The sequence below is a fragment of the Onychomys torridus genome, chromosome 15, assembly GCF_903995425.1.
Source record: "Onychomys torridus chromosome 15, mOncTor1.1, whole genome shotgun sequence".
Taxonomy (NCBI): Eukaryota; Metazoa; Chordata; class Mammalia; order Rodentia; family Cricetidae; genus Onychomys; species Onychomys torridus.
In genome coordinates, this window is record NC_050457.1 from 3,035 (window position 1) to 291,392 (window position 288,358).

Below are 288,358 nucleotides of genomic sequence, written 5' to 3' on the forward strand. Positions count from 1 at the left end.
TTCCTTGAAGAAACATTGTTTCTAGAAGTGCCCTGTTCACAGTCCCTTTTTAAATTTCCTTGCTTTTCACATCCAAAACATCTGACATTCCTCAAACCTCTTGAAATTGCTTCTCCTGCTCACATATTATCATGATCATGAGCCTCAACATTAACCGTATCTCTAATCCAGTCTTCCAAGGGTGCAGATCTTGCCTTTAACAGCCTGATTATGAGGCATATGAGGTAAGAAGAGAGCTGTTCTTATGAGTTTCCTAAGCAGAGTTGAACTAGATATGGCCTTTGTGTGTAGAAAGCACAGTTCTTTTGTTCTGAGCAAGCTTATTGTTCCTGCTGTTTTGGAAACACTGGAGAGCAGGAGCATGCTTCTTACTGCAAAGCAGAGGGTGTTTCTTCTAAGAGTTCTCCAGGCTGAATTTCCCTTCCTAAACAGAGTTTAATTCCATGCTGTCAGTCTCCCTACAAGCAACACTTCCTTTTGGGTAAACCAAGTCAGTCTTGGGCTCCCCTTGAGATACACAGGGAAAAGAGTCCTCGTGTCTGTTCTCAGTGAGTGCAATGCATTGGATGTAAGAGGAGCTGCTGTTCTTATCAGTTTCCTAAGGGGAGTTGAACTAGAAATGGCACGTGTGAGTAGGAAGCACAGTTCTTTTATTCTGAGCAAGCTCAATGTTCTGGATGTTTTGGAAACACTGGAAAGCATGCTTCTTGCTCTAATGCAGAGTGCGTTTCTTGTAAGGGAACTCTGGATTGAATTTTCCTTCCTAAACGGAGTTTAATGTTGTCAGTCTTCCTACAAGCAACAGTTTTTTTTTTTCAGGCAAACCAAGTCAATCTTGGGCGCCCATTGTGATACACAGTGCAAGAACCCTTGTGTCTGTTCCCAGGATGTGTAGTGCTTTGGATGTAAGAGAAACAGCTGTTCTTATCAGTTTCCTAAGTTGAGTTGAAATAGATGTGGCCCATATGTGTAGGAAGCACAGTTATTTTTTTCTGAGCAACTTCAATGTTCTGGCTGTTTTGGAACCACTGGAAAGCAGGAACATGCTTCTTGATCCAAAGCGGAGTGTATTTGATATTAGGGAACTCTGGCTGGATTTCCCTTCCTAAACGGAGTTTAATATTGTGCTGTCTCTCTTCCTAAGAGCAGCAAATTGTTTTTTGGGGGGAGGGGGATTTTTCTTTATTATTATGTTTTAAATTTTATACATCAGCCATGGGTTCCCCTGTCCTCTGCTCTCCTGCACCCACCCCTACATTCCCCCCAGCCCCTCCCCTCCATTCCCATGTCCTCCAGGATCAAGGCACACCTGGGGATTCATTTAAACCTGGTGGATTCAGTACAGGCAGGTCCTGTCACCTCCTTCCAGACGGAGCAAAGTATCCCTGTGTAAGCCCAAGGTTTCAAACAGCCAGCTCATGCACTAAGGACAGATCCTGGACCCACAGACTGGGTGCCTCCCAAACAGATCAAGCTATTCAATTGTCTCACTTATCCAGAGGGCCTGATCCAGCTGGGGGCTCCACAGCCATTGGTTCATAATTCATGTGCTTCCATTCATTTGGCTATTTGTCCCTGTGCTTTTTGCAATTGGATTCAACAATTCACGCTCTTGCAGACCCTCAGCTTTCTCGACAGCTGGACACCTGGAGCTCCACCTGGGGCCTGGCTGAGGATGTCTGCATCCACTTCCATCAGTTATTGGATGAGAGTTCCAAGACGACTGTTAAGGTGTTTAGTCATCTGATCACCAGACTAGGTAAGATCAGGCTTTCTCTCGACCATTGCCAGCAGACTGCAGAGGATATATCATTGTGGATTTCTGGGGACCTCTCAAGCACTCTGCCTATTCCTGTTCTCATGTGGTCTTCATTTATCATGGTCTGTTATTCCTCATTCTCCCTTTCTGTTCTTGACCCAGCTGGGATCTCCTGCTCCCCTAAGCTTTCTTTCACTCAAATCTTGCCCTTCATTACTCCCACTGTCGTCCAGATTGTTCATGTAGATCTCATCCATTTCTCTGTCATTGGGTGATCCTTGGGTCTTTCCTGGGGTCCCGTTTTCTAGGTAGCCTCCCTGGAATTGTGTAGCAGTCTAGTCATCTTTGTTTTACATCTAGTGTCCTCCTATGAGTGAGTACATACCATGTTTGTCCTTCTGAGTCTGGGTTACCTCACTCAGGATGATTTTTTCTAGATCCATCCATTTGCCTGCAAACCTCATGATGTCATTATTTTTCTCTGCTGAGTAGTACTCCATTGTGTATATGTACCATATTTTCTTTATCCATTCTTCAGTTGAAGGGCATCTAGGTTGTTTCCAGGTTCTGGCTATTACACACAAAGCTGATATGAGCATAGCTGAGCAAATGCCCTTGTGGTATGATTGAGCATTCCTTGGGTATATGCCCAAGAATGCTACAGCTGGGTCTTGGGGGAGATGGATTCCCAATTTTCTAAGGAAGTGCCATATTGATTTCCAAAGTGGCTGTACAAGCTTGTATTCCCACCAGCAGTGGAGGAGAGTTGCCCTTGCTCCACATCCTCTCCAGCATAAGCTGTCTTCTGTGCTTTTGATCTTAGCCACTCTAACAGGTGTAAGGTGGTATCTCAGAGTCGTTTTGATTTGCATAATTAGGGATGTGAGCAATTCCTTAAATGTCTTTCAGCCATTTGAACTTCCTCTGTGGAGAATTCTCTGTTTAGTTCTATAGACTGTTGGGCATTTTGGTGTCTAATTTCTTGAGTTCTTTATATATTCTGGATATCAGCCCTCTGTCAGATGTGGGGTTGGTGAAGAACTTTTCCCATTCTGTAGGCTGTCACTTTGTCTTGTTGACTGTGTCCTTTGCTCTACAAAAGCCTCTCAGTTTCAACAGGTCCCATTGATTGATTGTTTTTCTCAGTGTCTGTGCTACTGGTGTTATATTTAGAAAGTGATCTCCAGTGCCAGTGCGTTCAAGAGTACTTCCTACTTTCTTTACTATCAGGGTCAGAGTAGCTGGATTTATGTTGAGGTCTTTGATCCACTTGGATTTTAAGTTTTGTGCACAGTGACAGATATAGATCTATTTGCAGCCTTCTACACGTTGACATCCAGCACCATTTGTTGAAGATGCTTTCTTTTTTCCATTGTACATTTTTGGCTTCTTTGTCAAAAATTATATGTTCATAGGTATGCAGGTTAATGTCAGGGTCTTCAATTTGATTCCATTGGTCCACATGTCAGTTTTTATGCCAGTACCAAGCTGTTTTTATTACAGTAGGTCTGTAGTAGAGCTTGAGGTCGGGGACTGTGATGCCTCCAGAGGTTTTTTATTGTACAGGATTCTTTTGGCTATCCTGGGTTTTTTGTTTTTCCATATGAAGTTGAGTAGGATTCTTTCCAGATCTGTGAAGAATTGTGTTGGTAATTTGATGGGAATTGTGTGGAATCTGTAGATTGCTTTTGGTAAGATCACCATTTTTACTATGTTAATCCTGCCTATCCATGAGCATGGGAGATCTTTCCATTTTCTGATATCTTCAATTTCTCTTTTCAGGGACTTAAAGTTCTCATCATATAGGTCCTTCACATGCTTAGTTAGCATAACCCCAAGGAATTTTATATCATATGCGGCTATTGTAAAGGGTGATATATCTCTGATTTCCTTCTCATCCTATTTGTCTATTGTATATAGAAGGGCTCCTGAGTTTTTTGAGTTGATCTTGTATCCTGCTATGTTGATGAAGGTTTTTATTAGTTGTATCAGTTCCTTGCTTGAATTTTTGGGGTCACTCATGTATACTAACATGTCATCTCCAAATAGGGAGAGCTTGACTTCTTCCTTTCCAATTTGTATCCCCTTAATCTCCTTATGTTGTTTTATAGCTCTGGTTAGAACTTCAAGTACTATATTGAATAAGTAGGGAGAGAGGAGACAGCCTTTCCTTGTTCCTGATTTCAGTGGTATTTTTTTGAGTTTCTCTCCATTTAATTTGATGTTGGCTGTTGGCTTGTTGTAAATTGCTTTTATTATGTTTAGGTATGTTCTGTGCATTTCTGATTGCTCCAAGACCTTTATCATGAAGGGGTGTTGGATTTTGTCAAATGCCTTTTCTGCATCTAGTGAGATGATCATGTGGTTTTTTTTTTCTTTGAGTTTGTTTATATGGTGTATTACATTGACAGACTTTTGTAAGTTGAACCACCCTTGCATCCCTGGGGTGAAGCCTACTTGATCATGGTGGATAATTGTTTTGATATGTTCTTGGAGTTTGTTTGCCAGTATATTATTGAGTATTTTTGCATCAATATTCATGAGGGAGATCGGTCTGTAGTTCTCTTTCTTTGTTGCATCTTTGTTTGGTTTAGAGATCAGGGTAATTGTAGCCTCATAGAAGGAGTTTGGTAATATTCCTTCTGCTTCTATTGTGTGGAACAATTTAAAGAGTATTGGTATTAAGTCTTCTTTGAAGATCTGGTAGAATTCTTCAGTGAAACCATCAGGTCCAGGGCTTTTTTTTTGGTTGGGAGACTTTTAATGACTGATTCTATTTCCTTAGGTTTATTGGACTATTAAAATGGTTTATCTGGTCTTGATTTAACTTAGGTTTGTGGTACCTGTCCAGAAAATTATCCATTTCTTTTAGATTTTCCAGTTTTGTGGAGTAGAGGTTTTTGAAGTATGACCTGATGATTCTCTGGATCTCCTCATTGTCTGTTGTTATGTCCCCCTTTTCATTTCTGATTTTGTTAATTTGGATGCTCTCTCTCTGTCTTTTGGCTAGTTTGGATAAGGGCTTGTCTATCTTGTTGATCTTCTCAAAGAACCAACTCTTTGTTTCATTCATCCTTTGTATTGTTCTCTTTATTTCTATTTTATTGATTTCAGCTCTCAATTTGATAATTTCCTGGCGTCTGTTCCTCCTGGGAGACTTTGCTTCTTCCTGTTCAAGGGCTTTCAGGTGTGCTGTCAAGTCACTAGTGTGAGATCTCTCCAGCTTCTTTATGTGGGCATTCAGTGCTATGAATTTCCCTCTTAGCACTGCTTTCATAGTATTCCATAGGTTTGGGTATGTGGTGTATTCATTTTCATTGATCTGTAGGAAGTCTTTAATTTCTTTCTTTATTTCTTCCTTAACCCATTGGTGATTCAGTTGAGCATTATTCAGTTTCCATGAGATTGTAGGATTTCTGTAGTTTTTTTCTGTTGTTGAAATCTAACTTTAAACCATGGTGGTCTGATAGAACACAGGAGGTTATTCCAATTGTTTTGTATCTGTTGAGATTTGCTTTGTGGCCAGGTATGTGGTCGTTTTTAGAGAAGGTTCCATGGGGTGCTGAGAAGAAGGTATATTCTTTTTTGTTTGGGTGGAATGTTCTTTAGGTATCGTTTAAGTCCATTTGAGCCATAACATCAGTTATGTCCATTATGTCTCTGTTAAGTTTCAATTTGGCAGATCTGTCCAGAGGTGAAAGTGAGGTGTTGAAGTCTCCCACTATTAATGTGTGGGGTTCTATATGTCATTTAAGCTTGAGTAATGTTTCTTTTACATATGTGGGTGCCCTTGTGTTTGGGACATAAATGTTCAGAGTTGAAACTTCATCTTGGTGGATCTTTCTTGCAATGAGTATGTAATGTCCTTCATCATCTCTTTTGATTGATTTTCATTTAAAGTCTATTTTGCTGGATATTAGGATGGCTACACCATCTTACTTCTTAAGAGCATTTGATTGGAAAGTCTTTTCCCAGCCTTTTATTCTTAGGAGGAGTCTGTCTTTGAATTTGAGGTGTGTTTCTTGTATGCAGCAGAAAGATGCGTCCTGTTTTTGTATCCATTCTGTTAGTCTGTATCTTTTTATAGGTGAATTAAGTCCATTGATATTAAGGGATATTAATGACCAGTGATTGTTCGTTCCTGTTGTTATTTTTATTTTTTGGTGGTACTGTGTGTACTTCTCTTCTTTGGGGTTTACTGCTGTGGTGTTATCTATTACCTGTGTTTTCATGGGTGTTTCTGCCTTTCTTAGGTTGGAATTTTCCTTCTAGTGCTTTCTGTAGGGCTGCGTTCGTGGATAAGTATTGTTTAATGCTGGTTTTTTCTTGGAAGGTCTTGTTCACTCCATCTATGATGATTGAAAGTTTTGCTGGGTATATTTGCTGGTATTCTTCTCCTTCCTCTATCCCTATTATTCATAGGTTTGGTCTTTTCATGGTGTCCCAAATTTCTTGGACATTTGGGGTCATGACTTTGTTTGTTTTAGTGTTTTCTTTGACTGATGAATCTATTTCTTCTACTGTATCTTCAACACCAGAGATCCTCTCTTCCATCTCTTGCATTCTGTTGGTTATACTTGCCTCTGAAGTTCCTGTTTGTTTACTCAGATTTTCTATTTCCAACATTCCTTCTGCTAGTGTCTTCATTTTTTCTATTTCCCTCTTCAGGTCTTGGATTGTCTCCCTTGCTTTTTCATGATTTTCTTTCAAGGATTTATTGTTTTCTTCTGCTTTAATTGTCCTTTCTTCTAGTTTCTTATAGCGTTCTTCCCATTTTTTGTTTGTCTGTTCCTCTACTTTATTTTTTATTTCTTCTACATAAGGCTCTAGCCTCTTCATGATGTTACTTATAAGGTTGTTTTCTTCTTCTTCTTCCATTCCGTGATGTTCAGGTCTAGCTGTTGGAGAAGGGCTAGGTTCTGGTGATGCTGTATTGCTCTTTATTTTGTTGTATGTACTTCTGCCTTATTGTCTGCCCATCTCCTCTTGGGTTCGTTCTTGGTCTTATCAGTGTACTTGGTCCAGACAAAGTTGACAGATTTAGGGAGCCTTTTTCTGGTCCAGATGGAAGCTCTGGTCCAGATGAGAGTGCTGGCCTGATAGGAGCTGGCGGGCTGGACTCTGAGTCTTGGGAAGTCCCTGGGGTCTCCTTATTTTGTCCAGATGGGAGCTCCTCTTGTCCAGATGGGAGTTCCTCTCATCTCTGGTCCCAATCTTTCTACCTGGACTTTCCTCATAGCCTTTGTTCCTGAATTACCCCTGTGCTTTGTGCCTGGATTTTTGAGCTGACATTTCCGTACAGCCTTTTCCCTGCCATTTTCAACGGGACTTTTTGTCTGGACTTTCCTTTGCTCCCAGCTTTTATGCCTCAATTTTTTTTGCCTTGATTTTTGACATGGGGTATTTACCTCGCCTTTACCTCCTGCATTTTTACCAGGATTTTTCACCCATTCTTTGTGCCTGGACTTTTCACCTATGCTTTGCTCCTGGCTTTTGTGCCTGGATTTATAGAAATGGCAGTAAAGGACAGAAGCTCAGCTAAAGTATTCTTATCCAACCTAAGGGAAGAAATGAATACTGCACTGTATATTTTATTTGTTTCAATTAATTTATTTTTTAAGATTTATTTGTTTATTATGTATACAGTGTTCTGCCTGCATGTATGCCTACACATCAGAAAAGTGTACCAGGACTCATCATATATGGTTGTGAGCCAACATTTGGTTGCTGGGAATTGAACTCAGGACCTCTGGAAGAGCAGCCAGTGCTCTTAACCTCTGAGCCATCTCTTCAGCCCCCAATTAATTTATTTTTATTTTATATATATGGATGTTTTCCCTGAAAGCATGTCTATGCAGCACATGTCTGAAAAGGACATCAAATGCTTTAGAACTGGAGTTACAGACACTTTGTATCTACTGTGTGGGGTCTGGAAACTGAATCATGGCCCTCTGGTAGAGAACCTAGTTCTCTTATGTACTAAGCCATCACTTCACTCATTATACTACATTTAGAAAACATGATTGAAAATATATATTTCTGCTCTTTACAATTTGGTGTCATAAAAGAAAACTGTAAACACTGTGTTTTGGACATTTAAATTATAGTTTCTCTGTGTAGTCTTGGGTGCCCTGAAATTTTCTGTGTAGATCATACTGGTCTTGAACTCAGAGATCTGCCTGCCTCTGCCTCCCTTGTGTTGAGCCTAATGGTATGCACCACTACTGCCCTGTACACTGTAAAAAATCATACACAAGATGTTCTCTTAAAAAAATGACAGATACCCAGCTCTTTGGGTAGATGAGCCAGACTCTGGCTTCTAAGATATCTGGGGAACTAAAACTGGTTCTCTTTTCCTGGCTCTAGACATTCTTTTGAGAGCAATACTAGTAAGAGCTCAAGACTTTAAAAAGAACAGTATACGTTTCACTGTCCACAATTCCTATAGATATTGGGAATTGGGATACAAACCTTTCAAGGCTCACATCATCCCTAGTCTTTTGGGGAATTAGGATAAGCATTATGTTCTACAAACTACCCCTGTAGACAGAACACTGCTAGAATGTTTCCTATGCCTCACATCCTGCAATTTCTTTTGAACTTCATTGCCCTTCCACCACTGGCCCATGTTGCCTCATCCACTTCTAAGAGACCCTCAGGAAAAAGATACCAAGAGTCAAGTGCTTGGGAGAAGTACCTACAATAACAATTAATTCTTTTACATTTGAAGCTCAGGTTATGTCATTTACTATAATTTGTGTTCCTTCTTTGCTTATTCAGTTAATATTCTTTTAATTTATTTGCAAGTCTAATTCATTTTACATTTGGGGTTTAGCATGCAAAGAAATAGGTTACATTCTGACAATTTCATTCATGTAAACCATTGTATTTTATCTTTATTTAAACTTTGCATCTAGCTTTTCACTCAGCCTTTTCTCCCAACATTTACACCTGGATTTTCACCACAGCTTTGGGCCTGGAGTTTTCTCCTAGCATTTCTTGCCAGTTTTTGTGCATGGATATTTCCTAAATTTTCTCCTGAATTTTTTAGCAGGCCTTTTCACCAGGATTTTTTGTTGTTTTTTTTTTTTTTTTTTTTGCTTTTGTTTTTCGAGACAGGGTTTCTCTGTGCAGCTTTGCACCTTTCCTGGATTTCGCTCTGTAGACCAGGCTGGCCTCAAACTCACAGAGATCTGCCTGCCTCTGCCTCCCGATTGCTGGGATTACAGGCCTGCACCACCACCACCTGGCTCACCAGGATTTTTTATGCAGCTTTTGTGCCCAGACTTTTCACCTAGCTCTTGCTCTAGGCCTTCATGCTTGGATTTAGAAAAATGGTAATAAAGGACAAAGGATCAAATCAAGTAGTCTTCTTATGCAGCCTAGAAGAAGAAATGAATGCTATACTATATATCTTATAGATTTTTTTTTAATGGAGGCATATCAATGGAGCACATACATGTGGTGCCCACAGATGCCTCAAGGGGGCATTGAGTGCCTTGGAACCGGAATTACTACTGAGCCATAGTTACTTTCCCTTTTACTACTTATGTAAAGCCTGGCCTTTGTGCCCAACTTTTCACTTATTTTTTGCTTCAGGCTTTTATGCCCAAAATTTTCACCTGGATTTTTCTTAGGGCCTTGTCACCCAGTCTTTTCTCCCAGCATTGGTGCTTTTGGTACTGTGTGGACTTCCTTTGCCCTTTTCTAGTTGCTGAAGCCACTGCATGAAAAGGTACCTATTGCCCACTTCCTGATGTTTTGGGTATTTTATTGGGCTATATCCCCATCTTCTGGAAGCTTTAAGTATTGCACAGAGATCTGCATGTTTATTCAACAGCCTCTTCTGCAATCTTTTGAATACAATGGAATCTATCACTCTCTTCTAGTAGCTTTGGGTAGTGCAAGGGTTTCTTTCTCTTTTTCATGATGCATTTGGTACTCCATGGGGCTCTATTACCCTCTTCTGGTTATTGAAGTCTCTTCTCTATGTCATAATTACTGCATTGGTATATGTCAACCTCTTCTGGGTGTTTTTGGTACTGCATGCTACCTAACATCCACTTCTGTAAATTTGTGGTAGTATATTTGGATCTGCATTGGAACTCAATCCCATTGGATGCTCTAGGCATTGCTAGGGGTTCTGTCGCCCTCTTTTGGATACTACTGGTACTTCATAGGGCCTTATTGCCCTATTCTGGGTGCTTTGGGTATTGTGTGGGGTTTGGCAAGTAGAACTCTCTCCCTCTTCTGAATGCTTTTGGTACTGTATGGGGCTCTATCACACTGTTCTGGAAGCTATTGGAACAGTGTGGTGCTCTACCTCCTTAATCTGGGTGCATTGGTTATTGAATGAAGGTTCTATTGCACTCTTCATGTTACTTACAGTACTGCATGGGACACTATCACCATCTTCTGAATTCTTTTTTTTTTTTTCATTTTTCCTTATTAAGAAATTTTCTACTCACTACACATGCTATCCACAGACCCCCCTCCTCCCATCCCCTAGTCCTCCTTTCCAAGCCATCCCACATCCCCACATCCCCCAAATTGAGGTCTCCCATGGGGAGTCAGCAGAGCCCAGCACACTAAGCCTAGGCAGGCCCAAGCCCCTTCCCACTGCACCTAGGCTGTGCAAGGTGTCACACCACAAGCATTGGATTCTAGAAGCCTGCCTATAGACCAGAGACAGATCCCAATCCCCATGCCTGGGTGCCCCACCCCCAAACAGTTCAAGCCAAACAACTGTCTTCCATATCCAGAGGGCCTAGTCCAATACCATGGGGGCTCCACAGCCACCAGTCTACAGTTCATGGGCTTCCACTAGTGTGCAATGCCTAAAGCATCCAGTGGACTGCTGACACTGCCCATCTCAGCTTTTTAACATAGTGGAGATAATTTACCACCAGTTTTAGGAGCCATGCTGTCTGCTGACTCTAGCAGGCAGTGAGTCTATGCTTCTATCAAAGCAGTTCATAAACCTCTTTTCCTTCACCATGCAGCATAATATGCAGCTTGGAGATGCCTCTGTGTATCATGGCACAAATCCACCATGTTGCTGGTCAAGCCCACTCATCATGAACCCATCATAGAGTAGTTCAAGCCCACAGGCTGCACTGTGGCTGACCTGAGAGATACAGCTGGGAAGCTGGTTTTGGCTCCATTTTAGAATCTTTTTTTTTTTTTTAATTTTCTTAGGTTTTTGGTGGAAACACTTGACCCACGTTTTGGCACCATTTGTAGCTGAAGCTTTCTGGTGTCCCACCCAGTCAGCAGCTGCTCAGACCCAAGTAAACACACAGAGGCTTATATTAATTAAAACTGCTCAGCCATTAGCTCAGGCTACCTACTGACTAGTTCTTATACTTAAACTCAGCCCATTTCTGTTAATCTACATGTTGCCACATGTTTCGTGGCTTTACCTGTGTGCCATTATATATTGCTCCCTGGACAGTAGGATGGCATTCCCTGACTTGGACTTCCTCTTCCCAGAATTCTCCTTGTCTGTTTATCCTGCCTATACTTCCTGTTTGGCTACTGGTCAATCAGCTTTTCATTAAACCAGTGTACAAAAGCATTATCCCACAGCAGTGTCCAACCTGGTCCCACAGCTACTTGGCTCCAAGTAAACACACAGAGGCATACATTAATTACAAACTGTATGGCCTATGGCTTACAGCTTAACTCAACCCATTCCTGTAAAGCTATATTTTGCCACATGGCTTCATCGCATTACCTGCTCTCTCACATCTTGCTTCTTTTGGGAGCAGCTCACAGCATCTAGTCTGACTCCACATTTCTTCTCTTTCTATTTTTCTTGTATTTCCCACCTGACTCCATCCTGCCTTGCCATAAGCCAATGCAACTTTATTTATTCACCAAAGGGAGCAGCACATATTCACAGCACACAGAAAGACATCCCATAGCATTTATCAAGAAGGGGTGTTGGATTTTTAAAAGCTTTTTCAGCATCTAATGATATTTTTTCCCCTTTCAATTTGTTTATATGGTAAGGTTGCTATTTTTACTATGTTAATCTTACCTATCCACGAGCATGGGAGATCTTTCTTTTTTCTGATATCTTCTTCAATTTTTCTTTAGAGATTTAAAGTTCTTATCAAAAGGTCCTTCACTTGTTTAGTTAGTGTTATCCCAAGGTATTTTATATTATTTGTGGCTATTGTAAAGGGTGATGTTTCTCTGACTTCTTTCTCAGCCCTTTTATCATTTGTGTATAGGATGGCTACTGATTTTTTTGAGTTGATCTTGTATCCTGCCACATTACTGAAGGAGTTCCCTGGTAGAATTTTTGGCATCATTTATATACTATCATGTTGTCTGCAAATAGTGAAAGTTTGACTTCTTCCTTTCCAATTTACATCCCCTTGATCTCCTTTTGTTGTCGTCTTATTGCTTTAGCTAGAACTTTAAGTACTATATTGAATAAACATGGAGAGAGTGGACAGCCTTGTCTTGTTTCTGATTTTAGTGGAATCACTTTGAGTTTCTCTCCATTTAATTTGATGTTGGCTTTTGGCTTGCAGTAAATTGCCTTTATTACACTTAGGTTTGTTCCTTTTATTCCTGATATTTCTAGGACCTTTATCATGAAGGGTGTTGAATTTTGTCAAAGGCTTTTTAGCATCTAATGAGATGATCATGTGTTTTTTTTCTTTCAGTTTGTTCATATGGTGTATTATATTGACAGATTGTTGTATGTTGAACCATCCCTGCATCTCTGGGATGAAGCATACTTGATCATGGTGGATAACTTTTTTGATGTGTTCTTGGAGTCTGTTTGCCATTATTTTATTGAGTAGTTTTTCATCAATGTTCATGAGGTAGATTGGTCTGTAATTCTCTTCATTTGTTGCATCTTTGTGTGGTTTAGGTATCAGGGTAAGTGTAGCCTCTTAAAAGGAGTTTTGTAAAGTTTCTTCTGTTTCTATTGTGTGGAACAATTTGAAGAGTATTGGAAATAGCTCTTCTTTGAAAATCTGGAAGAATTCTGCACTGAAACCATCTGGACATGGGCTTTTTTTTTGGTTGGGAGACTTTTAATGACTTTTTTTTATCTCCTTAGAGGTTATTGGTTTATTTCAGTAGTTTATCTGGTCTTGATTTAACTTTGGTATGTTGTACCTATCCAGAAAATTGTCCATTTCATTCATATTTTCCAATTTTGTGGAGGATACATTTTCAAGTATGACCTGACAATTCTCTTTATTTTCTTGTTGTCTGTTGTTATGTTTCCCTTTTCATTTCTGATTTTGTTCATTTGGATGCTCTCTCTCTGTCTTTTGGTTAATTTGGATAAAGGTTTGTCTTTGTTGTTGATTTTTTTCAAAGAACCAACTCTTCATTTCATTGATTCTTTGTATTGTTCTCTTTCTTTCTATTTTCTATTGATTTCAGCCCTCAATTTGATTATTTCCTGGTGTCTATTCCTCCTGGGTGACTTTGATTCTTTTTGTTCTACAGCTTTCAGGTGTGCCATTAAGTCACTACTGTGAGACTTCTCCATCTTCTCTATGTGGGCATTTAGTGCTATGAATTTTCCTCTTAGCACTATTTTCATAGTGCTCCATAAGTTTGGATATGTTGTACTTTCATTTTAGTTGAATTCTAGGAAATCTTTAATTTCTTTCTTTCTTACTTGACCCATTGGTGATTCATTTGGGCATTATTCAGTTTCCATGAGATTGTAGGTTTTCTGTAGTTTTTGTTGTTGTTGAAAACTAATTTTAAGCCATAATGGTCCAATAAAATATGAGAGGTTATTCCATTTTTTTGTATCTGTTGAGATTTGCTTTTAGACTGAGCATATGGTCAACTTTAGAGAAGATTCCATGGGGAGCTGAGAAGAAGCTATATTTGTTTGTGTTAAGGTAGAATGTTCTATAGATATCTATTAAGTCCACTTGAGTCATAACTTCTGTTAGGTCCCTTATTTCTCTGTTAAATTTCAATCTGGCAAATCTATCCAGTGGTGAGAGTGGGGTGTTGAAGCCTCCCACTACTAGTGTATGGGGTTTGAGGTGCTAGCACTGTTTCTTTTTCAAATGTGAGTCCCCTTGTATTTGGGGCATAAAGTTTCAGAACTGAGACTTCATCTTGATGGATTTTCCCTGTGATAAACATGAAATGTCCTTCCAGATCTCTTTGAATTGATTTTAGTTTGAAATCTATTTTATTAGATATTATGGTAACTATACTAGCTTGCTTCTTAAGTCCATTTGATTGGAAAGTCTTTTCCCAACTTTTTACTCTGAGGTAGTGTCTGTCTTTAAAATTGAGGTGTGTTTCTTTTATGCAGCAGAGGCATGGATCCTGTTTTTGTACCCATTCTGTCAGCCTAGGTACAACCTTTTTATAGGTGAATTGACACCATTGATATAAATGGATATTAATGACCAGTAATTATTAATTCTGTTCATTTTTGTTGGTAGTATTGTGTTTCTCTTCTTTGGTATTTGTTTGTGTGGGATTATCTATTGCCTATATTTTCATGGGTGTACCTAACTTCCTTAGGTTGTATTTTTCCTTCTAGTGCTTTCTGTGGGGCTGGATTTGTGAATAGGTATTGTTTAAATCTAGTTTTATCATGGAATATTTTGTTTACTCCATCTATGCCAATTGAAAATTTGCTGAATATGATAGTCTGGGTTGGCATCCATGGTCTCTTAGTGTCTGCATAGTCTGTCCAGGACCTTATGGCTTTCAGAGTCTCCATTGAGAAGTCACGTCTTGTTCTGATGGGTCTGCCTTTATATGTTACGTGGCCTATTTCCTTTGCAGCTCTTAATATTTTTCTTTATTCTGTATGTTTAGTGGTTTGATTATTATGTGGCGAGGGGACTTTTTTTTTTAATCCAGTCTATTTGGTGTTCTGTAAGCTTCTTGAATCTTTATAGGCATTTCCTTCTTTAGGTTGGGAAAGTTTTCTTCTATGATTTTGTTGAATATATATATTTTGTGCCTTTGAGTTGGTATTCTTCTTCTTCTATCCCTTTTATTCTTAGATTTGGTCTTTTCATAATGTTCCAAATTTCCTGTGTGTTTTGTGTTATGACTTTGTTGGCTTTGGTGTTTTCATTGACTGATGAATGTATTTCTTCTATTGTATCTTCAATGCCAGAGAATCTCTCTTCCATCTCCTGCATTCTGTTGGTTATGCTTGTATCTTTAGTTCTTGTTCATTTACTCAGATTTTTCCACTTCCAGCATTCCCTTAGCTTGTGTCTTTTATATTGCCTCTATTTCAGTTTTCGAATCTTGGACTGTTTCATTCCCCTGTTTAGTTGCTTTTTCTTGGCTTTCTTTAAGGGATTTATTGATTTCTTCCAATTTTTTGTTTGTCTTTTTTTCAAATTCTTGAAGGGTAAGTTTCATTTCCTCTTTAAAGGCCTCTGTCAATAAAATTCTAAATGGTCTTAGTAAATAAGAAACCCAGAACCAAATGCAGAGTTAAAGCCTAAGAGATCAGAGCACTAGCAAAGTCCAAGACTACCTTTAGTTTACCAGTTGCTGCTGAGAAAGAGAGACCTTCTCCTGTGTGACCTGTCTTTTTATTTCCTTTCTGTTCTACCTTTTTATTGGCTCTAAACCCAACCACATGATTTCCTTTTCACTGCCTGTCTATACAGATCTCCAGGTCTCTATGGTTGGTACTGGGATTAAAGGTTCATGTCACCACTTGGCTGTGTCCTTGACCACGCAAAGACTCTGCCTGACATTTGATCAGATTAAGGGCATGTGCAACCACCACTGGACTTCTGCTAAATGTCTTGCTTTTAGCTCTGTCCCTCAGGAAACTTTATTTATCAAAATACAAATAAAATCACATTTCAGCACAAATAAAATACCACCATAGGCTTCGACCATCTTCTTAAAGTCATTTTTAAGTTAGATTTCTTCTGTTTTGGGATGTTCAGGTCTTGCTGATGTAGCAATTAGGTTCTGATGATGCTATATTGGTCTTTATGCTGTTGACTATATTTTGTACTGGCATCTTCCCATATCTTCCTCCATTCAATGCAAATGCTATCTGTGTCTGAGGGAGCCTCTTTTGGTCCGACTGATATTCTTGGTCTAATAGGAGCTCTGGGTCTAATCTGGGCTCTTTGTTCAATTGGTGCTGGAGGATTCTGTGTCTTAGTCCAATGGGCACCAGTGTGCTCTGTCTCTGGAAGCAGCTATTCCTGTTCCCAGTCAGTGCAGGGTGAGCTTATGACTCTGCTGGTCACTGGTGTCAAAGGGGATGTTTTCTTAGTGGGGGAAGAGTCTACTTGCTGGTCCCTGGGGCTCCAATGGCTTAGAGGAGGGGCACAGAATGTGCTCCCTGGGCCTAGAAGCTAGGGACCTTGTCTGCCCAGTCCAGAGATGGGGCCTTACCTGTTCCCAATTGGTATAGAGTGTGCTTATGACTCTAGCATTCACTGGTGTCACAAGAGGCTGTTTTCTTGGTGAGGAAGCAGAGAAAGAGGCAACTGGCTGGTCCCTGGGACTCCAACAGCTTGGGGGAGGGTTACAGAATCTTGTTTTTTTATATTAATGCAGATTCTATAATCTACCCTTTTATCCTATAATTCCTATATAATACATTTCTATTTCTATATCATATCCCTTTTCTTCTTTTAGAAAGAGATTGACTGACCAATAACAATTTGTAATCAACACACTAAACAAAGACAAACATCCATATCCATTTTTTTTAATGTGGGCATAGTTTTCTAGGCTACTTGCTTCTAATTGGGGCTGCTGATAGTCTTATGGTGACTCAAAGAAAATTTAGTGTTATGGTCAAGTCCTGACTGGAGTTGTCTGGATTATCTTGGCCAGCAGCTTTGAATCTGTTCTGGATGTTGGATCATCTGGGCCAACTGTTCCAACTGGAGATTTTTTTTAGAGGGTCTTGCTTAATGAAACCATATTAACCTGAAAGGAATTCACAGCTTCTCATAGTCTGTGAAAACAAAAGCAGAATCTTTTTTTCCAAAGCAACATAAATTTTTTTCCTTAGACATAAATTTCAAAGTCTAGATACCTTTAAAATATACATATTGGTTTAACTTAGTAGCCCCTACAATCAATTGTCTCTCTGCAGTTTAAAATCCCCAAGACAACACAATAATATGCAATATCTAGACTCTCTGTGTAATTCCACCTTTATGTGACTTACCTTTTATATTACTTTTTCTGTCTTTTTAAAGGCATTTTTAAAATTTATTTATTTCTTTATATAAAGACTGCCTATACTTTTGTCCTCTCCCTTTCAAGCCGATGTTCATTTTTATACACACTGTAAACCATTTAGAGGTTTTATTCCATCTGAATCTGCCTTATTGTGTATCTGTAATCCTTTTCTGACCAGGAGAGATTTTAAATTGTTAAGTTGCTTGGCTAGGATTGAATCTACAGCTTTGGCCATTGGTTCTGCCCTATTTGGCTTCCCAACATGACAAAGGTATGTTTCTGGGAGCCATACTTATTACCTACTCTCAGAAGCAGTGCGTCTATGCCTTCATCAAGCAGCATGTAGCCTAGTAACTTTTTTTTGTCTGTACTAGAAAAAGCTAAAACCACCACACAACACACTGCATGGCAGGCTTGGAGAGGTTTCTGTGTACCTTGGTGGAAATCCACCATGCTGTAGCTCAAGCCTACATGCCAAGGCACCTCTATATCATGGCTCACATGAGATACAACTAGGAAGCTGTTTTTTAGCTCCATTTTAGAATCTCTTAAGTTCTCTCAGGTTTTAGGTGGAAACTCTTGCCACCATGTATGGGTGCCAAATGTAGCCAGATTTTTCTCTGTGCCTCCTGGTTATACCACTCTTCAAGGGAGCTGCTATTTCTTTTTCTGTTACCCAGATCCATCTCAGCCTTAATATTTATGTTCATCTCATATTCAGAGTGAAGGTCAGATACAGCATTGCAGTAACTGGTGTAACTGTCCATTTGAATCTGCTTCTTGGTATCTGCATTAGAACATGTCAGTTTTTTGGGTTTTTTTTTTATTACAAATTGTCCTATGTCCCAGGCTTCTGGCTAGCTAGCATCTTCAGAACTGTGGGCTCTCCCTTGCTGAGGACAAAAGTGAGTGAAACCATCCAGAATGGCTTGATTAATGTGGAGATGTACAATTCAATTCAACTTAAGGCTTGCTCATGGTTGGCTCTGTTAGTGCTATGTTTTGAAGCTCCCCATTTCTGGAACCCACTGTATTGTCAGTACAACCATTGGTTTCTCGCTCATGGCAAAGGGGCAAAAGGGTGTCAAGCGGTCTGAACTAATAAAAATTGTGACATCTTGGTTCATTTCTCTACTGATTTCTGGTATTAATTTGGAATTTTATTCATCCTTGTTCATGCATTCATCCTCCATAAGGTAGATCCAGTTCCTAATAGCTTACATGCTTTATCACCTTTTCATGCCTGCATAATTGGAATAAACCTCTTTTCCATTATGTAAACTAGAGCACTATTGCTGGGCTTTGACAGACTTCTTCTGTGGGGTACCATCCTCATCTCAGTAGGTTGTGCAGTTCTCTGTGCCCTTTTTGTCTGGTTCTTTGTTGCAGTAGCTACATGCAATTGCAGATAGGCTGGAAGCCGGCCCCACTGCCAAGTGGGTTTTTTTTAATGAATTCTTGCCATGTTGGGTGCCAAATGTAGATGTAACCATCTTGTTAAATAAGAAACACAGAGCCAATTGCAGAGTTAAAAGCCAAGAGGTCAGAGCAATAGCTGAGAGCTGAAAACCTTACCCTTCACTGCTGCTCTGTCTTTCCTCTCCACAAGAGAGCTACTTCCTATGGCCTGTCTTCTATATAGACTTTCTGTTCTGCCTTCTCATTGGTTGGAAACCCAGCCACATGACCTCCTCGTCTCTACCTGTCTGTACAGATCTCCAAGTCTTCTATGGTTGGTACTGAGATTAAAGGCATGTGTCTCCATGCTGGCTACATCCTTGAACACACAGAGATCCTGCCTAGCTCTGCCTTCCAAGTGCTGGGATTAAAGGCGTGCACTGCCACCACCCAGCTTCTGCTATGGCTTGCTCTGACCCCAAGGCAACTGTATTAATATACAAATAAAATCACATTTCAGTACAAATAAAATATCACTATATTTTGTATGTCCCAGTATGAATAGAAAAATTGAGTGAAAAATAAAGTCTAATCTCTCCAAAAGTCTCTTAATGGAAAAGAAGAACAATTTGAAGGAAGACCATGAAGAAACAAAGATATCTCTTGGGGATACTGAAAATAGAAATCCTGTGTCTGAGGTGGCATGTGCCACTGGGCCTCTCCAGACTGTGGTGGAGTAGAGAACAGTGCCATTCACACTGGGGATCTGGAGGAAGTTCCAGAGGAAGAGCAGCTTCCCATGGACTTGAAGGAGGAGACCTCCATAGATGGTACCATCAATGGTGCAGTGCAGTTGTCTAATGGGAACCTTGTTCAGTTAAGTCAAACAGTCAGCAATGAGATCAACCCCATCAAAGACCAAAGAAGGAAATATTACCTGAGAAAACATGAAGTACAAGCAAGCAACTTCCAAAAAAATTGCAAGAATTAACAAAGACAGCTGGCATCCTGGATAGTCACCTAACATTTCTCAGCACCATTAGAGCACACATTTTTGGCTACAGACCTAGAATGTATGATAGATCATTACCAGAAGTAGGAATTTTGAATGTAGATGGAAGTTTTTCTGCATCCCACCTGGTCCTGCAGCCACTTGGTCCCAAGTAAACACATAGAAGCTTATATTATTCACAGACTGTGTGGCCTATGGCTCAGGCTTCTTGCTAGCTAATTCTTACAACTTAACTCAACCCATTCCTATTAAGCTATGTTTTGCCATGTGGCTTTGTGTCATTACCTGTTCTCTCATCTACTCTGACTCCTTTCCTTTTGTTTTATCTCTCTTGAATTTCCACCTGGCTCCATCCTGCCTTGCCATAGGCCAATGCAACTTTATTTATTAACTAATAGGAGCAACATATATTCACAGTGTACAGAAAAAAAAACCACAGCTTATCTCTCATCTTTTGTTTGTAACAGCAGTGTCATTTCTTCCTCCTCCTGTCAATAGAACTGTGGAATAATCACAACAGGGCTACAAAACTCTGGCAGGGAGTGTCTATGCAGGGAGTTATCATTATCTTACACAAAAGAAGAAGGAGAGAGGTAATACATGTTGGCTTGGAACATATATGTGTTCATGAGACATTGGTAGTAAGTAGGCTTCTTGTGATTGGAAAGTGAAAACTGGATAGTTAGATAACTGATCAGGAAATTATCTGACAGGTAAGAACTAGTGAAACATTTTTTAGGGTGGTATTGAAAAATACAGCTGTCTATTGCCTGATGTGCAAAAGAAACAGTGAGAGACAGCTTTAAGGTGGGTAGGGACAGGGAGAAATTCAGCAACATATTGAACATATTATAGCCAGAGCAGACTGAGCATTTCTTCTTAGTTGTGACTCCTGTTTAAGGATATTTTTATGAAGGCACAGAAAACATATTCAATGAAATCATAGAAGAAAACTTTTCCAACCTAAAGAAGGGCATATCTATAAAGGCACAACAAGTTTACAGAACACCAAATAGGCTGGACCAAAAAAAAGTCCTTACTACATAATAATTAAAATGCTCAATATGCAGAATAAAGAATTTTAAGAGCTATAAAAGAGAAAGGCCAAGTAAAATATAAAGGTAGACCTATCAGAATTACACCTGACTTCTTAATGGAGACTCTAAAAGCCACTGGCACTGGACAGATGTTGTACAGACATTAAATGACCATAGATGTCAGCCCAGACTACTATACTCAAAAACTTTCAATCACCACAGATGGAGAAAACAAGATATTTCATGACAAACCAGATTTAAACAATACCTATCCACAAATCAGGCACTTCAGAAAATAGTAGTAGAAAGGAAAATTACAACCCAAAGAAGTTAGCTACATTCATAAAAACATAGGCAATTGATAATTTCACACCAGTAAAACCCAAAGGATAGAAACACACATACTACCACGTCCACCACCAAAATGAAAACAATAACAGGAATTAAGGATCAGTGGTCATTAACTTCTCTTAATATCAATGGACTCAATTCACCAATAAAAAGACACAGGCTAACAGAATGGGTATGGAAACAGGATCCATTCTCCTGCTGCGTACAAGAAGCACGCCTCAATTACAACGAGAGACATTACCTCAGAGTAAGGTTGAGAAAAGATTTTCTAATCAAATAGGCCTAAGAAGCAAGCCAGTTAGCTATCCTAATATCTAACAAAATATACTTCAAACTAAAATTAATCAGGTGGAGAAAGACATTTCATATTCATCACAGGAAAAATCCATCAAGATGAAGTCTCAAGAGAGGCATTCCCCTAGGTCCCAGCCCTGGGCACCAGCCATTCAGGGGAAGGCCTACCCAAGTTGGCTCCAGGTAATGGCCATCGGGAAGGACCCCCACCCCCACAGGGAAGGTTCCCCTTCTCTAAGACCCCTGATGGACCCTACAATCTCCACGCCCTGCCCACACACCCATCCTCCAGAGAACCCCAGCCACTTCCTGAGACTTAGAAACCAGCTCCCAGCTTCCAGCCTGCCCAGAGGTGAGTGCCTGTGGTCATAGCCAGAGAGGCCTGCCCCTAGGTCCCACCCCTGTACACCAGCCATCCCAGGAAAGACTTGCCCAACTTGGCCCCAGTTTCTAGCCATCCACCAGGCCCCACAGGAAGGTTCCCCCTTTCCAAGACTGCAGGCAGACCTTGCAATCTCCACACCCTGCCCACACACCCATCTGCCCAAGACCCCAGCCACTCCACACTCTGTCCCCACCCCAGAGTCAGAGACCAGCTCCCAGCTCCCATTTGGCCAGCACTTCCATCTGGGCCAGAGCTCCCATCCAGCCCAGAGGTTCTATTTGAACCAGAGAGAGGCTCCCTAAATCTGTCAGCTCTGTCTGGACCAAGTGCACTGATAAGACCAAGAACAAATCCACAAGGAGATGGACAGACGTCAAGGCAGAAGTACATAAAACAAACAAACAAAAAAAGAGCAATACAGCATCATCAGAACCTAGCCCTCCTCCAACAGCTAGACCTGAACATAACAGAATGGAAGAAGCAGAAGAAAACAACTTTATGAATAACATCATGAAGAGGCTAGAGCCTTATATAGAAGAAATAAAAAATAAAGTGGAGGAACAGACAAACAAAAACACTATATAAAACTAGAGGAAGGGACAATTAAAGCAGAAGAAAACAATAAGTCCCTGAAAGAAAATCATGAAAAACCTGAAAAGGGAAATAGAAAAAAAATGAAGAAGACACAAGCAGAGGGAATGTTGGAAATAGAAAATCTGAGTAAACAAACAGGAAATTCAGATGCAAGTATAACCAACAGAATGCAAGAGATGGAAGAGAAGATCTCTGGTGTTGAAGATATGGTACAAGAAATAGATTCATCAGTCAAAGAAAACACTAAAGCCAACAAAGTCATGACCCAAAATTTCCAAGAAATTTGGAACACCATGAAAAGACCAAACCTATGAATAATAGGGATAAAGGGAGGAGAAGAATACCAACTCAAAGGCACAGAAAATATATCGAACAAGATCATAGAAGAAACCTTTCCCAACTTAAAGAAGTAAATGCCTATGAAGATACAAGAAGCCTACAGAACACCAAACAGACTAGACCCCCAAAAGATTCCCCTCACCACATAATAATTAAACAACTAAATGAATAAAGAAAGAATATTAAGAGCAGCAAAGGAAAAAGGCCAAGTGACTTATAAAGGCAAACCCATCAGAATAACACCCAATTTCTCAATGGAGACTTTGAAAGCCAGAAGGACCTGGACAGATATAATGCCAACACTAAGAGACCATGGATGCCAGCCTAGACTAATATACCCAGCAAAACTTTCAATCATCATAGATGGAGTGAACAAAACCTTCCAAGACAAAGCCAGATTTAAACAGTACTTATCCACAAACCCAGGCCAATAGAAAGCACTAGAAGGAAAATTCCAACCCAAGGAAGTCAGATACACCCTTGAAAAAACAGGCAATAGATAACACCTCAGCAGTAAACCACAAAGAAGAGAAGTACACACACATTACCACCAAAAATAAAAATAAAAACAAGAATGAACAATCACTGGTCATTAATATCCCTTAATATCAATGGACTTAATTCACATATAAAAGACACAGGACTAACAGAATGGATACGAAAACAGGACCGACCTTTCTGCTGCATACAAGAAACACACCTCAAATTGAAAGACAGACACTACCTAAGAATAAAAGGCTGGGAAAAGACTTTCCAATCAAATGGTCTTAAGAAGCTGGTGTAGCCATCCTAATATCCAGCAAAATAGACTTCAAACGAAAATCAATCAAAAGAGATCAAGAACGACATTATATACTCATTGCAGGAAAGATACACCAAGATGAAGTTTCAATTCTGAACATTTATGCCCCAAACACAAGGGCACCCACATATGTAAAAGAAACATTACTCAAGCTTAAATGACATATAAAACCCCACACATTAATAGTGGGAGACTTCAACACTCCACTTTCACCTCTGGACAGATCTGCCAAAGTGAAACTTAACAGAGAAATAAAGGACTTAACTGATGTTATGACTCAAATGGACTTAATTGATTCTACAGAACATTCCATCCAAACAAAAAAGAATAAACCATCTTCTCAGCACCCCATGGAACCTTCTCTAAAATCAACCACATACTTGGCCACAAAGCAAATCTCAACAGATACAAAACAATTGGAATAACCTCCTGTGTTCCATCAGACCACCATGGTTTAAAGTTAGATTTCAACAACAACAAAAACTACAGAAAACCTGCAATCTCATGTAAACTAAATAATGCCCAACTGAATCACCAATGGGTTAAGGAAGAAATAAAGAAAGAAATTAAAGACTTCCTACAGATCAATGAAAATGAATACACCACATACCCAAACTTATGGGACCCTATGAAAACAGTGTTAAGAGGGAAATTCATAGCACTGAATGCCCACATAGAGAGGTTGGAGAAATCTCACACTAGTGATTTGACAGCTCACCTGAAAGCTCTAGAACAAGAAGAAGCAAAGTCTCCCAGGAGGAACAGATGCCAGGAAATTATTAAATTGAGAGCCGAAATCAATAAAATAGAAATAAAAAGAACAATACAAAGGATTAATGAAACAAAGAGTTGGTTCTTTGAGAAGATCAACAAGATAGACAAGCCCTTATCCAAAACTAACCAAAAGACAGAGAGTGAGCATCCAAATTAATAAAATCAGAAATGAAAAGGGAGACATAACAACAGACAATGAGGAAATCCAGAGATTCATCAAGTCATACTTTAAAACCTCTACTTCACAAAACAGGAAATTCTAAAAGAAATGGATAATTTTCTGGATAGGTACCACATATCTAAGTTAAATCAAGACAAGATAAACCATTAAATAGTCCAATAACCCTAAGGACCTGGTCTCCCAACCAGGACCAGATTGTTTCAGTTCAGAATTCTACCAGATCTTCAAAGAAGACTTAATACCAATACTCTTTAAATTGTTCCACACAAAAGAAGCAGAAGGAATATTACCAAACTCCTTCTATGAGGCTACAATTACCCTGATTCCTAAACCAAACAAAGATGCAACAAAGAAAGAGAACTACAGACTGATCTCCCTCATGAATATTGATGCAAAAATACTCAATAATATACTGGCAAACAAACTCCAAGAACACATCAAAACAATTATCCACCATGATCAAGTAGGCTTCACCCCAGGGATGCAAGGGTGGTTCAACTTACAAAAGTCTGTCAATGTAATACACCATATAAACAAACTCAAAGAAAAAAAAAACCACATGATCATCTCACTAGATGCAGAAAAGGCATTTGACAAAATCCAACACCCCTTCATGATAAAGGTCTTGGAGCAATCAGAAATGCACAGAACATACCTAAACATAATAAAGGCAATTTACAGCAAGCCAACAGCCAACATCAAATTAAATGGAGAGAAACTCAAAGCAATACCACTAAAATCAGGAACAAGGCTAGACTGTTCCCTCTCCCCATACTTATTCAATATAGTACTTGAAGTTCTAACCAGAGCTATAAGACAACACAAGGAGATTAAGGGGATACAAATTGGAAAGGAAGAAGTCAAACTTTCCCTATTTGCAGATGACATGATAGTATACATGAGTGACCCCCAAAATTCAACCAATGAACAGATACAGCTTATAAACACCTTCATCAACATAGCAGGATACAAGATCAACTAAAAAAAAAATCAGTAGCCCTTCTGTATACAACAGACAGGCTGAGAAGGAAATCAGAGATACATCACCCTTTACAATAGACATAAATGATATAAAATACATTGGGGTAACTATAACCAAGCAAGTGAAGGACCTATATGACAAGAACTTTAATTCCCTGAAAAAAGAAATTGAAGAGGATGTCAGAAAATGGAAAGATCTCCCATGCTCATAGATAGGTAGGATTAACATAATAAAAATGGCAATCTTAACAAAAGCCATCTACAGATTCAACGCAATCCCCATCAAATTACCAACACAATTCTTCACAGACCTGGAAAGAATAATACTCAACCTCATATGGAAAAACAAAAAACCCAGGACAGCCAAAAGTATCTTGTACAATAAAACAACCTCTGGAGGCTTCACGACCTGGACCTCAAGCTCTGCTATAGAGCTACAGTAATAAAAACAGCTTGGTAATGGCATAAAATCCAACATGTGGACCAATGGAATCAAATTGAAGACCTTGACATTAATCTACACACCTATGAACATATAATTTGGTGGCTGGTGGCCAGGTCCATCTTACAGGCATCTGTGGGGAGATGCATCTCTGCACTGTTGTGGCATGAGACTAGGAAGCCCAGTTCAGCCCAGTCCCACCTGGAAGCAGACTTGTTTCATAGAATAATCACTCAGAGCTGGGCAGTGGTAGCTCATGCCTTTAATCCCAGCACTTGGGAGGCAGAATCAGGCAAATCTCTGTAAGTTTGAGGCCAGCCTGGGCTACCAAGTGAGTTCCAGGAAAGGCACAAAGATACACAGAGAAATCCTATCTCGGAAAAAAAAAAAACCACTCAGAAACTTAATAATAATTACAAACTGTTTGGTCTATGGCTCAGGTTTACTGCTAGCTAGCTATTACATCTTAAATAAACCCATTTCTATTCACCTCTATATCGATACATGTCTTGTGGCTTTATCTGTGTTTTATTACATCCTGTTCCCCTGGCAGCTTTCAGTGTCTCCCCAACTCTGCCTTTCTTTTTTCTGTATCTCTCTTGGATTTCCCACCTGGCTATATCATGTGTTGCCATAGGCCAAAACAGCTTCTATATTAATCAATAGTAGCAACATATATTCACAGCATAGAGAAAGACCATCCTATAGCATCCAAGTGGATCAATGACCTCAACACAAATCTAGTTACACTAAACCTGATAGAAGAGAAAAAGTGGGAAGTAGCCTTGAACACATTGGCACAAGAGACGACTTTCTGAATATAACATTCATAGCACAGATGCTGGAATCAACAATTAATAAATGAGACCTCTTAAAACTGCAAAGCTTTTGTGAGGCAAAGGATACCATCAATAAGACAAAACAACAGCCCACAGAATTGGAAAAGATCTTCATCAGCTCCACATCTAACAGAGGGCTGATCTCCAATATATAAAGAACTCAAGAAACAGAAATCAAAATACCAAATAATCCAATTAAAAATGGGGTACATATTTAAACATAGAATTCTCAACAGAAGAATCTCAAATGGCCAAGATACACTTAATGAATTATTCAATATCCTTAGCTGTTAGGGAAATGAAAATCAAAATGACTCTGAGATACCATCTTTCACCTGTCATACTGGCTAAGAACAAAAACACTGACAGCCTACATTAAAGAGGATGTCCATGTAAGGGGAACACTCCTACACTGATGGTGTGAGTGCAAACTTGTACAGCCACTTTGGAAATTTGTATAGTATGATGGTTTCTCAGATGATTAGGAATAATCTTCCTCAAGACCCAGAAGTACCACTCTTGGTCATATACGCAAAAGATGCTCAATCATACCACAAGGATACTTGCTCAACTATGTTCACAGTAGCATCATTCATAACAGTCAGAACCTATAAACAATTTATAGGCCCTCAACTGAAGAATAGATAAAGGAATTGTGGTACATTTACAAAATGGGGTATTACTCAGTAGTTAAAAAAATGACATCATGAAATTTGGAGGCAAATGGATAAAATTAGAAAAAAAAATCCTGAGTGGTATAACCCAGACACAGAAAAACGTGGTATGTACTCATTCATTAGTGGATATTAGACGTAAAGCAAGAGATACTAAGGCTACAATCCACAGCCCCAGAGATGGTAAAAAGGAGGACACTAAGAGGGATGCATGGATTTCCGTGGGAGGAGGAAACAGATGATATCTCCTGGGTAAACTAGGGGAAGGGTAGGGTAGAAGAGAGGAGATAGGGGATAGGGACATGAGGGATGAGGATGGTTGAGTTGGGGGTGGGACAGAGGAGGAGAGTAATGAAAGAGATATCTTGATAGAAGGAGCTATTATGGGGTTAAGGAGGTGCCAGGGAAACTCCCAGGAATCCACAAGGGTGACCTCTGTTAAGACTCCTTGAAATAATGGAGAGGGTGCCTAAACTGGCCTTCTCCTGTAATCAGATTGGTAGCTACTCTAATTGTCATCATAGAACCTTCATTCAGTAACTGATGGAAGCAGATGAAAAAATCCACAGCCAAGCACAAGGCCAAGCTCCTGGAGTCTAGCTGAAGAGAAAGAGGATTATATAAGCAGAGGGGATGTCAAGATCATGACAGGGAAATTCACAGACAGCTGACCTGAGCTAGCTGGAGCTCATGGACTCTGGATTCACAGCTAGGGAGCCTGCACAGGATGGACCTAGGCCCTCTCCATGTAGATGAAGTTGTGTAACTTAGTCTGTTTGTGGGGCCCCTATCAGTGGAATCAGTACCTGTCCCTGGCATATGAGCTGGCTTTTTAGAACCTATTACCCATTCTGGGATGCCTCGCTCAGCCTTGATGCAGGGGGAGGAGCTTGGTCCTGTCTCAACTTGATATGCCATGCTTTGTTGACTCTCATGGGAGGCCTTTCCTGTTCTGAATGGAGATGAAGGAGAAGTGGTGGTGGGGCTAGAAGGGAGATAGGGGAGAGAACAGGAGGAGAGGAGGAGGGGAAATTGGTTGGTATGTAAAACAAATTTTAAAAATTTAATTAAAAAGAATATTTTTATAGGTTAGTATGGACTGGGAGGTCCACACCAGCTGTTGAGAAATATGAATATCAGCAGAGGAATGTGCAGCATAACCAGTGGAATATAGTTTTCCCACTACTCCTGTTATTATGTTTTATTCCAGGAGTCATTTATAGTAATAGTGAGATAGTTATTTAGGTTTTGAAACAGGAACGACATCCTTAGGGCAGTCCATTGACCCAATCCTGAAGGGAAAAACATCAGTGATAGGTGCTGGGTTGAGGATTGGGGAGGTGAACAGTTGCAAGACAGGCCTGTAATATAACAAAGACTGTGATTATAGTAGCAGAGAGTAGGCTTGGGGGAGAGGCATATGGCTTGGGCAGTGGCCACCAGATTATGGATGTCCTTTCAGGAGATGTTCTTGTTCTGCACTCAGTGAGAGGCAGGTCATATTTCTGGTTGGTAGGGTGATGTCAGACATTTTTGGCTGGACCCAAATAGGCCTTGATTGGAACTTTCTGTGGAGAAAAACAAAAACACTTTCTTTTTTGAGAGGGTGTCAGGTCTCTTTGATATTTTATCCATGGGGTAATGCCATCTTACCAAAAAGGGAGGATATTTGGAGGTTTTTTTTAATGTTGTTCTTTTTGTTTTTAGGTTGAGCCTTTAGAGTTTGTTGGGTTTTGTTTTGGTTTTGGTTTTGGGTTTTTTATGATCCTTTGTCCCTGGGGATTGTAAGGAATCCCTAATAGGCAATCTCCCATTGTGGGCAGAAGGCCCTGAATTGGGAGCTAGTAAAGGTGGGGCCATTGTTAGCTTTTTGTTAAATTTAGGCAGGGTATGTGAACCATACCTTATAACAAATAGGGACTGAGGGATACTGGGAGAACCTGGCAATCAGGTCTAGCTTTGATATGTTAAATAGGCACCTCAGCCTCTTTTCCCAGGTTTGAAACAGATAAACATTAGGGACAGAAAATAAAGTTTAAAATTGACTGTTATTAAAATTTTAAATACTGACCAAGACGGATTAGTTTACAGTAGGATCTAATAACCATCAGGCTAATGATACTCTGATAGGAACTATCATTTAGTTATTATATTAATGATGTAAGAGGCAATAGTAATTAAGAGAAAGCAGAAAGGCCAAAGGCTTTGTGCAGAACAATAACTCTTTTTTATCATATTATTGAATAATTTTAATGAATCTGCCTGTTGATAAGTTTGAACCCATTTTGTATGTATGTGTGTGTGTGTGTGTGTGTGTGTGTGTGTGTGTGTGTGTGTACCAGTTAGCATTATAGGTAGTCATTGTGTCCCCTATGTCAGGGAGTTTTCTTTTGACTTAGTCTTATCTAGCAATTGTTATGGGGGCAGGGATGATGTACTCTCTTCTGTTAGCTGCTTTCAGCTGAACTGGGGCATAGGTTGTCAGTGCCCAGGAAGATTGAAAGGTTTGTCAAAGGTTGGGCAATGGGGCATTTATAGAAACATTTGATTATCTACTCTAGGTGAAGGGACAGGGAACATTCATAATATTGGCTGGACTGGTTCACATCAGTTTTTAGCAAGTGCAGAGCTCAGCAGCTTGTAGTTTACAGGTTCTATCTGGGTGGTGATAATCAGTCAAGTAGAAATCTGTTAAGATAGAAGTTAAAATTTGGAGTTTAAGAAAAGTCTTACACTTGGAACCCTTTTTGCTTGATTTGTTGACAGATGGATTCAAGCCTTATGACTCTCATTCCTTGAAGCTTATATAAATTTCAGTTTACCAAAGGAGATAAAAGTTTTAGATATATTAACATTTATTGAAATCCACACTGTAGAGAAGTCAGTTAATTGGTGCCTGCAAAACAGCTGGAACAGATTTAAATACCTTGGGGTCATAGAAATATTCATTTGGTTAAAAACCATGAATATTTTTCCTATGTCCAGAGGCTCAGATAAAGGTTGGAAAAAGCTGTCTTTAGTGTGATGAGAAGCACCTTTAAGTCTATATTTAGAGGACAAACAAAGGAAACTTAAATTCCTGAGCTTGTGACTAAACAATAAGTAGTCAGTGTTTTCAGAACGAGATTAATAGCTTGTTAGAACTCCATTGGTTAATGTTAAATGTCTGAAATTTTGAAATCTTAACATAATAATAGCATAGAAGGGAAAAGAAATTTGAAACATTTTATATACCTTAAGTCATCTTTATTTTTGGTTGTGAGCCTAGCCTTTAACGGCTGAGCTATCCCTCCAACCCTTAAGTCATCTTTATAACTTTACAAATTGTACTCATCTATTTATTTGAAAACATCCCTTTAGATACTTACTACCCAGATCTTAATGTTCTCAGACTTCTGTAACTTGCATTTACACACCTTAATATATCTTCTTAGACTGTAAAACATTTTTATAGATCCTCAAAACTTAAGGTTTAAACTTTACACCTTTTTAAAAATCTAATCATTTACCAGGAGACACAGATGGTTGATTATTGAGAACAGTCGTTGTAGAATGAGTTCCTTTAAATAATAGAATAGTAAAAAGTTACATTGAAATCTGTTTTGTAGGTTTATCTCTATTCTGAGTCTGGTAACAAGGTACACTGTATCTAGACTTAGTAGGAGCTCTAGGAGAATGAGGCCTGAGACCTGAATTTTACTCACAAAGAGAACTGAGAAGGAAGCTGAAGTTTTGGGAAAAGAAATAGATGCTTGTTGTTGTTAAAGCTACTTATTTATCAAGATTATATAATAATAAAATCTTTCATGAACTTAAAATGTCTTAACAGTAAATATTTTTAAAAGCTGTTTCTTAAAATGTGTCTCACATTTTTGTAATTTAAATGTAAAGTTTTGAAAGTTCCTCTTAAGATCTTTCAAAAATAAAGTACCCTTTTTTATTTACTTCAAGAGGAAAAAACGGAGCACAACCATAATCCACAGGAAGTAAAAGCAAGTTCTAATAGTGTATAATATTTATTATTTTATATTTGAGACTTATTTATAAATCTTATTTTTAGGACAAGACAGGAATTATCACACAAAAGTCCATCCTAATATACAAATATCTTGAAGAGCTGTTGTTGTCTCCTTGATAGGCCCGTCACCTTTAAATGTATGGTGGTGAAGTCACATGACATTTATCTTCTCCAACCCCATCAAAAATGGCAACCACCCATGTGGCTGTCTAGAGATGGCAGCAAGCCACATGTTGCTTATATGCCAGAATGGGATCATGGCACACATCTCTTTAAGATTACCTATGCATTGATTTTTAACTATCAACATATGTTACTAATTAACCCTTTTTATAGATTTAACTGATTTTTAATGAAATTCAATGAAATGAACTTATAAATATTGAAGTGTAGAATGTTTATACAAACAAGTATTTTTTTTTTTTTTTTTTTTTTTTGGCAGTTCTGTTTTGCTCTCTGTGCCGTGAAATTTAATCTGACACAGGGCATAAACATGCTTGAATCTACAGGAGGGAAGAGCCAGACCCCAACTCTAGAAACAGGTTTTTAATAAAATAGAACACCAAAAAACATCTAAACTTTTGCTGGACACACAAGAATGCACAAACAAACTTTCTAATGATACAGATTTCTCAAGAAATAGACAAACAAAAACTTCCCATGGGAAGGATAGTTTGTTACAAGTTATATAGATTTTTAAACCATGCCTGATAGGCAAATCCTGAGATAAGAGTTAACAGCATAACTTTAAAATACAGAGAAAAGACTTTTAGTGTCTTTTAGGCTTCTGCAGACAAGATCATAGCTCCTGGGAGAGGGAAGGGAGCAGAAAAAGAGATCTCCACATGGAACTTCAGGCTGTAGGAGCCAGCCTAGCACACACATGTATGGGAGAGAAGCAGCAGTTGCAGGTCCTACAGGGAGGGTGGCTGCCCTGCACCATGAAAGGAACAGCAATTCTGACAGGAAATGAACCCCTTGTGGAGGGGAAAACATCTGTATGGGTGGAGCACCAATGGGGGGGAGGCTGAGAGCACTGTGTGGATTCTGGCTTCCTCATTTCATTTCAGCAAGCACTCCTGCTGGGGAGTATCTGCATGCATGCTGCAAAGGCAGCAGCTTTAGATGTTGCAGGGAGGGGTAGGAGCCTCTCCATTTCTGACTCCCATGTTGTAACAAACATACCGACATGAAATTTATGTAGTTTAGGGAGAGAGAGAGAACATAGAGAAATAAGCTAGTTTTGGAGCAAAGAAAAAGGAGTGGAACGTGGAGAATTACTTTTTATTTTTTGATCACTCATACCATGCCTCAGCAGTAGTGACCTGTGACCCTGCCCATGCTATAGTGGCAGCCCTCAGCAGGTGGCTATGACACCCCCCATTGCCCACCCCTCACTAATAATGGGACTCTTCAGTATTCTATGGGCACTACAAGGAAGTTTATTGCCTACTTCAGAATGCTCTGAGTACACCAAGGGGAGTCTATTGCCCAGTTCTGGATGCTTTGGAAATTGTATGAAACTCTATTGCCCTTATCTGGATGCTCTGGGTGTTTCCCAGACATTTGCATGGGGACTTATCACTTTCTTCTGAATATTTTGGGTACTGCATCATTCCCATCTGCTCTCTGAAAGTACTGCATCACATCTAATCACCCTATTCTGCATGCTTTCCATGGTGGTGTGAATGAGTATTGTAGCTAGAGTTTTCCTGTTATATCTACAGAGTATATCTTGTATAGCATCATAGATTCAAATATATGGTTACCAGGGAATGGCATTATTTGAAAAAATTAGGAGATATGGCCTTGTTGGAGGAGTTGTTCCACTGGAGGTTACAAACAGCCCATTTGAAGCACAGAGCCCTTCTGTCAGTTGATCTGGGTATAGATAGAATTTTTAAGTTACTTCTCCAGGACCGTGTCTGATGCCCTGCTGCTGTTTTACACCATGACTATAATGGACTAAACCTCTGAAACTGTAAGGAAGCACCAATTAAATCTTTTTTTTTATAAGAATTGCCATGGTCATGGTGTTTCTTCAGAGCAATGCAAAACTGTATAAGACATGTGGGTACTGCACAGAGATCTATTACCCTCTTCTGAATGTTTTGGTACTATGTAGGGTTCTATTGCCTTCTTCTGGGAACTTTGGGTACTGCATGTGGATCTATTGCAGATGGCAGTGAATGGAGAGCAATCACTATTTCCAGATTTTTTTTTCCTCCAAGGAGATCTCTTGCCCTTTTCTGGGTTCTTTGAATACTGCATGGGGCTCAAGTGGTCTCTTCTGGGTACACTGATTACTATAAGTTAATCTATCACCATCTTCTGCCTTTTTGTCTTACTGCACAGGGCTCTATCACACTCTTCTAGGTGTTTCGTGTACTTCTGGGGACCTCTCGCCTGCTTTTGGTTTCTTTGCATACTGCATGGAGATTTAAATGGGGATCTATCACCTCCATTTAGATGCTTTGGATATTGCAAAGGATTCTATTGTTGACTTCTGGATGCTTTGGGTACTGCATGGGGATGTGCATGGAAATTTATTGCCCTCTTCTGAATATGCCTTGAGTTCGAGTTCCTGTCCTGACTTCCTTCAATAATTAACAGTGATATGGAAATGTAAGGCAAATAAACCCTTTCTTCCCCAACTTGCTTTTTGGTCATGGTATTTCAAAGCAACAACTAACTAACTAAGATAGGAATGGAGAAACTATCGCCCTTTTCTGCCTGCTTTGGGTTCAGGAAGGGAATCAATGACAATCTTCTGTTTGCTGAAGCTACTACATGGGAAGCTATTATCTTATGCTGGATACTTTGGAAAGGAATGGGGATCTATTACACTCTTGTGGCATGTTTTGTGTACTGTATGAGGTTCAGCAGAAGGACCTTGTAGATGTAACCGTCTTGTTAAATAAGAAACACAGAGCCAGTTGCAGAGTTAAAAACCAAGAGGTCAGAGCAATAGCTGAGAGCCTTACCCTTCACTGCTTCTGCTGTCTTTCCTCTCCGCAAGAGACCTACTTTTGTGTGTCCTGTCTTTTTTATAGACTTTCTGTACTGCTTTCTCATTGGTTGTAAACCCAGCCACATGACCTCCTCGTCACTGCCTGTCTGTACAGACCTTCAGGTCTTCTATGGTTGGTATTGAGATTAAAGGCATGTGTCTGCCATTCTGGCTGTGTCCTTGAACACACAGAGATCTGCCTAGCTCTGCCTCCCAAGTACTGGGATTAAAGGCATGCACCACCACCGCCCAGCTTCTGCTATGGCTTGCTCTGACCCCAAGGCAACTTTATTAATATACAAATAAAATCACATTTCAATACCAATAAAATATCACTATAGGACCTATTGCCTTTTCTGGTTTCTTTGCATAGTGCATAGGGATGTATTGCCCACATCTGGTCATTGAAGCAAATGGCTAGATAGCTATCATCCTCCTCTGGATATTTTGGGTACTGCATGCATATATACAACAGAATGCAAATCTCCATTCACTCAGTATGGGGCTGTGGACTCATGTGGCCTAGGTTTGAAGGGCCAGAATATACAGGCAGCTGCCATGGCTGGGCAGATCTATTTGTACTTCAATACAAATTAGCCAGCTACAGACTGACACCAGTGCCTCTGACATAGATGTTGGAATGATTAGAATATGGTAGCCCATTGTGAATATATTAGGCATGAAGAGTAATGTAAGAACTGGGGAGACACCTTACTCATTCAGCTACCCTCCCAGTGTTGCCTAGATAAGAAGGAAGTGTTCAACTAGGCACAATGATACATTTCTGTTATCCCAGAATTGCCGATGTGAAGGGTGGAGGGTCAGTAGGCCAAGGTCAGTCTCCACTATATACATAGTTGGAGGCTACATGAAACTCTGCCTGAAAAATAAATAAGTAAATAAATAAATAGAAATTTAAAAATAAATTAAAGTGACTCTACTGACCAATGGCTACCACAAGGGCTGTGTCCATCCAGGCCAGAATAATGTGACAAGGAGAGGTGGGGCTGGGTCCTGGAGGAAGCATGCACATGGGTTGAAGGAGTGTGAGCAGTGGTGCAGAGGAAGATTGATGTGGATATGTGGGTGAAGCAGATGTGTGGCTGATTTACATGCCCATTGGTGGGCCAAGTATCAGAATCTCAGGTCTGAGTACTATGGAGTGGGGTGCTGGGGGGAAGTCACAAATTCTTTATAACAGACAGGGTAAGGCAGAGCATATCTGCTGTCTCAGAAGTCAGGAGGCTCTGACTTTTGGGGAAGTCTGGGCTACAGAGGAATACCATGTCTCAAAAAATGCAGTAAAGACTGTTGAGATGTCTCAGTAGATAAAAACACTTTACTGCCAAACCTGATGAGTTGAGTGTGACCCACATGGTAGAACTAGAGAGCCCACTCTTGAAAGTTGTCCTCTAAACTCCACATGCAGGTTGTGTCTTGCAAACACACAGATAAAGTAGTAGTTGGTATGGGATATGATTACACTGTGAAACTTTGAGATTGTAGATCAGGGGCAGAGCCAGCAACTAGTTGACAGAAATTAGCCACAGAGAGGACAGGGAAGCCAGGAAGACAGATAGAGCACAGGAAGGAGAAGGGAGGTACTTAGAGATTTGCAGTCTTTTTTGGTTTGGAATAAGTAGAAAGATGCTTCCCTTGCTGGGTCTCCATCCCAAAAGGAAGGTCAGTTGGTTGCTTCTTGGCTTCTCTGATCTAGTAGGTTTTCACCCCAACATCTGACACTTGAGTAAATAGAATTGGTAAATAGAATGATAGAGACTTTGTTAAAACCTACTTTTGGCAGCAGCCGCTGAGCAAGTGCCCATGGGACTTGAAATTCTGGCAGTCTGCAATCTGAGAGTCTGGATGCTGACTGTGGGGCCATGGGGCACAGATAGTAGTTGAAATATCAGAAGATTTAGGTGTGGATCCTAATTCAACAGAAAAATATTTGCCAAATTTTTGTTTTTTAAATGCAGGGTTTCACTGTGTACACAAAATAAAATCAATCTTAGAGAAAAAAAAAAAAGAGGAGAAGGTGAGGAGATAACTTAGTGTGCAATGTGTGTAAGCATGCAGACCTGAGTTTGATGCCCAGACCTGACATATAGGCCAGGCAGATCCTGGTGACTTGATGGTTGGCCGGCTTTAAAAAAAAAAAGGCAAGTTCCAGGTTCAGGGAGAGACCCTGTCTTAGTTAGGGTTTCTATTGCTATAAAGAGACACTATGACCAAAGCAACTCTTATAAAGGAAGGGAAACATTTAATTGGGGTTGGCTTACAGTTTTAGAAGTCTAGTCCATTATCGTCATGATTGGAAGCATGGTAATGTGCAGGAAGACATAGTGCTGGATAAGGGAGATGAGAGTTCTACATCTTGACCTGCAGGCAGCAGACAAAGACTGTGCTACCCTGGACATAGCTTATGAGCATATGAGACCTCAAAGCCTACCTCCACATTGACACATTTCCTCTAACAAGGCCTCTTAATAGTGCCACTCCCTATGGGCCAAGCTTTCAAACACATGAGTTTATAGGGGCCATTCCTATTCAAACTACCACAGACCCTGTCTCAAGAGGAGGGCACATGTTGGTGTGATCACATGCCTGGTAAAGGAGCAGGGATAGACTCATTCTCTGAATCTCACCCTCGTGGGTGTAGCAGAAGGATAGATCTTGTTTTTAAATCCAATCTGTTATTCTGTGTTTTGAGGGGGGATTTGACACCCTTAATATTGAGAGTTACCACTCTGGCCTCCACAGGTACCCACACACATGTCAATATGTGTATACACATAAGAAAGTTTCAAATTAAAACATCATTTTAGATGTAATCCCAGATAGTAAGTAGACTTTAACATTGTGCCTACTAAAAAGACATCACTATCTTTGTTTTATGAGAGAGTGGCTCCCTAATAATTCAAGCTGTATTTGAACTCATGATGTACCTTAAGCTCAACTGAAGCTCAAGATCCTCTTGAATCTACCTTAGTCCCACATCCAGCATCTCAGCAGTTCCTAGAGTGAAGGAAAGTGTGGGGCCTGAGAGGCAAGGAGCTGACATATGAGCACCCATGTAACTGACCACTAAAAGGGTGACTGACCAGAGGTCATGCTAGTGATGCCACAAAGCAGATTATAAATTTTCACAAACTCTTCAACTAGCCAAGAGGGGCATGATCTGCCATATTGGAAAGAACAACCTCTTTAAAAAAACCATGATCCAACTTTGCTCAGTTGTTGCTGAAGGAAAATTTTCAGTGACTAAGCCACTGGTAACTTGCCCAGGAGCCAGTAAACAACCCCCATCCATGTAGGCAACTGAAATAAAATACAACAAAAGACATGAAAATAGAATAGAAAAGATATGCTGAGAAGATGATTCCAGAAGTATTGGGGTTCCAGAAGGAACAAGAGGAGCATGAGAGAGGAACAGGTTGTGTATAATCAAAATGCATGTGCACATGTGTGGGATTGCCAAAATGCTGGCCTGGTTTACTACCCATACTCACTGCATCAGGGCTCCTGTCTGAGAATTTAGAATTTAAGGAACACAGCAGCAATTAAAATTCACTTTGCCATTGCTTTTGATACAAGGTCTCACTGTACACATGCTGCTCTAGAACCCACAGCAATAATCCTAAAATAGCCCTCCTTTAAAAAGCAAAGGACTGGTATGTACCTCCTCTGGCCATCTCTCATAGACCTTAAGGACTCACCAGGCTCTTCCCTCTTCTGTTGCCCCAATTATCCAGGTCCTAAGTGCTATCATTTATACTGGATTCACCTTTCTTTCTCCTCATGTGGCTCAACCCTCACTTATCTTGCAACCCCCCTCACCTCACTGATATCAAAACAGCAGGGCCCACATCTCCCTTCTTCTGAGACTGGTCTTGAGGATGCCAGTCATTGATAGGGAACAGCGTAGCTTTGGGCTTGGAGATGCTGAAGAGGAAGATGGCTCAGAGTGTGTCCTTCTCTAGAAGTCTATCACCCTTCCCTCTAAAGAACCCATAAAGACTCATTAAAGAAAACCTGGGCTTGAGCCTTCATAGAGAGTAGAAAAGAGGCCATGTTGCTTTATGAGTTGTTCAGATTCTTCCTATAGGACAGAGGTAAGAGTGAAGCAGTTTGAGAGAATCCCCAGGCACCAGGCCCTGATACCTGCCTCATCCTCCCTTCTTCCATTCTTAGCTTAATCTCAGACAAGGTCCAGTCACTCCCAACCATGAAAACAAGCTGGATGGCTTTCTTTGTGCCTTGGGGATGAGGAACAGGAAACTGAAGGCCACCAAGAGCTGTGAAACAGGGAGGGCAAAGGGGCTGTTAGTTGGGGTGTTTAGCTATGTGTGGGCAGCAAGACGCTGTCCTGTGTTCTCTCCCAGGCGTTCCTTTTCCACCTCTAATTTATACTGGTGCCTGCCTTCATTGGGTTGCCCAGGTCAATCATCAGCTTTTAGCTCTGGTTCAAAGCTAAGTAGTCAAAGTTCAGGCTAGAGAAGTTCTGGGGACAAGTGGGCACAGGTCAGTCAGGTTTTGGTACCCCTCTTAAGGGGATCACCACTGCAGCCCCACTTAAGAGTCTCTTTCAGAGCCAGGCATGGTAGTGCACGCCTTTAATCCTAGCACTCAGGAGGCATAGGCAGGTGGATCTCTCTGAGTTCAAAGCCAGACTGGTCTACAGAGTGAATTCCAGGATAGCCAAAGATACACAGAGAAACCCTGTCTCAAAAAACAAAACAAAACAAAACAAAACAGGGTTCCTCCTCATCCCTGGGTGTCTGAGAAGTCCTGAGTACTCAGCCTTCAGAGGGGCTATGACCCAAAGTTTAGCCCCATAGGTGCCACTCTCATCTGTATTTTGGGCATGGAACATCAGGTTCAGTGAGTTGTTGTCACCCAGATACACATGTGTCTTCCCCTAGAGGGGACAAATGAATTTACAAACCAGGGAAATGGGGAATGGTAATAACACAGAGGGCCCTAGTTCAAGCAGACATAAGGCAACATGGAAGTACTGCATTTAATTTGTCTAGAGCCAGAGAAACAAGTGCTCCCTACTGACGAAGATAAAATCCAGAGATGCTCACAGACCTCACAAGGCCACTCATCTAGGGTGTCCCTGACTCTGTCATGTGACAGTCTCATTCACCAACACATATCCAACTGTAGGTCAGGTACACAGATAGTCTCACTGCCTTTAGAGGGGTCCTGCCATCCCTTTCCCAGAGCCCTACCTCAGGTTCCAGGCCTGTCTTCCCATGTTCTTTCCTTTCCTTGTCCTCTATTCAACTCTTGCTCTGGTAGTGTAAAACTGACCAGAGGTTCATCATGACTTTCATGGGCACTTTGGGTCCAAGTAGAAGTTGAGAACAATGTGCACTGGAAAGAATAGGGCCAGGCGAGAGAAGTGGGGAGTGCACAGAATCAGGTACTCTGGGGCCTCAGTAGCCCTCCTTTTAAGTCTCCCTTCTCCCACTATTTGCTCAGTGCTAAAATCTGACAATCCTCATTGCTCTATAGGCGTAGGCACTTAGTGTCTGGCTCTTCTGATGGAAGGCCTTTTTCTTTAGCCTCCCAAGAATCCCAAGCCCTTTGGGGGAACCTCCCAGACATATACACAGACAGAGACACAAACACACACACTGCTGAAGTCTTTTGTTCTATGAGGCCATCCCCCCAAGGCCAGGCTACCCCCACCTGCAGGCTTTACCCTGAAGTAGATCTTTATCTCACTGCAGTCCTCCTGAATCCTGTTCTGGATAAGTATGGTCGGGGTAAGAGTGTCCTGCTTGGAGGCCAGGAACAGCATCTACCAGATCACTCTCTTTTGCTGCTGCCAGTCCAGTTGGAGTTATATCTCTAAGCCTAGAGTCAGGAAACATGGCATGAGTCTGCCTTTAGTATCTGCTGGACTCAACCCTTCCATTCCACCTTGCACTTTACCACACTCAAGCAGTCTCCCTCACCAATAGAGTTGGGGATGTATTTTCTAGAGGCTTTGAGGCAGAAGCCAAAGTTGACATTGGAGAAAGACCAAGGAGAAAGTGCTGAGTGTTATTCCCAGATCACAGGGATCCCCAAAAGACCACCACAGAGACTGAATCCCATAAGTAAAAGCAAGGAGCCTTTATTTCAAGCTGGGAATTTGGTCTTTCTGTCTGTCCAATGCAGCAGTGAGATCAGAGAGTCCCAAGCCCACACAGGGTAGAATTTTTATAACAGCAAAGTTTGGGATGAGGTGATTTCTTGGTTCCTGATTGGCTGACATTTGTCTACAGGTATCTATAAAAGGGAGATAGGTTTGTGCTAGGCTCAGGGAAATCTGGTGATATTATCTAATCTTATATAATGTTTGGGTTGGAAAGTTTGGATGTCAGGTACTTCCCCTTATATGCTGGCCCATCCCTTGGTGGAACCCTGGGTGGTGTCAGCTTATGACTTTTCCTGGATCCAGGTGTTGCCTGTCAGTAAGCCTGTCACAGCAGCTGTGTCTGGGCCCCAAAGCCTGCCATGGCAGCTGTGTGGTCAAGCTGTTTGGGCCCCTCACATTCCCTCCCTTCACATGTACCAAAAAAAAAAAAAAAAAAAAAAAAAAAAAAAAAAAAAAAAAAAGGCTGTTTCTTTTCAATACCTTTACAAGAAAAAGACAGAGAAAGATTTGCTTTCACAGTGCCTACTTATAATAATTCTCAAATGGTTAACAGATATCAATGGCGGGTCCTCCCACAGGGAATGTTAAATAGCCCAAGCCTGTGCCAATATTTTGTACAATACTCACTGGAAGTGATACATAAAAAAATTTCCTAAATCTATAATTTATCATTGTATGGATGATATTTTACTAGCTGACTCAAAAGCAGATACTTTAGAAAGAATGTTTGAAAAAGTAAAGAAAAATTTTGCCTTGTTGAGGATTACAAATTGCTCCTGAAAAAATACAAAGAGGAGATTCTATTAATTATTTAGGTTATAAAATAGGTCTACAAAAATTAGACCCCAAAAGGTGCAATTAGGAGAGATCAATTACAGACTCTTAATGACTTTCAAAGATTATTTGGAGACATTTATCATCTACAAACTATTGTTGGGGTAAAAAATGATGAACTGAGAAATCTGTTCAAAACTTTAGAATGTGACAAGGACTTAAATAGTCCAAGGGAATTATCACCTGAAGCTGAGAAAGAATTGGCTTTGGTAGAAAAGAAGGCACAGGAAGGACATGTGGATCGTGTTGATCCAAAGCTGGATTGCATTTTGGTTATTTTACCCTCTAGGCATTCTCCTATAGGAACTTTAATGCAGAGGGAAGATATTATATTTTGGGCCTGGAGGGATGGCTCAGAGTTTAAGAGCACTGACTGCTCTTCCAGAGGTCCTGAGTTCAAGTCCCAACAACCACATGGTGGCTTACAACCATCTGTAATGAGATCTGACACTCTCTTCTGTATACATAATAAATAAACAAATCTTTAAAAAGGAAATGGATATTTTTACCAAATAAACAGAGTAAAAAAATTTTTTTAAATATGCGGAAAAGATCTCTGACTTGATTTTGAAAGGAAAATTGAGACTTTGTCAATTAGCAGGAATAGACCCAGCAGAAATTGTTGTACCTTTAACTAAAGAGGACATTGAAAAATTATGGACAGAAAGTGAACCTTGGTAAAGAGCTTGAGGTAATTTTTTGGGAGATGTTAATAGCAAATATCCCAAAAGCAATAGAATTGATCTTATAAAGAGAGTTGATTGGATGTTGCCTCGAATTGTACCAGAAAAACCCATATCTGGAGTTTGAACATTTTATACAGATGCCAACAAACAAGGAAAGGTAGGTTACAAATCAGAATATTTAAGTAAAGTGGTTCAAAGTCCTTATAATTCAGTTCAAAAATCAGAATTGTATGCTATTCTGTTGGTATTAATGGATTTTTAAGAACCTCTCAACATAGTTACTGACTCTCACTGCAGAATTCATCACTGATGAGTCAGAATTAACTTCACTATTTATTCAATGACAAGATATATAATCAGGAATAGGAAGCATCCTTTTTATATAATTCACATCTATCCCATACAGGTCTGCCAGGGCCTCTAGCACAAGGTAATGATGAGATTGATAAATTATTGATAGGAAATGTGCTGTAGGCCTCAGAATTTCACAAAAAAAACCCATCATGTCTATAGTAAAAGTTTAAAAAAGGATTTTTCCATAACCTGGCAACAAGCCAAGGAAATTGTAAGGAACTGTCCTGCCTGTTCCTTTTACAATCAGACACCATTACCAGTTGGATGTAACCCAGAGGGTACTCAGAGGAATGAAATCTGGCAGATGGATGTGTTTCACTTTGCAGAATTCGGAAAATTGAAATATGTACACCATATCATTGATACTTATTCAGGATTTCAATAGAAAAAGCTGATTCTGTAGTCATGCATTTGCTAGACGTTATGGCCATCATTGGTATACCTGTACAAATTAAAACTGACACATGCTCCAGAATATGTTTCTGATAAAATGAAACCAGTCATTGCTCTTTACAATATAAAGCATATTACAAGTATACCACATAATCCTACAGGCCAAGCAGTAATGGAAAGATCAAACAGAACTCTAGAGGATATGCTAAATAAACAGAAAGGGGTAACAACTCCCCCCCCCAAAATAGAAGCGCATAATGCTCTTTGAATTACTCTCAATGCTAATGAGAAAGGGACAACAGCTGCAGAGAGACATTAGATAATAGAAAAACACCATGAAATTAAATCAGCCTATTTACTTTAAGGACATGCTGACTTCAGAATGGAAACCAGGATACGTGTTTTGTTGGAAGCGAGGTTTTGCTTTTGTTTCTACAGGAGAAGATAAGCTGTTGATACCATCAAAATTGATTAAGGTTCAATTTGAACAAGAAAGACCTCTTAATTACAAGAGGTGATAGTTCATCAACCAGCATGACCATCCAATTTAAACTAACTTATACCATTAACACATGCCTTTCCATTTAATCAGATATTTCCCCAAGGGAACCTCCCCAATGTTAGTCTTGGGGAAAGGTTTTTGTTTTTGTCTTTTAGGAGAATGAAGGCTAAGTAATCTGAAGAACACTGAACAAATGAGACATCTGAAGAAAAAGGACAAATTATCTAGAAAAAAGTCCCAAGAAAAAGAGTAGAATGGCCTATTGGTATATCATCTAGACAATTTCATGTCTTCCTAAATGTTTGTATCTGCTCTTATCTAAAAACATTTAACACAAATGGTGTTCTTGTAGTCCCAGTTCAATTAAAAATTAAAACTGGCTTTGGAGTTGGAAGATGGCTCTCTCCTTCTTTAAACCCAAGTATGTTGTTAAAAGGAAAATGCAAGCTCCCTGTATCATGCCAGAAGAAAGAGCCATCTTCTGATATGAGACAGGAGAAAAAAATTAAGGGACTGTTCTATTGCTACTAATCTCAATTCTTTGATTCTCTTCTGATTCTTTAATGTTTTCTTAAAGTATGAATTTTATAGCAACATTTATAAGATTTATATATATATTAAACTTTGTTAAGATATTAATGGTCACATAGAGTACTAACTAATTCTAGAAAAGAGGCTTCAGTTAGCTGCCTATACATGTCTTTGTGTTCGAGTCTCTATCAGTTTTCTGCAGGAAATCATGACCAGGCCTAACATCAAATTTGAAGTCTCCAGGAAGAAGTTGGGGCCCCAGAACAACAAGAATTCCACGTGGACAATAATAATACCACTAAGCTGACAAACATCATCTACAGATCAGCTTTGGACTACAAACTGCTCAGAGCAGTTTTGAGATGGCTAGCTGAGATGATCCAGTTTCAGACTACTTGAATAAGGACTTGAGATAAGCCCTGAACTTTGGCATTATGCACAGACTGGACAACAAAGGATATAGCTTCCTTTCCCAGAATTTGACAATTAACCCAAATTTTTCTTTTTGGAATAAAGACTACTTTGCTCATAACCATCAGAAAGCAGTTTTGAAAACACAATGCCTACATTCCCAAAGAGGTGGGTGGTTTTTGGTCTTTTAATGGGTTTTGGGTCTGGAATAATTTTCATTGTTTAGGTGGGTCAGTTACAAGTTGTTGTTAGGGTTAGAAAAAGGGCTAAGCAAAGGAGATTAGATTTAATGTTCTTGTTTTATATATATATATACACATATAAAATTATAGAATAGAGGGTAATTATTGAATCTACTCTGAAAAGTAAAGAGAAGATATAGATATGATATAGATAAAAAGATAGATTATTAAATCTACTTTTAAAAGACAATTACTAGTTTTAAATACTTTACAGTACATTGGATTTTTGTACATTGTATGTTAGAAAATGCTATATGTATAGTTCTAATTTTGTTCAAGATATTGTACTTAAATACAGTTTATTTAACAATGTAATGCATTTTGCTAATCCTTGAATGTTAATATTACCAACTATTAGGATATAAAGAAATGAAAGTTAGTAGTTAGAAATTACACTCGAACTTGTAGTCATATTAGGTATGTTTTCAAGGTCAAGCAGATATATTTTAGATAGTCATCTTCAAACCCTTCTGAGATCTACAGAATATGGCATTTAAAGTGTTTTAATACTTAGAAATTTTTTTCTTTTTTTTAATGACTATGAGACATGTTGGCTCCTGGCAGCACCCATCTACTTCAGAGAAGATAAGGGCATTGAAGAAACTGCATATAGAGTAAACTTTCATTGTGGCAAAAGTTAGCCCCTGGACAACAAATTATCCTCGAATCAACTGCTGACAAACAGGACAAAATGGACAGACAAGACACAAAACAAAGGATTACCAATTCTTGCCAAGACAAGTGTGGTTGTGGCTTTAGCAACATGTGTTCTCTGAGGCCAGGACAATATGGCACCATCCCTGAAGTGGCCTTTGCAATCTAGAAAAGGTACAGTGTCCCTTTCTTTGAAGGCAGCTGAACAAGGAGTGGGCCAATGGCTTCTGGTGTGCAGTGGAACAATAGCTGAAACAGTTACTCTTGAAATAGTAACTAAGCTGACAGAATCTAACCTCTCAATGGTAAACTGGCATTTAATAAAAGAGATGAAGCCAAGAAGAATGGATAGCTGAATTCCCAAAACATCAACAATTTCCAGAATTTAAAATCTTGAATCATGACAGGACACTAGTGGAATTCAGATGTTTCTGGTACATGGACTACTCTCACCAAATGTGAGGTTGAACTGTAGACCTTGTGTACATCCTCCTTCAAAAATAAATCTGTCAGATATGCTAAGCAAATAGACTGAAGATGATGCCCCAATGTTTCGGAGAAATCTTGAGTGACTGTCCAGGCAGCTGGCTGTTTCTGTCAACTCACAATATTTTTAGAAGCTGCTTGCATGCACTTCCTGTTTTTTTAGGTAATATTATTTTCTTCTTGGGTCTCTGAGGGAGTTGAAGATTTAGATAGTTATAGTTACAGTTAGTTGAAGATTAGATAGTTATAGTTTTCCTTGTTAAGAATTTCAGAAAACAAGTCATTAAAGAGGTGTAAGTATATAAATTTGAAAGACATTGTTATATAGTTCTCTGTTAGTAATGTAAGTTAGGATAGAAAGTGAATCAGGTACATTTTGGACTTACCAAAATAGGATAGATAATGGAATATTTTCTTTAAGTTTGTCAAATACAAATCAACTAGACATTGTTTAGGTATTTATTGCTTGTATATATTGTTTATAGTTATTGTACTTATTGTATATAGTTTTTCTTATATTACTTATAACTATTTTTCTTTTTTATTAGAATAGAAGGGGGAAATATGGTGATATTTTATTTGTGCTGAAATGTGATTTTTTTTGTATGTTAATAAATAAAATTACCTGGAGATCAGAGACCATAGCCATTAAGCAGAAGTCTGGCAGTGGTAGCACACACCCTTAATCTAATCACATGGCAGGCAGAGTCTGTGTGTGGTCAGGGACACAGCCAAACAAGGTAACCTGAACTTTTAATCCCAGTACCACCATAGAGACCTGCAGGTCTGTATGAACAGGCAGTGATAAGGAAGTCATGTGGTTGGGTCTAGAGCCAATGAGAAGGCAGAACAGAGGCAATAAAAAGACAGGTCACATAGGAAATGGTCTCTCTCTCCGGGGAAGAATGGCAGTGAGTAGTAAGCTAAAGGCTATTTGATAGTGCTCTGATCTCTTGGGCTTTTAACTCTGTATTTGGCTCTTTATTTCTTATTTAATAAGACCATTTGGAATTTTGTCTACAAATAGGAGAGAGGGATGAGTTGGGGCCTGGCCCATGAACAGGGACTAGAGGCTAGCATTGCATACATAGCCTGCCTTCTAGATCTCATCCTGCTCTATTTAACTAGACTCCCTTCAGAATTCTAGCTCTGCCACCTGGGTGATCTTTTTTTTTTTTTTTTTTTTTTTTTTTTTTTTTTTGTGTGTGTGTGTGTGTGTGTGTGTGTGTGTGTGTGTGTAGCTGAGGATCGAACCCAGGCCTTGTGCTTACTAGGCAAGCACTCTACCACTGAGCTAAATCCCAACCCCTGGGTGATTCTTAAATTACAAAGTTTAGCTGCCAGAACAAGGTATATTCTTGTCTATCAAAAGGCAACCCATTTATTATGAATATTTGGTGTTATCCTGTTATGCCCAGATCATGTCCCCAAAGACCCAGGGTGTCCAGAATGCAAAAGCAAGGTTTATTTCCGTTTCAAGCCACGTGGCAGGGAACTCATCCCAAACACTCACTCCTAAGGAGGCAGAGAACCATGTAGAGGGGGAAAAGAGACAGGCACTTTTCTGAAGAGTAAAGAGAACCAGCATGACCAAGGAGAAGGGAAGAACACAGAGGTAATGTAAATGGTAAGGCAAAACTCTTGAGCCAGGAGTAGAGAGCAAATAGGGATAGAGGGAGAAGAAACAGAGGATGAAGATGAGGTAGGAAGTATAAGAGCTTAGTTGTTAGCAGGACTTCGAGGGAACAATAAAGAGAAGAAAAAGAGGAACTGAGTGTCAGGATAGGATGGAACTGAAGCTATGGAGACAGGGTTTCATTCCAGAGAAATAAAGTAGACAGATAAGGAGTTTGGTGTATCTAGATTTATTTTTGTCCTGAATGCCTGACAGAGCTGTAGCTGAATAGATGGCATTTTGTCTTAGAGAAATAAAGTTAACAGACATAAGAGCGTAGTATTTGTAGATTTTTTTCCCTCAGATATCCCATGCCAGATTTAGTAAAATCCCCGGACCCTGAGTAATCAATACAGAAATACATGTGATAACTCTAAATTTGCATCAACACTGTACCAATGTGAATCATCTGAAGCTAGCAGTAGGTTTTTCTTTTTCTTCTTTCTTTTTCTTTTTAACCAATAATAATTTGTAACCAACTCCTCTAAATGATGACAAATATTTATAATCCATCAGGTCTGAATGATCAAAGCAGCCCTGGCTACAGCATTATAACACAGCCACCGTAGCTTAGCAACCACAGACAGTTACTCTCCACCCTTGCAGCCACTCTCCACCCTTGCAGCCAAACCTCAGTCAGGTTTGGCAGGCAGTTTCCAGAGCAGGTCATGGGAGCTCCACCCACCAGCATGGGAGGGGACAAAAGATTGTTATTAACCCCAGATTCTCAAGTGCACTAGATCGGCAGACTGGAAATGACTCCCCGCCCTGGCCGAGTCATTCTGGGGGAGGGGATGACAAGTGAGGTCCCATCAGTCAGGCCTGGGGACCCAGAGACAGAAAGAGACCCCTGCAAAGGCGAGGAATGGCAGAATGAAACCAGGAGAGACTGGCTGCCTCTCCACACTGCCAGTATTGAGCGCAACCCCGCCCCCTGCGAGAGCTACAGAGGCTGCAGATCTCTTCAGCCCACCAAGTACAAGCCCATCCTGCAGCGTGCCCTTGTGGCCTGCTTCTGCCACTCCTGCCACAGGCAGGAGAGTGGTGACAGTTCTATTTTGCAGTAGCGACTTGCTCTGTCCCAGTTCAACCAGTGGAACCTCTGTCTCTTCTGCTGGCCATTGGGCCCCAAAGGCTGTTCATGTACAGTTTTTATCATGTACAGAGTTACAACATATACACAAGCCCAGGCATAAAGCATGCATACTTGTTGCCACGGTACTCACACACTCATATAGGCAGGACATTCCAACAGAAAGGCAAACAAAACTTTTCCTAGGGAAACACCAACTCAGAATTCCTAAAATAAGAGTCTACCATTTTCATAAGTTAGGAAAAGAACAAAATTACAACACTCAAGACAACAAAACAGCTCTCCTGGCACCCAGAGACAAAACCAAAAGGAAGACCCCAGCCTCATGCTGGTCCTGCAGGAGCAACCAGCATCATCTATACAAATCAAATTCAAATACAAATCAACCAAAGGGATCCAAACCCCTTCAAAGGACCATTTGCAGGCACTTTCAAATTTTGGGCTCACTTACAAAAGAATATCCAAAAAGCCAACTTACAAAAGGATAACAAAATAGAAAGACACAAAATGAAAGTAGACACAGAAAATTTACCTGTGTTGCCTGTCACAGAAGCTGGGTCTGGGCCCCTAAGCCTGTCATGGCAGCTGTGTGGTCAAGCTGTTTTGGGCCCCTGAGTGTAACTAGAACTGGCCTACTACCTGCCTCAGAAAGACCCAGACTTTTTGTTTGAGTCAAAGACACCACTATTTGTCCCTTCCTGAGGCACACCTGCTACCCTACCTCCCACGCCCCCTCTCCCTCCTCCTCCAACCTCCTTCCTTCCAGCCCCCCACTTCCACCTACCCACACCCCAGATCTCTGCAGGCTCCTGGCTCCACTCACCAGGACATGGGGTTTCCTTCCAGGCTGCAGCTGTGTTGAACATAGAGGGCAAGATGGTGAGAGATGGCTGGCAGATATAATGGGGCAACCCCTGCTGAGAGTGAATATAGGTTAAATAGAATTAAGGCACCCGGAGGGCTGAGCATCCTCCCAGGACTCCAAATTCCTTTGCACTGATGTTCCCAGTCTTAGTTCTAAAAGCCCATTTCTAGTTCCCCAGGCTGCTTTAGTCTCCCTGAGTTATACCTGTACACCAGAGCCTTGTCCATAACGAAGGACCCAAGATTAGACTGAAAAAAGACAAGATACCACCCTTTAGAGCAAGCCCCAAATCAGGATCGCAGCTTCCTCATTCCATGGCTCTAGGCCTGAGCCAAGGATTGTGCCATCTGGTGGTACCTACCTAGAATTGCACCCTAGAGCCTAAATTCTAAAATGAAAGGGGCAATGGACACAACTTACTAGGGTATCCAGACAGATCTAGGCCTTTTCAAACAGCAGAATGAAAGAAGTCTGGAGTATAGCCAGCTGCCCACAGGGGCTGCAACACCTGGGAAGGCTTAGTGCACAGTACTCGTAGGCCTCAGGCAAATATATAAAATATCTGTTGGGTATTCCCACCGAAGGGAGCCCCAAAGGTGACATCTGCAGGATATAATACTCATCAGATTAGGAGTCCAGGAGTCTAAATACCTACCTTAAAATCTCAGAATCCTGTTTTTAACCAACCTGTCAATTCCTATCCTAATCCCTGGGTAGTTTAGCTGACAGAACCCTCCTACTAAATTCCTGTCCAACCACCTCTCCCCCTGACACACACTCAGCCTCAGCCCCCTGGGCCATGACACTTACTATGGTAGACAACTTGGTCCAAGTTTCCCAAGGATGCCAAGGAGCTGCCAAATCAGCCAAACTTATCTTGGGCTGAGGGTAAGGGCGCATGTTGGTTCTATGCCAGCAGGTGCTCCAGGTAGATGTAAACCCTGCCCACCTCCGGAGGTCTCCAATGAGCTATCTGCTCTATGATCAGGGGTGCCCTTACCAGCAGGTCATCAAGCCTGGAGAAAAGGACAGACTGAAGCATCTTGATACTTTTGTCTTGCCACAATTTACTACCCTCATACAGAAAATCCCAGACATTCTGGATCCCTAGGCTCCCTACTGTGAGTCAGACCTTAGGGTTCTGATGTAGCATTTAGACTTCTTGCCCTGACCAAGGGGAAGGTAAGCAAAAATGAGAGTCCCAAACAAATTCCCTGAGGGGGCACTTTGCCTGCACTGTCCAATAATTTTTAAACTACCATTGGCTTTCTAAGTTTCCTTATTTTCTTTGAAACTCCATGAATATAAAACACACTGTAAAGTTGGAATTGTTATACCCAACGAGGTTGTAGATTATGAGGTTATATAGTTCCTAAATTATATGTAGTCATTCAGTTCTATAGGGAATGCCTGCTGTTATTCTACATGCCTGGGCTGGGGTTACTCATTTCTCCTTTCATTGTCATTCTGTAACCTTTCACCTCTGTTTTGTGCCTGAGACTGGCCAGCACTTTTGGCCTGCCTTACTCTTAGGGAATGTGTTCTATTAGTAGTCTATTAGTAGTCTGTTAATGAGGATATTACATGAACTTCGTTTGTTAAATGCTCAGTATTTCAAAGTGTCTTGCAAAGGGACAACATCACTCATATACTTCATAGTGAGTGGGGAGACTTGACCCAGGCATGTTTCCTATCTTTACTTCTGTGTTAAGTTAGTATTGCCGTTCCCTTTCCAATGTGCTGTTTTGAGGTGATCTTCTTGCCTTTGGGTCATCTTTCACTATAGAGTTTTTACTTCTGGACAATATTTATTCATTCTTTATAGCACACTCAATCATTTTTGTCACCTGAGAATCTATGGATCAAAAGCTACAGTGTGGCCCTTCTGATTCCTTCTCTGTACTATGTACCATGTTTTAATCTCCAAGAGAGTAATTATGTAGCTCTGATTTCAATTAGAAGGAGAAAGGAAAAGTAAAGATCCCAACAGTTGCAACTGACTCAGGCTTTGTTTTCTTTCTCTCACATTTTTAATTAAGGTCCAGAAGATGGCTGATGCTGCCTACTTTAGAAGGTTGATACTCAGAAGGTCAATAAGTCTCTTGTGTTTTCTGCATAAATAGTGGGAAACCCCTATATCTTTAGAGCAGTAGCAATAAAGTTATTTATTTTAAATAAAGCTTATATTCTCCCTGAAGTTTATTATCTATTGTTGGGGTATTTTCTGTTGTGTGGGTTGGTCAAAGAAATTGTTCATGCCAAGATAAAATCTTAAGGCCTATGTGGCAGCATGAAGGTCCAGCTGCTGATGAGCTGAACATCAAACAGTTGTCTAACAGTATATTTATTGATTATTACACAGAGTTGTTCTTTTTGGGCAAAGTATTTCCTCATACCAAGGTCCTATCTAGTCTATACGTCTCTCTAAAGGAAAGCATCTCATGACCACATAACTTTAGTCCTTTATTGTATACCATTTGCAGTCTACAATAATCCAAGAGCTTCAGGTATGCCAGAGGTGTCCTTTCTTTTTTTGAGCTGAGGACTGAACCCAGGACCTTGTGCTTGCTAGGCAAGCACTCTACCACTGATGTAAATCCCCAACCCCCAGAGGTGTCTTATGACCAAAGTCATACAAAGACTGTAATGTCCCTTCAGAATACCAATTATATAAATCATGGAAAACAATCATTGTTTTCCAAAATGAGTTTTCACTGTTTTCCACAATGATTCTTCAAGGTCAAAATACTTCTAGAAAACAACTATTCACCTTGGATACAGTGAAAACTATTCTAATGTCTACCCCAGATACAGTGACTCTGCTATATCCCTACATTTGTCTGTCTATCATCTATCTTTCTGTCTACCTACCTATCTATCTACCTATCCCTCTCTGTATCAATCTACATTTGCAGATCTACAGCATCAGGATTTCTCAGAGTGGGACTCACACATCTTTAAAACAAAACAAAACAGGTTTCTTTCAGTTACTCTGGTTTTTCTTACATGTTCTTTTGCTCCAATTTGCATACGGAACCTTTCATCTATGACCAAGTTACTGATTACAAATTTTTTAAAGATTTATTTATTTATTATGTATACAGAAGAGGGTGCCAGATCTCATTACAGATGGTTGTAAGCCACCATGTGGGTGCTGGGAATTGAACTCAGGACCTCTGGAAGAGCAGTCGGTACTCTTAACCTCTGAGCCATCTCTCCAGCCCTACAAAAAAATTAAAAAGGAGAGAAATACGTGGGTAATTTGGGTATTTTTTTGAGCAGTGCATTCAACAAATTAAGTACCTAATGTAAATTTTTACTTTATTATGATCTTGCTATTTTCTTTCTGGATGATCAGGTTTTTGTTTTGTTTTGTTTTGTTTTTGCCTTTAGACTACTGAAATCATTCAGATTGTAAGGAATTTAGCAAGGAGAAAAGCAAATCTAACACAGCACCAACATAAAATTCAGAATTCACATTAATTTAACTCATGTAAGTTTAACATCTTTGATTCTGTCTTGTTCTCTTTCCCTCTTACTTCTATTAGGTTGAAAGGTGGGTCAGTGGCAAGGAGTTGGCTAGTACTTTGAGTCTCTGGAGACTCTCTGCTTCGTCTGTCTGTAACCTTGTGTGCAGCTCTCCAGGCCTGCTGAGACCTGCTCTGAGGTCCAGTTCTATGGCTCCTCTTCCTTTGCCTCTCTGATGTAATTCTCTTTGATTTCAGGCTTCTGTTGGTTTCATATTGTCATCTCTATTTTATAAAGGATTTAGTCAACTTCTTTACCAAATGTTCAATTCTAGTGACTGGATCCTGGTCTCCTTAATAGTCATGAGGATAGGAAACATATTCTCCATGAGTTTGGTATCAGTTCTTCTGGGGACCAGAAGATGACTCATTGTGGAAAAATCCTTTTGTACATTGTGAAGATACATCTTTGCCAAGGTGCCTTTTGATTAGTTTAATACAGAGCTAAATGGCCAATAGCTAGGCAGGAGGCATAGGTGAGACTTCCAGGCACAGAGAGGACTCTGAGAGGAAGACAGGCAGAGAAACCATCCAGATAGAGAAAGGAAACAGGAGGTGTCAGATGGAAGAGAGGTAACACCACATGATAGAACATAGATTAATATAAATGGGTTAATTTCAGTTATATGAGCTATTAGAAACAATCCTGAGCTATAAAGCAAGATTTATAAATAATAAGAAGTCTCTGTGTTATTATTTGGGAGCTGGTTGGCAGGACAGAAAGACTTGTAACTCAGTTTGTGTGAGTGAAAGATTCTAGGTAGCATTAACTTCTCATTAATATGTCATAATTTGGGAGATATAGAAAAAAACCTTACTAGTTTCTAGTATCTAGTTTCTTCACAAATATTTAATATTTGTGTGTCAATTGTTTCTCTTATGCATGTATCCTCTATTTCAGAGACATAGACTATAAATCCTATGATTATATATAGGCAATTCACTCAGGTACACTCACACTTGTCAGTGAAAAATAAATGGAAATGGATTGGGGACAGGTTACTAAGAGTGTCTGCCATTGTAGTTCTCTAGCTTAATGAAGTTTCTACTCAGAAGAAAAAACCCTACAGTGTTGGAACCAAACTAAGTGAGATGATTCATGAGGTTAACTTATAGGCTAATTTTCCTGACCTTCTTGGATTATTTTTAAAATTTGTATTACCTTGTTTCTCTCCTCTCTCTCTCTCTCTCTCTCTCTCTCTCTCTCTCTCTCTCTCTCATTTATATCCTGACCAAAGTTTCTCTCTATCCTCTCCTCCAAGCCCCTCTACCCACCTCCCTTCTGCATCCTACTCTACCCCATCCACTCCTCTTTGGTTTCTGTTCAGGAAAGGCAAGGCCTCCCACAAATATCAACAAAACATGGCATGTCAAGTTGCAGTAAAGTTAAGCACCTCCCCTTGTATTAAGCCTGGGCAAGGTGACCCAGTATGAGGAGTAGGGTCCTAATAGTTGACAAAAGTGTCAGAGACAGGTCCTGTTTCCACTGTTAGGAGTCCTACAAGAGGACCAAGTTACACAACTGTAACATACATGCATGTATCTTATTTCTTTAAAATCTTTATTCTCAAACTATTTTCCTTTTCTGTTGTACTGTAGTTAATTTATCTCCAAGGGCCTCTTAATTCCTGGCTTATTCACCTTCTAGACATATTGCAAATAAAATAAAGGTCCTCCCTTAAAACACAGACAACTATGCAATATGCAAATGATATGCATACTCATAGAAAGAGAACTCACTTTTTGAACAACTGCTGTGTCAGAGGGACCTTTATAAACCCAAAAAAGCTTGAATATCAGCTTTAATGTGTTCAGATTGGCAATATATACAGTAAACTAAATGTTGAGTTGATAGTGAATTTCAAATGTAACAGAGAAGGCCCAGTTGTGCATATTATGAGCTTTCAGGTGATTCGCCCAGGTGTACTGTAACAGGAAAGCCTTAACAACAATCATATTTTGCAGTTTAACAAGATTGTCTTTTCCAGTGAATAACAGATAATCTTTATATAACCAAACATCTATTTCCCAATAGATATATGTGTAACAAACACAAAAATACAATCTTCAAAAGAAGAAATAAAAGCAAAAGCATTTCTTATAAACATATAGCCCATGTATGATGTGCTCAGTCTCATTAACAATGAAAGAAATTCAAATTTAAAGAAAAAAACCAAATGTAATTATGATTTATTTCCTTGTTGAAAGGAGTGAAAACAAAACAAAACTAAACTAAAAACCACCAAACAACAACAAACAGAACAGGAATACAGAATACCTGGGAAAAGGGACAAAGAATATCCCTGTGTTCTGTCAGGCTACAAGAAGTAAAGGCATGTCTGGGTTCCCTCTTGGCAGGTATAATGGAATGAATGCTTGAGAATGGAAAGGAAATAGGAAACATGTAATCAGTCTTTAGAGTCTAAGGTAGTCTTAAACAGTCATTAGCTAGTCTAGAGGCCAATGAGAATGGACATCTCCCTCATAGCTAGCTTAGGATCCCACCTAGCCACTAGGAAGGAAAGCAACAGCTTTTCCCCCCTTAAGATTTAAAACACCACACAAAAAGGTAGAGCTTTCAAGGCTTTGTTGAGGCCCATTAAGGGAAAGTTATTCCTCCTGGTCAAAATAATGGAATCTGAGTTCTATGTCTAGCCCTGGTGAAAATATGCCATCATGATCTGCCTTAACGATTAAAACAATACATATTATTACCACCTCCCTTAAGAGCTAATCCAGCTGGGCCTGTCAATTACCTTAGTCAGGAGACTAAGTTTCTGAAGGAGGGTGGATTCACTTGAAGATGTGCTGAGGGTGTGGGAAGAGTAATTATCTCCTTAATGAGTGAATGAGCCTGTTGCTCCCAGAGCTCCTTCCTCAGTGTGGTTGCTTTTTGAGTTTCACTGCTGAGCCTACTTGTCCAGAGTTCTCACTTGTCTCACTTTTTCTTCTCTTTATCTCAGACATCAAAGAAAAATCTGTTTTTAAATTTATTTATGTTTTAGCCGGGTGGTGGTGGTGGTGGCGGGTGGAACACCTTTAATCCCAGCACTGGGAGGCAGAGCCAGGTGGATCTCTGTGAGTTCAAGGCCACATTGGAAACAGCCAGGCATGGTGACTCACACCTTTAGTCTCAGAAAGAGAGCCTTTAATCCCAGGGAGTGATGGCAGAGAACAGAAAGATATATAAGGTGTGAAAACCAGGCACCAGAGTTAGTTAAGTATTTGGCTGGTTAAGCTTTTAGGTTTTGGAGCACAGTTCAGCTGAGACCCATTGGGATGAAGATACAGAAGCTTGCAGTCTGAGGAAACAAGACCAGCTGAGGAACTGGCAAGGTTAGGAAACTGTGGCTTGTTCTGTCTCTCTGATCTTCCAGCATTCACCCCAATAACTGGCCTCAGGTTTGTCCTTATTAATAAGACCTGTTAAGATTCCTGCTACACCATCCTGTCTCTTAGTTGATGGAATAGTGCCACCTATATTGAGGACAGATTTTCCCCACTTTAGTAAAGTCTCTCTTAAACACACACTTAGAGATGTGCTTTGCTAGTGTCTAAGGCAGTTCTCAATCCAGCTGTCTTAGTTAATTTTCTATTGTTGTGAAGACACCATTACCAAGGAAACTTATAGAAGAAAGTTTATTGGTGTGGTGGCTTACAGTTTCAGAGGATAAATTCATAACCATCATGGCAGGGAGCAACATGACATCAGGCAGACAAGAATGGTGCTTGAGCATCTTGAGACAATAACTCTGAGGCAGAAAGAACTAACCCCAAAGCCTACCCCCAGTGACACATTTCCTCCAAAAAGACCACATTTCCTTATCCTTCCCAAATAGTTCCACAAACTGGGGACCACACATTCAAATATAATCCTAGCTTGGCGGTGGTATCAAACGCCTTTAGTCCCAGCACTTGGGAGGCAGAGGTAGATGGATCTCTGAGAGTTTGAGGCCAGCCTGGGCTACAGAGTGAGTTCCAGGAAAGGCGCAAAGCTACACAGAGAAACCCTGTCTCAAAAAACAACAACAACAACAAAAACAAATATATGAGCCTTTGGAGGCCATTATCATTCACCCACCACACCAGCCAAATTGACAAGTTGAACCATCACAGAGGCCTTCAGAGGGTTTCTGCTTTCCTTTGAATTGGCTGTACTTTAAGTCCAGCTCCTATATGTGGTTGCCTCTGGCAGGTCACTTACCATTTCAATCCCTCAGTTTCTTTATTATAGAAAATTACACACATACCCAGCAGGAGGCATCAGTAACCGAAGGCAAGGAATGAATGGATGGATGCAGTTATTTCTGTTACCAGGGCAGCCTTACTTATTTTGTCTTTTCTCTAATTCATGCTTCTGAGTAAGCCAAAAGGACAGTAGAAATACTATGAAATGGCAGTAACATTGGCAATCAAATAAAATAAATAAACAAAAACTTATTAAGGCAGAAGTGACTCAATTAGAGAGAAACTGAACACTGCTTGTTCATATTTGGTATCACAAAACCAACAACAATTGATCACTTTAATACACTAAATCTGCACCTGTTTCAACAGCTCAAGCCTAAGGAGGTGCCCCCAGCACATGCCCTACCTCAGTTCTCCTGCTCACTTTGGACTAAGGAGAGTGAAAAGCCCCGGAAATGGATGGGCTCAACTGGGCCTCCTAGACTTTATGGTAGACAGTATGGGTAGTTTTTTCCAACTACTTATTTTGGCTGAGAAAACACCAGGGGAAGTGTTATATATTATTCAGCATTGAAGTAGTTTTAAAAAAGAAAAGATTAGCAATTCTCCATACTTTCTCTTTTCTGCCATGAGGACCTAGGGGGTCAAAGTTGTGTACACACAAGATGAGAAGCCTCCCCAAGTTCAAAGTGGCTGTTCAGGGTGTAGTACTGTGCCTAACAACAGTGCCTATGTAGGATGTGTGAAAAGCAGCTCTGGGTGCTTAAGGGATGTCTTTTATTCTTTACAACAACAAAATTTGATATTGTACTCACTCAGAAAAACAAACCTAGACATTTTAAAAAGGTTTCTTCAGGAAAGTTCATTCATAGGAGCTGGCTGTAGATGCATTTCTAGTTAGAAATGCTGAATGAAATAGAGGTGGGGTGAGTAAGGAGGAGTAAATAAGAACTAGCCAAGGAAACAGATTTGATGGAAAAGAACAATGACCTCAGAATCAACAGACCTATATGTAATCCAAATAGGTTTTAGTAGTTTCTCTTTGACTGAGCAAGCTGCAAATCTCTTGTTTTCTCCACTATAAAATACAGTACCTACATTATACAGTTGCTGGATAGATACCAGGGTGAGGCATAGACAGATACACACACACACACACACACACACACACACACACACACACACAGAAAAAAAGACAGGCAGACAGAGACAGATACAGAGGGAACAAGCAAGTGAGCTGTGACTTGCATTCAAAACAGTAACTAATGGTAGGTAAGTGTGAGAGCCAAAATTACATTTTAAATTTTAATTACTATGCCTTAGAGATTCACAAAACAAAAATGCCTCTGACCTGCAAGTCCCTTGCTCAAAAAACGGATAGTTTTTATGGGGGATAACAAACCACATGTTTTCACTCCCCTAAACAAGTTTGTTAGACTCATCTGCTCAGGAAGTGCTTGATTACATGTGGGCAGGAGGTATGTAGGCAGGAAACATGTCAGGATATATGTTTGCACCTGATTGGACCTGATGGGAAATGCAATGAATTATGAGTTTTTCTTCATAAGCCCTTGCCATACTTGATTCTGGGCCATTTCCCAGGAACATGGGTATGGATCTAGCCAGAGTCCATTTACCTGGCCAGTAATTAATTAAATCTTACTTCAAATTTGGCTTTAAACTGTGGTAGTGGTCTTATTCTCTATCAGTGGGATTAACATAAGCCACAAATCTAGGTATCTGTAACACAAATCTTAAAAGGTCTTATTAAATAAAAAACCAGATATCAGGGTTAAAACCCAAGAGATCAGAGGAATAGGAAAAATCACAGCTAACCTCACCTCACCAACTCCACAGCTTCCAAAGAGACCTACCTCCTGTATACCCACGCCTATATGCCTTTCTGTTCTGCCAACTCATTTCCTACCACCCAGTTACATCACTTCCTGCCCAGCTACATCACTTTCTCTTGCAGCCCAGCTGTCACTTCCTGTCTGTCTATACAGACCTCCAGACCTTTATGGTTAGTGCTGGGATTTAAGGCATGTGCCACCTTGCTGTGTTCCCAGTGTGACCTTGAACTCACAGAGATCCAGACAGATCTCTGCCTCCCATGTGCTACCACTGCCTGACTTCTATGTTTACTATAGTGGCTGGCTTTTTTCTCTGATCCTCAGATAAACTTTATTGGGGCACAGATAAAATATTCCCATAGGTGATATGAATTCACAACATGCCCCCATGGTTGGGCATGCCCGGTGGACCTAGATACTTCCGCCTAGCTATTTCTGGTTCAAAATAGCCATTTCCGGGTCAAAACGTCTAGCGTGACCCCGTGGCTTTGTGTGGTTGTGTAAAGCACGCAGCGCAGCCATGTGATCTATGCACATACGTGGAGTAGCCACATGGGTCCGTGTGTATGCAGGTGCAGCCCACCCTTTATAAGCCGGCACCATTTTTCCCGACTCCACTTCCTCTCTTGACCACATGTGTTTTCCACAGGCCTGTTCACGTCTGTCTCTTTCTTTCCTATCCTAATAAAACTCTTGTTAGTGGATTTTGTCATGTTTCGTGACATTTCCTCGCAAGGTAAAAGGTCGGCCAAACAACTAACTGTAGGTATCCTTTCTTTTTCCCTCTGACTATTGCTAAGTTTGGTAGTTTTCTTAGTTTTGATTTCACAGACTCTATAACTGAACTTACAATTTAAATTCTGAACTCCAAGGTCAGCATTTTCCAAAAATCTCAGGAAATGTTTGGAACTAGAAGTCAATGCTGCCAAATCTACTCTTACACTGCCCTCTGTACTGCTCTTTGACTCTGGAGACTAAACCACAGCTAGTAGAACTGAGGATAATTGAGCCAGCGTGAGTACACAGTGATGTTAGCTTTTCCCTTTTTCTGCCTAGTTCACACAGAGGCATCCACTTCCTTCTGTATTTCCAATTGACTTTTGTTATCAGCTTCAAGTCTTTTGATCCATTTGCTTCTACCAACCTGATCTTCAAGGAATGTCTTTATGTCTATGGGTATAGTTTAGTGGTTAAAGACCTGCCTAGACAAGACTTGTGAAGAAGGAAGATAGGGAGGGAGAAAGGGAGGGAGAAAGGGAAGGAAGATAGTATGAATATATTGATGTAAAAGGGAAGCTTATTATTAACAAAAGGGAAGCCATCACATAAAACAATAATAAAATGCAAAACAATGCAAGGGTCTGAATAAGCTAAGATAGCTCTGAATTTTTAGAGATGCCTGGAGACTTGTAAAGCTAAAAGCTACTCAATGATGCAAACCATCATGTGATCACAGAAATGACCAGATTCTGAATCCCACATAATCCTGCTTAATTTTAATAAAACACTTCCCATATTTCCTCTCTATTTAAATCTGGGACAGGACGCTAAATTCTCTAATACAAAATGTCCCAGGTGGTACATATTTTTGCAGAAGAGAGCCACAAGTTTAAAAAGAGGGCTGAAAATTCTGCTCAGAGACTTGGATGTCAAGTTCTTAATGGGCAGGAGGCTGAGAATCTAGCCTAACCAAAAGCCTGGGGAAAGCAAGGGTGGTATTTGGACAGGGAATAGGATGCAGGATCAATCACAGCCTTTGGTGAATTTGGATACTTATGTTTTATTGCTTCTGTTTAAAACTGGGCTTTTATGGCACTTTGGGAAAAAAATAATAACAAAAACCGAGGCAGTATTATAATGAGGGAAGCAGACAGTCCTCTGTGGTGCAGTGGTGTTTCTTCCTTATTAGGGATAGGGAGGTTCTGGAGGTCATCTCTAATCATTGATCATCGCCCCTCCCCCTACACACACACACACACACACACACACACACACACACACACACACACACACACACACACACACACACACACACACACACACACCCTAAAACTGCATCTAAAGTACCTACACTGCCTAGCAAACCCCAGAGCACTCAGAATTTTACAACAGGGCACTTTTGGGTTGTTTATTTGGGAGAGTGGGAGTGGAGTGGCGGGCATGGCAAGGCTATCAGCCAATTGCAGAAAGGAAATGAACATCTCCATCCAGTGGGTGTCCCTGCAGTCTTGGTGGGCAAAGCCAGTTTGAATGCCTTACTGAGCATCAATCTTGCACATTTCTGTGTTTCCCCGTTAGTGAAGTTAGCAAATAAAGTAAACACACCATCAGACACACGGGAAAAAAACCACAGCGTTCTGATGCTCTGCCAGCCCTGCAGCATTCATTCCCAATCCGGGTCCCTAAATATGGGCCCCGAGGCTGCAGTAGCCCTGGCCAGGCCAGACCCCGGGCTCGCTCTTCTCTCCTTTAGCACCTCGGTCGGAGATAAACCGCGCCCTCCCTCGCTGCCAAGGCCCAGCTCCACTTTCACTTTTGGTTGCGGCGGCGAGGCTGTCTGGGGTGCAGGTGAGGCGGCTTGGCTCGGCCTGGTGGAGCGCTGGGCCGGCGGGGTACCGGGCTGAGGGAAGGCTCTTGCTAGCGGGCACTAGCAGGGACTCAGGCTCCAGCCGGCAGGACGGGCGCGGTGGGTCGTGAGCAGCATTCTGCAGGGCGCCCAGGAGCGCCGAGTCAGGGCGGGCAGGCCGGGGCTGGTGGCCCGGGGAAGGTGAAGGCTGTGAGGCCTGCGCACTCCCCGGCTCCAGTCACCGTCAGGCTGGCCTGCCGAAGGCCACGCTCCGCCTCGCTGCTGGAGGCTGGCCAGCCGCTCCATCCCCCGCCTTAGGGAGACCAGGGAAGGCGGGTGGACTTTGGGGACAGGCCTTGGAGGGCACCTTGCGGGTGTTCCGAGCGAAGGGGCCCTGGGGAGAGCATGGAGTGTCCAGTAGGCTAGTTCCTTCCCTCTGGCTCCTGTATGCCCAGCTTGGAACCCCACCCACCCACTCCCACATTGCTTGACCTTTATGGGAAGCAAAGTGAGTGCCTTTTCTGGGCGCTTCACTCACAAGGTATACTGCTGGAGTGGTTAATTTCATAAGAGGAAGGGAAGGAGCAAGAGAACACTTTCTTAAGCTTTTCGATGACGGTTCTTAGAGTAACTCAGGTTTGAAAAGAACATGTTTTTTCTTCTGAATGCCTACAATCCTTTCTCACTTTAAAAGTTACTGTACTAGTCTTCTCTAGTTCAATAAAAGACACCAGTTCCTACCAGATATTCATTCTAGAAATACTGTAGCCTTTCTTGATAACTGCCTTCTCTCCTATCCCAATTTCCAGCTCATCCTAAATACAGAGGAGCTCCACTCTCTTCCAGGCTTACCTCCAGGCCTTCTTTCATTTCTCAGTATAGCACCAGAAGGATTTTATTAATCTGTGAACTGTATCCCAAGACCTTCTAGCTAAAAACTCTGTCTTTGCATTTAGGATTGTATTCTCCTTCCAGTACTGAACACATCTACAGGACTGTACAGTGGTCTGGCCTCTGGCCACCTCTGCAGAGCCAGTTCCTCCTTTGCCTCACCTTCACTGGCAGTCAGAATCACTGCTGTTTACTGCCTCTGCCTACAAATGTGCTGCTGTTTCCCCTGTCTGGGAACACCTTCCCCTGTTCCTAGTTAACTTGCATTTTGCTCTTTAAAGCTTAGCTAAAATATCCTTAAGATAGCCCCAGGCAAAATGTAATTTGACCCACTCTTGTTCTCTTTTCCTGTGAAGGTGGAGTGTGTGTGTGTGTGTGTGTGTGTGTGTGTGTGTGTGTGTGGTGTTGTATATATATATATATATATATACACCCAGAGCTTCACACTGTATCTGTATAAACTTATTAGTCTCTCACCACCAGCACTGTAAACTTTAAGGCCAGGGACCTGTGTTACATTGGTATCCCTAGCACCAAGCAAAAGGCCACAAATAGGTTCTTGATAAATGTTTGTGTAATTCTTTACTGAAAAAAATTTAAACTGATTTGGTCTTTACAGCAACCTTGTGAGGGAATATTGCTCATTTTACTCATAAAGAAAATGAAACCAGAACTAAAGTAACCTGACCAAGGCCACAGAGTTGGTGCTGCAGCAAAGACTAAAAGCCAGATTGTCCCTTTTGCCTATATATAGATGTGTGTGTGTGTGTGTGTGTGTGTGTGTGTGTGTGTGTGTGTATGTATGTGTGATTATATACTACTAGATCAAGACAATAAGTGTAAAATGCTGATGCTTCATCAGAGCTAAGTAGTTGTTATTTTTCTCCTTGACTTCTGTTCTTTTAAGTGTTAGTGAAGCAGTTGCATATATTGAATAAATTATTGTTTTAGGGAGCTTTCTCCCCATGTGTCATTCTTAGAGAATGTTTAATAAAGCCAGGTCTTAGGAGGTCATTCAGAACTATGAAATGCTGTGTTGAAATGGACACTTATACCATAGATGAGAAAAGCTATTTTTTCAAGTAAAGAGCTAAACATAATGGAACATGACCTCAAATTGTTTGGGATTAGCCAGGGAATTTTAACAGTGAAATACTCAATATACTGAGTTTTATGAAACCCCTCTCAAGCTGTACAGTGGAATGTGAAGATGATGCACTATTGCTCTACATCAGTTTCTGGTGCAGTCGGGCATGCATCATAAGTGCACCAATGACAGCATTAAGAGGCAGGGCTAGGAAAATGCTGTGAGAGGAACAGAGAAAGTACTGTGAGAGGGTGGGGTGGGTTCAAAGAAGTAGTTATTTGTGCCTGGTATATTCCAGAAAGGATTCTCAGGGTTGCCTCATTTGAATTGGGCCTTGAAAGACCTGAGAAAGATGTTGAGAAGGAGGGAATCCCAGGAAGAGATGCAGAAAGAGAAACAATTCCCAGGTAAATTCTGATAACAGTATACTAGGCTTGAGGTGGGTACTGTAGGATGTTCTGTATGCTGTGAGTATGTGTTGCTCTGATTGGTTGATAAATAAAATGCAGATTGGTCAGTAGCCAGGCAGGAAGTATAGGTGGGGCAAGCAGAGAGGGGAATGCTGGAAAATGGCTGAATAAGGAGATGCCAGCCTGCCGTCCAGCAGCAACATGTAATGGCACACAGGTAAAGCCACAGGATATGTGGTGACATATAGATAAACAGAAATGGGGTGAGTTTAAATGTAAGAGCTAGTCAGTAGAAAGCCTGAGCCAATGGCGGAGCAGTTTTAATTAATATAAGCCTCTGTGTGTTCATTTGAGTCTGAGCGGCCAGGTGGGACACAGAAAATCTTCAGCTACAGGGTGGGTGTGGGGTGCCTGGGTAGAGCCTTGGTTTTCAGACTTTGGAGATTAGAGGGGCTGATTACCTAGCTCAGCTGTCTAGCGGGGAGAGGAGCCTTTGAAGACTACTTTAGAGATGTTTTACAGTCTGGTGATGTAGAAGAAGAATCTACATCTTAGTGATTCAGTTCCAAACATCCAGTGAGTACCTGTGGCATATCAGATTAAAGGACACAGTTCTCTGGGAAGCTCTTTTAGAAAAGAGAACAAGACGTGAAAAATATTGAGTCCACTAAAATGTTACAGGTCCAAGATAGAACTCTTCACTGGATTAGACAGAACACAGAATTCAATGGCTTTTAATGGTTATTGCTAATTATAAACATCTTACCTTAGATTAGGTAAAAATGAAAGATAGATAATTTTCTTTTTAGGAAAGACCAAGAACTTAGAGCAGGTTGCCTCATTTACCCACTGATTTTGCATGGATAAGCATTGGCATTTGAGCTGTCTATATCAAACCCCATTTTGGTTTCCTGGCACTGAAGCCTTGAGGCACAGCTGTATTCTCTCTAGCTCTGTTATGAGCCCATTTGTGCTAAGTCTTTAGCATAAGGCCTTACCATACAAGTTGCTCATGAGCCTTTCTGTCAACTCAAAGCCACTTGCACTTTTGCATCTCCTACTGTGCTGCTGGAAATGCTGGGGACTTTCCCAGTGCTTGCCTGTTTGAACCTGTCACATTCATACCACTTTCTTCTGTCCTGGGCCAAGAGCCACCTTCCAGATAGAAGAGGATACCACTTACTCTGTCTATCCACTCAAGGAAATCCAGCATTTTGTACCTGATTTGGTATTGTGCCTGAAAATATAGGGGCAGTAATTCTATACTATATTAACATTTAAGTTTTACTTTACTTTAAATTGTGCTGTTCTTTCAATATTCTGGAGATGTCTTTCAATTGGTTTTAGATTAAAAAAAAAAGAAAGAAAAGTAAACCCCAAATCAGTTTTCTCTGTTCACACCATCTGCCCTTTCATTTGGGTGTTGTCTTTGGAATTCAGATTGTAGTCTCTACATTGATGGTCTGGGGAACCCTTTCTGTTCTGCTACTAAATACATTACCAACAGTGAGAAGGTAGTTTTAACTCTGAGTTAGGGAGAAAAAGTAGGATGGAGAATGAGTGGTGGAGGAGTATGCACCAAATATTGCCTTGTGGTAATGTCCTGCAGCACAGCTATTCAAAGATAGGGCCAGAGTTTGGAAGGGATTATGGTGGAAGCTTTCAACCCTGGCTTGCCAATAAAAATCCCTTGGAAGTTTTGTTTTTTTTTTTTTTTTTAAAGTTGATTATTAGATTATGTCACCATAGTTTCCAGTTTAATTATTGTCAGTAGGGATCCAGGTATCAAAAACTTGAAAGAGTCAAACATTAGAATGCCTCTATCTGGCATGAATAGATACAGACAGAATCTTCCAAAAGTACTAGGCATTTAAAATGGTCTTCCTTGTGCTATTGGGAATACTCACCACTCTTTGTTTTTCCTGAGACATCCTTACTATGTATCCATGGGTAGCCTAAAACTTGCTACATAACTAAGCTCACCTTCAACTTGCACTCATGCCCTCCCTCTGTCCCTGAGTACTAGCAAGCACATCTGGCTAGCAGCACTCTTCAGATCCACTAGAAAGCATCACTTGACTTTCAAATTTTAACTCTTATCTTAGTTGAAAGTAATAAACATAGGTGATGTAAATTTGTACCCCAAATAATTGAAATAGTTATTATAACTCAGAAATCTAAGCAAATAGATAGTAACTCCACTAAAGCTGGAAGAAAGGAAGTTAAATAAAAAAAAAAATTAGATTGAAAAAAGCAAAGGAAAAGATTTAGTCACTTTTAACCATATAAAACTCTTCATAAGTGATGTAAATTTGCAGCCAGATTTGAGAACCTTTATATCTTAGAGTGAAAACTTAGGGGGCATGATCATTTTTGAGGATCCACATTTCTAATTTGGTTCAAATGTCCAGAAGCCAGAGGAGTCTGAGAGAATTGGAACCATTCCCTCACGCTCATCTGTTTGGGACACTTTATATTCATATTTTTCTTTGGGTCACTAGCTCATGAATAATGACATGGAGACTTATTAATTATGAAAGCTTGGCCTATAGCTTAGGCTTTTTCCTAACTAGCTCTTATAACTTAAATTAACTCATGTTTATTAACCTATGTTCTACCATGTGTCCTTATCTTGCACCTCCTGTTTTCTCTCCATGTCTCCTGGCTTCTCTTGTGTGCCTCGATTCCTCCTCCTTGTCCTTTGTCTCCCTGGAAATCCCACCTCTACCTCCTGCCAGATTTTTATTACACCAATCACAGCAATACATTTTCACACAGTATACAAATGTCCCACAACACCCTTCCTGGAAAACTTAGGTTAGAAAGGGGATTGTATAAGATAATGAAACTATGCTTGATTCTGGAGAATAGATTTCAGACATATTCTTCATATACCCTTTAACATAAACATAAGCAAAAACATATGGGTTGTGGCATCATTTCCAGCAGGCTGTAAGTATAATCTTTATATAACTTCCTTTGAGTCTAGGCATTTTCCCACAAGTCTCTCTGGAGTATAATTTTTTCCATATGAAGTACTCAGTCTATGGTCATACCACCCTGAACTCACCTGATTTCATCTGATCTTGGAATCTAAGCAGGGTCAGTCTTGTTTAGTATGTGGATGGGAAGCCATACCAATTGCCTAACAGTTCTGTTTTGTCTTTGTGCTTCAGCTCCTCACCTGCTTACTTGAAATGCAGTACTTGTAATGCCCTGTTTTTTTCCAAATCTGAGATGTCCTTCTGGGCTGTAATCACATGCTGGCCTTGCATTCCAGAGTCACTGCAGCCAGATTTAGTCTTTTGCTTTGTAAATATCAGTCTATTCTTCCCAATACCAAGTTATTATTGTTGTTAAACACTCCACCATCCTATATTGTGTTGTCTAATTGTACATGAATTTACAATGTAAATAACCTCTCTATGTTGTGAGGACTGCTAGGATGCAAGGCCTGTCACCTTCTGCAGAAGCTCAACAGTCTAGTTTCTTGCTGTTTCTTTCCCCTGCTTAGTGTTGTGGATACCTCACTTTACTTCAGACAAGTGAACTTCAAAGCTGGTGAAGCTGTTTGTGGCACATCATTGTAGCCATAACTGCAGCAGAACTAGATTCTGACTCTAGGGCAATAGAGCACCCCCGCCTCACCCCCACTGCCACCCGAGACTGAATGTGGATGAGTAATGATGCTTTCATCATATTCGGCTGCAGCTAGCTCTTCCTGACAACCCTTACCTGTTTTATTCCCAAATGTCTATTTATTGAGCTACTATAGACCCTTTAATATTTCTTCTTTTTTGTTAGAGTTTCTTCTACTACTTTTTTTATTCTATTATTTTAATTGAACTAAAAGTTAAAATTTGAAAGTCAAATGATGCTTTCAAGTGGATCTGAAAAGTGCTACTAGCCAGTTGTGCTTGTAGTTCCAAAACTCAGAGACAGAGGCAGGTAGATCACTGCCTGCTGAAAGCTAGCCTGGTTTATGAAGCAAGTTTCAGGCTACCCGGGAATACACAGTGAAGCTATCTCAGGAAAAACATAAAGAATAAAGTGTGCTCCCAGTTGCACAAAGAAGGCAATTTTAAATATCTAGAACTTTTGGAAGATTCATCTGTGTCTGTTAATTCTTGATGGATGCATTTTGGCATGCTATAATAATAACATTTAATATTACTGACTTTTAAATTTGCTTTTCTACATTTTGCTTTTATTGTGCCTGCAGGTAATTTGATGGTGCCTCTCAAACAGCCGATGGCAAACATGCCCTTTCTACTTTCCTTACTATTGACTGTTTTAGCTGTGTCATCTACTTCTTGGTGTCAGAGCAGTGATACAGCATCTCCAAAAGCAAGTAATGGAGCCCCATTCCCTTGGAATAACATTCGACTCCCTGAGCATATCATTCCACTTCATTATGATCTCATGATCCATGCAAACCTCAGCACTCTGACCTTCTGGGGAACAACAGAAGTAGAAATCACAGCCAGTCAGCCCAGCAGCACCATTATCATGCATAGTCACCAGCTGCAAATATCTAAGGCCACCCTCCGCAGAGGAGCTGAAGACAGGCTGTCTGAAGAACCTTTGAGTGTCCTGGAGTATCCTGCTCATGAGCAAGTTGCACTGCTGGCTCCCCAGCCACTCCTTGCTGGACCCCTGTACACAGTTATTATCAGTTATGCTGGAAACCTGTCTGAAAGCTTCCATGGATTTTATAAAAGCACCTACAGAACCCAGGAAGGGGAAATGAGGTAATGGGAAGTGTTTTCAGCTTCCAGTGTGCCCACACTAAATGTATTATTTTTATGCATGTTCCTTTCACACTGGATTCTGTTCAGTCATGTTTTCATCTTTAGCCTGTTAAAAATGACTAAATCTTCTTCCTTGCTTTTTTGCCTCATTTTTTTTTCATTCAATTTTCATTCCTCCAGCTTTAATGTCTTTTTGCTTATATAATTAGATTTCTGAGCTATAATAAATATTTTAATTCTTTGCATTAGTTTCCTGGGGCTGTTCCACTTACTCTGGGTGAAATCCCTCCTTGCTCTGTTGTCTCCTGATCTTCTCAGCTCTAATCCTTCCTGCACCCTGAATGTCTAGAATCCAAATTTTCAAATCCAAATACCAGTCATATTGCTTGAGGTCCAGTTCAAGCCACATCTTAGCTTTATTTCACTTGCAGAGATCCCATTTCCAAAATAGCTTTATTTCACTTGCAGAGATCCCATTTCCAAATACGCGCACAAATACTAAGAGTCAGGACCTCAGCATATCTTTGAAGGCAATCACAAGAAATATTTTTCTCTCCATTAAAAAAATTAACTCCAATGCCTGCTTTAGCTCTTGCTTTAGCCCACACTGCTGGGCCAATGTTACCTGATATGACCAGCTAAGGACTTCATCAGTTGGAGGGGCCACAGCAAGACTGAGGCTATGGCAAATTTATTGAGAGAAATCAGACTTTTTATACCCTATCAGAAACAGAATATAGGGGCAATTTCCAGGATCAATACAGCTGTAGGTGTCAGACTACAATGATGTTTGCTGTTGGGAACATAACAGGAAGGTCCTTGTGCCCATGGATCTCCAGAGAAACCAAGAATGTTAAGCACACAGGATTGTCTTCCATCCAGAAAGCTGAGATTTGGAGGTGGTTAACAGCCTTATCTGTTGGGGCTGGCCATATCAATCTCCTACAACCAGGATCAGAGGTGGCTAATAGTCCAAATGACCTCTACATTATCTGTATGACAAGACTAGGCCAGACCCTTAGGTCCTTAAGCTAAAACAGATACTGTGTCTGTAGAACCTTGGAAGAAATGATGTGTACCCTGAGTTTCTATGTAATTATGATTCCTTGTGCAGTGGGGATTGGAAACATTTTTTTTCCAAATTATACATTGGGAATAAACTGCTTGTTATTGGACTCCCCAAAATCTTATCCAGGTTGACAAGATCAATCTGCACTGGCTTTTCATTCTTATCTCTTTTCAGGGTTTGCTTCCTCACCTGTGAGTCCCTTAGTTTACAAACTATATAGGGTATACAAGATTAATGTCTAAGACCAATCCAGCTTCCATGCTTTCTTGATTTCTCAGGGAACATACAGAAAAACACAAACTGGCCTGAATGCTTCACTGAGGGATTACCTCCATCTCTCAGGAACTGAAAGGCATATCATGCCCCAGGAGCTATGGACTCTAACCTAAAGAACCTACAATGTATGCCTCTCAAGGCAGCTAGGCCAGGCCAACTTAGTGATTCCCTGTAGGGGAGCTCTTTTATTTGGTAGTTTTTATTTTTATTTTTTATGCTTAAAAGTATGTTTGCCTATATGTATGCTAGTGCAGCCCTGAAGTACCTGTGCCGGGGAGGCCAGAAGACAGCAGTGGAACTCTTAGGACTGGAGTTATTGATGGTGATGAACTGTCATGTGCATGCTAAGAGTCAAACCCAGGTCCCCTGGAAGAGCAACCAGTGTTCTTAACTACTGATCAACCCATCACCACAGACCTCAGATTAGGAACAGATTAGAAATTTCTCTCCCCACCCTCTCTTTTGAGGCAGGGTCTCACTTTATAGCCCTGGCTGGCCTTGAATTTACAGGAATCCACTAGCTTCTGCTTCCCAAATGCTGGGATTAATGTGCACAAGCACACCTGGCCTCTTTGAGGAGATCTTATATTGAATTTTAACATCAGATTTTCTTTGTAGATTATGTTGATTCCATATTCTTTTTGATAAAATAAAAAGTCAAAATCAGATTATTCCAAGAATTTATAGCCTCCAGCTAATATCATTGCAGAGTTATTCCTGGATATCCATGTATGTTATTATATATAAATGAACTCAGATTTTCTGCTTTAGAAGCAAGGTTTTTAAAAATGTTTTTTTATTACTGTATATAATATGAGTAATTTTATTGAAATATTTATTTAATATCTAACGATCTAATGTATAGATATTAAGTTGTTTATACTTTATAATCTCAACAACAGTTTAAAGAATACCCTTATACATATTCATTAGACATAAGTCATAGTCTACAATCTTCTGAAAACCCTGTTTTCTTACTTCTGACTAAGGTCTTTTTTTTTTTTTTTTTTTGGTTTTTCGAGTCAGGGTTTCTCTGTGTTGCTTTGTGCCTTTCCTGGATCTCACTCTGTAGACCAGGCTGGCCTTGAACTCACAGAGATCCATCTGGCTCTGCCTCCCCAGTGCTGGGATTAAAAGGCGTTCGCCACCGCCGTCTGGCCTAAGGTCTTCTTTTAAGAGCAAAATGTTAAAAAAAAATGATGTCTTCCTTAATTCTTATTAGTGTACCCATTAAGAAAATAGAGCAATTTTAGGCATATGATGAATGTTTCCTTTCTGAATTGCTTATGTCTGAGATTCCACTTATTCATTGACCATTTTCTAATCAATTTTAGAGTGTATTGTCTAGGGCTATTAATTCTTCCTTGCATATTTTCCTATGTATTTTTCATAAGAGATTTTGTTATAGGATTTTTTTTCTTTTCCCTTTTCTTTCCTTTTGTTGCATTTGTATGTAATTATGTGTACGTGTGTGTATACAAAGTCAGATGTCTTCCTAGCACGCCCTCTTCCTCCCTTCCTCTCTCCCTCCCTCCTTCCCTCCCTTCCTTCCTATTTGTTTATTTCATTCCCTCACTAATTTAATTATTTATCAAGCCATTGAATCTGGTTAATGCTCATTGACTGGGGAGACTGGTTGGCCAGTGATCTCTGGGAAATTACCTGTCCCTGTCTCCCAGGTGTTAGGGTTACAGCTGCACGTCTTCATATCCAGCTTTTCATGTATGTGTGATCTCTGTGAATTTAAGGCCAGCCTGGTCCCCATAGCAAATTCCAGGCTAGCCAAGGCTACACAGTGAGGCCTTGTCTTAAAAAACAAACAAACAAAAAAAACAATAACAACAAAACCAGTAGTCAAATCCAAGGACCTTAAATTAACTCCAGGAATTAAGATGCAAATACTTCAGAGTCCCTGGTGCAAAGGGATTTCATTTCACTTCCTGTGGTTTTAGAATACTTGCATCAACACAGTTTGAACCCACAGCTGCTAGAATGGCCTTTCCCTGCTTTGATGAGCCTGCATTCAAGGCGAGTTTCTCCATCAAGATAAGGAGGGATCCAAGGCACCTGGCCATCTCCAACATGCCCTTGGTGAGTGTGAATGCCATCTGCTCTTGGGAAAACAACCCTTCTCTGTGATGTCTGTTCCTTCAACATTTCATTTACCTTTGTTTTTATTTCCTGACTCTTATATTTAGTAACTTTTCTCTTCACTTCCAACCAATGTGTTTGTTTCAAGCCACAATTTGTTAATAACCAAAGAATACAATATACCTTAAAAGCTAAGGTTTTCAGTATGGCACATGGGAGGGAACTGTCAGGAATTCACACTAGGTTCAACAGATATTTCCCTTCACAAAGTGCTTTTACCCTCATTTTCTCCTGTGATATTTTATGAAGATGTTAAATAGAAAGCTTTGTCTAATAAAGCTATACAGTATCTCCTAGTGACATCAGAAGTGACACCCATAAAGTCTCACTAGCATGACTACCTAAACATGAGCTGAACAAGGACAACATTATACATGCCAAATTGAGCAGGGAAAGCCCACGAGGGGACTCAACCATACACAAAGAACTACAGGCAACTAAGGAATGCTGAGAGTGGGAGAGAGAGTCTTTCCTAGGGAAGAGCACACCAATTGGTTATTCAAAACCAAATGTCCAACCCTAAATATATGACAGTAAATAAAGAAGCTGAAAACATACATACAAGTAGCATTAAGAGACTGATCAGCTTGTATTTAGGAATATACACATATATTCATGTAACAAAAATTAATGAAAAAAGTGGTTATGCATTTAAAAGAGAATGGGGGAAGGTATATGGGAGGGTTTGGATGGAGGAAAGGGAAAGGGGAAATGATGTATATATTATAGTCTTAAAAATAAAGTAATAATAATTTCCATTTAATCTCTATTGTCATTAACTATACAGCAGATAGTTATATGTGTGATATTGAACAGGCATCCAAAAGAGCAGTAGTCTTTTCAGAGCCTGTAATGTCAGAGCTGAATAGTAATAGTTGTGTTACTTCCCTTAAGAGAAGCCTTCTCCAATTTCAAGGCAGATGTAGGTAGCACTCAGTCTGATTTTTAAGTGTGGCAGGAAGATGTTCATGCAAAGGAAGAAAACCACTCACCTACTTTCTTTATTTCATGATCTACTGAGTCAAGCATGCGTGTAGCCGTGGTGTACTATTACCAGGAAATACATGGTTTTGCTGTGGTTCTTAATTCATTGACCTTAGGTGAGACCCAGGGTAGAAATTCTAAAGAGTTTCCAACTTCATTATGATAACCATGACAAAGGGACCCAGAACCCCAAATAAACATGACAACATTACAACTCTTTTGAACACCTGAAAGATCCCGTTACCAAGCAAAATTCTGCCCACCCTAGAGTGCTGTGTCCTTTGCAAATTCTTATCATCTAGCTCTGTCCCTGTTCCCACTTTTGTATATAAATAAACAAATAATTAGGCTGTCTCGGTATAAATTTGAGATAGAAAATATACATTTTCATATTACAATTTCCTACCCCAAGCACTGTTATGCTACTGCTCTGTAGCACAGAAGTGTATTCTATGAGAGTGCCCCAGCTCTAGGAAAATAAAAGAACATCAAGGAATTTTTGGAAAAATTCATAGGTTTGCAGATGGAAAGCAGGAAGCTCTAGAAATATCACAAAGATAATGGCATCCTAGTCCACTGGGTATCCAGGATTTGCCTGTGAGCACAGGAAAGCCTCTAATGTAATGCCTTCTTGCTTCTGGAGCAAAGTCTCCCACTAATAGGAGTGGCCCAGCTTTCCACATAGATGTGGAGCTGAGAGGAAGAACAATGAGTATTTTGAGGGGCTAGAAAGTCAAACTTTAGGCAGTTGGCAGGGACTTCAGCACATCTTAGATTAGTACAGTTAGTTTTTTTCCTATTAATTAGCACTTCAAAATGGAAATTTTGGCAGGGTGTATATAGAAGCCATTTAAATAGAAGGGATAGCTTGAGATTCTTGAGGAGTAAAGCTAAGTTGTTTAGCAGCATTGGTTGAAATGACTGGAAGCTAACCGACAAGTACCATACTTAGTGACTAGTAGGTGTTAGAAAGGATGAGGGCACAAAAATGGGCAGGTATGGGATCGATCATAGGAAAATGTCCATCTGCATGCTTTTCCCTAGGCTGGTCCTTTCTGTAAGTTCTCACCTTAATACTTATTGTGCTGAAGTATTGGGTTTTTCTCTGGGAGCATGTCCCTTAGACTATAACCACAAACATGCAACCCTTTCTTCAAGGTTTCTTATACCTCAGTTGGACTTAAAACTCATTCCAATAAAACAAGGCTGAGTCTGGAAGAGAATTTGCTTATTAGGCAAAATCATAGGGCACTTTCAACTTCATAGAAAAACCAGTTCTTTTTAGATAGTAAGTGTTTATGTACGTTTTGCCCAGTGTAGAGTGTATTTATATCCCAATAAAAAAGAGATTAAATCTAAATCAAAGTCAGATTTCTAATAGAGACTTTTAAAAGTAGTTAAAGAAATATTGTGCTGGTCCCTTCAATATGCCTGTTACTTCTGGAGATTTCTTTTTATAATGTGTGACAGTGTGTTGAACAATTGGTAATTTACTCTGATAATAGGTGAAATCTGTGAATGTTGCCAAAGGACTCAAAGAAGACCATTTTGATGTCACTGTGAAGATGAGCACTTACTTGGTGGCCTTCATTATTTCTGACTTTAAATCTGTGAGCAAGATGACTAAGAGTGGAGTCAAGGTGAGTATGTGATTGCTTCACAAGATGATCAACATGTGCTGGTGTTCCTGTTTTCAAAACTGTAGTCCTGCTTCTTGGGATTCTGTCAACCTTAGGGAAAACAGGATAGCATATGATTCTGTTGTCACAAATACTTATGTGGTAGCAATGCACTAATAATAAAAATGCAGAGAGCCCTGAATTACTTGCCTCTATTGCTAATTGGCTCTCTGACCTTGGCTATTTTTCTTGTGGATCGTAGATTATGCTTCTTTTAAATGTATAAGTTGGCCAGGCATCATGACAGAGCTGGTCAGATCTCTGTGAGTTCAAGGCCAGCCTGGTCTACATATAGTGAGTTCCAGGCCAGCTGGGGCTACAGAGTGAGACCTTGTCTCAAACAACAAGCCACAAACAAAGAATAAGTAGGTTGGACTACATCTATCAGAGATTTCTAAGCTTGCATCTGATTATAACTGTCTACAATATTGAAGGCAATGTTGTGGGGAGGAAAGAAGATAAAGCTACTTACTGGCTTGGGGTAGAGGGAGTCTTTAGGAAGAGCAATTTATGTCAGAGAATATTAGAATGCTGGAATAAAGCCCCGCTTCAGCATCATTTGCACCTGAGCTCAGCCCTTCTGCCTTCACAATACTGTCGAATGGCCCAGAAAGGAAACATTTTAAAGGGGCACTGAAGTTACTTTATAAGTTTGTAATGCTGTCCCTGAGGCCTGAGTGGCTGGGCCACTCTGAGTTACCATCTGTTCTAGTGCTGTGGATATGTGAAAGGAGATTTAGTGAATTAGGTGAAGAGAATAGCCTGCCTGTTGCTTTGCATGTTTTCCTGACTCTGTTGTGCTGATGTTTTTATAATGTCTAAAGAAATGCTCACATTTTTCATCTTCCTTGAAACACATTAACTATACATATTTTATATCCTGGGCATCGTCATTATCATATCTGATGTTTTTGTGCATCATGTTTCTGCAGGCTCTTGTTCATGGTATTTTATTTCTTTGTATTTCTTATGGGTTATTCCTTAGTCTTCTAGAAAATGTGTCTCCACTCCTGCCAGGTGACAGGGTTCTTCCAATGCAAAGATTACTTTAAATCAGGGTATTAGCTTCAAGATCTTAGGCTATCTAGTTACTGCAGTTTCAGCTCTTAAGTACTGTAAGGGTTCATTTTAAACTATAGTTTCTTTAAGACTTTCCCATTCTCCTTCTTTCTTCCTTCTCTCCTTCTTTCCTTTCTTCCCTCCTTTCTTCTACCTTTCCTTCTTTCCTATCTTTTTTCTTTCACTCACAGTTTCTTTGAAAGAATTGCAATTTATTTTTAGTTTACCACTAAGGAGGTAGCCTTTGGGATGTGGTTTTATAGAGGGTTGGTATCTCCTGCTGTATATACTTTTTGCCTTGGCCAGGACCTGCATTCCACCCTTTGTCCCTAGAGTCTGTCAATGCAATGAGAACCAGAGCTACAGTCCATCTGTGTTGGACTAGGATCCATAGGGGAAAGGCTGGCTGTGATGCCCTGCTGACTTCCTAGGGTCCCGCTGACATCTTGCTATTGCTTTTTAAGTCATATTTATTGGCATATTATGAAAACATTTCAGAAAACTGCTTTAAGCCTATATTTGTAGCTTTTTTTGTCGTTTTCAGAAATGAAGATGATTAGAAGCAGACAGAATTAAAATAATGGAATTCCCAAATGTCTTCTGTAATATTAACATCCATATCCCATAGTAAGGACCATTAAAGCCGTTCTTCTCTCTGGTTGTGGGGGGAAACCACTATGTTATTTGAATATCCTCCTGTGCCTTCCTCTTTAGGTCTCTGTGTATGCTGTTCCAGACAAGATAAATCAAGCAGATTATGCTTTGGATGCTGCAGTGACTCTTCTAGAATTTTATGAGGATTATTTCAGCATTCCATATCCTTTGCCCAAGCAAGGTAGTATATTATAGACATTTCCAGGTGGCATTTGATGCCCCCCAACATAGCTCATATTATTATTACTGCTGCATCCCCATGGTTTTCCACAGTGCTCTTCACATAATGAAGTTCCCAGCAAAGTTCAAACAACAGGTTGATCCTTCTGAGTATCCCCTCACCTCTGCTTTGTATAACCAACTACTAATGACAAATCATGGTACAATGTACAATTCCTGGCAGTGTGGCCTGAGGATGACTCTACACTCAGGTGTTATTAAAGACAGAAGAGTGCAGAGGCTACTCTTTTGTTTTTGTCATTATCAGTACATACTTGGCAGGAGAATAGAGAGCAACTCAATATCCTTTTCTGAATGAGTATATTTGCCTAGTATAAGAATAAGAAAATTGAGATTTTTCTATGAACCCTCAAAGCTATTGGGTATTGAAAATTTAAATATATGTAGGTGTAGGCATCCCAAATACAGTAGATTATGGAGATGATTCTTTTTGATTGTTCAGTCCCCAAACTCATGGTCCAAATAGTAATGGAGCCAAGCCCGATTCCTCAGGCCTGTATTAGGAATACAGGTACTCAGAAGGCTGAGGCAGGAGAATTGGAAGTTCAAGGACAGACTAATAAATGGAGTGAGACCTGTCTCAAAATAAAAAAATAAAGAGAAATGTGGACATATATATCAGTGGTAGAGCACTTGTCTAGCATGCATACAGGGGGACCTAGGTTCAATTTGAAGTACTGCCAAATGAACTCTCTCTCTCTCTCTCTCTCTGTGTGTGTGTGTGTGTGTGTGTGTGTGTGTGTGTGTGTGTGTATAGCAATCAGAAGGGATATCCTGAGAGGTTGTAGCCCAAGTCTGAGTCACTTTGGTAGCAACATGATGGTCATGGAGCTTCTCTTTCTCCACAAGGAAAGCTTTCTCTCTGGAGCTCCCTAATTCTGGATGCATGGCTTAGCTTTTCATTTTATCCTAACACCCATCCATTCAGATGTTTATTTAGCATGTTTTGGGAAGTATGTAGCTGTGAGATTGATAATGAGCTGTATTCCTTCCTGCCCAAGATCTTGCTGCAATTCCTGACTTTCAGTCTGGTGCTATGGAGAACTGGGGCCTGACAACATACAGAGAATCCTCTCTGTTATATGATAAGGAAAAGTCTTCTGCATCCAGTAAGCTTGGCATCACAATGACTGTGTCCCATGAACTTGCTCACCAGGTACAACAAAACTTACATCACACATAAGTTTTTTGATCTTTGGGAGTTTCATAGGTGTATACAATAACATAAGATCATACCCACTCCTTATTTCTGCCCTCATTCAACTTTTTCTGGGTCCCCCTAGCAAAACATCCACATCCCAACTTCATAGCTTCTTCCTTTTAAATAAATTTTTTTGGACAACCCACTAAATACAGTTAGTGCTGCCCATAGGTGCATGGGTGGATCCTTCACTGGAAAATAGGCGATCTAGCAGCCTCAGAGAAGAATGATTCTTAGGGCAATTTAACGTTCATGTCTCTTTGGGACAAATGATGCTACTCATATAGTTACTTTGTTTATTTTGTCATTTCATAGAAGAGTTATTTCCTTAAAGCATTAAGTTCCTTGATTTTTAATGAATGTTGAAAAGTTCTCATTTTTCCTGATGAATATGTTTCCATTTATAAGCTGATAGTCATTTTACATATTTCTAAGTTTGAAGCTATTTCTACCATAATACATAGTTGATAATACAATTTCTCTATAAATTTGTGAATAAGCAGTCATATTTTCCTTTCAGTGGTTCGGCAATCTAGTCACCATGGAATGGTGGAATGATCTTTGGCTCAATGAAGGATTTGCCAAGTTCATGGAGTTTGTGTCTGTCTCTGTGACCCATCCTGAACTAAAAGTTGTACGTGGTTGTTATTTATGTTTTTATATCTTAGGTTAATCTGTTGTTTTTTAAATATTTCTGCAAAATATTCAGCATTTTTGATTTTATAATTTATAGAAATGGTAGCTTCATGGAAGCTTAGAGATGAATCATGTTTGAAAATGCTAAATGAACTTTCTATATAAATGAAGTATTAAATTGTATTTTCCCTTAACAGTAAAGAAATAGAGCTAATGATAGGCTGAGTGTTCTGTGCCATTTTCCAACTTTCAGGTTGCTCATTGCAATTTAAATATTAGATGAATATTACTGTTAATGTACATACAAACCAAATTGACAAATTGCATGAGTTATGGCTGAAGAAACTGCACATTACATTATCAACCTAGACTTTTAGATCACAGATTTAATGTTTTAGAACTTGTATGTGTATTTAAATACCATGTGTTAACCATGAGAAAATCATAAATAGCAAACAAAAATAAATTCACTTTCTAGAAAAAATTAATTTTTAGTATAATTTTCATTTATAGGTAGTTATTTCCCTTTTCATATGTCTCTATATCATATATGCTTATAAACAGTTGTAATTATAGGTACATATTATATTATATTGCCAAGCATCATAAGTGTATCCCATTTCTACATCATCTTTAATAATAAAAAAGATTATAGATACATAGTTGGCTGAATATGCCAAGTAGAGAAAGCTGAGGTTGGAATTTGCCACTAATTTATTGTCTTTCACTACATGGTGCTAAAGTTAAATATATATGCTTTGATGGAATCACTATACATTTTCCTTCTCTGTTTTTTGTTATTTGGCTATAAGTGGGATGGTCTTGATTGTAGATCAATATGAGTTTAACTTTATTCTAAAGTGGTAAATATCCAAAATAAATGAAGTATAAATTGCTTACTTACAGCAACTGTTTCTTAGGTGCTTGGGTGCTCTTTAAAAAGCTTAGCAAGACTATTGTATTAATTCTAGAAATATGAAATCAGTTGATATAGAAATTGGAATTCTAATCTTGTTACCACAGATCAAGCCTTCCTCTTTTCATTGTTCTTATCTTTCTTTCTTCCCTTTCTTTCTTTTCTCTATGTCAATAGGAAGAGCATTTCTTTGGCAAGTGTTTTGATGCAATGGAAATCGATGCATTCAACTCCTCACACCCTGTCTCCACACCTGTAGAGAATCCTGCACAGATTCGGGAGATGTTTGATGATGTTTCTTATGAAAAGGTAAAAGCAGATTGCAGAGAAGTTTGGACACTAAGTCCATTAGTAGTTGGATAAAAGGGTTATAGCTCATATGTGGGATAGCTTTCTCTACATCAGGGGCAACCCACATTTGATGGTTTGGTCCTGACTGTGCTAGCTGACGTGAGCTCTTTCAGGTTGAACTTATAGTTTGGTCCATAATCCTAAAGCTTAGATTCTGGTCAATTCTTTACTCTTTCTATGGTTGAAAATTTTCAAAAACTATATGCAGCTGCATTGAAATGTATAAATTATACATAACAATTATTTTTCTTATCTTTTCAGGGGGCTTGCATTCTGAATATGCTAAGAGATTATCTGAGTGCAGATACATTTAAAAGAGGAATTGTGCAGTATCTCCAGAAGTATAGTTATAAAAACACAAAAAATGAGGACCTTTGGAATAGCATGGCGCATGTGAGTAGTGCTAGAGAGCGGCCTTGTTTTGGTTGTTTTCCTGGATTATGGTACTCTTTCACAAAGAACCAAAGTGCTTTCTACAGAAATGAGAGTGATGTTTTATTTTTGGTTTTAGATTTGCCCCACAGATGTCACACAAACAATGGATGGCTTCTGCTCTAGAAGCCATCACTCAGCACCAACCTCAGTAAGTCTTTTTGTCTGTACCTGTCCACCCATGCATGTTCTTCTCCATATTCTTTAAGGAGTATCTCTGTGCCAAACTTTTTGAGGTCCTCAGTTAAATCACTCTCATCCCATTCAACTTAACTCATTTAAACCAAACCAGGCTAACAACCTTTTACAGATTTTCCTAAGGATTGTCTATGTAAGAGGGTGTCACAACCTTGGTGACTTCTCACAGACACTTATTCTTTTCACTCCAAACTCCCTAAAACAGTGGAGTTAGGAAAAGTTTCAGTGGTGGGCTGTGTGGATGAATTTCTAAATGGTCTTATTAAATAAAAAACACAGAGCCAGATATAGGGGTGAAAGCCTTAGAGAGATCAGGGAAATAGGGAAAGCCACAGCTAACCTTATCTCACCAACTTGGCAGCTTCGAAATGTGAGTTACTCCCTGTCTACTCATGCCTATATGCCTTGCTGTTCTGCCATCTGATTTGCTCTCTCTGTTTAGCTACATCACTTCTTTTTCCTGCCCGGCTCTGTCACTTCCTATCTGTCTGTAAGGACCTCCAGACCTCCATGGTTAACTAGTGTTAGAATTAAGGTGTGTGCCACCACACCTGGCTCTGTTTCCAGTGTGGCCTTGAACACACAGAGATCCTGCCTGCTAAATGATAGGATTAAAGGTGTGTGCTACCACTGCCTGACTTCTTTGTTTACTTATAATGCCGGGCCTTTTCCCTCTGATCTCCAGGCAATCTTTATTTATTAAAGCACAAATAAAATATCACCACATTTCAGCACAAATAAAATATCACCACATGGCTGGGACTAGATTCTATCAGTAAAGAAGATGTCAGTCATTTCCAGAGCACTGCATTTGAAAAAAATCACACAATGGCAGAGAAAACTCTTGGACACTTACTATGCATCAGGCTCATGCTAAACAATTAGGCATATAATCTTTATTCCTCTCAACAGACCCATGAGCCAAGTGCTGTTACTATCCAGATCTTTAAATGTGGTAATGGGATCTAAGAGTATATGGTGGTAACTTGTATGAATTCCATTTTGACTCACGTTTTCAACTGTTCAGCAATCAAGGATTCATACTAGCTGAACCACAAAATAATCTGACTCTGTTTAATCTGGATTTATGGAATATTTTCATAGAAAGCTATGGATGACTAGAAATTCAACCAAATTTATTTACCATATTTTTATTTCCTTGGCCTTTCTGCTTTCAGAGATAGCTTTATTAATAGTTTCTAGTTAATACAATACAATATTTTATTCTTTATCTTTTCTTAAAAGCTTTTTTAGTGCCAAGAAATACATCTTTTTTACTTCCAACTGTTGGTCAAGTACAGGCCATCTCAGAGCTATTGCTTTAGAAGCACAGCCCATTCACTGAATAGTTTTCCTACTTGGTTGTCCAAGAGCCAGCACAGTCATGCTAGTGTTGAAAACCTTGCTGTCCCCTTACCCCCTTCTCTCATTCTGTTGCTCATATGCCAGCTTGCTGTCCAATGGATATGCCTGGCTATTAGCTGTGCCATACAGGGCCAACTGTACTACCAGTCAAGACACATAGGTTTAGAGAAGATGATGGAAAGGTAGACAGTCAAGGCTCAGTATCTGGGGATAGGAGGGAAGGGCACCTAGGAAAGGAAGCTGAAGAACAGAGAGACTGGAAGTAGCTAGTGGGTCTCAGAGCACAAGCTTGCCTCTTCTCCTCAGAGGTGGATCTCCTCCCTTTGTCTATAAACCAGCACTGGCTTCAGGAAAGCATAGATGTGAAGACCATGATGAACACGTGGACGCTGCAGAAGGGCTTTCCCCTTATAACCATCACTGTAAGAGGGCGGAATGTGCACCTGAAGCAAGAACACTATATGAAGGGTTCTGAAAGCATCTCAGAGACTGGGTAATGTTCACAGGGGGTATCTCCTTGGTGGGATAAAATCTTCCTTTTGAAGTCCTGCCCTCACCCCTGTCCTTAGAATGTTTCAGTTGAATCTGTGTGTTCCACTCAGATAACCTATACCCCTACCTTCCCAAAAGGATTAAAGGGGCTTTGAATCTCTGTAAAGCTGGCAATCTATCATTATATAATTATTTTTACATTCTCCTGTTTAGTAGTTTAATAGGATGTCATTTCTAGTTGCTGGCTTGAAGTTAGCTCTAATCTAAGTAAGCAGCTGCTGCTAAGTTGCAGTGATGTCTGGCATTACTTTGAGTTAATAAAAAGAATTTATGTGATTTCCAGGAATCACAAGATACTCAATTCTCTTCTTTAGAAGTCTGAGTTACATCCTGGAGTATTATTAGAAATGACATGTTGCTACTTGTAAAATATTTGCTATATCTTGAACTAATTTCAATCAGAACATTACAAAAGTAGTGAAATAATTTCTACATATGCTTTACACAGATATGTATTAATTCTATCACACTTGATTTATGATTCTCTGTACATATAAAAAGAAAGCATTACATAATATATAACTTACATATGCATAGACAATATGAATGCTAGCATATGTAACATATTACATATATTCTATACACCAATATATACAGAGAAATATTTTTAAGAAAATAAAAACATTCACTTATATAATCATAGCACAATTGGGAAATAAACTTGATACAATACTATAATTTAAACTATAATGCCTATTCAGTTTTTCAGGTTGTCTTAAAATGTCTTCATATCAAAATAGAAAAATTTTACTCCCAAATTTAGTGTATTTCATATTTTGTGGCCACATAATTTTGGTTTCACTTTTTTGTAGCAATTCTCCAGTCCTTGTGTCCCTTGACATTTTTGATTTTTCTAGTTCAGGGGAGTTATTTTACTAGACTTTTCTTCAATTATATTGTCTTCTACTGTTTCTTCTTGATCAGATTCAGGTTGGAGAAACTCCACAGAAGAGAAGTGACATGTATCTTTTTGGTACATGATTAAGGAGGTACATGATGACAATTTGTGCCATTACTAGTGATCATTATTTGAGGTTAGACTTTGGGCTGCTAGTCATTAATTACTTGAGACTGCTTTTCTCTTCACATTAGAGTCCAAGAAGGAGGAATAGTAGCTGAGCTGGAAGGCACCCTCAGCATGGTATCAGGTCTTGGCATAACCTTCTCAATACCACCATTTTAAACTGGCACATGATGAGTAGATGTCTGAAAAGCTGCTTGTTGAGTGAATACAAACAATGAGCAATGCATACTTGCTTTCTTTTAGGTACCTGTGGCATGTACCCCTGACATTCATTACCAGCAGATCAGATACAGTCGAGAGGTTTTTGCTGAAGACAAAGACAGGTAATTCGTCACAGAAATAATTAGTTCAATTCAAGTAAGAAGTATAGAAGTGGGTAGAAATTAGCTACCGAACTTCTTTAGGTATTGGTTTTGGCTAAAAGAAAAAGGAATAGGTGAGAATCCTTGCTAGACTTGGGAGGTGGCTCATTGGTAAAGTGCTTATCTTATAAATGTGAGGACTTGAATTTGATCTCCAGCACTTACACTAAAAGAGAAGGTGAGTGTTGCAGTACATGCTTGTAACCCCAGTGTTGGGAAGGTGCAGACAGTAGATCCTGGCTGTCAAGTCCAAGGCCAGTGAGTGTTCCTATTGCATCTCTTTTCCTGACAAAATGTACAGACTCTGAGAACAGCCAGTGTCATCCTCTGGCCCCCACATGTGTGTATGTATGTACACATACATACATGCATGCATACATACATACATATATATGCCCTCAAAATTCAAATACACATAGAGATTGGATTTTTACAAGGGAAATATACTGACATAAATTCAAACAGTAGAGTGCTATAACACTAAAAAGAATAGATTAGCAATGAAAATTCTCATTATTTTGTTAACAATACTGGGAAATATTTGTTGGTCAGATGTGGTTGCATCATTTCTATAAATATCATGGAATCTGTGTCTAATGCTACCATTGACATTTGTCTACTGGATGGCTATTATTTGATTTCTACAAGAAATAAATGAACTCCATTTGTTTAGTATTAGAGTTTTCCCCAACCTCCTTGTATAACCTCAGATCAGAAAAGCATCTATCCATCCAGAGAATAAATGGTTCTGAGACTTAGCCTATTTGCTCTAGATGTGCTCATCCTCCCAGAAGCAGTGGAGTGGATCAAATTTAATGTGGGAATGAATGGCTATTACATTGTTCATTATGAGGATAATGGATGGGATTCTCTGAGTGGCCTTTTAAAAACAGCACACACAACGATCAGCAGTAATGACCGGGCGAGTCTCATCAACAACGCATTTCAGCTTGTCAGGTAATGTAGGCTGCATCAAGTTGTAGTTTATTACTGAAAGCAGCTGTTACTGTTCAAATACTTGATTTCAGTCAAAAAGTAATTGGTTGATTGATTGATTGATTGATTGATTGCTAATGAGACTTTGAAAGGCATTCCCAAGTTCTTCTAACAGTGCAACATAGCTTTAGCCTGAAGCTTAATCTTCTGTCTTTAACTGCTAGTTGATGTAAAAAACAAAATCTGTATTTTAACCTTTCTCATTAATAATTGAAGTCAGGCTAAGGCAGTGGTCAGGAAACCTTGAGACAGTATCCTAGTGAGCCTCTTGCCTGTTTCTACAGCTTTGTCTTACAGCCTTTCTGGCTGTGTGTAGGGATGGGGTTTCTCTTTAAGCCTCTTGAAACCTTTGTGTAAGATTAATTAATGCAGGTCCAATTGTTCACATTGCATCTACTGTCAAAATATAGATTTCTCTTTTAAAGATAATGAATTCCACTGCATCTTTAGGGAATATAGTTTGTATAATTTGGCCCTATCAAATGATCTTTGACTAATCGAGGCTAGAATGAACATTACTTATCCTTCCCTGTTTTATAAAGGGGAAAGGAATTATTTTCCGAGCTGAAAACACAAATACCTTTATTATTTAGGCAGTGATGAAGTTCTAAGGGAGCCAGCTGGGTAGGATGAGACAAGCTCTGTAATTCTCAGATCTTCTATCTCTCTACCTTGAATCGTTCTTTCTGGTTCTCTTGTTACAATATTGAGCCTCTCAAGGGGAAAAAAGCAGAGAGAAATTAAAGGTTGATTAACAAGTTGCTTTTTCCTGTACCCAAGTTTTTCTACATGGCCTACTACAACAGGAAATCTAGAGGAGTCTGATATCCAGTGTATTTTGTGAACAGAAAAAATGCATTTATGACAGGGATTCTTTTTTTTTCTAAGCAGCAATCTCATTGGCCTGGATCCCTGAGGATCTTGGATCAAAGTTCTTAGCTTAGTCTGAAAGTTCAACACACAGTTTGCTATATTCTATGTGACAGACACTAACATGTATCATTTCATCTTAGCCACAACCTGAACTTTATAATTATGAATCTTCTTCCCCAATGTCATTTTGTGTGCACCAGAAATGATTCCATTGCAAAAATTCATTATTTATAAATGATTGCTGCTTTTCTAGAAGATTATTGTAATATATGTTGAAGCAAAAAGATATAAACCTGTAACCATGTTGTCTCTTGCTCAGCATTGGAAAGTTATCAATTGAAAAAGCCCTGGATTTAACTCTGTACTTGAAAAATGAAACAGAAATTATGCCTGTATTCCAAGGTTTGAATGAATTGATACCTATGTATAAGTTAATGGAGAAGAGAGATATGAGTGAGGTGGAAACTCAATTCAAGGTAAAACCTAAGATGAATCAAATAGCTATAGTATAATTGCATTTTTCTTGTGAATGAAAAGTATGCTTATTATTCTACTTATTTGAATGTATATACACCTACAAATACACATATACATTAAGGAAAAGCAAAAATTCAGTTTGGATTGACTGAAGCAAAGGTTAGGCTTTTGATACTAAATAGGAACAGTGGTGTTAGATTCAGCACTTAATTTTGTTTTTTTTTCCCCCACAAATATTTTATTTCACTTGACTTATCTGCTATAATTTCTAATCCTGATATTTTCCAGGATTCTAAGTGGCACTTGAAGAAGAAACCCAAAATTGCTATTTTTGAGCAAATGTGACAGTTTGTACACTTTGCCTATAAAATTTAGTCTGTTCATCCTAATTTACATAAATGGGAAAAAGTAGATGGGATACCTTTAGAAAAGATTACTGTGATAATGTTAAAGTTTTTTTTTTTAACTTTTTGTTCCTTTTATAATTAAATTAAATAGAGTTGCAAACTTTTAAAGAAGTGGGGTTGAGCATTAAGGAGTAGTTCCATTTGAATCTTTTTTCTTGTAAGGGGACCACTCACTCAACATTATTAAAATACATTCAATATGTGTTTATGCGATTTTCTCATCACCAGGAGAACTAGGGTGTGTGAATATGAAATGCTGTGACAGTACTCATACTTCTCACTGTTCCTGTTGTGTTCCTCAGGCCTTCCTCCTCAGGCTGCTGAAGGACCTTATTGATAAGCAGACATGGACAGACGAGGGCTCTGTCTCAGAGAGGATGCTCAGGAGCCAGCTCCTCCTCCTTGCTTGTGTGCGCAAGTATCAGCCCTGTGTGCAGAGGGCAGAGGGCTATTTCAGAGAGTGGAAGGCATCCAATGGAAACATGAGGTCAGTTCACACTGAAAATGCAGTCTGTTGATATAAAGAGTATCCATCCTGTTCCTCATCATTGGCACTAACCACAGGGAGAGGCTGGATAGATAAGTCTTCCCTATTTCATACTTTTTGGAAAATAAGTTGCCTTTTAAAATTTATACATTTCTCAACTTTTTATTTTAAGAAATGCAACAAAGAACTTCTGTGCCTAAAAATCAATATCTAGGGGTGGAGTTAGAACACAATTTCAGTAACTCCTACCTTGTGTAGTGTGTATAAAATTATTGAACTGATATGACCATGACAGACTGAAACAGAGACAATTATATTTTACAGGAATTTATGTGGGGGGAACCTTTCCCCACTTTTCCCAGGGTGCTCTTAAGGAAAGAGGGTTAAGAAACTTATAGATAGAAATGATATGCCTGGCAAACAAGAGGAAAGACAGAAACACAGGGTAGCTTCGGGAGGACCTGGGTCAATACCCAATGGCCCAGAACTTTATTCAAAAGGGCTTTTTATAAGAATGCCAAGGGGTGAGGCAAAAGACCTCCCCCGAACCCCCGCTAGATACAGCCAAGTCTAGACCCTTCCAAACACCTGGTACCCAGGCTCATGGCCCAGTCATCCTCGTATGAAGTCCTGCTGAGTAAAGCAAGCTCAGATCTCACCAGAAAACCTCTGTGGGCTCCCACAAGTTGATATCTTCAAAAACTCTGCCCAGAGAATCTAGTGATTGTTCATACTGGAAAGATAGGCTCTGTAGTGTCTGCAATATCCACTCCTGATAATCCTTTTGTATTTAGAATTTAATGGCATCCAGGAATCATTTTTTGGTAACCATCTGGATATTTGCCTTTAAAGGACATGTTTACATAATGCTATTGAGATTCCTTTTCTTCATGGAATAAATTTTGAGTCTCAATTGAATTTCTTTCTCATCATTTAAAAGATAGATGCAAAGGCATTTATGAGTGACATTTATTACTGTATTTCTGAGGCTGCTTAAATCTAATTTTAGACATTTCCTCTTGCCTCTTTTCATAAGTGTAACAGAAGGAAACAGTATGCATGCTTTCAGGAATGAACCTGTGAATATGAAACTAGTTCATAACTGCTCCCCATTATGTATCTAAGAGCACTTGTTCTGTCTCAGGATCTTATGTGTTTATTCTTTCCCACAGCCTCCATATTGATGTGACCATGGCAGTGTTTGCTGTGGGGGCCCAGAACACAGAAGGCTGGGATTTTCTTTATAGTAAATATCAGTCGTCTTTGTCTAGTACTGAGAAAAGCCAAATAGAATTTGCCCTCTGTACAAGCCAAGACCCAGAAAAGCTTCAGTGGTGAGTCATAGTGTGATGTCCATGTGGTCAAGGGAAACTGAATAAAAGAGATCATTCTGGCTCTTGTTCTTGCTTTATTACCCATGAATTATTTATTTTGCTGGAAACACTGTAAGTGGGCACACATCTACTGAGGATGCCAAGTAATTAGAACCAAGTATTGGGAAAATATTTAAGGAAGTGTGTATTGTGTGTCTTTACAGCAGTAACATATTTGAAATATTTAGGGATACTTGTAGAAACTGTTTTGAGGAAATGAGATTCTATATAGTATAGGTCTTTTGAACACTATATAAATGTTATTAAATACTATATAAATGTTAGCTCTTAATCATGTTGCTATAGTGAGTTTATCAAGACTCTACCAGTTTACCTTTTGGGACTTTTTTCTTTTATAGAAGTAATTTTATTGAACATTTTTTTTTAACTCTTCAATCACTTTAATTAATTACTAACATTTCTTTTAATCATTATAGGCTTCTAGACCAAAGTTTTAAGGGAGAGATAATAAAAACTCAGGAATTTCCACATATTCTCATACTCATTGGCAGAAACCCAGTGGGTTATCCACTGGCCTGGAAGTTTCTGAGGGAAAATTGGAATAAACTTGTACAAAAGTAAGTAGTACCAAAAATTGTGGTAGGACTGCATGCATTCTTTCTTCTTCCTCCCATGTGTGCTTAACCTTTGCTATTTATATGAAAGAGTATCTTAGGTTGAAGATAACTTTTCAAATTAAAATATCCTTATGTGATTTACCACCTGAGTCCATTGCTAACCCATGCATCTGGATAGTAATGCTTCCTATCCCATCTGCTTCTTCTGGTACTCTTGGGCTTGCCTGAAGTCTCCCTCCTCCAAAGTCAGAGTATCTTTCCCCTAATTCTTACAGCACTGCCTAGATCTGTCATTTCCTTTATGTTCTTAATCTTTTCTCTTGGTATAGATTATATTTTATAAATAGATTGTTTAAATGCTATAGGATATCAAGACACTTAAAGTATAAATTGAATGGACACCTCTTGTCATTTTCTAGGTTTGAACTTGGCTCACCGACCATAGCTCACATGGTAATGGGAACAACAGACCAGTTTTCTACCAGAGCTCGCCTTGAAGAGGTAAAGGAGCATGTATGTGAGAAATTCTTTCTTTTGAACTTAAGTGTCACTTAGCTATTAGAAAAAAGTAAGAACAAGAGGTGCAGTATTCTGAGAATGAATCTTGTCATTTGATGCAAGTTTTGAGTTCTAATGTGTATGCATCTCATGAGACAAGCTTTGCTCTGCGATTAAAAACTAGGACTTTGCCAGGTGTTACGGCATATGCTTTTAATCCAAGCACTCTAGAGGCAGCAGCAGACAGATATCTGTGAGTTAAATCCAGCCTGGTCTACAAAGCAAATTCCAGTTTAGTCAGGCGTATATAGTGACACCTTGTTTCAAAACAAAAAAACAACAAAAACCTTCAGCTTAAAAAGAAAATGACTCAACACAATTGACCCTCACTTAAAGAAGTTAAAAGTGAATCCTAGAGGTGCAGATAGATGATATGCTGACCACCTATTTTGGAAGGGGAAGAGAGGGTCCAGGTGATTCTGGATCCAAAGTCATGTTTCTCTTCTCACTTATAATATCATATACCTTACCAAAGAATTTTAGGCATCTAAAAGGTCCATTTGTAAAATAAATGTTAAAAATGAAAAGCTGCATAGAAGACAGGAGATAATTATATGAGGGACCTACACTGAAGATACTTATTGTAATGACATTTGACAATTATCACAGAGCTTCCTAGTGGTCAGGCAAAAATAAGAAATTGGTATGAAACTGTCTAGTCAGAGGGACTAATACATATACATAAATTCTACAAAAGGGGACTTTCTTCCACCCTTCTAAGCAGTGAGGCACATCTGAATTGGTCACTCAGTAGAATCTGTGTGACAGAAGACACAATCTGGGGTCAAGGAGAAGTGTTAAAAGCTGGCTTTGCTAGAGCCTGTGTAGAAGTCCACATTTCAGCCATGACACCATAATGGGCTCAAGGATAAATGAAATGTTTTAGATAATAAGTGAAGTGAAATTATTCATGTCTTATTAAGTTGTTGAGTGCCTGGTGTAATGAGGAATCAATCTTATGTCCTGCAACAGTAGACTGAGCTGAAGCATAGGGTGGGGCAGAGAGAAGGGGATGTGATGTCTCTCTCTGCCCCAGCCGCTGGACTTTCCAGTAATTTTAAAACAGCTCTGCATTGTTACTCACTGGAACTTGATCTTTCTAAAAGTCACTATTTCTCCCACCTGCTATTGGTAAACTCATAACATGGTGTTATGATAGGGGTTTTTGAGGACTTAGCTGTTTGGAATTTATAATAAATAAAACATCTTGTACTATACTTCCTTCTTGACTCCAAAAAATGGATAAGTGCTGTGAAAATTTATGGGTTATTGTTATGAACTCTTGAAGGTGACAGGAAATAGTACTATTTTCAGTGCCTTGACAAAGGTAGCCTGTCCATAATTTGAGCTTAAGGGTTCAGATACCCAGGGATGCAATAAGAACAAAGATATATTTTGAGGAGAGAATGCTGCAGTCTCCTATCTCTCCAGAACTTTGGGTAACTCTATGTAGATTTAATCTGGAGGGAGTAAAGCAGAAATTGTGGAGTAAAAACACTGGCAAGGTTTGGGATCTTACCATTGTAACTTACTAAGAGTCCCGTTTCTTTATAGTGTTGGCAGTAGTAAAGGACAGGCCCCAGAAAGGACTGCACTAATGTCATTGATAACGCTTTCCTGGCAAAGAAGACACTCTGCACATTCTGCTTTTCAGATATCATACTGTAAAACTTATGTCTTTATCTGTGCATATGTAACAGAATCCATATTAAACAGACACACTCTTAAATTATGAAATGGTAAACAGTAAAGCCTTTTAAAGTCTGGCAACTGTGAATAAATAAAAGAGCTACAGAATAAAAAAGAACCTGACATCATGTGGCATGAGCTCATTTTGTGTAGCTCAAACTTAAATTATACATAATCATATCCAGACCCCTTGGACTTCCTTCTACATGGAGTTCTGGCTCCGCTTTTCTTTTAACTGGCTTTAAATAACCATTTACTTAATGTAACAAAACTAATGTTTTAAAATTCACCTTTTCCCCCCAAGGTAAAAGGATTCTTCATGTCCTTGAAAGAAAATGGTTCTCAGCTCCGTTGTGTTCAACAAACCATTGAGACCATTGAGGAAAACATACGATGGATGGCTAAGAATTTTGAAAAAATCAGACTATGGCTGCAAAAACAAAAGCTGGAAATATGACAGTTTGTTTCTTACCAAGTTCCTGTGATTTATAACCAACAAAAATTTGTTCAATTTGAGTATTTTCAAACTAAAGATAGTTGTTTTGGCTCCCACTGAAGATATTTTCTTATTTCATTTCACTTGACCATGTCTGAGAAAAGTTCATCTTCAGTGTCTGTTGCTGCCATGGGTCTGGCCGACAGTTGTGGCCCTACAGTCTAAACCCAAGTGCCCAGTTCCTTGCCACAGAAAAGCCAAGGGGCTTCTTCTCATTTCATATTTCAGCCCTGCAGCTCGCAAAGCCCTGTGCCTCCTGTGTCGGTCACTCATCATTGTCCCTCCAAGACTGTGGCTAGTGAGGCACATGTGTAGCAAATGCTTGGATCGTTAGCTACACTGGAAAATGAATGTGCAGCAGCCCTCCTTTTGCTCACTCTAAGTCTCCTGTCCATCCTGTCTTGCTGGCTTCATGTCTGGGTGCTGCCTTGCAGGGTGCAGTTGACCAGGCATCTTTGCCCTCTGGGGTTTTACTGATAGACAATTCTAGGACTCTGGAGTTGGAGGGAATAGGTAGAGGCATTTATTTCCCTGTGTTTATGTCTGGCAGGTTTTCACAAGTCTTCCTCCTGAGAGATAGTCTTCTTTTCCACACAGTACTTTTCTATTTCTTGTCTCTAGTAACTGTTCCTCATCCATTCAGGGCAAGGGACAATTGTGGGAACCTGGTGCTAACAGTCATGGCAATACTGGTCATTTTTCACACTCTACTTAAACCTTTGTAAAAAAAATGTGCATCTAGAACCCTCCTCAGATAACTCTAAATATGATAGCCACCTACTTCCTTTGGAACCTCACTCCTAAAAAAATAGAGTGCATTCAGTTCTGTATCAGAAATACCCTTCATTTTAAGATACACTGGAGAGTCACTAATCCTAAAGTAGGGAGTGGTGTTTTAAATTCCCGAATGACTCATATTGGCACTTATTGCAAATATATTATTGAAGACTAATAAAGGATAATATGAGCAATGCACTTATATTAGTACAAGGAAAGAATTCTTTAAGTCTTACATAAGAATTTTTAGATGAATGGCATGTATTTCAGGATAAATGAATATGACTGATAAGAATGATTTCAAAATGGAGTGCTGTAATATACTATGGGGGTGGGGACTCAATTATCATATTTTCATTGCTCTAAAAAGATACCTTAAATCAGCTTAAATGAAAGATTTTGGCTCAGTGCTTTTAGTCTGTGGTTTGCTGGGTCTGTTGTTAACCAGCCTATGGTGAGACATTATGGCAACCATAACAGTTACCAGGGAAGAGTGCTTACCTAATAGTGGCCAGAAAATAGAAGAAGAGCCAGAGAGTAGTCTGGGGACACAGTGTACTGTGTCACAGCATACTCTCACAGACTGGACCTACTTCCTCCAACTAACATCTACCTCCTGATAGCCCATTCAAGTATGAAATCACAAATGCATTGGTGACTGCACATAGATTAACCCAATAAGAAATGAGCCCTCATGATCCACTCCCTTCTCTTCTATTGCCACCAACTGGGAGCCAAGACTTCAACATGGGAGCCTGCTGGAGGGATACTTCATGTCAAAACTACAACGAATGTGTTTACAATTCTATTTTTTATAGTGACTGCATGTGATGGCTTGAGAATAAAATAAAAATAATTCCTTTGTAATTTTTTCACAGACTACATCTAAAAAAGAACACATAGACAAGATTTTCACGTAAAATATTTTCCTTTAATTGCGTTTTATATCTTGATTAATGAAACACAAATACTGATTTTTGCTTTGATCACTTTCACTTTTGGAAAATCCTGGGTTTTTTGTTTGTTTGTTTGTTTGTTTTGTTTTTATTTTTGTATGCAGAGCTGAGGATCCAACCCAGGGCCTTGTGCTCTACCACTGAGCTAAATCCCCAACCCCAGAAAATCCCGTTTTTGAAACATAAAATATTACATGTGCAGCAACGTTTTGGTAATAAAATCCATCTGTTCTTTACTTCTAAGGAGATAGATGCAATTGTTTTCTCTTGACTAGATGGATTTAAAAAGTAAAACGCAAAAAAGTATGAAAAGGACTTCTTTAGTTTGCTTATGCAAGTCACTGTGAGTTACCAGCAAACACTCAAGTCTTGAGAATATTCCCAATTAAGAAAAGTATTATAGGTACCTTCAGTGTATGTATGATTTTATAGGCACTCTTAAATTTATGTATTTTATTACATCATTTAAAAATATTCCTATATGTGTATGGATGTTATACACTACAGCCATAACCTTGGAAGTATATTTATCAAAGTCAAACAAAGGTTTCAACATGTTTTTAGAAACAAAAGAGCAAACACCTATCCTGCCCAGATCCAAGTATCAGACACCAATGGGTTCAAATCTCTCAGGGAGTATATTCTTTTCTTGTCAGTGCCTTGAAAACAGAACAGTACCACACTTTTTATGAGACTGGGAATTCAACATTTTCGTAGGTAGAATTTGACATCTAAAAGGTGCATGGATGAGAGTACTTTTGGAGGCGGTTAACAAGTATCATGTTCATTATGAGTGTTATTACTTTTGCTTGTTTTTACCTGCCCCCAGGAATTACTGATGATGTTAGTTATGTTTAGTAAAGTTAATTAAAATCCTAATAAAATATTTGCATTGATGGCAAAGAAGGCTGTGGTCTCTGGAAACAAGAAAAGTCTGGTTTATATATACCTGACATTTTTTTTTTCTAGCATTCAATGCTAGGAAGTATAGATGGAATTATTTATCAAAATTCCATCAATAATACCAGTGCAGTGCTCAGAAAAATCTGAGATACCATTCAAAGATGTTAGGATACCTTAACCTGCTATGGTATAGAAGCAGATTTTAAATTTCAGTGTATATATATATATATATATATATATATATATATATATATATATATATATATACTGTATGTGTGTATGTGTGTGTATGTTACTTTTAAATAAATTCATTTTTGTGTTTGGTAAATTTGACTTCCATAAAACCACCTATAGACAATGTGGCAAATGACTCTAAGTAAATAATTGCAATCTGGGGCTCATGCAGAGAGTGGAAACCATAGTTTAATGTTATGGTAAACCGGTATAGTTTAAGCCTGTGAATATTCTGAGAATTCCAACTTTATTGTTGAAACTTGCTATGCAGTGACATCACTAGCCTGTGCTTTGCTCTTCTGCTGACTTAGTTCAAGTCTCAGTGTGTCCTCTCTGGTCATGAGTAGAAGTCCTCATTCCTAGTAAAGGAGAGATCAGGTACAAAAGGAGACTAGTGCTCCCTGGTTTTCCCAGATTATCTATCAATTTATTACTAGCAGCTCCAAAGGAGTTATGTGCCCAATGTACAATATTTTATACCTGACTTATCAACATTAACCCAAAGATACATCAAATATAGTTCAAAAGCCCAAGAGGAAAAGAGGTAAGAAGAAATCAGAATACTGACAAAAGATGAGAGCATTTTTCAAATGCTAAAAACATTAAGTGCAAACCAAAACTACTAATAAGATTTATAGGCACTGTATGTATAGTGTGCAAAAGTTTGCAAAAGTTTTCTGGTTTGGTTTTGTGTGTGTGTGTTTTAAGAAACTATGAAATATATTTCTTACAAATATAAAGCTTCCTTCTCCCACTTAAAGGCAATTTAAAATCTTTGAAGTTTATCCATACTCAATACAGTAACACAGGTAAACCAGACAAATTCATTTTCTTTTTGGAAAAGAATAACAAACCAATGTTTAAGATGTCAAAAGACGTAACAAGTTACATCACTGTCTAGAAGCCACCCAGAAAAGTTGTCACCAAAGCCTTTGTTCTTCAAAAGTCACCATTCACCAGCTGAAGAATTTCTATTCAGATACCCTAAAAATACAAGTATATATGAATGGGTTATTAATATAAAATCATCACTTAACTGAGAAAATATGGAGTAGTTCTAGTTGGTGTACTGATTCCTCTACAGGAAATGAAATAGATATGGTAAAAGAGCTGGGCCTGATTTTATCCATATTTTTCTTTTGAAAAATTCCCATTTTAAAATTTCATTTAGGTGCGTATGCCACACTGTGCTTGTGGGAGTCAGGGGGTAACTTTTGTGGATCTACCAGGTGTGTCAACAAGGGAACTTGGGTGTTCAGGCTTAGTGCCAAGCATCTTTACATGCTGAGTCACCATGCCAGCCCCATTTCAATTTTTTTTAGGCTTTGTTGAGTAAGCAGTTTCATTTTATGACTTGTAGGAAGGCCAGAGCCCATCTATTGAAGATAGGTCAGAATCAATCATTGTTCTTTCCAAAATTGAGACAAATAAACAAGGTTAAAAAGTTTAAACTGTCTCTATTTCCAAACTCTATTTTCCACCACTCAGCATGATTGGTATTTCAGATATCAATTAATGCCATTTTGCTACAAATTGTAATATGTTAATTTGCTTTTCAAGAAAAACCTGTACAAAATCATCTGGATTTCAAAGATTCCACTAGCTTCTGGTGTATGAGTTTCTTTAAAAATCTTTAAAGTCTGAGTACCTTAAAAGGTTTTTGTTTGTTTGTTTGTTTTATTTTTTTGTTTTCCAAGACAGGGTTTCTCTGTGTGGCTGTACTTGAACTTACTCTGTAGACCAGGCTGTTCTTGAATTTACAGAGATCTGCCTGCCTCTGCTTCCTGAGTGCTGGGATTAAAGGTGTGTGCCATGACCACTCAGCTCCTTAAGGAGTTCTTCATCATATAAATCTTTTTTAAATTCTAGTAGCACAATAATCCCTTTAGTGCTTTTTGGAGAACGGAATGCTTTGAACTTTGCAACTTGTGTTTCCTGAAACTAGTCCACACGTTTGAAGTACTCAAGAAATAAACCTCATGTCTCTCCCCACAAAGAAGGTTGCCAGAAGGGACAATTATTGCTATCCACTGTGAAAACTCAACTTACCAAATGTGTAACTTTAGCTTTCCTTTTTGTCAGCCTTTGGATTGGACACTTCTGTCTTCTAGGGGAGAAGCAAAGCTAGAGTCAGTGCTTTCATTTCTGAATCAGTGCTCAACCCTGTTTCACCAGGAAAGTCTAATGAGAAAATGGGCTCCTAGGGACTAAACAAACAGAAGATAAAGGGGTGCGGTGAGAGGTGGGGGAATAAAAGAGCCTAGTCTATGTTTTTCTTTATTTGATACAAACATAGTTTGTCTTTTCACTCTGTTTTTAAGTTATAAGCTATAAGTAGTCTTAATTAATCCTAAATTTTTCACTTTAAACTTATTTTTTTATTGGCTACTATAGGAAAACTTTAAAATGCAGAAGTGTTTCTGGAATTAAATGGACAGCATTTCACCATCCCACAATGACCCTATCCTCTTCTGCACTGGGAAGGGGCCGACAGATTCATTTCCACTGTGTAGAGCCATTACATTTTCTATTTTCTGTAAAGATTGATCAGGCCCCTTTATAATTATAATTAAACAATAAGGGATTAATAATTTAACCTATTTGAAACATAATGTTCTTGTATCCTGTGATAAAATCAAGTATATGAAGATTTCATTAGCTTGTTCTTAAGAAGTACTGATGCAATCAAAAAAAAAAAGAGACCATGAATTTGAAAGAGAGCAAGGAGGGATAATATCTCAGAGTTTGGAGTAAGGAAAGGGAAGGGGGAAATCATTTAATTATATTATAATCTCAAAGAGAAAAGAAAAAAATCAAAGTGTTGATGCAACTAGACTGTGAAGGTCTAGTTTAATTTCTCCTGGTCAGAAGACTGTAGTTAAAGTTATACATGAAATTGGAAGGAACTTAAAAATTGTCTGAGTCAATATCCATTCCTGACTCCAGCTTGAGGGATTTTAATGATAGCAAGTGTCCAACTAATGTGCTGCATATGCCCAGTTCTCAACACTTAATTTGAACTTCCACCCATTGTTTTTCATTCTACTTTGCACAACATGCAAAGTTATGTACTGCTACATGAATTGGATATTGAATGCCCCTCAAAGAGCCATGAGTAAAATTCTTGCCCTATAGGCAGGGGTGCTATAGACTTACAAGGCAAGGCCTTTATCTGATGTCCTTAGGCAATTGGTGGTGTGCCCTTATCTCTCTCAGAGTTGTGGTACCCCATTCTCTTCTGTGTTTCCTGACTTATGAGGTAAGCAGTTTGCCCCCAACAGACTCCTGTTATAAAGCACTGCCTTAACCAGGGAAACCAAGCAATAGGACAATCAATCATAAGATGGAGCCCCTAAAACCATGGATCAGAATCAATCTTTTGTCTTTGTAACTTAATTATCTCAAGTATAAGTGGCATAATGCTGGTCATTATATGAGTTGTCTCATTATTTATTAATCTCGCTCACAAATACTGTGCACATTGGACTGTGAAAATTCTACTATCTTTCCTAACTACAAATTACCTTCTGTCCTAGTTAGAACTTTGTCAATTTAACATTGCCTAGAGGCACCTGAAAAGGGATCCTCAGTTTAGAGATAGTTCAGTTCAGCCTGGTCTGTGGGCATGTCTGTGTAAGACTGTCTTGACTGGTTATTGATGTAAGAAAACTGGCTCAGCATGGGTCTGTGAGAGAGCTAGCAAGCAACATTATTTCCATGGTTTCTCAATGATTGAATGTGATCTGGAAGTGTGAGTCAAACAAACCTTTTCCTCCAGTAAGGTACTTTTAGTCAGGGTGTTTTATTATTGCATCAGAAGTCAAACTAGAATGGATTCCCTCTTCTAAAATCTATGTAAACCACATGCTCTGGTGGTACTGTAATAAAAGCAAGAACCACACACCACTTGAATTATATGAATGACATATTTCATTTATATTTTCAAAGCAACGGTTACTTAAAAACATTATATATACATATGTGTTCCTATCTTTAAAGCTTCAACTTAAATACCTTTTAAAATCTCTTTTTAAAAAAAATTTATGTATACTGGTATTTTGCCTGCATGTATATCTGTTCACCACATGTATTCTTTGTGCCCCAAAGGCTGGAAGAGGGCATCCTATCACCTGGAACAGGAGTTCCAGATGGTTGTAAGCCACATGTGGGTGTTGGGAACCAAGTCCAGATCCTCCAAAAGAACAGTCAGTACTTTTAACAGCTCAGCCATTGCTCCAGCCCCCAAGAGATGCATTTTATTTATTTATTTATTTATTTATTTATTTATTTATTTATTTATTCATTCGTTCATTTATTTATTTATATACCTATCTGTTTATTTATTTCAGTAAAGCATGCAAGGAGGTAACTACTGCTTAACAGACTTTTGCTCTAAATAGCTTACAATGACAAGCTAAATCACTAACAAGTAAATCTTACTTCCTTGCAATTGTTAAACTAATACTGATATGTTTATGGCCATGTTTACCTTGGAGGAATCCTTTGTTTTCACACCATTTTTGGGTGCTTTGGAACTTGAACCCATCTTCTTGCTCTTCTCCTATAGCAATGGAAATGTAATGAGGCTAGTGTCATCATCAATTCATGGAGACATTGGTCATCAGATGAATCCAGACTACTCTTGTTAAACAACCTACACATCCCCAATTTAACTGAATAAAAATGGGTAGCTTGGTACTGATTTTTAAAATAATAGTGAACATACTCATGTTTTAGTCTGTACATTTAAAAAGAGCTGGTGCGGAAAGTCTTTCTGTATGCTGTGAGTATCTGTTGCTCCCATTAGTTAATAAAGCTGGTTTGGCCTATGGCAAGGCAGGATAGAGGAAGGTAGGAAATAGAAGCAGAAATATAGGAGAAGGGCAGAGTTGGAAAGATGCCAGAGAGCCACCCAAGATGCAAGATGTGAAACTATTGGTAAACAACTGGCCACATGGTGATACATAGAATAATAGAAATAGGTTAATTTAAGATATAAGAGATAGTTAACAATAAGCCTGAGCTATAGGCCGAGCATTTATAAATAATATTAGCCTCCAACTCAATTATTTAAGAAGTGGCTGCTGGGTATTTGGGAACAGGCAGGCAGGAGAAAAACTTCCACCTACAAAAGGCTACAAATAAGAAAACTGTGGTTCACACTGGTGTTTAATACATTCCATCATGTCATGTGAACCCCAAATATATACCTACAATTTTATTTTAGAAAACCAGATGTTTAAAAAAAAATCAGAGCTTTTCTTTACTTAGGCTGACTTTTATGTTCGATGGAGGAAAACAAAAACAAAAACTCAAACTCCTGTTTTCAGCATTAGCAGAGAAATGAATCTAACAATAGGAACTGTTACAGAAAGCTGTATAGGCTGCATGTAAATGCACAATACATTTACCAAAAAATAAAAAATAATAAAAAATAAAAAGAAACAAAAGGAAAGAATGGATTGGAACCAAGTGGAGAGAAAACAGGGGAGGAGGGAAAAGTAATGGGAAAATAAAGTGAGACAAGAGAATAAAGAGGAAAGGAGACAGAAGCATCAAATAGGCGTTTCTAGAAGAGAGAAGCAGGAGGCTGAAGGAGTCTGTCAATTAAACCACTTGGTGTGGAGGGCATGATCATGTGCTGTGTTTAAAAGCAGCTAAAACAACAGAAAATAGACTGCAATATCCACCCTTCCTTTTGTGTGATTTCAGACATGTGCTTTTTAGGTTAAGTGCACTACAACTGTTGAATTACACGTTTGTTTTCATCCATTTACTAACATATTAATGGAACAAAACAATGGGTTTAGTTTTTTATTCAATTCAAATTACATGTTTTGAGCACTTATTAAATATTAATCTGAGCACAGGAATCAAAGATCCAACTATAGATGCAGTACCCAGCTCAATGGGAAATAGGTAGCTGGTAACAGGTGACCACATGAACAGAGACTGTGTAAAGGCTGCCAGGATGGCCTAAGAGGGGACAAAGACCAGAAATGGCCCTGTAGAGCCTGAGTCAGCCAGCTGCACCAGGAGGGACAGGAGGAAACTCCAAAGCACAAATGAGTGGAAGAGAGTCTAGGGTGTCAAAGACTGTCATGAAAAATGAGCACAGACAGACTTACTGTCACTCACAAAACCATGTGGCAAACAAAAATGATGGCTTTGGGAGCTATAAGCCACATGCAGAACCTTGATGGAATTCTGTTAAATTATGTGTAATAAACAAACCATGAGAACAATTTTGTAAAAATATTTACTGACAAAGACAAGGAAATACAACAAATAATAGTGCTGTGGGCAGTAGAATCATAACTTTCCTTTAAGGTTCTCTACAACATTATTCTATTCATTCTACACTGTAAAAATCGCATAGATGTATACACACATGCTCATATGTATTTCAAAGAAATAAGTATGAAAAAGCAGAGTACCTTTGCTATATTCTGTGAGGTCTCTGTAGTTGAGGGGCAGCTATCCAAATCTTCTGAGAGGGCATCAATGGGGTCCTGGTCATGATCAGGCTTCTAAGATGTTAGTAGAAACACATGGAGATTGCCATAGAGCAACATCTCACATACTTAACAGTAAGATATGTTTAAGAAGAAAATCTCACTGGCATTTATTTTCCTAAAAGCGCTACACTATGTAAAGGAGACACAAAGCCCAAAAAACCTGAGCATTCAATCTCATGAAGCCTGAGCCAACCTCAAATTCTCTATAACCATGAACTTCGTATTTTTCTGTTTCCCTTACCAAGTGTTGGTGTTATAGGCATGTACCACCATGCTTGGTTCATTTTATACTCTTTACTACAAGTTTTCTCATTTAGAAATCTGGTGCTATTTTTAAAAGGCTCTTGCAAGAAATAAATTAGAGTTAGTAATATATAGGCTTATCTGCACACATTGACACAGGACAAAAATACTTAACAAATTTTAGTTTCTTTAAAATTTGAAAGAAGGCTATATCTATACTAAAAAAAATGAAAGTATATATCATAGTATTTACCTTTGATTTCTTTGTAGGTGGCTTCTCTGGTTTGCCCTTAAAAACAAGTTAGACTTTTGTTTAACCACATTATCTCTGTTTAGGCTCACTCTGTCAAAGACAGTATTTTTAGAATCTGTTATTCAAGGACTATACAGAATTGATAAACTTGGTACCTAACCCAGATCTCTACCAGATCTTCATCTTCATAGCTATTTCAATAGCAACAGGGATACAAGGATTTGATTCTGGAAGTGACACAGAGACTATGTAGAAATTTTCTGCCACTAGATATTAAAATTTATATCCACTTAAAATATTACCAATGGTACTTTGAATTTTTCTTTGTTTGGTTGGTTTGGGTCATACTGGAAATGAGCCTAAAGCCTGGTACATTCCAGGGAGGAGCTCAGTGAGCTACATGCCTAGCTGTCTTTTTTCTTTCTTCTTCTTTTCCCTTCCTTCCTTCCTTCCTTCCTTCCTTCCTTCCTTCCTTCCTTCCTTCCTTCCTTCCTTCCTTCTCTCTCGCTCGCTCGCTCTCTCTCTCTCTTTTTCTTTGTTTCTTGTTATAGTTCATTGTTGTTTTGTTTTCTAAACTACCCAGGATTGCCTTGAACTTGCAATGCTTCTTGCTCATCCTTCCAAATAACTGACTATAGCCCTGCACAAAGCCTGATGCTCATTGTATTTCAAAAGATCTGAAGATTCTTTTTAGACAGGAATTACAAGTACCACTAACTTAAAGGATTTTATTCTTAAGGTAAGAACACTAAATGAAACTCCTCCAATGATGGCAAGCAAGATGATATGGCAATATCAACATGGTGGACAGTGAATGATAGCAGAATACAGAATTGCCAGGAACACTTAGTGTAAGCAAAACAAAGGACTCCTATTTCTGCACGCATTGAGGCCCCACCAAAGGCTTCAGAGCATACAGATGGAACTTGGACTCCCTTGCTCCATTTGATGAGCAGGACTGGGAAGGATGATTCATTCATTCCCAAACAGAAAGGGAAGGCAGTCAGATGGGTTTAAGAAAATGAAAATCTAGGGACTCTGTGATGGGGAAATAGACCGGTGACTGCAGAGAGGTTTTGTCTCCCCTCAGGCTCTGCAGTACTGTGGGAGAAGGGAGGCCAGGGTGGGAGGGCAGTTTTTCCACCACTGCCCCTCCTCAGGTCTCTCTATACACAGACTGCTTCCTTTGACAAATCATTTCTTCAGTCCTTTTTAGAGACTTTTCTTGAAAAATTAATTCTTAACTATATATTTCTTGGAATCATTATGAAGAACCAGTAAGCATTACTCAAAAATGTTTTCACAGCAGGGCTCAGAACATGAGTATCTAATAAGACCATCTCAAGAAGATATAGCAGAAGGGTAGACAGCCTCTGGAGGGCCATGAAAAGTACTGTCATGATGTGCTTTTATGCACTGTAAGAATGCAGGTTCCATTCACTTCCAGAGAAGTTAGAGCAATGGCCTAATCTAGACTGTGTGCCTTAGTTTACCTGCCCATCATTGTCCAGGAGATGCCTATACTCAGGTGGAATAGTGTCATCTCTTTCTCCAAGTTTCTCACGATGTTCAGCTTTAATTTTTTCCTATAAACATTGAAGAGATAAAAGGATGTTCATTTCCTTTCTCACTTACAAAATACAATTCAAGGTGTAGACACTACAGTTATTGTATTCTCCTGAGGCAAAACATAAGAAACAGAGCAACAAAATGGATGGTAAGCAGAGAGTTGATGAAAAATGTGAATACATATTCTTCTCTATGTCAGCCCATATCTGTGGATTTTCAAATGAAAGGGTCAAATAGTTATCCTCAGAAACCTTACTGGTAGCTAAAATCCCACAGGAATAAAATTTATTTTTCTGATTGAATTTTGCTCTACATATTAAAAGTCAGGTTCCCATGCCATGGCAGCAGAGAGATAATATTTCCAGCTCTATTTTAAAGCACTGTAAAGGAGCAAGCCAGGAGAGACTGACCAGGCCCATCCTGGTACCACGCCCTGTGAGGTTCCCTGGTCTCTATCACAGATTCTATGGAAGACGTATTAATCTCTGTGCAGCATTACAATTTAGTTTTTAAAGTATCAGTTAAATTAATCTCAATATTCATACAATTAGTAGAGAATGACAATGTCTTGTCTTTGGGACATTGTTTCAGATGCTCAGAAAGTTACTTCTCTTTTATTATTTTATTTTTTGTGTGTATGATTTGTGTGTGTGTGTGTGTGTGTGTGTGTGCGTGTGTGCATGTGTGTGCGTGCACAGGCATGTGCATGCCACAGCATGAATGTAGAGGTTGGAGAACAACCTTGAATGTCATTCCTCCACTTCCACTTTGTTTGATACAGGGTCTGTTGCTTTTCCAACACACATGCCAGGCTAGCTGATCTACAACCTTCCAACAGCTCTCCTGTCTGTGCCACTGATCTCTGTGTGGGCTGGAACTATGGACACTCACACTACATGACCAAGGATTTGAACTCATTTTGTAAGGCTTGTGTGGCAAGCAGTTTAGCCACTGAGCCATTCCCCAACTAGTTATTTCTTGATTCTAAAATATGATCAAGTCAATTGAAATGGCTTGTTAAATGTTGTGTCTTAAATATAAATGTTTATATACATTGAATACAGTGCAGTTAGTTCATTGTGTCGTCCTAGACATACCTCTGCAGAGGAAAACTTCTTACATACAATTTGAATTCAGATTCAGTTATGCTTGCAAAAGAGGTGCATGGGAAATCTGTGCTAAGCAAGTGATCTCTGCCACTATGAATACAAAGTGTAGCCACTCAACAAGTTTATTCCTTTGGGTAATATGCCCTTGGGTAATGGTCCCAAGTAAGACCAGGAAAAAAATATTGAAAGAGAAAAAACTTAAAACATAGCTTTATAATTCAGTCTGGAAACAGGAATGTTTCCTGTAATGCAGTCTGCACCACAAACATAATCTTTAGTGAGAAAAAAGAAATGCAAGCTACACGATAAAACAGGAAACTTAGATGGAATGGTCAAGCTGTTCGCCGTTTACCTTCACTTTATCATCTACTGGTTTGTTCTCATCTGGGTCAGGCTGTCTTTCCCCAAGACGGTCAGAGAGTTCATCCAAGGCACCACTGAGTTCTTTGTCTCTGTGCTAAAAGATAAATAATTCTGAATTAGTCACAAGTTAGCCAAACTGTTCATGGAAATCACCCATCATTTTAGTATGGACATCTAGGAGTAAGTCACAGGGATAGACTGTCAGAGAACAGATATGCTGATGGTGGAAGAGACAAAGAGCAGTGAAGAAAACGTTTGCCTTCCCTAACCAGTTGCCTCATGAAGATACCACCAGGTTAAGGAAGTCTTTTAGTGGAAACATCAGGGGCTGCACCCAAATAAGTGACCTAGAGGCTCCACAAAAAAAAAAAAAAAAAAAAAAAAAAATCACTTTCCTTTTTAATCCACTGATAAGAGTCAGACGGCTAGTGAGCAGACTTTTCAGTAGAGCATGAATATGTCTTTGGTTTGTCTTTGGCTACTCTAAGATCAGATTGGGGGAGGGGTGGACATGACAAAGTATAGCCATAAAACTCAGTGCCGTTAGCCCTCCATTTCTTGAAGCACAAAACTCCACAGAAGTACAGTTGGTGTCACTGAGTGAAGAGAGTGTCTCTGACACATTATGTGGGTTCCTAAGAAAACTTCAGAGAACTTTGGAACTAGTGGAGAATCTCTTTTTTTAACCTCTAGGCAGACCATGAAAGCTAAACTGAAGAAAGTGGTGGAAGGTATTCTAGGGGAAAAAAACCACCAGATCACTGCAGTTCAAGCTAACCAGAACGACATTTCATTTTACATTTGTTTACTGTACAATTCAGGTAAGGCAATTCACCTCCCAAGCCTGAGTTTTCTCAGCTGGGAAAAATGAGTGATACCTACAAGTCATACTGTTGAGAGGACTATGCACTGACACTCAGTAACAGTAAGTAAATAATGCATTGTTATTGATCTTGTTATTGTAGTGAAGTTCTACAAAGCTATTCCAAACTATGTTAACATAATACGTTCAAAATGTTGGCTGTCTGTATCTATGTGAGTTTAGTTTATAGCCATACAGTTTCAATTTACAATATGTCTAACATCTATACAAGATGTCCTGCTAGGCTGTGTCCTGCACTGTTCTGTAATTACTCTGAAAATGTGCTATCATACTTTTTCCAGTCTTATTTGCTGTCCATGGGAATCCTCTGTGTAACACAACAGTATATTTCAGAAGAAACAAGCACAGGGAAGCTAAGCTAACTGCTTAAAATACATTACTAAAGAATGAATGGAAGCCAGATCCTGAACTGGAAGCCAGCTGAAGAGAGGAAAGAGAGATTGTATGAGCAAGGGGGGTGAAGAGCATGATGGGGAACTCTCAGAGACATCTGACATGAGCTCCTGGGAGCTCATGGACTCTGGACTGACAAGTAGGGAGCCTGCATGGAACTGACCTAGAGCCGCATGTGGGCTGACAATTGTGTAGCTTGGTCTGTTTGTGGGGCCCCCAGCACTGGGTTCAGGACCTGTCCCTGGTGTGTGAGCTGGCTTTTTGGAACTTATTCCCCATGCTGGGATGTCTTGTTCAGCCTTGATGCAGGGGGAAAGAGCTTGGTCTTGCCTCAACTTGATATGCCATGCCATGGGAGGCCTGCCCCTTTCTGAACTGAGGAGGAATGGATGGGCAGGGGGAGCATAAGACAGGAGGTGGAGGGGGAGAACAGGGAAGAGAGGAGGGAGGGGAAATTGTGGTTGGTATGTAAAATAAATGAAAATTTTTAATAAAAAAAAAGAAAGCATAGTGAACCTTTTCCTGCTATTCTCAGTAATATGTTTTTCTAGGTCCTTCTCAAAAAAGGCTTTCCTGCAAGGGTGATTTAATCATATAGCTTTTTGAAAATATTTCTCAGGATACTCCACACATACAACTTTTTCTGACAGGCTGTTAGACACAGCAAAGAAAGTTTGCATGAATGATGATAAAACTATCAGTTAACTCTGATGCTCACATATAATTCATTAAAATAAAGCTTTTCACTTAGTTTTACTGACATTCTGCACACACACACACACACACACACACACACACACACACGGGGAGAGAGAGAGAGAGATTACACATCACTGTATTTACAATAGACCAACAGCAACATTTTTCTAATAATTTTTCTTGTTTCCATTTGTGCTAAACAGTTGCCTTATTTTCTTTCTTGTTGCTGTTTTAAGACTATTTCCCAAGGACGGTATGTTGCTCTCACCTCAGTATCAGGCGGAGGGGCTGCTGCATGGGTGCTAGGCGCAGGTATCTGGGAAACTACTTCAGAGATGGCAGCAGAAAGTTTGGCATCTTCAAATTCCTTTTATTAAAAAAATTATTATTAACATGTTGCACATAAGATTATGACCATATATCATTGTTTAAAAAGGTCTTAAAAACATTTTATGGCTGCTTATTCCCTTTATTTTATTTCTTTATTCAAATACATGCCTCGTAGCAATCTTTAAAGCACTGTTTTCCCATTTCTGTCTCTACAGTATTTTTACAATTTCTCATTTTTATTTTCTTAGATCTATTTTTATTGTTAATTATGTGTATGTATGTGTGTCTATGAGGGTGCATGTGTATGTGAGTACAGTTGGCCATGATGGTCAGAAGAAGGCATTGGATCACCTGGAGCTGTAGTTACAGAAAGATATGAGCCACCTTATGTGGGTACTGGGAACTGAATTTTGGCCCTCTGGAAGAACAGCATGTGCTTTTAAGCCACTGGGACATCAGTCCAGCCCATGATTTCCTATCTCTATTTCACATCTGTTATTCTAAATGTCATCCAACAATCTACTCAGAATTCTGTGACTTATTTATGTGTTTCTTGTTGGACGCTGGGTTATTAAAAGTTTTTAAAATTATTTTTCAGTTAAGTTCTATATAAGTTATAGATGTGACTTTTGGGAGGGGGCACTTAAAATGCTTTTTCCAGCTTAGCTTCTGTTCAAATGAATTCAAGGACAGAGGCAAGATGTAATGGGAAGTGCCAATGGGATAAGACCTATCAAAGTTATGAATCTAGCATCCTGGAGTAGCTGAGAGACAGTATATTCAAATGTGGACATTTCCCTTAGATGGACAGAGGTCTTCAGGTGCCAAGTTGAGGAGGGCTTTATAAGGAGGAGTATACAGCAGAGAAAAACAATGACATCATGAGGTTTGCAGGCAAATGGAAGGATCTAGAAAAAAAAAATCATCCTGAGTGAGGTAACCCAGACTCAGAAAGACAAACATGGTATGTACTCACTCATAGGAGGAGACTAGATGTAAAACAAAGATGACTAGACTGCTACTCACAACTCCAGGGAGGCTACCTAGAAAACAGGACCCTAAGAAAGACACAGGGATTGCCCAATGACAGAGAAATGGATGAGATCTACATGAACAATCTGGATGGGAGTGGGGGTAATGACAGGCAAGGTTCGAGGGAAAGAAAGCTTAGGGGAGCAGGAGATCCCAGCTGGATCAAGAGCAGAGAGGGAGAACAAGGAATAACAGACATTAATAAATGAAGACCACATGAGAACAGGAGAAGCAAAGTGCTAGAGAGGTCCCTAGAAATCCACAATACCTCCACTGTAGACTACTGGCAATGGTTGAGAGAAAGCCGGAACTGACCTAGTCTGGTGATCAGATGGCTAAACACCCTAACTGTCGTGTTGGAACTCTCACCCAATAAATGATGGAAGTGGATGCAGAGATCCTCGGCCAGGCCCCAGGTGGAGCTCCAGGAGTCCAATTGGTGAGAAAGAGGAGGGATTGTAAGAGTGTGAATTGTTGAGACCAAGACTGGAAAAAGCACAGGGACAAATAGCCAAACTAATGGAAACACATGAATTATGAACCAAAAGATGTGGAGCCCCCAACTGGATCAGGCCCTCTGGATAAGTGAGGCAATTGAATAGCTTGAACTGTTTGGGAGGCATCCAGGCAGTGGGACCTGGACCTGTCCTTAGTGCATGAGCTGGCTGTTTGGAACCTGGGGCCTATGCTGGGACACTTTGCTCAGCCTGGAAGAAGGGGACTGGGCCTGCCTGTACTGAATCTACCAGGTAGAGCTGAATCCCCAGGGGGGTCCTTGCCCTGGAGGAGATGGGAATGGAGGGGAGGGGCTAGGGGGAAGGTGGGAGGGCGAGAGTGGGGAGGACAGGGGAACCCATGGCTGATATGTAAAATTAAAACACAAATATAATTAAAAAAAAGAGTATAGCCTCACATCTGATGCTCCAGTTAGATAGAGAAAGTTAGATCTTAAAAAATTGTCATATTCAGTGTTACAGTCATTGTCAAGAGATAGGAATTCTGTAGAAGAGAAAATTTTAAACTTGTTTATTTCTAACTGATTCAGAGTGGAAAATCTGTACACATTAATGGAGTAAAGTACAATGCCAAAATACATTTATATATTATGTAATGTTTACATGAGGTTAAATCTATTTCTGCAAATATTTATCATTTCCTTATGGTAAAAAATTTTAAAATATTTTCTTCTACCATTTAGCAACATTTACCTCATCATTTTTTAAATAAATGAGTCTTTAAAATCCACAGCACTGGCACTCTCTAATATGAATACATACTGCTGAAAACAATGGACAATAGTCCTGTTTGCTATTGCCATAGTTAAACTTTCTGAAATAATATTTATTCTCTGGTTCCCTTTAACATGCTACATTTCTCATCTATGTTGACTTCCTTTTTTACTCCTGTGAACTCTCTTGTAAGTTTATTCTTGGAACCAGTGCTGTAGTTTTTACTTATTATTACTGTATCAAAGGCTCAAAGTTTTACTGGGTTAATAATACCTAAAACATTTAAAAATAAATATGCTTCCGCCCGGCAGTAGTGGCGCACGTCTTTAATCCCAGCACTCGGGAGGCAGAGCCAGGCGGATCTCTGTGAATTCAAGGCCAGCCTGGTCTCCAAAGCGAGTTCCAGGAGAGGTGCAAAGCTACACAGAGAAACCCTGTCTCGAAAAACAAAACAAATATATATATATAATTTCATATTTTTATAGATTTACTTGTCAAATACATTTTAGAATAATTTTATTGAGTTATAGAAGGTACCTTAGGGATATTTTAATATCACAATAATTTATTAACTAAACAAAGGAATAGCCATTGTTCTTTTAGAACAATGAACCCATCTTAGATAAATAGATTCCTATTTCTTTGCCTTTTTCTACTCATTTTTTATTTTGTGTTTTTATGTAAGTTTAGAGTCTCTTATTAATAAAATTTACTGATTTGTTTTTAACAAAAAACTAGCACACGTAATGTCATTTATATGTCTTATCTCAAACACCCATACCCACAAATATATGCAGGTATTCCTTTTGGATGTCTGTGAATTACTTTTCAGCTATTGATAATGACTTTCCCTTATCACATTTAACAAAAATTAAAGTTTTATAATTTTAGAAAATGCCTCTCGTTTTATATTAAATATTTTGTTCTTGGCGATGAACAGACACCATTAAGGGATTGCCACTCTTTCAAAGTTTTTATTTAAAGCATGAATGTATGCTATATTTCAAATATATAATTTTGTTTTTAAGGTTTATTTCATGTGTATGAGTGTTTTATCTGCATGCACATATATATACCATGTGTATTCCTGGTGTCTGTGAAGGTAAGAAGTAGGCATCAGGCCGGGTGGTGGTGGTGCACACCTTTAATCCCAGCACTCAGGAGGCAAAGCTAGGCGTATCTCTGTGAGTTTGAGGCCAGCCTGGGCTACAGAGCGAGCTCCAGGAAAGGCGCAACGCTACACAGAGAAACCCTGTCTTGAAAAAGAAGAAGAAGAAGAAGAAGAAGAAGAAGAAGAAGAAGAAGAAGAAGAAGAAGAAGAAGAAGAAGAAGAAGAAGAAGAAAGAAGGAGAAGGAGAAGGAGAAGGAGAAGAAGAAGAAGTGGGCATCAGATCCCTTGGGCCTATAGTTACAGAGAGTTGTGAGCAGCCATGGAGATGCTGAGAACCAAACCTGGGTCCTCTATAAGAGCAAGTGGTTAAGAGATCTCAACTACTGAGAAAACTCTCTAGTCCTGTTTCAGTTTTTGAGACAGTATCTTACTATATACACCAGGCTGGCTTTGAACTCACAGAGATTCACCTGCCTCTTGCTGAGATTAAACACAGACACCATCACACCTGGTCTTTAAATGTATCTTTTATATGGACATAACTACTTGATTATTTCTAGTGGCTACATTACTATGTTATATTGGCAATTTCCTTGCCAATGAATATAATTTTGGCAAATAATGACTTCAATACATGTTATAGTAAATGTCAATACTTTTATACCTGTCAACTAAAGTGACCTTTACTGACATTGTCATACTTGATGAGATTTTTAAAGTGAGGATGAGTATTAGTAAGAAGCAACTTTGCAGAACATCCCCCTTTCCTTGACATATTTATGTTACAGCGGGGCTAACCAGAAAGTGACCTTTAGAAGAATAAGCAGTTCTCACGTTTTCTTTAGTTTTGCTTTTGTTTAGGTTTTATGAATTGTACTGACTGTGTTTTTGTCTAGAATTTCTTTAAAATTCTTGTGCAGTTTCTCCCCAAATCAGTTTAACTCTGTTACTGTGGGTTACATCTTTCTTGTTTTTACATTAAATTTGAGTTTACTATATTCTTTTTCCTCTATTATCCACCAGAACGTTTTAAGATTTGACATTTGTAAGAACAAATTAATGGTTGGCTTTGAAATATAAAAACAGAAATGATGTCTGACATGCAAGTGCACTTGCCAGTATTTTACAAAGCACCTGTGTTTTCAAAAGAAACTGCTTCTGGTCAGTTAGCCACGTGGCTGTGGTCGTGTCCCGGCATATTAGGTGCTACATTACACACAGGCTCAAACTTCCTATGCTCCATACTATGGCTGTTAGAAAATTAAAATTCAACACATATCTTTTGAGAGCCGCTGGTAGCAAAAAACCATGGGAGTATACAGCAGGTGACAACTAGAGTTCAGAAGGTCAACCTATTAGAACTTCTTCTATCTGTTAGAAGAAACCATCATGCAAGGTGTTACGGAATTACTGCCTTTTGAATGAACTGGCTGTCTCTAGTTGTAAACTTTTTGTGCAACAACAGCATGATTCTCCCTATTTACCGTGCATTCTCATGTTATATGTACTTGTGATCTCATGATTGCATCTCAATCTTGGGCACAACTTTCCCTATACATTTGGGGTAATTGCGTAACTGTCCCCAGCTGTGTTTATTTTTTATTAACATAAATCTGGCCAGGGCCATTCTCCAGACAAAAGTATTTCAGCTAAGATATACCCTTTTCCAAGGACAAAACTGCACATAGATAAACATTAGCTCATCTCACCCACAGCTAGAGAAAATAACCACTAGCAATTAAATCCTCAACTCCTTACCTTCACCCTGGGGTTATTTACACAAGACCCTAATTTAAGGTGGATTTATTGCTTACATTCTTGTGATGATGTTTTAGCCACTTGCTAGTTACTGAGTTAAAGTAGCTACTTCCCACTGACCTTCAAGGCCAGGCAGGTGATAGGCGCCAAGCTTCTTTCTTGTGCAAATCAAGTTTTAATTCCTCCTCAGCCAGGTAGTATTCCTAGATTCCCTAACTGCTCTTGGCCTTTAGTTGACCCTACCAGAGAACTCCCTTTAGTCACTCTTCTTTAGGGTTGTAATTGGAAGCTGACATTTATTGCTTTATGTGTGGATCCTTATCACCTCCCTCTGCAATCCTGAAAACTCCAAGCCTCCCTGAACAGCACTGGGTGTGGGGGTGGGGTGGGAGGATTGATTGAGAACAAAGATGGAAAGAACTAGATAGAGATGACAGAACAGCAGAAGAGACTGAGAGCAGAAGGAACTGAGAAGAGCTAAGTATGAGAAAATAAACTGTGTAGATAGAATTTACTTAGAAGAATGAAGTGAATGGACTAAAGAACTCAGTGTGCTTAGATTCATTTTATATCCCTCAGATTAGATCTTTAGCTGCTTGTAGCTTCTGTTCTGGACCCTGGTAGAAATCTCCTCAGGGCATGCACCTGGGGAGAATTCGTCAGATATCAGATTTATCAAATTTACCTTGTTTTGTTTTTAAAGATGAATGGTTGGGAAATACAAGAATACTTCTTTGGCTACTTTTTAATTTAACTTTATGTTGTTTTATTTTCAATAGGGTATTCTGAATTTATTTCTTGACATTAGAGAACATTTTTAAAATTTTACTTTCCCTGTAATTTCCTTTCTATTTTAGACCAACAAGGATGGCATATACAGTAGTTACTCCATTCTATTTGAATTATGAGCCAATATATGAAACTTTGTCACTAGAGTTTGTAACAGAGTCCCAAATAATTTCCAAGTCTGTTATCTGACATTTACCAAACTTAGTATTAGTACTTCATTTACTATATTTTTCATACTGACAATTTTTCCTTTGATTGTTAATTTTCTAAAAAAAAAAAATTGTAAAAAATTGTTTTAACTCAAATCTGCTTAGACATGTCTCAGAGAGGGGGTGACACAATTCAGTCCCAAGGGCTACAGAGAAACCCTGCCTCAAAACAGAGAGAAAGAGAGAGAGACAGAGAGAGAGAGAGAGAGAGAGAGAGAGAGAGAGAGAGAGAGAGAGAGAAATGACAAGACAAGAAAAGAAAAGAAAACCAGTTAACCAGGTGCTTCATACTTACAAGAGACGATATGTTTGTGGTACTGCAGAAGTCCTGAGACAAAGCATCAAGAAGGAAGTCATCACTCAAGGGCTGCAAGAAACAGAAAACCATCAACAAAAGGAACGCTGACATACCTCCTCTTTGGTGTTCGCCATATCACACTTTGATAAGCTCACTAAATGGAAAAGTTATGCCCTTCCCAGATTATCAATCAGAGGCCACAGAAGACTGACTCAGAGAAATCAGATGGCTTACTGTAAGTTGTTCCTTGGGCTCATTTGACAGGAGTGGTTTTCCATCCTTATCCTATTTAGAATAAAAACATGACATTAATTATTTTACATATTATCCCAAATATGGAACCTATACACCTTATAAGGAATTAACAGGCTAAACCTAATGTATATTTTCACATAGGTTATTCATTTAAGAAACATTATCATAGCAGAGAATATATGCACTGTAATTCCATTCATATCTACAGTCAGTTTACATGCATCATGCCTTCCTTGGCCAAGGGGTCTAACAGCACATTCGGTATGGCTTGTGACCCAAAGAACAGAAATGAATACAAAAGAAAAAATGTGAATTTTTTAAGTGGTATGTTTCAGGGGTATATCAGCAAACCTTTCCTTTATAAGGGAATACTGGGACCTCAATTGGCTGAAGTCCAAATGCTCAGGGAGCTTGTTTTCTGGGTGCAGCACTCTCAAATTTAGGTCTCACATTATGGTAAGCTTCAAATATGGTTTCAAGTGGTACTTTTGAGTGACAGAACAAAACCAATGAATTATTTGAGCCTCCTTAATAAAAGATCTATAAATTAATGACCGATTCCATTTATTTGTCTGTACAAAAATAAATGAGTTCAAGGGTACATTCAAAGATTTCTCCTAGGAAAGTGATCAAATGTTTTTGCATTGTTTTGTATTTCAAATGTGCTATGTAAATGTTTAGAGCTATCTGCTGCTTTCTTATAGCTAAGACAACCTTCTTCTTGCCCTCTTAATTCACTTGTACCTTTAGCCCTTTTTAAAGGAGGAATCTGCTACTTCCAGACCATGTTTTAGCTGAAAAGTCAGTAAAGATCCCAAGTGAGGCATGGGACCCTGAGGGCTCCTTTGCTTTGCATTAAAATGGAAACCTACCTTTACTACCTCATCATCAGTAGCAGGAAGGGGAAAGTTGAGGTCTGACCACAACAGAGAGCTGACCCTCACTATAGTTAGTGACCTGATGTGAGCATAGGTAATGAATGACAACAATATTTAAACAAGAGGTCAACCCAGCAACCTGGAAATGTGGCAAAGCACTGGGTAACTGACAATGCCTGAGATAAGTTCAGAGGACAAACTAACACTAAATAAAGGGAGTCAGGGAAAGCAATCCCTGAAGTAGCACTACTAAGCTTCAGTCAGGGCAGGGAGAAAGTAGCCAGCTTCCTACTGAGTAACTGCATATGGCCTGCTTCTATGGAACTAGGATCAGAGACAGATCTGTGGCCTTGAAAATGTCCTGAAAAAATTTTAAAACAATGTATGTATGAGCTGCAAATAATTGAAATTCCATCAGTTTTGGCTGCAGTATGAAATGCAGAAGTGTTCAGGATAATAAACTTTAAGTAAAGGAAAATTCAGTGTAAGATCTTGAGTTGCAAAATAAACTGGTGCATGTGGATGGGTGAGGACTCTGCATTCAGCTTCTCATAACTGCTCTTAAAGTACATTTGAACTTTCCTGTTGGTGATACATTATGAAGATGACTGCCTATGTGTCTGCACACTGGAACTAATAATAATGGGATCTCTCCATTGGTCACTTGGTCTACATACCCTGTTCTTTCAATATGAAGAGAAAAGGTCAACTTATCACTTTACTCAGTGCTTAACAAGTTCTCATGTTTTCAACTTATACTTAAGGATTAAAAAATTTTCTGCATAGGAAGTAATTGTACATGTTGGCTTTTTTGTTTGTTTGTTTGTTTGTTTAACCTGCAGAAGGTTTTCCTATATTGCTGGTGTTATCACAAACCACATGTCTGAAGGGAAAAATATTTGGTGCTAATTTTCTTTATATTAAAGGAAGAAAAGGCTACTTAAGAATATATTTTAGTCTCTATTGCTATCACCCTTAGTTGCTTCCCAGAATTTGAAGGTAAGTTCCTATTGCTGACACCACTACAATTTTGGACACAGGACTTGGAGGAACTGACCTGGAAGACTCCTCCCTGAGGACTAGCTTTCACTGTGTTAAAAGATGCTATGCAAGCAGGCAAGGGAGAAAAGCAGTCAATAGTCCTACCCAGCTGCGATGGGTATGACAAGATATCCCTAAAGGTACAGTATGTATATATATATATATATATATATATATATATATATATATATATATATATATCTTGGTGCTACCCATCAGCTTTCTAATTAGACTTAAATCCTGCCCAATAGTAAAGAATTTGTGTCTTGTAGTATATACATAGCCAAGGATCCATGGCTGGTGAGGCCATGGAACTTTATAGAGAATCTATTGCAACTTTCCCAAACCAATATTCTCTTTAACTGCATTCTGTTTGTTTTTGATATTTTATTTTAATTACAACATCTCTCCCTTCCTTTTTCTCTCTTCAAACTCTCCCTTACCCCCCTCCTACTCTCCTTCAAATTTGCAGCCTCTTTTTTCATCATTGATTGTATGTATATATGTATTTGTATATACATGTATATTCCTAAATATAAGCCATTGAGTTCATATAATGTTACTTATATGTATCTTTTTTGTTTGTTTGTTTGTTTTTCAAGACAGAGTTTCTCTGTGTAGTTTTGATGCCTGTCCTGGATGTCACTCTGTAGACTAGGCTGGCCTGGAACTCATAGAGATCCGCCTGCCCCTGCATCCGAGTGCTGGGATTAAAGGTGTGCGCCACCACCACCCAGCACTTATATGTATCTTAACTGTGTTCTTAATACTAATTCTTATACCCACAGAGAAGTGTAGCTCTCAACCTTCATCAGAGAAGCTTCTTGTTGCAGCAGAGGAGAACTATTACAGAAAGCTACAACTGACCAAAATGCACAGAACAACTGACCATGAGGTGTCCAGCTCCATACAACCCCACAACTAAGGCTTAGGGAACATCATAGACAAACAGGCAGAAAGAGTGTAAAGAGCCAGAAGACCAGTATGTCTGCTGCAGGATTGCATCTTCTATATGACGGGGAAGCCGCACTTAGGAAATTTCACAATTTGATTGCTTAAAAAAGACTTGAACAATGACAATATCAACTGACATGCCAATCTTAAGGGGTCTCATGTCTAGATGAAGAGCTATTGGTAACTAATGAATGCTGAGAGAGGAAGAAACAATATTCCCCAGGATGAGCTCCATAACTGCTCATCCAAACCAAGTGCTAAGTCCTAAAAACAAACATACAAACAAAACTAAATGACTGATTAGCTTGTATTTATATATTAACTTATGTGTATACATGTATGTGTGTAAGTGTGTGTGTGTGTGTGTGTGTGTGTGGGTGTGTGTGTTTTCAAAAATAAAGAAAAAGAGGCTTTGAATTTGAAGGAGAAGGGGAAAGGTAGAAACATAGGAGGAGTTAGAGAGAAGGAGGGGAAATGATGTAAATTCAGTATACACACACATATATGAAATTAAAATGAACAAATTTTAAAAGAATATGATTTAGCTCCATATCTAGTATTCTAACATGGTATTAGTGCTAATACAATTTAGGGTCAGAACATACAGAAATGGAATGTTTATATTCCAGATCTGTTATCAGCTCCCTCTTTATGATTATAAAATTTAGTTAGAAAATGATATGGGAAAATACTCAGCCTGCTTACCTTGGCCTCTTCTAGTTTATAATCAGGGGGAATTGTTTCTTCTTTTTCACCAAGTTTTTCATAGTCTTTTTCTTTAGCCTTCTCCTAGATAAAAGCGGTATCATTTTTGAGGGTTAGTGTCTCCTCCTACACAATGCATTCCTCAGAGATTAAATTTGAGGTTTCTATTGTTAGCTTCAAACATGTGTATGACCATTGGTAACAGATCCTCAACAGCTTCAACTTTTAACACTGTCTCCAGTTAGCAGGCTCAGATACCATCTTTCAGCCTTCTGGGCTAATGGCCTGTTGGGAGGAGTATTATTCTACTTTTCTTAGGAGCTCTCAGCAAAGGATGAATACAGGTAGACAAAGATGGGATTCATGAAACTTAGACACAACATTGGCACTTCCTAAGACTTAGCTTATTAAACAGGATATATGCAGTATTAGATTAAGACCACTGATCATGCTTTACAGATAGATTTTTAAAAACAGAGTGTTAACTTATTGGAGGACAGAGGTGGATATTTATAAGTCATTTTGTAGACACATTTGAACCACCATTACTTTGACTTTATCCACTACAGGTTTTTCATCTTCTGGATTTGCTTCTTTTTTCCCCAGGCTTCCAGCCAAGGTTTCAACAGCATCATCTGGCACCATGCTCTTCTGCAAGAACAAAGGTGGTTAAACCTAAGTTGTTACTCATGCTTACCAATTCAGAAGGCACATGCTTATTTCAGGTCTACACTATCTTTAATAACTTGAGGCATCAATTTAATTAGAATGGAGGCTTTGAAATGTTAAGAATGTTAAAAATTAAGGCAAGTTTCTTATATTAAAAACTGTTCATGCAATTTGTATATTGACACTAAAGACCTAAAAGATCCAGCTAGAATTTTGACCCATGAAAAAAGAAGATAAAGATAACAGAAGCTGATGGAAGGAAAAGAGGGCAGGATTTCTGCCACCAAGCTTGGCCAGGCCTAGGAGAGAAGGCACAAGTTTGTTCTCTGGTGCTTCCACTAGCCACATGGTTAACATTGGCTCAGGATTCTCCTGTTTGTGACTGACCATCATCAGTGCACAATGAGAATGATATACCTGAGTCTCGCTATTCTGGATGAAATATGCTCACTCATGATGTTATAAGCCAGATTTGGCTACACCAACGTTCAAACAAATGAACAGGAGTACAAATGAGGCATGTAAGGGGAAATGAAGAAACGATGTATGGGCCAAAAGACAGGACAGGTTCTGGTTTTCCAAACTATGGATCATAAATGTTCCTTAGTGGTTTTAAAAAAATTAATTGAATGTTTCCTGGCCAGAACATTTCTCATAGATAGAAAACAACACAACACACTTAACCTTAATAAATACCACTCATTAAAGTGTTTCTTTATTATTATTATTATTGTATAGGTGCTGGTTCTCTCAAGCATCTAAACGAACATACCCCAAGTACACTGAGTACTTTGCATGTCTGCCTCACTGTTTTCCTTGGGAAATGTTATTTTCACTTCTCAGTGTGGCCCTGCCCTCTACATGGAAGCCTTTGTAAATTCCTAAAAGAAAAGTTTCCTTCATCCATGTTCCATCTGCCTGTTTTCCATACTTGAGGTCTGGCTCATAGAAAACTGAAAGGTATCCAAGACCCCCACCATATTTCTCATTCTCATTACAATTAAGGACCAGGATACAGGTACACTGCTGAAGGTCAACAAAAAGCCTGGCATTCCTCATTTACACAGGAAGGTGGGTGATCGAAAAAGACTTTACAGTATCTTTATGAATATCAAATAAGGAGACTAGCAGATCTCAAGCCCCAGCACATCCTAAGATACTATGGAATCTGGAACACATGTGTCCTAGAAGAGAAAAGCTAGTCATTCAGAATTCAGATTTTGTAAGTAGGAAGCAGTAATTTCCGAATCATCAGAGGATAGAAACTAAACCTATAGAAATCAAAATAAAATAAGGATTTAGTTAAACATCACACTTAATTCAAAAATTCAAAGAAAAGCAGAAAACAAGAAACAGTGAAGGCCAGGCAGAGGGATGCTGCGATCTTTCCTCCAATGTGGAAGGGGCCAGGATCGTTGTCATGATTTGGATACAAAGCCAGGAAGAAATGTGACACTGGACATTCAGGACACAGGGATCATTGGAGACAGTTGTGGACCTACAAGAAGTTTCAGAAGATAAAAGCAAAGCAGCAGACAGCACCTGAATTAAAAGTTAAGTGCAGATGAAGTTTCCCACACAGCCTGGAAGCCAGAACAATGAATAGCAACTCTGTATTAGCTTTCCCTTCATTTTCTTGGAATAGTGTGGCAACACACAGTAGAAAGTGGGGGGAGAAAGAACAGAGCCTGCCTCAAGACCTTTTCAATGCTAGGGCTATCACTCACCAAAGATGCTGGTTTGGGTGGTGCTGACTGAATACTGCACATGGAGGCCCGAGACACAGCCTCAGCCACAGGAGTTGGGGATGTGTCCTTAGATTTCTGAGAAAAGAAGCAAGAATTCTGAATAATTTTAGAATTACCTGACTAATAAAACTGAACAACAGTGACTCAATTAGACACTACAAGATGTAAGTTATAAGCATGAGTCTTTTGAATGCTTATTGAACAATATGCATACTAAAGCATGTTAAAAACTTTTCAATTACTGTAATTGCAACTTGTAGACTCACTTTCACATTTGTGAAATGAGAACATTGATAAATACACACAACATCTCAAGGATTGATCTGAGAGCATATTCTAAGTTACAAATCTGCATGAATGTAAGGAATGATACTGAATAGGAGCCTCAGAGTGGTCCCTAGACTTGTAACCACGGCAGTACTGGATATCTTGTGATCAATATATATTCTCAGGCTCTCACCATAATGCAGTGAGGAATTGTGGGGGCAGCGTCCCAGTAATTTCCAAATGCTTTTAATCCAGACACTTTAATCCTACATGCAAAGCACCCGGGAAAAAGAGTAGTGCTAAGGCATGCTCTCATCATCCTTGAGAAACTGTATTTCACAATGACAGATGTTAGAATTAAAGAAGCACCAGTATAGCTCAGAACCTTTTTAAATAATTGCTTTAACAGGGATACACACACACACACACACACACACACACACACACACACACACACACAGAAGCCCATAAACAAGCAAACAATAAAGAATTTCTTTTAATAAAAGGTGTGTTGGACGAGGAACGGAAAGTACCAATAAAAGGTTGCTTTTGCAGAGCCTTCCCATTGAGTAATGCAGTAAACCTGGTAGAAAGGAATCCACGACTAACATATACCAGTGGCATGTACAGAATCTGTTCACAGGGAGTGTCAAGTTCAAGTTTGGGGTAGGGGAATGCTGTAACTAGAAACATCTTTCAAAAAGGCTAACTCTGGTGGGCATAAAGGTGGGAAGGGCTGAGAGGCGTGGCAATTTCATTTAACCATCTCAGTGACAGCAATCAAAATGGAAGCTTGGATATAAGCACTTCCCTGAAGGAATGACTGCAGGTTTTAAACTTCAAGATTGTTAGGGTTAGGCTGGGAACAGAAAATATGTCTAGAAAAAGGCAAGATGAATATACCATGTATAAAAGGTAGGCTTTCATGGGCTCCTGCATGCAATAATAATTTGAGCTTCACACGTTTTCAGATTAAAAACGAACATTAAGACATTATTAGAACATACTTCTATTTTCTCAGCTGGCATAGATGGTTTGTCTTGATTTGTAGGTTGGTCAAAATCTTCTGTAAGTTGCCCAATCAGCTCTGCTTCACTCAGGCACTGTAACAAGAAATGCTGCATTATGAAGATGCTCTGCTCTGTAAAGTCATAGGACAGTATTTTTTTTTTTTTTTTCAGTTAATATGGTTTAGCTACATTGTATTACCTAAAAACAAAAGCCAGCTTGATAAGGCATATTCTTCATTTATTGATGTGAGGCGGGAAATGGCACGCATATAGATTACATGCCACCTCAGTGCTGTGAAAATGCTAAAGGTTTATTTCCTCACCTGATAGGTCAGCTCTAGGAACTACACAGAAGTCCGTGGTGAGGTCCAGACTTTTAGTCTGGCTAATCTCACTTTGTGATGATTTTATTTACAAGTACATTACAATAAAGTTTTAATTATTAAAAAAAATAGAGTAAATCATTTTTCAAAGTAACAAAAGGATTGCTGTACACCTTTACTCAATTAAGATTTCCTGTTTTCTCCAGTGAGAATTGCAGTTATTAAAGGTGACTATTTATTTCCTAGTCCTTAATGATTTTCTTTCAGACTAAAGCAGAGGAAACACATTCATGTACTCATTTTCTATAACCAGGGAAAGGAAGGGAGGGAAAGTGGGGGATAGAAAATGGTCTCTGAGAGGAAAGTTTGATAGCTCCCATTCCCCGAGCAGAGACAGTCCATGTGGGGATTCCATGAAAATATCCTGTGGTGAAAAGGAAGAAGGAGCAGGAAGCGAGGCAGTGATGTGAGCGCTGTTTCTAGAAAGGACACTGCTGCTGCACTGAACTCACAGCAGCTGGTCTGAGGACAGTTGCCTGCGCAAGACTGAGCTCACCAGCATTCCACCACAGATGGGAGAGGGGCCAAGAAGCCACATAATTCTTTGAGGAGCTACTGACAGTTAATGCCTGGACAACCAGGCATTAGAACACAGGAGCTATTTTTCTTTAGTGGTATATCTACTGAGAAATTGCCCATGCTCTAATAAATAACCCCACACATGGGCTCATGCAAGCAGCACTAACTCTACTCAATGGCTCATTAAAAATGAAATGGAGATGTGAAAAGCACTTAGAGCAATGTTAAGCACATAGTAGGTGATTAAAAATGCTGATTGGTGTTATCATGACAGGAAACTGACTATGTATATTTAAGGCAAAATAAAAGTGTTAAGAGTATATCACGCAGTTACTATATCAAATTCTTAATTAAATGCCAAAATAATATAATGTAAAAGCTCTTTTAGCATTAACTCCTAATGAATGGTGAATGCTGCTTAGAAACTAATAGTCTGGTAATAATTCATGAGAGAAACCATCATTAAAATATATGTAAAAGAGCAGAGGCCTCAGCCTTGAGTTACCATAAGAATTCACCCCAGTACTAGGTTGCATGTGAAATGTGGTCTTTTAAAATGATCCTTATTTATACTTTATATTTTTGCTGATTTTGAGTACTAGGAAAAATTTCCAACCTTAGACTTTTCTTCAGGCTCTGGCAATAGTGGTTTTCCATCTTTATCCTGAAAATAAAATTAGAAATGTATTGGAGATATAATAAAAAAATTTGCTTTCATGTTCTATTAAGTTTGCTTTAGGCAAATCCAGGATGTAAGAGGTAAGCTTATTTTTTCTTATACTTGAGTGAATTAATTTTAGATTTAATATCTAAAAGTACCAATACAAGAATCTTTTCTAAGGATGCTATAATTTGTTTTTCATTACAAGTTACTGAAAGATTTACTGTTTGGTAAGGCAAAAAGATAAATTAAAAAAAAAACCAAAAAGCAAAATGAGAACAGTGCAGTTGTATTAATGAAATTGCTTTTTGAGTATTTATTATGTGTATGGGTGTGTGCAGAGTTAGTTTTTCCCTATCACATGGGATCCAGGGATCAAACTTTGATAGTCAGTCTTGGTGACAAGTGTCTCTACCCACTGAGTCATCAGGCTATCCCTTCCTTAATGGAAGATTAAAAAGAAAAAACTCAATTCTACAGAGCTGGATTTGTAATCCCAGCAGTTGGGAGCTGGAGGGGATCAGTCCAAGGACGGTCTCCACTTCAGAGTGAGTTTGAGGCTAGTCAAGTCTACCTTGAGAACCTGTCTTAAAATATAAAAAGCTTCAATTCTTCAACCCAGGATTGGGATAAACATCATTTTTGAATTTTAAACACCATTTAGTTTTTGAACATGAGTTTTCACAATTTACGAAATGTTTTCTCCTCTTACCAAATAGTCAAATAGGTTAGAGGGTTTTTTGTTTTTGTTTTTTGCTTTTTTCCCCCTGAGACAGGGTTTCTCTGTGTAGCTTTGCACCTTTCCTGGAACTTGCTTTGTAGACCAGGCTGGCCTTGAACTCACAGAGATTGGCCTGGCTCTGCCTCCCTCCTGAGTGCTGGATTAAAGGCATGTACCTAAGATTAGAGTTTTAATGACTCCCTTTTTTTTTTTTTTTTTTTTGGCTGGAGCTGAGGATCGAACCCAGGGCCTTGTGCTTGCTAGGCAAGCGCTCTACCACTGAGCTAAATCCCCAGCCCCTAATGACTACTTTTCAAGCCATGATAGGACAAACCATCCCTGGGGGCATTGGTCCTGTGGCTTCAGAGAGCCATGAGAAACAGGTCCAGCATGTTCACAGTTAATATCTACAGTGCGACAGCTTTGTTCCTAGTGTCAAGGGGAGGAATTTCATAAGCACAATGCCGATAAGCGTGCTGTTATGCAGAGAGCTTACCACAGCCGGCTTTAACCTGTACTCAGCCGGGACTGTGTCATCGTTTTCACCACACTTCTCCTGCTTTTCTTCTTTTGCTTTTGCCTGATAAAAATGGGGAGGGGAAAAAAAAAGCAGCAGTTAGATGATGTAAGTAATATAAATGGATATAACCTACTTCATATACTACAGAATAACCCAGAATTGGGTTAAAGTGTTTGGAATGCTCTGTAAACCACAAAGCGCAAGTCTGTGGAAAGCAGTTGTGAGCAAGCACAGGGACAGACACCCTGCTTGGTCCAAGATTTAGGAAGTCATGATGCCCTAGAGAGTGTTGCCTCTCTGGCTAATAATCCTTCCTTAGCTCACTGACTTTGAAGGTTCACCAAAGTAAATAAAGGCCCCTTGGAGGACAGTAAGTATAGGCAGAAATTAGCTGCAATTATTTTAATAGCTTTCATATATCTTGCCCAACAGTGCAGTTATTTAAGGAAAGAGAAAAGCACATATCCAATTCTCTCATCCAGTTCAACAATGGTAGAAGCAGATAGTCACAAATGTGGCTTCTTCATGGAGAACTGGCTTTAATGATTTATAAAGGACTCATTCAATAGCAGCAGGACTTACTTCACAAGATCACTGAACCAAGAGCAAATGCTCTACAGTACATGACTAATTCTCCTGTATAACATCTGTAATGGAATCTACAGGTGAGTCCTATAAAATACCATGTGTAAGGATTTGTATCTATTTCAAGGCATGGGTTTATAATTCAGAACCTGAGGTACTCGGCACAATTTACTTAAGCAAATCAGGAGTCAACTCACTGCTTCCGTCTCAACCTCAACCTCAGACTGAACTGGCTACTTTCTTGATTAATTCTTAAAAATTATCAAGCACTTTAATTAGCCAGGCACTGTTCTTTGTTCTGGGACTAGAGTTGTATGTTATTTAGGATGGAAGGTATTCGTCTCTTTTCAAATTTCAGGTTTTACTCTATTACTGTCTGTGGGCTTTCTGATATGCAGCAATATTGCCCAACTCAGGGAAGTATGCCATGTCTAGTCCCTAAGGAGACTCCATGAATATCAAAGGCCATCTATATAGGAAGACTATCTATCTCCATACTTCCAGGCTATGGGCAGATACACACACAATGGGATCCATTTTTTTTAACCTCTTTGATCTTTATATTTTTAAAATGGCCACACTTATTCAAGACACCAAAAAGACCAAGAGTAAGTCTACCATACTGCAAATATGCTAGACCAGGTACACATACCTAAAAATGGGAGTGGCTTAAAAGATATCATTATAGACAAAATAAATGTTTATTTTATGGTATGATGTAATATAATACAAAGTAGGATTGGGTCTGTTTTCTAGACACTTCCATAGTTTTTACAGGTGCCATGGACTCCTGTAAGAAGCAAGGACCTCTAGGGGTCTTATCAAAACACCAGGCTAATCATTATAAACAATCACAGGAAATAGTTATAGTTTAGGACTAGTGGAAAGCTAGTAATACATGAATGGAAAGTTATTTTATTAGTTTACTGATACTGGTTTCTAGGACAGTGAACACACTCCTATACATACTCCAGAGAGTAATGGCATTGTAAACACACTCCTATATACACTCTGGAGAGTAACGACCTTACCCATGCTGCTGCATGAGTTCCTTTCACATCACTGTTTTCCACCTATTCATCTGGGTTAGTGACTGGGTTATTTAGACTGTCCTGGGACTTCTATCAGGTTTACACATTCTCTTTCCATATATATTATCTTATTAAATTACTCTATTTATAAAAAATCCTGAGGCAAAAGTGAAATCTATAGCTCCCAGGTTACAGAACCATAGTATAGCACCTCCTGGCCACACCCAGGGCTCCACCAAGACCACCCTCCTTAGAGACAACATGACTCTGAGTAATATGCACCTCACAGTGTTTGGACCCATGTTCTCTTTCTTCTGAGCACATCACATGCTCCTGAAGGACAGGGATTGTTTCTCCAGCTCCCTTGTGTTCAACATCATGAAGCTTCTCATGCCACATAGCAGCAGGTGAGCCCTCCCAAAAAGTAGAAGACAGAAACTGGCCCATAATAGACCCAGGCCAATTCAGACTCAGGCAGGGTTCCTGGGAGTCAGGAAGACTGCCCTTCCCTGACAACTCAGAACAGGAAGTGACAGCAGAGTCAGGGGCATTGTGACAATGCTGCTGGCCAGCTTCCTTTCCCTGATCTGATAGGGTAGTGCTCTACAGCCTTTGGTTGTCTCCCTCCAGGATTCCTGCCTTGTTAGATATAGGCAGCTTACTTCTGTCCTTTTCTTTTCCCCAGAGAGCAGATTTGGAAAAGCATACAAAAACCATAACTTAATATCGCATTTCTACACCAGCTACAAGCTTGGATGGGTTTGCTAAGGGCATGGAGGCAATGAGACCAACATGCTGTAAGTGTGTGTGAGCTCCAGTAAGCAAAAAGATTGTGGCTCAATTTATTTCACCCTGAGACAATTTTGTCAACCTTCTTCCTCATAGCTATACAAAAGAAGGCTCATCACATTCTCCCTGTTCATCTCCCTCCATAAGCACTCTTTAAAAAATACAAATTCACAATACCCAGCAAAAGCTAACAGGTTCTCACCAGACTACTACTGTTATCATGCTTTGGCAAAGCAGATTATTGTTTCTTTTTCTCTCTGCCCACCTCCCATCTCCCTTTCTTTCTAGACAGGGTCTCACCACGCAGCCTAGGCTGTTCTAAAATGTGTTCACAATCCTTCTGCCTCAGCCTCCTAAGTTCTGGGATCACAGATGTATGCCAACATACTGGACCAAAAGGTTTTGCATTTTTGAAGTGCTGGATTCCACCCCAGGTCCTTGCACAGACCAAGCTCAGTACCCAACCACTGAGCCACACCTTCACTTTTCAAATATTGACACAGTAGATGTTTTACACAAACATTTGCCTTGGTTGCTCACTCCCCAGCAATAAATATCTACATTTACCAGACTCTGAAAGTGAGAAAATGAAGAGTAATTCTAACAATGTAAAAGAATTCTAGTCATGTGCTAGTACTCAGCTTTGCCTATGAATTATAAGGCAGTACCTCTTTGACTTGTTCAGCTTGGCTAAGATGGCTCTCAGGGTCTGGCTGCCGGGGGCCCAGTGAATCTGACAGTGCCTGCAGGGCTTGATCACTCATGACATCCTGTTAAAAGGGAAAAAGTCTATGCATAAAAACAAAACAAAACAAAAAAAAAACCTCTTCAGAGTTTAGAGCTTAGATAATCCATATAATCAATTTTCTTATTTGTGAAATATACATTTTAAATACAAAAGGTAAATTGGGGATTGGGAAATTACTATATGAAAGGAAAATTAAAACAGGAAGAAAAAAGGACTTACCTATGAATGAAAACTTGGTCTAAAACACCAGACCTCTTACAATAGCAACAGCTATAGGGTCACTTCAACACTTACTTTGCAAGTAAGATATATGATTATAATAGATATGATATTAAAAAGGACTCATCAAAAAAGCTGCCAGCAAGTAAACTTGAATGACCCTGTTTTTCTTGTAAAATGTCTTCTGAAAGCCCGGCTCTTCAGCAAAACAGCTAAGCTGAAGCAAGTGAGAAAGCTGAAGTGACCTCTGAAGATACAATTTCGGGGCTATGAGAACTTCCACTGCCAGGGTGTGGTGCTCCCCACAGCTCTCTCAGCCATTGAGATAAAAATAAACTATTCCCTCCAGCAGGGCAGAAGCAGGGGCATCCCTGATAGAAGTGGTCCTTAGCATTATCAGCACCATTCACACAGGGTGCACCTGCCCACATCTAGCCTGGAGCTGCAGGATCAACTTTGAAGACAGAATCAGTTTGTTGCTGAGGCAGCAGAAACAGCTGTGCTGGCATTCCTATAATGATCCACAAAACTCCCTTTAGGAACTCAAGTCTAAGATTTCATATTTCAAGAGCAGTTTCATTGTATTACAACATAAGATGATCTTATACAACAAGAGTAAAGACTGTGCTTTAAAATTATTCATAAATAAGCAAAAATCAGGTAAGTAACTGTTGTCATATAGGCCCTTTGCTACTTAAGAAATTAAGTACCTCTTCCACCTTCCTTTTTTTCTCCTGGGGAGGAACAGGACTTCTGGTCACTCCAGCAGTCTGAGCTTTGAAAATGTCCCCTGTAGATTTCTGAAAAAGAAAATACAAAAGATTTTTACAGGTGATGGAAATTCAATTGTGATAAACAGAACTAAAACATTATTTTTATACCCAAGATACTTTCTAGCAAAGTTCTCTTTAATCGGACTAAAAATAATACCTCTTTCTTAGTTTGCTTTCCGGGCAGAGAACTACAGGTGAAGTCAGATGACAGGGCATCTATAGCATCATCAGGTCCCATGGGTTTCTAGAGAAAAGAGCGCAGAGTAACTCCTAAGAGCCAAACTAGAGATAGGAGTCCAGAAAAGAAACATTCTTTGCGTTTCTTAGATAGCAAATGAGAAATGTTAATGAAATAACTCAGAAGAAAGCCTTGTTTGCAAGGCAGTGGGTGTGCCTCCTTCTTTTCCCTCCTTCTAATATAGTTACATGTGGTTTCATGTGCTCATACTACTAATAATTATTAGCATTTACTATATCCTCCTATCTTCTTGACCCCATCATCTCCACCTCTCTCTCTCTCTCTCTCTCTCTCTCTCTCTCTCTCTCTCTCTCTCTCTCTCTCTGTATATATATATAGACAAGGAACAGTGAAACAGCCTCATGCCCACCATCTTTTTAGGAACAGAAAGAAACGTCTGAATGAGAGATTACCGTGCTCATCACCTTCACATACAGAATTGATAGAGCTTTTTCATTGTGTTTTTCTGGTCCTAAAGATTGAACCCAGGCCCTCGTGCACACAATACAAGTACTCTGGCACTGAGCTGTAACCCCATTTTACTTTTAATTTTGAGACAGTATAATTTACCCAGGCTGGCCATGAGCTCAGCCTCCTGAGTGATTGGGATTATAGGTGGGGTAGTTCTATGCCCCCTAAAGAAAGATACACCATGGTGACATAGACCTCAGAAGACATGTACACAAACTCACAGAATCTGAAGGAGGTCCTGTGATCCCTTCCTTTTTCTGAAACAAAAATGCAAGAAGTTGAGAAGTCAAAATTAATTCTTCTGATTGATAAAAATATATTCTCAGTCTATGATGAACTAAATTGCGTGCTCTCCCACTCATATGATGAAGTGGACCTCAGAATAGTACCTTATGTGGATATAGGATCTCTATATAAGAAATCCAGTGAAGCTAGGTCATTAGTGGGAATCCTTATCAAGTGATATTAATGTCCTTATGAAGAGAGCAAATAGGGGCCCTGAGAAACACAGAGGGAAGGTAATGTGAAAGGACTCATGGAGAAAACAGCCAAGTAAGCAGGCCTAGAAGAGGGCTACCTCTCAAGTGTTCTTAGAAGAGCCAGCTGTTCCCAGACCCTAAGTGTGACTTCCAGCCTCTAGAAACAACAGATAGTACATTTCTCTTGGTTAAGCTATCCAGTCTGTGGTATCTTGTCAGGTTCCAAAAGGTTAACACACAAAGGGTACTTTTCAATAATAACAACTGTATATGCCCCATTTAATTTTTTAAATTTTGATATCGATATGAAATTATCTTCTAAGAAATAAATGGTGAAATAAAAGTGGAAGATAACTTACAGCCAGAAGTTCCCTGTACTCTGGAGGAATAGTCCCTTCTTTTATACCCAGTGCCTCAATGTAGGCAGAATCCATTGGGTCCTGGAATTAAAACACACATAAAGACATATTATGCGATTAATATGCTGAGAATGATATGTGAAACCAAAGTACTATTCTAGTACTAATTTTCTGTAACTATTGAGATGAAAATAAATCATTAAGAAGCTAAAACTGAACATAACCCTTAAGTTCTAATGGTATGCTAACAATTATTTAATTAGCTTTATAGATAGAATCCTGCACTTTAAGTTTATCATTTCCATCATTTTCTATTTAATTGTCTTCTCTGTGTTTTTTATTCTTTATAAACTTTAGAAGTAAATACTTTGTTATTTTTGAAAATATTTTCATCTCACCTATGGTTTATTTCTAATACCATGATACATGTAATTTTATCACTCTTTAGAAACTAAACTGGAGCATATTTTAAAAATATTCTGCATATAGGAATTCATAAACATTATACCTCATAACTTTGCATGTTTTCAAATGTTATATAAATAGTATCATTTTGTTGCTCTGGTTTATTTTACCCAAAGTTATGGCTTTATATTATATAAATGCATGAGGAAGCCATTTTCCCTTTAGAAAAAGGAAGCACTGAGTAGTTTCCTATATTCTGTTAGCCACATTGTTTCCAAATGTCCCACCAGCTGTCCTTCTCATGCACACTGGTAAGGCTGCCAGGCTCTCTCTGGAAGGGATCTGTGACTGAAAGGGACACTTATCTTTAGTACCTAGTGCCTTAGCTGACTTGTCAAACTTTTAAACTTCTGGCAGTCTGGTCATACAAGTGGCACCATACCATGCTTTATGTCATTTTTCTAATTCCCTGGTAGACCTTTATGTTATTTGTTCATTGTCCAAACAACTTTGTCTTAATTCTCTACTCAGTTGTCTTTTTCTCTGTTTTTTTATTTATTGTAAACTTTAGAAACAAATATTAATGGTATCTATTGACAATGTTTTCATCTAGTCTAGATTTTTAATATCAGGAAACAAAATTACATTACTTTTTGGAAATGAAGAATAGATTAACTTAAGATCATAAGGATATAAAACTCAAAATAAATTCAAGTCCACTGAAAACAAGACTTTCTGGCCAAGTTAGTTGTTCCAGTGAGTGCTTTAGTGCCAGCAGATATTTTCTGAATCAATGTAATTGTGTAGCTGTCACAAGGCAGACTATTTCCACCCTCACCACTAAGTTTTGGTTTCTTTTATCAATGCTGGTACCATCCTGCTTCTACATAATCAAGAGAACATGTGCTTAACAGTCATGGCTTTACTTGCTTTCCTATTCATTGAGGATGAATTCTTACTGGCTTCCAATCACATACCAAAACTATTGGTCCAGTGTATCGTGGATCATCTTTGTTAGTTTCTTCAGGTTCCCCTAAAGTGTCTATCAGTTCATCTAAAGCAACATCTATGCCTGACTGGAAATGAAAGAGAAAGATATATAAATGTTATTTGGTAGATATATTACCCTTGATTTTTAACTATAAAACATGTACCAAATACTGTAATTTTTCCAAGCACCAAAATAGTTAAAATTCAGTCAATTTTTATTATGAAGATGCAGAGTCTAGATTCTGAGTTGGAAAGATAAAAAGCCACATTAAGGAAAGAATAACCATTTCAAAACGTACCAAGTCATTAACTACAGCAACAAATTTATTAGTTTACTATGGCTACCAAGCCAAGGTACTGACAATTAAAATGGAAAAAGAAAAAAAAAAAATGTAAGGATTAGCCATGTGGTACTTGTTGCTTTTCAGTCCCCCAACTTCCAAGTTTCATACTATAAAATCTGTAGACAGCCCCTCTTCCAAATAAAAGCTATTTTTAAAAATGAATTTTCCTGTATTTTTCCCTTTTTTAATGAGCATTGTTGTTGGTTACTTGCTTGCCTAAAGATAGTTCTGAAGAGAAATCATGTGAGATCAATGGTAAAGATATATGAACTGACAGTCCAGTCTGTCAACATGAACTCAATATGTTAATGAGAGGCTTCTGCCACCTTGTTTTGTAGTTATGGATAACTCAGTATGAAATGGAAAGACCCCACTATAGATCTCAAATCTAAAAGTATCACTGAAGATGACCACATTCCCATGATGGTTTTAGGACTCATCATTATTGATATATGTAATAGAAATTAGGGCCTATTAGCTTTAGACTATTTTTCCTTTTTTAATTATTGTTGTGGTTTCTTGGGGGAAAAAGGATAGATTTCAAAGAAGTACCTTATATTCTTTACCAATAGAGAGGTAATACAGAATACTTAAGACAACTCCCAGGGTTGGGGATTTAGCTCAGTGGTAGAGCACTTGCCTAGCAAGTGCAAGGCCCTGAGTTCAATCCTCAGCTCAAAAAAAAAAAAAAAAAAAAAAAAGACAACTCCAAAGATGTTCTCACTCTAAAACCAAATGACAGAAAGAGTCACTTTCCAAGTCTCAATCAGCTATACATGTTGCTAAAGAATACATATTTATAGACTAGAAACTGTTAATAAGCTCTGTGTCCTGGAACTAGAGTTTCAAACAGAGGCTTGTACTATGAATTGGTATAAACAGTGTGAAGGCCACACTTTCAATTCAGTCATAATTTCTTTTAACTCTAAGTCATTAAATTTTTCCTTTAAAACCACAAGAAATCAGGCTGAGACAACCAGCAGAGGACAAACGTGTGATGATGAACTGGCATGTGATTTCCATACCTTGCCAGATGGCTTGCTTAGTTTGGATTCCACTGGTGAAGCTGGCGTTAATGACTTCTTTTCTTTTTTCTAGTGGGGATTTAGAAGGACTTTAAAAACTTTCATATACCTTTTTATGAAATAGCACTATATAAAGATGAATTATTCAAATATAATATCCTAGGTCATATACTAGTCCCCTGATATGTTCTGGATAGTACTGTTACATGTTTAGAACTATCACAAACATTAAGCCTATTTAGTGATGGGAGAGAGAGGCTTGGAGAGATCATAGACAAAACTGGAAGTATCTGATTTGTGATAGACTAATTTAAGCACTTGACAAGTCATACAGATAGAAAGGTGATTACAATATTGTTTGGTATATGAAAGAGACGGAGGTGGAAGAGAAGGGAGAAGAAAGGGGGGAAGCGAGGCAGAGGAGGATAGGGAGGGGAAGATTGAGAGAGGGGAAAGAAGAAGGAAGGTGGAGGAGATGAGGCAACTTTCCCTGGGTTGCAGAGCAAGAAGAAAGCCATGGTCTGTACCAGGACTGCCAGGCCCTTTGTTCACCATACTTGTCCTGGGCCTTGCAACCCTTTTAGTTCTTTCTGAAGCTGCCACTTGCAGCTACTGTCCCTGGGTCTTCACTTCCACTCATCAAGACCACTGTGTCTCTTGCCTTAGTTCTTTTCTTAATTTTCCTTTCTCACCATTAATTATTGTGATTCTTCTCAAAGACAGCTAATAACTTTCCTACAACCTTCCTGCCTCTGTCCAGACAGTATCTCTGAGAAACATCACTGTGTCAGCTCTCACCTCTCACACCTGATTCTGTGTTTGTGCTCTCACCTTGTCACCTTGGTCATCTCTTCTGCTTTGTTTCCAATAGCACATATTCTGTATGTTCCCGACTTAGGATGGTGGTCTACTCCAAATCTGCTAGGGCCAGGGGCTAAGCTCTTGGCCGGAATTAAATTGGTGAGGCTATTTTATTAATTTATGGTCATCCAGGGCCATGTATCATTTGAAAGCATCATATTTGGTAAGTAGATCCCATGCTGCCTACATTTGTACACCAGCAGTGACATGCATGGCTGTTTGAGACTTCCCAGTCACTTCCCCATCCCTTGGTTTCATAGTGGTGTGAGGACAATGATGCTACCTAACTAGGGGTTGTGAAGATTATGTTAATGATAACTTGTGTTTGATACTTGGAAAGCACAAAGTAAGTACCTGCTATACAATTAAATACTAAATAATCAACTGCTATGCTTTTAGTGTTGAAAACAATGCCAGGTAGAAGTCAAAATCTGGGCAGGTGAACCCCCTTCCGGGAGTCAGTTACCACCTTGTATAGACACACTCACACACTTTCCTCTTCCTTCTTCCTGTCTCAATATTTTCCTTTCTCTCTATCTCCATTATCTCCCTTCCCCCCTCTTTCTCCCTCTTCCATTCTACTTCTCTTCTGTGCACTGAACAATACTTTAATTACTTTGTTACGTATCTTTCCTTAGGCCTGTCATATACTTCAATCCAGTCCAGCCTGAACTAGGAACTCTTTCCCCACATGAATTCTATGAGCTTCTGTTAATTTTTTTAAAGGTAACCAGAGGCTCAGGGACAGTGCTACAAGGCCCCTACTCCACTCATTCCACTCATAAGGAGGCACTTGCTCTCAATGTTGACCCTGTGCTTGGACCACAAAGTGAGAACTTCCAAAAGTTTTGTGCTATGGCACCTGTCTTATCTTACTTCAGTCTTATCAGCCTACTCATGTCAGATTCTGAAGCCCCAAAACATTGTACATTTTACTTTACCTCTGCCCTCTTTGGCCAACTCCCTCCTAAATCTGAAGGTTTCACCTCTGTAATAACTTTGACTAGCTCCCCCCTTCTATTCTAGCTCTAAGCCCCACTATATAATTACTCCCCAGCATCACTGAGACAGCCCTCAAGCAACCTTCACCTCCCTGTCACTACCCACAAGCTCTACAGCATTCTCTCCAGCAGCCTTAACCTGTCACTACCCACAAGCTCTACAGCATTCTCTCCAGCAGCCTTAACCTGTCTTTCTAGTCTTACTGCCGCCTCTGGACTCTTTGCTTTATGTCACTGGAATGTGCTTGTGCCCAGAACTCATCTGAAAATTTTCAATTACAAAACTTTGAAGTGTTTGTAAGCCTGGAATCCTGGCTTCCCTTCCATGCCTACAGCAAAGGTCTATACCCTCTCAAAGTCCTGTGGATTCCCCAAGTCAGATGAAATCCAATCTTTTCTCACAAAATGTCTCTCTATAGGGGTCTCGCTTACTCTGTCCTGAGTTAAAGTTTCACCTACTTCGACACTAGATGGAGCCTGCAGCTAGCATGTTCTATGGTCAATTATAAAATGCCACATACTAAAATAAGACAGATCTGATTAATCCTACTGAGTTGAGGAAGAATCAGTAGTAAAGTCAAATAAAATAACTTATGGAAAGCACCAGAATTAAGCCAATGTATAACAGAATTCCACGCAAACTTTTCTTAGTAGGATCATTTAGCTTTTACTGATAACTTGGGCTAGTTTATACCTAGAATAAAACCTCAAATTTTGAATACATTTAAAAGAATTTGTTGTAACATATCTAGCCCTTGACCTTAAATCTACTCATTTTCAAATTAGTTTATTTAAGTACACCCATGGTAACAAGACTGTTCCAGGGAATGGTGGGGTCCTGAGGGAATATACAAATATTTTATTGCAAAAACCCTTATGTGAGTGTTTCTACTTAAAAGATTTTATGAGTTTGGTTAAAATAATGTGCCTGGTATCCCAAGATCCAAGAAAGTAAGATGTTTCAGGGTATGTGTCACATTTTTTACCTTTGTCTGTGACTTTCTGTATACTTCCAGACTGGCATCTGAAGCTCCTCCAAGGCTTTAAGGCAGGCTTCCTGGACTGGCCAGGACATCTACAATCATGCTAAGAGGGCTTCTTCACAAGCTATCAACTCATGCCCCTGCTATGCTTCTGACTTAGTGTTAAGGCTGCTGATACAAACATTCAAAGCTGAGTGTAATGTCTACTTATGCACTTGTGAATGTTTTATGTCCTTGATTTCCTACCTTTGAGTCTGGAAGGCAGGGCCTGAACCAACTCACATTTTAATTCTTTTAGTATTGATATCAGGCTTCGTATGCCAGGTGCCCAATAAGTACTTACTAGATATATACATTTCAAAAGTATTTTAGTATTTTTCTCTCTTTAAATTCCCAAAACATATGATCTTCTTCACAAAAATCCATACATAGTGCCCATTATTTCTGAATGTCAGGTTGTCTGTTGTGTGCTTCTTAGAACAAGTCTGATAAGCAGAGAGGATCATGTTACATCTGCATGTGTGCTCACCTTGTCATCTGCCTTGTCTGATGCTGCAGCCACAGTCACACCAGCAACCACACCCTCTCCAGCAGCAGGAACATCTTGTGATTTTGTCTGAGAGCAAAGATAAAAGAGTGACAGGACTAAGTAGGTACCTTTGACTATGACCAAGATCATGAGTTTCAGCTGTCACCAACACTTGCCAGTTTGCTTTCATGGAATCACTGTCGAGAGAGTTTACTAGCTTCTTCTGCATGTGGTACAATGTTGGGCACAACACAGGGCTAGGCTCAAGAGCCTGAAGATTCCATTCAGGTTACACAGATGTGAAAACACCATTGCACATGGCCAAAGAGTCAATGTGCTGTGGTAAACTGGATCCCACAAAATAGTTGTGGTTGCTCCTGTCAACTGATGTCATGTGAACCTAGTTCTCCAGATAGTCTGACTTTTAAGAGAATCTGTAAAGTGGGATTTTATGTGAAATGTCCTGATATCTTTTGCCAGCACCTAATTAAAAATAATTTTGAGACCGTTAAAAATAATTTTCAACATTTTTAGCCAAACAAACAAGAAGTTGTATTTAACTCCCAAATCACTTATTTGTGAACTCTGATATAAAATGCATTGTAAAATGGGCCTAGTTTCTATCTTCAAATGTTCTGAATGAGAAACATCGCATAGACATTTCTTCTTCTAAGAGTAAAGTGCCTTTAACTGTGTAATTACAGAATAGATTTCTGAGTTTAGGTTTCATGAGTTCATGTCTTCCAAAGGATCCTAAAAATACATCAGGACTTCTGTGTAAAAGCAGAGGGAGTCATGCTGCAGTCCCAGGTGCTTTGAAGGTTGAAGCAGGAAAATTATTTGAGCCCATGGATTCAAGCATAGATGGGGTAACACACACACACACACACACACACACACACACACACACAGAGTGTTAGGGGAAAGGGGAGAGGGTGAGAGAGAGAGACAGAGAGATGGACACACAGAAAGACACAGAGACACACAAACACACAGGGAAACAGAAAAGAAGAAACAAAGCAAATATGAAAGAGAATGCAAGGCACCTGCAATAGTTCCCTGACCCAAGTTTAGAGGGGACTAGGAGGCAGCCTCATTTCAACCCTTTCTGCTTGGGAGACACAAGAGTCTGCTACCTTGTCATGACTAGTCACCATGAGCAGCATGAGAAGGATGGACAGTACGTTTCCCTAAATCTATTTGCTGGCCTTTCTCAGGCCCTCCATAATTCCACATTACTTCAATGCATCTTGCAAAACCAGTGCAGCAACAATACCAAACGCATCCAATGCAACCCCACAGATTCAACTTTGGGCCAATAGGAGCCATATCCTAATAGTACACTGATATTAGTCGCTTCATATTTATCAAGCTTACCTTTGGTTCTGCTGATTTTTCTGACACCATCTTCTCATTTGATCTGGAAACTGCTTTTTCTTTATGAGCAGGTTTACTTCCTGTATCTGATGCATGCTTGGGAAGGTTTGGGGACTGAAAGCACACACATATATTATTAACTTGATGGTGGTTTAAAACAGCTCAAACATTTTTCTTTATAGAATAAGGGCTGTATATGACAGTTGTGCTTTTTGCAGTTGTGAACTGCACAAATATCAATTATTGTGAAATAAATGCCATTGTACTTTACATACAAAATCTGAAATACTGCAAATCCTCCCCAAACCATCACTAAGAATCACTGAACATGCCAGGCGAGGGTAACACACACCTTTAATTCCAGCACTTGAGAGGCAGAGGCAAGCAGATCTCTATGAGTTCAAGGCCAGACTGGTTTATAGAGCTAGTTGCAATACAGTCAAGGCTACACAGAGAAAAAACATTATCTCAGGGGGAAAAAAAATCAATGAACACTGCTATTGCCACACAATGGCTCTAGATCAGCTGAGTAAACAAGTCAGGCTCACAACAGAAACTGCTACACAGGGTCAAGTCCTAGCAAAAAACGCTTACCTCTGAGCCTTCCTTTGGCTTGCTTTCTTGGGACTTTTTCTCATGAGCCACAGATGGCTGTTAATTTCAAAGAAGTAAAAGCTGAATTAATGTATTGGAATCTACTATTTTTATAATTACATTGGCCCATGAATACAATTCAGACTAAACCACTCTGTCCTCGGAGAAGCTCCAGGCATACACAGTATCACCAGTGAACTGCCAAGAGTCTCCATGGATGGCAATTATCAGAAAAAGCAAAACTGAGTCTTTCCTGTAGAAAGATGTCCCCAAAGACACACATTTCTCTAAACTCTAGGATGCTTTGCATATTCCTTGAAACAGACCAGGAGATGTCAGACTATCTACAAAGACATCAAAAGATTAAGGTGAGCATTAAGTTTGCTGAGCAGTGATGTACTCTCTGCCCCCTATAGAATTCATTTTGAAAATTCTCTGTCCATAGGAGAAGAAATATGATTACATCCCCCAAAGTCCAATTCTCTTGACATTTGGTAGATAAACCATAAGCATTGAACTATGGAACAGAAGACAATTTTCACCTAGTTGCTAAATTCTTCCCTCTAGAATCCACTATGCAAAGGCTGAAGGCAGGGCCCACTGACAGACAGTCCCTTTACAGAATCAGATAAGCCTTATCTTTCACCCCATGGTCCTATCTATGTGTCTCTGCTTCCATGTTTCACTCAGTTCTCTGCCCTACAGAAAACCCTGTGGTCTTATCTAAGTATTTGCTTACACAGTTGAAAGAGTGAAGTGTAGCACCACTGAAGACAAAGATGTGCTGCTGCTGGCACTCTGGAATCACTTTTCTATGGAGGCAGAATGACTTTCAAAATGGACAGCCAGAGAGGCAAGAATAGTTGTTTCCAGGGGAAAGGGCCTGAGTGACTCATTACATTTCCACCATCCCAGAGAAGACTGTCAAGATTAATTCACTCTCTGTCATCCAGAGATCTAGGGCAGGTTCAGCACACTGCTCCTAGTGTCTCAAGGTACCTCTAACTTGCACTGTCCTTTGTCCTTTTAAAATAATAGTGTGTGAGTGCATGTGAGTGTACATGTGTGTACATGCATATGTGCCTGGGTGAGTATGTTGTGTGTGTGTACATGTGTGTATGTGTACAGGTGTATGAATATGCATGTATATGTGTACGAGTACTTTTTGTGTGTGCACATGTATGCTTGTATATACATGTGTAATGGTAGAGTGGTAGAAGTTAAAAGGCAACCTTCAGGAATTGGTTTTCTCCTTCTGCTGTGGGTTCTGGGGGTTGAACTCAGGTGCTCAGGCTTACACAGCCAGCACCTTTATCTCCAAGGCCATCTCCTCTGCTTGACCTTTCCTCCTTTGTTTCTTTCTTTAAAAATATTCTTTAAAATCTAGATTTGAGCCGGGCAGTGGTGACACACACCTTTAATCCCAGCACTCAGGAGGCAGAGGCAGGTGGATCTCTGTGAGTTTAAGGCCAGCCTGGTCTCCAAAGTGAGTTCCAGGAAAGTGACAAAGCTACACAGAGAAACCCTGTCTCGAAAAACCAAAATAAATAAATAAATAAATAAATAAATAAATAAATCTAGATTTGAATGATTTGAATAAAATAACTTGTGAAATACTTTTGTTTATAAAATATTATATATCTTTTTAACAATATATGCATTTAATGTTGTAAATATTTTATATGCATTCCATGAACTTATATTCAACAGAATAGTCAAAGTTATTTAAATTAGCTGACAAATCCCTTTACACAGATAAGAAACTACTCATTCATCGTTATTTAAAAAGGTTCAGAATAATTCAGAATAATTCACTCACAGACTTAAATTATTTACCTTACTCGATTGTGACTTCTCAGACTCTGTTTTCACAGCCTAAATTTAAAATAATAAAAAAGGAAAGAGAAGTTAAAAAATAACAATGGAGATACTTTTACTAAGATTGTAATGTTTTCTTTAAGTAATTTTGCTATTATTATCAATATAAAATTTATGACTTAAGTTGATCACTCACTTCAGCTATTACTAGTCATAAGACAAATAACACTTTATTTCTTGTGTGCATGAAGGATACACAAAGAGTTTTACTAATAACATTGTAGTAAACATGGAAGCAACATAAAACGTAAGTCTTCCTACTTCAAATCCAAGGGCTGTCCTTCCAAGTTACTAATGTAATTTTCTTTTAATCATTGAAATGCTTACCATAGATTGGGTTCAAAGTATTAAAGAGTAGGGTGGTGGCAGCCCTGAGGCACAGAGAGCAGGGCAGTTATTTTTAGTACCAGCATGTGCTTACTGGTTAAGCCTAGAGGAAGCCTGTGATGGAGTCATGCTGTTACAGATGACTGTGGACTGGAATTAAAGTGTGTGCTGAGAGGATGAAGTGACAAGTAAATAGAACTGCCAGGCAGAGTGAACCACATCACCTGTTTTCTGTGCCTTTTCTTGTCAGGCAGATGAGGTCCTTCTATTTGTTTGCAGACTGGAATGGCCTAATAGAAGAGCATATCCCCAAGAATGATTTCATTTCTATCTGACAATCTACATAATGGGCTAAAATGTTCATTCAAGATCCATTCTTCTAGCCTAACACATCGCCTCCACAAATACATATTTAACTCTTATGGGATTTAGGCACATAAACACTTGGTGCCAAGCAAGTCTTTCAGGTTGTATATGTTTTTTCATGAGGATATCATCTATAAAATTAATTTTTAAGGTTACATCTTTGTGTAAAAACTATTACATTTCTATCTGTATTTCCCATGTTTGACTATGACCAAAAAAAAAAAAAAAAAAAAAAAAAGCCACAAGTGTCATTATCAGCTTTTTGAAATTCCATCCATAGTTTTAAAAACAATTTGGTAAATTATGTGTTATATTCTTGAGTGTAGAATTGTATTCTAAAGTTCTAAGCATGCTTCTAAAGGGCTTCATGGTGCAGTATTTTATAGGCTTTTAACCAGCTAAAGGTAACCTGTCCAAACAAAGAGAAAAAAACCTCCATAAATGCATAGAACCAACACTGATGGAGGCAAGGTAGAAATCATAACTTGATTCCTTTTTATAGACATTCCAAGGCAGTGCCCACAAATCAGTCCCAATGTCTCCTGCAGTCTTTTCCCTTTTGGCTGCTTGAAGACGTCCACAAAACTTCAACTTAAATTGTATTATTTGAAGAAGCTAAGTAAAATACTCTTTTAATTTATCATGTCTCATGCTTTGTTGGTGAAGGTACAGTCATCTTTATGAAATGCCTCCTAGTTACACCAGTATTCCTATTGTTTGGGGGGAAAAATCAAAGTTTATTATTAAATGTTTCTAAAGAAATTTGGGGTTCTTTCACACTGTGTCTTTGCTGGTGAATTTTTGTTTGCATTCCTCTGTGAATCTTAGTTTTCACAAATGTAATTTATTAAATAATTTACAAAGGAAATAAACCAGCTAGCATTATCATAATTTAAATTTATTAAAATCTTCAAATTCACAATTTGGTAATCAAAATATTGCTTGGAAAAACCTTTAAACTACAATTAACACTGTGTATTCAGACTTAAGAAACTTTTAATATAATGTAAATTTAAATCAGTAGTCACAATAATGATTTTTGGTAGTAATGGTGCCAAAGTTAATCCTAATGGGACAAGTAATGTATTAGGGCCTACCCACCAGGTCACAGGTACCAGGAGTTTTCCTAAGTTCAACTAACCACTCAATTGTTATGGGCCATGACTCTCAGAGACAATATTATTATCATACCTCTTTTCAGTAAATAATTCAAGATCTAAAAAGTCAAAGAAGTGCCCAAGAAGAGTGAGTGATGGAGCTGGAATTGTGTATTTAGTCACAGGGCTTCATGGTCTCTCTACTGGCCAGCAGTTCACTCACAGTGGGCATTGGCTTGGGGACAGGCACTGTTCACCATTTGTTTCCTTATGCAGTCCTCTGAAATGGGTGCCATTATCCTTTTTCTTCACATTGTACAGATAAGGGAACTGACGCAAAGAGGGACTGTGCAGTACCACACTGGTAAAGAAACAACATTCTCTGATATGCTGTCTGGCTCCAGTGTCCATGAAGCATAGATTGTCAGGAATTACATCATGACTACAACTTATCTGACCTTCCATCCTACAATCAATGGTATGAAAACCAATCTAACATTCCAGGGCAAGAAATGCAGAACACAGGTCTAGACACACAATCTTCTTCAGATATAGTCTGGCCTACTTGAAAAATGTAAACAAAACAAGGATTTGTAATTACTATATCCCTGAATTTTCATATTTTCATTAAAAGCTCAAAGTATTTGCAGACATGAACCTATAAAACTCAAGGTCCAGACATCTCCAAGAAGAGATTACTACAATCATCACTGCATAATCATGAGAAACAGCAGAAGCAATGAAGATTCGAAGACTGAGAGCTGTGTGACTGAAATACACCAAGGAAAGAAGAGTAGAGAACAAAACTGGTTTAAACCAGTCAATGGTAATACTTCATCACATGTGTCTCATTCTTTGTCCCAAGCCCTCTCTGCCTTTCCTATGTTCCTTCCTTCTTCCAAGGTTTTGTTTGTTTTGACTGCCCGGAATTAGCATGATTGACGACGTCATGCACGAGGATTGCTGATACATGCTCTGGAAACCATGAGACCTGGAAATAAGCACTAGCCCTCAGGCTGCAACATGTGATCATACCTGAGCAGCGGCTGCATGAACCAAAACAAATCTAAGGGGGTTTTATTTTGCATTTTGTTTTGTATATGCTTCTTCTTTAGTCTTTCAAGATTAAGATAGATTGAAGCAGCTAGGGACCTCCCTCAGAAGTATAGTATGTAGTTGCTTGCATACATGAAGCTTCAAGGTCTTTTGTTCAATCCCCAACACTACAAATGTATGCATATGTGTATAAATGAGTTTTAGAAATAATTGAACAAATGACAACTAATTAGTTACTGATGGTATAGCTAATATTTTAATATGATTAGGAAATCAATATAAAATATTAAATAAATATCAATATCAAATACTAAATAAAACAGTCAGGGAACTACAAAATCTAAAGCTAAACTTCATAAAACTTAGGTAAATGGACACTCCCAGATATTTGCACGGATCTAATTCAAGATAAGATAAGAGGATCCCTGGTAGTAACTTTTGCTGCCACATACCCTGAAACAGGAAACTGCTGAGGCAGCACAGTGACAGGGGACACAGACAGCAAATATAAGCTGGAAACTGTAGATAAAGCAATTTGATAATAATGGAACTGGGAGTTCTTAATGCAGTCAAGTATGGGAATACACAAACAAACCAGTGGAGAACACTTTGCAGATGCCTCCTTTTTACTTTCTACCATAAAATGGTTCTAAGGAATAGCTTGAGTCACAGTAACTAAGGTGGAGATGCTAAGGCAGCTTCAGTCATCTGTTAGAACTGGACTCACCCTATACAGCAACTGTACTTCTTTTACTCTTCTGAAATTCCAAGGAATAAATATAAAAATAAATACCTAAGAGGGCTCTAAGAGTTTGTCATAGAGAAAATACTCTCCCCCATGACCCACATACCAGAAAGCATCTCAAACAATCAGTATCCTGTTCTTTTGCTTCTGTGGTCACTTAGTATAAGCTTTTTCTATTCTAAATGTCTATCAAAATATTACAACTGTTACCAAAAAGATGGAATCCCTATTCATCCAGTTCCAGAGGAATATACTCAGAGAGATTATCTCCTTGCTCTTGAAAAATGTAATGAAAGGCAAAAAATTCCAACAGTGACACTTTTGAAAGATTCTGAGACAATAGAAGCCTCTTAGAAGAGAATTTGCACAAAAAACTCAGGAAGAAGCTGCTGACTTCCAGAATGTGAGCTTCCTAAGCTAAGGAACCCATCTGTCTACAAGCATATTGCTCACAATCAACTTCAAGTACATTTGCTCAGTCTTCCTCTTTACCTTAGCTTCTGTGGTACTCATACTGGGAAACTTGCTGGCTGCAGCAGATGAAGGTGGCACCTAGAAAGGAAACAAAAAGTCAGACTTGCCATAATGCCCACTTTACTGGCTGGTTTGTGCATCACCTTGACACAAGCTATAGAGTCATCAGAGAAAGGAGCCTCAGCTGAGGAAATGCCTCCTTAAGATCTAGCTGTAAGGCATTTTCTCATTTAATGATCAATGGAGGAGGGCCCAGCCAATGGTGGGTGGTGCCATCTGTAGTAAGTTTTTTCAGGTCCTGCCAGGCCCTGTGGTCTTGCCCAGCCCTACAGTCCTGAAGTCGCTTATAAAATAATCACTCAGATGATTAATATTATTTACAAACTGTATGGCCTATGGCGGGCTTCTTCCTTGCTTGCTCTTTCATCTTAAATTAACCCATTTCTATTAATCTATCTTTTACCACATGGCCATGGCATTACTGGTCTGCTGGCATCTTGCTTCTCCTTTGGTGGCAGCTGGCATCTCTCCAGACTCCACCTTTCTCTTTCTTGTCTCTCTTCTTGGATTTCCCACCTGAACCTAAGCTGCTTTGGCCACAAAGCAGCTTACTTATTAACCAATGGGAACAACACATATTCACAGCATACAGAAAGATCTCCCCCAGCAGCTGTCCATGGGCTGCTGGTCCTAGGTTCTATAAGAAGGTGGGCTGAACAAGCCATGGGAAGCAAGCCAGTAAGCAGCTGCTATCCATAGCCTCTCCATCAGCTCCTGCTTCCGGGATCCTACACTGTTTGAGTTCCTGTCCTGACTTCCTTCAATGATGAACAGCAATGCTGAAGTGTAAGCCTAATAAACCCTTTCCTCCCCAACTTGCTTTTCATCATGGTGTTTTGTCACATCAATAGAAACCCTAACTAAGACACCTACTTAAAATTATCCTCAGCTTTTCTTCACACTGCCTCTAACTGCCTAGTTTGTAGTATCATGTTCACAACATGCATACAGCTCCCAATATGTGTTGCCAGACATGGGATAAAAGTATGTGGTCAGATCAAATGTGCTCAGATTTAGAGTCTGTTATGTGCTACATAATATTAGCCAGTTACTGAGTTTCTGATCTTCAGTTTCCCACACACAACTTTTCTTCAGTAGATAACAATTACCTTGCAAGTTTATAAACACAACTGTTTGGTAAACTTTATTATAACTGTCAATACTATTTTTAAAAAGAATGTGTACTCTGAGACTTGTCAGAACCCTTTTAAACTTTATTTAAATCCTAGCGAGCTCTGTTATTTACTGGCACTGCGACGTTAAGTCTTGGTTTTTCAGATATGTAAAATGGGACACAGTGTCTATTTCACAGCTTTTGTAAGTATTTGCAATAATTGTATAATATTTCTGCTACATTATAAATGTTAACAAAATTAGTAGCACATTATTCCTAACAGGACATAATTTGAGTGTGAAGGAAGCCCCATGTATATGTGAATTCTTGGTCCCCAACTAGTACTTTTCTGAGAGCTATGGAACTTTTAGAAATGGACCCTAGCTGGAGGAAGTGGGCCATTAGGATGGCATGGTTAGGGCATAGACTGTATCCCCAAACCCACAAGCTAAAATAAACTCTTCTTTCTTTATGTAATTTCTTTTACAACCACTAGTAACTTATCTATCTATCCATCTATCAACTCTCATCCATCCATCCACCCATCCATTCATCTATCTATCTATCTATCTATCTATCTATCTATCTATCTATCTTCTATATATTATAAAGATAGAAGAAACAAGTATGTAACATGAATGACATTGTCCTTTTAATGTAATATAAGAAAAAGAAGATGGGTATAGAGAGAATGTTGCTGTATATCCGTCTCATATTGGCTCCTCCTTAGAGCACAAGACTTAATAAATAGCCCTCCTTTGGAATGCATGGGGTAGGTGGAGTCCTATAAGTGAATAACCTAAGCAGTGGGTGATACCTGAGCATGTGGATACATGCATGGTATTGAGTACTATTCCATTACTTAGCTTGTATCATTGTGATAACATGAAAATAGGCATTTATCATGTTGGCAAACAGCAGTCCAAGTTCACTTAAACCTTTTCACATTTGAATTCATTAGGATTTCCAGCTCAGGGATTCCATCTGGAAAAAGCTGCCTACTTAACCAATCCACTGTCGGTAATTAGTTGTGACTATCAGGAATATGGGAAAAGTTTATAATATGGGCCTCACTCTGTCTCCAATACCTTACCCACAGCCACTTCAGAAGCTTTATCAAGAGCAGCGTAAGCCTGTCACTGCTCTTCTTCCACTCACATTCCCATTCAAGGGGATGGTAGTATGACTCTGTTACCACCATGACCAAAATCACTTAACCACAGACATCAACTAACACTATAGTTGAACTATGGTAATTTACAGATAGAAGACCACAGTTTTAGCACACTGACTTTTTGAACAAAGTCATATGAACTTATTTATTTCTAAGCACTCTTAGGTAGCAATCAGGTATGCCTTCCAACAGTATGAAAACACACACACACACACACACACACACACACACTGCAGGCACTGTAGCAATTGCTTTCACATTCCCTTTGGGATAAAAACTAGAACATATACGAAGATTTACCTTACATCTAAATTAGTGAAGAAATATATGAATATCCATATTTTTTGTTGAGAATAAAATTTGTTAGAGATGAAAGGACTCATATGTAGGTAATTCCACCTCCACAATTTGAAGGTAGAAATGTTTAAATTTCTAACCAAATTCAGTAAGTTTCCATTCCTTCAGTCATTTTCCTCATCCATGTCAAACCAGCAGCAGGAACAAATTCTGTACATGAAAGTGCTTTTTTATGATGAAAGTCTTTAGGCAAAGATTGAAATTAAAATTTTATTTTAATTAATTAATTTATTTAAATTTTAAGATTATTATTATTTATTTTATTTATATGAGTATTTGCTTGCATGTAAGTATTTGCTATGTGCAAGCCTAGTGTCCAGTGGAAATCAGAAGAGAATATCATGTTCCCTGGTACTGGAATGATAGATAGTTGTGAACCACCATAGGTGTGCTTAGAATTGAATCAGGATACTCTGCAGGGGTACTAAGTACTCTTATCCATGGAACCATCTCTCCAGCACATCAAATATTAATTTTTAAACATATAAATTTATTAACTGTTTATAAAATCATATATCTTCAGGTTATTCCTGCCTGATTAATATTGCATTAAATAATCCCTGAAAGTGAGCTTCATGTCCAATAATGGAGACATTCAAAGGCCCACCAAGAATAATCAAACCTCTCCATATAACAGCTACAAACAAGTATAGTCATAACGGGACTTTAGCTTAAGGCATTGGCTCCACCTGTTCTCAGCATGGATTCCTCCATGGAAGTTTCATATTAAGACATGTCAAGAGAACAGGAATAGGCAGAGTGCTCGAGAGGTCCCCAGAAATCCACAATGATATATCCTCTGTAGACTGCTGGCAATGGTCAAGAGAAAGCCTGATCTGACCTAGTCTGGTGATCAGATGGCCAAACACCCTAACAGTCGTCTTGGAACTCTCATCCAATAACTGATGGAAGTGGATGCAGACATCCTCAGCCAGGCCCCAGGTGGAGCTCCAGGTGTCCAACTGTCGAGAAAGAGGAGGGTCTGCAAGAGCGTGAATTGTTGAATCCAAGATTGCAAAAAGCACAGGGACAAATAGCCAAACAAATGGAAGCACATGAATTATGAACCAAAGGCTGAGGAGCCCCCAGCTGGATCAGGCCCTCTGGATAAGTGAGACCATTGAATAGCTTGATCTGTTTGGGAGGCACCCAGTCTGTGGGACCAGGATCTGTCTTTAGTGCATGAGCTGGCTGTTTGAAACCTTGGGCTTACACAGGGACACTTTGCTCAGTCTGGAAGGAGGTGACAGGACCTGTCTGTACTGAATCCACCAGGTTTAAATGAATCCCCAGGGGTGCCTTGATCCTGGAGGACATGGGAATGGAGGGGAGGGGCTGGGGGAAGGGGGAGTGGGGGCGGGAGGGGGGAGGACAGGGGAACCCATGGCTGATGCATAAAATTTAAAACATAATAATAAAGAAAAAAAAGACGTATCAAGTTTTCAAAAACTGAAATATAAATGCTGATTCATGGGGACTGGGGACAAAGGGAAATGATGCTATCCTATTATTGACCTGCTCAACCCTGGGTTATTGTGTCATGTTCAGCTCTTATTCTAGAAGTGAAGGTAAAGAATGTTTAATGTTTATTATCTCATGTAAAGGACTGAATATGCTTTCATTTTGTACCACTTGAGTTGCCAAGCATGAATGTAAATAATGAGTAAAAAGTTATGAAAAGTTAACTCTAGATCTTTAAAGGATGTGAACCTTAACAATGAATGAACTTGTTAAAGACTAACATATAGACTTTAAACAGATGAGAAAATGGAATCTCATGTCCAGGGGTCACCACGGTTTACTGGTTCCTTCAGTTTATGTGGAAAAAAATGTGTATACCTCTGCAAAGTTCTGGGGATACTGTGGTGAGATAGATATTCCTCTGAAAGGTAGAGCCTAGCCTGGGTTGGCAAGAGTTAAATAATCATTCAAGCAAATCAGAGTCTCATGAAAACTACGACCATGAAACCAGAGCAGAGGACTGCTGAGACAGGTGATTCTGAAGGTATGACAGATTATATGGTGGCATAGGACAAGGAGGAACCACAAAGGCAAAAGGCCAATATGATGGTTTGAATAGGTATGGCCCCCACAGACTCATGTGTTTGAATGCTTGGCCCACAGGGAGTAGCACTTAGGAATTGTGGCCTTATTGGAATAGGTGTGGTCTTTTTGGAGGAAGTGTGTCATTATGAGGTCTCATATATGCTAAAGCTGTGTACACAGTCACTCCTACTGCCTGGCATCAAGTTGTAGAACTCTCAGCTCTTTCTCCAGCACCATTTCTCTTTGTGCACCACTGTGATAACAGACTAATGTAAGCCAGCAAATTAAATGTTTTCCATTATAAGAGTTGCTGTGATCATGGTATCTCTTCACAGCAATAGAAACTCAAACTAAGACACCCAGGGAGATGCATCCTTAAATAAGGCATGTATAGCTGTATATGTCAGCACCATTGCCAAGTCCATCTGTGTCCCTGTACTGCAATGCTTAGCACCATTGGTCCTGGGAATGTCAAGGAGCTGCCAGTTTTCAAGTATTCCCATACACTGAAATGCCTCTATGGAGCTAGCACTGGGTGTCAGACCAGGATGCAGCTGAAACAACACTTGTCCTTCCAAATATCCAAGGAAATTTCCTAGTACCCAGAGTAGTACTAATTCTGTATAATATGAGCTAAGGCAGAATCAGAGTAACAAGAATCAGAGAAATGCCCTGATAAAAATAATGCACCATCCTCCCATTCAAGAGCCATTATTTAAAAAGCACTGCTCCAGGAGTTGAGAATACACAGTCATAACCACGTCCTTGAGGGGTTGAGTCCAGTGAGGCAAAATAATCACCAAGGTCTGTCATATAACTTAGGTGCTTTAGTAGAAGTGTTAAGAATTTTCTCATGGGATATGACAAATGTTTGAACAGGTCAAACTCAAGTTTGTTATGAGGCTGCATGAGAAGAGAAGACCATTTGTAAAGGTAGAGTAGATTTTGGCTCTGAGAGCCCTTGAAAGTTCTCATAAATGGGAAAAGGTGGGAGAATAGGGTGTTTGATAAAGGAAGGGACTTTTGTAATGATCTTTTATGCATTGTGTTGACGTTAATTCCAGTTAAAAGAAAAATTATTCCCTCAGCTCTTTACTTCTCTGGCTACAGAACAGAGACCTAACTTAATGTTTGTCTGCCAGAGGCACTTGGCTTCTTTTCAGGCATGTTCACATCTTCTGTGATCCTCAATACCTCTGCTGGAGCCAGCCAAGCTCACTTCAATATCTCCTCACCTCTACCTGCTGATTCAGTTGAGAAAAAAACAGAGTGGAGCATCAGATATACTAGATTTTCTTCTAAATTAGACCTTGCTTCCTTTCCCAACTAGCAATACCAGCCTTAACATTTCCCCACAAGCAGCATTGATGACCCTTCATATTCTTGGGCCTGCCTTTGCTGAAGTGACCAAGACATCAGGCCCCATGCCTGAGCTCTTCTTTTCCACTTGATAATTAAACAGCAGCTTCATCATGAAACATTGATCCTTATTTACTTATTGGCTGCTGTCACATTGGAAGTCTCGGGTTCTTTCCTCATTCTTCTGATCTGCTTCCTTCGGGAAGCTTCTTTCACCTACTTTATGATCCTTACTACTCACAATCCCATCAGTCACTATGACTTTTAAAATTATGCTTTCTTGGAATATTGAATTCTCTAGAATTTTAAGTATCTTCTATTGTGTGATAGAACATGTTATCAACAAGCCTGCTTTGTCACGAGACTACCTTAAAAAGAGGAAACTGATGGCTCAGAGGTTAAGAGCATTCACTGCTCTTCCAGAGGTCCTGAGTTCAATTCCCAGCAACCACATGGTGGCTCACAACCATCTGTAATGAGATCTGGTGCTCTCTTCTGGCCTGCAGTCATACATACTACATACATACATAAATAAATCTTTTTTTTAAAAAAAGAGGAAACTGAAACTCAGATTAAGATTCCTGCTTTGTCATTTATTTACCCCAATTATTGAACTCTTCAGGGCCTCAATTTGACATCTGTAAAATGAGCATATCACCCGTTGGCTTTAGACTTGTAAGAAAATTATAGTTTAGTGCTTTCTGTCTTTTTTAAGTTCTGCATTATTCTCTTACTATATGACTCCCTACCCTATGTTCCCTCCCACCAGAATGGAGTCGTTATCATCTCATCAGAATCTTAGCAGATAGCCCTATGCTCTAATTCATAGTGCAATGGGGGAAATCTAGCTTTAAGACTGCTTGGTGGGATAGAGCTGACAATTCAATGCATGCACAAACTCAAGCAAGTTATTTAGCCTCTCTGACTCAGTTTCCTCAGAGGCAAATTGAGAATAGTTATAATTTTTATTAGTTAAAGCATTTTGAAAACTGTTTTAAGGGTAAGCTAAAGTATGTGAACGAATGATGACTGGTAAACAGCAACCACTTTAAAATCACTACTTATTGTCAAAGCTTCAGCATCATGCTCCTCCCATCTCCCACCTCTGAGCTCTTCACCATGCCATCCCTAACGCCTAGGAAACCTTTCATAATGGTTCAAGGTATAATCCATAAATTCCATACTTCTCACTTGAAGTATAATCATATATTCTACACTGGAGGCTGACCCAGCTCTTGTGATGAACTTGGGCCATGATTTATCAATGAAGCTATAGGCCTATCAAGAAACAAGGTATTACCACTCTTTCAAGTGCATATTGAGTAGAGGGTAGCAGAAAGGAGTTCAAAAATCATAGGTTGATTGAAATCTTGATTCCATTTTAACTGCAAATAATAAACTATAGTTTTAATATATTTTTTAAATTTAGCCTACAACAATTATATAATATGTCATAAGATTTAAGTTTCAGTCTTGGTGGCTTCCTTATAGCCTGTGCAGAATGTCAGTTAAACCTAAACATTTCCTGACTGCAGGACCAGGTGCTCTATGGGGTTATTATAAGATCCTTTTCTATACCCCAAAGCAAAGGGCAATTTGGACAAAACACAAAATACTAAACCCTGTATAAGTTTAATAAAAAGACTAACAAATCAACACTGATTTTTAACTTCTAAAATTAGCACTACTAGATGAACAAGAGAAAAGCAAGTCATTCATTTCTGAATCACAAACTAGGTTCTTGCTTAATAACACATTTCAACTAATATAAAAAAATTGGCTGTAACCGCAAGATCTCTGAAAAAATGAAGAGTGTGCACTGCACAAGGCAGTAGCCAGGCCCATCCCAGGTGGTGTGTACCCTGCCAGTTCCCAAAGCTGGCTAAACAGAAGTTGCTCAATGTGCATTTGTATGAAATTTGCATATCAATAAACACAAAATATTAGTATATAGTTCAAATGCAACACTGTATGAACTTTACTGCATGAACTCTAGAAAATTCACCTACAGACTAGAAGAGAAGTGGTAAAGATAACATATTCTGAACACTTCATCATTTACATGACTACTGTCACTGTTGAGTTGTTGAACATCTTAGAAGATGGAGATCTAGACAAACAAGTCCCTGAGCCTCTTTGTACAGGACACCTTTAAGAAACACTTAGTAAGTGCCTTATTCCCTAGCAAGCACCTTCTTAGGGAAAGCTACACTCTCTACAAACAGCAATACTGCACACAGTGAATACAAGTTTACATATTTCCTTAATGATGGGTTATTCACTTCAGGAAATGAATATGCAGACATTCGGATTTGTTTCCTGTGTGCCAGGCTGTCATATCATAGCACACATTTGTGTACTGTTAACTATTAAATACAACTGCTTTAATAACTGAAATTTCTTGTGGGGTCATCTAAATGAACATAGAAGTTACCAAAATGATGCCAACAGTAAGAGATGTCTAAACATGAAATGACAAAAAATTAATTCAAACACATAAGAATAATTGTGGGCTCTAGAGCATTAAGATGGAGGGTTTGGGACATATTGAGAGCTGTGCAGCCTAAAGGGCTCCAGGAAGGCTCACTGAAGATCTTGGGATCCTCCTGATTGGAGGTTGGTGGAGCTCTGTCTAAGTTTCAGGCCTTCTTGGAGTTGAAGATGTAATCTCTCAGCTCACTGCTCCTGCTGCCATGACCGCCACTTGCTGCCATGACCGCCACTTGCTGCTATGCCTCCCACTTGCTGCCATGCCTCCCACTTGCTGCCATGCCTCCCACTTGCTGCTATGCCTCCCACTTGCTGCCATGCCTCCCACTTGCTGCCATGCCTCCAAGCCATAATGGACTCCTATTACTCTGCAACCATAAGCACAAACAGACTTTCTTCCATTAAAAAGAAGATAAGGAGGAGGAAAAGAAAAAGAATTAAGAAGAATCGTGAAGTGTCCATCCATGTCACATGATGGGACTTTACTGTGGCCTTGATTCTGAACACACAACACAGCCAATCTGCACTGTGCCTGAGAACACATCATTCAGTATCAATAGATGCTTCCAGAACTTCAGCTGAGATTATATTATGAATTACAGAGGTTTTATTGTACATACAAAGTTTCCTGATCTTAAAGACATATAATGACTTAACTGTGGAAAACAAGGTCTTTTAACATTTCCTTCTTTTCATTCCTCAACATGTAAGTATGGAATTAGTTTAAATTGTGTTTGGTTTTCAAAAACTGCTCTTTGAGTTGCTGCCTTGAATTTCACAAAAATACAATTAAGTGAATTTTGGCTTGGGATTAGGACAGAATTTTCAATAATTTTTTAAATAGCCCTACACATCCTTCTGCCATTTTGTACTATGTATTTATGTGAAATAGCATTCTCAGGTCTGAAAAGTTTAAAATCAAAACAATGACCAACTCCAGAGTACACTGAAGATGTTGTATGTTCTTCAGTATCAAATGTTCAATCAAGACTTAATTCTTAATGTAAAAATAAACAATCACATCCATTTTATCAGTTTGCAACTTGACTTTTGTTATTAATGGTAAAATTATGAATATAACAAATAATTGTTTCAAAATAAAATTTCCTTGTGATTTATTATCAGTAAATAGTCAAGTTGTATACCCATTCTATACACCTTGTATTCAGGGTTATATAAAATTTCTTGTGCTAAAAGGAGTTATAGTGGAAAAGGTTTAAGAATCTCTGATTAACAACATATAGTGCTTATTATAATAAAATAGGAATCTGATGACATATAAGCAAATGGTCATTTATAAATGAATTTGAGCTATCTCAGGAAGAATACAACAGTGTGCTAGCAGGTTGTTTATACATCAGAGCATAGTATATAACAAGGCTGATCATGGGGACTGGAGAGATGGTTTAGCAGTTAGGAGCATTGGCTGTTCTTCCAGAAGACCCAGGTTTAATTCCCAGCGCCCACATGGCAGCTCACAACTGTCTGTAACTCCAGTTCCAGGGTATCTGACACCCTCACACCAATGTGCTGTGGATATGGCTCTGGATAAATAAAATGCTGTTTGGCCAGTGGCCAGGCAGGAAGTATAGGCGGGACAAGAGAGAAGAGAATTCTGGGAAGTAAAGGCTGGGGCAGAGAGATACTGCCAGCCACTTCATGACAGAAAAGCCACGTGGCAAAGTATAGATTAATAGAAATGGGTTAATTTAAGATAGAAAAAGTAGATAACAAGAAGCCTGCCATGATCATAGTTTCTAAACAATGTAAGTTTCTGTGTGTTTACTTGGTTGGTTCTGAGCGTCTATGGGCCTGGCGGGTGAGAGAGATTTGTCCTGACTGTGGACCAGGCAGAAAAACGAACTACAAATGGCACCCAACGTGTTAGCAAGAGTTTCCACCTAAAACCTGAGAAAAAAGATTCTAAAACGGAGCTAAAAACAGCTTCCTAATTGTCTCTCTCAAGTTAGCTGTAGCCTGAGGGTTTGAGCTACTATGGTGGGTTCCTGGCATGTGCGTCTGTCCTGCAGTGTGGAGGGAATGAGGAGTCTACTACTAGCAGCACTTTACTCTGCTTCATGCCTTTGCTAGTTAAAAAAAAAAAAAAAGTTTTTGGGCTATGCACTGCTTTGATAGAACTGCTTCTGATAGTTGATGGTACACATGGCTCTAGACCCAGAGCTGGCAGTAAACTGTACCACCACTTTGGAAAGCTGAGGTGGGCGGGGCCAGCAGCCACAGCAGTGTTTCAGTTTTACAAAGATGGATATTACACAAAGTATCTGTTTTGTGTTGTCTTTGGGATTTTTAACAGCCAAAAAAGATTTGATCGTAAAAGCTGTTGAGTTAAACAAATATGTAAATTTTAAAGGTACCTTGACTTCAAAATTTGGATATAAGGATATGTTGCTTTGGAAAAGAGTCTCTGCTTTTGTTTCCACAGAAAGCCAGAGGCTGTGGCTTTGTTCCAGATTAAGATACATCAGGTCTGATCAGCCAAGACCACCTGAAAGGTCTCTGATGACACCATGGCCCAGATGATCCAACATCCAGAATGGTTTCAAGGCAACTGGCTCAGAGGTTTATCCTCACGGACTGCTCCATAATCCTAAAATTTTCTTTGTGTCCCCATAAGATACAGCGCCCCCCTCCAGCAGGAAGTAGTAAAAAAAACTACGCCCAAATTCCCAGCTGGCTTTGGAGATGGAATTGGCTCACTCCTTCTCTAAACCCAGGCATATTGTTAAAAGAAAAGATTAAGAGATTCTTGTGTCCCAAATCAGAAGATCTCTCTGGTGTGGGACAGAGAAAAACCAATATTTTTATTTAAATCAGGTTGATTATAAATGGGATCTCTTTCTAAAGAAGAAAATGGGGATATGATATAGATATAATAGGATAAAAGGGTAGATTAACTTCTAAACTTCTAAAGAGCAACAACTTGGTTAAAATGTTTTACATTGGTATAGATTTTAGTCTATTGATACAAACTTAAAGTTAATTTTGTTATACTGTGTGTATATTTCTACTCTTGTTTAAGGTATTATGTTTGTATAGCTCATTTAAAATTGTAATGGATAATTAAAAATAGATTAATAATTAATCATCTATGATAATCATACTCATAGCTATGTTAGTTAAGTCTTCTAGGTATACATAGTGATATTTCAGATAGATAGGCAATCTTCAAATACTTCAAAGACATTCAGAATATGGCATTTAAAATATTTTTAAAATTTAGACTTTCTGGACAGTGAGACATGTCTGCTCCTGGCAACACCAATTTACTTCAGAGAGGAGGATGGGCATTGAAGACACTTCATATCTTATCTTCACCTTGGCAAAAATAGCCATTTGGGAAAGAAACTGTTCTTGCCTGGACTGCCTGATCGACTGGACATGCAGGACCCTTAGAAAGGTGACCACTAAACTTTGCTTGACAAAATGGTCCTTCAGGTTCCTGTTTCACAGAGGAAACTGCCAGACATTCTAAAAAATGTCCTGTAGTCCTGTGGGCTAAAGACAAATGCCCCAACTTTACAAAGGAACATTAGGTGACTGTCCAGACTGTCTCTGTCTACTCTACAAGACTCCCGAAAGATGCTTGCATCCTTCTCCCGGTTCTCAGGTAATATTATATCCTTCTGAGGTCTTTGATGTGGTTGAAGACTAGGTAGTTATAATTTCCTCAATTATGATAAAAGATAAGTTAGATATAAAAACCTTAGACTCACAAATATAGGACAGATAAAATATTTTGTTTAATGTTACCAAAACAAATAGACTAGATATTGTAACTATAATTCTTGCTTGATAATTGTTTTGTTATGTGTAATTTTACTATGTAAAAGTTAAAATCTTCCTTTTAAAAAAAAAAAAGAAAAAGGTAATGCTGTGGATATGGCTCTGGATAAATAAAATGCTGTTTGGCCAGTGGCCAGGCAGGAAGTATAGGCGGGACAAGAGAGAAGAGAATTCTGGGAAGTAAAGGCTGGGACAGAGAGATACTGCTAGCCACTGCCATGACAGAAAAGACGTAAGGTACTGATAAGCCACAAGCCACGTGGCAAAGTATAGATTAATAGAAATGAGTTAATTTAAGATAGAAAAAGTAGATAACAAGAAGCCTGCCATGATCATACAGTTTCTAAACAATGTAAGTTTCTGTGTGTTTACTTGGTTGGTTCTGAGCGTCTATGGGCCTGGCGGGTGAGAGAGATTTGTCCTGACTGTGGGCCAGGCAGGAAAACTCTAACTACACCAATGCATATAAAATAAAGTTTAAAAAGTATTTTTTAAAAAAGACTTTTTTGGGGAAAAAAAGGCTGATCATGAAAATATCTAGTGTAGAATTAAACATCATAACTGGTCAGTAGAGACAATCTGCATTTCCAAAGATGATTAGGAAAGGCTTGACAGAGGAAGAAGATAGTATTCACTGTATATTTAGTGCAATGTGATCAATAGGGAGGTGAGGAGCTACAAGAATCTTCCCCTTCTTATGAACTGGGTCAAATGGTTTACATAGCTGATTTCAGGGTACCTCTGTAAACACTTAGTAGGTAAACATCATTATATGTCAATGAGCAAAGTGAGGCTTGGAAGTGATGGACCCTTGGTTTGAACACAAACCTGATAACAAGGTCCATGAATATTTTGCTATGACAAATTCCATTCCTTCACTTAAAAAACTAAAAATAGTTGGAGGTTGCAAAAACTACAGGTGAATGCTTGAAATGAGTAAACATTCCAGGTGAGTAAAATAGCTTAGGCAAACTTGGATATGGAGAAATCCCGCAGCTACTCAGCACAGAGCATAGCAGATCTAGTACTCCAGAATGAAGCAATCTCAATATCACCTTGAGGGAGGGGTGGACAATGACAGCTCAACTGAGAATGTCATACATTTATAAGGTATATTAAAGAGATGAATATATTTAAGATGAAAATAGAGTGTCAAAAGTCAAATTGCTCTTGGCAGTGGAGCATACATGAAACTTTGGCCTCTGATGTAATCAAAATAAACAGGCAAATGTTGCCTAGCAACTGGGACAATAGCCACAGCTGATGTATGATCTAAACACAAGCTAGGAAGATCAGAGAGTGGGTGACTATACTTATGTGTGTCTGATTATAAGTCCTATCACTGGGCATTCTATACGCTTATGAAGGTCCACAGAAGTCATGAAGTCAAGCTTTTCTAGTGAGTCAAGCTGTTCCAGCATGGCAGGCAGTTTACCATTGCTTTCAAAAGTTTCTTACTAATCTTATTTATCTTTCTTAAAGAAGAAACTGTCTGTCTTTGCAATGCTGGGACTATAAGTATGCATCACAATGTCTGGCTCTGAACTGTGTTCTTAACATGAATGGTTAGTCGGCAGAAATTACAAAAAGGTTCTCTTATCCAAGATGACTTTCAGAAGACCAAAATTAAAACGGGGAATGAAAAATAAGACGGCACCTGGAAATTCACAATACACATTGATCGCAAGCTAAGTCTTCAGAAATACTGAACAGTCATCATGACAGCACAGAGAAGAGTATCTGTGGGTCTTGACTCTGTATCCTGACTGTATGAACTGCAAAGTCCTGAACTGTTCTGTGCCTACTTCATATAGCAGTGCCTTCCAGTTTATTACCCTCGCTTCAGGCAGAAATGCAGTGGGATAGAGTATATTTTCAGGTACGATTGATTTGAAATTGAATTAAACAATGTGGTCAATGATGGTTATCTTTCAATGTGAGCAAAAGTCTGTAATTTCCTACATACTAAGGGAATTTTTGGTTATATAGTACTATTAATTCTACCATATAACAGTATTAATACTACTATTAATATATACTATTATTAAATAAATAATATTTTTTATATTCAAAGGTGGTGAACACTTGTTTCATGCTGCCTATGTAAAGGATCTAAATAAGCCCAACTAAGCTAGGGTTAGTATTGTTGTGATGAAACACCATAACCAAAACCAACATAGGGAGGAATGGGTATATTTGTCTTACATATACCAGGTCATAGTCTATTGAGGGAGGCCAAGCAGGAACTCAAACATGACAGGAACCTGGAAACAGGAACTGAAGCAGAGTCCATGGAGTTCTGCTTACTGGCTTGCTTCTCATTGCTTTCTCATTCTGTTCTCCTTTAGAACACAGGACCACAAGCAAGGGGTGGTACTACCCAAAATGAGCTGAGCCCTTTCCCATCAAACACTAATTTAGAAGGCTCCCCTTTTCCAAGACTGCAGGCAGACCCTGCAATCTCCACACCCTGCCCGCATACCCATCTGCCCAAGACCCAAGCCACTTTCTGAGACTCAGAGAACAGCCCCCAGTTTCCATCCTGCCCTGGAGCTCCCATCTGGACAAGATAAGGAGATCCTAGACACTTCCTGAGACTCAAAGACCAGCCCCCAGTTCCCATTCGCCCCAGAACTCCCATTTGGATCAGAGAGGAGCTCCCATCCGGACAAGATACAGAGACCTCAGGGACTTCCTGAGACTCAGAGACCAGCCCCAAGCACCCATCAGACCAACACTCCCATTTGGACCAGAGCTCCCATCTGGCCCAGAGCTTCCATCTGGACCAGAGAGAGGCTCCCTAAATCTGTCACCTCTGTCTGGACCAAGTGCACTGATGAGACCAAGAATGAATCCATACAGAGATGGGCAGACGTCAAGACAGAAGTACAAACAACAAAATAAAGAACAAAACAGCATCACCAGAACCTAGCCCTTCTCCAACAGCTAGACCTGAACATCACAGAATGGAAGAAGCAGAAGAAAACAACCTTATAAGTAACATCATGAAGAGGCTAGAGCCTTATACAGAAGAAATAAAAAATAAAGTGGAGGAACAGACAAACAAAAAATGGGAAGAATGCTATAAAAAGAGGAAAGGACAAATAAAGCAGAAGAAAAAAAAAGTCCCTGAAAGAAAATCATGAAAAACCAATGAAACAGATGACGGAAACAGTCCAAGACCTGAAGAGGGAAATAGAAAAAAAAAAAAAAAATGAAGAAAACACTAGCAGAAGGAATGTAGGAAATAGAAAATCTGAGTAAATGAACAGGAACTTCAGATGCAAGTATAACCTACAGAATGCAAGAGATAGAAGAGAGCATCTCTGGTGTTGAAGATACATTAGAAGAAATAGATTCACCAGTCAAAGAAAACACTAAAGCCAACAAAGTCATGACACAAAATGTCCAAGAAATTTGGGACACCATGAAAAGACCAAACCTATGAATAATAGGGATAAAGGAAGGAGAAGAATACCAACTCAAAGGCTCAGAAAATATATTTAACAAGATCATAGAAGAAACCTTTCCCAACTTAAAGAAGGAAATGCCTATGAAGATACAAGAAGCCTATAGAACACCAAACAGACTAGACCCCCCCTAAAAAAGTCCCCTTGCCACATAATAATTAAACAACTATACATACAGGATAAAAAAGAATATTAAGAGCAGCAAAGGAAAAAGGCCAAGTGACTAATAAAGGCAAACCGATCAGAATAACACCCAATTTCTCAATGGAGACTTTGAAAGCCAGAAGGACCTGGACAGATATAATGCAGACACCAAGAGGCCATGGATGCCAGCCTAGCCTAATATACCCAGCAAAACTTTATATCATCCTAGATGGAGTGAACAAGACCTTCCAAGACAAAACCAGATTTAAACAATACTTATCCACAAACTCAGCCCTACAGAAAGCATTAGAAGGAAAATTCCAACCTAAGGAAGGCAGATACACCCATGAAAGCACAGGCAATAAATAACACCACAGCAGTAAACCCGAAAGAACAGAAGTACACACACACTACCACTAAAAAAATAGAAATAATAACAGGATTGAGCAATCACTGGTCATTAATATCCCTTAATATCAATGGACTTAATTCACCTATAAAAAGACACAGACTAACAGAATGGATATGAAAATAGGACCCATCTTTCTGCTGCATACAAGAAACACACCTCAAATTCAAAGACAGACCCCTCCTAAGAATAAAAGGCTGGGAAAAGACTTTCCAATCAAATGCTCTTAAGAAGCAAGCTGGTGTAGCCATCTTAATATCCAGCAAAATAGACTTCAAACTAAAATCAATCAAAAGAGATGATGAAGGACATTACATACTCATCGCAGGAAAGATCCACCATAATGAAGTTTCAATTCTGAACATTTATGCCCCAAACACAAGGGTACCCACATTTGTAAAAGAAACATTACTCAAGCTTAAATGACATATAAAACCCCACACATTAACAGTGGGAGACTTCAACACTCCACTTTCACCTCTGGACAGATCAGCCAAATTGAATTTTAAAAGAAATAAAGGACATAACTGATGTTATGACACAAATGGAATTAATTGATATCTACAGAAGATTCCACAAGGGCAAAAAAGAATATACCTTCTTTTCAGCACCACATGGAACCTTCTCTAAAATCAACCACATACTTGGCCACAAAGCAAATCTCAACAAATAGAAAACAATTGGAATAACCTTCTGTGTTCTATCAGACTACCATGGTTTAAAGTTAGATTTCAACAAGAGAAAAAACCTACAATCTCATGGAAACTAAATAATGCTCAACTGAATCACCAATGGGAAGGAATAAAGAAAGAAATTAAAGACTTCCTAGAGATCAATGAAAATAAACACACCACAGACCCAAACTTATGGGACACTATGAAAGCAGTGCTAAGAGGGAAATTCATAGCACTAAATGCCCACATAAAGAAGCTGGAGAAATCACATGCTAGTGACTTAACAGCACACCTGAAAGCTCTATAACAAGAAGAAGCAATGTTTCCCAGGAGGAACAGACTCCAGGAAATTATCAAATTGAGAGCTGAAATCAAGAAAATAGAAATAAAGAGAACAACACAAAGGATGAATGAAACAAAGAGTTGGTTCTTTGAGAAGATCAACAAGATAGACAAGTCCTTATCCAAACTAGCCAAAAGACAGAGAGAGAGCATCCAAATTAACAAAATCAGAAATGAAAGGGGGGTCATAACAACAGACAATGAGGAAATCCAGAGAATCATCAGGTCATACTTCAAAAACCTCTACTCCACAAAACTGGAAAATCTAAAAGAAATGGATAATTTTCTGGACAGGTACCACATATCTAATTTAAATCAAGACCAGATACACCATTTAAATAGTCCAATAACCCCTAAGGAAATAGAATCAGTCATCAAAAGTCTCCCAACCAAAAAAAGCCCAGGATCAGATGGTTTCACTGCAGAATTCTACCAGATCTTCAAAGAAGACTTAATACCAATACTCTTTAAATTGTTCCACACAATAGAAGCAGAAGGAATATTACCAAACTCCTTCTATGAGGCTACAATTATCCTGATTCCTAAACCAAACAAAGATGCAACAAAAAAAGAGAACTACAGACCGATCTCCCTCATGAATATTGATGCAAAAATACTCAATAAAATTCTGGCAAACAGACTCCAAGAATACATCAAAACAATTATCCACCATGGTCAAGTAGGCTTCATCCTAGGGATACAAGGGTGGTTCAACATACGAAAGTCCCTCAATGTAATACACCACATAAACAAACTCAAAGGAAAAAAAAAACACATGATCATCTCACTAGATGCAGAAAAGGCATTTGACAAAATCCAACACTCCTTCATGATAAAGGTCTTGGAGCGATCAGGAATACAGGGAACATACCTAGGCATAATAAAGGCAATTTACAGCAAGCCAACAGCCAACATCAAATTAAATGGAGAGAAACTCAAAGCAATACCACTAAACTCAAGAACAATGCAAGGCTGTCCCCTCTCCCCATACTTATTCAATATAGTACTTGAAGTTCTAGCCAGAGCTATAAGACAACATAAGGAGATTAAGGGGATACAAATTGGAAAGGAAGAAGTCAAGCTTTCCCTATTTGCAGATGACATGATAGTATACATGAGTGACCCCAAAAATTCAACCAAAGAACTGATACAGCTTATAAATACCTTCAGCAACATAGCAGGATACAAGGTCAATTCAAAAAAGTCAATAGCTCTCCTATATACAATAGAAAAACAGGCTGAGAAGGAAATCAGAGATACATCACCCTTTACAATAGCCACAATGATATAAAATACCTTGGGGTTACTCTAACTAAGCATGTGAAGGACCTATATGACAAGAACTTTAAGTCCCTGAAAAAAGAAATTGAAGAAGATGTCAGAAAATGGAAAAATCTCCCATGCTCATGGATAGGCAGGATTAACATAGTAAAAATGGTGATCTTACCAAAAGCAATCTACAGATTCCACACAATCCCCATCAAATTACCAACACAATTCTTCACAGACCTGGAAAAAATAATATTCAACTTCATATGGAAAAACAAAAAACCCAGGATAGCCAAAAGAATCCTGTACAATAAAACAACCTCTGGAGGCATCACAATCCCCAACCTCAAGCTCTACTATAGAGCTACCATAATAAAAACAGCTTGGTATTGGCATAAAAACCGACATCTGGACCAATGGAATCGAATTGAAGACCCTGACATTAACCCGCACACCTATGAACATATAATTTTTGACAAAGAAGCCAAAAATGTACAATGGAAAAAAGAAAGCATCTTCAACAAATGGTGCTGGCATACCTGGATGTCAATGTGTAGAAGGCTGCAAATAGATCCATATCTGTCACTGTGGACAAAACTTAAGTCCAAGTGGATCAAAGACCTCAACATAAATCCAGGTACTCTGAACCTGATAGAAGAGAAATTAGGAAGTAGTCTTGAACGCATTGGCAACGGAGATCACTTTCTAAATATAACACCAGTAGCACAGACACTGAGAGAAACAATCAATCAATGGGACCTCTTGAAACTGAGAAGCTTTTTTAGAGCAAAGGACACAGTCAACAAGACAAATCGACAGCCTACAGAATGGGAAAAGGTCTTCACAAACCCCACATCTGACAGAGGGCTGATATCTAGAATATATAAAGAATTCAAGAAATTAGACATCAAAATGCCCAACAGTCCAATTAAGAAATAGGCTATAGAACTAAACATAGAATTCTCAACAGAGGAAGCTGAAATGGCTGAAAGACATTTAAGGGATTGCTCAACATCCCTATTTATCTGGGAAATGTAAATCAAAATGACTCTGAGATATCACCTTACATCTGTTAGAATGGTTAAGATCAAAACACAGAAGACAGCTTATGCTGGAGAGGATGTGGAGCAAGGGCAACTCTCCTCCACTGCTGGTGGGAATGCAAGCTTGTACAGCTACTTTGGAAATTAATATGGCACTTCCTTAGAAAATTGGGAATCCATCTCCCCCAAGACCCAGCTATAGCACTCTTGGGCATATACCCAAGGAATGCTCACTCATACCACAAGGGCATTTGCTCAGCTATGTTCATATCAGCATTGTTTGTAATAGCCAGAACCTGGAGACAACCTAGATGCCCTTCAACTGAAGAATGGATAAAGAAAATATGGTACATATACACAATGGTGTACTTCTCAGCAGAGAAAAACAATGACATCATGAGCTTTGCAGGCAAATGGATGGATCTAGAAAAAAATCATCCTGAGTGAGGTAACCCAGACTCAGAAAGACAAACATGGTATGTACTCACTCATAGGAGGATACTAGATGTAAAACAAAGATGAATAGACTGCTACACAACTCCAAGGAGGCTACCTAGAAAACAGGACCCTAAGAAATACACAGGGATCACCCAATGACAGAGAAATGGATGAGATCTACATGAACAACCTGGATGACAGTGGGAGTAATGGAGGGCAAGGTTCGAGGGAAAGAGAGCTTAGGGGAACAGGAGATCCCAGCTGGATCAAGAACAGAGAGTGAGAACAAGGAATAACAGACTATGATAAATCAAGACCACATGAGAACAGGAAGAAGCAAAGTGCTAGAGAGGTCCCCAGCAATCCACAATGATACCTCCACTGTAGACTACTGGCAATGGTTGAGAGAATGCCTGATGTGACCTAGTCTGGTGATCAGATGGCCAAACACTCTAATGGTGGTGCTGGAACTCTCATTCAATAACTGATGGAAGTGGATTCAGAGATCCTCAGCCAGGCTCCAGGTGGAGCTCCAGGAGTCCAATTGGTGAGAAAGAGGAGGGATTGTAAGAGTGTGAATTGTTGAGACCAAGACTGGAAAAAGCACAGGGACAAATAGCCAAACTAATGAAAACACATGAATTATGAACGAAAAGCTGTGGAGAACTCGACTGGATCATGCCCTCTGGATAAGTGAGACAATTGAATAGCTTAAACTGTTTGGGAGGCACTCAGGCAGTAGGACCGGGACCTGTCCTTAGTGCATGAGCTGGCTGTTTGGAACCTTGGGCTTACACAGGGACACTTTGCTCAGCCTGGAAGAGGGGACTGGACCTGCCTGGACTGAATCCACCAGGTTGAATTGAATCTCCAGGGGTGTCTTGGCCCTGGAGGAGATGGGAATGGAGGGGAGGGGCTGGGAGGGGAAGGTGGGGGGGGGGGTATGAGGGGGAGGACAGTGGAACCCATGGCTGATGTGTAAGATTAAAACACAAATATAATAAATAAAAAAGGAGAAAAAAAAGGAATAAAAAATAACTAATTTAAAAAATGCCCCACAGGCCTGCCAATCTTATGGGGGCATTTTCTCAATTGAGGTTCTCTCCTTTCAGAAGATTTTAGCTTGCATAAGTTGACACAAAACTAACCAGCAGATCTCTAATTCTAATCAGTAGACATAAACATTTATAAAACAAATTCAGGCAATATTAATACAATGGGCGCTACAATAAAATTGATTGATTTCCATTGCTTACTTGAATTCAGATACAAATTCTGCTTAGCTATTCATATAACATAAGTATAACTAAGTATAGGACTACATATGATCAGTCACTAACAATAACCAGAATTAAATCAAATCTTCCTTTCTGTGTGACTCATGTTAAATTCTCTGAGGCTATGGTTTTTTATTTATAAATATGTTTTTATATAAACATGATATATTATATATTATATTAGAATATGATATATTAAAACGTCTTAATATATCTTCACCTTATGAATATACAAATACTGAGAAGAATAAATGAAATGTTATATGAATCCTTTAGAGTAGTAGTTGTTGGAGACCACCTCTGAGCATACTGGAAGATGATCGGCTCAAAGTGATTTCAGAAACAGACCTAATAGCTGGAACTGGGAATCCAGTATCTCAAGATGAAAGGAATCCTAGCTGCAGGCCTTGTACAGAGTTATTGGCATAAAGCTAGGAAATGCAAGGTACAGACTATCCACAAGCGCATATTAAGCAACATCACCCCAATGACCCCTGCCCTAGGCAATGAACTTTTTCTTTGGAGGGAACCATGAATTTAAAAACACACTTTGACAAAGAGGAAAGCCACACCTATGCCATTGAACATTCAGAAATCAAATCACTCTCTTCATGTGGCACAGGGTTTTCAAGCATAGGCATCCACACACATAAAACCTGAATGATCACAGGTAGGATGTTTTATGAATATCTGGTAGAAACAGGTCTACAACACAAGGAGATAGATGCCTGGAAAACAAGCTTTCCTGAAGAAGAGTTTCAAGTCATATGTTTCAAATGCTGTTGGGGAAGAACACATTATTAGTGAAAGTCAACATTTGCAAACGCTGAGGAAATTATTTCAAGGGCTGAAGACAACAAAGTAATATAAAACAGACTTTATACTTTTTAAAGTTCAGAGACAAAGGAATGAAAATGCCACATCATTCATAGACAAAAGTGTGAATTATGGTAGGCATCCCTGAACAGGAATGTAAGTGAGTGGATGAGACAATTGCAGATATTAATCTAACTACAGCAGAGAAAAAGAGATGGAGAATATTAAAAAGAAGTCACAGTGGTGGACAGTATAAATTATATCCATGAGTTTCAGTTCCTTGTTGTAGGGCCAGCCCTCGGAACTGAATACATCTTTGAAATTGTGTCTTATAAAAAAGGCACACCTCTAGAAGATTATAGTATGTGACTAATGATAACTAGTCTTTGAAACTGAGTTATATAAAATTATTTTATTTGTCCTGTTCATATTGCAGCATAGAAAAAGCACATATAACTGGAAAATGGACTAATAATTATATTTTCTGCAACTTTCTCTGGCTACACTCTTAATATGGCTGATGACAAAGCAGAATAAGAAAAAAGCCGAGCTTCTGATTTCTCTGAGGAACAGTATTCTTTCACACTTTTCACAGCAGCTGTTCAGGATATCCTTGAGGTATCAGGGTCTGGTTACTTGAATCACTTGTATAAGGAACCTCACTCTATCACAGGGCTCAGGGAATGCAACAGCGTACTAAGAGAACTTGCTGCCTTCTATGTGATTCAGGTAGGATCTTTGTAGTCTCATTCCTACTCGGAGAAGTGGTCATCAACTTTTGATAAATGTTAAGAACTTTTCCAGAGATTTAGATTCTTCAGTGGCCCTCGATGGGTGGTCAGAGAGAAGTCTTGAGAAATTCCTCACGAGAAATTTTAACAAAATTTATCCCATGGGACTTTAATGCAGCTATACCCCAGTTGGCACTTCATGAAGCACTGCCCAATCCATTCCAGAAAGTTGCATGACATCCCCAGGATAAGACTGGGAGAGCATAAGTATCATGGTTAATTTAGAGTCACCTTAGTGACCCATTTCGTCTGTTTGAAGGCCGCCTCTTCTCTGAGGAGATTCCAACTGCTAAAGCATAGATGACTGTGTCTAAGGAGACCTTTGTTAGACATAGCTACATTCATCACTCTTTTGATATCCATCAGAAAGTCTCTTATCAATATTCCCTTCACCATTCACCTCACATATGACCCATGTCATATGCATTGACTATGGAGCCTATATAACAGAGGCAAATTATATGAGGTTAACTCAGTAAGCTCAATAAAAACAATCCTTTCCTAATATATAAATATCTCCTCTCTCCAAATAAATCTAAATATTGGATGTTTTTAAAAGACAGATTCTATGTAACCTTGGCTGGCTTAGAACTTGCATATAAACCAGGCTAGCCTTGAATATGCAACAGTCCTCCCATCTGTGCCTTATAAGTGCTTGTTGGATAGAACACAGAGGTTTCCTTAAGAGACTGTTTTGCTTTCTGAACTCTAATCGATGGGTCACCTGTCAATTTTTTTATTTTATTTTTTGAAACAGGGTCTCACTATATATCACTAGTTGTTCTGGATCTCCCTCTGTAGACCAGACTGGCCTTGAACTCACAGAGATCTGCCTGCCTCTGCCTCCCAAGTTCTTGGATCAAAGGCGTACACTACCACATGTGGGCTCAAAGTTATATTTTTAATCTTTATGACTTTAAGGGTATTGCAGGGGCTGGAGAGATAGCTCACTGGTTAAGAGCAAGTACTACTCCCTTGGAGAGGACATGAGTTCAGGGAGCATACAACCATCTGTAAATCCATCTGTGATCCGAAGCCTACCGTCTCTATGGGCACTCATACTCACATACACATGTCCACACACAGATACACACACATACATATAATTTAAAATATCCAAATCTTAAAGAGTATTTCAAAGGGACTGGTAATAAAACACATAACTACTATCAATTCTAAATATTAAAAACTTTGGAATGAATGTATTTGAACCATTTGTGTGAAAAAAGCTAAGCAAATAAATTTTCTAAGTAAGCAAAACTGTATGTGTTTCTTCTCATCTAGTTAAAGGCACAAATCCTCCAGATGTTGGATGCCAAATATCAAATCAGAAACTAGACTGAAAAAATATGTCATTAGAGATAAGAAAAGCAAGGGATTCCAGAGCAGGTGAGTCCAGCTGCCCATGAGTTTGCTTTTCCTTGGTGTTCTTGGCAAGGAAAAAAATGCATACAAACCAAGATGAACAGATGGAGAGAATGACTCTCAAAGCTGGTTTGGACTGCTGCTGTGGGGTTTCCAGCTTATCTGTAGAAAACCCCAGGCAAAATGAAAATTTCTGGCATATATGACAGTGGATGGAAGCACAATACATGCACAGGGGGAAATAGTCAAGGGCATCTCACTACAGAATTTTAGAATCATCCAGATTAGTTTTATTTTAGTATGAACAGTGTCCCTGAACACTGTTGTTTTAATGTAGAGACGGTTTGAGGATTGAAAGAAATGGTAAAACAACATTCATTATTTTTCTCTATACATTGCAAATAGTTTTTGAAATATAACATGCTTGTCATTTGACTAAAGTTTAAGAGTATATTATATAAAAGATAGAAATAAGGAACAGATGGGACTGCAACAGCATCCTGGGGTTCTGTTCATATTAAAATAAAGCTAATATATATTTTTCAATTCATTTAATGTAATATTTATTGAGTAAATATTTTGTGGAAGGCACTATGGTAGATGTGTGGAAGTTCAAAGATGAGGTTGTATTTCTGGCAGGTTCACAGGATAGTAAACCTTAAATTCTGAAAACCAAGGTTACTGCAGCCAAATGAGACTGAATTATGTAGTAACTTTTCATGCATTAAGACTCAGTGTTTGGGAAGTATTTTTCAGAGAGCTGTTGAATATACACAAAAAAATAATAAATGGGTGTGGATATTACTTTCCTAATCTTTAAAATGGATATAATAAAAGTACTTATATTTCATCACTACCATGTTATAGCAATACTCAGTGTAAGTCAGAACACAGTATTTTTCAGTAAATGTAGCAATGAGTATGAACATTGTTCCAATACAAATTATGCTAGCCTATTTTCATGGGGCCTATTGTAGTCACTTTGAAATAACTTATTACTGTTTAGTATAGACAATACTACTGTGCATGAACTAAGCAACTCCTCTTTGCTACTAGCATAAGTACAGTTGTTACCAAATAGCTAATATTCAAATAAATAGACTTACTCAAGTTCTAGATGTTGTAAATTATCCTTAAAATATGAAGTAACAGAATAACTCAGAACTGTCATTGTAAGTGCCAAAATAAGTCTGTTGAAAAGCACTGGGTAGCTGATGTGCTTTCCTTCAAGCCATTCAGAGGAACATATGAAGAACAACTGTGCGTTCCCAGAAGTCCTATTGCAGTCCTATGCAGCATATTAAAAAAAAAAATATGTTGTTCTCAGGCCAAACATAAGGATGCTAATACATATGTTCCAGATTCACATCATTTCCAAAATGAAGGAACTGTAAGCTATAAAAAGGGAGAAGACACAAAAACATATGTGTGTACAGGAATACAAGCCTAGTTTCATCAGATAGTTCATATTTTAGGAAGGGAAGCATTTCTACCTAAGAAGTGGCAAGGACTTAAAGGTATAGCTGTTGTTATAAATCAACAATAGGGAAACTAATACCTGACCAGTTTTTTGTTTGTTTGTTTTGTTTTTTTTCGAGACAGGGTTTCTCTGTGTAGCTTTGCACCTTTCCTGGATCTCACTCTATAGACCAGGCAGATCTTGAACTCACAGAGATCCACCTGCCTCTGCCTCCCAAGTGCTGGGATTAAAGGCATGTGCCACCACCACCCGGCATACCTAACCAGTTTTAAGAAGCTAGCTCAACCTACTGCTTTTTTGTTGGTTTAATTTTGGTTCTATTCTTCTAAATTATTGTTTTATACTATACCTCTTACATTTTCATTGTGGGGGAGATATATTCTTGTCCAGTTCTACCAGAGACTGGTAGAGGAACTGAAACTGAAATTAGTGGAGACTAATTCTATGTAATCAGCTCTTTCCATGCACTGGGAATCGTCTCTCAAAACAACAGAACTGCAACACAGACAGTATTCCTATCAGAACGACTGCTTCATAAACACCATCTCACAGTTTGCAAAGCACAAGTTTGTAACAGACACAAAAATAGTTAAAATACGCGCACACACACACACACACACACACACACACACACACACACACACACACGCTTTCCCTCTTTAGCCTCTCACCCCAATCTCTTCTTCTCCATCACTCTCCAATGTGTTTTCTAGTTTGACATGAATTTGCTAACCTCTGCCACTTCACTTCAGTCCTTTATGCCCAAGTGTAACCTCTTACCATATCCCCATGAAATCAACACTCCTTTCAGGTATTGAAAAATCAAACTCTTCATTACCCTTCATTACCCCCACTCACATCCAGGGTGTTCATGTAGATCTCATCCATTTCTCTATCATTGGGTGATCCCTGTGTCTTTCTTAGGGTCCTGTTTTCTAGGTAGCCTCCTTGGAGTTGTGAGTAGCAGTTTAGTCATCTTTGTTTTACATCTAGTATCCTCCTATGAGTGAGTACATACCATGTTTGTCTTTCTGAGTCTGGGTTACCTCACTCAGGATGATTTTTTCTAGATCTTTCCATTTGCCTGCAAACCTCATGATGTCATTGTTTTTCTCTGCTGAGTAGTACTCCATTGTGTGTATGTACCACATTTTCTTTATCCATTCTTCAGTTGAAGGGCATCTAGGTTGTTTCCAGGTTCTGGCTATTACAAACAATACTGCTATGAACATAGCTGAGCAAATGCCCTTGTGGTATGAGTGAGCATTCCTTGGGTATATGCCCAAGAGTGGTATAGTGGGGGTAATGAAGGGCAAGGTTCGAGGGAAAGAGAGTTTAGGGGAGCAGGAGATCCCAGCTGGATCAAGAGCAGAAAGGGAGAACAAGGAATAACAGTCCATGATAAATGAAGACCACATGAGAATAGGAAGAAGCAAAGTGCTAGAGAGGTCCCCAGAAATCCACAAAGATACCTCCACTGTAGACTACTGGCAATGGTCGAGAGAAAGCTCGAACTGACCTAGTCTGGTGATCAGATGGCCAAGCACCCTGTCATGCTAAGAACTCTCACAATGACTGATGGAAGTGGATGCAGAGATCCAGGGCCAGGCCCCAGGTGGAGCTCCAGGAGTCCAATTGGTGAGAAAGAGGAGGGTTTGTAAGAGTGTGAATTGTTGAGACCAAGATTGGAAAAGCACAGGGACAAATAGCCAAACTAATGGAAACACAAACTATGAACCAAAAGCTGAGGAGCCCCCAACTGGATCTGGCCCTCTGGATAAGTGAGACAATTGAATAGCTCGAACTGTTTGGGAGGCATCCAGGCTGTGGGACTGGGAACTGTCCTTAGTGCATGAGCTGGCTGTTTGGAACCTGGGGCTTATGCAGGGACACTTTGCTCAGCCTGGGAGGAGGGGACTGGACCTGCCTGGACTGAATCTACCAGGTTGAGCTGAATCCCCAGGGGAGTCTTTGCCTGGAGGATATGGGAATGGGGGGGGTGGGCTGGGGGAAAGGCAGGGGCTGGGGCGGGAGGGGGGAGGACAGGGGAACCCATGGCTGATATGTAAAATTAAATTAAATTATAAAATAAAGTAAAGAAAGGAAGGAAGGAAGGAAGGAAGGGAGAGAGAGAGAGAGAGAGAGAGAGAAAGAAAGAAAGAAAGAAAGAAAGAAAGAAAGAAAGAAAGAAAGAAAGAAAGAAAAAAAGAAAAGGAAAGAAAAAAAGAAAAAAATCAAACTCATTCCCACAAGCAAAATATCAGCTCTTGGCCAGAGAATACACTTTCTGCCTCTGAGCAGTACATGCCGCTCCTTATTGAGCTGCGCTGCAATGCAGAAATTTCTTCTAGAAAAACATTTTGACAGGCAGGAAGTTTCCAGAGCTTCTGCATAAGCACTCCTGTTTCACTGATGCACAGGTGGTCTGTTCTTAAAGACTCCTGGCTCCCAAGTCCCACTGAATAGGGGGAGCTGCATAAACTCTTGGTCTCATTTTCTCAGGGTGCATGCACAGCGGAAATAATGAGCTTGCTTCTCAGAGAGTAAACAACTGGAGAATGTGGGGCCCTAACACTTCTGGAGACATCCTGAAATCTTTGAGAAGACACCGTGTTCTTGAAATAGCTGAAGTCTCTATAAGTGATGTTATCTTACTACAGTCTTGGTTTGTGTTCAGGGAAACAGAGCTAAAACATGTTACAACACTTGCCCTACCACACCCAGTATGTGTCAGGTACACAGAAAGGTCATGCACAGTGAGCTCATTCTCTGAAACAGAGGTCATAGACTGGGGGCCCTGGGGAGGTGGGGGGTGGGCTCAGGCCTCCCTCCAGGGTCGGGTAAGGGCCAGGCGTCTAATGCTGGAGACCGGAAAGCGTCAAGCCAAATTATTAGATAGCTGCTGCTGTACTTTCAACATGAGGTCCAGGGGACGCAAACCCCGGTTTTGTAAACCTTAATGTCCCGTCAGCAGATAAATTCCCAGTTGTAAGGCTGTAAGAGTGTTCCAGACAGGAAAGGTGGGGGACAGACTACTTCCAAGTTAGAACCTATCCGGAGAGAAATGATAGCTTCAGTGGTGGTAACAGTAAGAGAACAAGTCCCTGGCTGGGAGTCAGCTGGCCAGGGGATGCTTAGGCCCTGCAAAAGACAGACGCGGCTTTGGAGCAAAGCGACCCAAATCAGTACTCACCGTGAGAGTGACGCGGGGCCAGGAGACCTCAGCTTGGTTTGGATGATGATTGCATTCGGGTGGAAACTCAACCTCTGCCTTTCAGTTCCGAGCCTAAACTGAGCCCTCAGAGTGACGCACAGGGCGGGGCGGGGCCTGCCGCTGCTCCTGCCCCCCCCCCCCCCCCCCCGCAGCAGGATGACTGCCCTGAACCTGGGAGCCTGGGCTGAGGTAGGTCCCTTGGTGCTCCCTAGCGTGGTGCGTGGCTTCCCCAGGCTGGTTAACTTAGCCTACAGCCTGTGATGCAGACCAAATGCCCTATGTGCCCTATGGCAGGTCTACTGCTCCGGAATGTCACTCCTTGACTAACAAATTAAGCAGCAATGGTGGGGCGCCCTTTGCCAGTTCACTCCCTAAATAGTCCTTTGAAGCGCTGAAGCTAATGAAAGGTTATAATCCCAGATTCCAAACACCTGCATACAAATACAAATTGTACTGAATCATTGTACATTATACAGTTTCATGATTGAAAACTTCAAAGAATGGATTTGAAACTATTAAATAAAATGTTTGAATGCATAAACTGATACTGCCATTCTAGACTGATAAATTAATTAAGGTAGCAGTCTAAGAAGAAAACCATGTTATAGAGTGACTGATGCAGTTAGTTACCATATTTTAAAAGACATGTGGAAATCCAAGTTTTCCTAAAGCCACAGACCAACTAGGATAACCACTCTGGTCTGTTGGGCTTGGGGTTGGAGTGGCGGAGTAGTGACCAGTGTTTGAGGAACAGCGGACCCAGCTGAGAGGACAACAGCTCAGCAAAGATTCAGTGCTTCATTCAGCCACACAGAGGTATGGGAATCACACAAGAGGGGGCTCTCTCTTTAACTGTGCTGTCAACCAGGGAAGGTGCCCCCTCTGGCCTGCCCACTTAGGGTGTCCCACACAATGGACTTGTTTTCATTTTCCTTTTACTTCCATCAGATGGAGCCTGAGAAGTAAGACAATATCTAACGCTGATATTTTATAATCCCCCCAATCTTGTTAGAAATCTTCTTAATGAAAATATAACCTAAATTTCACTTCTTGTTGATTGACAGAATTGTCCTTTCTTTGGGAGAAGTTAGGTTCTTCAGTCCTAGTTTTCCCTGGGTTATTTTCCTCCTGACAAAAAGAGCACAGATGTGGTTGGCACAGACTCCATTAGGCATAAACCCCACTTGGAGCTCCCAGCATTAGGCAGCTGTGATTTCTTCAATGAAAAGTAGGAGGGAAGGGTTTCTGTGCTGCAGATGAGTCAGAATAGTAACCACAGGGATAGGAGTACTCTTTCCAGAGATTCTTAGCTAGGGAGAAAGGGGCTCCCAGCTCAGAAATGAGCAAGCATGTTCCTTACTGCCTCCTTTGCAGTGCTGTGCCTGCCATGTTCTTTGAGGGTTGTTCTCTGTCTGAGTGTGATTTTCAGATCATATGGTGTTTTCATTATTTGGCAGTACCTATTTAATACTTAAATACTGGGCCTTGCTCCACCCTGGCCTCAAAGCTGAGCATCTTCATTTTGGACAAATTCTCGATTAATACACAGGTAACCTAAGACAGAGTCGTTAAATAGTTGGGAGCTTGTAAGAAAAGCAGGGCATCAACCTCACCCCAGACTTTCTGAATCAAAAATCTCATTTATTTTAGTAACTCCCAATGATCTAATTGCATATAAAAATAACATGAGGGTTACCAACAGGAATGCATTACAAAACGTTGGTTACTTGTACATTAACTACATAATATTTTTAAATTGGCTACAATTATATTATGATTGCAAATTTTAAAATAGATTTTCTGTAAAATCAGAATTTAGCCTGGTCTTAAGCAAAAGATTGATATGATTATGAACTTAATGTGCCACTTTGTAGTACATTAAAGTATATGTATAATTATTAAAATAAAAACGTTTCCTATTTACCTGAGTCATCTCACATGATACCCAGAGGATTCTAATTCTGAATGTCAGAATTAATCCATCCCTGGCACAGATTATGGAGAAGAAATACAGGAACTTTAGCTGTCTGTAGTACCAAAGTTAAGAAAAATGACCTATGCACAAAGCATCCCCAATGGCTGCTTTCCTTTTGTTGATCTCCTCCCTTTCAGATTGGGAAAAACATTGTTTGCAGCTTTTTCTGTTTACAGACAAGTTGCTGCTGGAGAACAAACGATCAGTGACCTAACCAAACTTTCTGTTCAATTAGAGAGTTCTCCTGCTTCTCAATCCTTAGTGTATACTTGCCACTTGACAGCTGATGGCATATTCAAAAATCTTTAACACATTGCCAATTTTTCTATTTCAACATGTGTCTCCCAAACTAGAATGTAGAAAAATTATATATCTGTAGTCTTTTGTAGAAAGATTGAGTCGTGTTTGTTACATTGGCCGGTCAAATATGCTATACTCGGAGAATTCAGAGAAGGCTGGGGTTAAGAGTGTTTGCTGCTCTTCTGTGACACCTGAGTTCATTTCCTAGTACCCACACAGGGCAATTTACCGTTGTCTAAAACAGCAGGCCCAGGAGATCCAATACCTTCTTCTGGCTTCTGAGGGCACCTACTCACATGGCCCATACCCACACAAAGACATATACATTCACATAAATAAAAATAAATCTTTTGTTGTTGTTAAGATGAGCTTGGAAATGAGCAGTGTGAGGAGGCTTCTAACCGTAAGGACAGCAGTTCTACAGAAAGGTTTTGACAGCAACAGTTTGTGGTATCAGCCCTAACTGAGGTAAATGCTGAGCTGTGGTTGTAGCAGGATTTAGGCAGAGAAGCTCCATGCTGTTATACAATACTCCAGGCAACAAAGCCTGAGTCTCCTTCTGCTGGATGCCTATGAGCTGCTTACTGTCCCTGAAGAAATTCTTTTCTATCCTAAACTAGACAGAGTGGGATTCTAATCAGAAATAACTTTGACTATTATATTTATTAGCACATTCTTCTACTGAGATATTCCATACAAGCCATTTTGATGGTCCAAATAGTTGTCAGAAACCTTCCAGCAATAAAACTGGATGACAAATTACACATTACAATTATTGTCATATTGATTCTAATCAGAGTATATATAATGTCTACAATTTCATCAGTGTTCATTATCAATTTATTAAAAACTGAATTTTTAGTGCTAAACATTTTGCAGTAACTATTTTGAGTTAGATATATCTAAATTACATAAGAGATTTGGATCTTTTAAGCCTATAATTACATGGCAGACAGGATACTGCTTACAGAGATAATTACTCACTTTGTTAGGACAAATTCTGTTTTGGAGTAGGCAGAAACACATCACTAGCATAATATCCAATATATATTTATTTCTGAATACCAATATAGTCAATAATTATACAGTCATTAGTTATTTTAACTGTCATGTTGAATGTGTTCATAATTAAGCAAACTAGGACTAAACCTCACAGCCTCCTCTACCTGCCATTTGGTCATGACTTCTGTTTGGGATATTTTCTTTCTTATATGTATTATGGTAATTGTGCAGGAAAAGTCTTCACTTATCTCACACCAATACTCCCTACTTTTTTTCATTGAAGCCTGAGATTCTATTACTGAGTTGTAGCCCTTTTAATAAGGTATCAAAAGAAATAAGAGAATGATAACAAAATGCCTATGTGACAGTTTTAATAAGTGTCGTCCCTAGGCTACAGTACTTGGATGCTTCGTCGCCAGTTGGAGGTGCTGTTTAGAGAGGTTTGGGAGGTGCAGCGTTGCTGGAGGAAGTTCTGCACTGGTGGCATGCTTCACACTGCAGCCAGTTCACTCATTTGCTTGGTGATTGATGTTGAAGATGTGTTCTCTCAGCTTGCTACCATCTCTCTTCACTCTAATGGACTTTGATCCCTGTGTCACTGAAAGTCCAAATAAATTCTTCCTTCTTTGAGTTCCTTAGTCATCATATCTGATCACAGCAATAGAAAGGTAGCTAATACAACTTAAAACCTAAGAATTAAGGTTGTGAGAGAGGTTGGAGAGAAGAATTACACCCTGTAAAATCTATATTCAGGAAACTAGTAAAAAAAAAAAGTGGCTCAGAAAAGCACCAAGGAAGAGCAAGGTGAGACATGAGGTTAAAGGACGAAAGGGCATTTTATAAAAGCCAAGGAAAGATTTCCAAGTTTGCCTAAAACAAAGAAGATGTGGTCAAATTGCCTTCAATTTCTACCTATGCTATGCTCCTCCATTTCTAAAGATAGAACAGGTTTACTGACCACTTAACCTCAGAAAGGTGGGCTTGTAGCTTCATGGGGGGCGGGGGCTGATGGAAAAGGCCTCTCAGCTCACATATCTATTCTAGAAAAATACTAGGTGTTGTGTTCCACTCACTAGTACTGAATATCCAACAGTTGCAGTTAAAAGTAATTCTGGAACCTACAAATGACTTCACTAAATACCACTGTGTACATGGCTTTGCTAATGAATTAGAGCATATTTTAAAGGCATACTTTAGATGTAAGTTAAATACAGGTTCCAATTACATAAAAATTAAGACTTGGAAAATCTTCTGCAGCACCTTAACAACAAATACTGAGGACTGACCAGAGGAACCACAGTGAGCAGGTTTCCCAGGAGTTGGCAGCTGTCCAGCTCCAGTGCAGTGCTTCATAATTTTATTTCATTTCCCCCTTTGCAGCAGCCATTACAACAGAGATTGTATTCATCTTCTGCTGAGCTCAGTTATACTAAGGAAATACATGGCAAAGAGTGAATCCAAACTTCGGACTGTTAGACTGCAGAAACAGTACCTCTTCAGTGAGTAGCAGAGTTGTGGGGTCCCCAGTATCAGCAATAAAGGTGAAAATAGTGCAGTTCTAAAATAGCAAAGCACCTCTGTATTGAAGAGTCATGTTCTTTCAATGTCATTTGCTATTTTTACTGGCTGGTAGAAGAGAGACTTGAAAAGGTCTATAGATACCCTCAAGATCTTAAATTTGGGTGGTACTGGTCTCAGCTCAACATCTTTTCACTGACTCTTGGATTGAGTACCTTGAGGATTCTGGACACAATACAATATCAACCATTCATCAAACAAATGGTATAAATGTAAAAATCAACAGACTTCATGGGTTAATCATGAGTTTTAAAGAACAGGTACTTAAATGAAATACTGTGTGGAGAAATCTGAAATAACATAAGGTTTCAGATAATCTTGTATATAACTGATCACACGCAGAGTTGCAATAGGATCAACAAAAAAATTTCTCTTATTTGTGGACTTGAAAGGTGATGTTTCAGTGATTCCTTTATAAGTTGCAAAGTTCAAAAGTGTTACTATTGCAAGAAAATACTCAGAATTTATGGAATTGTCAAGGACCATTCATGAAACCTAGGTCAATTTTACCTCCATCTTATTTGTTTGGGGAGCTCATCAAGGTTACCTAAATTCTCTGAGCTATTGTTTCCTAAGGAATAGAGAAAAAGTAATATAAGGTTCTGAGAGGGGATTTTTTAAAGATTTATTTATTTATTATGTACACAGAAGAGGGTGCTAGATCTCATTACAGATGGTTATGAGCCACCATGTGGGTGCTGGGAATTGAACTCAGGACCTCTGGAAGAGCAGACAGTGCTCTTAACCTCTGAGCCATCTCTCCAGCCCAAAACAGAGGCATCCTTTTTTTTTTTTTTTTTTTTTTTTTGGTTTTTCAAGACAAGGTTTCTCTGTGTAGCTTTGTGCCTTTCCTGGAATAGGTTGGCCTTGAACTCACAGAGATCTGCCTGCCTCTGCTTCCCAAGTGCTGAGATTAAAGGTGTGCACCACTACTGCCCCTGAGAGGGTTTTATAACATAATTATACACAACACTTAGCAGAGAACCTGGTGTAATGAATGACTATGAGAGGATTCTGAGTTACTTTTTGAATAATTAGGAGAACAGAACAAGAGTTCACTCACACTATATGCAAAAGTCCAAGACTATTTACAGATATTTATTATAATAATAATACCTACTGAACACATTATATGGCAGCAATAATTATAGCATTAATGGTTTTAGTAGATTTTAAATCATTCAAATCATTTCAAGTGGCTAAATCCAGGGCGGGAGAGATGGATCAGTAGGTATAAGCTCTTATTTCTCTTGAAGAGGACCTGTGTTCACTTCCTACTCATGTCAGCTCAGAACTGCTTATAATTCCAGTTCCAGGGTTTCCAACCCCTCTTGCCTCAGAGGGCACCTACACTTGTATGGTGCACAAAAGCTCACACAGGACCTAACACACACATAAATAAAATGTTCTTAAAGAAGCTACATCCTCTCTCCAAACATAGAAATAATATGATACCCAATAAGTTTTCATATGCCATGCCCTTCCAATCAGGTGTCAAAACAAATAAGCAAGCAGCTATGTGGCTGTCTGAATGATAAATGCCTCCTGTAGGCTCTAGTACTTGAGCACTAGCTTACCAATTGTGGTTTACGGAGTTTTGGGAGATGCAGCCTTGCTAAAGAAAGAGTGACACTGAAGGCTGCTGGCTCCTGGAGTATATGTGTGTTTGCTGCTTTCCCTCTTGGCCCCACTGACCAATGCCTTCCTTTTAGAGATGAGAGAATCAAAGGCTTTCTTGGATTCAGAAATGACCTACCTTGGTGGCTGTAGCAGCTCCACCAGCATGGGCTTTGGAAGGCTGACTGCTCCCCAAAATTGCTGTTTTTTTCTTGGAAACAGAAATTATTAATTTCAGTGGGAGAGAACACCTTAACAAGTATGCAAATTATTATACCACTAAAAACACTTTATTAAATAACAGATTAATACACTAAACACACACAAAGTAAATAATCATTCATAATGTTGCCTGGAGAGTATATAAATAATGAAAAGGAAAGCAAGTTTCACAAAAGTTCTCCCCTGAGCAGTCATCATATTGAACCATAAAGCCCTTCCAAAAATGTCACTCCCTGTGTAGTGGCTATGTCCTTCAACAGAGCATGTGTAATGAGCCACACAACCTCTATGGAGGGTGATTGTAGTAATAAATCTTAAAGATATAATTATACTTCAAAAATGTCTTAGAAAAATAAAAGCAAGAACTTTTCTATTAAAATGTGAACTACTATAACATCAAGAAACTGAAAACAGTATACACAATACTTAGGAATATTGAATACTTATGATGTGCTAAACACATACTCACTGCCATCCACAAATGGAAGGGAACTCTGAGATAAATATGGTAGGAACAAATGAACAAGACACTATTCACACATATCTGGAATGTATTAAAAAGTTATAAGAAAGACATACACAGACAAAATAAAATGCAGCGCTATTTTACATACAGTGTTTCAAGAGTAGGTGTCTTGTGTCCTACACCAGTATCTTGATTGAAGTGCTGGCTACACAGACCTGCACATATAATAACATGGCCAGAACAGTGTATACATGATAGATAAATATCAGTTCCCTAGGATTGATATTGTACTATGTATATATCACCAATATCAATATATAATAAATATGGATATAGTAATCAACATCTATATGCCATATTTACAACTTCCTGTGAATCTATAATTATTCTGAAATCAAATGTTTTAAACGTGTTAGGGAAAGACACGGAAAGTATAATAAAGATATTATCCAAGTATCTATAAGCAAAAAGTACAGTGCCTGTGATGAAAACTAAACCAAATACAGTTAAAAAACTGATTAGATGTCACAGAAGAAAAGACCTGGAGATGGGCAACAGAAAACATCCCAAAAGACCCCAGAGAGCAAAAGGGCCAGAAGAAAGTTATAAGGAGCATGTGGGTGTTAGTGAGGGAAACCAAGCTGCTAGCTCACATGTAACTGCCAACTTCCAAGGAAAGGTGTAGAAACAAAGTACTTAAAAACTATGGCCAAAATATTTCCAAATTTTATGAAAACTATAACCTTAACAATCCAAGAACTTTAATAAATCCCAAAGGAAGGGTTGGATATTGTGACAATGCACTATTGTGAAAATACTTCTTACACTCCAAGAGACAGGAACTTTTGCTGGACCGCACAACCAGAGGTCACCTTGAAGTCACTTAAAACTAAAGACTGCTATCCTATTGTGTACTCTGCCTTTAAGAGGACAATGTAACAACCAACCTTACTTGTCTTGGATTTCCAGGTAATCAACGTTTATTATCCAAACTAAGGCATAGCTGTAATCTTAAATTATATATTCTTCCATGCCCTGACCCAGAGTAATGCATATGTGTCAATTGCTGAGGGCAGCAAATAGAGAGGTAGAAAGCAACTGCCTAAAGTCCACCATAAAGGTTGAACACGTTTATGGACATTGGCTGATGAACAATGATGTTTGTAGCACTGTCTGTTGTAGGAACAGTTGGGATAAGTCAGATCCAGTGACTTAGTCCCTTATGAAGCTGTTAAAAATTTCTGTGACGTATCCTGTTCCTTCCTCCATGGGATACCTACTGTGCTGTTCAATAAAGACAGAGAAAAGCCCTTTGTTAGGGACAGAAACACACAGATACACACAGTGAAAGACTCATACAGACACAGATTCACAAGACAGTCTTTAGGCACAAATTCAGACTCATGCAACAGAGAGAAGATGGAAGGCATAGAGACCACTGGACCACTCTTGGTTAAATGACTCCAAGGTCTTCTGTTTCTTTCTTTAATGAAACACTGATGCATTATTGGTGACTTGAGTAAATCACTATTGCAGTTAATTCATGCAGAGTATAAAATAAAAGAACAAGCAGATCTTCAAGTTTATATCCCCAGACACCCAGTGATGATGCCATCTGCTTCATGCAAGTAAGTTGGTGAGACTGTACCTTCCCCCAAGCCAGCAATTCTTTTTTCTGTGTCCACATAGATTGAAGAGGAGTGTATGAGGCCACTGGCCTGCCTTTCTACTTAAGACACAGAAAACAATCTAGAGTCTTCAAGGGGGTGGAATGCTGACTCTAACTCACAATGATTTACACAAGACTCATTTGATGTTACATGTGACAGTTTTTAGTACACAAACTTTTGTGTCTGAATGATTGTGGAAACTTTTAAAGGTTTAACTTGGAAGCTAGCATGCACAAAACTGCTAAAATGGATTTGGATCCCTGTTTGTTAAACTACCTTAAGAAACTGTAACACACCATCTGAATATCTTCAAAGGTAAAACAAATGCTTATCTTCCTAACTTACAGATAGTAACTGAAACTGCCAAAGTTACTCAGATTCTGGGTAAACAGAAGAGCAGATAATATTAATCTTAGTGAAAATAACTGAGGGGGGAGATAAACTGTTTTATGGTATGAAGACAGTGGGAAATAGCTTTCAAATTATGTCAACAATGGAAATTATCTTAGATTATTATTGAATTTTATTGTTCTGAAGTCACCCATTTTTTATTTCAAGTCTTGTTTGGGAGATCATAGTTTTGAAATTTCATAGGTGCAATCAATCTTCCCTGTCATATATAGAATATACTATCTTGAAGCAGATGTCCCATTCTGGTCCTCCGACTCTCACAATATTTTAGCCCCTCTTTTGTGATATTCCCTGAGCCTTAGGTATAAGAGTTGTGTTGCATATGTATCAGTTGAGGTTGGGTACCCCACATCAGTTGCTCTACATTTTGACCAGGTATGGATTTCTATAATAGGGATTAAGTTCCTCTGTACATTTCATTTCACACCTAATGTAGACATAATAAAATCCCACTAGAAAATGGAATTTTAGCAGGGCCTAAATGCTCCCTATCAAAAGGCTTTTAACTGAGAAGACTCAATTTAAGAACACACACATAGGGAACAGAATTTAAAACAGTATACTATAGTCATAGCTATTGTCAATCTTCAGGTAGAGATAATTATCTACTTAAATTCGAGTAAAGACAAAGAAGGAACTTAAAAAATACCAAAGAGAAAGGAAGTCAGGCATTTTTATCCTGAAGACCAAAGTAATGAGTATATCATAACATAATATCACCAGAAGAAAATGTGGAAAAACAAATGCCTCCTGTTTAACATAGTGTATTGCCACTATAACTTGACTAAAGAAAATAACAGAGAGACTGAAGGGGAGGTGAAGAGAGGTAAGAGAGTCACAAAGAAACAAAACACAACATTTCAACCTATATTTTAAGTCTCAAAGAGCATAATTTACAAACAGAATTGCAGGGATAAATTTCAGTACCACTAACAATGCAACATAATAGTTAATTGGGAAAGAGGATTAACTGGAGGCTGTTGTAGAATATTCCTTTATACTGTGTGATGGTGTCTCACTGTGATTGGTTTAATGAAAAGCCAAATGGGTAATAACTAGGCATGAGGTATATAGGTGGTATGGACAGAGAGCTAGGGGAAGAAAAAGGGCAGAGTCACCAGCCAGATGCTAAGCAGGATGGGCATAATGGGAAGAGGTAATGAGCACATGGAAAAATGTAGATTAAAAATGTGGGTTAATTTAAGTTATAAGAGCTAGTTAGAAACAAACCTAAGCAAAGGCAGAACTTTCATAATTAATAATAAGTCTCTATGTCATTTCTTTTTTTTTTTTTTTTTTTTTGTGAGCTGGTGGCCCAAAAAGAAAAGTCTGTCTACAGGAGGCAAACAATTGGCACATCAAATCTCAGTGTTATGTGAATGGAGGTGGAAGCAGGACGTTCACCATCTGCCCCACTACAGCAAGTTTACAGCAGTTTGAGGCAGCTTGCTTGAAATACAAGCAAGTAAAAAGAGGTGTGTATATGCAGCTCGGTAGTAGAGTGCTTGCCTAGGCTGTGGGAAATCCTGGGTTCAGTCCCCAGTATAATTGGGACTTTGGGCTAAAGTAGGAACAATAAAGAGATACTTAAGTCACAGATATCCCAGGAAAAATATTCATTAAAAAAAAACAAAATGGAGGGTTGGGGATTTAGCTCAGTGGTAGAGTGCTTGCTTAGCAAGTGCAAGGCCCTGGGTTCGATCCTCAGCTCAAAAAAAAAAAAAAAAAAAAAAAAACCACACACACACAAAATGGGTACATTTGGAAATTTTTAAACTATGAAAACAAAATTAAGACTAATGTATCAGAACTGAGCTGCACCAGTCATCTTCTCTGTAGAACAAGAGGCCTACATAGCAAGAGGTAGAAAAAATTTGAAGGAAAATACAAACAAATGTTCATAATAATTTTCTGTTGATTGACTTTATTCACAGAAGCTGATGGGAAAGCACATTCATAAAACTTTGCTTCTTCCTAGGGAAGAAAAAAGCATCTTAAAAATACTCTGTACTAAAAAATACTCTGCATGTAAAACTTTAGAACTAAATATGAGGGTGCGTGGGTGTTAGAGACATAGTTCAGTTAGTGAAACTCTTTCCTTGAAATTCTGAAGTATGGTGGTACACCTGGACAGCTTCTGAGGAATGACACAAAAAGCTTCTGGCCTTTGTATGCACAGGTGCATAGGCACCTACATACACATAAACTCCTGTGCATACACATGAACATGCATGTGCACACACATATATATACACATCCCCCAAATCAACTAAAATTGGGGTTCTGAATCCAAAGAACTTTGAAACCTGAGTTTAGATGGCTTTGGTATTGGGTACTATTGTCCAGGAAAGCAAATGGGACTGACATTCACACATCTGTACCACTTTAGCTCCAATTTGGCATAGGGACATGATAAAGAATGGCACACACTCAGAATCAACTCTTACAGTGGCTTGTAACCATAAAACAATGTTCAGGAGTCTGCTCTAGGACTTGATTTATAATGATCGCTAAATCAGTTACATGCCAAAACACTGTTCAAACTATTTAAGACAGGCTCTTCCCATGTTGCCCTGACTAGCCAGCCAGGAACCTTGCTGTATAAATCTGTGTCAGTTCTCCTACCTTTTCCAACCCAGTGCTAAGATTACAGGCTTGTGCTACTCTATACCCTTTTTGTTATAACTGGAAAATATTTATCTTCCTAAAATTTCCAGCCCATGCTCTTTTCTTGTCTTTGCTTAGAAAAAATGGTATTCACTAAACACACAGTCTTCCTTGTTTATGGATTCAACCAACCATAAATCAAGGATATTTGGGGAAAAATTACAGATCTATAGAACACAGGTATGACTTCCCCTTGTTATTTTTCTATAAATAATATACTACACAAACTGTTCCAATGACATTCACTTGTACTAGGCATTCTTAGTATTCTAGAGGTAACAGGATCTGGAAAGACTTAGATTAAGTGGACATCCTATGTCACCTTATATAAGGATGTGATCATCCATGGAGTTTGTTAGCCATAATTGGCCTTGGAATCAGTTCTCCATGACATAGGTGAATGTGCCAAGATGTAAAAGGTGGCCATCTTTCTGGGTTTTAGATTCTAGAGATGGTATTGTGTCCTTCAAATAGTTTTTCCAATGATTATATTTTAGGTGTATGACTTTTAAAGATTTCCTAAAACCTAATGTATTTAATAACTATAAATATAATATGATATTAGCACATTAACTAAAAATATACACAAAATCATCAGTGAGAATTGAGGCTGCGGGTGATATTATTTTTTCTAATTATGTATTAATTCTCTGATATAAAAAGACTGACTTCTTTAAAAGAAAAATATCAGAAGATTGAATCATCTATAGGTAATCATACCTATAGAACTGCTATAGGTATCTGCAGACCACTTAGCGCCTATACAGGGAATGCATTCCAAAATAGTAGAGGCTATTGACAATACTTAAAGAGAAAGTTTTGAAACACAATATATCAGTAGTTGTCATTTATCATTAAACATAATCTGTTCCTATTATTCTACCCCAAACAGCAAGGCCTTCCTTTGGGCCTTTGTCTCAGGCATCTAAAGAAAATGGAGGAAATAAAAAGGCAAGAAAAATGTCATCAAGACCTACCTCTACCCAGGAAAGAGTCGTTTGCACACTGATTTTCTCCTGTAATTTCATGTTCCTGGGGATAATATAGTGGAGTATTCTGGTTTGAAAATGGATTACCAAAACCCAAAAGTGTGTGGCTTCTGTTTCTCATGTGTTGACTTGCTTTGAAACGGTGCCTCATTTTGTAAATGAGACTGACTTTGAACTTGGACTCCCTGGCCTCAGCCTTCCAAGTAGCAATGACTGTCCTGTGACAGAACACCAGCTCAAACATTCTTAATTCTACCATTTTTTTTCCAGAGGAGAGGTAGAGAAATGATATATGTTTGGAGAGAAGAATCAGTTTCAGGAGGCCCTTCTTCAGAAATTTTGGAAAGAAATGATACAGTAACTGACCATGAATGCTAAGTACAAAAGCATTAGCCAGAAAACCAGGAATACAAAGGCTAAAATAGTACCTAACATAAAACTGCTTCTTGAACTATCCCCTGGGTCACAATATCTCATCATTTGCTACATTGGAATAAACCATTAGAGACTTTGAAAAGATATCATTTTGGAAACATCTTAGATATTAAGTATCAATTTCCATGCTTGTCTTCTTTGGCCAAGGGAAGTAGTCAGAATTTGGTGAGAGCCCAGAGCTCATAGAATTCTTCCGGTCAGAACAAATATTTCTCTCTCCCTTTTGTCTCCAAATCTGAATGACCTGTTAATCTAGGCCATCACTACTCTCCTTTCACGATTCACTCTCATGAAAACATCTGTCCCCTCCTGCCACTGCATTTGGCTTCCTTCTATATTTGCTATGCTTACCAACAAGACAAAAACTTCCAATTCTTGTAGGAAGACATTGAAAATTGAAGCTCTATTTCTAAATTAAAACTGTCTAAAAAGGTTCCTTTCTGATGGTCACTATGGAGATTTTATTTTCAAGATTTCCCATTAATATTCATTAATCACATCTTAGTTCAAGCTAAATTTTTAAAGGCTGGGAATGTGGCTCAGTGGGCAAATGCACTTGCTGTGCAAGCATGATGATGTGAGTTCAAATCCCCAGAACTCACAAAAAGCTGGATCCATAGTGTGAATCCCAGGGCTCCTAGAGGGAGATGAGAGGCAGAAACAGGAGAATCCCTGAAAACTTCTGGGTCACCTAACCTTGTGTACATAGCAGAGAAGTAACAGAGACCCTGAAAGGTGAAGGCAACTTACCTCTGACCTTCAAATCCATGCACACAGGTACATGTGCACTCATAGTATCTAGTTACAAACATCATTGCACACACACACATATGTAACATAGTACAAATACATACAAAAAACTCCATAAATTTGTCAACTGACCAATAAGCATACCTTACTACATCATTATTTAATATTGCAAAACAGAATTCATAATTTTAAAAGCAAAACAAGGAGAATGATAATCAATATTATAGAAATTACCTCATCTGATCCTTTCTTTTCTCCTGATTTGGAAGATGATCCAGTATTCTTTTCATTAACATGCTAAAAATATAAAAGGGAAAAAAAGATAATGTTTAATAGAGGAAAGTGATATAAGACAACTATATCTTTAATTCAGAAAGGTTATCTGTACAAACAACAACAAATAAGCACCATTTTCATGTTGCCCTAGAGAATATTGGGAATTCTCCATTAGCTGGAGCCTCTCAAAATCAAAGGATCATACAGATATTCATTTAGGAGCCAGGAAATCAGTCTATAACTAACCACATGGAAAGCTGATGGTAATGCCACTTTGGCATCTAATCCCCTATAAAGTACCTCATGGACTTCTAAAGCACAAATTACTGGTAGGGGAGATATCTGGCTCATCACTGAGATGAGATCTTTTAAGGACCATGTTGTGTGTAAAGCCATACTTAAGCAACAGTTCAGCATGGGCACAAGAAAATAGCATATAAGGACAAAGGTCTACAACAATCTTCTAGATCACCCATCAGTTCCAACAGCTCTGAATTCTCTCAGAGTTCTTCCATTGAATATTTACCAACATGAAATGATAAAATGTGAAGGAAAGACCATGCATGTAACTGCTCCTATTTATGCTTTTAAATTTTAATTACACCCATAAATAAAATAATAATTATTTTCCTATGCAATAAAGATAGATGTAAGTATTTTTATGAGGAATATATTGCTTCAAAAAGTTCAAATGCTCATTTGTTTTGGCAATAAGGTAAAATAAGTCAATATATTCACTTTGCTCTATTGATCATCATTTAAAAAAAACTATTTGCATGTTCCTTGGAAGAGGAAACAAAGTATTATTTAATTTCTTTCATACTATGAGAAGTGCTAGACACTAGAAAAAATAAGACAAGGGAGTCAAATGTGAGAAAAATGACAGTTCTCTCTTGGTTTCAGTCCTCATCATCCTTATAGGAGCTAGAGATGGCTCCATGGTTAAGAGCATAGGCTACTCTTCCAGAATACCTGGGTTTAGATTCCAGTATCCTCATGGTAGCTTACAACCATCTGTAACTCCACTTCAAGGGAAAAGCCCTCTTCTGTCCTCCATGGGCATCAGGCTTGCACATGGTGCATAGACATACAGGCTAAACACTTATACACTTAAAACAATGAACTGAAAAATAAACCAAATTTAAAAGTAATGTTCTATTTTCTATGACAGAATCATAACACGGATATGTAGACAGAAATTATAAGAAGAGTAATAATAACTATTTGTATTATCCACAATTTATTTTATGCCTTCTTATATGATAATGAAAAATGAGTCATGTGGTTTTATGAATGAGAAATTAAGCATGTTAAGAAATCTGGGGGTCCCACCCCTTGGCACCATCCTGGGAGGACCTGCGCAACTTGGCCCCAGTTTCTGGCCAATCAGCAGGCCCTGTGAGAAGGCTCCCCTTTTCCAAGACTGCAGGCAGACCCTGCAGTCTCCACACCCTGCCCCCACACTCATTTGCCAGAGACCCCAGCCACTTCCTGAGACTCAGAGACCAGCCCTCAGGTCCCATTTGCCCTAGAACTCCCATCTGAACCAGAGAGACCCTCCAGTGGACACTACCCACTTGACACCTTGCTCCCACACCCATCTGCTGGAGACCCCAGCCACTTCTGGATACTTAGAGACCAGTGTCCAGCATTCCATCCTGCCCCAGAACTCCCATCTGGTCAAGAGAGCCCCCAGCTCCCATCCGCCAGGGAACTCCCATCTGGACCAGAGCTTCCATCCTGTCCCAGAACTCCCAACTGGACAAGAGAAGTTCCCATCTGGACAAGATAAGAAGACCCCAGGGACTTCCTGAGACTCAAAGTTCAGCCCCCCAGCTACTATCTGGCCAGCAATCTCATCTGGACCAGAGCTCCCATCTGGCCCTGAGCTTCAATCTGGACCAGAGAGAGGCTCCCTAAATCTGTCAGCTCTGTCTGGACCAAAGAATACTGATAAGACCAAGAACAAACCCATGAGGAGATGGGCAGATGCCAAGGCAGAAGTACATACAAAAAAATAAAGAGCAATACAGCATCACCAGAACCTAGCCCTTCTCCAACAGCTAGACCTGAACATCACAGAATGGAAGTGAAGAAGAAGAAGAAGAAGAAGAAGAAGAAGAAGAAGAAGAAGAAGAAGAAGACGACAACAACTTTATAAGTAACATCATGAAGAGGCTAGAGCCTTATATAGAAGAAATCATAAATAAAGTGGAGGAACAAACAAAAAATGGGAAGAATGCTATAAAAAGAGGAAAGGACAATTAAAGCAGAAGAAAACAATAAGTCCCTGAAAGAAAATCATGAAAAAGCAAGGGAGACAGTCCAAGAGCTGAAGAGGGAAATAGAAAAAATAAAGAAGACACTAGCAGAAGGAATGCTGAAAATAGAAAATCTGAGTAAACAAACAGGAACTTCAGATGCAAGTATAACCAACAAAATGCAAGAGATGGAAGAGAGGATCTCTGGTGTTGAAGATATGGTAGAAAAACTAGATTCATCAAAGAAAACACTAAAACCAAAAAAGTCATGACCCAAAATGTCCAAGAAATTTTGGACACCATGAAAAGACCAAACCTACAAATAATAGGGATAGAGGAAGGAGAAGAATACCAACTCAAAGGCTCAGAAAATATATTTAACAAGATCATAGAAGAAAACTTTCCTGCCTTAAAGAATGAGATGCCTATGAAGATACAAGAAGCCTATAGAACACCAAACAGACTAGACCCCCCCCCCCAAAAAAGTCCCCTCGCCACATAATAATTAAACAACTAAACGTACAGAATAAAGAAAGAATGTTAAGGGCAGCAAAGGAAAAAGGCCAAGTGACTTATAAAGGCAAACCCATCAGAATAACACCCAATTTCTCAGTGGAGACTTTGAAAGCCAGAAGGACCTGGACAGATATCATGTAGACACTAAGAGACCATGGATGCCAGCCTAGACTAATATACCCAGCAAAACTTTATATCATCCTAGATGGAGTGAACAAGACCTTCCAAGACAAAACCAGATTTAAACAATACTTATCCACAAACCCAGCCCTACAAAAAGCATTAGAAGGAAAATTCCAACCTAAGGAAGGCAGATACACCCATGAAAACACAGGCAATAGAAAACACCACAGCAGTAAACCCCAAAGAAAAGAAGTACACATACACTACCACTAAAAAAATAAAAGCAATAACAGGAATGAACAATCACTGGTCATTAATATCCCTTAATATCAATGGACTTAATTCACCTATAAAAAGACACAGACTAACAGAATGGATATGAAAATAGGACCCATCTTTCTGCTGCATACAAGAAACACACCTCAAATTCAAAGACAGACCCCTCCTAAGAATAAAAGGCTGGGAAAAGACTTTCCAATCAAATGCTCTTAAGAAGCAAGCTGGTGTAGCCATCTTAATATCCAGCAAAATAGACTTCAAACTAAAATCATTCAAGAGAGATGATGAAGGACATTACATACTCATCGCAGGAAAGATCCACCAAGATGAAGTCTCAATTCTGAACATTTATGCCCCAAACACAAGGGCACCCACATATGTAAAAGAAACAGCACTGAAGCTTAAATCACATATAAAACCCCACACATTAATAGTGGGAGACTTCAACACCCCACTTTCACCTCTGGACAGATTGGCCAAATTGAAACTTAACAGAGACATAATGGTCTTAACTGATATTATGGCTCAAATGGACTTAATCAATATCTACAGAACATTCCACCTGAACAAAAAAGAACCTTCTTCTATACCTTCTTCTCAGCACCCTATGGAACCTTCTCTAAAATCGACCACATACTTGGCCACAAAGCAAATCTCAACAGATACAAAACAATTGGAATAACCTTCTGTGTTCTATCGGACCACCATGGTTTAAAGTTAGATTTCAACAAGAGAAAAAAACTACAGAAATCCTACAATCTCATGGAAAATGAATAATGCTCAACTGAATCACCAAAGGGTTAAGGAAGAAATAAAGAAAGAAATTAAAGACTTCCTAGAGATCAATGAAAATGAACACACCACATACCCAAACTTATGGGACACTATGAAAGCAGTGCTGAGGGAAATTCATAGCACTAAATGCCCACATAAAGAAGCTGGAGAAATCTCACGCTAGTGACTTAACAGCACACATGAAAGCCCTTGAACAGGAAGAAGCAAAGTCTCCCAGGAGGAACAGACCCCAGGAAATTATCAAATTGAGAGCTGAAATCAAGAAAATAGAAATAAAGAGAACAATACAAAGGATGAATGAAACAAAGAGTTGGTTCTTTGAGAAGATCAACAAGATAGACAAGCCCTTATCCAAACTAGCCAAAAGACAGAGAGAGAGCATCTAAATTAACAAAATCAGAAATGAAAAGGGGGACATAACAACAGACAATGAGGAAATCCAGAGAGTCATCAGGTCATACTTCAAAAACCTCTACTCCACAAAACTGGAAAATCTAAAAGAAATGGATAATTTTCTGGACAGGTACCACATACCTAAGTTAAATCAAGACCAGTTAAACCATTTAAATAGTCCAAAAACCCCTAAGGAAGTAGAATCAGTCATTAAAAGTCTCCCAACCAAAAAAAGCCCTGGACCAGATGGTTTCACTGCAGAATTCTACAAGATCTTCAAAGAAGACTTAATACCAATACTCTTTAAATTGTTCCAAACAATAGAAGCAGAAGGAATATTAACAAACTCCTTCTATGAGGCTACAATTACCCTGATCTCTAAACCAAACAAAGATGCAACAAAGAAAGAGAACTACAGACCGATCTCCCTCATGAATATTGATGCAAAAATACTCAATAAAATTCTGGCAAACAGACTCCAAGAACACATCAAAACAATTATCCACCATGGTCAAGTAGACTTCATCCTAGGGATACAAGGGTGGTTCTACATACGAAAGTGTAGTTGGAGTTTTTCTGCCTGGCCCAGTCAGGACAAATCTCTCTTACCTGCCAGTCTCACAGTCGCTCAGACCCAACCAAGAAAGCACACAGAAACTTACATTGTTTAGAAACTGTATGGCCGTGGCAGGCGTCTTGTTATCTACTTCTTTTATCTTAAATTAACCCATTTCTGTTAGTCTATGGCTTACCAGTGTCTTTACACGTTGCTTCTCATGGCGGCAGCTGGTGGAGTCTCCCCCAGCCTTCCACTTCTCAGAATCCTCTTCTCTCTTGTCCCGCCTATACTTCCTGCCTAGCCACTGGCCAAACAGCATTTTATTTGTACAGAGCGATATCCACAGCACTTCCCCTTTTCTTTTTTTTTTAAGGAAGATTTTAACTTTTACATAGTAAAATTACATATAACAAAACAATTACCAAGCAAGAATTATAGTTACATTATTAAAGAAGATAACCTATCTTATATTGGTGAGTCTAAGGTTTTATATCTAACTTATCTTGTATCATAACTGAGCAAAATTATAACTATCTAGTCTTCAACCACATCAAAGACCTCAGAAGGATATAATATTACCTGAGAACCGGGAGAAGGATGTAAGCAACTTTCGGGAGTCTTGCAGGGTAGACAGAGACAGCTGGCAGCCTGGACAGTCACCTAATGTTCCTTTGTAAAGTTGGGGCATTTGTCTTTAGCCCACAGGGCTAGAGTCTCTATCACTTCTCTCAGTGACCTGTAGAATGTCTGGCAGTTTCCTCTGCGAAGCAGGAACCTGAAGGACCATTTTGTCAAGCCAAGTTCAGTGGTCACCTTTCTATGGGTTCTGCATGTCCAGTTGATCAAGCAGTCCAGGCAAGAACAGTTTCTTGCCCAAATGGCTATTTTTATAAAGGTGAAGATAAGATATGAAATGTCTTTAATGCCCATTCTCCTCTCTGAAGTAAATTGGTGCTGCCAGGAGCAGACATGTCTCACTGTCCAGAAAAATCTAAATTTTAAAAATATTTTAAATGCCATATTCTGAAGGTCTTTGAAGTATTTGAAGATTACCTATCTATCTGAAATATCTCTATGTATACCTAGAAGACTTAACTAACATGGCTATGAGTATGATTATCATAGATGACTAATTATTAATCTTTTTTTAATTATCCATTACAATTTTAAATGAGCTGTAGAAACATAATATAAACAAGAGTAGAAATATACATGCAGTATAACAAAGTTAACTCTAAGTTTGTAGCAACAGACTTAAATCTATACCAATGTAGAACAATTTAAACAAGTTGTTGTTCTTTAAAGGTAAGTTCATTAATCTATCCTTTCATCCTATTATATCTGTATCACGAAAGTCTGTCAATGTAATACACCACATAAACAAACTCAAAGGAAAAAAAAAACACATGATCATCTCAGTAGATGCAGAAAAGGCATTTGACAAAATCCAACACCCCTTCATGATAAAGGTCTTGGAGTGATCAGGAATACAGGGAACATACATAAACATAATAAAGGCAACAGCCAACATCAAATTAAATGGAGAGAAACTCAAAGCAATACCACTTAAATCAGGAACAAGGCAAGACTGTCCCCTCTCCCCATACTTATTCAATATAGTACTTGAAGTTCTTGCCAGAGGTATAAGACAACATAAAGAGATTAAGGGGATACAAATTGGAAAGGAAGAAGTCAAGCTTTCCCTATTTGCAGATGACATGATAGTATACATGAGTGACCCCAAACATTCATCCAAGGAACTGATACAGCTTATAAACACCTTCAGCAACATAGCAGGATACAAGATCAACTCAAAAAAATCAGTAGCCCCCCTACATACAATAGACAAACAGGCTGAGAAGGAAATCAGAGATACATCACCCTTTACAATAGCCACAAATGATATAAAATACCTTGGGGTTACTCTAACTAAGCATGTGAAGGAGCCATATGACAAGAACTTTAAGTCCCTGAAAAAAGAAATTGAAAAAGATGTCAGAAAATGGAAAAATCTCCCATTCTCATGGATAGGCAGGATTAACATAGTAAAAATGGTGATCTTTCCAAAAGCAATCTACAGATTCCACACAATCCCCATCAAATTACCAACACAATTCTTCAATCTGGAAAGAATCATACTCAACTTCATATGGAAAAACAAAAACCCAGGATAGCCAAAAGAATCTTGTACAATAAAACAACCTCTGGAGGCATCACAATCCCCAACCTCAAGCTCTACTATAGAGCTACCGTAATAAAAACAGCTTGGTAATGGCATAAAAACTGACATCTGGACCAATGGAATCGAATTGAAGACCCTGACATTAACCCGCACACCTATGAACATATAATTTTTGACAAAAAACCAAAATTGTATAATGGAAAAAAGAAAGCATCTTCAACACATGGTGCTGGCATAACTGGATGTCAATGTGTAGAAGGCTGCAAATAGATCTATATCTGTCACTGTGTACAAAACTTAAGTCCAAGTGGATCAAAGACCTCAACATAAATCCAGGTACTCTGAACCTGATAGAAGAGAAAGTAGGAAGTAGTCTTGAACGCATTGGCAACGGAGATCACTTTCCAAATATAACAACAGTAGCACAGACACTGAGAGAAACAATCAATCAATGGGACCTCTTGAAACTGAGAAGCTTTTGTAGAACAAAGGTCATGGTCACCACAACAAAACAACAGCCTACAGAATGGGAAAAGGTCTTCATCAACCCCACATCTAACAGAGGGCTGATATCCAGAATATATAAAGAACTCCAGAAATTAGACATCAAAATGCCAGACAGTCCATTTAAGAAATGGTCTATAGAACTAAACAGAGAATTCTCAACAGAGGAAGCTCAAATGGCTGAAAGACATTTAAGGGATTGCTCAACATCCCTAATTATTCAGGAAATGCAAATCAAAATGACTATGAGATACCACCTTACACCTGTCAGAGTGGCTAAAATCAAAAACACAGAAGACAGCTTATGCTGGAGAGGATGTGGAGCAAGGGCAACTCTCCTCCACTGCTGGTGGGAATGCAAGCTTGTACAGCTACTTTGGAAATCAATATGGCACTTCCTTAGAAAATTGGGAATCTATCTCCCCCAAGACCCAGCTATAGCACTCTTGGGCATATACCCAAGGAATGCTCACTCATACCACAAGGGCATTTGCTCAGCTATGTTCATATCAGCATTGTTTGTAATAGCCAGAACCTGGAAACAACCTAGATGCCCTTCAACTGAAGAATACTACTCAGCAGAGAAAAACAATGACATCATGAGGTTTGCAGGCAAATGGATGGATCTAGAAAAAAAATCATCCTGAGTGAGGTAATCCAGACTCAGAAAGACAAACATGGTATGTACTCACTCATAGGAGGATACTAGATGTAAAACAAAGATGACTAGACTGCTACACAACTCCAGGGAGGCTACCTAGAAAATGGGACCCTAGGAAAGACCTAGGGATCACCCAATGACAGAGAAATGGATGAGATCTACATGAATATCCTGGACGACAGTGGGTGTAATGAAGGGCAAGATTTGAGGGAAAGAAAGCTTAGGGGAGCAGGAGATCCCAGCTCGATCAAGAACAGAGAATGAGAACAAGGAATAACAGACCATGATAAATGAAGACCACATGAGAACAGGAAATAGCAGAGTGCTGAAGAGGTCCCCAGAAATCCACAATGATACATCCACTGTAGACTACTGGCAATGGTTGAGAGAAAGCCTGATCTGACCTAGTCCAGTGATCAGATGGCTAAACACCCTAACAGTCGTGCTGGAACTCTCATCCAATAGCTGATGGAAGTGGATGCAGAGATCCTTAGCCAGGCCCCAGGTGGAACTCCAGATGTCCAATTGTCGAGAAAGAGGAGGGATTGTAAGGGCATGAATTGTTGAGCCCAAGATTGGGAAAAGCACAGGGACAAATAGCCAAATGAATGGAAGCACATGAATTATGAACCAAAGCCTGTAGAGCCCCCAGCTGGATCAGTCAGTCTGGATAAGTGAGACAATTGAATAGCTTGAACTGTTTGGGAGGCATCCAGGATGTGTGGGACCTGGACCTGTCCTTAGTGCATGAGCTGGCTATTTGGAACCTTGGGCTTACACAGGGACACTTTGCCTAGCCTGGAATGAGGGGACTGGACCTGCCTGTACTGAATCCACCATGTTTAAATGCATACCCAGGGGAGTGTTGTCCCTGGAGGAGATGGGAAATGAGGGGAGGGATTGAGGGGAAGGTGGGGGTGGGGGAAGGAGGGGGCATGACAGGGGAACCCATGGCTGATGTGTAAAATTAAAACACCAATATAATAATAGTAATAATAATAATAATAATAATAATAACTAATAATAAAAAATAAAGAAATCTTCTGTTTGGGGGACACATAACTAGTAAGTGTGAAACAGTAACAAAGGCAAGTTTTTCACTTCAATTCTGTTGTTTCCCACTTTACTATGCTAGATGAAAGTAGGTGATAGCAACCTCAGCCATATCAACAAATATATTTAAAGGAAAAGAAAATGGCCAAGATATAAGAACTCACCCGTGTCAAGAATACTTCCTGTAAATTTTATTCCCTACAGAAGCACTTTCAGATGGAAGTGAATAACTGAAATGAGCCATATTGAAACAATTTGATGAAAAGAATTCCCTGCAGTATTTATTATTGCTCTGTGGATATCCTATCTAGATCTAAAACTGTGAGCTATCAGCATTGAGTAATTGATGAATCTTGAAAAAAAAATCAAAAACAAAATAAAGCAAACAAACAATAGGATCTAAGAGCCTGTGCATAACCCAAGTGTGACAATGTTGACTTACTGGAGCCTAAGGTGGAGGGGTCACTTGATCCCAGAAACTTGAAACCAGCCTAGGCAACATGTTGAGACTGGGTCTTAATAAGCAAACAGATAAGTAAAGAATAAGCAGGTCCACAAGGCCACATGTATACTAGAACTATATACCAAGTTATAATTGGTGAACACAACAACAACACTAAGGGCTAGAATATAATTTCCTCAAATCATGAAGCTGTTAGTTTGAGGTTAGCTCTGTAGGATATTCTTGCATAAGCCCTGAAACAGAAGCTGGATGCTGTATTTGTAATGGACTATATAAAAATAATCCAGCCATCTCAGATTATTACAAACAGCCAGCTAGATGATTACCTACAAAACTAGAGGCCTCTTAGGAGATCAAAACCCAAATAAGGCAAATCCAGTAATTTCTTATCTGTGTTCAGCCTGTGAAAGCTCTATCACTCCTGCTGCTGAAACCCAGCTCTCTCAACTTTTAGGTTTTAATGCTGCCCTATTCATGAACTGTATTATGCCTCAGGAAAACTCACTTAAATTTATTTTGTCTGAACTCTTTCACATCTCTAAAAAAGCCATTCAGTTTGAAGACAGTATTTGATAGGGTCAAATCTACAAAACCATTCAATCTGTCTCCTCACAGATTCAGTAACTTCAGAACCAGGACAGCACATTCACTCATCTGTAACCATATAGCCTTTTCAGTAAAGTAACAATACCCAGGGTTTTATTGGTTGTTCAAAGCTTTGAGTGTTGTGGGTTTCTTGTTTTATTTTGCTTTGTTTGCAGTATGACATTCCATTCTACAAGTGGGACAATATAAGTTGGTCTTTTCAGTAAACTTTCCCCTCTCCACAGGACCTTCTTGTTCATGGGGCAAATGTGAGCCATAGTGGCTAGCCACCAGCAAGCATGCTGAGAGCCATTTCCTCACTGAAGTACAGCAACATGTATGATTTAAGCCCATTCTAAAAAATGTTTCATTAGGGTGCTTTATGATTTCTACCACAGTCCCAGACATTTAGTTTCTTCTATAGAGACACTAAAAATCCCCCAAGGTTTGTAGATTCCAAACAATATTTTCAGAGAGTTATATGCTTTTTAAAATGCTGAGTTACAATTTCAACTTTAAATGTACTATAAGCACTGGTATTTTTTAATATCAAAAATTTACATTTTTAATAGAACAGAAAGGTTTTTATTAAAAATAATTGACACAAATAAAAATCATTTATGATCAAGCTCCAACATTTTTACAGCTTCCTGAATAAAATTTTTTCAGTAAATTCTTTAATCAAGCATTTTATTAAAGTTTTTCAAACATACATAAAAGTTTTAAGAATAATATCCTGATTTCCTGTATTTCCACCACTTAGATTCAAAAGCCAATTAATGTTATTACTGTATGCCTAGTTGTGGTTACTATTGCTGTGATGAAACACCATAAACAAAGCAACTTGGAGAGGAAAAAGGTTATTCGGTTTACACTTCCATATCACTGTTTACCATCAAAGGAAGTCAGGATAGGGCAGCAACCTGGAGGCAGGAGCTGATGCAGAAGTCATGGTGGGGTGCTCCTTACTGGCTTGTTCCTCATGGCTTGATTAGCCTACTTTCTTATAGAAAGAACCCAGGACCATGAGCCTAGAGATGGCACCACTCTAACTAAGAAAATGCCTTACAGGCTTGATGCAGCTGGATTCTATGGAGGTATTTTCTTAATTGAAGTTCCTTCCTCTCAGATGAAACAAAATCACTCAATAGACTGTATTTTGCTATATTTGCACAAACATGTGCACAGGATTATGCTGTATACCTGTATTTGAAAGTAAACTGCAAAACTCTTGAAATTTAACACTAAACATTTCAAACACTAAGAATTTCCTTAAATTTAGCACAGTTCCCAGTATAAATCCAATGCCATTATTATGCTAAGGACATTAACAAGATCTTCCTAATGACATTCAATTTTATAATCATTGCCTGCTGTAGAATAATCCTCTTATACACTGTAAAGATTTGTCACTCAAATTGGTTTAAAAAATGCTAATTGGTGAGTAGCCAGACAGGAAGTATATGTGAGTTGGCCAAACTAAGGATGATGGGAAGGAGAAGGGCATGATCAGAGAGATGCCAGCCAGTTGCCCAGCAAACAGGACATGTAAAAAAAATGAGGTAACAAGCCATGAGCCACATAGCAAAGCATATATAGAAATATGGGTTAATTTAAGTGTAAGAGTTAGATAGTAACAAGCTTGAGCTATTGGCCAAGCATTTATAAATAATATTAAGTCTCTGGTAATTTGGAAGCAGTTGCCAGGATGGGGAGTGGGCAGTCCAGATAGGAAATGCCCATTTACAATTGCCCTCACAGCTTCTAAGGCTTATTCTAAATAACATCAAATCAGTTAAATCTTTTCACTGAAATTTAAGTATCTAACACTGGGAATAACTGACCACGAGTCATGTAATTCAAATAATGAATAAAATATGTGAGGGTGATATTTGATCTATCTAAGAAATCTGTAGCGAATCTTTCTAAAAGGTAACGAAGAAAAATTAGTTTACCACAACCACATGTGGCTGGTAGGATGGCAACAGAGGAAAGAAGCACGGGGCAGGGAAGGAGCAACAGATTCCAAAAGAGAATGGACTATACTGTTAATGGATTCTACATGAGGTGAAAGAAACTAGTGTCAGTGCTAGGCATTCTGCATGTGTTCCCCTTTGCTCTCCATAATGACACTAGGGACCACACAGTGTCTCCTCATCTGTGGATAAAGAGAGTTGATGCTCTGCTCTGCCAAGACACTTAATGATTACAATCTGGTAAAAGACTGGGCCATATAGAATCAGGTACAACCTAGATAGGATTTTGTGATTTGCATCAAGTCTTTATGGTAATCTAGCATCCTAACATGAAAACAAAACAGCAGAGCAAAACATATTCTGATTTTAAAACTAATCTGTTATAAAGAATTAGTCAACACTTAATAAATGTGGATTAGAGGAAAAGCCAAAGCCAGAAAAGAGCAAGACAGAACACCATGCAGGGTTAAGACAGATAGAAGTGGCCAGTGCTATAGGAGTTTAGTGGCTGGTGTGTGTTTGGGAGAGGTGGCAGATAAAAAGCTTTTCTCTCTTACATCAAGGAGGAATAATTCTCCAAATTCTTTCTATCCCAGACACTGGCAGATATTTGGCAAGGATAGCTGTCCTGTGTCCTCATTCTAAGACATAACATTTTATGTTTGAAATAGTTCCCCACAGCAAAGCCATAAACCTATGAGGAAGTTAGGAGTCACAAGGATTGCAGCAGGAGCTTGTACCCTGCTAGGGACTTCTGCTTTGCAGCATCTGGGGACCTTCCTTAGTGTTATCTAGATACACACAGGTACACACAGAGACAAGGGTACATGCCACACCAAGTGGGATACAAACATCTGCCTATAATGGAAGACAGAGAACCAGTAATTCCAGGAGTATAAGAAGTGCTTAAGGCTAGTGTGCTTCTGAAACTAAGAATTAAAAAGGAAATATACAGTTTCTTTTAGGAGAAAATAGAAATAATCTATAAGAATGGCTGCATCAATCTGGAAATATGCTTTAAAATATTGATCTTGTACTTTAATGAGTAAACTACATGGTTAATGTGTGATGTCTAAACAAAGTTGATTGAAAATGTTACTTGAAAACTGTACTTCAGCATGGATATAGGTCATTCAGACATACACAGTCAGGTCCAGAGACACGACAGCAAAATTGTGAAGTGAGGATAAGGTTTTCTAAGGAGCCCTGGATCTCCCCAGCACATGCAGCCCAGTTCTGTCAGTCCTGTCACAAACTCCAGGAAGCCTTGTCCCGGCACCCTCCAGAGGACAGAAACCACCCAAGTAGGTTAGCAAGGCTTCCATCCTGCCCAGTACGCTGTAAGCACTGAAGGAGCTTTGGAAGACAGTTGTGCCAGAGTGTAGGATATTAGATTGTGACTGTGTAGGTCAGGGAGTAGATAATTTTTTCTAAAATTCCTTTGCTGTTTCTATTATGCATCCAGGATCAGGGACAATTGGTCTTGTACACACCATAAAAGAGCTCCCTGCTTTTCAGAACACCAACTGAGCTGGTACCATGGGAAGTTTCCCAGGGTCAAGCAGGCTGGGTATCACCTGGGGAAACCGATTGCTCAACAGTGGAGCTCAGTGCCCTATTTTGACTCTGGCATTTCTGGTCCAGTTCCAAGCCTTTGTGAGAAGAATTAGATCTTCCTATCTTTACAGCAGCCTATCTCACAGTAAAGCAAACAAACTGCCCCTTGATTGCCACTCGCTCACGGATGACTTCCTAAATGCACACACTGCTTTTCTAACCAGATGGAGATTACATTCTCTCCTTTTCTGGACATAGAGTAAGACTATGAGTCACAGTGCTTGTTTAAATGCATTTATTTCCATAAACCTCTGAAAATACCTGGAGAAGTATGTTTGGTCTTTTTAGGTAACTAAACTAAATGAAGTAGGAAGACTGAGAAATAGATTGAAAAATTAAGGGGCCATGTGCAAATTGGTGTTTTCCAAAAGAAAAATAAAATAAATAACAGCAACAAACCCTTAGCTTGCATGGAGTCTGCTAATTAAAATGAGATTATTCACCAAGCAAGCTGAAGAACTGAGATGTAAAGCTGATTTGCTTCAAAACAGGGGTAGTCCTGGGCTGTGCACCTGGAGGTGGATTCCTTCCCCACACTTTTGTTGGTGTCATCAGAGATCTAGGCTGGCTACTTGTCAGAATGGATAATCTCAAACTGGGTTTGGCCAATGAGAGATAAGTAGTGTCTGGGTAAGAACCTAAAGCTGTGGTTCTCTACTTGTCAGAATGGATAATCTCAAACTGGATTTGGCCAATGAGAGGTAAGTAGTGTCTGGGTGAGAACCTAAAGCTGTGGTTCTCTACTTGTCAGAATGGATAATCTCAAACTGGATTTGGCCAATGAGAGGTAAGTAGTGTCTGGGTGAGAACCTAAAGCTGTGGTTCTCTACTTGTGAGATGAAACCTTTTTAGGAATCAAATGACCCTTTCACAGGGGCCTAAGACCATCAGAAAACACAGGTATTTACATTATGACTCCTAATAGTAGTAAAAATACAGTTATGAAGTAGAAATGAAAATGTTATAGTTGGGGGTCACCAACATGAGGAACTTTATTAAAGGGTTGCAGCATGAGGAAGGTTGAGAACCACTGACCTGGAGTGATATGAATGTGTGCACCGACCCTTAACATCTCTCTGATCTCAGGGCTTATCCAGGATATAGTGTCTGCAGCAGGCCAAAAAAAAAATTGTCATTTTGGCTTATACAAGGTGATCTTGAAGCTCCTTTAGTCCCTCTTGCCTATGACTATTGTAGCTTCTCCTAACTTCTAAAGTCTACTTACCTTACCTTTCTCTGCTGGCTTTTCAATCTGATCTGTTGCCTGGGTAGCCCACTCCCTGTCTTATATTTCCCAAGACTTAAATGCTCAGAATCACTGCTAACTCTTAGCTGATGTGATAAATTGATAGACTAGAAACCTGAAGGCTATGTAATCTTGGGTAAATAATTTAGCCTTTAAGTTTCTCCTCATTTTCTAGAGAATTGTACTATCCCAATAGCTAGTATATTTTCAGTGTTAAAGTGGAGCCTGGCCCAATGTCTGGTTCTTTTTTTTTTTTTTTATCCTGGCTAATAATACCTCTTATTAAGAGTTATTGAAAAAGATGCTACTGTAGAAAGAACGAGATTTTAGAATTGTCTAAGCCCATGTTTCTTGCTGCACTGGGAACACAGTCAACAACAATAAAGAATAGAAGTAGGCCTAAAGGACAAAGCTGCTCTTAAAAAATACAAAGTGATGCCACAGCTCTTTTCCTCTTTACATCAGTTTGATTGTGTAAAACAAATATGAGAACTAAGTATAGATAAGAAAGTTTCATTTTCTAAGTCAAGAAACACCAGGGAAGAAGAATTTAGTGTTTTACTATCCCTAAAGTATTAAGAGCCTTGGTTGCCATGGTAAGTGTTTGGTGCTCCAGCACATCACTGTGCATGAGATTGTCTCACACAGATCACACCAGAGAAAGTTAACTGCACATAGAAAGAAAAATTCCATTCTTTTCAAGAGCCTACAACTTGGTTAAGCATGGAACACTTAAAGTAGCAATTTACATGCATTAAAATACTTTGTGTGGGAGCAGGATCTGGTGTTAAATCAAGATAGAATGTTGACTATTAATGATGCCAGCTGATTTGTGACAGTTCATTATACCCCTTTTCTTCTGTTCATATGTAAAAGTTTTACTAAGAAAAAGTCTAGAAAACTGTAGGTGACTCTTATCTCAAGTGTTTGCTCCAAAGGCAAAATCCTAGCTATTCTAGTTTTAAAACTGAAAAATGTCAAAACTCACAGAAAAGAGTTTATTAACCATAAACAAACAAACAAACAAACAAACAAACAAAAAACCAGTGAGTGTCCATCACAAGCTAATTTTGTGGGAACAAAATAAAAAATATCAGAGAAGGTGGACCAGTGAGAAGGCTCAGTGGGTAAAGGCACTTGCCACCAACCCTGGCAACTGACTTTGATAACTTGAAGCCACACAGCAGGTAGGAGAGATCTGGCTCCACAGGTTGTCCTCTAAACCTCCACATGCACACTATGGCATATGGACACCCACCCCCTTGCATGCCTGCATGCAGGCCTTCCTTCTCCTGAATTAATTGGCTCTCCATCAGAAATGGTAACTTATCCAACCAAATTTCTTCACTGGCTGGAAGAGTTTTGGCAGTTTTTCTTAACTGGTAAAGTCTGATAGATGTTTTTCAATGATATGGTAGTCATAAAACTTTCTTAGTAAGTTTTCATAAAAAGAAAGTAAAACAACTTGAGGAACGGAACTTCACTGTCATGCTAATAAGATTTTATATCTTTAAAGTACCCCAAAGTGGGGAAAATGAAGGTCTGGCTGATACACCCTGCAAGTCCTGAAATAGCCTGCTTGGAACCAATTACCCTCTTGTCCACCTTGGACTCGCAAATGACCACCCTCTGTTTCCAACCCAAAGAGCCACACTACTTTTTAAAAAGCACTTGCATAATATAATTAACTTTCTGGGAAGTTGCAAAACTGATTAAATAACAATATCATCATATGTTACTCAGTTTTCAAGGCTTTTATGCAAAGGAAAATGATCCATTTAGGGACTGTTAGTCAAAAAAAGTGACATTTAACCTCTTCACTCTTTCTGCCTTAAATACTATCCTCCTTGTGCAGACCTTATAATTTTGTCGTTTTTTGTTTGTTTGTTTTTTTCCCTAAAATTCATTGCATTGAAGTTGTCTGTATTGCCATGTGAAGTTTGCAACACTTTGCCCAGCCTGGCTGAAATGATGGAGCCTTCCAAATGACTGGGCTCCTTGATTATGCTCTCACTGTGGCTATGAATCTAATTAAACTAAGAAACACCTTTAATTATCACAGCATAATAGAATCAACTTATGACTCAGGAATCTGATTACTGCTGTAACGCAAAATTACTCTTAAGTCTGATAATCAGGATGCTCATCAGATATTCTGTAAGTGAAGTTTTTAATATTTTATGAAGTGACTTTTTTACTATAATCAGAACAATTTTCAGACTGTGATGGTATTCAATGTGAAAATATACAATATTATGTTTCTTTGGCTGGCTTTACAGGTAGCATCTTCTTAAATGAACATATCTTTACATTATTCTAATTTTATTCTGCCTCAAGTTAGATTATTCACATCATTCTTAGCATTTATAGAATCCTAATAAAGATATTATAAGATTTACCAGAAGTATTCTGAGATGGATGTGTGCACAACCATCCATTGGGATCGTTTGGAAACTGACTTCAGGAACCAAATCCTGCAGATGCTCAGACGGCCTGTGTAAAATGGCATGTTTACATCTAACTTATGCACAGCCTCCATTGTGCTTTATGCAAAATAGTTTTATACTATTTTGTTTGAGAAATAATAACAAAAATTAGTGCATGTTCAGTAAAGACACAATTTTTAAAATTATTTTTGATTGGTAGCTAAAAATGTTGAAAAAAGGGTCCAACTGCCAATCTTTATTCATAGGCACATAAACAAATAAACTATATATACACTGCATGTATGAAAACATGTATACATATTTTATATATACATAGAATAACACATACATGTATATGTATCTATATGTTTAAAGTTGGTTCTGCGAACCATTTGAGAGAAATTTATGGACAAGCTTTGCATGCCCTAAAGCTGCATTTTATATATGTATATTGTTGAGAGAAAGTACTACATGTCTTCCATTTAATTCTCAAAATGATCTGTGATCACTTATAAATGGCTTTTTTTTAAGTTTAGAAACTGCCCCCCTAGAGCTTTCCTGTCTGATGCTATACCACTAGTCACAATTGCAAGTATGATTGGGAGGGACTGTGGGTATAAATCACACAGCACATCCAGATTTTTAATAATTAACACAAAAAAGAGGTGAACAATCATAATTGTTAGCACATGGTTACATGCCAAAAGGTTACCTGGGATGGGTTAACAAAAAACATCACTAATATTAATTTGACCTCTTAAAATATTTTTGTTAATGTGGCTGTTTGTGGCTCATTGCATGTTTCTCCTAGAGTAAATTTAGAGCTTGATCACAGGCATGCTGAAAGAGTCTAGAAAGTTGCCATCACGCTGCAGTCTAGGCAATAGTTCCCAAACCTGCTCCTAATGAGTATTTTAGCAGAAATCTCAAGGTGGCTAACATGGTGCAGTTGGCATTAAAAGGAAAGATTTAAGCTATCTTCGTCTAAGGAGTCTGGCACGATTTCCTTTAGACACTGCTGAGCTTGGATGGAGAAGTCTGATATTAGTTGAACACCTGCCATTCATATTTGCAGATAATTTAAAGGGTGCATTTTGATAAGACTCCTGGGACAGTCATGACTCAAAGAAAACTTCTGCTCTTAGAACACATCAATAAAACATTTAAACAACACAGAAAAGTGTTGAAGCATCACTGAAAACACATATGTGGCATGTCTGGTGAATCTAGTCCTTATGTTTCTCTTGGCTATTTTACAGATAGGGAAACACATTTTAAAAGACTGACTTATTGAAAGTATTGCCATTTGAGTCAAGAAGAGAACTCTACAGTGCACTTGAAGCTAGCACACCTGGGTGATCAATGAATACTCACTGCATATGTCACCATTTTCTAATTTTAATACAAAGTTTCTAGATGCAAAGATTGTCTTTATTTTTTTAATACCACATGCTGAAAGGAAGGTGGACCTAAGTTTTTGAAATTCTTGCCATAAATCAACTTATGACTCTCAGAGTGTTTGTGAAGTCTTGTTTCTTTGTCTGTTTTTAATGTAATGTTAAAACCATGCTTCCTGGTTTCAAAACATTACATGTGCCAGCTTGACTGGGTATCACACTTAATTGGTAGGACAGTTGTTCAGTGCACTAACCAAATAGAACACGTTTGTCCTCTTGCGAAGTAATACAGAGTAGTGAGATATCTCATTCTCTCTCTCCCATACCAGCCCATTGTTCACCTCTCTCTTTCTTTTCAAGAGTATCATTGATCACAGTTGCTCCCTGATGTTTTCTTCTTTTCCACTCCCCGCCCTCCTCTTTTGAGTTTGAAACTGCACGTTCAGCATTCTTTTCTTTTTAAGTTTTAGCTTTATTTAGCAGTTGAAAAACTAGATCTGGGCTCCAGTGACTCTTGTCTATGTATCTACGTATGTGTTCCAGAGGGCAGAAGTAAGGATTTCTTTCCATACAACTTGGGAGTGAGAGCTGAGTTTGGTGCACCTCGCCCCCTAGACTCCACAGCCCAGAGCTCATCCGCATACCACAAAAGGGTGAGCCTCCGCCTTCTGCCCCAGCCTAACCAGAAGGTCTGCAAGGAGGTTGTACCGGAGCCACACTCCTGCCCCTTCTGACAAACTTCTGACAGTATTTCCTTGACCACCCAGAGGGGCGAAATAAATACACTCCCTTCCCAGTCCTGCCCAGGCTCGGTTACTTCTATTTACCGTCTTGTACCACCAGCTTGCGAAGGCCATGGCGACAACCCCCTGACTTGCTCTGAGACGCGCGGATGGGGATCCGTGGAGGACGCAGAGTGAGGTGCTGGTGAGCCTAGGCTGACTCTCTGCCTGGCTGGGACCTGGCTGGCACCCTACTGGGTGCCTCACAGCTGCCAGGTGGGAGGGCACAAGGGGAGGGGCGCTAAGGCCCGCCCATCTCGAGCGCCGTGGGCCCCATCCGATTCGGCCCCAGGCTAGTTAGGGAGGAGTGTTGGTTCTTCAGGCTGCCACTCCCTACTTGAGGTAGGGGCAACACACAGAGGGCAGGCTCCTTCTGTCCAGTGACACGAGCCCACTCACTCTGGAGGTCCCGAGTGAGCTTTACTCCACCTCCACTCCCGTGCACACTGCCTCTGTCTCACTGGCCCTCTTTGCTCCACGAGCCCCTCCACCCCGCTAATGTCACTACCCAATTTAGAGAACCTCGGGTCACCTGCTTTCCTGCATGCACTGAGCCCTAATCCCTTCCCCGACCCTGAAAGGTGCCAAGCTGGGACAGGATGGGCAACGCCCCAGGACGGCGGCCCGGCCCTCCTAGTGCAGGGTCCCTTAGTCTCTTGCCCCGGGGCTCAGACAGGAGAGCTACTCACCTCCTGGGTGTGGCGGGCTGCGGCGCCGCGCCGGGGCCTGGAAGAGGCGGCAGGCTTCGGGCCGGGCTGGGACATTTTGTGGCGAAGCCGCTGCGGGCTCAGCCTCCGGGTAGGAGCAGCGAAACTGTATAGGAGGCCCCGGCCAAACCTCGGGGCTGTGGGGGCAGGACCGTGCAGTGAGGCAGCTTTTCTGACCCAGCCCTGAGCCCGCGCCCCGCTCCCCCTTGCCCGGCTGGGCCCTCCCCTTCCTGCCCGGAGTTCACAGCAGCAGGCCAAACTTGTCAGCAGCCCAGAGCGGTAATTTAACACCCTCCGCTCCGGGTTCGTACCCAGAAACCTTCCCTGGACGAGCCCCAGAACTTCAGAGTTCTCGGTGGATGACAAACGGAGGAAGCCGTAGGTTGCAGTTCACGGGTCGACTTGTCGAGGCCAAGCTAGCGATTGTGAAACAGGAGAGCTGGACCGGGGCGTGGCCTAGACCTTTTTTCCAAAGAATTTGGAGAATTAGACACCTTTTCTTCCATCTGTCATTAACTCAAATCTAGCCTAAGTTTGAACTGTAGATAAGAAAGCGGATCTTAAAAACAAATTCGTCTCTGAGTGTGAACATGCATTTGGATACTTGCGTGCTTTTGTGTCCTTTTTTTTTTCTTCCCCGCCCCCCCCCCCCCCCCGGTGTGTGTGGGGCAAATCTGAAAGTTTACTAATGTTTTACAAGCAGGAGCCTGTTTGCTCTGATCCAAACTAGCAGTAAGCACAGATTGTAAACACTTATATCCTTTTCTGGAGACTGGTTTTGTTTCTGAGGTTGGATTGCTTTTGTCTTGGTCTCATCTTAGGCGGCACTTCCTGGTTTGGGGCTGGACATGAAATTTAGCAATCCCTTTGATTGCTCATCAAGAGTCTGACAGGTGATGACGCTGGTCACAGAAAAGCCTGTGCCACTGCAATATCATCGTCCTTTCCGGTCTTGAGTCAACATGCTGGAGTACTGTGTTTTAGACAGTTGGAGAGAGAGAAGCCAGATTAGGCATGTTATAATGAGCTTGGCAGAATCAACATACGTTAAAGATGACAACGCTAGTTCTCAGGCTTTGCTTGACTCAGGATTCACATTAGTCGAATATTAGTTGAATTATTGCCACGAATAAAAACTAATCTCAAGGAAGCTGAAGTATTTCACTTTGTAGTTAAGAGTTACTGAGACCATGAAAGGAAGGTATCTGCTTGTTGGGAACTTAGAAATCCCCTGTATAGATAGAGATGGAATATCCTACAACAATGTTTGGGCATATTGTAACTATCCTTAAAAAAAAAAAATCCATCATCGGTTTCCTGCTTTAAGGAGGTTATCAGGGACCTGTGCTAAGGGATTTTATAGTACCATAAGAGAAACACAAAAGAAAACACAGTTGCTCCCCTCACTCACACACACACACACACACACACACATACACAAAAGAAAACACAGTTGCTCCACACACACACACACACACACACACACACACACACACACACACGGGCCAAAGGCAGGCAAAGGCGTGGTGGGGGTGGGTGAAGGAAGGCTGTATGATCCTGAGAAGGGGCTTCTTGCTTTAATGGAGCAGGGACTGCTGGTCGATCACGGAGAAAGACTGTTCTGACCTGTTCCTTTATCATATGCTTGATCCCAGTGTGTTGAGATCCTCTCCAGGCTATTTTTACATTTTAGATCCTTTTTCATCTCCTCTGCTTCTACTCTGGTTCAGAATTTACCACTTTTCATTGGGAAATGCATAAAAGGAGAAAAGGGAAAAAAATGAATGTGGGGCTGAGAGGGCACTTCAGGGGCAGAAGGAAACTGGTAGACCATTAGATTCCAGAGGCCAAGGCAAGGGTGAATTCTCAAAGAGTAGGTTGCCCCACACTATGGGTTATATAAACATAAATGATACAGTCCTAAGGTTGAATCAGATGAGGAAGGAACAGTGCTATTGTCTCAGACAGTGGGTAAAATTTGGAATCCTAAGTACTTTTGAGTTACCCATAGTAGAAGTCCCTTCCCACTTCAGGTAGTGTTTATTTCTACACCATTTCCTATCCCTGAAACAGAAGCACGGCAAAAACAAACAAACAAACAAACAAACAAAAACAAAACAAAACCAAGATGATGTACAGCATCCTCCAGTTTCCCTGTTATTTTTTTCCCCACTTCGTTTCAGCTAAGTTTTCTTTGCTCAATTGTTATTGTTTCCTAAAAGAAGAAAGAGTCTTCACAAACAGGCAGACTGATTAATAGGTACAATTCTCACGGCTTCTCCTCCTCTACTCCATGTAACATGCATGTGTCTAGATAGGAGTTTCATGTTTCTGACTGTTAAATTACCCAAAAGTATGGTTTCACTGGTTAAAAAAACAATCTATGCATAAAGGAGAGTAAAGTGTGCTTTTCTTGGAGAATTATGGGAGGCCATAGGAGCCTTGGGGTGCTCTCAAGTCACCCACTTAAAGCGTGCACATGAATACAGATGGAGTGAGTGCAGGGAAATGAACTGATACGGAAGAGCAAAAGAAGATGAAAGAAAGAATGACGGCAAAAGCAGTTTTTGATTGACACTGCCGCCAAGCAAGAACTTGATTCATACAGTACCTACAGCTGAGTCCTTAGGAGTTTATTACTCATGAGTTCTGTTCTGCTTTCCTCCAGATGAAAAACAAAGCAAAATATCCACAAATGACCTTCACATGCTCTTCTTATTTCTGTGATCCAAAAAAGACCATTTGAAGGAACACTCGAGGAAGGTGAGATGGGGAGGCAGAGGAAGAGGTTGAGCTGGGAGACACGTTTAATAGATGTCTCAGGTAACATTGCAGGATGTTATTGTGGGATGGCTATTTAGAGTTGTCTGGGATTAAGTCTGGAGAACACGAGCTAACCCTTGAATATACCTGGAACAACCAACCACTAGCTATTATTATTGGCAAAGAGATAGCAACTGCCAAATTAGGCTACCAGATAAAGTCTGTCTCATAGAAGCGTTCCTGGGAGCTAGGGCAAGGTCTCTGTTGCTGCTGGAGGACATACAGATGGTTTTTTCAAATCTATTACACTATTCAGTGCTCTACAACACCATAAAGCTTAGCAAGGAAAGTTGAGGAGGGAATACACTTTGCAGAAGCATGTTGTCGGACTGCCTCATCATGAAGCATTGGGACTGAAGACATGCTTTAAACTTTGGAAGAAACCCTTCATGTTCCCAAATGTCCATGTACTTCACTTTATTCAAGACTCATTTGTAGCTAAATTGGAGCAATGAGGACAGATCACTGAATTAAAAGAGAAAGTAAGGTAAAAAATAAAAGAGCAACATGAATTCCCCACATTTTCTCCATCTTCTGCTGTAAGCCTCAAGTTAAAATGTGTTAAAGGTGAAAATGGGATGGGCCAGTGGAAACAAGCTGCCTTGGGGAGCCACTAGGAATGCAACAGACATGACAAAGAAGTACTTTTATGTAAGTACTTTTTTGGCCATTGAGGTCTCAGTGAGGCTGGTTATTGTTCTGTAGCCTGCCTTAAACTACTAAAAGGAGTATATTCATATTTTTTCTTTGTATATAGAAATTTTAATTTGCACCTGGATTTTGAAACTCAATACAACAACCAGAACATTTCCCTCTAATGTTTAAACTTCTATGTATAATTAATTTTTGCAATTAACATGGCTCTTCTTTCTACTTTTCTTTTACTTGTTGACAATTTTACACACTCATCAACATATCATGATCATATCCACCCAAATCCTTCTCTCCTCTTTATATCCCTCCTCTCTCTAGTCCCAGAGTCCTATTAATGCTACCTGCTTGAATATTGACTAAGCTTCTTGGCTTGACCATGTGGAGACAACCATAACTACAGCGCAAGAGTGTAAATAGCATGTAATAGCCATGTCATGTCCAGGGGACAGAATTTCATAGCACTCCTCATTCTCCAGCTCTTACATTCTTTCTGTCCCTTATTCTGAGATATCTCCTGAGTCTTGGGGTAGTGTTAGGGATTGACATAGATGACTCATTTAGGGCTGTGCACTCAAAGGTCCCTTATTCTTCATATTTTGACCAATATGATTAGGAAGTTTCTATGGTTAAGGCTGAGAGCAACACCAATCCATGAGTATAATCATAAATATCTAGAAGTTTGGTGTTATGACCATTTATCAGAAAAAAAATTGCAGTAAATCACCCTTAGGGCCTGTAACCTCCCATGCTGGCTAGTTTTATGTCAACTTGCCATGAACTAGATATATTAGTGAGCAGTGAACATGAATTGAGAAAATGTTTACACCAAATTGGCCAATGGGCAAGCCTGTCATGCATTTTCTTAATTTAGTGATTGATGTAGGAGGGCCCAGCTCCCTATGGGAGGTGCCACTCTTGGGCTTATTATGGTCCTGGGTACTATAGATGGAAGGCTGAACAAGGCACAAGGGGCAAGCCAGTAAGCATCACTCCTCCATGGCTTCTGTATCGGTTCTTGCCTTTAAGTTCCTTCCCTGGCTTCCCTCTGTGATGAACTAATAAGTTGTAATGTAAACTAAACTCATTCATCCTCAGGTTGCTTTTAGTCATATTGTTTTATCACATAATAGAAACCCTAACTAAGACACCTCCAAAGTCAAGGGTTTTGACCAGGTTTACAATAATAGGCACAGATTCCCTTCTGAGCAGCAAGACTCAAATCTAATCAGGAATCAAATCAAATCAAGAAGTGGTTGGTTACACTTTCTAACAGTCTTGCCATTATTGCCTTAGTCGGCACATCTTGCCTTGCAGATCAATATTGTGGTATGCAGGGATCACTGCTGGGTGATACTATTAAAACTTCTCCCCAGCCCCAGGATCCTACTTAGCATCTTCTGGCTCTATGAAAGCTACCCAACAGACAGGAAGATTTTTAGATCAGTTCTTGCTTAATTTCTTTATGTCCTGCATCTAAAGTATGTGATGACTTCAGCAATAGGGTCTTGTTACCCAGTTATTGTAGAAGTCCACAAAGATTTCTTATTGAGATCTGATCTTGCTTTACCCAGCAGAGCTGCATTAGAGGATTGCTTGACCATGTGCACGGTTTCTAGGTGATTGGAAGGCTCTACACTTGGCTGAGCTAGGGGGAGGTCGTTTGCTCCACCCCTTGGCATTCCTATAAATAGCCCTTTAGAAGAGCCAGAAGGGGCCAGTGGATAAGGATCCAGACCCTCTCGAGGCTATCTTGTGTTTCTATCTCTCTCTCTCCCCTCTATATTTATATTTAAATATTTCTCACTTCTCCCTCCACTTGAGTACCCTGAGGTAAAAGTAGGATTGGATCTCCCGCAAGTTATCCAGTTATGGTAGATAACTGAGCTATGATAATAGTCTGTGTTGTTCTGGGTACTCTATAGTACTCTCTGAGCATTCATCAGGAGGTGTCCCATACCTGGCATTATGTCACCATAACTTCCTATTTTCTAGGATAGTTTTAGTGCAAACAGTCTATCTCTTAAATAATCTTGGGTGTGTTATATTTACATATATATGGACAGAGTGCCAGTGATATGCCCAGGTGATTGATGTGCACGTGTGTGTGTGTGTGTGTGTGTGTGTGTGTGTGTGTGTGTGTGGTATTGTTTTGTTGCCTTCTCTTTTTAGAACTTCTACTAGGCAGACACTGTGTGTTCTGAGAAGATTCTATAATATTTTATCCTCCCTGAGCTCTTTGTAGTGAACCTCTTATCCTTTTAAAAGTTGAGATGAAGCCGGGCGGTGGTGGCGCACACCTTTAATCCCAGCACTCAGGAGGCAGAGCCAGGCAGATCTCTGAGTTCGAGGCCAGCCTGGTCTTCAAAGCGAGTTCCAGGAAAGGCTCAAAGCTACACAGAGAAACCCTGTATTGAAAAACCAAAAACAAACAAACAAACAAACAAGTTAAGATGGTAATTTGCCTTGCTGTTTGAAAGTGCCTGAGATGTTGACTCTGAGCTGCAAAGCCTCTCATTTCCTCTTGGGTACAACCCTAGAGTCCTCAAACTGGCATTGCACCTGGCTCTGTACTGTCCACCCCAAGGGCTCTCAAATTGTAGCTCTCCCCATGCTTTAACGTATCAGTTTTCACCACTCCTTTCCTGCTTTCCACTTGTAAGACCATACTGACATCTACGTCTGCAACTGTCCCATGGGCTGGTCCCTTATCTATGTAATTTTTAACTTCCTTTTTTAAAATAAAAAACCTCATTTTTCCCATTTTACTGTGGTTCCATGGGAGAGAAGGGACAAAAAGACATGATCAACCTATCCATTAAACTAGAATTTCCCTGTGATACGGATTAAAAACAACAGCTCTGGGTTGGGGATTTAGCTCAGTGGTAGAGCACTTGCCTAGCAAGCTCAAGGCCCTGAGTTCAGTCCTCAGCTCAAAAAACAAAAAACAAAACAAAACAAAAAAACAACCAAACAATCAAACAAAAAAACAACAGTTCTGATTAACATAGAAAAATATATTGAATCTCAGAGAGGTCCACTAAGTAGCCTAGTACCTCAAAACTAGATCACAGCTGTTTTTACATGAGTCTGAAGTCTACATTCTTTTTTCCATATAGAATTCTTTTTTCCATGGCCATGTGGAGTAGAAGGCAGGCAACTGTTGTCTTAACAGGTCTTTCAAGGCTGACCAATACTAAGTCATTCCCAACATTAGGTACAATGTTTGACTTTTCTTCATTTGATAATTACAAATGATTTCCAACTTTCAGTCTATAATTAGAATATTTGTGGTGTAAGAATAACAAACTTTAGGGGAGACTATACAATGAATGGGTCATAGGGACTGTTCTTAAGCAAAGATAATTGATATAATTCATTTTATCCTAAGCACTAAATACTGCACAATTAAAACTCTGGAGGAGACATAAAGCAGAACTGAGTAACCTACCATACCTAATTATAAATTTGGCTACTGATACAATCAGGCATCCACAAAAAGAAACCCCATGTTTATGTGACTCCTCTTTGAAGCCTCCTTAAATGTTCATGAGGAATCCTGATTGCCAGCATTCAGCCAAACCCACATAAGGAATGAGACATGCAGCTTTGTTCAAGATTGCCTCTTGACTCTTTGCATGTGTGGTCACTTTGTCAATCTTAAAAATGATGCAATGCAAAATATAAGATACAATGAGAGAAAGATTCCTAAAACAAGAAAAAGTAGTGACAGAAATGGTGGCCACGAGGACTCCAAGAGCTGAGTATTGCACATTTGTGAAGGAGCACACAATGCATGAAACCCTTTCCTGTAGTACACAGGTTTGGGAAAGGTAACTGGACAAGAGCCAAGACCATATAAGGTGCTGGACTGATCCAGCTGAGTCCTGGAGGAGAATCTCTCAGAAGATTCCTCAGGTTCCCCTGTCACTGTCCTTCCCTCAGTCATTATTCCCCAGATCAAAGAGCTACTGCTTGGGCTATATTCTCCCAGGCTCCAGGGAGACACTACTCTGTACCTCAGTTTATCTTGTATCTCCAGAGTTGGATCAGGCCTCCCACGGAGTGTGAATAGACTTCAGGCCAGCCAGTCTAGATCCTCTGCCTTGCAGTAGAGCCAGGGCCAAACCTGTAATTGAAGATAAGCAGACAGGTGTTCATCATCGTGGCCTTCTTTTCCAAAGCCAACTACTTCTTTCCCTTGAGCACTGGGTATAGGTATGGGTGTGTGAGTGAACTAAATGAAAATCAGGCTCCTGAACGATGTGCCATTCAGTGTGTGTGTGTGTGTGTGTGTGTGTGTGTGTGTGTGTGTGTGTGTATTTGTGTGGTGGGGAGAGGAATCTGGCGGGGGGGGGGCGTTAAAAGAGAATAGTGAAGGTATTGCTTTTGGAAAAAGGGCAGCACCTGGAGGTCAGTAACTTGTGACCTGTCTTTGGAGCCTGGCCTGCTATCTGCAGCTGTAGGATGAATACTTACTTCTCTTCTGATACACCCATCTCTTCTGTAACATGAAGATACCAAGAAAACCTTGGAGCATCGCAGCAAGGATTCACAAAACCCACAAACGACAGAAGCATGAATAATTTTTAAAAATTATTTTCTTTTCACCGTATCCCCTCCCATCTTTATTTTGTGCTTTGACCCAATATTGGAAAACAAAGGAATATTTTATTTTGACTGCATTAGGAAAAAAAGTTTCAGGCACCACAACAACTTTCTTAAGCATGTATAACAAGCAAGCACTCATTGTGCATCCCTTGGGCATTCTCAATCCCTTTCTAGTGGCAGCCACTCCCACATTTCTGCACCACCTTTGTCCCAGCATATCTTATAGGCCAGTCAAATTGTAGGTCAGAGGTTATGTGGCTGGGTTGGGGTGCCAATTCCTCCACTGGTAATCTTTCCTGATTACAGTAGATGGCCAATTCAGGTTCCATGTCTCCCATTCCTAGGAGTATTAACTAGGGGAAACCTCATAGATTCCAGGGAGTTTCCATTGCACTAGGTTTCTAGCTTATCTCAGAGATGCCCCTGATTGGAATTGTCTCTCCCTCCATCCTCCTCTCACCTGATGTCTCCTGTTCCCATGCCCCCAATCCAGACATTATCCTCCAACATTCACCTGTGATGTCTGCCTATTTCTCCTTTGCAGTGAGATTCATGGGTCATCTCTGCCTCCACCATGAGCCTTCCTTGTTACTTAACTTCTTTGAGTCTATGGATTGTAGCATGGTTATCCTTTACTATAGCTAGTAGCCATTTATAAGTGAGTACATACCATGTTTGTCTTTCTGGATCTGGGTTACCTCACTCAGGATGATTTTTTTCTAGTTCCATGCATTTACCAGCAAATTTCATGATTTGTTTTAAACAAATGACTAATATTCCATTGTGGAGGTGTACAACATTTTCTTTATCCATTCTTCAGTTGATGGATATCTAGGTTCTTTCACCCGACTTCTCAATGGAGACTCTAAAAGCTAGAAAGGCCTGGAAAGATGTCTTGCAGACTCTAAGAGACCATGGATGCCAGCCCAGACTACTATAACCAGCAAAATTTCCAATCCCCATAGATGGAGGAAGCAAGTTGTTCCATGACAAAGTCAAATTTAAGCAATATCTATCCACAAATCTAGCCCTACTAAAGGTAAATTCCAACCCAAAGAGCTTAATTGCACAAAACAATAAATAGCTTCTCACCAGCAAAACCCAAAGTAGGGAAACACACACTGCCACCACCAACACCAAAAACAACATAGCAACAGGAATTAACAATCATATCTCTCAACATCAATGGACTCAACTCCCCCAAAAAAAGACACAGGCTAACAGGACGAACACAAAAGCATGACTCATCCTTCTCCTGCATATAAGAAACACACCTTAACAACAAAGATAGACATTACCTCAGAGTAAAGGGTTGGAAAAAGATTTTTAGACCCTAAATCTTTTTAGACCTAAACTCCCTGGAGTAAAAAGCAAGCTGATATAGCTATCTTAATATCAAACAAACCAAAATTAATCAAACTAAACTTCAAACCAAAAAGAGATGGGGAAGGACATTTCATTGTCTTTTCTTAAAGTTACATTTTAATCTAAGAAACAGTGTTTTGCCTGCTATCGAAAACTTTCAATTGTTTAAAGGAAGTAAGGTATTGCACAAACATGTAGACATGTATGGAATAAGCTGTTATTTGACTGTACTAAAATGTTGTCAAGAATAAATTAATTAGTTAATAATTAGCATATAAAATGGGGGACAGAAAGTTGAATAGTAAGAAAAAGAAAAGCAGTGTGTGGAGCTTTAAGAATACTGTAGCATTTTTTTTGAAAATGGAAGCTAGGCTGAATTAATTAGCAGAGAACAATTAATGAGTATAAAAGATAGTACTAAATTATAGAAAGGCTCAAATTCTGGAAGTCCTTGCAATGTCAAGAAGTTTAGATTTTTTTTTTTACTACTTTTATTATACTATGTGTTTGCTGTAGAAATGATTGAGAAAACATAAACCAAGATGGTTTACACCAAATGCTAGTACATGTCATGTTTTTTCTATATGGCTATATAATATACATGATATTTTTTCTAACATTGGTTCCTGAACATTTCTCTATGTTACTGAGTAAGAAATAGAAAAGCTTAAAGCCCTTAAGAGATCAAAAAAAGAATAAAAAAATGTGGGAGAGAATAATGCTGAGGCCTCGTGGTGGGTAAACCTGTGCCAGGTCATATAGACTATGCAGGATTTGAATTACGGGAAAAGACCTCTCCAGCAAGAACAGCAATGGGGAAAACTTCAGGAATGGAGTACAGAACATGGGTCATGTGTGGCCTAGCGGCAGAAAGCACTATGATTAGGGAGGACAATTGAGCTGGCTGGCTGTGAACAAAGTTGGAAAAGCTGAAAGACCCAGGCAAAGGGAGAGCTTATAGGACCTGTTCTTTACCATTTCTGAAGATCAGGAAGGAGAAGTGGGTTTGAATGGGGGCCCATTGTGAAGTGAAAATGCCTTCTCCCCCATCCAAAAGTAGCAGTTAAAAGCAGTACAAGAGTAAAAATGGGACTAGCCATGGGGAGAGTGTCTAAAATGAGAGCAGTCTAGGTGAGGACAAGGCTGTTGCTTGTGGTTACTTGAAAGTCCTTGCTTTTCATTAGCTGTCCTTAAGGTAGGTACTTAATAACATATTGTTAAAACCAGGGTAAAATCAGTATATCAGTATATTGTAAAATTTGGTGGGTCACTATGAGCAGTTTTAATCCCAGCACTTAGGAGCCAAAGGCAGGCAGATCTCAGTGAATTCAGAGTCAGCCTGGTCTGTATAGTGAGTTACAATGGAGAAAATAGGAGAGAGGTAGAGTGACAGAGAGAAGACAGAAGAAGAAAAAAACAAATAGAAGATAAAACTTAACTATGAACTGCCATCATCATCATTATCAATAAATTGTTTCAGTAAACCAAGATTTTTAACCTTGAGTAAATTTTTTTTTAAGAGAAAGAAAAGAAAACCACATTTAATAGTGTACCAGAGACACATGTGGGCTGCTTTTCATGTGTTCCAGACTGAAATAAAAGTGAGTAGCCAATTACCACTGTGTATTAAAACATATTTTTCTTAATCCTTGTTTTTTATTTTTGGATTTGTTCCAATTTATAAGACATATTCTACATTACTATGTTTTTTACTTGACAATAAGTAATAAAGACAAAATTTGTTTAATGAAACTTCATGCTGTACTTATTTGACAAATTATTTGGACTGCTTTCAAGATAAAATCTTTTTTCTTCTTGAGGACTATGTATGAGAAAAGTCAGAAAAATCAATTATCCAAAACTGATTTGCATACTTTATCTGAGTTTTGGTTAACCTCTGAATGTGGTAGGAATTTAATACTTAAGTAACAGGAAAACATCTTATACAAGTTCAAACAAAACCCAGGAAGATGACTTCAGAGATATAAACACCTTTTACAATCAAAGACTTCTAACTGCCATGGGACTCCAGAGATGGCTTGCACAGATGAGGCTCCCTTCCCTCTCCTCAGAGCCTGGATCACTCTTACTGCAGAGGCTAGGTTTCTGGTTCCTGGTTCCCATGATAAAGGCTGAGTCTGGCTTCCTGCCCCAGTTCCTGAAGATATTTTTCTTAATCTAGTTTTCACCTCCCACTAGGGAAAGCAAACCCGTTTGGGTGAGTTCAAAACAAGTCTGCTTTGGTGAAATGTGGGCTCAGGAAGAAGTAGGATGGTAGAGCACTAATTGTCCACTCCTAAGAGGATCTGAGGGAGATGGAGCAGAAATTCCAAATGGTCTCTGTGCCGTCTCATTCTAATCCTCTCTAGAAATTAATGGGTATAATCAATTGTTTGGGGATTTGTTTACTTTTATACTTATACATTTATAAAATGCATTTCCAATTAGTATTAAATTGGGTTAAGAAATCAAGATTGTCTATATGCCCAAATTGTCTTTATCTAAAGAGACACTTTTTCTCCATGAAAATAGCTATATATCATTCTTTTAATGGACTTGTAGGCCTTTAAAAAGCCTCTTCAGCATGTTGTCCTTATGTGGTAACTTGAACCTGACAGAGAAAGGACAAGAAGAAAATAAAAGCAAACCCAAGGACTGCACATGAAGGTCAGTGATAGCACACTTACCTAGCACATACAAGGGAATGGCTTCTAGCCCAGTACCACAAACAAAAATAATTTTAAAACTTTTAAAATAAATAAGTCAAAAAACTATACACGTAATGTGAAGTGATTTGCAAGAAGAGTCAAGATTACTATAACCACTGGAGGGAAGTACTATTTGGCAGACATTGAAACACAATTTTGCCCACGATGATTTTATTTTCCGGGTAATGTCTAACCAGATCTTCTGCAACATTGTGTGGTTTGGGTGTGGCGGTAGAAGTCTAGGATGAGTCACACTGATGACCAATAGTGGGAGACTTTTTTTTTTCCTCTTTATGATGGAATGTGGTTTGTTCAGCTCTGAAGGACTTCTGGATATTCTGCAAGTAGTCTTGTGCTGGTGTGCATACCTGCAATTCTAGCACCTGTGAGACTGAGTAGGATGAAGAGTTTGAGGCTAGTCTTGGATGCATGGGGGAAATGGGAGGGGAAAGAAGAGAAGAGGGGAAGGAGGATAAATAAGAGGAGGAGGAAGTCAGGAGGGAAGGGAAGGGGAGGGGACAGGAGAGGAGGGGAAGAAGTCTTGAAAGAGAAAATGAGGGTTAGGTCAAGAAGGGATATTCCTGTTTCCTAGAGAAAATAAAAATTTTTTTTTAGATTTATTTGTTTTATTTTATGTATATGAGTCTTTTGCCAGCATCTACATCTGTGCACCAAGCACAAACCTGGCAACTGAGGAGATCAGAAGGTATTAGATGCCTTGAAACTGAAGTCATGGATAATTGTGAGTCAACATATAGTTGCTGAGAATTGAATTCAGGTCCTCTGCAAGAGTAGCATATACCTTTAACTGCTGAGCCATCTCTCCAGCACCAACATGACTATTTTGTGTTTTTAATAGGAGGTGGTAGACTTAATATAGATATTAGAAAAGATTAAACTATTAATTTGACTTCTGTCATAAAATGATTTTATGGGATAGTCTTTTGTGCACTGTCTTTGCCAGGACACCTTTTTATTGGTTTAATAAAGATGTGAATGGCCAATAGCTAACCAGGAGAGAATAGGCAGAACTTCCAGGTAGAGAGAGGAACTTAGAGAGGGATGAGTCTAGGTTTGCTAGAGAAATCAGTGAGATATGGAGAGAGTTGGACATACAGAATGAGGAAGATGTAAAAAGCCATGTGGCCAAATGTAGATTAATAGAAACAGGTTAATTTACATTATAAGAGCTATTTGGGAACAAGCCTAAGCTAGTGGCCAAGCTTTCATACTTAATAAGAAATTTCTGCGTTGACATTTGGGAGCTGGCAACTCAACAAGAAAGTCCAACTACAGTGAGTTGATTTCTGTGCATCACTTTCTCCTAAGAAACTCTAGATAAAATTAACACATTAAGAAATTCATCTAAGTATTTCTTAAGTATTGGAAGCAAGCTGTTTGCTATGGAGAAGACTGAAATTTTTGTATAAGAAACTAACCCAACATAACGGTTGTTTACAGAGTGGGAAAAGAAGCCACAGGACTATGACCATAGCTGAAGAATCCAACTCATTTGTTAAGGTCATAGAGTATGACTCCATCTTCTGTGATGCCTTTAGGTATGAGGGACCATAATGAACATCTAACTAGTCTCTAGATAGGAGGATGGCAGAGGTTTGTATTGGATACCATCATTACTAAGCATATATCATTCCTGGTTCATTTTCTCTTTGCATAACAACTGCTAGAGTTATCTCAAATAATCAGTCATTTTATCAGCACAGACACAAACTAAACTCATTTCTCAATTGAATTTGTATTTTCTCAGGAAATTAAAAAACACCATTTTTGAGCACGAGCATATTCAGTTAAATTCTGGCTGTCAGCTTGATCAAGAGTGTGGTCTAGGCCAGAACTTTCCTATTGTTCAATCTATATGGCTCACCCTGTGGTCTGGAGAATGTCTAGAATGCTGGCAGAATAGAAACAGGTCTGGAGCATCCATTCATTGAGTAGGAGATTGTTTCTCACTAGAATCCAGTAAAAACAAAACAAAACAAAAACAAAAACAAAAACTGTTTTACCCTATTTAGAAGACCACCTGCAGTTTTTAGTGACTCAATATATTAATAATAACACACAATTTAATAACTTTAGCTAGGATGCATTGTGCAATTATACACAAGACACTGAATGCTTTAATATATCACCTCACTCAGCCCTCAGAAAGGCTTCAAGAAGTAACTGCTTAGTTTTACTACCCAAAGGTAACAGGTACAGGAACTGAGGAACAAAGTGGTCAGGTGACTGACTGCTGTGAGTCGCAGAAAAATGAAATAGGAATTGACTTGACAATAGCAAAAGCTAATACCTGGAAGAGCAGGGCTCTTCCGGAGGATAAAGCCGAAACTCAAGGGGTCTTGGTGATGTTGGCTTTTGAATGTATTAGCTCTTTCCTGCAGTGAATCTCTTGTGTGCTGTTGTAGCTTTTCCATTTGATTATTATGTGAGAAAATAACATAACATTTGTCTAAGTGTTGTCTCTTGATCTCTGGTTCTACCCAGTATCCTGCAAATAACATACTTTTTTCTATTAATGAGAACAAATATTTACTAAGTAACTTTTTTCATAACTTTTGATATCAGAAAAATAAAACCTATAATTCTCTTTATACCAAATATATAAATAATATCAGTACTTTTGCCATCTTGAATCTAAGGCCCTTTACCACAAAATATAATTTTAAACTTTACTTAAACTGAGTTTATAATCCCTATGGCTTCCCTAAATATATATAATAAAGAAATATTGTAAAGGTAGCAAATACTAAACTACATTAATAGTTTATCATAATTAGTTTGTGAATTTTAGAAACATTACACATATCTACTATATTTGGGTGTCATTGGCTTAGTTGTAGCATACAATGCAACTAAATATGAAACACATGCTTGGTGACATTTGTCCACATCTACAAGGTGGCAGCTAGATATTAGGTTTTAATACTAACAATTAACTATTCTAGGAACAATTAGAATTCCATCATAATATGCCACCAAGGCAACTTTTTTATAATGAAGAAAAAAATCAAAATTAAAGTCCTTATTTGTAAACCTTTATCAAAATGTGACTTTTCAAGTGGAAATAAAAATAAAATTTCTCTACTTACTAATGAATACACATAAGATTTTAATTTTCTCTTGTGGTAGGAAAATTATGCTTCAAAAAATAACTAGTAGAAAAATTCACCAGCCTAATGTTTGGTCCTTTCAGTGTCAGCGGATATGGGTATGTAAGTGTGAATTCTGGCTCCTGGCTGAGTACTCCTGAGTTTGAGTGAAGACAGTCTACTTAAAGAGGTGAACTACAGAGAAAATTCCAATGAAAGCTTTTTTCATTAAATGTGGTTTTCTATGTTCTTAAAAAGTGCAATTATATCTGGCCAAGACTGTGTTTCTACTCTGTAGAGGACAGAAAGGAGTACTGTGCCAAGAGAAGTACAAGGAAAGTTCTTAGTGCATAAACTTGGATCATAGCTCCAGGGTCCTGCAGTCTAAGTTTATGGCAAATCCTCTGCTCATATACCCTCTTGACTTAGGTTGACCTCATTTTTCCCAAGACAAATAGGCCTAGAAATGGGAGTCCCATAATTTTGTATATGACCCACTGATGCTGAATCTATTGATACTTATCAGAAAAGAGTCATGAGTGGGCTATCAAAAGATGTAAAAGTTCACAAGCAGAGGAAATAATCCTCAAGACACATGTATATAAAAAAGGAATGACACCTTTAAGATCAAGTTATCTCTTCCACAATAGTCTCCCTAGAGGCTACTGTAGAGGTAAAGAGACAAAAAGTAAAAAGGCAGAGAAATGTTGCAATCTTTAAGGAATAAAAGTACAACTCATTTAATGGGTCATTTAGAAAAGAAACCCTTGGGATTTGATGGAACTGGTAGGAAATATTCAGACCTATGAATTGCACAGGCCTCTGGGAAGAACAAATTTCTACAGCCTATTCTCATCATCTGGAATATGTTTGCTGTGAGGGGCTAGATGAGCTTACAGATCTACGGAAAGTTGCAGAACTATGTTTGAACCAACTGATCAGAAATAAGAGGAAGAAATGTCAGCTGTCTGTCAGGCTCTGGCACAAGACATCTCAGGAATTTGGCTGAATCTTCTAATGAATCCCAAAGGCATTTCCAGTGAAGTAGAAGAAACAGAATAGAAAGCTTTTCCACGAGGGGAAGAATCAGTAAACCATTCCTGTGTACTTTGTACTGCACATATGAAGACTCAAGCAAGGGATCCTCCTCCTAGCCAGTCCACTCAAGGAAAAAAAACTCGCAGAATTTCCTAATTACTTTTCAAAAGTAATGATGACTCAGGAATGCAGCCATGTCTCCTCAAGTCCCAGGTATACTCTTTCTGGAAAAGTGAACTCAGCATATAAGGCCAACCTTTGAATCAATGCACAGATTTACATAGATTTCTCATGGTATATTTCACTTAAGCAGTGAAATTTACTTTTAAGATAAGACAATTGTTTTGTTAATGCAATTGCTAGTCTAGCAAACTATCTTTACCCTGACTCTTAGAGGTTAAAAATATGACAGCACTATAATTTCTAAAGGTTAATTGAGCTGTTTGTTTATGTTTCATGTTATTTTAAAGACCTAAACTTGCTTTGATTGCTGTCCCTACAATAGATCATGGGGAAAACATTTACAAAATATATTCGAAGAAGCTGAATTCATTTACAAATAGAAATAATTTTCAATGGAGTCCTGGAATGCTGGCAAGCCACACCCCAGGATATAAATAATTAAAATTGGCAGCCATTGCTACTAAACCACCAGCAACACTACAGACAGCTTTAAAAATTAAGTGCATTATGGAGCAAGGGGAACTCTCCTCCACTGCTGGTGGGAATGCAAGCTTGTACAGCCACTTTGGAAATCAATATGGCACTTCCTTAGAAAATTGGGAATCCATCTCCCCCAAGACCCAGCTATAGCACTCTTGGGCATATACCCAAGGAATGCTCAATTATACCACAAGGGCATTTGCTCAGCTATGTTCATATCAGCTTTGTGTGTAATAGCCAGAACCTGGAAACAACCTAGATGCCCTTCAACTGAAGAATGGATAAAGAAAATATGGTACATATACACAATGGAGTACTACTCAGCAGAGAAAAACAATGACATCATGAGCTTTGCAGGCAAATGGATGGATCTAGAAAAAATCATCCTGAGTGAGGTAACCCAGACTCAGAAGGACAAACATGGTATGTACTCACTCACAGGAGGATACTAGATGTAAAACAAAGATGACTAGACTGCTACACAACTCCAGGGAGGCTACCTAGAAAACGGGACCCTAGGAAAGACCCAGGGATCACCCAATGACTGAGAAATGGGTGAGATTTACATGAACAACCTGGATGACAGTGGGAGTAATGAAGGGCAAGATTTGAGGGAAAGAAAGCTTAGGGGAGCAGGAGATCCCAGCTGGATCAAGAACAGAAAGGGAGAATGAGGAATAACAGACCACGATAAATGAAGACCACATGAGAACAGTAATAGGCAGAGTGCTCGAGAGGTCCCCAGAAATCCACAATGATATATCCTCTGTAGTCTGCTGGCAATGGTCGAGAGAAAGCCTGATCTTACCTAGTATGGTGATCAGATGACTAAACACCTTAACAGTCGTCTTGGAACTCTCATCCAATAAATGATGGAAGTGGATGCAGAGATCCTCAGCCAGGTCCCAGGTGGAGCTCCAGGTGTCTAACTGTCAAGAAAGAGGAGGGTCTGCAAGAGCGTGAATTGTTGAATCCAAGATTGCAAAAAGCACAGGGACAAATAGCCAAACGAATGGAAGCACATGAATTATGAACCAAAGGCTGTGGAGCCCCCAGCTGGATCAGGCCCTCTGGATAAGTGAGACAATTGAATGGCTTGATCTGTTTGGGAGGCACCCAGTCTGTGGGACCAGGACCTGTCCTTAGTGCATGAGCTGGCTGTTTGGGACCTTGGGCTTATACAGGGACACATGCTCAGTCTGGAAGGAGGGGACAGGACCTGCCTGTACTGAATCCACCAGGTTTAAATGAATCCCCAGGGGTGTCTTGGTCCTGGAGGACATGGGAATGGAGGGAAGGGGCTGGGGGGAAGGTGGGCGTGGGGGCAGGAGGGGGGAGGACAGGGGAACCCATGGCTGATGTATAAAATTAAAACACATAATAATAATAAAATAAATTAATTAATTAAAAAATAAATAGATAAAAACTAAGTGCATTAAAGAATTAAAGAAAGTTTTGGGTTGATATGGAAAATATCTGCATGTACATTGATTTTTTTATCCTAAAATTACCCTTCTTTACTTTACTATATAAAATATATGTGAGAGCTGTTGGGGTCTGGGGAGTGCATTCATTAAGTGTGTCAAGAGCTTAACAGCTTGTGAGACAGACCTGGTTACACTCACTATGAAATGATGAACCTTGTAAAGAGAGAAATCTCATCCAATGTTTTTCCTCTGATTCCTCCAAACACCTGGGTGCCAAACAGAATGCAAACATTTATTTGCTTTTAATCACAGGTAGCTTTGTGGATGTATTTCAGTCTTGAGGTTTCAATGAGCTTCTTAAAAACTCAAAAAGTACGAAAAATTACAGTTCCATGGAACATATTTTTAAAAGGTGGCTCTGAATACAAACTGGTTTTGGGTGACACAAATCTCACCTCAGAGGGTGCACTACATAGTACTGGTGGGACTTGGACTGAAGACACTCTTGGTATTTCCTAAAACTACTGCTCCAGAGGAGAGTCAGGAAATGGCTCCAACTTCATCATATAGGGCCTCGCTCTTTTTCCAAGAGAACAGTGCATGCTCCTTGAGTTGGTTTATTTGAAATTCAAGTGATGAAAGTGGGCCATAGATTGAAAAAGAAGAAAGAAGAGCAAAGTTTACATTTGTAAATCAAGACTTCATGTTCACATGGTAATCATAACATCTTTAATTTGGGGATTTAAAATAATGATTAGGTAACATATGTAATGAATAAGGCACAAAGTATTTGAACACTCTCTACTTTTGCTGAGTCCCAAGTCACTTGAAAAACAGGAAAAAGCAAAATGGGCTATATAAAACTATTTGTATCATATGAGAGATGAGTAGTTAGTCATCATAGTAATGTAACACAAAATTTAAAACTTTATTTTCCCAAGGAACTGATACAGCTTGGCATAGGGAACTCACAAACATAATAAATAATAAAAGAAATAATTTTTTGAGCTTTTGAAATTTGGAAGTTAGAATGAGTTACTGGTTGGAGAACTAGCAATTGGACTTACCCTAATGAAAAGAACAGGAGCAGGTTTTAGGAAAGGGGAGGCCTGAGGTGTCATCTCCCTGAAGAACAGCCACACCATGGTTTCCTTCTCTAAGCTCTCTTACTAAGGATTCAAATTTTTCTTGCCTTTTTAAAAAAAGATTTATTTATTTATTATGTATACAGTGTTCTGTCTGCCTGTATGCCTGCAGGCCAGAAGAGGGCACCAGATCTCATTACAGATGGTTGTGAGCCATCATGTATTTGCTGGGAATTGAACTCAGGACCTCTAGAAGAACAGTCAGTGCTCTTAACCTCTGAGCATCTCTCCAGCCCATCCTTCTTGCCTTGTTTATGAAAAACTCACCCTTTCTTTCAAATCATGTTCAATCCTGGTCTTTATCAATCCTATTCACCCTACATCCTGGGGGAAAGGGGAGATTGAACACTGTCTTTGTCCACAAGAAGGGGAATAGGGATTAGATAGATTTCTGTACCTAGTAGAGCTTCATATAATGTAAGTATGTGCCTAGAATATTGAAGACAACACATAAGTCTACCAATTGCCATTTGGAGGATGTGAAGAGCAAATTGAGTTTTACATGAGAGAATATTCTAATCTGAAAATTCAATTAAGAGAACAATTACACCTTTCATGGTACCAATAAAAACCAACCTAAGGAAACACTTAACCAAACAACTGCAAGGCTTACTGAAAACTAAAAGAAAAATTATTGAAAGAAATTAAACAAAATCTAAACAAACAGAAATACATCTTGCATTCATGGATTAGAAGGCTTAATATTATTGATCTCATAATGCAACCCAAAATTTGGCCTATATTGAATGAAAGTTCTATTGAAATTTTAGCTATATTGGGTACCAAAAAGCAAACATTGAGAAAGAAAAGAAAAGTTAGAGGATTCCACTTCCAATTTAAAATTTTCTATCAAGAAAATGCAGTACTGACCTACATGGAAATCAGGTAGAATAGAAAATAATTGCCAGAAGAGGAATAAGCAGTTTATTTTTGATGAAATTGTTTGACCAGAGTGTCAGGAAAACCCAGTGAAAGGGAGAGGGTCAGTCCACTGCCATTATGTGCCTATAATGATAATAATAGAAAATGCAGTAACAGCTGCTGCTGAGGAGGTGTGGAAGCTGGAAGACACATACATTGCTGGTTGGAAAGTAAAATGGTTGAATTGAAATGGTGATTGTGAAATAAATACAGTTAAACCTGGCATTATTACATAATGGAGCCATTCTCTTCTAAATACATATTTGAGAAAATTGAAAATAAGTATTCACTGAAAAAGTGTACACAGATGTTTGTAATAGCACTACTCACAAGAGCTGGAAAGCAGAAGCATCTTTTATCAAAGGATGAACAGGTAAGAATGACACAGTAGAATTTAGCCATCAAAATAAATAAGTGCTAATGCTTGTTATAACACAAGTGAACCCTGAATACACTACAAAAATTATGTTTTCTGACAGTAAACCCTGTGTACAGGAGATATAATTGATTGTTTGGTTCACTGATTTACCCCTAATACCTAATACCTTGTACAGGCTAGGAAGCTGTGAGAATGTAGAGCATGCCTTCTCCCTTAAGGGTCCAGAGACAACCAGGAATTGAATTGCTCTATAATCTTGCTAAGCCTAGTCCACGATTTACTAGTCCTAGCTGGTATAGCACTTAGCTATGGTTTAAATGAAATTCACTTCTGCTAACATCATCAGTCAAGAGGTGCTGGGACTCATTGTACAGCTTAGTCAAGACTGAGCATAGAGCAATGCAGAGGGACAGTATATCTCCAGGCAGTAGAGCAGTGGACTGTAAAGATGGGAAGTAAATATATGCATGTACTTTGATTGAGAGGCTTATGGGTGGAATGCTGGAGGGTGGGAGAAAAAGTGAGAATATGTTAGAAATTGAGGTCAGATCAGATGGCCTAGAAGAGCCCTCTTGTTCAGAACTGTGTTAACTTCCTGATAATCTTCCAGGTTCACTCCAGATATCCTGACAAACAGCTATTGAGTTCTAGAACCTCAAAGAAACCGTGACTTCTTCTCATGTGTGATTCTCACCTAGCTATAAACACCTTTTTCTTTTAATTATGCCATAGGTCCATTACAAAGACTGTACTGTGTCCACTGAAGACTCTTGCACATCACCTAAGTGGGCTCCACATAAACCCTTAGAAGTAAATATTCTTATTTTCATCTTACAGAGGTGGTGAGTCAGAGACTCTCAGCTACCATCACCACTGAGGTACAGATATAGAATTGGAGTAGGGTCTTTGTATGCCTGTCTTTGTCATTCTGCAATATTGGTTCCTGAAATTCAACTTCAATAGTTCCTTGTTTCTGCCTTTGGCATGTAGCTGTCTTTACATAGTTTTGTTTTGACTGAGACCTTATAATATGGTCTATATAGCATGCAGCTGTTTTTGCATAGTTTTGTTTTATCTGAGACTTAGAATATGGTCTATATATTAATATATATTCCACCAAATAAAATACTTAAGGTAAAAGTGCTTAGTTAAGGTTTTTATTGTTGTGAAGAGACACCATGACCATGGCAAATATTTGATTGGGGTGACTCACTCACAGTTCAGAGGTTCCATCCATTATTATCACGATGGGGAGCATGGTGGCAGGCAGGAAGATGTGGTGCTGGAGTAGTTAGCAGCTAAGAGTCCTACATCTTGCAGGCAACAGCGAGTCAATTGAGACAGAGGGAAGAATCCTGAGCATAGGAAATCTCAAGGCCAACCACCCCCACAGTGACACACTTCCTCCAACAAAGCCACACCTCCTAATAGTGACACTTCCTATGAGACTATGGAGGCCAATTACATTCAAACTACCACAGTACTGAAAAGTATCATAGCATTTACCTGAAGTTGTGAAGCTGGGATAGTCACATCCAATGTTAAACCTTGTTTAATGAGTACAAATCATTAATTTAACAAACGGTGCGGTTCCTGCTATGCACAAACATTGTGGTGAGTACAGGGACAGAGCCACAGGGCTTCTGGTAACAAACAGCTTCTATTTTGTTTTAGCTTTAGTGAGAGATGACAACAATATAGACAGTACTGGAGGAACTTATCAAGAAAGTTAAATGGGAACCTAGAGGAAGGGCAGGACGCAGGACTTTAGAAGAAGCCAGAGAGTTCTGCTCTGAGGCAGCAATGCTAGACTGGGTTTCTGACACTGAATGAACGGCTTGGTCAGGGGAGGATTGGCCTGTTTGTAAGAAAGAGAGTGTATGAGGAATGTCAGGAGAGAGCCTCTCAATGCCTTTGAGAAATGAAAAAAAGGCCAAACAAGAGAGTTGGGGGGTAGAATAGGAGGAAACAAGACTGGAGAAGGAAGCAGTGCCTAGACTAAAAGGCTTGTGATGGTTCTGCTGAAGTGATTATAGTGTAAGAGAAATGAGAAGGTATATGTTAGAGAAGACTGGCCTAACCATTTCCTTTATTTTAATCATTATGGGAGTTAAGGAAAAAGCAGGTCAATCAGGTAATTATTGTGTAAAAAGATATTTCTTGGCTTTTGGTGTTACATGTGTGAAAGGACGTAGCTAAACTGATGAAGGCTCCTGATTCCTTGAATAGCCTGAGTCTTCAACTGGTTCTTTCTACCTGCACCAGCTCGTATCTGAGCAGCAAATGTGTTAGATTCACTGAGAAACAACTGTGTAGGAGGAAAGGTTGACTGGGGAGGTTAGGAAGAAGTGGAGGGCATCAGACTGTAGTGTCAGCCTACACCTTTCCAGAGATGGAAGGATGACTGGCAGGTATCTCAGACTATAGGAGAATATCAAGTATCTAACCTGGCTGACAAGGAGTCCAAGAGAAAAAGCCAGCCATGAATGCTCTGCATGGATAAAAAATGGGCCTCCCACTACTTTTGCCATGCTCAAAAACTGACAGCAGACAGGTGGGTGTAGGCTCTGTGTAGATATTGTGAGGCACCCACAGTGCAGCAGCTGGGATGGTTGCTCACCTGTACTATCAAGGAGTCTCTAGATCTCACGAGTCATCCTCCTAGCACTAGGCCCAACTCCCAGAAACTGGAAGAATTAGTCTCCATGGAACTATCAGGTCATTTGTCCCAGAACTATTCAGAAGTCAAGTTCTTTCTCTTTCTCTGGCCCTTCTACCTCATTGGTTAAGATAGTGGTGAGGAGCTTTCTTCACACAGCCTCAAACTTTAAAACGTAGACGATAACATCAATTGGGAATGCAACATAACATTTTCTAGTGCTTGATAAACAAAACAAAATGATACGCTGATTTAGATGGTCATTTTCATTTCTAGAGCACTTCTGACCTTTCATTCTGGGCTTTCATTCTGACTTCAAACTGGTCTTTCTTTTGTTGTTGCAGATCGTTTGACTAGTGAAACACTGGAGGCATATGAAAATGGGAAGAAGGCAGAGAACAGCAAGCATGGTGATGCTTTCCCAAATATTGTTTTTCAAGTTTCAACTTTTGCCAGGAAAACACTACAAGAAATAATTTGAGAAAAGTTTATTCTGTTCCATTACAATAAGGACAAAAGGAAAACCTCTATTTTATATTTTTTAGTGAGAGTGAGAGAGATATTAAACATTAAGAGAAACACCATTGCTATCTCACTCTATAGCATCTATATTGAAAAGGTATTTTATTTTCTGACTCCTGAGAGTGGGGATAACTGTAGTCAAAGTATATTATATATGTGAATGAAATGTCAGAATGACACCTATAATTTTATATAATCAATATGTACTAATAAAAATGAAAAAAAAAGAGGCTTTCCACGCTGCCCAGGGACAGGTCCAGACAGCATTATTCTTGATTCCTGCTATAATTTAAAGGGAAAATTACACAATGTCCAGAGCTCTTGGTGTCCTGCAGATGAAGGAGGATGTCCTCAAATTCTTTGCTGCAGGAACTCAACAACCTTGCCCTTCAGATGGAGCAGTACATATACAAAGAGAAAAGTCATAGTATCTACATCATAAATCATAAGAAGGCCTGGGAGCTGTTGTTTGCAGCTCAGGCTATTGTTGCCATTGAGAACCCTGCTGATGTCAGCATCCAGGAACATTGCCAGCAAACTGCTGAAGTTTGCTGCTGCCACTGGAGGCACTGTAATTGTTGACCACTTCAAGCCTGGGGTCTTCACTAAGGAGATCCAAGCAGCCTTCAGGGAGTCACATCATCTAGTTGTGACTTACCCCAGGGCTGACCACTAGCCCCTCACAGAAACATTTTATGTCAACCTGCCCAACATTGCTCTGTATAACATAGACTCTTTTCTGTGTTACATAGGCATTGCAATCCTGTGTAACAAGGGAGCTCACTCCGTGGGTCTGATATGATGGACACTGGCCTGGGAAGTACTCCATATACACGGCACTATCTCCTGTGAAGAAGTCATGCATGACCTTTACTTCTACAGAGACCAGAGGAGACTGCAAAGGAGGAACCAGCTGCTGCTGAGAAGGCTGTGACCAAGGAAGAATTTCAAGGCAAATGGACCAACCAGCTTCTGAGTTCACTGCTGCTCAGCTAGAGTGGGCAGACTGGTCTGAGAGTGTGCAGATGACCTTTATACCCATCCAGCAGTTCCCTACTGAAAGTCTGCCCAGCTAGTCACTGGGGACTGGTGAGGAGCTCCCACAGCACAAGTCACTGAGTGGGTTGAAGCCACCACTGAGTAGTCTTGAGCTCCTCTGCAGGCACCTGAACAAAGGGATAAAAGCTAGAAGAAACTAAAGTTCCTAAAAGCTGAAAAAAAGAAGCCAGGCTTGGTGGCATGTACCTTTAATCCCAGTGTGTCAGAGACAGAGGCAGGAGGATCTATGTAAATTCTAGGCCAGCCTGGTTTAAAGAGTGAGTTCCAAGACAGCCAGGGCTGTTGTTACACAGAGAAACCCTGTGTGAAAAGAGAAAGAAAGCAAGAAACAAAGGAAGGAAGGAAGGAAGGAAGGAAGGAAGGAAGGAAGGAAGGAAGGAAAGAAAGAAAGAAGAAAAAAGAAAGGAGGGAGGGAGGAAGAAAAAGAAAGAAATGGGAAACAGAAAAAAGAGAACTGTCATGAAAAACATGACATTTCATTGAACTCTTTGTGGCTGCTTAAAGAATTATGGATATTATTGTGAATACTGAATGCCAAATTATAACTCTCTGTTGCTTCAAATATTTATCACAAATGGAACAATCTGGCAAGAAATTAACTTTCTGTCTGAGAGGAGAATGCTATAAAAATCACACAAAACAAATAGGAAAGATGTCAATATCACTTTGTTAAATCCATATTGCCATGGGAATGTATACTGAAAACTATGCCATTATTCTCATGTCTAGAAATAATCCTTGCACAAAGGAAATACAAACACAAAGTTATACGAAGGTAATGATCCTATTTGCTTATTAAATGGTGTTGGCTTAGTGACTGGATTATTTTACAGAGGTTAGTTTATACTTCACCCAATGCAATAGTGAAACAGAAGTGTTAAAGATATTTATATTAATGACTGCAATGCAAGAAGAGACCATGAAACAAAAGAGTTCAAATGTGACTGTGCCTCTGGCTACTTGGTTTTTGCTTGGGGAACACCCTTGTTCTTTAAAATATCCATTAAAAATATTGCTTTGGGGGTCTTGAGTTAGTAATGCATTCAGAAAGAACAAAGAATGAAATTCACTTAAAATTTTATAATGGGGCATTAATCTCTGTTACAATTCTGCAGAAATGCTTTCCAGATCATTACACAAAAAAATTATTATAAAATAAACTAGACGTCTTCTTTCCTTCCTTCCTTCTTTTCTTTTCAGGAAAGAGAAGAAAAGAAGAAAGTTTATTTAATATGACCAAACTGGGAAAAGGGGCAAAAAGATCCAGTGGCTTCTGGAAATCTGTCTTTGCAGTGATATTAAAGTTTAAGTAGAGGAATGAGAATATGCACATCTAAGTAGTCTGGTCAAAGCAGTCTCATCCGGTAAGGAGGTCTGACAAGTTGTTTGAAGTGTGTGAAATCTCTTTCTGAGAGACAAGTTTCCCCTCTGGGTGTCTGTCACCTTTTCCTTATCCCTGCCTGAAACTCCTGGGGGTTCCCACCTCTTTTAAGCACATTCGGTATTATATTTCCAGTCTGTGAGTTAACACATCTTATTGACTAATGCTATTTTCCACTTTCCCAAAAGAATGGTGTGCCTGGTCGAAAACCAAAACACCATAGCATAGCATGAGTCAGGTGTGATTAATTCTTCATTATACCTTAAAGCATTTGGAGAGAACTTCATGTAACACACAAATAGAAGATATACAAATAATAACCTAGGAAAATGGGCAGAAAATGTTGGCTGCAACTTAAATCTGACCCTGGTAACATGAATTAGATTACATTGAAAAGTTAAGGAAATTTCTAAATTAAATCAAGAAGCAGTAACAACAAAACCACCCTTCACATTTCTTCCTTTTCTTCCAAGGAGATGTGCCAAAAGTCAGGGGAAAGGAATTTGAATCTCCACAAATGAATAGGAGAAAAGAGCATGGTTTTGGTGTCAGGCAGGCCCAGTTTTAAACAATGACACTGAATTCTGATTCAGCAAGACCTTAAGTCTTACTTTCTTTTGTCTTCTGAAAGATTAGAATGTGAATGTACATTTTAAGCATCAATGAAGGAATTAAATGAGGATATAACTCTAAAACAACTCACAAAGAGTATGGCTCACAGCAGACAACATACTTGATAGCAGCTGTAACTATTGTTACTGACTTTTGAAACCATCCACTCAAAGGCTCCATGCTCATAGTTCGTACCATGTTTAACATATTTAACAGTGTCTGTTTTAATCTTCACTTGACTGGTTGTTTTTGAGCTATTGAAAAAACAAATGGTGCTATTGTGATCTGGATTCTGTGACCTGTAAGATCCAATCATAACAAAGGATGCAGAAAAGCACTGGCATTACGGCTGGGTGGGCAAATGTGGTGACACACACATATATCTCAGGTTCTCACCATGTGGAGGAGGATCAGCTGGGGTCAGGAGTTTTAGGTCAGTATGAGAAAGTTTAAAGAAAATATGAAAGCTGGGCATGTTAATGCACACCTGGAACCTAGCCCCTGGGAAGCAGAAACAGGGCAATCATAAGTTTGAGGTCAGTTTGAGCTACACAGTAAGTTCCAGATCAAATAGGAAAATGTGATTACACAGTGAGTCTCTGTCTCAAAAATAAAAAGGTATATTGTACTGAAAGGACCAAGCAGATGCCATAACAGGCTGCTCAGTCTTCTTTCAGAGATCAGGCCTCAATTTCAGTTTCCTGAGACTTGAGCAAGCAGTCTCTGGGAGGGCCGTGAACAAGAGACATAGTCCTTGCAGTAGCTCCCTTTTTTGCACATACTCTGACTGCTCACAGTTCAGCCAGGTGTTTACTGTCTGGGACCCCTCACTATGACCATGGCAGCTCAAGGACAGAGCCCAGACCACTGAGCCAGCTCCCACAGTCAGTATGTGCTAGGCCAGCCAGCCCCCAAGGCAGCTCAAGGACACAGCATGGGACTTGTCCCAGACAGCCCCCAAAATGATAAATGTGACCCCCAACCAATACATTCAAATGTTATATACCCTCACCCAATTAAAAGAAAACAGAGATAAAAATAAACCAATCCCAGTAGCACCCAAGCCAACCCCTGCAACTGTCCTGAAGGGCTTGCAGTTTTAGCCTTTAAATAGCTAGCCACACAAAGAAAGAGCAATTCCTCCCTGCCTCACTGTATTGGGTGTAGGAACGAGTTCCCTGTCTAGACTTGTAAACTTAAACAATAAACCTTGCTGTTGCGTTCTGGACATCAATAGTCTTTGGTGGTCTCTTTGGGGTCGTGACCTGGTCATAACAGTACATGATTTAATTTGTGGGACTGAGGATATAATCAATATGTGCAGGACAAACAATTTATATTCCTCACAAGATCTTCTACTCTAAGGAATCATTAAATAGGACCACTTTGAATCCAGAAAATAGCCAGCTCTAAACTAGAATAATGCACTTCAGCCCCTACTATTGCCACTGCCCCTGAATCATCTTTTAGAGTCTTCCACAAGGCATAAGTCAACAAATGACCATCCACGGTTTGTATACTTTAAAGTTTTGGGTTTTTTTCCTAACTAAAAGACCTGCCTATTTTTGTTTTGCTGTTTACAGTAAATGTATACCAAGATTAATTTTGCCTGAAGTATTTTCCTAAGTGGGTAGATGCTCTACAGTCCAGCCAGGTTTTTTTTATCCTTTTTCTAGCCAATCAGAATTAGGTATCTGGGATACACAGGGCTTAGCTGTTGTATTTGTGCAGCCAACACTGACACTTCTCACTACTACCTTCAGCTGAAAGGATGTTTCAGTATTGAATTCTCAGGGGTCCAGGGGTTTAGACACATCTGGTATGGGATATCTGAGGGGAAAAAAAATCTACATACACTGTGATCTTATGTCTGTTAACTTTATTCATCTAAGACAAAATTCTGTCAGTACAGTATGCTGTAGCTCCATCAGGCATTTAAGGCAGGAATAATTCTAGATACACCAAGCTCCATATCCATCTACTTTATTTCTCTGGGATGAAATCCTGTCTCCATAGCTTCAGTTCAGTCCAGTTCCCTAACTTATAGTCCTGCTAACGACTAAACTCCTATGCTTCCAGCCTCATCTTCGTCCTTTGTTTCTTTGTTTTCCATTTCCGCTACTCTCTACTCCTGGCACTCAGAAAACTCTACCCAAATCTGCTTACCCTCTACAGGAACCTCTGTCTTCCTCTTTTCTCTCTTGTCATGCTGTTCTGTCTGTTTCTACAGAAAATGGCTGCCCTTTCTTTCCCTGGAGGTTCTCTGCCTCCTTAGGAATGTTGTTCTACCTTGTACCTTGATGTGTAAAAACATCTTTTGTTCTCAGTCAATTGCTCTGGAGAACCACTAAGCTTCAAGGCAGGAGATGGTCTGAGCTTCATTTGCATAAGAAGCAAAGCCAGCTTGTCTCCTAGGCTGGGGGTAGGAGTGGGGAGTTAGTAACCTAGAAGTTCAGCGAGTCTGAAAATATTTGGCCATGCAAGAATATTATAGTAGAAGACAGATGAAATATTAAAGGCTGGATAACACCAAATATTCGTAATAAATGGCTTGCCTTTCAACAGACCCTTGGCCAGTCAAAGTATAGCTTTAAGACACAGCTGAATCTACATAATATATTCTTGCAGCCCGCAAGATTTCAGTTCACTGCCCAGATAAATGAAATTAAAGCTCATTGTTGGGAAGGATCATGTACCTAAAGAAAAAGTATCAGGAGAGTGTATTTGGCATCAGGCTCCACAATGTGCTGTGTGCATGGTACCCATTTAAAGCCTTTTAAGTCATACTGAGTGAGAAATTCTAGCTCCTGTTTGCACATAACAACTGAATGATTCACTCCTGGGCAAAAGTTGTTCAGTAAGATTAATATTTCCATCAGCAATCAGCCACCACTGCATTACCAATTTTAAATCATGGGCTGAATATCTATTCCGCATTCTGTATATAGATGAACCTGCAGCTACTGTGATCACGGCCACATGCCATTAACCAACCAGTCACTAGGGAAATAACATCTTGGGCTTAGGCTTTGGTGCTTTTCCTAGATGCAGTCTCCTTTTCCCCCCTAGTATCCAAACACTGACTTTTATGAAGGCTACACCAAAGCCGGAGGAGACTAGGTTTCCAAATGCCTTTTGTAACTAATGATGGAAGTGTGACTACATTCTGGCCACTGTGATGGAAACATAAGAACTGCACAGAACTTCTGAAAGGTTGGCTTAAAGAGAGCTGGCCTTAGCAGCATCCATCCCCTCCACCCACTTCTCTTTCCTTAAAGGACCTGTCATGGTTAGAACTCCAACAGACTTCTGAGATCAAAAAGTGACAGTAGGGAAGGAAAACAGCCCTAGGACAGAGGCAAAGATGGAAGACAGCTGATCCACAATGGCCAGGAACCACACCAGCCTCTGACTGTGTTGAAAATAAACTCCCATCTTGCTTAAATGGCTACAATTGTATGCATATGGGCAGCTAGCCCTAGTTGAACTGATACACTTATTAAAGGATCAGACTCTCTGGTGTGTGAATTTAATGGGAGATACAGCTTTCAGTTATTTAAGACAAAAGAATTAAGATGCAAACACTAACAGTCTGTTTAAAATAATTTAACTCACTGGTGACTGTTAATAATCTTATTCTGAAAGAATTTTGGGGTAGAAGTTTGGAAGTCTGAGGTGTAAAGGGTTTGAAGGAAGGGTAGAAATTAAAAATAGCAAAAGAAAAGTTAAAAACTAGTTTTGCATCTGTAACATTTTAATCTTGAAGATGTCCTTCTGACTCCTGATAGCTAACTGTGGAATTTAGGGCCTGGTAACTGTCTGCCTTGAGGCCAAATAAAGTGAGGGAGCAGGGAATTGTCTGCATGTAGGCAACCACTGCAGAGGTCCTGGCTTTCTCATCCTGATAGTAGCAGCAATACTAGGCTAATAAACCATTGTTGGACTTCTAGGGCTGGATATTTAAAATGTATCTCCATTTAACTGAGTCTTTACCACTTCTTAAATTATGTTGATATTGTCTTCACTTAAAGCAGAAACTGTGGTGCATGAGATTAAGCACCCTCTTAAAGTCACATAGATGATGATGTGAGAAACCTGGATTTGAATAGGGTGACCATCATTCCTGTTTTTTCCAGGATTGAGGGCTTTCCTGAGATGTGAGAATTTCAGCTCTAAAATCTGGGGCATGTCTGAGAAGCCAGCCTGACTATAAATGTCTGTTCTACTGCCTTTAGGTCCAGGATGCATGAAGCTCTGACAGACTTCCCAGAAGGGTAAGGGGCTCTGCAGAGCTGCTTCTGTCAGGCTGGAAACCTACTCTTCCTAGAGGGAGGCCCTGAAGTCAGTTGAGAAGGACCGCATTAATGTGACTCAAGACTTGGCTGTCTTTGGACTCCAAACCAAGAACTCTCCTCCTGTTCTCTAAGCCAACATCCTCAGAGAACTTTGCCCTGTTTAGACAGCAGAACTATATCCTCTAAGGGGTAGATCTCTGGACTTCGTCCACTTGTGTAAACACCATTCTTTCTGGCTGAAATTCTCTCCAAATCTTCCTCACAACTTTAGGCACTGGACAGGACTATTTAATCTACTATAATTATTTTACAATGTGCATTTGTAAAGATATAAAGGTATAAGCTTAATGTCTGAGTTCCATCCTTTCCTGTCTTAGCTTGCCACTTAAAATGCTGACAATGGTATTTTGTAGGTGCTGCCCAACTGTATCTACCGAAATAGTAGCCATCTAGGGTATAGAATCCCCTTACAGGAATTTCTCCATAGGGTTCAAGGAAGGTAGAAATTTTCTAAAAGTTGTTATCCTGGTTTTGTGTGTGTGTGTGTGTTCTAAAGATTAACGTACAATCAATTTGGAAGAATGTCTTTCAAAGGCATCTTTGTTCTGCAAAGTGATTTCACTCTGGTAACCTACCTCAGAGTATTAATTGTGATTCAAGTTGTGGCCTAGGTGTCTCAGAATGATAAGGCGGCGTTTGATGAGAGGTGTGGTCACAGCAGTGCTGAGGAAATGCAGCTATAGTTCCAGTAGGCAGGGCACCACACCCTGGGGTGTGCTTAGAACTGCAACCCTCAGACTCAAAGAACAGAACCTTGTGGTCTGCAGCAGATGCCAAAGCTGTACCATTCTTTGGGCCAGAAACTTGTCTTTGGATTATTGGATTCTTAGTTCTCAAGTTATCTTCCAAAGTGTAACTTTTTTCATAAATAGTTTAAGGCACACTTACTGAATATTATATTTTGGGTCTAAAATCTCATGTATTAGGGCCAAAACATTAGTCATATATTTATATTATACCTGTACACTTAGTAGGTACATGATTTTGAAGTGACCTGGCCATTCTATGCTGCTGTTTACATATGTATAAAGAGCTACCTCACAGAACAGCAGTGAGGATAAAGTATACTGATGTACTAAAGTTGACCAGCAAGAACAGTTCATGCTCTATTAACACTGACAGAGCCTCTGGCTTTGAGGGGTTGCGACAATACAAGAGGCCAGAGGTCATCCCTCTGGAAACTTCCTCTGACTCTTTCATAGGACTTTGAAATGGAGTCAGGGCTAAGGAAGAGGTCTCCTAGGACACTACTCAATGGAAGATCACTTACAGACTAAGAGGAACACTTTCTGGAGATACAGGTGAAGAAGAAATAACTGAAGACTGAGGAGTAAACTGACAATTTCCTATAAAGAGTATTGAACGTTAGTGGTGTGTTCCCTGCTTCCCCCAGAACACATACAAAAACAGGGATCCTTAAACAATATGGTTGGTTTCTACTCAAGATTACACTCCTCCTCTGGCCCTTCTTATGTTCAGGAGCCTGCCTGAGCCCCAAGGAGCTGGTGAATTCTCTCTCAGCCTTAGTAATCAGGACCTGTGCTACACTTTTCTGTTCCATACTCTCCACACAACTGCATTGTAAAAAACTGCTCTAGACTGTGCTAGTCCCCTTTGGGAGACAGCCCTAGGCTGTACACATCAGTAGAAGAGAGGTTACTGCAGGATAAGGGCTGAAGAAAATTCAAGACCTGTCCAGAATTACAGAATGTCGCCAAGCACACTAAAGGCCAGTGCTGGAGCCTCCTCACACACAAGCTAATGCTGGAGATTAGTCCCAACAGTACAGTGAACTCATTACCCTTGCTACTGGTACTGGAGTATTTTCACCTGACCAAGCTTAGAGAGAAAGATTAAATGATGGATTCCTTCTTATGATTAAAACACTTATTATTATTATTATTATTATTATTATTATTTTAAAGAGAAGACTTGAGAAGGAATGACAATTTGGTACTGCTGGAAATACCCATTCTGGGCTCTGGAATGAAGCTGTTAGTCCTCTGCATTGAGATTGGTTTCCTGAAATCGGGAACAGGGCTGCTGGGGCTAAGATAACAGCCCCCCAAAGCAGGCTTGGGTGTCCTAAATCCTAACCCCTAACTCTATGGGCTCTGGGGTGAAGCTGAAAGCCCTCTGCATCAGGATCGGTTTTCTGCATCTGGGACAAGTTTCTTTGCTTGAGCAGCACCTCTGACCCCACAGTAAATAACTCCTTTCCTCTTCTCATCTCCACCCAAATGTTTCACATTGTACCTCCCTTTTGCAGTTAGGCACCCACAGTATGAAAAGCAACCCAGGGAAATCTTGATTTCCCTTTCCCTTTCCAAATCTCTTGACAAGGTTTCTGCAGAAAGTTATGAGTATAATAATGAGTTGTGGCAGCTAAATGCTTCTAATGAAAATACACTGTAAACACAAGTGCTCTTGTGGGCAGGCCTGCAGGGGCAGCAAGAAAGAGTGTGAGGCTCTGAGTCATGTCCCTGGAATATGCAGCCAGTCATCTGCTGATAGTCAGCCTTTCAGCTACAAAGCAGCAGAAAACAAACAAACAAACAAACAAACAAACAAACAAACATTAGAGATAAAAATAAAGACCTTTTGCTGCCACCTGGTGGAATTTCCCCATCAATCATTGTTAGAGTGCTGCTGCTCCTTCTTCCTTTTCCTCCTTCTCTTACCTTCTCTTCTTCCCCCACCTCCTTCACTTAAAAAATGTCTCTAATATTTATTAAGTTTATGAAATAATAACATCATTTCCCTTCTTTTTCTTTCTTTCATCCCACCTCTTTTATTCTCTTTGAAATTTATGGCCGTTTCTCTTTAATTGTTGCGGTCTCTCTCTCTCTCTCTCTCTCTCTCTCTCTCTCTGTGTGTGTGTGTGTGTGTGTGTGTGTGTGTGTGTGTGTGTGTGTGTGTTTGGTGTCTGTGTGCATGTGTATACCTAAATACAAAAATACAACTTGCTCAGTCTCAGTCCATATAATGTTACTTGTATGTATAGCTTCAGGACTGATCAATTGTTGTTGGATAACCAGTCGGTGTGGTGTGCTCTTCTTTGGGAAGACTCTCTCTCCCACTCTCAGCACTCCCTAATGGCCTGCAGTTCTTTGTCTGGGGTTGAGGAAGCCTGAGGTTTCGCCTTACACACGATAGTGTCTATTGCTGTTTTCATCACTGTTTGGTAGGACTTCATTGGTGTAGCCTTTCTGGTCATTAGAGTATTTCCTGAAGTGAGTTCATAGGACCCACTTCCCACCACTGACATGATTAATCATTTTGTACCTTAGTCTCTTAGTTATCAAATGAGAAATCAATAGGTTTGTGACTTAGACATAGCATATATGTAAGAAGCCAGAATATTAAATAATTTAAAGTGGCAAGTATCAAATTTAACAAAAGATGCACAATTATGAAAAAGTTTCAAAGTTACTGGAGATATATTTAAGAATCTCCAAATGCCTTCAGACTCTACCCCATACCTATGGGATTAAGATGTACATTTTAACAGAACTCCCTGGGTTATATAGAGACATAAACTTTGGGTGGTACTGTTCTTCGTGTTTTTACAAGAGTTATAAATGCTATTACTGCCATTTATTTGTACCTTAAGCTGTTTCATTGAAAAATGTTGTCAATAAAGACAACTATTGGGCTGGAGAAATGGCTCAGAGGTAAAGAGTACCGACTGCTCTTCAAGAGGTCTTGAGTTCAATTCCCAGCACCCTCACAATGGCTCACAACCATCTGTAATAAGATCTGGCAACCTCTTCTGTGTACATAATAAATAAATAATAAAAAATGTTAAAAAAAAAAAGACAACTGTCAAGGGACAGAATATAAAATGGAGGATAAAAGCATTGGATTTAGAATTCACTCACTCTGTGTCTCATAACCCTCATTAGCTACTGATGACATGAGAAAAATAACTCAAATTATACAAGTCTACCTTTCACTTCAGTCCTGGGGATTGAACCTAAGGCCATGTACATGCTAGACAAGCTTTTTACAACACTAAGCTAATATCCTCAGTGTAAGTAAATTGGTTGCAACTCTGTGGGTTTGGTCCCTGGTTTCAGCACCAACAATGTAAGTAAGTTTGTTGCAACAAATATGGGGAAAGGTGTCCTGACTACTTGGGGAGTCATGCAACACCTTGAGCTGCTTAGGACAGCTCTGATGGCCGGAACTGCAAGGAGACAGTTAAGCCCTGGAGGGAGAGGTATCCCGGACACCTTGAGCTGCTCAGAACAACAGCTCTGCCCTGAAGGTGTCCTGGACACCTGGAGCTGTTCAGCACAGTTCTGACGGCTGGAACTTCAAAGAAGCAGCCCAACCCTGGAAGGGAAATTTTTCTGACTTCTGGAAAGTCAGGCCTGGAACTGCTTCATCAGGGAAGGGTATCCTGGTTGTTTGGGGAAGTCAGGGTATACCTGGTGTGATGGGGAATGGTCTCCCTGCAGCTTATAGCAATCCTGCTCCTCTCCTGGAGAACTGATACAGCTGAGCTTTGCTCAGCCTCCATTTAAAGGGGCTTCCTAGCAGATCTCTACTTCTCTGGCCTAGGATGTAGCTTCTTTTGCTTCACTCTGCCAAAAGTGAAACCCCTGCAGAAATGTTGCAATCTCCTCCAGCTCCAGAGAAAAGTGTTACTTTTTCAGCTCTCTCTTGCTCTGTCCACTGAGGGACATATCAGCAAAGACCTTCTGTTCAGCTCCTCCTTGCTCTGCTCTTTCAGCTCTCTCTTGTTTTGTCCACTGAAGGACATCTCAACAAGGATCTTTTCTAAGCCAGTGAATGAAGGTCTTCACACCCAAAACTCTTTGGAGAAAGAGATTTATTTGGGAAGGAGGAGTCCAGGAGAGTAGCTGCTTCTACCAGGGTGGAGACAACAGCCTTTTTCTAACTGACCAGGCAGGGCAGTTTACATAAGATGTCTTGAGGGTGGAGTCAACCAGGGGTTGACTTGGGGCCCAGGGTTCTACTGTCCTGTTCTGTGATTGATTGGTTTTACAAGTCAGTTGGCAAGGGGGGCAGAGATGGCTCTGATATGACTGAGCCAAACTGTGTTTCTTTCTGCCCTGATCTGAGCCATCTTTCCCTAGTTCTGGGCTCCAGGGTCATGGTGGGTTTCTTTAGCCAGCCCCCTTTTCCTACACTCAGAACTTCATCTTTCTGAACCTTAGTTTAATTACAATATGGACACAGTAGTAGACAACGTCTTATTAATAAGACTGTGAGGATTTAACATAAAATTCAGATAGCATAAGTCATAGTGATAAAAATATAAGGTGCATGGCAGTAAGTCAAGCCATTATGAAAATGCAATTATGAAAAAGTATGAAGTTCCATTGAAAGACATTTGGGAATACATAAATGGAGAGATAAAATGATGTTCAAGAATAAGAAGACTCAATATTGTAAAGCTGTCATTCACCTTCAAATTAATTTCTTCTAATGCAATTCAAATTACAACCTCAATTGAGTTTCCTTTTTTTGTAGAACTTGACAAGCTCATTTTAACATTTGAATAAAGGAAAAGAGCTGAGAATAGCTTATACAATTATGAAAGAGAAGAACAGCTGGGGGTGGGGGGCACTATTCAGAGATTAAGATGAACTATAAAATTGTTTTATGTAAGGCAGTGTGATGTTGCACAGGTGTAGAAACTGGCCAGTGAACAAAATAGAGTGCAGACTATGCCTTGAGAAGTTTATATATGACAATAGTGTCATCATACATACACAGAAAATGCACAGGACAATTATTAAAAGATCCTACAATGACTGGCTTCCCATAGTGAAAAATTGTATATATATATATATATACATATAATATATATATACACACATATAATATATATACATGATATATACTTTATATGTGTGTGTATATATATGTCAGTATATAACTAGATTTCTTTTTATCATATATAATTTTTTCAATATAATTAAAGATATAAAAATATAAAGCAAAGCTATAAGAATTTTACAGTTAACACTAGATATAAACTTCATGATCTCAATTCAAGAAAGAACATAATAAAACCAAGTAAGTTTAAATTTTAGTGTTGGAGTGACTAGCAAGTTGCTGTGCTTTGGGGAATGACTCCCCATACCAGCTCATTTAAGCAGCTTTAGATAAACTCAGTTGTGGACAAAAACGAAACAAAATCATATAAATTAGAGGAGGGCTTATTGGGAAGAGTCGTTTCAGCAAGATGGGGTTAGGGATGAGAGGGGAATAGGAGTTGAAAATGACCAGAATACATTGTATACATGTGTGAGATCATCAAAGAATTAAACTATGTGTAGAACTGCTTCACCATCGGGTATCCGTGTAATTCTGACCAGAGTTTATTTTCAATGTACTCTAAACAACTCTACAAGGCTGATCACAAGGAATAATATAAGGAACTCTATATTGCATATTTTGGGGGTAAATCTGTTTCTCCTAATGGAGCAGCTTTATCTGGGTCTTACAAAAGCCTCTTGAAATCAGAGGCAGAGATTATAGTCATAAAAAACAAATTTTACCAGCTGATAACTAGATATAACAGTAAAATCAGAGTCCCAAATAATGTTTAATGAAGAGCTAGTGATGAAAGTCCTGAAAATAACATTTCTTATGAATAAAATGTCTTCTTTACATCATGGAAAAGTAGTCTTTCTTGGAAGCCAGCTGACAGAACTATGTTCTCAGATTCACAGGTGCCCAGCTACATGCCTCTGAGCATGAGATACTTAACTGCATTAATTTCTCTTCCTGCCCTAGTTAAGGACAAAGTGAATGATTCTACTTATTTCTTTTTAGGCAAGGAGAGATTTTATATCTGCATTTAAAATGGTGAAGCTTAAGTATGTCCAAAAGCTCTGCAGAAAATTCTGAAGAACAGCAGCAAAGCAAAATATATTGAAAAGTATGAACATTTTAGAAGCACATAAAACCCAGATTTAAATTTTGACTCTGCCCATCATTACCTGCATAAGCATTGGCAAGCTGATGTCTCTCTGTACTTACTCTGATTGTATAAAGATATAGAGCATGTGTTCTGAGCTTTGATGTGTAGCAAATGGAGACAGTCTATGAAATGTAAGTATCTCCATGCCTAAGAGAATGACAGGAACTTGGACATTGAATCAAAGGCTTGATAGTTCATCTCAATGTTTCCTTGGAGTTTCAGATTCTGTATTGGGATTTTGAAGAACATTTTTCACTTTTCTGTATCACAGTGCGAAATCACTTGTCCCCTGCATAGTAAAAGACCTCCTTCTTGCTCCTTCCTTCTCATCATACAATGTGATGAGCTTTCTGTCTCCCACAACTTATGACATCTATTCTCTGCTTCCATAGATTTCTGGTCTTTAGCCTGTGCAAGTGATAATGAAGAATCCCAAAACTCTCTTTATTGGTTCATTAATCTCACCTTGTAAGCTGATGACAAAGTCATTTTTTTCAGCTCCAACATTTTTTATTATCTTTTATATTTGAGGTTACAATATAATTATGTCATTTTCCCTCTTTCCTCTCTTCATTCGCCCCCATATACTTCTTGCTTTCTTTCAAATGCATGGCCTCCTTTTCATTTATTGTTTATTGTTGTTACATGAATATATGTATATATGTATACATATGTATTTATAAATACAACATTCTCAGTTTGTATAATGTTACTTGTATGTTTTCAAGGCTAATAATGTGATAACAGCTAACCAATTGGTTTGCTGTTCCCTGGGGAAATCTATTTCTCCCAGTCTAAGAATCCTTTAGTTGCCTGTAGTTCTTTGTACAGGGTTAAGACACATGGGCTTTCCCCTATCTGTTTTGGCATGTGTATTGTAGCTGTCCATGTTCAGCTTATGTTTCTGTAGTCCTGCTAGTGGTGAGACTTTATGGGCATAGCTTCTGACATTAGTAGGAGACACAGTCTCAGATCAAATTCTTTAAACCTCTGGGAATTAGTTCTTACAATATTTCTGCCTCCTTTTCCAAAATGTTCTCTAAGCCTTAGGTGCTGTTGGGTTTTTTTTTTTTTTTTTAGGCATTTTAAAACTTACACATTATTTGATGGATTACAGAGCAAAATTTGAAGCTTACTTTAGAGAAAGTCTGCATTCTAGCTTCCAAGACTTTTATCCTCTTTATGCATCTACTCCACACTTCCTGTTCCATTCCACGAAAAGACATATCTGATTTTGTCCAATAAAATTATTTCATACTCCTTAATATACCTCTTAATGCCATAATTAGCCCTTTCATGTTCCCAAAATTTCTCTTACTTTATCATCTATTCATACTCCATGAAGGACAAACCCACAGCATCCTCAATTTCTTCTTGTATGTTCTTCAGCACACCTCTACGACATTGTTTACAAACTGTCACATGCATTCTGGGTGGTGGTGGCACACGCCTTTAATCCCAGCACTCAGAAGGCAGAGCCAGGAGGATCTCTGTGAGTTAGCCAGCCTGGTTTAACATGAATCTTAAAAGGTCTTATTAATAAAAACATGCCTGGAGCCAGGTATTGTGTTGAACGCTGAAAGATCAGAGAAACAGAACAAGCCAAAGCTTCCTTACCTAGCCAGTTCCTCAGCTGATCCTGTTTCCTCAAACTGTGTCCTCATCTAAATGGATCTCAGCTAAACTGCTGCTAAAAGCCTAAAAGCTAGTTCCTGGTCCTCATGCCTTATATAACTTTCTGCTTCCTGCCATCACTTTCTGGGATTAAAGCTGTGTGTCACCATGCCTGGCTGTTTCCAGTGTGGCTTTGAACTCACAGAGATCTGGATGGATCTTTGCCTCCGAAATGCTAGGATTAAAGGTGTATGTGCCACCATTGTTTGGCCTCTATGTCTATCTAGTAGCTGTCCTATTCTCTGACCCCAGATAAGTTTAACTGTCTGTTCTGTTCTCTGACCTCAGATAAGTTTATTAGGGTACACAATATATTGGAGGAAACAATATCACCACAGCCTGGTCTACAGAGAGAAAGTACTACCAAAACTACACAGAGAAACTCTGTTTCGAAAAAAACAAAAACAAAACTGTCACATTGTGCTGAATAAGACTATCTGTGTACATTTCTATCTGTCCAGTCCTACATTCCTAAGGTTTTAAAGAAAGAGCCCACATCTTATTTATTATCTCTTTCTACATGCAATAAAATTCAATTTAAACAATGAAATCAAGTAATTACCATATAGTGTGACCCTTGTAAGTATTCAGCTTTCATCTGTCTTTTTCTCAGTGCCTAGCATTTTGCAAGTTTTGAATACATACTAATCAAGTCAGTAAGTGAATGGAGGAAATTTTTTAAAAAGAAACCCTTAGAATCTAGACCAATGCATTTTTATTTTGCATTTGAATATTATTGCTATTCATAATTTTATCCAATATTGAATCAATTTTCAGCAAGGTTGAATACTACTTTTTGAGTTAAAAGCAATCAAATATAAAGCCTTCTCCAAGGCAGCTAAGAACCAGTGAGACCAGACACACAGATACATATACATATAGACACACACTTGCAAACACACACACACACACACACACACACACACACACACACACACACACATGCTGCTGTAAAATGTAAAAGAAGCTACTTTCCATTAGCAAGTATCTAGCATGCAGGTATTTTTTGTGAGTCTTTAGAGAGTAGTAACATTTTCCTAGCAACATGATTGTTAAGGAAGATAAATTTAATGTTTGCCAACAGCAATAGTTAATGGAAAAAATTATATTTACTGCTAACTATATAAGAAGTCCAAATCCTAATGAGACTGAAATGAGACAGAAACAATGTGAGACATGGGAGCAAAAGAGTGATGTTGATGCCTGCACTGCATAGATCTCCCAAATCTCCAGTGGGGACATATGTAAAAAATATTGGAAATATAATCATTAAATTGAATTAACATGGGATGGACAACAGAGGAACCAAATCCAGAGAAAGTGTGTGATTTATACATGCTACTAAAGGGGCTATTAGCTATGATTCACCTTTTCCCCAGACAGCCATTAGGTAGGAATCATTAACTATTCATTTTGGTGACTTTCATCTTTCTATATTTTAATATTTAAGACTTCTTGAAAAGGGCACATTATTTGGATAGTAGAAATGTCATTAAACACATTTTCTTTGTTTCATCTTAAAGGACCACCTAATCTGGCTGCCAAGATGTCCATATGTCTTAGGACAGGCCAGGGTGGCTGGTCTGAGGAGGACAGTGAATGCACTTGGAGTCCATTCACAGGGCTTTTCAACTGAGTAGAGAAGAAAGAAGCCTTATTTCTTCCTCAGTGGGAGCACTGTGTAAGTTAAAACTGTGAGCAGCCATGGTTCTAGTAAAATATTAAGTGGAATTGAGTCTAATACCTGAAAAGCAGCAGAGAAGGGAGCCAGTGGCAGGTCCTCGTCCTAGCATTTCCAGATACAACTAAGTCCTTTCTAATTATATAATCCAGCAAGGCCTCTGCCCCACAATTTTGTTTCTTGGTAATTTGTTTTAATTTGGATTTCTTCCCTTTGTATCCATAGGAATTTCAATACATTTGTGATATAAGATGCATTGATTTTTTTAAAAATTTAAATACCCAGGGGCAAAATGTTGATTGTCCTGAATCAATAATGCTTAGGGACAAACACTGCTCCACTGTCATTTAAAGCACCTCAGCTACATATCCCTCTTCCTCTTGTTTTTGGCCCCAAGGGCCCCAAGGCATTTGCATGTGGATCTCTCCATCTGGAGTGACTTTCTCAAGTACTTTATATTTGATATTGGTATTGAGTCTCACTGAAGTTCCACTTTTTAAGAAAAGGCTTTTCCTGTGCACTTTGAACAAAGTAGTTTTCTCCAATGAATTTATTTCATGACTCTGCTTATTCTTGTAATATTTATTTTAATATGGATTTACTTTGTGTGTTAATGTGTCTTCCTATCTAGAGCATGAAGCTAAGTAGGATTTTTGTCTAATATTCACTGCTTCACCACAGTATCTGTCATAGCAGACACTCACACTGATTTGCAAAGTGTGCAGTGGAAAAGCCACTACAAGACATACTGATAGTTGAGACATTAATGTGGCATAAAGCATGCTTGTTCTCCTATGTCACTGTGCTTCAGCTGTTCCTGAGGCCCCACCCCCAACCCCTTGTTCTCACAAAGCATAGAACCAGTGTTTCTTTCAATGTTCTTATGTATTGGTCACTTTACTATGGAAGGTGAGGCTCTGCTGCTCAGCGTGGATAAGAAAAAAAAATCTAATAGCCCATTACAGACAGATCCTTAATACACAGAGTAGTCTGAAGCCATACCAGCTGGAATCCAGCCCTCAATTTAGAGACCTGAAGACACTGGCTTCATGGCTCATCAATTGTAGTTTTTTGTTAAGACACTAGATGGCAGCTGGCTACACTCTTGGACAAAATGGAGTGATTACCATTGCAGTACTTACAAAATGCTGGGTAACTTCTCTGATAACATTAAATATGCATGCATTTTGATCATTTGACAGGATGACAGAATTATGATAAGAGGTTTGGCCTTGGTCTGTGAAGAGTAAAATGCATTCTGAAACTTTATTTTCAGATTCAGTAAAGAAATGTGCTACTATATAATCTAGGAAAACTTATATGTCAGCTTCAGGTCTTCAGAGAGGAGTTGGGAGGGAAGGAGAAAGAGGGGAGGGAGGGAGAAGAGAGGGAGAATGAATATTTATTGAAGCTGAAATCATGAGCCTCTGTGTAGTAACAGCTTTGTACCTTTTGGATTAATAATCTATTAATAAATAACCAATTGTATCTTTCCTCTCTTCTCTGCTTAAATAAACACTAGAGAGATTTAAAAACAACTCTTCCAAATATAAAATGATAAGAAAATCTATTGGTTTTTTAGTAACCTTGTATATGAAGTCTTGGGACTTTACTTTCTCTGAGATCCTAGAGAAAATAACCAATTAAAGAACACAAACAAGAAAGTATATAGATTAGGCATTTCCTTTTAACTATTAAAAGCATAAAATGCTCATCATCTGCTAAATGAAGGAGATCACAAAGCATGATAAACACAATGTCTTCTAATAAAATGTCCTTTCTTTGTGTGGTCTTTGAAAAGTGGTAGTAAAACAAATGATGGTGGCAGTAGAGACACCCAGGGATAGGGGAGAAGAGATAATACATGAGGGTGGAAAAAACATTTGCATAAGAGATATGTTAGAGAGAAAACTGGAAGAGAAGGGCAGAGAGAAGGAAATGTTCTATGGAAAGTAGAGGGGGAAATGGAACTGGATATGTGAACTAGCAGATCCAAACTCCACAGCAGGGAAGCAAGGTATAGTCTAGCTGAAGTATCTTCACTGGGGTTATCTCTCAAAATCTCCTCCAGTTACCTAGATGTTATTTGATGCTCTATAACTACTCTACTTCTGAAGCTTGAAGCTTTTCTTTAAATAATTATGCACAAGCCTCTTTTAGGTTCAGGTTTACTTGGAGGGTTAGGGGCACAGAAAGGATATGCAGAGAAGGAAGGAAAACAGGAATTACAGACAGCTAAGATAGAGACCCTTAGGTAAGAACACATTTCTAGTCCTTGGGAGTCTTCTCACCAAATCAACAGAAGCTATTTGTTCCTTTTAGTTTTCCTCTACTCCCATCCCTTCATTTGAGATCTGTGCTTCTGTTGCTTCTGCCATTAACACCGGTTTTCTCTGTCTCAGAACTCATCATCCATATAATGTCTTAATTGACTAAGGCTATCCTAGAAACACGCTAACCTTGAGTACCACACATATGTAAACTTTCTCTGTGTTTGTTGGGTATCTAGGAAAATAAGCAATAAAACTAAAAGTATAATTTACTACTTTACCATCATCGTTACACTTTTTCATCTTCAATACATAGCTTCAGTAATAGCCATACAACCCAATTAAACTACTTTATGTGCACTTACCAAACGAGTCAAGCCTTCAATACATTGAGAAGAAATGATGTGAAACACATAAGACTTGCAATCTATCATGACTATTATATTTCATTTTTCTCACAAAACAGAAAGAACAACATTTACCAGTTAGTCCTCTAGTATTTATCCCATTGTGGCCCAATTAAGAGATCACTGAAAAGAAAGGACATAGATATAATCCATTGCATGTCTTTACAAAGAGATGAAAGCTCTGTCTTAGAGACAATGTGACAAAGAAAGAAAGAATATTTTCCCCCTAGTGCTTGAATGGGTGGTAAAAGACATGCTCTCTCCTGGTCCTGACTGGGCATGATACTTGGTAGACAGATTCAGGGTCATGTTCCAACTTGAATGGAAAGAAATTATGGAAGAAATGTAGAGATGATTCTTCTTATGCTTGGGAAGAACAGGAAATTGACAGCATAGACAGAGCACACTTTCCTTTAGGTGACTCTAAGATCTCATTAGGCACAGGAGCTAGAGCCTATTTATAGAATTTATAGGCACAGAGATTTTGTTATGTCTGAGCAGTATATCCAATAAATTCTCACACAGAAGGATGTGCAAATTCTTATAACAATAGAACTCCATAGATCATCCTCTAGGGCAAAATCCTCTGACTTTTCTTTTCTCTCTGTTTCTCTGGTCCCTCTACTGCTGCCTGTTGGGATGACTCAGCAACAGTGATAAGCCATTAAGCTACTTGATTTCTCTCTTTGTCAATCCAGAGAAATGATGTCTACATAGCTGGATCGCAATGGAGTCTGATTAAAGCAGTCTATATGAATGTCCATGCACAAATGAGACACTAAGTAATTATGGGGTAGGAAATAAGGAAGAAAGAAGGCAGTGGCTTGTGTACTACTTAATACAAGGAAAGATAAATCGCTCAGTGGAATCACTCATCTGGTGGTAGAATGTGAGGAGGGTGAGTCAGAGCAAACTAATGAAGGAGTATGATGTTGGAAGGTGCAGGATGTCTCTACTGCTGACGTTATTTGAGAGATGGAAGACTAAATCTAATTGCCGGTAGGTGGCAATTAGAAAGCTCCCAAGGCATTTTCTGTAGCTGGGATGGTGGCATCTATACCCTGCCTGAGACCAATTCCAGTTTGTGCAGCTACTGTCAGCAGGCTCCTGGCCTGTTTGTTTGTTTCTTTAATAGATTTACCACTGTATTTTTTGTAATTAGTATTTCATACAAGTGAGTGAAAGAAAGACTGCAATGTACAACCAAGTCTTCCTTTCCTTCTTAGAACAGATGGATAAGTTCCTGGGCAAACTGTGTCAATAAGAAAGTCTGCAGAAGCTAGTGGCATGCCTTTAATCCCAGCACTCAGGAGGCAGAGGCAAGCAGATCTCTGTGAGTTCGAGGCCAGCCTGGGCTACAGAGTGAGTTCCAGGACAGGCTCCAAAGCTACACAGAGAAACCCTGTCTCAGGGAAAAAAAAAAAAAAAAAAGGAGAGGAAAAAGAGCACTCTTTCTTTGCAGGCACAGAAGATGGGTCAGAACAGTCAGAAGTCACTCTTCACAGTCAGGGAGCCAGGATTTATCAGAGTGGGTAAGGCCTCCCATGGTAGTGAACAAAGTCTGGCATACCAAGTTGAAGGAGAGCCTAGCCCCTCCTCATTGTATGCAGGCTGAGCAAGGTATCCCACAACAGGGAATGGGCTCCAAAAAGTCAGTTCATGCACCTGGAATAAGTCCTGATCCTGCTGCCAGGGACCCCACAAACAGATCGAGCCATACAACTGTCACCCACTTTCAGCAGGCCTAGTTCGGTCCCATGCAGGTTCCCGAGCTGTCTGTCAGTCCAGAGTCAGTGAGCTCCAACTAGCACCGGTCAGCTGTCTCTGTGGGTTTCCCTATCATGATCTTGACTCTTCTTCTCCTCCTCCTCCTCCTCCTCCTCCTCCTCCTCCTCCTCCTCCTCCTTCTTCTTCTTCTTCTTTTTCTTCGAATGCCAAATGCTGTTTATTGAAGGAGGGAGGAGGTCTTAAATACAGGCTTATAGCACAATGGGAGAACCCTGGAGTGCAGAAGTTCGCTTCTGATTTTTTGTTTGTTTGTTTGTTTGTTTGTTTTGGAGCTGAGGATCAAATCCTGGGCCTTGTGCTTGCTAGGCAAGCTCTCTACCACTGAGTTAAATCCCCAACCCCGCTTCTGATGTTTTACAATCTTGCATCTAAGCTGTTAACGCCCAATATGCTGGATTCACAGACAAGGAGCTTCCCTTAAGCATTCAGGAGGGTAGAATCCCCCAGGGAATTAGCATAGGGGAGGATATCAAGGTCTTCAAGCAATGCAACTTTTACCCTAAATGGGGGCCAGGAACTTACAGGTCCCCCCCTCCTTTTACTAAAAAAATGAGCTTCTGACTTAGGTTGTGGGAGACGTTAGCAGGTCACCTTACCCATCATGGAGACACCAGTCCAGGCCACACAGGCATTCTGTCTTAGGTTGGTGAGCGCCCCCCAGGTATTACCCATCTCTGAATACTCATTAACATACAGGCTCAATCATGTGAGAGGTGCAGAGTTAACTGTTGCCAAAGATTTCTAAGTGGCGCTGGGCTTGCAATCTGTGTGTTTGACACAGAAAAGACAAACAGAAGTCTTAACCCACCCATAGCTGGTAGGCTAAAGGCAACAGAGCCATTCCCTTTCTTAATGAGCCTTACTACAAATTGGAGTCCTTGTAAGATGGTATCTTGAGAGCAAATGGAACTTGAGTTTGTAAATTTATAACTTTCAAAGCCAATTGAAATGTATATAACTATTGATTTAAATTTGTCATGCCCAATAGAATGAAAAAAATAATTAACTGTGGTAGCTACTTTTGCTGCCAGGGTCTCCACTGTGCTAGCTGTAGTAACCAATTATGAAATGGCAATGCCAGAAACAGTAGTAGCAGTGGTCATCACTGTTATAACAGCAACAACAACAGCAGTGATGTCAAATTCTCTTCTGGAGTGTGTGGGTATCCATTGGCATGGACACAATTCCAGGAACATGAACCGCCGAGGCCCATTATTCTTTATCCCAGCACGACTTAAGCTGGCAGCTCTTCTGGAGAGTCCAACCGAATGGCTGCAGTTCCTAGGCTTACATTAATGCTTGCCAAAGCTGGCCCTATTGGGCTTTTAATCCCCATTGGCATCAGAAGGGGAGAGTTTTTCACAAAGGCTCAATAGGTTTCTGCCATGTTGGGCTTCAGCTGCAGCCACAGGGCACACTCAGCACTCAGAAACCCAATGAGGAATTTCATTGTCCTGAGGAAAGACATAAGTAGAACTCCAGGCCCACACCAACACCAGATTGGTTCCCCTCAAAGTGTTAGTAGAAAGATCCTTCCATCGCTCCAGAGGGTGCTTTGCAACAGGAGCCCTCCAGTGCTTGTCTGTAGTGGATATTCCAGCAGAATCCACCAATAAAAAATTTAAAATATACAATAAAAGGGAAAGAATAGACTGTGGAGAGGAATTGATGAGCCACTAGTTTCCCCTTTTTGCTTTAGCAAATTATGTTTGTTTTTAATAGTTCAAATTTTTCTTTTTTTTTAGATTAATTAATTTATCTATTATCAGCTTGATACAGTACAAATTCTTACCTTAGTAGTGTAACATTTCACTGAGGGTTGCTTAGTAATTGAGTAAAACCAAATTTTATTATATACATCAGTCATTCTAGGGTCCTCCATGCCATATATATAGCCTTATGGTTCTGTGGGTTGCAGTCTGATTGTTCTTTGCTTTCTATCTAGAATCCACTTATGAGTGAGTACATACCATGTTTGTCCTTCTGGATTTGGGTTACCTCACTCAGGATGACTTTTTCTAGTTCCATCCATTTGCCTGTGAATTTCATGCTGTCATTATTTTTCTCGGCTGAGTAGTACTCCATTGTGTATATGTACCACATTTTCTTAATCCATTCTTCAGTTGATGGGCATCTAGATTGTTTCCAGGTTCTGGCTATTACAAATAATGCTGTTATGAACATAGTTGAGCATGTATCTTTGTGGTATGGTTGAGCATTCCTTGAGTATATGCCCAAGAGTGGTATGGCTGCGTCTTGAGGTAGTTTGATTCCCAATTTTCTGAGAAACTGCCATACTGACTTCCACAGTGGTTGTACAAGTTTGCATTCCAACCAACAGTGGTGTAGTGTTCCCTTTGCTCCCCATCAACTCCAACATTGACTGTCATTAGTGGTTTTGATCATAGCCATTCTGACAGGTATAAGGTGGTAACTCAAGTCATTTTGATTTGCATTTCTCTGATGATTAAGGATGTTGAGCATGTCTTTAAATGTCTTTCAGCCATTTGTAATTCTTGTTTTGTGAATTCTTTGTTTAGCTCTTTAGCACATTTTTAAATTGTATTGTTCAGTATTTTGATGTCTAATTTCTTGAGTTCTTTTTTTTCCTTTATTATTATGTGTTTTAAATTTTATACACCAGCCATGGGTTCCCCTGTCCTCCCCCCTCCCGCCCCCACCCCACTTCCCCCCCAGCCCCTCCCCTCCATTCCCATGTCCTCCAGGATCAAGGCACCCCTGGGGATTCATTTAAACCTGGTGGATTCAGTACAGGCAGGTCCTGTCCCCTCCTTCCAGACTGAGCAAAGTGTCCCTGTGTAAACCCAAGGTTTCAAACAGCCAGATCATGCACTAAGGACAGATCCTGGTCCCACAGACTGGGTGCGTCCCAAGCAGATCAAGCCATTCAATTGTCTCACTTATCCAGAGGGCCTGATCCAGCTGGGGGCTCCACAGCCTTTGGTTCATAATTCATGTGCTTCCATTCGTTTGGCTATTTGTCCCTGTGCTTTTTGCAATCTTGGATTCAACAATTCACGCTCTTGCAGACCCTCCTCTTTCTTGACAGTTGGACACCTGGAGCTCCACCTGGGGCCTGGCTGAGGATGTCTGCATCCACTTCCATCAGTTATTGGATGAGAGTTCCAAGACGACTGCTAGGGTGTTTAGTCATCTGATCACCAGACTAGGTCAGATCAGGCTTTCTCTCGACCATTACCAGCAGACTACAGAGGATATATCATTGTGGATTTCTGGGGACCTCTCGAGCACTCTGCCTATTCCTGTTCTCATGTGGTCTTCATTTATCATGGTCTGTTATTCCTCGTTCTCCCTTTCTGTTCTTGATCTTGTTCAGTATTTTGATGTCTAATTTCTTGAGTTCTTTATATATTCTGGATATCAGCCCTCTGTCAGATGTGGGGTTGGTGAAGACCTTTTCCCATTCTGTAGGCTGTCGCTTTGTCTTGTTGACCATGCCCTTTGCTCTACAAAAGCTTCTCAGTTTTAACAGGTCCCATTTATTAATTGTTGTGCTCAGTGTTTGTGCTGTTGGTGCTATATTTAGGAAGTGTTTCTATTTCTTTAGCGGTTATTGGTTTATTTAAATGTTTTCTCTGGTCTTGATTTAACTTTGGTATGTGGTTGTCCATTTCTTCCAGATATTCCAATTTTTGTGGAGTATAGATTTTTGAAGTATGACCTGATGACTCTCTGGATTTCCTTGTTGTCTGTTGTTATCTCTCCCTTTCATTTCTGGTTTTGTTAATTTGGGTGCTCTCTCTTTGCCTTTTGGTTAATTTGGCTAGGAGTTTGTCTATCTTGTTGATTTTTTTCAAGAAACAACTCTTTGTTTCATTGATTTTTTTTTTTTTTTTTGTATTGTTCTCTTGGTTTCTATTTCATTGATTTCAGCCCTCAATTTGATTATTTCCTGGTGTCTATTTCTCCTGGGTGAGTTTGTTTCTTTTTGTTCTAGTGCTTTCAGTTGTGCTGTTAATTCATTGGTATGAGATTTCTCCATCTTCTTTGTGTATGCATTCAGGGCCATGAATTTTCCTTTTAGTACTGCTTTCATAGTGTCCCCATAAGTTTGGGTATGTTGTACTTTCATTTTCATTGAATTCTAGGAAATCTTTAATTTCCTTATTTCTTCCTTGACCAATTGATGTTTCAGGTGAGCATTATTCAGTTTCCATGAGATTGTAGGCTTTCTATAATTTTTGTTGTTGTTGAAGTCTAACTTTAAGGCATGGTGGTCCGATAAGAAACAGGAGGTTATTCCAATGTTTTTGTATCTGTTGAGATTGATTTTGTGACCAAACATGTGGTCAATTTTTGAGAAGGTTCCATGGGGTGCTGAGAAGAAGGTATATCCTTTTGTCTTAGGAAGGAATGTTCTGTAGATATCTATTAAGTCCATTTGAGTCATAACATCTGTTAGGTCCTTTATTTCTTCATTGAATTTCAGTCTGGTAGATCTATCTTTTGGTGAGAGTGGTATGTTGAAATCTCCCACTAATAATGTGTGGGGTTTGATGTGCATTTTAAGCTTTAGTAATGTTTCTTTTATGAATGTGGGTGCCTTTGTATTTGGGGCATAAATGTTCAGGATCCAGACTTAAATCTTGGTGTATTTTTCCTGTGATAAATATGTAATGTCTATCCTGATCTCTTTCGATTGATTTTAGTTTGAAGTCTATTTTATTAGATATTAGGATAGCTACACCAGCTTGTTTCTTAGGTCCATTTACTTGGAAAGCCTTTTCTCAGCCCTTTACTCTGAGGTAGTGTCTGTCTTTGAAGTTAAGGTGTGTTTCTTGTATGCAGCAGAAGGATGGATCCTGTCTTATCCATTCTGTTAGTCTGTGTCTTTTTATAGGTGAGTTGAGACCATTGATATTGATGGATATTAATGACCAGTGAATGTTAGTTCCTGTTATTTTTGTGGTCGTGTTGTGTTGTCCTTCTTTGGTGTTTGTTGGTGTGGGATTATTTATTGCCTGAGTTTTCATAGGTATGTTTAGCTTCTTTAGGTTGGATTTTTCCTTCTAGTGCTTCCTGTAGGGCTCGGGTTGTGGACAGGTATTGTTTAAATCTGGTTTTATCATGGAATGTTTTGTTTACTCCGTCTATGGTGATTAAGAGTTTTGCTGGGTATAATTGTCTCAGTTGGCATCTGTGGTCTCTTAGTGTCTGCATAACATTTGTCCAGCTTTCATAGTCTCTATTGAGAAGTCTGGTGTTATTCTGATGGGTTTGCCTTTATATGTTACTTTGTCTCTTTCCTTTGTGGCTCTTAATATTTTTTCTTTGTTCTGTATGTTTAGTGTTTTGATTATTATGTGGCAAGGGAACTTATTTTTGGGTCGAGATTATTTGGTGTTCTGTAAGCTTCTTGTATCTTCATAGGTATTTCTTTCTTTATGTTAGGAAAGTTTTCTTCTATGATTTTGTTGTATATGTTTTCTGTGCCTTTGAGTTGGTATTCTTCTTCTTCTATCCCTATTATTCATAGGTTTGATTTTTTTCATGGTGTCCCAAATTTCTCGGATGTTTTGTGTTACAACTTTTTTGTCTTTAGTGTTTTCTTTGACTGATACATCTATTTTCTCTATTGTGTCTTCATTGTCTGAGATTCTCTGTTCCATCTCTTGGTTATGCTTGTTTCTATAGTTCCTGTTCATTTAGTCAGGATTTCTATTTCCAGCATTCCCTAAGCTTGTGTTTTCTTTATTGCCTCAATTTCATTTTTCAGATCTTGGATTGTTTCCTTCATCTGTTTAATTACTTTTTCTTGGCTTTCCTTGATTTCTTCCAATTTTTTGTTTGTTTTTTCTTCCATTTCTTTAAGGGAATTTTTAATTTCCTCTCTAAGGGAGTTTTTTACTTCCTCTTTAATGGAGTTTTTCATTTCTCCTTTAAGGGAATTTTTTATTTCATCTCTAAGGGAGTTTTTCTCTTCCTCTTTAATGGAATTTTTCATTTCCTCTTTAAGGGAATTATTTATTTCCTCTTTAAGGGAGTTTTTCATTTCCTTTTTAAGGGGTTCTATTATCTTCTTAAAGTCATTTTTAGGGTTGATTTCTTCTGTTTCTTCTGCCTTGGTATGTTCAGGTCTTGTAGGTGTAGAATCACTAGGTTGTGATGTTGTCATATAGGTCTTCATGTTGTTGCCTGTGTTTTTGCACTGCCGTCTACTCATCTCTTCCTTTATTTGGTGCAGGCAGTGTCGGTGTCTGAAGGTGCCTCTCTTGTTCTTATTGTTAGTCTTGGTTCACTAGGATTTCTTTTTTAAATTGGTGCTGTTGGGCTCTGTTTCTTCGGAATCAGTTAGTCAAATCAGTGTTAGTGGGTTCTGTCTCTGGGAGCAGTTGTTCCCGGTTGGTGTAGGGTGTGCTTATGGTTTCAGTGGTTGTTAGGTTTGTAGGGGTTATTTTTGTTTGTTTGTTTGTTTGTTTGTTTGTTTGTTTGTTTGTTTTTTAGGGGGGAGTAGGGAAAGGTAGCTGCCTGGTCTCTGAGACTCCAATGGGTAGGGCCTAGGAGCTAGAGACCTGATCTGCTGGTCTGGAGATGGGAGCTTACCTGTTCTCAGTAGGTGAAGTGTATACTTAGGATTCTGGTGATCTGGTCTGTGGGTGGGCAGTGCCTTCTTTTGTGTTCTCAGGTCATGTTTTGCTCATTAGTCAACTCCTCAGCTGAGCTTGTTTCTTCAGACTGCAGACTGTACGTTTCTGAATCCTCTCCCGGATGGATTTCAGCTGAGTAGGGTAGTCTTAGCAACACCTCCAAGTTGTTGGGTTTTGCAGGATCAGCAGCTGGGCCCTGGGTTGGTCTCAGACAGTGTGTAGATCCAGTCTGGTTTCATCCCACAGAGATGGCTCCTTCCCTGGGTGTTGGGATTAAAGGCATCCCTGTTCCAAGCTCTTGATTAGGAGCTTGTTTTCATTGACTCCTCAGCGGGTGGTAGCTCAGTTTCTGTTTTTTATTGCAACTGTGGCCACTGCCCTGCTGCTCCACCTGCCTGCCTATGCGGCCTGGCCCCCTCTGCCTGCCTGCCTGCCTCTGCCCTCTATCATGTTTTGTTTGAAGCTGGGAGGGAAAAAAAAAATTTCTACCTGAATCCTACAAATGAGCTACTTCTGCTTTGGCTTCAAGGGATAGCTGTTGTAGGTGTTGTAGCAGCAATGACCTCTGCATACTCTGCTTACCATCCATGTCTTCATGATCCTAGGAAGAACAAATACTATCAAGAGTAGTAGTTATCTTCATTGACATTGGGGAAAAGAGTACATGTGTAGAGACAGGTACATAACAATCTCCCTGATGAATACTTGCATACTGAAGATAACTTTTTGGGCATTTTCTGGTCTAAAACTGTGGCATGCATATCCTGTACACAACAGACACTACTGGCACTCACTGCTATTCAGGTCTATCACACCTTCCTGTTGTTATATGGACCCATGCCTTTATTTTTGTTTACTTACTTCCTAGGGAGGAAACTGAATTTGAAGCTCTTTTTATGAGCTAATTTACAAGATCCAAGGCAGTAACTTGCACATATTTCTCACTGTGCTGGTAGACAAAAGTGGTAAGAGCCCAGGAGCAACCTGATAGTACTACTCACATGTTAGAGTAGAATTATGTTCATTTCTCATGGAGACTTTAGCAAAGGCAGATGTTAGCCTGTAGGAGCTTTTCTACATGCCTCTCAGCCATGAGAAAAAGCAAGCCTACTAATTCCTCCATGGACTCCAGAGGAAATCTCAGGTTCTCAAGACTGGATGGATGCTGCTTGTCAAGTGAACTGTGATATGATTTCTGGGCTTTTAAGAGCTGCTCCTCCTTATCCTATAGCATGCATAAAATACAGACTAATCTCAGTGTAATGTGTCACCCATGAATGATTAATTTGTAGTGTGATCTGGACTGACTGCAGCACAAATTAATGTTTATTTTCCTAGACAAGGTAATCCAAATTGTTAAAACATTGGCACTTGAGGAGAAATAAAACAAGTAGAAATGTTCCATACATTTAAAATAGGACCCTAAAACAAATGAAATAAATAAAATTATACTCTAACTTTCCTGATGAACACAGACATAGAAATTATAAACAGAACAGTTGCAAAACAAATTTTAAAATGTACTGAGAAGATCACACACCACAATAAAGTTTCTTTCATTCCAGGAATGGAAATTTGATTTAACAGATGAAAATGAATAAATGCATAAAAGAGAAATCACCAGATCATCTCAACAGATGTCAAATAAGGCCTTTGATAAAATTCAATATCCTTTTATGATAGAAGACCTAGAGCCAATATTAAACTAAATGGAGAAAACTGAAAATATTTCTTCTAAAATCAGAAGTGAGACAGAAGTGTCCATTCTGTCTATTTTTGTTCACTATAGGGATCAAAGTCTTAGCTGGAGCAACAAGACAAGAAAATGAAACAAAAGAGATACAAATAAGAAAGGAAGAAAGCAAATTATCCCTTTGTACAGATAACATGATCCTATACTTAAAAGAGCCTTAAAAAATTCATGAAAAAATTATTAGAATAAACACTTTCAGTAAAGTAGCAGGCTATATTAACCAACACAAAATCTGCCGCTTTTATATAGACTAACAACAAATTTGATGAGAAATAAACAAAGTAAAAAAACATTCACAATAGATCAAAAAATACTTAGGAAAACCTAACCAAAAAGGTAAAAGATGCCTACAATGAAAAATTTAAAGTATTAAAACAAAACATTAGAATATGGAAAGACCTTCCAATCTCATGGATTCACAAACTTAAAATAATAAAGTGGTTATATTACCAAATGAAATATATAGTTTCAATGTAACTCCTATCACAGTTTCAAACACATTGTTCACAAAACTAGACAACATGGGAGAGACTTCTTGAGAAGGATTCAGTTGAAGCAGGACTGGCCTGAGATTACTAAAATTTATTATATAACCTACAAAGTTTCCAAGCAGTAAAAAAATTAGAAAGCAATCCTAAAATTCATATGGATGCACAAAAGATTGCAAATGGGAAAAGCAATCCAAAGTAGAAAAAGCAATGCTGAATATATCACAATACTTGTTCTTAAATTATACTACAGTGCCATAGTAACAGAAACTGTATTATCTTAACACATATACAGATATGTATGCTAACAGAATAGTATAAAAGACCTAGAAATAAACCCACACACCTATAACTACCTAAATCTTGACAAAGGTATCAAAGACATACTGTTATGAACTTGTACTTGGGGGACCCAAGACTGGCTGGGGTGTGGGGATGGGGCATGTGGAAAGTCATTCACAGCAAAGCACGGTGTGCATGTAGAGAATTTATTATAATAGAAAGATGAAGAGAAATATAGGAAAGAGGGAGAGAGAGAGAAAGAGAAAGGAAGAGAGGGAGGTCAAGGGGTGCACACCTCCTGGGAGTGGAGAGAGAGAGCAGAAGAAAGAGAGGAAAGGAGGGATGTTCCTTTATGTCAGGATACAGGGTGGCCCCAAGGGGCAGGATTTCAAGAGACAGGTCAGAATATTAACACATACACTTGGAAAATGACAACTTTTCAACATATGGAGCAGATAAAACTGTATTTTCACAGTAAACATTACTTTTGTGTTGTGATGACAAAACACTCTGACCAAAAGTAAACTTAGGGAAGAAATGGTTGATTTTTGGCTTACATAAGTTCCAAAGGGATGAAGTCTATCTTGCAAGAAGGTATAGCAAAGTTAGGGAAAGCATGGTGGCAGGAACAGGAAGTTAGTTGATCACATCTCCATGGATACAAGAAGCAGAAAGACAGAACAGGAAGTGGGACAAAAGTATAAACCTTCAAAACCCATCTCCAGTGACACACTTCCCCCAGCAAAAATCTGCCTCCTATAGGTTCTATAACCTTCTCAAACAGCAACATCGTCTTGGGACCATGTGTGCCAAGCCACCATATCCACACATAGCAGATCAGAGACTTCAAAACTGCTGGAGGAAAACAGGTATAAATCCTCTTTGATGGAGACACTGGTAAGGACTTTTAAAAAAACTGTAATATCACAAGAAAAACCATGAAGAATTGACATGAGAGGCTGGAGAGATGGCTCAACAGTTAAGAGCACTGATCACTTTTCCAGAGGACCTGTGTTCAATTCCCAGCACCTACATGGCAGCTTACAGCTGTCTGTAACTCCAGTTCCAGGGGACTCGACACTCTCACACAGATGTACATGTAGGTAAAACACCAATGCACATAAAAAATAAGTTATTTTAAAAAAGAATTGACATGAAATTAAGAAGCTTCTGGATGGCAAAGGAAACAAGCAGCAGTGTGAACACACAGTATAGAGAATGAGTTGCAAAAATTAAATACCAAAATAAACTAGTTCTCAAAAGAAGATACACAATGGTCAATAATTTTTTTAAAGTATTCAGTGTCCTTTAGCATCCAGGAAATGCAAAGTGTAACTTCATTGAGATTTCTTTTCATCAGTCAGAGCGGCTATCATTGAGAAATGAAGAGCTGCCTGCATAATCATGTTCATGGCTGTGCTTTTCACAATAAATAGAAACAGCCTAGATGTTCACCAACAGATAAATGGATAAAGAAAATGAGTACATGTAAACAATGAAACTTTTTGTTCAAGAAGAAAAATGAAATTATGGTATCTTCAAGAAAATTGATGCAACTGGAAAGTATTATCTAAAAGAGAAGTAAATTACACTCAGAAAGGAAAGTACTACATTTCCTGTATGTAAAATTAAATGTTTGTGTGTGTGTGTGTGTGTAGGGAGTAGGAAGTTATCCACAGAATGGAGGAAGAGCTCTTAAGGAAGGGGAAAAGGAGGGCAATAAAACAAATGAAACATAAAATCAGAAGGGGGAACTACTTGAGGTGGGGAGAAAGGAAACCAGCAAGAGAGGAAAGGAAAAAGAGAAGGTAGAGGAAAGGGAACAAAGAAAAGCAAAATATGCTGTCATATATGCATGAAAATGCTCTAATGAAACCTGCTAGTTTATATGCTAACTTAAAATTTAAAAGCAAAGTAAGATGAGACCATAATAATAAATTTAATAAAAAATTTTCTCTTCAAAGAATAAAACATTAAGAGTTGAATTGAAAGATATGATAGTCCCTTTTGTTATATTACGGAGTATTATTCTAAACATTTCAAGTCATAAAATTGCACAGTCATACCATTCTATTATGTGTTTAATCATTAAGATAATGTGTTTTTGTAACACGAACCTTGACAAATTACTGTGAGACAGAAACACTAAGCTACATTAAAAACATGGCTTTGAGTGCAGGAAAGATGGTTTAGTGGATAAATTGCCTGTAGTGCAGGCATGAGGATGTGACTTTGGATCCTCAGCATCTGTGTAAATGTAGGGAGAGGTAGTGTGGATCTGTAATCTCAGAGCTGAAGGGGAGAGGAGACAGCCAAATCACATGTACTCACTGCTCAGCCAGTCTAGCTGAGCTGATGAACTGCATGCTTGATAAGAGATCTTGCCTCAAAAATATGGCAGAGATGATAACCAACATCAGCCTATGTGTATGTATCTGCACATACCCACAGGAACACAAACCACACACATAACATAAATGCACACAATCAAAACACAACAACCATTGCTTTCTTCATAGCTGGAACACTCTCCTACTGCCCCTTTCAGTTTCTGTACCATTACTCTGTTACCAGATAAACATCTTGATTGGGCTCATTTTCATGGTCAATTAAATAATTAAAAGGCAGGAAAAGTCTCCAGCATAACAGACAGCAGCAGAGAACAATTTCAGAAATCTTAGAATCAGCTAGTGAAGAAAGGGCTTTCATGAAAGGTGAAGAAACACACACAACAGTGTACATAGACAAACCCCTTGCAATGCAGCAAGGGGCTCTGGAGCAAAAAGCCAGGCCTCTCCTCCAGGATTGAGGGTCCTAAGGGTCTTTGTGGGATCTTTTCCCCCTAATTCACCAACTTGAACAAATGAAGGAACTCTGGTAGGCCTGCTAGTCCTTTGAGAGATGGAGGGAAAGGAATAAGCCTGAAGTTTTCCTCTTTGTTCTTTAGATGTTGCTGTGGAATGGTCCTTCTGAATGCTGTGAGTATGTGTTGCTCTCATTGGTTGATAAATAAAGCTGTTTTGACCAACAGCCAGACAGAATAAGGTTAGGTGGTACACTTAAACTAAAGATGGTGATGAAGAATGGCAGAGTTGGGACAGAAGCCAGCCAGCCTCCAAGGAAGCAAGACATGTAGAAAATGAGGTAAAAAGCTACAAATCACATGGCAAAGCATAGACAAGAAATATGGGTTAACTTGAATGTAAGAGCTAGCTAGTAATAAGCCTGAGCCATTGACCAAGCATGAATGATATAAGCCTCTGAGTGGTTATTTGGGAATTGGCAGGTGGCAGAGAACCTCTGTTCACAAGATGTGTGTAAGTCCCTCTCACCTTCTAACTCCTAGTTCCTCAACTCTATATGATTGAGTCTACAAGTGTCCTTACTTGCTTGTCTGTTTCTTCCTTGATCTTAGTTTTAGATCACCACTTGCTCTGGACATTTCTGGAGTCTAACCTGGAACCCTTCCTTTACCCTATGACCTATGCAGGGTCTGGGAAAGGTATGGTGCAGTCTGGCGGTGTTCTATGGAGAACTCTGCTCGGTCTACCTCCAGCATCCAGGGTCCTGGAACCAAGAGAAGCCTCTCCTCTCAATCCTGGGTCTTCAGTGTCCTCCCTCAGCCCTTCCTTGTGGGCGTGACCATTACCGAAGCCTCAATGGGGGTTGGAACTTCCAGGCCAAGGCTGGAATGGCTACCCACTACATCTCCCACTTTTGTCTAAATAAGAAGGTCCTAACCTAATACAAGACTATATACAAAGAAGTGGTTATCAAATATTGTCCAGGAGTAATGAGGGATAATGACCTAGATAAGTTGGAATTACAATAAATGCAAACAATATCAAGCAAAAAACACATACTAAAATCCAGGGAAGTCTAGAGTGTGGGTAGGTGGCATGTTTCAAAGATTATTCCAAAAGGTGTCCTATTCTAAAGAACATGAGTCTAATACTTAATATATTCTATCTAAGATTATATATATATAGTTGTAACTATAACTGCTAGTCTTCAACCTCATCAAAGACCTGAGAAGGAATATAATAATACCTGAGAAATGGGAGAAGGACGCAAGCAACTTTCGGGAGTCTTGCAAGAGTAGACAGAGACAGCTGGCAGCCTGGACAGTCAACTAATGTTTCTCAGCATCATTGGTGCATTCAAATTGGCTACAGGCCTAGAGTATCTGACAGACCATTTTCAGAAGCAGGAATTCTGAAAGACCATCTTACCCTGTCTTGGCAGAGTACAGTGGTCGCTTTCCTTGTGTCCCGCTTGTCCAGAAAGGACAGCATTCGTACAGTCAGCAGTTGAGGCAAGGGCAGTTTTTTGCTCAGTAGGCCATTTTGAGCCAAGAAGACAAACTTCCAAATGGAAATGTCTTAGAAGTCCAACATTCTCTCGGGATCAAATTGGTGCTGCCAGGAGCAATTGTCTCTCACGTCAACAGAATTCTAAGTTATTTAAATGCCATATTCTCTAGGTCCAAGAAGTGTTTAAAGTTTACCTGTCCATCTGACCTATGTATTTATAAATCTGGATAATCTAACTAACATAATTATAGAGATGACAAGCATAGGTGACAATAAATCTATAAGTCTTATCTACCTAAACAACCTAAGGACTAAGGCTTCATGTAAACAAGGCAAACAGTTTGTAAGCAAATGTACAGTAAAAGGACAATGACTTTAAAATTGTGACAATACACAAAATATCTTTAACAGAGGTAGGAATGTATAGTGCAATATGCAACATGATAATAATCCTAAATATATATCAGTATACAGAATAACTTAAACAGTAGTAGAACATACATACAGTATGACAGATACAAATTTACATTTGTATCAATATACAAATATTTCAAATAAGAGTAAAAATTTGTGTGTACATTATAACAAACATAGTTCTGTATTTGTATCAATATACAAATTATCTTAAATAGGAATATAAAAAGTTTATATTTGAATCAACATATAAGAATTCATAACAGTGCAAATTACAATACAAATTATCTAAGGCTGCTATTTTACTAAATTTGTTTACTAATGTATATGATAGTCTACCATAATATCTTATACCTATCCATTCCATTTCTTCTCCCCACCCCTCTTTTTTGAGACATATTTTCTTTCCTTAAGGAGAGTACTGAGTTTAACAGTTTCTTCCACCCCCAACCCTAGAGCCATCATCCATAACTCCAAGAAACATGAAACCTTAGGGAGAAGGGGCGTTGTTTTCTTAGAATTGCTTCCTGCTGTTTAGGGGGTGATGGTATCTCTGTTGGGTATTGTGAGAAAGCTCAGATAGTTAAATCTCAGTTAGACTAACTGTAGTTTCTGCAGCAACTCTCAGAGTAATGGGTAAGATTGTCTGAAATTCTGGCAAGAAGTGTAGTATGATGATGATTACCGTCATATCATTCTGGATTGGGTAGAGTTGTTGTTGTTGTTGGGGTCCCATCTTCCTTCTGGAGACTTCAGAGATTGCTATTGGAAAAACTTATTTTTTTATCAGAATGGAAGGTTTGGATTTAAAGATGACATGACATGTAAGAAAGGATTCCGAGAAATCAAGAGTAAACATGGAGAGAATTAGAATACTGAAGACAATGGTCCCTTATAATTGGTTTCCTTCTATCTCACATCAGAGGGCTCTTATGGTATGGGACTGAGGAATCTCTCAACCTTTTCTTTTATCAACATGCTTGGGTTTAGAGAAGGAGTGAGCCAATTCCATCTCCAAAGCCAGCTTGGTTTATAATTGAATTGGAACCACAACTATTCTAGATTGATTGAGATATAGATGTTAGACAGTGATATTTTACCCTGTGTAGATTGGTACCAATAGATTCTTTCTTTCTGCTGTAAACATCCGGATATCCATGGCCTTATGATTTCTGGAAGATGGGTATTTCCACTATCCTGGAAAGACAAAAACAGAACCCTACCCCAACCTTTGATTGTTACATTTTTCTTACAACTTGAAGAGATGTCACATTAGTAGATGATCTTTTGCTTCTCCTCATCAAGGGGTTTCTCCTGTTTGAATCAAATTTTTATTAATTTTGCTGGTATCCATAGCTTTTCTTCTCCTGTGGAAACAAAAGCAAAACTCCTTCCCCAATGTATCCAGGTTTCCATTCTGAGGTTAACACATCTTTGAAATAAACAGATTGGTTTAGCTCAGGAATTTTGTCTGTCGTCCAGTGTCTCTCTACAGCTGTTGTTCCTTTCTCATCAGCATTGAGAAAATTCAAGGTTAATAAATCACTATGCAATCTATTTCTAGGAGTCATTGTTACCTGTTGCTGTTTATTTAGCATATCCTTTAAAGTTTGATTGGATCTTTCTATGACTGCTTGACCTGTGGGATTGTGTGGTATACCTGTAACATGCTTATATTATAATAAGCAAAGAACTGTCTCTTTTTATTGGAGACATATGCTGGGGCATTGTCTGTCTTAATTTGTACAGGTATTCCCATGATGGCCATAACTTCTAATAGGTGAATCACAGAATCAGCCTTTTCAGAACTCATAGGAGTTGCCCACTGAAATCCTGAATAGGTGTCAATGGTATGGTGTACATACTTTAATCTTCCAAATTCTGCAAAATGAAACACATCCATCTGCCAAATTTCATTTCTCTTTTGCTTCCCTGCCATAAGGTGAATAGCTGTGCTCCACCATAGTGCTCCCCATGATGATGTTTTGCTGCACCACATATGATCAGTGAAGTAAAAAAACATATCATGAACTGAAACCTCTGAAACTGTGAGCCAAATGAACCTTTCCCCTTTATAAGTTGATTGTTTTAGGTATTTATTACAGTAACAGAAGGATGCCTAATACATGCACCCCACAAGAAAATATCCTTTTCTGCCCTTTTCCTAGATGTATCTTTTTTCCCCCTTTTTCTATATCTCATGTTATTTCTCCCTAGTTTTGCTTTATAGTTACTATGATTGTGTTTTTTGGAAATTTACCCCCTATAATGTAAACTAACTCCTCCCCCCAGTTGAGTTCTTCTTTGTACTAACTTTATCTCTGCAGCTGTCATTGAAGCTGGAGCTCCATGGTCAATGCAGACCATTTCTTTCTGTGCTGGTGGCTGTCTTGTCAACTTGATACCAGTTAGTCATTTGGGAAGAAGGAACCTCAATTGAGACAAAGTTGTCCTCAGACTGGCCTGCTGGCAAGCCTGTGGTGCATTTTCTGGAATGATGAGTGAAGTAGAAAGATATTATACAGACTGAGCAGGTTGTATTTATGTGATTAGGGGTATATATGTACATCCGTATACATATCTGTATTAACATTTAATGAAAAGAGATGCCATTAATTTGAGTGAGAGCAAAGAGGGGTACATGAAAAAGTTTGGAGGTAAAAAGGGGAAGGGAAAAATGATACAATTATAATCTAAAAAGATAAAACAAACAATTTAAAAAAGAAGTCAGCTGAGCAATCGATGAAGAGCAAGCCAGAAAGCAAGACTTCTCTCTGGCCTCTGCATCAGCTGGTGCCTCCAGGTTCCTTCCCTGAGGTCCTTTTCTGACTTCTCTCAGTGATAGAGTGTGGTATGGAACTGTAAACTGAAATAAACCCTTTCTCCCCAAATTGCTGATGGTCATGGTGTTTTATCCACAGCATGACTGACTATAAATGAACTATGGGGCCATATAAAGAAGATGAATATGATGTGAAGCATGCTGTGAAGGTGGAAACTATGTGCCAATAGGAAAAACTAGTTGCTAAACTGGTTAGGAAGGCAGTAACTAGTCAGCTGAGTAGAAGGCCCTGTTCACAAAAGCAACAGCCAGCTGGGAAAGATCTCTATGATGTCAATAGCATTGGCCCTTTCTGCAAGGATGAGTTAGGATTTAAGAGCAAGTTAGGGATATAGGAGGCTCTTGTTGGTGGGAAGAAAGGGAGATTAGAATTAGTAAGACTTTTCTGTGTTCAAGAAGCAGAGACTATGGCAGGAAGGAAGGGGTGTATTGTGAGGAATAAGAAGTACTCATGAGATGGGAATGGAGGGGAGGGGCTGTGGGGAGGTGAGGATAGGAGCAGGAGTGGGGAGGACAGGGAAACCCATGGCTGATGTGTAAAATTAAAACACAAATATAGTAAATAAAAAAAGGAGAAAAAAGGAAAAAAAAAGAAGTACTCATGAATGCATACTCTGGGACAAAGCCATGGATGGCATTTGGAATCATGCCACACAGGTGTGATTTCTCAGTAGGTAACTGTCACCTGCTGCTAACTAAGAGAGTGATGTGGTGAGAGTGGTCACTTAAGTTCTTTAGGAAAAGAGTAACATGATTCAAGTCGTAGTCTAAGAATATTAGTTCGGCAATATTTTGCTGACAAAAGAGTTGCTGGAGGGCTGTTTTAATTATGAATGAGCTCTCTTCTCTCCTGCTAATAAGGAGATGCACATACCTACACTCAAATTCACAAACTCCCACCTAATTTACAGCAAATACTGACATCAGCCACATAGCCCTTCTTATATACATGACAGCAATTTAATGCCAGATTTTAAACTTCATATGTTTGCAAACAAGTAAATTTGAAAAGAAACTGCAACAAAGCAGAATATTATCAACATTGTATCACATCAATAATGTTTTAGCTAATTTCAAACTTTATTTGTATACTTAATTACTGGTATTTTATTAACTTAATTTAAAAATTTGCATATGGAGTGGCTAGTTTCTGGCTGTTTTTCTTAGCAGTCGCAGGGGTGTTGTTATATGTAGATTAATGTGCATTTCTAAACTGCAAATCCAATTCACTCTTTTTAGCTTTAGAATTTGACTTGAGAGTATTCCTTCCCAGCATAAGGGGCTGAATACCGATGAACAGTAAGTGAATATTGTGAATTATAGAGCTCTCATACCTTATTTCTAATGGGTCTAATTCCTATTCCTTGTTTTGAATACGTCTAATTTCTAATGGAAATGCTACCTACCCTCTTGCTTACTAGCATCTGGTGTATGCTGCTGGGAAAAGGGCAGAACTCATTCTGGCTGTTTGGTAGATTTTGCATCATCAGTGATGGATTAACATCACCTTATCATGTCTTTCCACTAATTTTTGCCCTTCCTGTTTTGCATTTGGGGCTCATCTGCTTTATTGCCACCTTAATTTGGAAAAGAAGGAAACATATTAAAGGAACAATGGAGTCAACAAATCTAATATGATTCAGACAAAATTCCTAAAGTGTTTTTCTCTAAAGCAGAATTTGCACATAGAGATTCACATTCATTAAGCGAAAGGCACAGCATGTCAAGACAGCTACAGGTTTAATAGAGAGGTCAGAACCTTTTCTCTCTGTCATTGCTACTGAAGACATCATTAGAGCTACAGTAAAATAAGAGAATGTCACAGAATGTCAGCCTAGTCATAGTGCAACTGTTCTTTTTTCATTAGTGACTCAGCTGGTTGCTATAGAAACACCACTCTAGTATCAGGGATGCTAGAGCTGATGCTTCTCCACCTCTATTTTCAGTTAGCATAAATTGATCTCCAACCTCATGGGTTCCTGCCATGATATTTATATCTGGGTCATGATAATAATGCCATTTAGAAATATGTCTGTTGAAATTCTATCCAGGCAGAGAGGCTTCCCATTAAAAGGTAGGACAAATATCGGCTCTCTGGGTTGTTTTTAGAACCAATTACCTTGCAGGAGGCAGGTATTCCCTTCAGCCCTGTCTCCTAGGGAGACTCCAGTCCTTACAGGGACTTGTTCTGCTGCAGTTTTTGTCCTGGCTCTTGAAAACATATGTAGGGTTTTCAGGGCCCCCTCCATGATAAGATCCATCAGATGTCCATTTATTTATATCCTTCCTCTGGATGAACTCAGTTTTACCTCATTTATTTAATTATGCATTGAGTTGCAGAGAGACTACAGTGAGCCAAGTATGTTAAATACCAGGTTTAGAGGTTATCTTGAACTCCAGCCATTCACAGTCTAACCAGGGACTGACCCAGTTGACATGTATACCTTTTCTTTGGAGAATAAACTCTGCAGGAATAGATTCTTATAATATTTTGTGATGCTTCTTTTGTTCTTGGGATGGAACACAGGCCTGTGTATATACAGGGCAAGTACTCTTACTGAGTTATATCTCCAGCCCTATGTGATACTTTTCCAAGTTTTATTCACTGTCATTAACAATTATATATTTTCCAGATAAAATGTAAAGCTTTGACACATGTATATATTGTTGAAATATCACATTGTCTTAGTTAGGGTTTTTATTGCTTTGAAGAGACACCATGACCATGGCAACTCTTATAAGGAAAATATTTAATTGAAGGGAGCTTGCTTACAGTTTCAGAGGTTCAGTCCATTACCATCATGGTGGGGAGCATGGTGGCTGAGTGTATGGTGGCATGCAGACATGGTGTTAGGGAGGTAACTGAGAATTGCAAATCTTGCAGGCAACAGAAATTGGCCTGAGACACTGGGCAGTACCCTGAGCATAGGAAACCTCAAAGCTACCCCCATAGTTACACGCTTCCTCCAACAAGGCCAAATCCACTCCAACAAAGCCACACCTCCTAACAGTGCCACTCCCTATGAGATTATGGGAGCCAATTAACATTCAAACTACTATATAATTATCTAATTATCATATATATCAACTCTAATATCAGCTCATTGTGGCAGTGCTTAAAATTCTACATGATGCATGTTTTAGTTAGGGCTTTACAATATTTTGAAAGTTGAGAAGGAGAAGGTAACTGACTTTGTTTGGGACACTTCCAAATCAGGAACACCGTAAACTCTTAAAGTGTTGAAAACTTCCAGGATTCAGAACTGGGTCCAAAGGACATTTGCTACAGTGTTGTGTAGTTGAAAGTCCATTTATTTTTTAAAAAAGTATTAATGCAAAGCATTTTCTAGCAACTAGGATGGGATTCAGTTTAAAATGAGAGAAAACCTGCAAGACCAAGTTAAGAGGCTCATTTTGGAGAACTGTTTTGGAATCAGAGCAAGCCTGAATAAAGAAATCGATTTGAAGATCTTATTTTCTGTTAATCTTTCCCCTAGAAATGATATAATTTTAGAGGCAAAGCAAACAGTGAAATATTACTGAACAAAATGCTGTGTTTGTCTTACAGTGTGGGATATGAAGAGTCTTAGCAGCACCTATTTCCTATACAGCAAAGCTAATTTATGACTCTGTAGGATTAATAAACATTGTCTCTTTCCTGCATATCAATCATTGCTTATAAGCAAAGATAAATAAGGCAATTTCATAGAGGACATTGTTGTTTATTAAGTATATTAGGGCCTCCACAGTGACCCAAATGATAATTATAAGGAGCCAGGGAAAGTCCTTTCCTCCTGCTTAGCCCAGAAACTCAGGCAGCACCTTCTTTGATGAATGATTAATGTTCTGTACAGTCTGCTGGTAACAGTCTTACAGACATGGTCAGAGAAATATAAAGAACACACATGTCACAGCCTCTCCATATACTGAGATCTGAGGTGGCGGGTGTCTTCATTGATGTCCCCTGCCCAGATCCTTGATCAGTCATGGATGCTCTTTGAAATGTTTTCCTTTAAAATCCTAGCAGTAGTTAACAACCCAGTAAGTTGGATCTTTATAAAATATTTTGTGAAGCATGCTTTCATGTTTTTATAAGGAATACATATGATATGATATAAAATATATCTAAATGAAGACACAGTGACAACTGTGTCTCACTGCTAGTCAATGGTGTGGAAAGCTATTAAGGGAGCTACTACTATGGAGGAGTACAGAGGAAGGAAAGTTTTTCATGTCTTCTTCCAGATAATCCCACTCTTAGGGGAATCATACAATATGATGCAAGCTTTATGCATTCGATTTCATTTTACTTAAAATACTTGTTGGATATACAGAAACTGAAAATATCTTTTCTTCTTCCTACCCCAGGTTCATGGCTGGGGCCTCTGTGACATGAGATTGACTAACAATAATACAAGCAGATTTAATGCAATCTTCAGGAGTGGTGGGAGCTTCCAAAAGGAACAGGAGACCAGACCAATGGTGGTAACTAGGCTAAAAGAGCGCTAACTGGGGCTTCTTTGTCTAGGTTTTCTTGGCATTCTACGTCTTTAGAGACAAGGAGGCTATTTCTGCACATAAAAAAGACACTTTTCCTTCAGGGGGTTGAGAGAATCTTCACCACCCTATTCGCCATGCTTCAGTAGAAAGGGGCTGGGGAACAACAGAGAACTTCTTTTGTCTATATTCCCAAGTTTCTTCAACTTAAAATATATTAGAGTAGCCAGGCGGTGGTGGTATACACCTTTATTTCCAGCACTCAGGAGGCAGAGCCAGAGGTGGATCTCTGTGAGTTTGAGGCCAGCCTGGTCTACAGAGCAAGATCCAGGACAGGCACCAAAACTGCACAGAGAAACCCTGTCTTGAAAAACCAATATATATTGGGGTAGTGTGTCCTTAATCTTATAAAACCTTATTCCACATTCCAAATGAACTGCCTCAGATTTCTTAATGAACCACCCTCTGTTACATGCAGTGAGAGTATAATATATACTCAACCAACCCTAGCTTTTTGTTGAAAGCAGCACCCACTTTTATGCTATCAAAGAAAATCCTTGTTCATGTTATTGTACATTTACACATTTACAGTAAAATTTGTAGAACTATAAATTATGGACGAATTAGTATGTATACATGAAATTTTGATAATTTTTCAAAAACTGCTTTTGATTAAGGTTGTATCATCTTTTACTCACACATAGTATGTATGGCATTTCTTGTTTTCCTATATCCTTATTATCATAATTTGCTTCAATTTATTTTTGCTCAATTCTGTTGAAGAGACAAAAATGTTTGTTTCATTATAGCTTGTATTTGTCTTTCCCTTGTTGAAAGTTAAATTGAGAAAGTTATTTTCCCATTTTCAACACATTGATGCATTTGGCTAGCTAGACCTATAATCCTGTACTCAGGAGACTGAGGCAGGGGGATTCAAAATTTGAAGCCAGCCTGAGCTACAAAATAAGATCCTGGCTCAAAAATTAAAAGACATGTGTGTGCCTGGTGATGGTGGTGCATGTCTTTAACTTCAGCACTCAGGAGATAGAGGCAGGTGGATCTCTATGAGTTCAAGGCCAGCCTGGTCTATAGAGTGAGTTCCAGAACAGCCAGAGCTGTAACACAGAGAAACTCTGTCTCAAAAAACAAACAACAAAGACATTTGTGTTCATTTTCATAATTAAATATTTGTTCATACAATTTTGATAGGGTTCATATATCAGATATCCCATATATCAGATTTTTATATTATGATTCATAACAGTATCAAAATTATAGTTATGAAGTCACAACAAAAATAATTTTATGATTGGGGTCACCACACCATGAGGAGCCATATTAAAGGGCTGCAGCACCAGGAAGGCTGAGACCCATTGATCTAGACAATAATGAAAATGTCTAACTGGAGCTGTCACAATCCTGACTCGAGTCACCACTGTGTGGAGTCTTAAGCCTCCTCTCAGTTTCAGTCATATGTCAATTCATACACACTTTGTCTCTTTTTATTTTAATTTTGTTTTTAGCTATCACACAAAATCCTGTTTCTTTATATTTTCATAAATGTATATCATTGTATATTTCATGATATGCCCTCTTTACCCCCTGCTCCACTTGTAGTGGCTTCTTCTCTCCCATCAAATAGTCTCATACATATAAAATTTGGGTCTCACTGTATTGGTGAATATTAGAAATCTATAATGTGAATATTTCTTTACCCTTTCCCAGTGGATTTAGAGTGATCATGTGCTGGATAAGAGCACACATTCAAACCTTTGGGGAATTACTAGATACTGACTATACAGTTATGGAATGCTTGGGAACTGAAAATCCCACCATGGTCCCTCAGTCAATTGTGGGGGTTTGTGGTTGCAAATAATACAGTCTTACTTCAAGTCTAAGTAGCTATGGAATAAAATGATCCATATCTTTTCCATATCAGGAACCTATCTTTGGTTTATTTTCCAATTTTTGAATTTAAAATTGAAATATATTTGGCAACAATCATAATCCCTATATTAATGAAATAATAGAAAATATTAATAGTCAAATCACCAAAGAAGAGTTGGCAAGAAAAAAGAGCACATAAAAAGACACACAAATCATTTGTCATTAAAAGGTAGAAACTTTAAACAAGCATTCTGTATCTACTATAACCCTATTATAATGGAAAAACTCAGGAGTTGACAGTGACAAATACTGGAGGGATTATAGGATATGAATTCTCATTGCTAGGTGCTGCAAGCTGCAGGAAAATGTAATGGATCAGCTACTATCACAAAAGCTACTACTTGGAAAAGTCAAGGATTTCTTCAAAGGTCAAGCCATGGTGATATTTTAATCTTGGTGATATTTTGGCTTTTGTATATACATTGGCTGATTCCCACAATGATTTTCTTGTATGTTATGTGTGGTTTCAAGAACTCCTAACAGTGTGTTTGTCTAAAATGCCTATCAAGCATCCAAGACCAAACGATCTCTTGAGCTAAGGTAATACCCTTATGGAAACAACACCTATCTCCTAGGTCAGGCAGATAGCTTTATTTCTTGTGCAATTTAAGGTGAGACCCTCCTTTCTTATACATCCTTACTAACATTATAGACTCCAAACTTATCTAACCATTTCTAGGAATGTAGTTTGAACACACAAATTCCCTCTTTGTGATATACTAACTGATCATCAGCTAACTTTCAGTTGACCTCCTCCTTTACCACTTCCCCTTTGGGTTGTAAAAGAAAGCCTGACAGTCACTGCCTAAGGAAAATTCTTACCTGCCTTTATGACCCTGTAGGAATTCAAGCCTGGTAACCTGGCTGGAGTGGGAGCATTGATTGCCCTTGCTTGGGTTTATAACTGAATACTCTAGATAATTTGAGAAGGAAGAGCTGGGGGTTATAATGAGATTCAGAGGAAGAATTTGAGAGAGAGGACTTGAGAATGAGACAGAAAAGAGAAAAGAGAATGGAAGAACTAGATGGGTAAGAACTGGAGAGGAACTAGATTGAAGGGTTAGTGCTGTGGATATTGCTCTTTATAAATAAAATGCTGTTTGGTCAGTGGCCAGGCAGGAAGTATAGGTGGGACAAGAGAGAAGAGAATTCTGGGAAGTAAGGCTGAGGTGGAGAGACACTGCCAGCCACTACCATGAGAAGCAACATGTAAAGACACCGGTAAGCCACAAGCCATGTGGCAAAATATAGACTAACAGAAATGGGCTAATTTAAGATAAAAGAAGTAGATAACAAAAAGTTTGCCACGGCCATACAGTTTGTAAGCAATATAAGTTTCTGTGTGTTTACTTAGTTGGTTCTGAGCATCTATGGGCCTGGTTGGTGAGAGAGATTTGTCCTGACCATGGGCCAGGCAGGAAAACTCTAGCTACAAATGGTGCCCAACGTGTTGGCAAGAATTTCCACCTAAAACCTGAGAAAAAAGATTCTAAAATGGAGCTAAAAACAGCTTCCTAGTTGTCTTTCTCAAGTTAGCGGCAGCCTGCTGGTTTGAGCTACTATGGCGGGTTCCTGGAGTGTGCGTCTGACCTGCAGTGTGGCAGGAATGAGGAGTCTACAAGCGGCACTTTACTCTGCTTCATGGTGGATTTAGCCTTTCCTAGTTTAAAAAAAAAAAAAAAGTTTCTGGGCTATGCGCTGCTTTGATAGAACTGCTTCTAATAGTTGATGGTACATATGGCTCCAGACCCAGAGCTGGTGGTAAACTGTACCACCGCCATGTTGGAAAGCTGAGGTGGGCGGGGCCAGCAGCCACAGCGGTGTTTCAGTCTTACAAAGATGGATATTACACAGAGAATCTGGTTTGTGTTGTCTTTGGGATTTTTAACTGCAGAAAAAGATTTGATCGTAAAAGCTGTTGAGTTAAATAAATATGTAGATTTTAAAGGTACCTTGACTTCAAAATTTGGATATAAGGATATGTTGCTTTGGAAAAGAGTCTCTGCTTTTGTTTCCACAGAAAGCCAGAGGCTATGGATTTGTTCCAGATTAAGATACATCAGGTTTGATCAGCCAAGACCACCTGAAAGGTCTCCGATGACACCATGGACCAGATGATCCATCATCCAGAATGGGTTCAAGGAAACTGACTCAGAGGTTCACCCTAATGGACTACTCCAAAATCCTAAAATTTTCTTTGTGTCCCCATAAGATACAGCAACCCCCTCCAGCAGGAAGTAGTAAGAGAAACTACGCCCAATTTCCCAAAATTATCAAGTTGGCTTTGGAGACGGAATTGGCTCACTCCTTCTCTAAACCCAGACATACTGCTAAAAGAAAAGGTTAAGAGATTTTTGTATCCCAAATCAGAAGAGCCCTCTGGTGAGGGACGGAAAAAAACCAATATTTTTAAAGCAGGTTGATTATAAATGTGATCTCTTTCTAAAGAAGAAAAAGGGATATGATACAGATATAATAGGATGAAAGGGTAGATTAAGGAACTTACTTCTAAAGAGCAACAACTTGTTTAAAATGTTTTACATTGGTTTAGATTTTAGTCTGTTGATACAAACATAAAGTTAATTTTGTTATACTGTGTGTATATTTCTACTCTTGTTTAAGGTATTACATTTGTACAGCTCATTTAAAATTATAATGGATAATTAAAAATAGATTAATAATTAGTCATCTAAGATAATCATACTCGTAGCCATGTTAGTTAAGTCTTCTAGGTATACACAGAGATATTTCAGATAGATAGGTAATCTTCAAATACTTCAAAGACCTACAGAATATGGCATTTAAAATATTTTTAAAATTTAGACTTTCTGGACAGTGAGACATGTCTGCTCTTGGCAGCACCAATTTACTTCAGAGAGGAGGATGGACATTGAAGACACTTCATATGGAGTTTATCTTCACCTTGGTAAAAATAGCCATTTGGGCAAGAAACTGTTCTTCCCTGGACTGCTTGATTGACTGGACATGCAGGACCCATAAAAAGGTGACCACTGAACATTGCTTGACAAAATGGTCCTTCAGGTTCCTGCTTTGCAGAGGAAACTGCCAGACATTCTATGGGATACTGAGAGAAGTGACCGAGAGACTCTAGCCCTGTGGGCTGAAGACAAATGCCCCAACTTTACAAAGGAACATTAGGTGACTGTCCAGGCTGCCAGCTGTCTCTGTCTACCCTGCAAGACTCCTGAAAGTTGCTTGCATCCTTCTCCCGGTTCTCAGGTAATATTATATCCTTCTGAGGTCTTTGATGTGGTTGAAGACTAGATAGTTATAAATTTTCTCAGTTATGATAAAAAATAAGTTAGATATAAAACCTTGGACTCACAAATATAAGATAGATAGGATACCTTCTTTAATATTGTAACTGTAATTCTTGCTTGATAATTGTTTTGTTATATGTAATTTTACTATGTAAAAGTTAAAACCTTCCCTTTTTTAAAAAAAAAGAAAAGGGGAAGTGCTGTGGATTTGCTCTGTATAAATAAAATGCTGTTTGGTCAGTGGCCAGGCAGGAAGTATAGGCAGGACAAGAGAGAAGAGAATTCTGGGAAGTAAGGCTGAGGCGGAGAGACACTGCCAGCCGCTACCATGAGAAGCAACATGTAAAGACACCGGTAAGCCACAAGCCATGTGGCAAAATATAGACTAACAGAAATGGGCTAATTTAAAGATAAAAGAAGTAGATAACAAAAAGTCTGCCACGGCCATACAGTTTGTAAGCAATATAAGTATCTGTGTGTTTACCTAGTTGGTTCTGAGCATCTATGGGCCTGGCGGGTGAAAGAGATTTGTTCTGACTGTGGGCCAGGCAGGAAAACTCTAGCTACAGGTTAGAAGAGGGTACTAGAGGAACGAGATAGAAGATGAAGGAGAACCAGATGGAAAAGAACAAGATGAGGAAGAACAAGGTGAGAAAGAAGGAGATGAGAGAAGAGCTAAAATTGGAAAGAACTAGATAGATGAGAATCTATAAGGGGAAGAACTAATCTGAGAAAATTAAGATAGAACGTAGAGAGGACAGCAGATAAATGTAGAGAGAAATCAGGCAAGAAAGGAGCTAGGCTGGAGAGCAGAATAGAAACTGTGTAGAGAGAGAACTGACACAAAATAATAAAGTGTATAAACTAAGGAGTTTCGTGTACATAGATTCATGTCTTATCTTCAAAGATTAAGTTACCAGCTGGTTCTTCCTGGACTCTGGGAGGGGACTATTGAGGGGCTGGACCCCCATAGTCTCTGATAGCTGAGGATGCAAAATGTCGTAGCCACCTTGAAAGACAGTTAACAGTTTCTCATTCTATTAGACATAGGTTCATTTTGACTAGTGACTCCCCAATTGTCTACCTAGGTATATACACAACTTAATTTCAAACATACAAACAAAATATGCTCATGGTTCTTTATAGCAAATTTATTCTTAATTGTCCTAAAGTGAACCACCAAAAGTAGAAGAGCTGATAAACTCAGGTGCATGCACAGAATCATATGTTATGTATAACTCAGAGCTGACCTTCCAACCCAAGAAATGACACAGAAGAACCTTAGTATTTCTAAGTGAGACAAGCCAGCCTGAAATGACCACATCCTGTAAGATTCCAATCACTTGTCAGTCTGAAAAAAAATAATAAAATCTTATTTGTGACCATGGATTTGGGAGAAGGAGTGGAGTGAATAATTGATGCAAGAGAGGGTTCTTGGGGCAGTGAGATAGTTCTGGAAAAAATAAAATGATAGACACTTCACATTTTGTGTTTGTCAGACCCTATAGAGATTTACAATACCAAGACCAAATATTAGGGAGGTCAAGGACAAAGCACAGAAGTGTGTTGCACATGTCTCTGATGAAGAAAGGGCTAGGTGAGGAGCTAAATATCCTTAAAAATGGAGTTTTAAACTGAATAAGAATAAGAGACTGAGTGCTCAGCCTAAGTTGTACATCTATATCACCCCCCTGCATGTACACACACACACACACACACACACACACACACACACACACACACACCACTATCTCCATCAAGACTTAGTAAATATGTTACAGGGCTCTGTGAAATGCTGTCTTCTGGGAATGATATTGCTACTGCATTCATGAACTCACAGCAGCTGTTGAGCACCAGACTTGCTTAAGATCATAGTAAAGAAAATTCTGGCATAGATAGGTAAGTGTTTTCCAGGTCCCAGCAATGTGTAAATTCTCAAAGAATAAAAAGTTATGATAAAAAAGAAAAGAGAATGTAATAATGTCTAGAATGGTGCAGTTAGCAATAAATTAAAGCTGAAGATGAAAGAAATCACATTTAATTTAACATGAATACATCTAATTTCAAATAAAATAGAACTATAAATACAAATGCATACTACTATGCAAGAATATATTTCATTACTATATTAGGTCAAAGGGAATCAAGTGAAATCCAATTAGCAACACAAAGGACCAGTACCCAGATCTTGGTTTCTAATTCCATTCCCAATAAAAGGCAAAAAAAACCCAACAACAACAACAACAACAACAAAAAAAAAACCAAAAAAAAAAAAAAACCAAAAAACAACTTCTTAAAGAGGTGATTGTTTCTAGAAAGGAGAGAGGTGCAAAGTGAGCAAAGGAACTTCTAGTAAGAGAAATAAGGTACTCAAAAATAGAACAGCCACACTGTATATGTTATAGGACACAGAAGCCAACTAAAATAGTACCTAGTTGCCAAAGTTAGAATAGTCTAAATCTAGCATTGTATCATAATAAACTAGATAATATTTATGAGGTAATAATGATAACTTTAAAGTTAATGATAGAGAAGGGATACTTTTTTTGTTTTTTACAGAATTCAAGTAAATTATATTGATACTCTGTCTTAAAAGAAATGATATATTCTGTGATTCCTGACAATAAGCATTGTTTGGCAAATTTGAAAACAAAGTATAGTCTTAAAATGTAAATGCCTACAAACATTCTCTCTATCACTAGACTGAGCTCAACATCATCAGTGATAGAACATGTTAGTAGTACACATGTCCTTGATGTGATGTGACACACATGTCACTACACCTCTGTGATCTTTCTCCTGAAAGTCCAAAACCCTGGTGCAACCATGAAAAACATACCCAAGAACTTCCAAAAGAAGACACTGCTGGAAAATTTCAAGGTCATCAAAGCCAAGAAAAGCATCAGGAACTGTGACAGCTAAGAGAAGCTTTTAGAAGACTGAATACTGAAAGTCATGTGGTATTATGCATGGGATGAAATATGGCTTTAAGTAAAACTGGAAGAAATCAGAATGTACTGAATTTTACATTGAATATATATTAATTTTAGTTAACAATGGTTCATTAATCATAATAAATGTACCATATTTATATGAGATGTTAGCAACATACAGTGTTAATGTGGAGAAACATGAACTTTTCTTTGTAAATCTAGAGAAGCATAAAAATAAAATCATTAATGAATATTATATGAAGATAAAAAAGGTAAGCCAAACAATTTTTCAGACATTCCAATCTGAAAGATTCCATGTGGTGATAATTTGTTTGTGCTCTAACAAAGCTTGCCTGGAGACCAGAGTTTGGAATTAGCCACTAGAGGCCAGGCAGTGGTGGCACACACCTGTAATCCCAGCACCTGGGATCTCAATACTTCGGAGGTACATGCTTTTAATTCTAGTACTTAGGAGGAGAAAACAGGAAGTGATATGGCTAGGTGGAGAGACAAAATGATAAGGTAGGTTGTAGACAGAAGTTTGCCCCTTTTGGTCTGAGAATTTGGCAGAGTTAAGAAGTCTCTTTAGTGGTTGGTTCTTTTACTTCTCTGATATTTCAGCATTTACCTTGATATTTGACTCTGGGTTTTTATTAAGACCAATTAGAATTCATGCTACAATTCTATCCATAGTAGACATAGAAAACAAGAAAAGTTAGAGCAGATCTTCCAGGCAGGAGAATGCTGACAGGTGGACATCTAGATGTTCACACTGTATTAAACAGCACTGATAATGTTGTACAATGAATTTTTCTCATGATTCTTTTATTAGTCATATGTTATGTGTATGACATGCTTTGTGGAGTGTGTTAACATGTGGCATACACATGAGGGTCAGAGGACAACTTTTAGGAATTTGTTCTGTCCTTCCACTTATCTGAAGATCAAACTCAGGTTATCAGTGGTTTTACTTACTAAGCTACCTTATTGGTCCTCTTTCGTGATTTAAATCTACTTTAAAAATAATAGTTTGAGCTTATAGTAAGTGGTAGTTTAATATTCAGTCATAAACAGGACATTTATACCACTCCCTTCAAGGCTTGGGGTATATCACTAATGAGTGGGTGAAAAAAATCTTAAGAACTAAATGGAAGATAGGAAGGACTGTGAAATTCAGTCTTCTAGACATGATACAACCATTACAATCATGACCCCAGTGCAGCTGAGGTGATTTGCACAAGACAAGATCTGTTAACAGTTAAGTACGGATCAAGGAGGGCCTCATGAGGACCTGAGCCTCCCTGCTGAACTGTTGGCTGCTGATGGACTATGGAAAAGGGCAGTCACTGCCTTCAGTTCTGCGCTCACAGGTTAGTCATGAGGTGACAAAGGATAGCTCAAAACCCAGAGTCACACAGACAGCTCTACTTACACTCAGTGGGACACAGCACAAAATAAAAAACCATGACTATAAGAAATGAACTTTAGACAGAAGGGTGGGGTGGGGTTGGCAAGGGAGAGCAAGAGATAAAGAGAGGGTGGGAACGAAAGTAATGAGAGAGCATTATATGCATGTGTGAAACTACCAAAGAACAAATTCAAATAATGTCTTGAAGGAGGTAAAAGAAAATTAATGCCAATAAATTCAGTCAATAATCTAGAGAAAGCCATTTTACACTGCCGATGAGCATATAATCTAAAGCAACCACTCTGGAAATCAATATAGAAATTTCTAAAATAAAACTAAATGTATAAATGCCATATAACACAGCTTGCCACTCTTGGGTAAACATTCACAAGGCCATAAGTCAACATACCACAGTGACACTTGCACATTCATGTTTATTTCTGTGCTTGTCACAATAGGTATTAAAACCAGCATAAATATCTACCAGCAAATGAATGGTGCTATATATCCACAGCTGAATTTTATTTAGCAACAAGTTAAAAATGAAATCATGATATTTGCAGGAAAATGGATCGATCTATAAGTCATTATGTTAAGTAAATAAACCAGACTTAGAAAAAAGTATTAGCATGAAACAAATAATACAATGCATAGTAGAATCTGTACATATCCTTTACATATAAAGGAATTTTATAACAATAGCAATTTATAGGCCAGGAAGGGAAAAATAGGAAACCACTGTGATAAGAATTTTGTGCTATATAGTGGAAAGTATATTGTGATGACAAATATATCTACTATGGATCCCAATATAGCCAAGAAAATAACAACAAAGTTGTGCCTATAAGGCAAAAATGAAGACAGAGCAAAAATAAAATAAAAAAATATCCAATTTATTTCAAAAGCAACAGATTGGTCTTACATAAATAAGTTAAAAGTAAAACAATGGAAAATGATGACATATCAATGTTAATTAAAAGAAAGACAGAATAATAACTTGTCAAGATAGACTCCACAGAAATGAACATTATTCAAGTAGCGTCAGCTCCCAATAATGAAACGGTCAATTAATTAAGGAGATAATCAATTCTATACATTTATGCACTTAATAACAAAACATGGGGTGTCACCAACTGTCAATTCTTTACTCTCAGTTGGTATAACAAAGAGTTTCCAAGTGTGTTTGAACAGGTTTATGTGGTTGTTGGGGATAAGAAGAGAGGATTGAATCCAGGAGCCTATGCATACCAGGCAGGCATTCCTCCACTGACTCCACTCATAGCCTTCACACAAGCTTTGAGTGTATTGCTTCAAGTTTTCCTCAGCCACTCAACATATTACTCAGGGCTGAACATCATGAGTCAGTACTGATGAATTTTTAAAAAGGATGCTTTTTGACATTTGCTGCAATTGTCTTCATGTATATTTTTATAAGAAAAAATACAAATAAGAGAGAACAGAGACTAGATTTTTTTTTCTGCAAATGTTAGTGCTTGATCTAGCAAGATCACAATAATTGGAGTTCTGTTTTCTGTTTCATATAACATTCAGAGTGATGTGCTGTTACAATGTTGACCAAATAGAAGGAGCTCCCTTTTAGGATGACATAATAGCAACAGAACTATTAAAGTTCTTCTTTTATGAGTCACTTGGTATTGACTTTTGATGTTGTGTTTGTCTGTGGTGATGAAGACTGAATTTGGACCTTGTACATCCTACACACTCTACTTCAGCTATATCCTTAGCCCTGTTGAGTTTTGATCTTCTTTTCCTGAGATATTTTTAAATCCCAGCCCAATAATCTTATATTCTATAACCAATAGCATGACACAGACATTGTATCCCAAAGGTCATTCAGCTTTCTGCAGAAGAGCACATAACTGAGGAGGTTCAAGAGGTCTTATGTACAATGGAAAACACAATGTTTAGGTACTAAATGTTCTGCTAATTTTCATTTCAAACACATAAGATAAATTTTTTAAGGTTCAGTCAGTTAAGAACCACTAACTGTTTAAACACCTAATTTGCTTATTATTATCAGTTCAGACATTCAATTGGTGCTCCAAAGCTTAATATAACATTGTCTCAGGATTTATAAGTAATAGGTTACATACTTGTCTGGTCCAGTGTTTATCAACAGTCTACATAATTTAAAATTCTTTTAAAAACGAGTTATTTTCAAGAAACATCTCCAAGATTGCCCTTTACACATGAGTACACAAGAATGTCCTCCTTTCGATAGGCACAAACAGTGCATCTGTAGGGCCCCATGGCCTTTAATTCGTTTATGAACTGCCATTACCAATCTCCTTTTTTTCAAACTTCAAATTAACTAGTGATTTTGTTTGAAGAAGCTGGCCCATTGGAATATAGCTCAGTTGGTGGAGTGTTTGTATATAATAATGAATCACTGGGATCAGTTCCTAGCATGCCCACAAACTGGGTAGGGTGATGTGCCTGCAATCCTTGTACTCAGGAGGTGGAAACAGGAGGATCACAAGTTCAAGGCCATCCTTCCATAATACTAAGTTTGAGGACAGCCTGAGATAGAAACTTCCTTCTCAAAAAAAAAAAAAACAGAAAAGAAAAGAAAAGAAAATGAGTGGATCTAGAGCTTGCTGCTCATGATAACCTCTCTATAGACAGCTACTTGCTGGAAGGCTTAAAGGATACCACTTAACTCTGGGAGCTAACAATTTTCCTTTTTCTAGCTTTAACCAGTGGCAGAGGGCACATTATCAGACCAAGGGTATTAAGAGGGCTAAGAAAACAGAGGTAACCTGTGAGTTAGAGAGGCTGAAAAAGGAAGGGTCAACTGGGAGATAGAACTGAAGAGTAGAAGCTACTTTAGGGAGATATTTTTTTTGGGAAGAACAGCTGATCATAAAGAGCTTATGCAATGTAACCTCCTCTCAAAACATTAGCAAACATGTATTAATATTCTTCAGTTTTGAGGGAAGAGATATATATGAGAATGGTATCAGAGAGAAAGGACTATGGCCTAAGAGATTCAGTGACAGACAGCAGTACTTCCAGAACAAAGAAGAAAGTAGTTTACCTCCTGTTGGTATCCCTGAAGGGGTTAATCTGGTGATGCTTGTGGCTGGTGCTAGATGCTGTGGTGGCAGAAGAATCATGAGCCATGGTTACTTTTTTAGAGGTTTATTAGGAGGAAGGAGAGAGAGAGAGAGAGAGAGAGAGAGAGAGAGAGAGAGAGAGAGAGAGAGTTTTTTTCTCAATTTGCTGTGTTGCTCACAGAAATATAGTAACAGTATTTACAGATTTTATCACTGTAAATTAATTGTAGATGCTAAGAGCTTAAGACAACATTTTGATATATCATGTATTTCAATTATATTCAACATCCAATAACTTCTCTTTCCCTTTCTCATTCCTGCTGAGTCTGTTCTTTACCCAACTAGCTAGGCTCTTCTACTTTTTTAGAGCTTTATTAGGAGGAAGAGAGAGAGAGAGAGAGAGAGAGAGAGAGAGAGAGAGAGAGAGAGAGAGAGAGAGAGAGAGGTGTATTTTCTTTCTTTACTTTTATTTTTGTGATCCAATGAGTTTCATTAGGGGTACTAGGAATATGACCAAAGGGTCATTCTGTTTAAATAACAAGTTCTCATCTGAAGACTATCAGTGACTCATCTTACATACATATGATTTCAGCAATCAAATTAGATGGATTTTCAAACCATAGCACAACTGATAGAGAGTAGAGTCCTTAGAAAGCTTATATAAGAGCAGGTTGGCATATGCATTTCAACCTAGTAAAAATTATGTTTCAACATTTAATAAAATGATTAAAGATTGGCAAGTTATTTGTGTAGTTTTGATAAAGTTTTGGTTCAAGTCCAGTTCTGGGTGAGAGGAGTTTAAGGCCATAGGGAAGCAAAGCATAGTAAGTGATTTGGGCTAAGGATATAAATAACAGACTTTAGTTGCCTGGAGAAGACATGAAAAATGAAATACCAGTTGAAATGCCAACATAGATGGGGAAATCTTACTAGGCCCTACTCCAAGATTAGATACTATAAGCAATTAGGGACTGCTGAGAGGGAGAATCAATCTGTCTGAGGGATGAGGCCTCTGATGGGTTATCCAATACCAGGTGGTCACCTCTATACATATATGCAGAGCAGCACTGAAAGGACTTAGCAGGTTGTATGTAAATGTGTGTGCTTGTGTGCGTGTGCGTGTGTGTGTTAACAATAATGATTAAAGAATCAGAGACCATGAATTTGAAGAGGAATAGAAGGTGTGAAAGGAGTTGAAGGGAGGAAGGAGAAA

At 39.1% G+C, this 288,358-nt stretch overlaps 2 protein-coding genes, 1 non-coding gene and 2 pseudogenes across 12 annotated transcripts; 2 read left to right on the forward strand and 3 right to left on the reverse strand.

The window, feature by feature from the left end:
- Window positions 1–37,925: 37,925 nt before the first annotated feature.
- Window positions 37,926–50,007, reverse strand: LOC118596541 (annotated as a pseudogene).
- A 10,845-nt stretch (window positions 50,008–60,852) lies between these two features.
- On the forward strand, window positions 60,853–105,669 carry Erap1 (endoplasmic reticulum aminopeptidase 1). Of its 6 annotated transcripts, XR_004946697.1 has the most exons (20): window positions 60,854–61,101; window positions 67,710–68,238; window positions 71,536–71,674; window positions 74,224–74,358; window positions 76,171–76,291; window positions 77,352–77,506; window positions 78,072–78,185; window positions 79,281–79,412; window positions 79,716–79,847; window positions 79,966–80,037; window positions 81,788–81,942; window positions 83,269–83,348; window positions 84,161–84,344; window positions 85,576–85,732; window positions 86,443–86,627; window positions 87,800–87,961; window positions 88,438–88,578; window positions 88,998–89,091; window positions 104,940–105,067; window positions 105,411–105,669. XR_004946697.1 is itself a non-coding variant. In XM_036207407.1 (19 exons), exons 1-19 carry the CDS (start codon window positions 60,894–60,896, stop codon window positions 91,280–91,282), a joined length of 3,048 nt encoding a protein of 1,015 aa, XP_036063300.1. In that variant the 5' UTR covers window positions 60,853–60,893; the 3' UTR covers window positions 91,283–93,154. The 6 variants fall into 6 exon arrangements, 5 of the variants coding, with proteins under 5 accessions (XP_036063300.1, XP_036063302.1, XP_036063303.1 ...); XM_036207407.1 differs by lacking the exons at window positions 104,940–105,067; window positions 105,411–105,669 and adding an exon at window positions 91,130–93,154 and having other exon boundaries at window positions 60,853–61,101; XM_036207409.1 differs by having other exon boundaries at window positions 104,940–105,669.
- Cast (calpastatin) lies at window positions 94,361–207,623 on the reverse strand. 5 transcript variants are annotated; one of them, XM_036207412.1, is made up of 31 exons: window positions 207,054–207,622; window positions 186,505–186,567; window positions 178,800–178,871; window positions 143,071–143,130; window positions 138,946–138,984; window positions 137,110–137,166; window positions 136,516–136,629; window positions 135,139–135,225; window positions 131,765–131,833; window positions 130,383–130,481; window positions 129,001–129,081; window positions 128,384–128,419; window positions 127,611–127,697; window positions 127,391–127,480; window positions 126,382–126,483; window positions 123,285–123,368; window positions 122,023–122,070; window positions 120,502–120,597; window positions 119,207–119,302; window positions 117,360–117,461; window positions 116,811–116,894; window positions 113,212–113,262; window positions 112,975–113,046; window positions 106,490–106,588; window positions 104,236–104,340; window positions 102,699–102,791; window positions 101,206–101,241; window positions 100,629–100,721; window positions 98,681–98,752; window positions 96,241–96,298; window positions 94,361–95,175 (listed from the first exon to the last, which is right to left on the reverse strand). In XM_036207412.1, the coding sequence occupies exons 1-30, from the start codon at window positions 207,126–207,128 to the stop codon at window positions 96,254–96,256; spliced, it is 2,307 nt and encodes a 768-aa protein (XP_036063305.1). In that variant the 5' UTR covers window positions 207,129–207,622; the 3' UTR covers window positions 94,361–95,175; window positions 96,241–96,253. The 5 variants fall into 5 exon arrangements, with proteins under 5 accessions (XP_036063305.1, XP_036063306.1, XP_036063309.1 ...); XM_036207413.1 differs by lacking the exon at window positions 207,054–207,622 and adding an exon at window positions 206,410–206,500; XM_036207416.1 differs by lacking the exon at window positions 207,054–207,622 and adding an exon at window positions 179,497–179,563 and having other exon boundaries at window positions 186,505–186,538.
- Window positions 123,011–123,085, reverse strand: Trnaa-agc. The gene has a single exon. It is a non-coding gene; the product is annotated as a tRNA-Ala (tRNA).
- Window positions 207,624–231,401: 23,778 nt separating the features above from the next.
- On the forward strand, window positions 231,402–232,237 carry LOC118596495 (annotated as a pseudogene).
- Window positions 232,238–288,358: the final 56,121 nt, after the last annotated feature.

What these genes read in the sequence shown, in the direction of transcription:
- Erap1 (XM_036207407.1), top strand. Translation starts at nt 60,894, where the DNA reads ATGCTCTGCCAGCCCTGCAGCATTCATTCCCAATCCGGGTCCCTAAAT. An exon ending in TTTGGAATAGCATGGCGCAT is followed by an intron (nt 79,848 to 79,965) that starts GTGAGTAGTGCT and finishes TTTTGGTTTTAG; the next exon opens with ATTTGCCCCACAGATGTCAC. An exon ending in ATCACTCAGCACCAACCTCA is followed by an intron (nt 80,038 to 81,787) that starts GTAAGTCTTTTT and finishes TCTATAAACCAG; the next exon opens with CACTGGCTTCAGGAAAGCAT.
- Cast (XM_036207412.1), bottom strand. Translation starts at nt 207,128, where the DNA reads ATGTCCCAGCCCGGCCCGAAGCCTGCCGCCTCTTCCAGGCCCCGGCGC. An exon ending in AGCCTGAAGAAAAGTCTAAG is followed by an intron (nt 120,598 to 122,022) that starts GTTGGAAATTTT and finishes TTCTTGTTACAG; the next exon opens with TGCCTGAGTGAAGCAGAGCT. An exon ending in TCCTGGACAATGATGGGCAG is followed by an intron (nt 101,242 to 102,698) that starts GTAAACTAAGGC and finishes CTTGTTTTTAAG; the next exon opens with GGCAAACCAGAGAAGCCACC.